Here is a 232,396-nt window from a genome sequence, read left to right as displayed (position 1 = left end):
ATAATACTACTACTACTGATAATTATGATAATAATACATATACATATACATAATCTGTTAGATCTTCTTATGGCGGTCATTTTTGCACGATAATAGAATCAGTTACAACCCAGCTCTCAGAATCTGAATCAAGCGTACTTTAATTTGGAAAGTGAAAACATAATCCATGAAAACATCTACCTTTTCCACTTATAAAAAAAATAAATGTCAATGTTTTTACTGAGCTATATTTTGCGACTAAAATCAGCTTTACGAGACAAGTAAGGAATATTTACGAGCAGTACCCAAAGTAGCACTAGCCCAACCCGACCCGAGAGTAGCGAGCGGCGCGAGGGGAGGGAGGGATCACACGCGAAGGGCAGAGGACACACACATCCTCGCATTCACACCGGGAGCAGCCGCGGGAGACGGTGCTCACGGACCGAGGGTGTCACGGTCGCCCTCCGTTATTGGGGGAATATTTTACAACGGAACGGGCTGTACTTGGACATCACGCTGGGCTGGACCGGACTAGGATTCTTTTCACATGAATAAATTCACCGGATGCGACCTCCAGATCGCGTTGACTCGTATGGACACTTTAAACAGCTGTGTTGCGTTCGTTAGGAGTGTAAAGCTCAAGCCGTAAATTAGTTGTGCTCCTTTCAAAACAAAAGCACGGCACATATTAAGGACTACGGCATTTTATTTGGACGTAATCTTTATTTCTTGCGTCTAATTGTGGCATATCGCTAGAGAATCTCGTGAAACTGTGTAATGCGCAGTAACTGAAGCACTATTTTATTTTGAAATGTCACCGGATGTCCATTGAGATGTTGTCACTCTTGATTGCTTTTACGGTTTTCTTATTCGTCTCATAAAATCGAAATATCTTATTAAAAACTTGACATGATGCAGATTTTAGTCGTTGATTAATTGGTGAATTTATCGATGATTTGCGGTTTACAGTGTAACCTATTCTGATTCGCTGTGGGGCGAACACTTTTGCGTTATGAAATCCTCGTTCACATCGAGCCGCTTTGTCAAAACAATCACATTTTACAAGAAACATGCATTTCCATTAATTACAATCCATATTTGAATAGTCAAGCAATACATCATAGGCATAGGAACTATTAGTAACTAATGATGAGAGATGTAATGTTAAAAAGTGTAAAATGCTGAGTAAGCAGAGATCCTAGCAAAGGGTTGTAACATTTCATATACCTCAAAATGTACAATATATATAGTCTCTATTTGACTGTAAATGTTGCATAGAATTACTGCACGTTATGTTTTGTTGTTGTTTTTTATCAAAAGCAAACGAGGGAGTTGAAGTGCACCAAATTAAATTAAAACATTTTAACACCGTATAACAGGCGTATTGTATATTATTTTGCTTCCATTGTCAAGTTTATTTTAGGAATTAAAATGCTTTATTTTTGCTGCTTTTATTAAACAATGTGTCCTGACATCTTCCATAACCCCAAAACAGCATTTCTGTGCATATCTACTGTAATAATGTTTCAAAGAAGTCACACATTCCTTTGACTCATAAAGCTGGGCCTTAATAAAGTTTTAACTATCGCTATAAATTGTGTCTTTCCATTCCAACAACATCAGCTGTGCTGCACCCTAGTGTACAAATCCATACACTTTCAAAAGCAATGTCAACACAGCTAACACAAATAATCTATTATTGTTTATTAATGTCAAGTGCAAATCAGGCAGGAATTTAATCTAATCAAACATGACACAACAGAGAATGAGCCCTTCAATGATGGTGTCACATGTGATCACATACTGGGTTTCCTTGCCGTGTCTTAAAATAGAACAAATAACGCGAATTATACTCAAAACAACCATTCAGCCAGGCTGTTTGTCTTCTTCTACTACTCTCAAAGGCATGCTGGGAAATAAAAAGTAAAATTCCAAGAGGAGATTTTATTCACATGATAGTGACCAAAGCAAACACAACCTGTAATCAATTGCCTGTATTTTTGTAAACGTGTTAAGGATGAAATATCTACTGGGACAGCAACTTAAGTGTCATGGTGGGCCAAACTGTGGTTCTTTGGATCTGTCCACTAGGGTTTCAATTCATCAATGAGAGAGAGAGAGTCTAAATGTTGGTTTAAAGCTTTAATCTGCACACTAAAGAGCAACCATTGGTGCAGGGACGCTTTTGGCAGCACGTTGGCACCAGAGAAAATCCCTTTATAAATCACTGTTGGGCTCAAGATAATACAAGAATGAACATCATCAATTTACAAAGGATAGGAAATGTACGAAGGAAAGCAGCCTGGTGTTTGTGTCTGATGGAATAGAAGCTTGATAGATTTGTCCTTCAGTCCTCATCATTTTCCTTTGAAACGATATTCTTAGTACTGGCATACCTCTGATGGAGCAGATTGCTGTCCATCACGCTGCTTTAAGTGTCTGTCAGGGGTCACGTTTTATTTGTTGTGACAGGTGGGAGCGGGGACCTTAAGAGGTCCTGCAGTCCTGTTAACACTGTCAGTGCCTGCCGTTAAAAGATACAGGGAGGTTTGGTATCGATGCAAAACCAGAGGCAACCCTATCCAAGCTGTCCTGCAGATTAGCCTGGGTTTAGCTCCGTTAAGCCCTGACCAACAATACCAGGGCAAACCTTGGCACGCAACCCTGTGTGCGCATGTGTGTGTGTGTCTGCACGTTTATGTACTGTACCTGCAGTAATGACCGCAGAGCCAAATAGCACTTACTGACAGCCATCTGCCAGTCACAATAGTGTGGCTTATATTGATTAGTCTCCGTCTCAATTCAGCAGACATGCAGAGCGCCGACATGACAGGTTTGATTCTAATGGACGTTCATAATTGATGGGACAATATTGGGAAGTACCGAGCGTAGAGTCACTTAATCGCTCTCTGGCCTTTTGTTATTGAGCTCAGAGTGAAGCAACAAAGCTCAGACCAACCAGACAGAATCATTAAGGGTTTAGCAAACAGATATGATGGACGTGATCAGTGAGATGATTTCCTCAACCACAGATTGCCTCAGAACTTTAAAAAGGAGGGGGGATGGGTGTGAGCAGGATTTGAGGAGCCAGAGTGTAATCCAGGATAGCGGAGTGGTTAATGGGAAAGTCCAACTGAAGAGATCCCGTTAAGCACGCTCAGGCATCATCTGCTCACATTCATAAGCAAAGGATCACAGATGTACCATGGACACACATGCAGTAGATGCACACGCGCACACACACACACACACACACACGTATTACTATGCCCCCATGAAAAGGACAGTGACACCTAAGTGTTAAATCCATATTTGAATAGATTGAAGGTTCTTTAGGGACAAAAGATGAATCGGTCATCATGGATCAGCCTTCATCTCATTTGACTCTAGAATTCCAATTTGTTAGATTGTTTTGTACGTACAGAAGGGAAGAAAACCAGACAAAAAGAGACAAAAGAGAAAGAAAGCAAAGGGAGAAGAGGCAGAGCGACCACAGAATGTATTTTTAATCTGAAATGTTTGTAGATCTGGTGACAAACAAAACAGCCCAAACTGTTCCCCAGTGTGGCTTTGTGGATGTGAAATTACTTTATTCCGCTCAGCTCAACGCAAGAAAGCTCAATATCAGGCACACAGAAATACCTGCAATGAGATCTCCCCATAATCATCTGCAAGGCAAAGGACCAACATGACAAACTGGGCCAGAACACTGTTGGAACGCCTCAATGTAACCATTTCAAATTTCAAAATAAAATCACTCAGCCTAAAATCAAGGGGCCGGTTCAATCCGTTTGAGAGGGAAACCTGCATGTTGGGACTCCGGTGGTGGAGGATTATCTTTTGTTGACATTTGGATTATGGGTTCAGGCTTTGCAGAGGTCGTTTGACAGTCATACGAACAGTCGGATGGAGGCCGTCGCTCTCCTGTGCCCCCTTCATCCAGCGTAATGTAATGCTCAGTTCAAGACCCCTCTTGTCTGTGCTTCCATTTGTGTGTGTGTGTGTGTCAGAGAGGCGGGGGGGTGCAGAGAGAGAAACAGAGAAAGAGCCCACTGTGAACTGGGAAACCCTGGAAGCAAATGAGTCACGGTTTGTTTGTTTGTTTGGACACAGTTTGCAGCAATTATATCCAAGGCCAGGACTTCTTCTTCCAATAAACAGAGAGAGAGGGAGAGAAAGAGAGGGAGAGAGAGAGAGAGAGCATGCAAAGAATGACACAGAGAGAGTCAAGTGTGTGAGACATGAGGTCAGTGGGTTCAGTGAAAGCTCTTGAGGACTCGGTGCTGCACACACACACACACACACACACACACACACACACACACACACACACACACACACACACACACACACACACACACACACACACACACACACACACACACACACACACACACACACACACACACACACACACACACACACACACACACACACGGTGTAGACAAGTTGTTGCCCAGGTGATGGACAAGAAAGATACTCTCAGGTCCGGATATATCTCCATGTGTGTGTGTGTGTGCGTGTGTGTGTGTGTGTGTGTGTGTGTGTGTGTGTGTGTGTGTTGTAACCTGGGCAGTGTTTGTTGAATGTTTAAATGTTTAAACATGTGCAGAGGTTTGGTTCCATCCAAGTCTTATTAATTTCCTGACTCATAATGATTCATTGGAAGACTTCGTCGCCAACATGGACATTTGCAGCTTTTGTGTGTGTGTGTGTGTGTGTGTTTTCTGGACAGGTGTTTGTCTCCTGTTCATGCTTTTGAAACCAGTGACTCCTGTTGATAATATGTTGCTACATCATCTGGGCTGAGGAGTGTGACTCAGACTCAGACAGAGTTAGACTCAGTCACGCAGCCCTTTATACCACAGACATGAGGCCACCTTCATCATGTGAGGCGGACATTTTGGCTGCAGCTGTCGGCATCTCGCAAGGAAATTCAAAGAGTTGGAAACAAATAAGTAAAGAAAAGAAGCTAAAAAGTCCTTTGAAAGTCAAATGAAATGTGGCACGTGTGATCGATGTGCCTCGTCTGTTCCTACTGCACGACTACTGTATGTAACAAACACACAAACAATGTGTCTCATTCTGCGAGACAACTGCACGCACACGCCAGGCCAACACCGATCTAAACCCGATGCGAGAGAAAAAACAATTGAGTGGAAATTGAATGAGTCACTCCATTTGCTTCCCACATGCCACAGAGATGTTAATATGATCCAAATGTAGCTTCTGTCTCTCTCCGCACAGCTCGCATGGGCACAGGAGCTGCTACAATCCTCCTGTCGCCTACATGAAGGGTCAGACTACATGCTAATCACCAGTAATGCTCATAAAAAACCCTGTGTGGTCCATTTTTACTTTATTCGTAGAGAAAACGGTGAATGGACCTGATTATTGAGTGTTTTTCAGTGCATCTCCTCATATGGGGACAGTGGAATACGGTTAAATAAAGAAATCAACTGAACAGCTATAAGAGAACAAATCTTAATAATATTAGTATTTGATAAAACTCGTGATATGTATTTGTAACTCATGAAACAAACATCAAAGTGAATCTGTTGCTGAAGCGATCGTTTGGCTGTGATTTGAGTCAAAACGCTGTCTGTACTGCCCTCTAGTGGACGGAAGAGGTAAACGTATTTGTTACTTTGGAGCGGAATTGCGTGTAATTGTATGTTTGATTACAATTACAACAAAATGTACTATTTTAAGTGTATGTGTTCGAAATGATCAATCTTTAAGTTGGATTATGTTTCTTGCTGGCCAGCTTTTATGAACCCAAACATTTAGATTTCGCAATTAAGGCAGATTTGAAACATTTGCGCCTCTGCTTTTATATCAATACAATTCCCAGTGTTAGACTTTCACTTTATAATAAGATATCATTAATGCTTTCACCTTAGTAAGGGATTTTTCCAGTAGCATCCGTCTCTTACATCTGCTCTTCCCACAACCACCAGAGGAGGGCGACAAATCCCTGGTTACAGCGAGAGGCGAGGTCTTTGCCGGGTCTCTGCCCTTTAAAGTAATGAGATGGCGGGGGCTGTCCTCCAGGCGAGAGTATTAGTGGATCTAATAGCATCAGGTTCAGCTAAAGAAGAGGGAGAGGGAGAAAGACGAGTGAGGGCTCATTTACCTGCAGCGCTCCTTGTTGGTTCCTTTTGTAGCTCTGGACAAACAGCACAGCAGATGGTTTTGCACCTTTAGGTTCCCAGACAATGTTCAGCAAGGTGAAGGGCCTCCTCTCAGGCCCGCAGGCGGCTGGAGCTTCTGGGAGCTCCACAGTGGCCCCTACTCCTGCTCCAGCCCCGGCTCCTGCTCCAGCACCGGCTCCAGCCCCCGCTCCAGCTCCAGCTCCAGTCAAGGTAAGACATCCATGTATCAGTAGTATCAGTCTTGCTTTTGGTCACGTCTATTCATATTTATTGTATCTGTGTGTGGTTTCAATAAGCACGAGTAACAAGCAGAGAATTGGTGTGTGGACTAAGTTCTCCATTTGTTGAAAATTGTGTCCATGTTTGCCTCATGAAGCCAGTTAGATGTTTTTTGAGGGAAATGTGTCTTTGTCTTGTAGGAGGAGAAACCTGCTGAGAAGGAGAATGGGGCAAAGAAAACAGAAGCACCTGCAGGTCGGTCATGATTCAGTCTCACATGTAGGCCTCTGTATTCTATGCTACGCTTCTTTGGCACCAATAATAATGATTCAAACATATGCTGGACAGATAATGAGAAGGTTTGGGTTTCTAAATGATTCTATGATTGAAAACTGGGTTGCAGCCTGATCTTGAAATTCTGGTTTTCACTGTCAGTAGTATTGTAATGTCTTTCTGTGTAATGTCTTGAGTGTGTTGATGGATCCATTTAGCACAATACTTCTCACTGAGCTGTAAAACTTATATACCGAATTACAAGATGCTTCAACCAACCAAATTTCTTGAACTTTCTAAACTTCAGCTCCGGCTCCAGCTCCAGCTCCAGCTCCGGCTCCGGCTCCGGCTCCGGCCCCTGCTGCAGCCCCAGCAGCTGCAGCCCCAGCAGCTGATCCAGCTAAGCCCACAGAAGCCGGTGTTGAGGGGTAAGAGCTGCACTCATGCATGTTCTTTATGGACTGAGATCATAAAGGATAAAGCATAAATGAATGACGAGGCAGCGTTACATCAGATTACTGTTCTTCCTCCAAACTCAACTTTACCAAACCAGATACCTGCAAAGATTTATAACCCAGAGTCACATGAATCACCTAATAATGGATTAATAAGATTCCAGAAAGTGAGCGATCCTTTCTGAGATGAGCTCAGCATGGGAGTTCTTTATTATTTTCCTGTTGAAGCTGCATATTGACAGCAGCGGATCTGAAAGTGGATTAAAAGCTTTTCGGCGTCTTAGATGTAAGAAGCTCAGCGAGGCTCAGCAATAAAACAAGAGAGGGTGAGAAGTAAAGATAGATACGGCTGATCCTCGCTCACATTCTGCCCGGGGAGCCACGATGGAAATGCTTCGGTTAATAATAAAGATGAGTAACATGGGGAAAAGAGCCTGTGAGAGGTCAGAGGTCAAAGAGGGGCAGCATGATGTAGTCAGATGGAAGTTGTCTGTCAGCTGAGCCTGCTGAGCCTGAGCTCTTCACAGTGGAAATCTCTCTATTGGACGTAACAAATCACATCTCTCTGCTGAGTTCTGTGTGAAAATGAGCTGCTGTGGTGACAACAGCTGCATTTACACTTCTGTCCGTCACAAACAAACTGGAAACACAACCATCATGCGTCTGATTTCCTCCCCTGGTTTTGTTTTCCCCCTTCAGACCCGAGGAGCCTCCACCTCCGACCCCACCCATAGTGATCAACAAGTACTCTGACGGGCAGCTGAGGGCCATCGTCAAGCAGATGAGAGAGAGAACAGCCATCTACAAGGAGAAAGTGACCGATCGATACGCTTCATCCCCTGAGATCAGCCCTCCTGTCAGTGAGTGGGCACTGAAGCATTTATACACACACACACACACGCACGCACGCACGCACACACACAGACAGCGGCTGACCTCATCTCATCAAAAATCCTAACAATCTATGAATCTATCCTCTTTAAGCGCCGCTGCTTCGCAAAGCCGACTACGCCAGAGTGATAGAGGAGAGGAAACGGCAAGCAGAGGAGGAGCGCGTCAGGAAGGAGGAGGCCGAGAAGAAGAAGAAGGAGGAGCAGGAGAGGAAGAAGAAAGAGGCCGAGCAGAAGAAGAAGGAGGAGGAGGAGGCAAAGAAGCTAGCCGAGGCCCAAGCAGAGAAAAAGGAGGAGACCAAGGAGGAGAGGAGAGCCAGGGCTGTAGCGACAGCCTGGTGGGTGGTGGACACGGCGCTGAGTCCTCTGGAGCTCCTGCTGGACGCTGTGATGGGTCAGACCATCGACCCGTTCACAGGTGGGAATGAGACGCTGTGGAAACCTAAACTCACCATTCAAAAGGAGATATTAGTCACAGTTGGGTTGTAAAGGACTTAAATGTTTCCCTTCCTTCTTGCAGACCGGCGCTACATCGCCTGGCTCAGTTTGGTCACGCTGGCCTTCAACTACAACGTCTGGTTCATCACGGCCCGTCTGTGTTTCCCCTACCACACGGCCGAGGCCATCCCCATCTGGTTCGGCCTGGACATGGCGGCCGATCTCATCTACGTCATAGACAGCCTCGTCTTCCAGCCCCGCAAGCAGTTTGTGAAGGGAGGAGACATCATAGTAAGCTTGAAACGACCCCGAGCAATGTAGAGCAGCATCAGTCAGTAAAGGAGTGAGATTAGAGTATTTGTCTCTTTCTTCATTTCAGAAAGAAAGAACGATGACGAAGAAGAACTACAGAGGGACGGAAAGATTCCAGGTACCTGAACGTGGCATTCTGGATTCTGAACTGGACTTGCAGCAGTTCAGGATCTCACTCATGTTTCTCCTCTACAGGTGGACATGTTGTCCATCATGCCGTTGGACTTGCTCTACTTTCAGTTTGGATTCAAATCCATTTTCAGGGCGAATCGTCTGCTGAAGGTAAATTTACAAACTCGTGTGATTCAAATGAACCAAACCGAGCCTCCAGCATGAAACTGTCCAATGTTTATCACTTTAAGTTGATTCACCTGAATGTTATTTGTGTGTTTATCAAGGCAGATACGTTCTTTGAGTTCAGTGATCGTCTGGAGAGCATCATGGCCAAAGCTTACATCTGGAGGTGAGTTACATGGAACCAACGAATCCGTCTCTCAAGCATGAATCACTGTGTTTGCTGCAGTTACATGGAACCTAACCTTATCACTCATCCGTCAGAGTGATCCGCACCATTGGTTATCTGCTCTTCATGCTGCACCTCAACGCCTGCATCTACTATGTGGCCTCAGACTACCAGGGCATCGGGAAAACTAAATGGGTCTACTCGGGTCTGGGCAGCGCGTAAGTACCTTTATATTCCTTCCTTATCTGTAAAAGAGTTCATTCAGAACCAAAATACTACACTACTACGAATACTACTATAACAATTAGTGCTGTATATTTGTCTATTTTTGATGAGATTAGTCTTTATCCGGCACACAGAGGAGCACAAACCCTTTCCACATCTTAAAAGAGTTGGAAGAATCTCTCTAAGAAGACATTTGAGATTTATTGCCAAATGATGAAGACGGTGCTGTTAGTCGGATCGTTTCACCCCTCGCGATGTAAAACTCTACTGTGTGTTCCATCTTTGCTGCTGCCGTAGTTACCTCAGCTGCTTCTTCTATGCTGAGAAGTCCCTGCTGATGATCGCTGAGTTGCCCTGTCCAGACACGGTGTTCGGACAGATCTTTCAGATGACAAACTACCTTTTCGGGGCTTTCTCTATGTCCATCGTTCTCGGCCAGGTAGCTTTAGTCCACTTTACCTTTGCTGTAACCTTTTCTTCTTCGCCCCAGCAGCAAACTGTGGGAAAAAAAGGGAAAAAGCAGAGGAACAACGTCAAAGAAGTCTCTTGACTGTCCCTGTCCCACCTACAGTGAACACACACACACTCACACACACAGCCATTAACGTCCACGCCCTCTCCACAGGTACCTGCGTTGTTACTACTATGCCGTCCGCAGTCTGATCAACATCGGGGGTCTTAACGAACCCCACACCGTCTTTGAGATTGCCTTTCAGATGACTAACTTTTTCACGGGCGTCTTTGTGTTCTCCAGTTTGATTGGACAGGTAACAGAGAGACGAATCCCCCCTCCTCTTCCTCCTCTTCCTCCCACGTGTCTGCCCGTAGCACGAGACAGGACCCCCCAAACCCCCCCGTCACCCACAACTCACCCGGATACCCGATAGATTCAACATCTGGTCTCTTCCTGTATTGTTGATGTTGTGTAGTAGAGAGCAGATGAGAGAAACCCGTCCATCATAACATCACTAGACTATAGATTGCACCAAATGTTGTGGCATTTTACTAGTTAATGTAGTTTTACTTCTTTATTAACAAGTGAGGTCATCAGCAAGAGGATTGGTTGGCTCCATTTTGCTCTATGGAACAAAAATGCAAACTTTCACGTCTGCAATCTAACTCCTTATCAGTTCTACACTAAAGTAGTTTGTTTATTGGGTCATTCTTCAGTTTAATGCTTTATTTTGGGATGATTGCTGAATTTATTTGGAGAAATTGCATCATATGGTTGCTACCAATCATCTTGATGGTGGTCCGGTGGCTTTACATCGATGTGTTGATGCTCAGATTGCTGGAGGCGTGTTGGCTCTGTTCCATTTAGTTGCCTTTTGCCTAAATGGAACGGAGAATTGGCACCTGACTTACCTGATATTTATTGTGGCCGTGCTCTCGCCTCAGATGAGAGACATCATCGGTGCGGCCACAGCAGGCCAGACCTACTTCCGGTCCAACATGGACGGCACCGTATCCTACATGGTGACCAACCGCATCCCCTCCCTGGTGCAGAACAGGGTCCGCACCTGGTACACCTACACCTGGGACGCTCAGGGCATGCTGGGTGAGTACAGACGGCTCATTCCCTTCATCCATCAGAGAGAGGAAAACAGAGATTAGAGGATGGAGAACACTGTGGACTTTACACTGAATGAACCTCAAGAAATGAAATCTGCAAGAACAAGAAAACTGAGGCTACTTTCACCTGTAACTCCTGTTTCCTGTGGTTTTGTCTCATCTTGCTGCCTCCAGATGAATCAGAGTTGCTGGACAAGATGCCTTTGGTAATGAGAACGGCCATCGCTGTGGACATCAACTTGGCAACCTTCCAGAAGATTGATCTTTTTAAGGTGCTTAGAGATCTACACATAAGAGACGTAAACAGTAGCAGGCGTATCACAGATGGTGACGTTGTTGTTGTGTCGTATCCACAGGGTTGTGACCAGCAGATGTTGGTGGACATGTTACTGAGGCTGAAGTCTATTGTCTACCTGCCTGGAGACTTTGTTGTGAAGAAAGTGAGTGCATGTAGATCTGCTGCACCGTTCTGTCTTAACTCCAACATCAATCTGTTCTCTCTCATCTGCCTCTGTGTGGTTTCCCCTCTCTGCAGGGTGACATTGGTAAAGAGATGTACATCATTAAAAGTGGAGCGGTGCAGGTGGTGGGAGGACCCGACAACAGCATAGTGTTTGTCACGCTGAAGGCTGGCTGTGTGTTTGGAGAAATCAGGTAAAGATCAGTTCAAATCCACAGTCAACGGCGTCCTGTTGGAGGTTTTCATACGTGAACGTTTGGTCTCAGTCTGTTGCAGTCTTCTAAAGACGGAGGGAACAGACGTACGGCTAATGTCAAAGCTTACGGCTTCGCCAACCTCTTTGTCCTGGAGAAGAAGGACTTGTTTGACATCCTGATCCACTACCCAGAGTCTCAGAAGGTTCTAGCCAGGAAGGGCAAGTGAGTCCCAGAGTCACAGAAGAACAATCAAATGTGTTTTTAATGGATAAAATGAGTAAATTGGAGTTTGGACTGCATAGATAGAGGATATTGTAACTGTATTTGGTTTGTTTGTGTGTAGGAAACTCATGAAGGCAAAGGGTCCAGCAGCAGCTAAAGCAGATGAGGAGAAGAAGAAAGGTCTGGCACTGTTTGGACCCAAACCTCCCACACCCAAACTGCTGCGTGCCATAGGAGGAAATATTAACAGAAAAATCATCGACAGAATTAAGGTAATACAACTTTCTCTTAACATAAAATACCCACAATGCTTTTGGTCATACATGGACGTCATTGCAACTGTAGCACAAACTGCTGTGTAACCAAATCCACTTCCTGTCCCTTGACTCCTGCAGACTTCATCTAAAGACTGAGGACTCCGTTCTACATGTGATCTTTAATAACTCCTTTTTGGGAGTGAATGTACAGTTTCATTTCATTTCCGTCGTCTTTGTACCAAGTTTGTGTTTGTGTTATTGTGTAATGTTAGTTTGAGGGAAGTGTTTGAGTCGTTCCCCAGGCTGATGGGATGGAAGGTGCAATGCTGTATTCTAGTGGTTTCACTTACTTTCATATTTGTCTCTTCACAGTATATATTTTATCTGTTTTTGTTCACTTTGCCATTGCACTGTGGTTGTAAGCAGTGCCTAAAGCTATCATACACGACTATACTATACATAATGTACATACTCTGCTGCACATAGGCTCATATTTTCTCTCCTACAGTCTGCTTTAATAAACCAGACCTCTGTTTCATTACATGTTCACTGCTTATTTGTTGTTTGTCCCGACCAGACAGATAGAGAGAGAGGGAGAGGGAGAGAGAGAGGTGTTGACTAATCCTTTTAGCCAGACACTGGGCTAATTAACTAAGATGACCTCACTATTTGTGAACTCTTCAGCCAGGAGGGACTGAAATAGTTCTTATACACTGACTGGGAGTTAAAAATGTAAGGCTGACTCTTCAGTTTGCTGTTTGTTTTGAGCTAGATGAGGCATTTACGCTGTGCCAAGAAGCCACATTGGTCCTATATGTACTTGCCAGTTATACAAACATGGAAATGAGATCTATGGACTTTGATTTGTTAGGTATATATCACTGTAAGAAGTCTGTCCTCCTGTCCGATCCCTGCCTATGATAGCTGATCTGCTGTTCACTCATGGAGAAAGATGAATTAGAGGGAATTAATGCGTCAGATTAATACATTGATGCAGTCAGGTGGTTGGCTATGAGGAGAGGAGGAAGCTGCTTGAGGGAAGTGAACCTCCTGCTTCTACCACAGCTCCACCCACCACCTCCACCCATCAGCTGAGATAAGACCTGATCAAGACAAACTGGGCCAACAACCAAATAACCATTTACTCAGTTAATGACACAAACTAACCTAAAGTGTTCTGACTGTACACTCGCTGCAGAAAGCACAGCACTGTGACTTTTAGAGACTTAAAGCAGATTAGGAGTTTAGAGGGATTTGTGACTCAGACTGCTCAGGGAAAACCTTTACATGCCAACTGGCCTATAGGTGGCACTGCAACATGACCACTCAGTCAGCATGCGTCTGACTTCTTCACTTCATTCTGGCACACATCTGGCCCTGATATCCGCACAAACACAACTGGCTGCCAGTCAGTACCATGGTTTGAAGGATTTTCATATTTTTTACCTTTTATTTCCATTTGGAGTGAAGAGGAGGCCAGGAAGGCTGCAAAGATCCTCCCTCACATCACCTGCTTCTATTTCCATACCTTCGTCTGTCCTATTGAAAATATGATGGATAACGTCATTGGAACTGCCATAGATCCTCAGGTGTGTGTGTGTGTGTGTGTAAGTAAAGGAAGGAGCTGCTCAGAGGAAAAGGTACAGTAAGTTTCACAGAAGGGAAAAAACAAAAATCAAGGTTAAGTCTTTAAAGCAAGGCATCGATCTTTATATACTGGTTGTATGCAACTGAATAAGAAATCAGAAATAGTGCTTTTTGCCAGTGGTATCTTTAAAATCAAGCTGATATTTATTATATCTATGTTGCTTCATCTCTGTTGTGTTCACCAATTCAGGAGAAATTTTACAAAACATGGTAAAATACTAAAAATGGACATGAATGAGACGACAGGGATCCTTGACCTTTTGTGAAACAGTAACAAAGAAGAGGCCAATTGTTTTCCGCAGTGTTATTTTGTCATGTCAACACGCACAAAAGTCAATTGCAGAATAAAATACACACAGCGATGGAAACGTCATCGCAATTAAAAAAAAAAACAGTGTAACATGATAGTGGATGTAACAAATGACATGAAAAACTATAGTGGTGAAACAAACAAGGTGTGTGTGTGTGTGTGTTTATGCTCACTGCACCCTCATGCACAAAATTGAACTTGGTCATTTCTCAAAATTGATAATACGCACGTGTCTACATGGGATTTGGATTGGTTTGGTTTGTGTTGAGAGTTCCTCCAACAGCTCTGTGTAATACTGCACATTTACAGCAGTTTGGGGCTTTAATACATCTCTATTCAAAGTCTGGAGGATACTTGGTCCATTAAGTCCAGTACGTGTCACTTTCTCCCCCAGTCTCTGTATGCAGGGACATTTTAACACTGGAGCTTCCACAGGAGGATCTGTCTGTCCTCCCCGCCTGTGATCACCGTGTTACACAGCTCGTTCATCCACATGGCTGTCACAGCGCCTGCATGAAGGGACACACGTGTCACAAACATCAGTCAATCCTGTCACAGTGCACTGGAGCATTTTCATTCTCAAGCCCTTAACATGAGACACATTACATTACATTACATTACAAGAGGCAGCTACACTGAGAAGAAGGTGTGTGTGTACCTGAATGTCCTGAGATCCTCCCGGTAACAGTGTTACTGAGGAGGTCCCACAGCAGGAGGTCTCCAGACTGTCCCCCACACAGCACAGAGTTCCCGTCCCAGCAGAAACACCTGGAGCACAGGCACCGTTATACTCCCTCTCCTCTTCTCAGGTAGAGACATCAGTTTAGTGTAGCGTCTTCTTGCCGATAGTGTGTTCTTACCTTTGCTCCTCCTCAGCTGTCACAGATGAGATCAACATTCCCGTCTGGACGTCAATAACCTTCATACAGGAATCGGCGCCAACACTGAGAACGTGTCTGCTATCTGTGGAGGAACGGGATCAGTCCGTCAAAGTTTAATTTATGTTTCCAAATAATCAAGGAATTTGTTTGTCACTCAGCATGTGTCAGAAATAATGACGTTTGTTTGTTTATGGCATTCAGCAGCTTTAGACTAAATCCTTTGAGCTGTAAACTACAATAAAATCAGTTTCATTGCAATGGGCGACAGATTGCTGAAGTTGCAAATCAAAGGCCTGGCTGCTTTCCCACACACCAGGACTGAAGGCCATGTGGTGGATGTTTCCTTCATGGCACTGGACCTGCTGCAGAGTTCCAAAGCTGCTCGTATCCCAGATGGTGGCGGTTCCGTCTTTACAACCGGACACCAGCAGAGTCCCGGCTGGATTCAGACCGATGGTGTTCACCTGAATGCAAACATGAAAGGATGGAGGGGAAAAAAACACACAAACATAAACATTATGTAAACATGCACAAAGGCTACATCAAACACATCAGTCCCAAGTTCCTGATATCTACATTATTTTCGGTGTCAAACCATTCAGCATCACTCACCCCAGCCTCGTGCTCCAGCTCAGCCAGCAACTCAAACTGGGACCTCCTGTTACTTGATGAGCCGTCAGAAATGCACTGCCAGACCTGTGGCAATGACAGAATGCACCAGACACAACCTGGTGATCACGGGAAAGTACACGCTGTCTTTCCTGATGTTAATGATGCTTAAAAGCTCTGTTATTTAATGTCTTCAGCTTTGGGTTCAGCTATATATTCACACTTATTATAAAGACCTAAATCATCATCAGTACATTATCTCTGAATGGCAATTAAATAAACCTGTTGTTGTGTATCATGGTGGTGCTGTATTAACATGCGTGAGTCTTTACTTTAACAGTGGAATCCCAGGAGGCCGTGAACAGCCGGTCATCACACCAACACATCTCACTGACGGCGTCGTCGTGTCCCATTAGTGTGTCTTGTCTGCGGCCGTACGGTATGGAGTAGAAATACCTGGAAACAAAGGAACGTGTGAGTGAGAATGAAGTCAACAGGGATAATGAGATGAAATGTGTGTACGTACACGTTGTTGTCCCAGGAAGAACACGCCACTGTTTTACCATCTGCCAGCATCAAGCATGAGGACAATGCCTGAAAAACAGTTAGAGTAAGAAAGGATTAGACCAGGAATTAATTAGATAAAGAAATAATAAGAGTATAAAGTTGTATACCATGTTAGAGAAGGACATGCTTCTCTGGAACTCCTGAAGCTCTTTGGAATACATTTTAAGTGTGGAGTCTGGAATGGAGAGCGGTACAGGTGAGATGTGCACACTCATAACCACACAGCACCACAATAACTAAAGCTCATCCATGAAGCCTCTGTTGCATTAGTAGGTTCAATAGGTTCACACAACTGCAATTAATTATGTGTTGCAGTAAGATCTGACAAACGGCCAACAGCCATGAAATGAATTTGTCTCCATAGTGATCATTAGACTGTGTAGAGTGTTCCTTCAACCTTCTTCTCTCACTGCAGAGTAAATACTGTCGTCATCACCACAGTCTCTCTCTCTCTCTCTCTCTCTTTATGTATCAAAGCTCAAATCTTGTGACTACACGGTGAAAACAGAGTTTCTTTGTTTTCTGCAATGGAGGCATTTATAAGACTGATATGTTCTTCGCTCATTTATCGACATTATAGCTGCTGCAGTGTTTGAGGTCCTACACAATGTGTGAATGACACACACATGACTCTCCAGCACTTTGGCTATAATCAAGCCCAGTTTGAATTTGTTAAAAGATTGTGAGAAACTAATGAAGGTGTGAAGAGACTTTGTGCAGACCTTGGGATGTGGAGAAAACGGATGATCCATCTCGAGTCACAGCAATGCCAGTCACAGTCCTGCAGGTACGGCAGAGACACACAGGGTTAAAGGAGGAGGAAGAGGAGGAAGAAGAGGAGGAGGATAATGTAGCCGTCTCTGAATCAATGATTTATCTGTTTGATCAATTCTTTATCGCACATTTACTTTTTAATTAGCAGCTGGGGATTCAGAAGAAGAAAATTAAGGGTTTTAAATTGCCACAGTCCCCTTCTCTTAATTCTAAAACTGAATGAAGCTGTCAGGAAGCACCGGGCCTCCGCTGCTCCCCCTCTTCCTCCTTTTTCTCCTCGATGCATTTCAGACTCTATTTGCAGTAACTGCAGCTGTGTGACGCCTCTTCACTTTGCATACACTTCCTTTTATTCTTCTGTTACTTGCACAGTTCTATTTTGACTTCGAATGTGGCCGACCGAGCCTCTAATAAATAATGGAGAGGGTTTGGGTGATGTGATCATCGGTGGTGTTTATGTGGAGTCGTATACAAACACAAGAGGAACCAAGATGCAGGTTTAAATGGCCGAGCATTAACAGCTCATTAAAGTCACAAACATTCCACAGCTGTCGTCTTGAACATTTACAATCAATTAAATGCATCTCTTTATAATTAACCATGGTACATGTCATCATGATAATCATCATTATGCAGCAAAATATAACCGTGCTCTGTGTCTTCGGATGCTATTAGGTATAGATGGTGACCGCACCCTGGGGATCAGTGTCTGTCTGTCTGTCCGTCAGGCTATAATGGAGCTATAATTTAGTCTGAACTCGCCTGAACTAACCTGTATGTGGCAACACTGTGTGAAACTTGTTCAGAGGCTTAGCAGGAAGGAAAAGATGACTTCACTTTCACTGTCTCCTTACTTACTCTTTGTGTATTTTGTGGCTGGAGAGGAGTTTCAGAGCCCCCATGTGTGCCCAGGCAAACTTCCTGCTCTCTTCAGTCAGGTCTTCAAATGAAGAGAATTCACTCTGGGAAGCTACAAAACAAAAGAACAACAGCTGCAGCATGGATATGTGAAGATGAAGCAATAACAACATCTGGACTATGTGCTTGGTACAATAAAATGATGACCTCATCACTACTTTTACTGAGCTGAATGCTCGTCCCGTGTGTGTGTGTGTGTGTGTGTGTGTTTCCTGGTACCTGGTGACAGTTCACCAAACGGTGTGTTGATGCTGGTGCTGCGTGTGATGTTGTGAAAGCGTGGTGTGATCCTCTGTGGGTGTGGGGTGGTGAACAGCTGTTTGGGTGTCTGTCCAAACTCCAGGATCTGTGTCAACATGGCTATTCTCTGGTCAGGGTCCTCGATACTTCTCAGAAAGAACAAAGGAACATTTCAGTAAATGATGCGATGATAAATATTACAAATGATACATTTTAAGGGATTTCCTTTACCTGTCACAATCAATGCCACCCTCATAGGTGAGTGGGTGAAACACTGAAACACAAAGAAACAAGTCTTAGTCTTTGTTGAGTGTGGTGAGTTTGATGTTGGGAGGTGAAGTTCTGAGCAGCTTTACCATTATGTGCTGCCACAGCTTCACTGCCTCTCTGTTTGAAGCCGAACACCAGATCGATCCACTCGTGCAGGTGTTCTGATACATACTGACTCTCCAACGCTGCCTTGTGCTTCTGAAGGAAATCACTAGCATCTGGAAAAGTAAAAAACAAAAAACATTGGAACAGCATTTATATGTATTCTAGATATTCTAGTGGAATTTAGCTGAATACAAAAGTGAGCTGCTGTTAGCTGTACTGTATGTTGTGTTAATAAGAGAGACACGACACAGGGTCAGGTATCATTTGGATGCAGAGGGAATGACCTGAGGCCCATGTTGGGAGAACGACGTCACAAACTGAGCTTCCATTCTGCCGTCTCCCCAGATCCAGTCCCAGTTTGTTTTCCAGGAAGCTGGAGTCACTCCCATAGAACTCTGGGATCAACTAAAAAACAGCAGAGATACACATGGGCCAGTCAACACACACACACACTTGTTAAACTGATCTGAATATGTCAACACACACAGAACCGCCACTGTGACGAGAGCAAATATTTGACCGGCTGCACTGTGCAATGTCACACTCCTGTTCATGTTGGTGTCATGGAGCAGTGGTCACAGTCTATATCAAGTGTGCTGTGAATGAATACTTTACCTCTTTGAAGTCCGTTGCTCCCTCTAAGCAATTTTTCCATGTTTCTCCGACGCTGTGAGAACATTGAACGTCAGTAACCACAACTGTTTACTGATGTTTTTTATTTCAAACACACTGCATTGTATCCTAATGCGGTCCAACCTAACCAACCTATTGAACATGCGGTCTGCGTGGTCGTAGCGGCCGTTCTGGAGGCACAGCATGTGCTCTGGAGCTGCAACAAAGAAATCAATCAATCAGTTTATTTAGATAAACTTTATCTGGGAAACGACGTAAGCATATTTTACAGAAACAAACAACTAAATTATCAGCAGATAAGGAGATTCAATTATGAGTGAATTCAACCATACAGAAAGCTCTCTGTGCATGAACATAGTGGAAGCAGACTGTGTGTGCTGTGTGTGTGACATACCGACTCTGACCAGGTAAAACAGGACGTAGCCTGGAGAGGAGTAGTGACTGCCAAACAGGAATGCAGGATCAGGCATGCCTCTGTATCGGGCCTGTGCACAAAAGAACTGGTTTAGACTGATGGCCTGTATAGAACATTTTATTTACAAATTAATAGTCAACTTCACTTGGTTGTGTGTGTGTGTGTGTGTGTGTGTGTGTGTGTGTGTGTGTGTGTGTGTGTGTGTGTGTGTGTGTGTGTGTGTGTGTGTGTGTGTGTGTGTGTGTGTGTGTGTGTGTGTGTGTGTGTGCGCGCGCCAAACTGACATCTGCCAGTCGGGTCAGGTTGCATGTGTTATCTATTTGAACACCTGTGCATTATAGAGTTGCAACCCGATATCTCCACCTGACTCCATGGCAGACGTGCCAAATGACAGTATGCAATGTTGACTGTATGCATGCATGCTTTTGCTTTGCGTGTAATATCTGCATTTGTTAATGTTCACAAGCACTAATATACATCTGCTCTTCATGATTAGGCTTAAAAGGAGAGTCTCACCAGAAGTCTCTCTAGTCGCTCTTGGTTTAAGGCTCCCACAGGCTTGCTAAGGTCTCTGAATGTAGCAGAGTTGTTCATATCTGCGAGACAAAGGAAAGAGTCCTGATAATAAATCACTCAAATCAATATCTCAAAAGCCATTTGGTGATGGACTCTGGTGCTCTTCAGGCCCTCAGGTGTCTCAGAGTCAGAGTGAGATTAAAAGCATTCGGTCGCTGATGACCTACCCAGCTGTGGGCTGCTGTAGTCGTCGATGACCCAGGGGAAGATGGGATACTGTGAGAGGTCGTTGCAGCTGCGGTCGGCCAAGTTGTTGAGGTGGAGAAGGTATTGATAGTTGCTCAGATGACCACGTTGCCACTGCAGCATGTAACTCTCTGCAGTGTGTTCGGTCATGTGGTTCTCTGCGCAAGAAGAAGAACATGATGTAATGGTTCAAGAGAGAGAAAAGAAGGTTTGCCCATTTTGTCAGCTGTTCTGTTGTGATGATATAGGAGACTTACAGACGGCTCTCCTATCAGAATCCTCACCTAGAAAAGTGGCGATGTAGTAATAGATTTCATCTCTGTCTTCAGGGTTGTAAAACTTCAGGTAGATGTCAGAGCAGAAGTCATTCTCAGTACAGAACACCTCCAGACCCTGGAAGAGGACACACACACACACTTTTCTGTTTGAGGGAAAATCTCACAATAGGGTCTTTATACTAAACAATGTGAATACATACATGGGATTTTTGTTGCAGTTGGTCAACATGGTCTCATACACTAAGTTCACAATTCTACAGCCCCCCCCCCCCCCCCCCAATGCATCGGGGGCACAAAGAACACCAATCATTATTAATACCAATCCAATATGTCCAGTGAAGTCCTGACTCCAGCTGTGGCCCTGCACTCACCAGAGGCCTGAGTCCGTGCCGTCTTTTGTAGATCCGTCTAACTCTGTGGAGTTTGATCTGAATCACCTGCTCCTAAAATGACAGCATGTCAGGTAAAAATCAGAACATGACCTGAACACTAAAGTGCACTTTGTGTGATGAAGTTAATTTGCTCAGTAGTTGATGTATGTTAACCCCATTGTGTCCCCAGCTCACCGGGTAGCCATTCAGCGGCTGGAAGTAAAGGTTTTTATCCGTTATGCAGACGTGGCCGGGGTTGGTCACCAGAGGAAGAACCATCTCCACCGCACACTCCATGTGAGGGTTCTCTGTGACACTCTGAAAGCTTCACATCACATCAACATCGTGCTATTTCCTTACTGTCACTCTTTAGTTAGATCATTTAATGGATCATTACCAGATAAACTGACTCAACACTCACTTAATATGATAAAATAGATAATGTCAATACTATATCAATGTAATTATGATTGACACCAACATACCAGTTTTTGTCAAAGGATGACCTCGCCAGTCGTGACTGTAAATTGGCTGCAATCTAGGAACACACAAAAATACAGACAATGATGTACCTGGATTTAAGGAATGCCTGTTTTGTACCTTTGTACTAACTGACTCACCATGGCAACCTGATCGCCAAGCTTATCCAGACAGGAAGCCCTGTGGAGCTGCAAAATACACCACATTCAGAAGGAGCAGAAAGACTGGGACACGCCACAAAGCATGGGAACAGATGCAACACATGCTCAGTACTGTGTATTATGGATTCCTTTTTAAAGTTAATGCAGGTTACCTCCCAAAATCCTCACAGGCCAGAGTTTGAAGGCTGGACTGCGTGGATAAGGAACAGCTACCAACCTGATGTAACGTGTGAACAACATCTTCTGTTTTACTCCAAACTTCCAGCTGAAACGTCACTTTCTTTTCTTGCTGCAAGAGATAAGAGAGAGTCAATCACAAGGCTGGAGTCAATCAATGAACAATCTGGTAGACTGGCAAAAACAAACAAAGGGTTATCTTATCTTAATCCCTCTAACACACAGCTTACTGTTAACAAAATCAATTATTTGCTTTAGACATCAACTGATACCAATGTTTTCACAGTTTTAAGTTGAGGTGGAAAGAGAAGTGACGCTGACTTCTTGGTCAAACTAAAACTAGAACAGTGAGAGCACATTTTAAAACCCTAATAAATCAATTCTCACAGACTGTGACATTTGACCCATTAAGCCCAGGCTGACTCACCCTTTCTGTCCTGTAAGGTGCGATGACATTACTCTCTTTGATGTAAAACACCTGAAACAAAGGGATTGGACATGGGATTTGTCGATTTACTGTGATAAGAAATCTACATGAAAGGTAAAGGACTAAAGAAACCACAAAAGTGACTACTCTTTAAAGATTAATATGGTATAAAAACAGAGACAATGTCCCACCTGTCCACTTAAGATGGAGATGGTTGGTGGCTTAGGCCTGTGAGGAAAATGCACATCACACATGTTTAAAATACTGAAACATATCACTGTAATACTGCTGATAACGGAGATAAAGTCTCACTCTGCGAAGGGGTTTTGCTCTTTGTCCACAATTTCAATCTTCTTACAGTCTCGAAGAAGAATCTGCAGATAGAGCAAACCAGAGAAATGATGAGCATACAGTATAATGTGCTGTGTAACAGTTTGGGTTTGGGATTACATGCAGAGTCAGACGCAGATGAGACAGCCAGAGTCTGCAGGAGAACTGTGGCAAGGAGCAGTCTTCTCAACCTGCTCACTACAGATCACATTGTCATCTGCCAACATCATAGACCTGAGGGACTTCTGCCTAACACAATCGCACCGCTGTCACACTGCCCTCGTACATATCCTGCACCATTCTCACATTCTTCTCTGCTACTACCGACTTCCTCATACACGACCTCCCCTCCTCTCTAGGCATCCTGTCCCATATGGTTTCTCTAGAGATCCACAAAGACACAATGAAACTCCTTCTAACCTTCTCTATACTTCTTCATCAACATACTCAAAGCAAATATCCTGTCTGTTCTGCTCTTTCCTTGCATGAATGCAAACTGCTGCTCCCAACACCTCTCTACTTTCAAATGGTGTCAAATTATTTATATTTTCATGGTTCCTGTGTGAATATGCTCTTGCTTAAAAATCAGTTGAGTGCAGCTTTGTGTAGTAACAGTCAGTTTTCTGATGTCGCATTTCCTGTATGGTTATGACTTTTCACTCTGACACATGAATGATGAAACAAACCTTTAAAATCGGCTCATCAATATCTTCTGGATCAAAGATGACTGATCTGGAGCAGACCTTGAATGAGCCTCGGATTTTTCTAAAAGGAAATAAGTTGCATTGTTTAACAGCCCTTCATTTTGTAAACTGTGGTAATAGGAGATATGATATGAGACCACATAGATATGAGGGCTAGAATGGAAAGAATGGTTTAAAATAAGCCCTGGACACCTTTAAAGGGAAGATTATGATACATTATCACCAGTAGAGTAAACTGTAAGGTACCTCTGATTGGCAGAACGAGGGGTCACTTGGTGTGCAGTGTGCTGCTCAAAGTAGTACTCCTCCAAATCCAGCAAGAGGAGAGAAAACCTGGAGAAGAGGAGAGGTAAAGTAAATGAAAGCAAATCTGAATGTGGTTGTGGTCATTAGAATCCCATGAATGGAGTTGTTGGGCAGTGTTGTATGTGGGCAATAGGTGAGCGGCAGTTTACCACCCTGTTTATGGACGGTTATTCCAGTTTGACACAGATGGCTCCTTCAACCGCTCCTTAACTTAATGACCTGCATGACTAAGAGGCTTCATATAAAGCTTGAAAACAAATCTATGCGTACAATCTAGTGCACTTCCTGTTTATTATTTTTCTATATTAAACACAGTCAAGTAACCCATATTTGCTGCCATAAAGAAAGTGAAGTGGATATCAAATCAGGTTTCATCAGTGATCATTGAAGCTGTAATGAGCCTAATGGAGGCACTGAGTCAAACTGGCCTGCAGACAATTTACAGATGATATTGAAATACCATCCTCCTTTCTTTGGAGCGTACCAATTCTTTCTGTCTGAGTGAGCTGGACACTTAACACAATGGACTTGATTTCAAAGCCTTCAATAGTCAATCTAAACAGCCCTTACTTCAATATGATTAGGACTTTTTCGATACACAAACGGAAACCATACGGTCCGTTATGTACAGTATGTGTTTGGGAAAAAAGATTGTGGGAGTTTGAATTAATGTTTCCTAAAGAGTTGTTTTGTAAAATGGGATTGGACAAACGATTGAGGCGGCCTGACAGAATAACCTAACATGAATACAATCAGTGGTCATTGGGAACAGACAGTTATATATTGTTCTATTAATGCTTCACTGACTGAACGTCCATTTGCAGTCCGTGTGGCGCAAGAAGCCATAAATAATAACCTGCCTGATCATCACACAGCTGACAGTGAAGCCCTCATTAGCTGCCCGGCCCAGTGAATGACTTTACCCGGACAGTCGACAGAAACGCACCGCTGTGTTAGCAAAACTCGGACAAAAGCCAGCGAATGACCCCCGAGTGAAAGAGTGGGATTGTAATAATTGTCAACGCGGAACAAACCTTTCTTTGTAGCGTTCTTTTGTCTTCAAAAACGCCATGACTGCACACCATCCTCCTCCCAAACTCAACGCCACAAGCCACAGACGCAGGCTGTAAACACGGAAACTTACGGCCGTCACGTGACCCGCCACACACACGATCTACCAGCAAGGACAAACACGGAGGTGCCACTCTGACTTTATTTTGAAGTACCAAACACCTTAATTTATATTGTATGGGGCAATAAATATGTTAATATTTACGTGAAACATCTTTATATAATGCTGGCTCATAAAGATAAAGTAATGTAGGTTTTTACTAAATTATCCAAATCGGTAAACATTACATGAACCCATTTATTCTGAATACTCCGTCGTGTGTAGTTCAGGGGCAACTCGCAGACATAGGGGGACAGATGCAAAACGACATATCGGATTCGAACCCGGGACCTCTACGCTGTAAGGAAGCAGTTCTAACAACAAAACTATTAATTTCAAAACAATTAATTGCAACCCATTGCATCTGTTGAACCGTTTGTGGCCCCGAAATCTTACCAGGGTCCTGATTTGATTTGGCCCCACCTTCACAGACCGACGAGTATTGATTAATCGAAACAGCGAGTGAATATCGTCGTAAGCATAGATGATCTTTGTGTGAAAACGTATCGACGTGTCAGAGTGTGTCAAGTTGTTTAAGATATGAAGACATCTCCACTTTGAAACAAGCTATAATGTCATAACTTGAGTTTTAATGGGAGCCATGTCCCCGCCGCAGTGTGTTACAGGGCGAAATGCAGTGGAAAAGGCACATTAATGGCCTCGCGTTTAGCTTCGTGTTTGTTGTATCGTATTTCACAAACAAGGTGAGTGTTTTACGCGTTTTAACAATTTAAAGAACAGGCTCGACTCATTTAAAGCTCAAACTATGGCAGCTCCCTTCTTTATACATGAACTCACCCTAACCTGCAATCAAATCCTGAAGATTATACACTTTTTATCCCTCCTCATTAGCAATAAAGTAAAGGAAGTTTATGTCAACATGACGTGACTCATTGTAATTCACTTTACGGGCGTTAGGGTTAGATAGTTATACGGAAGAAACAAGAAAACTAAGTTAAAATAAAGGCAACTTGTGGTGGCATTCATCAATACAAATAAGCCAAAACACTTCAAAGTTATGTTTTACCTGAAGATTGCTGTTGAAAGAGAAACCTACAATATCTAAGAAATGAAACAGAATTATGTGACAAGGTCATTAATTAATTCATGTTAATCTGCAATCTGAATTATGTCTTCCTCTACAGTTTGTCCTGTCTGTGTTAAAATTCACCTATCCAACCTTATTTCAAGGGTGAGTAGCTGAATGGGAACATGTGCAGTTTAATGTCTGTCATGTTTTCTTCTTTTATGGTTATTACACACACATCTCTGCACTTAAGAGGGTGAAATTGTCCAAATCAAATCGGGGAATGGTTATAAATATAAGCTTTTATGGCTCAATTTATATTTAGATTGTAAAAGTACCATTTAAACCGGCACATAATAAGCTCCAAAAGTGTTCTCTGCCTGGTTTTATGTCTATTTTAAATGACCTTTTGTGTGCAATCTATCAGTGATAAGCACCCTGAGAGAACACAAAGTGCTTTCTTAGAACCTGCTGTTATTCCACACTTGGTTTTTATCTCCACGCTGTGATCAGATGGCAGACATCTATCGGGGCTCTGCTGCTTCTCCTCTCTGTGAAACTGGGATGGGTGGAAATGAGCCGCATCACCAGGTACATTCCATTCATTCCGACTACAAAGTGACTGTTTTCAGCACATTCTAGTCACTAAGCAGATTTCTCTTTGGTTATTTTGATGTTTTTCTTACAGATCTGCAGCTCTTCTGTGGCTTCCGGGCTCAGTCTTGTTTGTAGGAAACATATATGCAGGTTCCAGGGCTTTATCACGCTTGGTATGACATGCACCCCCTCTATTATGGCTTTAAATATCATCTCTATATTGTAAATATAAAGGAGTAGTTCTGTATTAGGCGTATCTGCTGCTTCCTTCATGGTTTTCTTTCTTTCCTCTTTGTTCAGGGCATTCCATTTTTCTTCACGCTCCAGAATTCCGCCCATGTTGTTAGTTTTGTCATCCTGAAGCTCGTCCACAGAGAGGTCAGTGCCTCATTTTTGCATCTTTTACAACCTTAAACCACCTTTACCATCCTTTGACACGGAGCTTTGATTTCTCTGTCCACCAGCAGAAATTACAGTGGCTGAAGTTTATAAGGTTTGTGTTCTTCTCCTTTGCCTTCCAAGCATTAAACATGTCTAATTTCTGGAAACAAAACGTCCATAATAGTAATAATGATGGAATATTGAGGAGAATTGAACAATATCTCTTAGAATCGATGTTGTTTCTCCTCTTGTAGCGTTGGCCTCATGCTGCTCTCTGCTATCAGTCTTCCCCTCCAAGATCCTCAGGTACAATTCCTTATCAAATGCTGAACTCGTATGAATAGAACTTTAAAAATGTAATAGTTAACCTTGTTGTGAAATCTTCATCCATTTTTGTTCGTACGTTTCTTGCCTCTGCAGTTCGACTTGAACGGTTACCTGTGGGCTGTTGGTCATCTCGTCTGTGTCGGTGAGTTTCATCTGTTTCTCTTTGCTTCCCCTCATGGAGCCTTTCTGCTGTTCATTTCTATTTTGAAATGAAGATAGAAGATCATTTAATATAACCATCTCGCTGAACAATACAAGAAATTCTGTATGTCTGTGGCGTTAAAAGGCAAAGGCAAGATGTTTTGATTTAAAAAAACAGTAAGAATGTGTTTTCACTTTCAGGTGCATACAGAGCGTTTCAAGTTCAGTACAAATCAAGTCTGTTAAGGTGAGTCTAATCACAAATATAGACATCAATTCACATACATGGAGAGTGATTGACAGCTCACTTGTGTTTCCCTTCTAGTGACCTTGAGCAGCAGTGCATCAACTATTTGTTCAGGTAAAGTTATATCATCCAAAATATTATAGAATTCTGGTAGAAATAGTGTATTGATGTTAGTTTGATTGACTGATTGTTTCTTTGCCTTTAAACACAACAGTGTCCTGCTGCTGGCCATCGCTGCTCACCCAACCGGTACCTGGGTTGTTTTACATATTTGCTTTATGTTTATTTGACGAGAACGTTTCATTAAAGAGATCTTTGTTGCTCTCTAGGTGATCTTGTGGGCGTTTGGGAGTTCCCTTCCCTTCATTCTTACACATTTCACGGTGGCTGCTGTGCCAGGTAAAGTCCACTCCAGTCCACTGAGAGACAAACTTCTTCTAATACCTACAGGCTATATGTTCAATCATTGTTTTGTTTTTGTTGCAGTGCCTTGCTGGGGTTCTTGCTGCTATTAGCGACGGTCAAACTGAAGAGTGGGCTGTCAGATCACTGTGGAGTCTGGATGATTCTGTCAAAGGTGACTACTTACCTGATTTGTATTTTAGATGATGTCTATATTGGTTATAAGACAGACTAATAACAAATGTGATACATACGTGTATATTAACAACAACAAACTTTACCTCTCTCTCAGGTCTTTGCCGTCTCACTCTCACCTTTTATTTTCTACATGGATATGAATGTTTTATCTCTTCTCTGGTGAGTCACACACACTGACATGAGAGAAAAGCAAACATCATTCTCATACCAAATACTGTTGTTTCATTTGTCCTTATATCTGCAACTACACAAATTGTTCATACTTATGTTTGATGATAATATTTTGGTTTTGTTTTGTTGCAGTGTGTTCACGAGCCACTGTGGAGAGGCGTTGATGTTATATTCTGACAGAGAATCTTAACAGCAGCTCACTGACAACAAGTCAACAACTTGCACTTTCTTCTCTACACTCTGGAGAATCCCTCCATTATTTTTATAACTCCAACTCACATGTATTTATACAAACTGATGACCAAATAAATGACTTTTGGGTATGTTTTGGTGAAATTTTTACTTTTATTTTTCCAACATATTCCAAACAGTGCACAAGTGTCAGCAGAACAAAGTGAGGACAAACAACTGGAGCTTTGACAGAGATTATATAGATAAACATGAAAAGTCCTCTCTACTCCACAGTGCAGTGTTGAGCCCGTTCTTTGTGTATCATTGTGTTTACCTTCAGACATTTTCCTTGTTTCCCTTTGGAGAGAACAGAGCATTATAGGGTTGTCTTCGTCGTGAGCGTGCCTGTGGATTCGTCTCCTCTTTAATATAACCTAGAAGGAACGCACACAGTTTAACTTCAGATGAGCTTTGGGGATATTATGAGCACACAATAAAATGATGGCATAATTACACATCACACACACACGTGTATAGTGGGCAGAGTTGCCTTTACCTCTTTCGATGCAGGTCTGAGTGGATGGAAATCCAACCTCCCAGAAGTTTTCCGGTGTGCAGGGTGGAACATAAAGGAATCGATGTCTGGAGCATAAAGACAGCTTCTTCTCTCGTTCCTCCTCTGGAAGATGAGCGTAATACTGTAGGAAATAAACATGCCTTAGATATGCTGAATATTAAAATGTCTAGTTTAACACCGATTGTTAGACAAAGGCTTGTACTCACTACTTCACATTCCTTACAGGTGGCTCCCTTCAGCTTTCTTCTTTCCTCTTTCTTGCGAACCACAACCACATGTGCAAATGTTGGGTTTCTAATCACAGAAGACAAAGAAGTCATGTTATACACTTTGACCATGTAAAACCCTGATGGGGTCTCAGAGGGAATTACCCAGAATTCATACTGCCTGGCTTCAGGAACATTTGCAGTGAGAAGTCTTGAGAGTTTGACAGTTGCATTCAGTAACCACTTCAATACCAACTGTGTGCTATGCAAATATGGGTCCTGTAGAGTTCACTGGGCTGGATTTGCAAACATGTTTTGCATTTCATTTCCATATTTTAAGACTTTGCACAGCAGTTGCTAAGTACACACACACACGCACACGCATGAAATATGCCAGCAGTGGAATCAAATTGAAGATTCACTTCCCTTTTTCTCCACCACAAGTCTGTCTGCACTCTTAAACTCCATTAATTCATTTCTTGGACAGAAGGCTAAACATTCACAGCTCAAACTCAAACAGAGAATACAATCACAGGTCTCAAAGAGGAGACGATGTCGCTCAGTGTCTCACCTTTCTTGCTTTTTTCTTTGAGTCGGTGTGTTCCCAGGTGGATTTTGTTCTGTTTGAGAGAGAAAATTACAAGTTAGAAAACTGACTGTCTGAAATAAAAACAAACATAAATCAAGGCTCACCATCCTCCTCCTCCTTCTCCTCTTCTTCTTCCTCCTCCTCCTCATCAGAGCAGGCCTGGCTGTGGCCTCCATGTGGACTGTTAAAAGACTTGTACTCCCCGTACGCTGTAGTGTCAAACATTTGATCCAAACTGTCATTTGCCTTCTCACCTAGACCTAAAAAAGCAAAAACACAAGAAGCACACCTTTCCTTTAATCTCAGTGAGTTTGAAGTCTGATTCACCAAAGGTCTCGTCTTTAGTCTTGGAGTAAAGCATCAGCATCTTATGTTGATCATTGCACTGTTAACTTACCAGACACGTTGGCTCCTCTGTTTTGGCTTTTTTCTCCCCGACGCTGGAGCAAACTGTGACTGATCATGGTGCAGTCAGGATCTACAGACTCCCCGCTATGTTCTTCCTCTTGCTTTAAGGGAAATACATCACATCAGATCCACAGTATAACTCAGTCTGTTCCATACAGTGGAGTACAAGATTTGAACATGTGTATTAAAACATCATGTGAGCTGCAGCAGGAGTGGCCGACGCAGTGACCCTCCTGTAACCAGAACCAGGCGCATTGAGCATTTGTACCTCCTCAGCTCTCCAGTCTTCACTCTCATACATGGACAGAGCGAGTGCAGGGTCAATGCTCCACATGGGCTCCACTTTGGGCTGCAACTCTGCTGGAAAACCACATTTTATGTAAATGCAGCTGATAACTGAATGTGTAGAGACAAATCTGCAATTCATGGAGTCTCCAAGATGTCTCTGCTCTGAAACTCACCGTCCTCCGCATCGGCCCGGCTCATCGAGTTGTTCAGGTCCGGCTGTAAGCTTCTTCTCACGCCAGCATTGTCCCCGTTTGTGTTTTCTTTAATCTTCCCGTTTGTCTTTGTGTAGGCAGGACTGAAAAAGGCAGCTAGCTTTTGGCTGGAAGTCTTGTTTCTTGCTGATTGAACCTATGAAGTGTAAAAGGATGGGTTTTAAACTCTTCCCCTAGGACCCAGACAGAATTGTAAACATGGACCCTGTGAAGCCAAATCCAACCTTAGAGTCTGATGTCTCCTTTGTGAAGCTCCGTCGGTTTGGAGGTAAGAAGATCTGTTTAATCAAATCAGGTTCTTGGGCTTCCTCCTGGACTCCTTGTTCTTTCTCCTGCGCTCCCTCTGGGTCGCTCACCTCCTTCCTCCTCTTTGCTCTGTGAAGCGAGCTATCATCTGAGAGCCGAGCGACCCGGGGGGGCAGAGATGAGGATGTCCCCGGGGTCGAGTCTGGATGGTGGCCCGGGGTGGAGGAGGAGGAGGAGAGGCAGTACGGCCTTTAAACACACAGGCAATTATAAATGTGTTGGTGATGTGTGTTCAACCATGATAAAAACACATTTAACCGATAATTATAAGGAAGCAGCAACTCGTACCTTAAGCGAATGTCATACTTCCAGGAAGACGCTGAGCTGCTTTGCTGGCCTACAGGTTGTGTCTCTTTCTGCAGAGAGAAGAGGATTCAGTGAGCAACAGGAAACATGGAATGCATGCAACAGTAACACGTTTGGCTCGTGTAAGAGACTGTGTTTGCCCAGTAAAATAATGTATATTGTCTGATAAACACTCTACTTACCGTGTGAAGCCTGTCGGGAAGTTCAAAGCGACACGTCTCAGCTACGACCTCGTCCAGATTGTGATTCACATCTTCTGAAATGAGACAGAGACGCCAACGTTCATCAATACATCAAGCAATCGTCAATTTCATTTGCACTCCTACTACATTCCAGCAGAGGGCAGTCATAACTCAAAAACCAGTCATCTCTGCCACACGGGCAAATAAATGTATGAGCTACTCTAGGAAACCTGACTTATAGTTCAAAATGATATCATTACAGGAGCGGAATCGTACCCGAGTTCTGGGATGCGTCCATCTCACATGTGTTGGGTACAAGTACGTCCGCTCTCCCATGATCCTCTGGGGCATCGACCGGCTCTGTGTTCAGCTCTACCAAAAGAACAACACAAGAGTTCAATTGGTCAGTGCCTTCAGAGAGGAGGCACAGCAAGCGTAGAGTTCAGCGTTGTTCAATATGGAGGATGAGTGAAGTAAGCTGACCGTTAAAGAGAAAGTTGTGAGGCTGAGGTAAAGGCTTCTCTGCATATCGAATGTGCTTGACTTTGTCGTTAGTTTTCCTTTTCTTCAGCCTGTTCACCACGGGCAGCAAGCTCGGCATGAGCGGAGAGTCTGGAATGACGCCCTCTTCCTGCTCTGAGGAGGGGGGAGGAGGAGACGAGCTCTGCTGTCGCCCTGCACTGAGAACCAAAACCAGCAATGCTTCATTTACCACAGAAACTTCACACTCACTCTGGTGCAGAACATTGACTAAACATCCACTTTAGATGCTAAGGTGTATTAAATGGTTGAATATAAAGTCAAGTAATCCTCATACAAGGTTAATGAAATGAAAATACAACTGTAACTGATCATCATAAGAGTATCACAAAAGGAAATGTTGAGGAGTCAAACTCACTGAGAGCTCTTTAGGTTTTGCAGCTCGGCCTTCAGCTTTCTGTTTTCATCCTCAAGGCAGTTTTTCTCGCTTTCTACACAGCAAATGACAGACATCAGAATACTACAAACACACACATATATACTCTTGACCAGCCTGTGATCCATGGAGTGCAATAAGAACAGAGGCATAACACACAGATGAAGCATTAAAGGCACAACACAATTTAAAAACCCACTCAGTTTGGCGATGAGGCAAACATTCTGATCCTGTTCATTCTTCAGGTTCTCCTCCAAGATTCCACATCGATCACACTCGCCTGCCCGAAGCCTGAAACACAGCCAACAGTTTGCCGTTGCTCCTTTACAGGCAATCTGATGCCGATACAACATGCAGTCAGACAGACATTTGTTGGGCGACGTGTAGCTTTGTGGCCCTTTCAACTCAAGTGAAGAAGGTGGTGCAGCGACCTTACCTTTCCTTCAGGTGGCCGATGATGTCTTGTAAGTTTTTATGTTGCTCCTTCAGCTGCTGGTTGCGGTTGTAAAACTCCTCCAGTCTCTGTGCATCTCTACAGAAAACAAACAAACAATAACAACAAGTTACAAATCCTGGATCAGAGAGAAACGTGAAGTGTAGGGCGACACAGTTTACTCACAGGCAGCGCTCTCTTTTCAGCTTGCTCACTTTTACCTCCAGGTCTAAAACCAACAAAAACAGATTATTGATCAAACTACTTGGATTATTCTTTTCATTTATTCACGTTTTAGGTTGAACCTTCTACTCCGTAGCTTCTCCACAGAGAGGATCAAAGTTCTGTACCTTGAAGAGCTTTTTGGTGACATTCTCCAAGCTGCTTGTAAAGATCTTCAAAGAGGTCTCCAGCAGCTTTGGGGGTCCCACTGTACCCGCTGCTGAGTGAGGGACTGCTCATCCTGCTTTACTGCCCCAACAACCATCAACAACCTGAGGCACCACGAATAAAGTACCTGAATAAATAATTATAATGCTTCATCACTGTATTTCTGATTAAAAACAAACATTCAACCACATATAATACAAAATATAACACTTGGATCTAAACCTTATCTCCCTGTTCTATATCCTAAACAGCTCATCGTGACCTTTGCGCGTCGTTTTATTTACATTGTTGTATTTGTCAGAATAGTGACGTAGTTACTCTTTGGCTCGGCTGTGTATCTAATTGGGTTTTACAATGACAGACATGCAGACTGAATTTACAGCTTATAAAAAAACACATTATGTAAAGTTATAACTAAATGTACTGTTTCTATGTGACGTAATCTACACTTTATACAACAATGACAGTTACGACACGACGACCGCAAACTACTTAAATCTTATGCTCCCTTGACTTTACCGTAACACAGCAGCACAGAAAGATATATTTTTTACACGTCTTCAACAAAATACCACGTTTAAAAAATACTTACAGTAGCGGAGTGACAAGGAGTTTGAACATTAAAAGATTAAATCCATGTTAGCAACCTCCAAACAAACACAAATCTCGCGCGCCGTGTTGCATACCGGTTAAATTGTCTTCTTCGCTTCTTCTTGGATTAATTCTAACCGGAGAGTTATCGCCACCTATCGTCGAGCTGCAGTGCTGTTCTTCCGTACTATGAGTCAGGTAAACTGTAACAAATAGGACTCATTTGAATACGTCATTTTTATTTATGTGTCGCAGTTCTTTATTTAGTGATTATTTTTGTCTTGTCGCGGTATATCGTATGGGAAAATTACATAAATAAGATTCAAAATAGGTCTCTATTTCACTCAATTTCTTACATTGTGTCACAGATTTGGAGCAGCAGTGGTGTTAAACAAAATGGGAAATGACTGCCTCCAATAAATCTCGAGGAAATTCCCGTGTGATTTATTTCAGCCATCCACTGTGTGTGAAGCCCGATACTGTAATCTGAGGACATCTTGTACCTCCTTGGTTTATCTTGCTGCATGTATCTGTGCCAGAGAACTGCACTATGGTCCAAATATACAAAACATAAAGCTTCTTCTGTTTGTTACAGTTGTTCTGTGGCTCAAAGACAATGATACAAACAAAGGCTCTTGTAATTGTTTTTATTTTTGGTCTTTCTTAAGAATACAAAACAAGAACCAAAAATCACAAAAATAACATTTACAAAACAGATTATTTAACTGAGGTGACTGAGGCAACTTAGAAAAGCAAGTCTGAGACAGTGATAAATGGTGGGTTAGCCTAGAAACTTGAGGTAAAACAGCGAGCAATGTCAAAAATGTCTGGTTCCTTTATTACGACCTCTTCTCACTACAGGTTTAGTGCTTTCCTTCAGTAGTGCTATCCACAAAAATCACGTTTCCAAACATGTCAAAGATTAGCAGTAAGTTAATGAAGTAGTGCTTCAGACCTATTTAGGGAGAATAAATTGATTACTGTGACCTAAAATTGTAGGCATATACTGCATTGTATGGCACAACACCATTTTTAATGGTTTCTATTTTAATCCTTTGTCAGGCATACGTACATACACACACACACACACACACGCGCACACAAAAATGTTACTGCTCATTCACGCATTAAATGGGTGCAAATGATTTCCAACAACGTCCTCTACTTAATCCCCACCAAGAATACTTCTATCTAAAACATGTGGACAGGCTTTTATCGTTTATATCACTTAAAAGTGTTTCAAGCAGGAACAAAAATAAAAAAAGAAACTGCTTCAGAATTTGGCAAACAGAACCCCAGAATGATTTAAGTCTCGGAATGGCCGTCAGTCTGAGGCACAAACTGAAAAAAGTCCAAATTTTCCTCCTAAAATACAAATTGGTAAGACGAAATGCAAAAACACTGCACCACTTAAGAGAAAGAAGTCAAACCTATAGCATCACTTACCAAAACACAAAGCGGTGGACATTGTACAGTTTGGTCTGCCCTGGATGGCGCAGTTACATTTTTGCATGTTAAAACACTTCTCATCTTTACTACTTTCACATTTATGATGATCACTGGTGATTCAGCACTGCAGATTATTACGTTTTTTTGTTTTATTTTTTTTTCGTTCCTTTGGATGTGTGTGCCTTTTGTTGATTTTGCATTTGTCACAGCAGGTAGATTGAGCTAGCAGTATTGGATATATCTATATATACACACATGCATTCCACATTGTATGGTCCCGCCCCCAATCTAAAATAATAAAAAAAACAAAAAAACAAACAAATCCAAACTCCCTTTTCACCACTTAACAGTTTAAGCTATAAAAACCTGCATGACAGTTCACAAAAAAGTTTGCATGGAGCGTTTTGCTATTAAATATGAGATATGCAGCAGGTTTTAGAGTGCTGGCGGTGGGATATGTGTGTGTTTGCGTATGTGTAGGGGGGGGGGGGGGTGCAGCCTTAATCCATTAAAAGGGGGTTTTGGGGATGGGGTCTATACTTCACCCCCCTATCCAAATGGGCTTCTTTCTACGTAGTGGGATTCAGATTCACATTATGCTGGAAGAAAAGCGATTGGCAGACTCCGACTTGGCAGGTCGTCACCAATTGCAAATAAACACTGGAGTAGAGTTTGAATGCATATCTACCATCTTCTTACCTGCAGGGGGAAGAGCAGGAGTCAGACACGTGATCACAGTGATTAATGAATGACTGAAGAGCTGTTTATCATTACATCATGTGACTCATACTCACGCTGGCCTCTCTTCACCACTGCGGGGGCACGTAGCTATAGCTGGGTGTGCCAGGGGGCCGATATGTGGGCATTGTGACTTGGTGGGGGGCAACAGGGGATGGTGAGGGAGTTGTCAACAAAGTTCCTGCAAAGCAAAGAGGACACAGAATTCATTAGAGGGGGCACGCATTCGCTCGCACGCCTCTGCCAAGGCCCTGACGCTCCTCTAATTAGGGATAAAAATGGAACCCAGAGCTCACCAGCTGACATGGCCATGGTGGTGCCGGCTACCATCCCCATAGCGACGCCGTTGGGGCGGGGAGCCTGGAGGGGCGGGGCATACATGGCCGCGGGCATCCCATTGGGCTGGACCACCGTCGTGTGATGGATCACGTGGGGCGGCGCGGCATACAGCGGCTGTGTGTAGTAGGCGCCCTGTTGCTGTGAAGTTAAGAGCGCCTGGAACACAGAGACACCATCGGGTTAGAGCGCCATCGAGGCACAACACAGTCCAACGCTACTGTTCCTCCTCTACCGCATACTCACCTGTGCATAAGGGTTCTGTTGGGGGTAGGTACTCCTCACAGGGTAGACAGTAGCAGGGTAGGGGTTGGGGGAGGAGGTGTAGGGAGGGACGGTCCCCGTGTTGGGAGAGCAGGACATTTTGAAAGGAGTGCCTGGAGAGTAGCCTGGGTGGGCGGAAGACACTTCACATTAGTGCTGATGGCATTTCATGTGCGGTCACTAACACACATGTGGGAGATAACAGACCATTTAACACACACATACACACTTCCACCTCTGATAGGATGGTGCACTATTTGCTAAATGCTGTAATTTTGTTGTATGAATTGATCAAAACTGCAATAATTCACCGTTCTGTGGGAGAGTACAGTAGTAGCCTAAGAAAAGGGGGAAAAAAAGACTTGGCCTTCATGTAGCTACAACCAGCATGCATATGAAGTTTATATAGAATTGTGGCTTCCTATAGCTTTATTCCTACAAATCTTTACTGGCAATTGTAGCAACTCTGTCAGGCCAGTAGGGTACAGTTTCATTTTTATATTAATTTGCTTATGAATGCTTGTCAACATGTGCATTATCACTACACTGCTACGGGGTTCCAAAGTGAAGGATTCCTCACCACTTGGGAAGGCTGGGTTTGCTCCTGGATATACACTGGGAGTGTATGCTGGGGCCGCCGCTGCATAGCCAACAGGGAAACCAGCTTCAGACCAGGACAGAAAAGAGAAGGATAACAATCGAGTTTACTTTTCGCTTGTATGTGATGAGGCTATTTGCATGAGCCACTGACAGACCGACAGACATTTAACATTACCTGGATAGCCGAGACCCTTGGTGTTAGCAAAAGGGACCCCTGTTTGTGCAGGGCTGTACACGGGATTCATTATGCTCTACGGATGCTGCAAGAAAGAAGCAGAAAGATACAGAAATTCAAAAGGAGAATCGAAAACACACACGTCCCCCCTTTAAATACCAAAATCCTGGTTTTCCCTCCCTGCAGCTCACAGCTACAGGCCTCCAGCAGGAGAGAAGTCTGTAGCGTCAGATTGTGAGTGCTGTTCTAGTTTCTGCACGTGTGGTAGATGTTCTGCGTGCTTAAACATAGCTGTCAGCACCCTGTTCCTGTTGTTACACCCTCAATTATTCTCCGCGCTCTTGGTTTATTTTCAGACCTCATGGCTGTTGGTAGCGTAAACTAAGGACATCTCACGCCACAGAAAACATGTTAAAATATAAAAAGTGAAAGAAACGACCCTTTCAGAAGGTTGGCAACTGGTTTTAGGAGATGCGTAGAAGTGCACCAGCAGTTTTGTTGGTCATCTAACATGTATGGACCTCAGTCGAGCATACAATAAGGAAGGTGAAGAACTAAGACGATGGCTGTGCAAGAGATTCACCTTAATCCATTTCAATTAAATGAAACCATTAAGTTACTATTCGTTTCCTTTAATGGAATCTAATAAAATAATGTAGTGGATTCACTGCACGTCTGGTTTTACCAATGCAGCTGGACGATGTGAATGTGAAAAGTACAACATGTACAGCACACCACTGTGCAACATGCAGTGGGCTTAATCAGAGCCTTCAGGTGAAAATGCAGAGCGCTTCATATTGTCTTGGAGGGGAGGGGGCCCCCCTGACCCCTTGCTATTTGGTGCCTCCCCGTGCCGCCCCAGACAGTAATACATATTTTTTGTAAAAGTAGAGGTGTCAAGGTTTTGAGAGGTGATTGATGAAACAGTTGTCTGTATTAAAGTACTACTAATACTTCAGCACCCGACCTGATTTAGCCCCAAGATTTTAATCTCTTTCTAAACATGAAAAAGCTTCCTGCTGAAACCCACTTGGCATCAGATGATGTCACATCAGCTGTTTTATTCTAAAAATAAGAGACAGAAACTCCTCCTGCATTGGTGGAAGTGTGTCAAGGCAGAATGAGGTTATGTTGGAAAGATCAGTAACAGGGATTTTTTTTTTTTTTAATTTTCAGAGTTGAATCCACATGTCATCCAACCATCACAAGCTTTATAAACGTAAAAAATTTTTTTATACACAAATATGTGAAAAACTCAAAATAACGTTCTTGAAACATTAACACGTTTTATTTCTGTCTTATACAACTCATGATGCTCATTCGGCGACTCTCTGCTGGCCTCTAGCGGTGAACAACACGTATAGCGTCACTTTGCGACTCTCCTCACGTCTCGTCAGCCTCACTGACTCGCACACTCGGGTCACCCTTCAGTGAAAAAACGCAGCTACGTAAATGAAACGCACATCGCCTCTCTGCATCCCATAATGTGGCCGAAAGCAAAACGGAGCTGCACACACACACAACATCCACGTCTAAACGCGCCCGACACCTCCTCGCTCCCTAACACAAATCCATTTTAGATTGGATTCACTTTAACCCGTTCACTCGTGGACCAAACTGCATCCATCCCGATAAAGAACGACATTTTTTCTTCGAAATTGTTGTACATTCCAACGTGCAAAAAGATAAATTCATTTACAAATCAGATTTTTACGACGTCTGTCTCGCGCTACCAAACACAACAGAGTGATGCAATTTTATTTAATTTTTTTCCCCTTTTTTCAAAAACCGAAAAAAACAAAATGCAGTTTGATGATTTGCCAGCGAGACTATATTAGCGGTGGTTTCTGTAAATAAAATAATGAGATGATATAGTTGTAACATGAATATGTAAACGACCTTAGACGGGATTTGGACCTCTGCGTGCAAAGGAGAACGGGAACGGAACGGGGCTTTGTTATCTGCTAGCTTACAATGACGCATGTTTAGCTGTCCAATCTGCGGCTCGTCGTGCGCATTTCCCGGCGCTGTTGGATTCTCATATGCGTACTAAGCCGCTAAAGCACCTTTCTGACCGAGTAAAAGCACCGGACGGTCCGGAGGGCAGTCAGGCGGGGGACAGCTTGTCAACAGGCCGCACAGCACGGGGAAGACAGGCAGCCAGCCAAGCAGCTGTGTCCCGCAGTAACGAACGTCCTGGGGTATAAATCACAAACAAAATGTCTCAATCTAGTCGCTAACAAACATGAACTCACTGTTAGACGCTTCAATCGTGCGTAGGTGTCCTTCTTTGGTCCTCTGAGGTAAAACGAAATTACGCTAGCTGGTGTTTTGCTCCCTGTGGATGCTGAACTCTTTTGAGCACTACGCGTCACTTCCGTAAAGTCACGTGGTGCGTCGATCAAAATAATAAAACGTAATATAAAATCATTTTCGGGTATTACATTTTATTGTTCCTCTATATTTAAATATACGTTAAAAACTGTCTCACTACCAGCCCGAGACTAAATAACCAAATTCACAAACACAATAAAAAACTACAATAAAATATTTTCATTTTATAAAACCGAGCAAAGCCAGAAATATGTGAAATAATATTAATATTCTTTCTTTATTGTAGTGGCATTACTGTATGTTAATTGTTAATATTTTAGAGTGCATTACCAACGAGTTACGAAACAATTTGAATTATATAATCATACATCTGGAACTATATTTTGAAGAAAAGAAGACAATGCCGCGGTACTATTATTATTATTGTACTGAAGCCTTGAACTGCTCCGGGTTCACTAGGATCCTTCATAAACACGACGAAAAGACGCCATGTCTGACTCCAGGTCAGTTCTATTACGCTGATCTGTCTTAAGCGTTGCAGATATATGGTCCTGGTAGGTAATAAAACGCATTACACTGAGACGTGAGGTTTTCTAATTAAGGGTTGTTAATTCTCAATGTATCCGATTTATAATAACAAAAGGTGTAATTGCCGTCATTTATTTGACAAAATCATTCGCATGCCTCTTTAACAGCAGGGTAGAATGTGTTTCGCTCTTCTAGGACCTTGACGCATTCGCTTCCATTCAGCCATTGACTTGGGCAGGGTTTGTACTGTTGTGATTCTTGCACAATGTGTGTATGTTTTTACGGGTAAAATGCAGGGTTTCGACTTGAGTTAGGCATCATTCTACAGTGTAAACTGAAGCTGTTCGGTCGGCTGGCGTCGTCGCTGAAAAGCAGGCCTGTAATGTCTGGAGCGGCCGGTGGAGGAGGGGGCTCCTCCTGTCAGGGTGCAGCAGCGGCAGCCAGTTGCAGCTCCGCCGGCTCTTCTCACGCTGCTGCCGCGGGAGTGGGCGCAGGGGTGGCCGGCAGGTTACCCGCCCGGGTCCTGGAGCATATCTTCTCCTACCTAGATTTGTACGACCTGATGCGGTGCTCGTTGGTCTGTTGGCACTGGAACAACATTCTGTCGGATGAAAACAGCGAGGTGTGGCGCAGCCTCTCCGGCCGGACTCTGAGCGATGAGGCTCTGCGGTCTGACATCCTGTGCAACCTGCCCACCTACAAGGGGAAAGTAAGTTGTGATTACACCACTGGACTTTCGACATGAATCCACAATCACACAACAATATGTCTGAGGCTGTGTTTGTTTTGCTAGCCAATGACACAATAGATAGTTGAAGGCTTCTATTTGACCATTTAAAGTTCGACATTGGTCCATTTCCATGTAGATCCATGGCTATCAGATCACTTACTGTGTGTGCCAGTAAACCATTAGCATTCATTATCATTTGGGTCTGTAAGCGTTGGACAAAATCACTGTGGAGTGGCAGGTCAGCTCAAAACAGATAGAATGGAACAGACATGTTGTTCTGTGTAATGTTTAGAGGCTGAAGGTGTTGGAGTTACTGTGGGTGTGATTGAAGTGGATAGTTGTGTTGTCAAATGTTTCCATGTCATTATCTCATATAATGCTGTACAATTTTATAACATGCACTGGAGGTGCATGGAGGTCATTTCTATTGTTTGTTCTATGGGAAAATAACAGCGCGACTGGGAGTTAGATCAGTTTGTAGAGGAGTCATTTTCCATTTATTTGAGGAGCTCTTTAAATGTGACTAAACTAAGTGCCCATCAGAATTTCCCTAATCCAAGGTGACATCTTGTGCTTATTTTGGACTAATTTGAGGTTTATTTTGTGTCACCCACAGTCCATAAAACCCAATTTACAGTGACTTGAAATCCGATGAAAAAGCTGGAACTGGAACCAGCTACTGCCTGGGGTTTAACCCGATGAATGATTTAAGATTGATTGGTTACTGTTAATTATTTTCTTAGTCTATATCGATTTATGAATCACAAATATCTCCCATTTACATATGGAGTGATTGTAATGGGTTAGTTATTACCTCATGGATCTCAAATTGTTAGTAGAAATTATTTACTCAAAATTGACTGTGTGGGACTTAAGAGCCCTGGTTGTGTACATGTTACTTTCAGACAGTTGTTCTATTGTTGATTAACCAGACCATTTCCCTTTCTCTTCCACAGCAAAAGGCCTTTCAGCACGCTCTCAGCTCACATGATTGTTCACGCAACGTTTACGTGAAGAAGAACGGTTTCACATTGCACCGCAACCCTATTGCCCAGAGTACTGATGGTGCACGGGGCAAGATTGGCTTCTCTGAGGGGAGGCACGCCTGGGAGATCTGGTGGGAAGGACCCCTCGGCACCGTAGCGGTTATTGGCATTGCCACAAAGAGGGCCCAATTGCAGTGCCAGGGCTACGTGGCCCTGCTGGGCAGTGACGACCAGAGCTGGGGCTGGAACCTGGTCGACAACAACCTGCTTCACAACGGGGAGGTCAATGGAAACTTCCCTCAGTGTAACAATGCACCAAAATACCAGGTAGGCCCTGTATCCACATCTGCACGTTATCTGTGTTTGTTTTGATCCATGTGTCACCAAACCACAGTGTAATCATGTTTCTCTGCAGATTGGGGAGCGAATACGAGTGATCCTAGACATGGATGACAAGACGTTAGCCTTTGAGAGGGGATTTGAGTTCCTGGGTGTAGCCTTTCGTGGACTACCCAAAGCCTGCCTTTTCCCTGCTGTCTCTGCAGTGTACGGCAATACTGAAGTCACCATGGTGTACCTGGGCAAGCCTCTGGACGGCTAGAAGCTGACGATCCTTTGCCTCCCTTAAAACTATGAAGGCGCTGGCCAATGCAGGACTTTTTGTTAATTTAATGGACTGTAGACCTGTTTTTTGCACCTTTCTAAGGTTTTGGAGACCAGTGGTCTTGTTTCTTCCAAACAGTTAGTTTACTCACATACACAAAATGGACTGCTGCAACGGACATGAACTCAGAGTCAGAGCTTTGTGACCATTAGACAAACCTACCTACCTGGAAAGGAATGGTTTGAGACTGTCATAAATGTATTTCTGTATCAATGTGGAAGAGTCCAATTTACAGTATAGGTGCTGGACTGTTCCATTTACAGGATAGGGGAACACTATTTAGTCTCGTGGGATTCAGACCAAAAGCGCTGAATCTTCACTAGAGATATTAGTTCTGCTTGAATGCGGCCAAAATATAAAATGTGGCAAATATTTTAAGACACTGTTTTAACAAATGAAATAGTAGTTGTTATCAGTTATTATTAAAACAGTTATTGTCCAATTTAATGCAAACAGCTCATTATGGATGGGCACAAACTGTACTTGAGGACCGGTTCATAATAGTTTCAAGCCAAAATAAGTTATATATCTGCATAAAGGCAAAAAGAACCCCGGCCCCGCTGTCATGCACATGCATGCATACTGGCCTGTTGCCCTGTTCTCAAAGGTTCTCAAAGAAATCACATAGTAGAGTATGAAACTACACCTGTATCATGCTAATATGTGTCCTTTTTAATGTGCTATTGTAGTATTATACACTATTTATTTCTTGGTTTTATCTATGGTACTTTAGGTATGGTTATGAGACCTGAAAATAAAGTTGACATGGTGCCACTCTTCAATGAAGCGTGAGTTTGTGAGTGTACAGTACAGAGGGGCGACAACAACACTGCAATAAATATGAGCCTTTGACAACAACAAGCAGCTCAACAATCAATCTACTAAAAGGAGCTCAAGTACATCTTGTCCTTTTCCATTTTTCTCTCTGCAAAATGGAAATTTCATTTTTCCGTTTTCTGCAGTTTGTTCTGTTGTCTATTATAATGATTTAAAACATCTTTAGTGTCAGATAGTTATATGAATAAAGGAGCAAGTAGGCAGTAAAAACTGAATACTTGACTTACAACCTATTCAGTCTTGATTCCAGCTGCGGAACATTTTTGCATGCTATTACTCTTTCTGAAAAACAAACGACACATGAACAAAATACTGGATTATTTGTGACAAGTACTAAAGACGCGGCCACCAACCCTGACCCTGAAAAACAACAGGGCGGCTTGTTAACTGTAATACAAGTCAGTTCAGGCTTTATATTGTGAGCATTTATAGCAAAAATAAATTAATCTAATTAAGCACCTGTGGTTATATAATACATTCATTTTATGTACTTTTCATTCATAGAACATGTACAAGGTCTTTCTTTAGAAATACCCCCCAGCACACATGAAGGCAAGAAGTAATCCATCATAATAGCCATTTATCTCCATGAAGACGTGAGAGTACAGGACACACTGTTCTCGCAGATGACTTGGGAGTGTCAGACAGAAATGACGCCAATTGCAACGACGCCAATAAGCGCTGAGCACGGACGATGGAGATAAAAGACGAGCACTTAAAGGATTATTTGAGGATTTGAGGAGGTTTCATTAAATATCTTCTGCAAATGCCAAGCGTGCGATTGCTTTTTGTTTGCCTGTGTGTTCACCTGTTTTTAATTTATCCATCTGAACTGACCTGATTGCTTATAAAGTATTTAAATGACTGTGCTCTTGTCTATCATTGTACCTTCCTGTCTATCTGTCAGTCTGTTTATTTGACTCCCTTCTGATTGTTGTCAGGTAACCTATAAGTCAAAGCCTTATTGCTTTAAAAATCGAAACGTGTTATTTTGACAGAATCTGAGGGCTGCTGGTTATTTGACACACTTTCTCTTACTGGGTTATCTATTATTTCACTTGCCACAGCTATTGTACCAGCAGCTTGTTGAGCCATTTCTTAATACAACAGCCAGTTTATGATCGGCATTAGGATATTCTGCCAAGCACTGTTTAATTTGATCCTCCTCTTCCTCCTCCTCAGATGAGGTATGTCAGAACAAACCCATAAACACATCAAATATATCTTATCTTATCATTTTAGAAAAACTCAATGTTAGGCCTAATTTACTTAGAGGAGAAATCTAACATATGCACACACTGAATCTGTGCTTCTTGTGGTCTCTGTGGTTTGTTGTTAGTAGTACCTGTGCTGTAGCTCGAGTGAGTTATTGTATGTTTCACCTGACATGGAACCATCCATCCGTTAATCCATCCTTTCTTTATCCTTAGTTATTCTATGCGGGGTCATGTGGGGGCTGGAGAGACAGAGACAGAGACACAGAGACAGACAGACTCCGTCATACTCCCATTCACACCAACAGGCAATTAGGAATTCCACAGCCCCAGAGGTCCATGTCTTTGGAGGTAGAAAGAACCTTGAAGTATCTGGAGGCACAGACATAGAACTAGTCTGCTTTAAAAAACAAGATCTGTATACATGAGTGCATGATTTTGCATGGTGCACAGTTTACTGAAAAAAAAATGACACTTTGTATCCAAACAGCGCTATGTTTAGTTCTTTTGTATCTTTGTGTCCTTGAGTTTGGTCTTTCTCATCATTTAATGTGTCGTCTGAAGTATCTTGAGCCATGTCAAGGATTATATTCACAAACACATTCATACATTCTAGGGTTCCTAATCTGCGTGTCTTTGAACTGTAGAGGAACCCCACTCACACTCATGCCAACTCCATAGAGAAAGGCCCCAGCTGTACCCCAAACCAGTACTGTGTCATTAGTAGGAGGATTCGTTTTATTATTTGGGTTGTGTCGTCATCTAGTGGACACTTTGGAGGAGCCGATTAAATTCGCTGAACCTGCATAGCACATGCTCTGATGATCTGCTGTGTGAGCGGATACAATATAAAACATTGTATCTGAAACAGTCCATCTACAATATTGGTTAAAATGTTTATTAAATTGTGCCTTTGGCGTGATTGGGTCAGAGGTGGCCTACCGTATATTTTACAATGATTTCGCTTGGCTGTTTTATTGGGCTGCTAAATATTAATTTATTATATGAATATATGGGAGATCAAACTTTATGAACCCTCAAAAGTAATATAAAGAAAATCAACACCACAGCAAATTACAACATAAATAAAGTCAATAAAGTTGAATCGAAAGCAAATCAAAATAACTCACTATACTTTATAAATTATTAACAATTTGGTGCAGAGTGATACTGATGCCACACCCAATGTACCAATGAAGTGAACAGAAATTGTAGGATGAACCAAGAAAATTGTATCATTATATTATTACAACAACGACAATAATAATAACAGTAATTCTATGACGTCTTGCATAAGAAAGTTTTTATATAATCCTTCCAGTTACGGCCTCTAGGTGGCAGAACAGTGCAAACTGTATGTGTAGCCATCAGACTTATTTCTCAAGACCTTTATATAAATGGCAAGAATTTACAACCCAGGCAAACGCAATAAAGTCTTCCTGCTGCCTCTGCAGGAGTCCTGCCGTGCTGTGCTCGGTCTTTCTGAGTGGTAATTAGGCTGATATTTGCCAGTTTGTGAACGTAAATAGAGTAAAAGTCGAATTGCATCAATTTTCTGAAAATTTCTGAAAAAACAGATTTCTGGTTGGTTGTGTAGGTCAAATTTACCAAAGTAAGGTACAATAATAAGGGAGGTGTGGTAGTTGCGTTTTCAAAATAAAATATTTAGGTGGTGTCTGTCATTTATTTTGTTAGATATACCCTATAGATCCCAAGACTTACCATATTAGGTGAGTACCTTTAAAAATAAAATGTAGTAACAGTTATATACCCGATGTTGATTCGCTGTATTTTGATCAATCTATTCCCACCAAGAAGAATTTATTTTGAAACCGGAAATTCTATGCTTCAAGTAAGCTAAAGTGGACCCTTATAGTGACGCGTTAATATGGACACCTGTTGTTAAGGGAGGATTCGAACCGATTCAACGCGCACAGACCAATCACAAATTAAGCTCGCCGTCACATGGAGGGAGGAGGCGATTTAACGCAGTCAGACTCAGTCGCTGTAACATTCAGCTGTGGGCACGAAGTTTTGGTTCAGGCCAGTGAACGCCACGGGTTGCCAGGTTGGATTTATTCGTGTTTCTTCGTCGCCTACATTTCCACAGCAAGAATTTCTCCAGCTGCAATGTTTCAGGATTCAACAGCAGGTTTGTGTAACTTTTGTTTGGTGCCAGCATACAGTTGATTAAAGCTGTTTGTGATATTGTTTTTGTTTGTTTGGGCAGGTAAGTAAGGTTGTAATTGTAGAGATATGTGAAGACTAATGTTCGGTTTGTTATGATTTTATCTCTGGAGGAAACTTTGTTCGTGTTTCTTGAGTTAAACACACACCCGCGTTTGGAAGCCAGTTATTATAAGTCATTTCTGAAACATGAAGCAAACAAATAATGCTTGAATTTGAATGAAATGTCAGGTTTTATGCCACTAAATCCTCCTTCCACTCGCACCGCGGCGGCCCGGCCGGCATGTTGCAGCCAAATGTGGAGGTTCAATTGTAAAAATCTACATCAGAAACTCTCAATCTGTCCTGAAACTTCAGAGATAAACAAGGAACTATTCAATGTGTAATTTTATGGAGAGTTTTTGTGACCTTCTCTGATTAGAGTGCGGCGGAAGCGAGATCAACCTCTCAGCACTTTATCGGGTTTATTCCCTTTTATCTTTCTATCTCAAACACGCTGATTGAGCAAAAACTCAAGCTTTATTTTCCTCTTTCTTTTTTTACAACGTAACTTGCGGTTGCGATAAACACCGTGAAAGGTTAAATGACTCGACGGGGAACATAATAAAGTGTGAAATGTATTCATTCAAACGCCATGATTTTAATGTAACTACCGGTTGTAATTGCCGCCAGCCTCTCATGTGCAGTCGAGCAGATTTAATTAAAATCTTCTAAATAAAGCTGCTGTGTAGTAAAATACAAAGTCAGCACTCTGTAGCTGTTGCGTGTGTAATTTGTGTTAAGATCAAAGGAGTGCTGACATCTATTTAGCAGATGAGGATTTTGATTTTCCTCTGATAAACTCCTGTATACACTTAGGTACAACCCCCCCCCCCCCCCCCCCCCCCCCCCCCCCCCCACACACACACACACTTAATGTTTTCAGTTCTAAGATAAAACAAATAAACTGCCAAATGAGTCGCATCAACAAATCCCAGTCAGGAAGATGACGAATAGTCTGTGGCTATCTGTTGCTTTCATCACTATGTTGTGTCATAACCGTGCTTCATGTGAAACGTGTGTTTGTGCATGTGTAGATCTTTCCTCTGGTCTTTATTTTGCTGAGTGTAAATCTGCAGTGTAGGAGTTGATGGTAACAGTATGGTTTTTTGCTGAGTAATTTGTATTTGGTCGAGGTGTTCTGATGTAAAGCTTTATAAACAATCTAAACATCACTGTCCTCTCTTTCTCTCTCACTGGGCAGGATCATTCATCCCTGTTGTGGTGCACCGTTGGGTCTGAGATCGGAGCTGAACCGTGGGACAGCAGGTGCCAGGCCCAAGGGCCACAGGATTGAGAAGGCATGCTGGCTGCTATGCTGCGCCAGAACAGCGCTGGTGGAGGAGCCGGGGGTGGCGGCGGTAGCGGCAATGGCAGTGGAGGGAAACCCCCTCTAGCTATAACCAGACTCTCCAACTCCAGCTTGGGCTCTTCGGGCTCTACCAGCGGGAGCCCATGCATGCTGGGCAGGGGCCAGAAGAGCAGCTCGGTGAGCTCGGACAGCTCAGACGTCCCCGCCGCTGACCCAAACTACATCATGCTGCTGGTCAGCGATGTGCGGAAGTTTGCAGAAGTCCTTCTACAACTTAAAGAAGTCTTCAACTCCAAAGGTATTTTTGGAGTAGCCAAGGCGTTAATGGGTAGATTCCATTTTAGTTTGTAACAGAGGGCAGCGCAACACACACACACACACACACACACACCCACTTATCAGTAGTGAGTTCTTATGTGCAGCTGCTAAACACTTCACATCATGTCAGCCTCCTCATGATGAGTACAAGTGGCCATGGAGGGTTTTGTCTGTGGTTCTTAGAGGACAAGCAGCAAGCATGGCAGTGAATTTGTTGACAGTCTAAGTTCTTACAAAATGTATTCACAAGTCTACATCAAGTAACATGTATTAATGAGTGAGAAGAGCACTGTCCTGCCTCAAACCAAACATTTCTTCCCTTCTTGCTTTAACGTTACAAAAACAGAGGGAGAAACAAAGAGGCACTGTACAAATGCAGCCAAAGGGATTGTATAACGGAGTGTGGCTGTCAGTCAAAACATGTGTGCACACTGCAGCTCTCACCGCAATGTACACACTCCCAAAACCAAATCTACCTGTTTTGTCCTGTTGCGGCCTTGGCTGCCCGGTCAGTCAACCAGCCTTATCGCTCCTCTACTGTTTTCTCTTCCTCTCTCTTTTTCTGTGGACCAGAAAATCCAGATATCAGCTGATCTAAGTCTGCTTGGGTGGCTGGTCATGCAGATTTCTGATATTTTCGATAGACAGTGTCGGTATTTTGATCATTCTGAGAACTGGGACTTAGCTTGTTGTGTGTGTGTGTGTGTGTGTGTGTTCTAGACGGAATTCCAGCCAAACAACTGAGTGAATTTAACGCTTATTTTTACTCATGATGTAATTTCAACTTTTCCCAAATGTACACACAAGGGGGAACTTTTGACACACACACTTATTAAGAGAATCAACACATTCTGAGCCGGTAATTAATGGGCTTTCCTTGACCCATCAGTGTTCAAATGGACTTTTTTCCAAATCAAAGGGGGGCAAAGTGACACAGAGCTGAGTCCCACTACGCTCTGTCTCTGTGTGAATGTGTGTATTTGTGTGGGTGATTATTACATTCCTGGCTCGGTATATTTGGCACCGGCTTTTGGATCCGACCCAGATTTGCTAATCCCCCAGTCCTGGTAAGAATGGTCTGGAGAGAGTGGGTGAAGGGCAGGCAGGCAGGCAGGCAGGCAGGCAGGCAGGCAGGCAGGCGGTGTAGTAGTGGTGGTTTTCCTCCTCCTCCTGCCCCCCCCCCCCCCCATTAGCAGTGTGCCACGACACCCAAGGCCCAGAAAAAAGGAATTCCAGGCCTTGTTGTCTGGAGGGGTCGGAGAAGGTGCTTGACCCGGCTGGACAGGCTGCCGTGACAGAGAGCAGGACTTGCGACAGACACTTTTTAAGCTTGAGGGACTTTTCAGTGACCTGTCAACATGCTCCAGATCAAAGCAGTAAATCATCATGTGCAAGAGATCAACATCTTGAACTTTATGGAGTGGAAGAGTCGTTGATTTTAAATAGGAAGCTCATTGGAAGGCATTGGTGTGAGTCTGTTCTAGCATGTTGTTGTTGTTCCTGAATGTAAGTTGTTCGTGAATGTAAGTGGTTAAATGCCGTCTACTACAAACGCACCACAGGCTATTAAAGCAAATTCCAATTGTGCACAAGCAGAAGGTTGCATAGCTGTCATACTAGAAAGTTGAACCTGCTCGTCTCAGAGAAACCAGTTTATACACTTCGTCCTTAAATAGAGTAGAAGTAACTTTGAGACATGGATACAAACATCAACTCATGAAGTCACAAGTCACTGATTGTCGGTGCTCTTTGCTGTTGATACAACTGCAGCTAATGTACAGGTCCAGTAAGCACCAGTTAAAGTATGTAAATGCAGTCAATGAATACCATGTGACTCTTAAAGGAGAATTCCCCTAAAACGGCTTATTTTCACTAAATACAGGAAACAGCAGATTTGAAATATCGGTGTGATTGTGCTGTAGAAACCAGAGTACCAGTCTCTTGTCTCTTGTTTGTTTTATGACACATTTGTCACCTTGTTTATGGATAGGAGATTAAAGAAAGAGCACTAACATGTGGTCCGGGTTCACAGTTCAGATACAAGAATGAAGAAAATCCACCTTTATGCTGTCCGTCATATCTGTGCTCAATCAACATTTTCCGTGTCTTTGTCGCGTTTTAGCACAGCAGGCCTTAACGTGTGAACACACTGTTGAGGGTCACTGACTTGTGCTGTGATTGGATGTGATTTAAATCCCTCTCTAATTTATGACCATATTGTCCCTGCGGCCCTTCACAATAGTCCAAACCTCTCATTACCCTCGGCTGCTCACTGAAACAGAGGGAAGACCCCTTTATTTTTTGCCACGCACACCCAATATTCAAGAGCAACACGCAGCTCCAGAGGCCTGTACCCCTCGCAGCAGCAGCGTCTGCATTCACATCAAGCCATGTGAGTCTGACACCCATTGTCCCAGGAGGCATCTCCAGACTAACGTGCGGTTGCTAACTGGCAGCGTTTGCAGAAATGATGCTTTCCCATGTTAAGAATAGCTACGGCCTGTGGGATTGTGGGATTGCTCCTCGGGGCGGGGGGAATGTTTCATGTAGCTGCTTTTTTTTTTTTTCTTTTTTCCCACTGCACATCGACCTTAAATGGGAATTATTGTGGTTCCTGCTCAGTTTTGGTCGGAGTCGGTCGTGCGTGGATAAATTTTGTTTTTTACGAGCGGCTGAGAAGATTTTTTTTTTTTAAATTTCCCCCTCACTGCCGCCATTGTTGTCAGGTGAGCATTGAGGACCTGTCGCCTCTCCTCGGGACACCTCCAGACCACAATGTGATCGATACTCACATCTCTTTTGAGGTCACCAACGTGTCCAGTGGCCGCTTGTGAAGGACATGTGAGTAATTGGAGGAGATTACCGTTGTGAGTTTGGTCTTAGCTGGGGTCACAGAGGACATTTGGGGACCTGAGGAGCCGGGGAGGTGGCGTCTGTCCCCTTTGTGTTTGACGGTAAGACTGCGGTAAAGCTCTCCATCATAGGATTACACATCTATATTAAGGTTTGACCTCACATGTGGTAATGCAGACACTGGTTTTTTTTCTTAAGTAAGGAGGTGATTGAGTTGTTTTGGAGAGCTTTGTGGAAGATTATTGCAGATCTCTTCATCTATATCAGAGAATGCATTGTTGCGCTTGGCTGGCTGACTAGGACAGGTGTGTCATCAGTGTTTTCATGCGAGGACTCTTTCAGGCAGAATGATAGTTGACTGTGTGCGTCAGCTGCTTAGGAATGAAAACAACACCGGCAAGTAGTTCACACAGTCAAGCTGAGGACAGCAGGGTGTTACAGGCAGCCATTTAACATTGAATGGTACTCTGTGTAAGCCATGAACAATCAAACACCTCATGGGTGCTGGGCCGCTACGTCACAGAAGTTCCATGTGATTATTGTTGTTGTCACCACTATGAGGAAATATATGATCAGATTTACAGCCTGTTTCATTTTCCCACCTCTTACTCCTCCTCTTTATTGAGCCCTGAGTTCCTACAGGAGAAACACACACTTGTTGCTTTACAGCCGCTTAAGTTGGCTGACGTTCTGACAAATCTGTATATTTAGATGCGTTTAAAACGTAGAATCTACTGAGGTCGAGGCTATCAAATGGTTTAATAGACCTTGATTATGTGGTTGTAAATGTTCTGCATGTCCTCACCTCCCAATTTTCATGCCAAGTAAGCAACCCAACAATTTCATTTATGTATGTGGCTTACTCCACATTTTTTGCAAATAATGGAGTGGCGAGTAAATGCACCGTCAGCACTGTGATGTCATGACAGAGAGAGAGAGAAAGAGAGAGAGAGAGAGAGAGTGAGTCTTTTTCTCAGGAGTGGCTGCTCTGCCCATATTGTTTTTTCACTTTGAACTGTGGTGTAGGATTTTAATAAGTGGCAGGTGCCCAAAGGTGTTATGCAATGGAGTATTACGCACTGGGATGCAGGTAAATGCTCTGAGAGTGACAGCTTCCTGGTCGACGGCCAAAAAAGGCAAGACAGAGTGTTAATGGGCTTTGCTCTCCGTATCAGAAAAGCTATTTGTCCAGATTATAAAATTAACTTCTTGAACTTTGGCTTCTTCTTTGTGTCCTTTTAATGAGCATGTATTGTAAAGTAGGTTTGGAAGGCCCGGTGTGTGTGTCATGATATCACAGCGTTGTGGGAAAGCGACTCCATTTTGGGTCCTCAGAGAAAAACCTAAATGCTATTTTAGTGATTTGTGTTCCAATCTACCCCTTGTGAAATACCAGCCTAAAATTAGCCCTACTTGGTCCTTTCTCTTACCATTCCAGACTGTCTTAATGGCTGGAGCTATGCTGTGTTTAGACAGTCTATCCCACTGGGTCTGGGATTCACTGTAAAGAATCGCAAGCTGCTCTTTGCCTCCAAAAAGCTCCTTTTATGGTGCTTTCACTGTATCCATATTTAAAGGCGCTGTAAATTAGCCCCACCGCAGGACAACCACGCCGTTTGAAGATCAAGTTACAATTTGTGGTTTGGGACTTTGGTCCTTCAGTTACATTTTCCACAGATCGCGGTTTGATTATTTAGCGTAGTTAAGCTGCCTGACAGAATTTATTACAGACCCTAATTGGTGTGAGGGGATCCTTGTGTTACCATTAGTCAAGGCAATGTTGGGTTTAGATTTGGGGATTATTCACCCAGGGGATTGAAGTGCTTAGTATGGTGACATATGGTCGTGTCCATTTATCCCATCTGCCCGAGGAAACAAAACATGAAATAATGGTAAACGGAGAGCGGCAGGGGAGAGAGAGGTCTACCTGCTGATGCATCCCCTGCGATGGCACGCCGTACGCAGGTGGCCAGTCCACGCCGTCATGTCAAGTTTAATGGTCCAACTGCACTTGAAGATTTGTAAGTTGTTTTCCCAAGTCTGAACCCAAAGGAGCTCCCTCTCTCTGTGTGTGTGTCTCTCTCTCCCCTTCCTTCCTCCTGGTTAAGATTTATGTTTATGGGTGCTGTTTTTTGCTGGGGCAGCTTTGTTCCAGGAGGCTGTTGATGCCTGCCACACACTTTGACACAGCTCCAGACTTCCCACACTACACGTGAGAAGCAAGGAGTTGCAGGCGCTCGTTAGGGGCAATGTGATACGTAAGAGAAAACTGCATCAGAGACATCAATGTTAGGAGGAATAGTTTTTAGAGCCTCCTCATCTTTGTTATCTGTTGTAATTACACTGCGGCTGCTGTGATTATACTCACACAAATGGCTTGTAAGGGGACTTCACTCATTTTCTGTCATTTTCCAAAACAGAGGATCCTGCATGTTGTTGCCAAGAGCCATGATTACATTTGTCCCTGAACTGGCAACGCTCCCAGTGCCCATAATGTAGCTGAAGCTGTGAAGTACAGTCAGAGTTCACGTGTTCTACAGGCTTATAATGTGAGAAACACAAACCAAACCTCCAAAGGTCAACAACAACAACAACAACAGCAGCAATAACAAGTTGTATTGTCTCACAATTGCTTCAAACAAACATGGCAGCACTCACTTGGACCTGCTGTCTTAGATTAATGTTTTGAAGTGTAACTAAATCTGTAGCTTCTAGCCTTGTATTGGATTAAAGTCCTCTGGAATACTGAGTGAGATTTCACAAAGCACGTTTTATATTTTCTCCTTTTCCTTTCATGTCAGTATCATTTATTATTTTTGACCGTGGATTGAGGTAAAGACAAAAATTGGCCTGGATTTCCCTGCCAGGCCCTTAACCTTTGGGTGTGCTGGCTTGTTACTGGGTCAATCTCACGCTGGGAACGGCTCATAACTTGTTAAACCATCGGGGCTGATGGGAGAGGGATGGGTAAGACAATCAGCCACTCTCTTTTGTAGTCAGATGTAAACAAACTCACTGTGAAGCAAAGCCAGGACCAAATGAGAGGAGACTGAAAATAGCAGCAGCCATTGTGATGTTTAAAAGCTGAGGAAGGAAGAAGGAATTTCAGTCAACCCCAGTTTCTCTATTGAGTCTGCTTCTCTAAACTGAAAATGATTACTGAGGGAATTTGCTTACGCCACAATTTAGTAAAGTCTAAATCTGCACATTTAATAAGGAGTGGTGAATAGAGTAGGGGCCTCTTTAAGCTATGCTGGAGGCCCCTTGACATCAAGATGTTCTTTAATTCTTATGGCAAGACTGACAGGTGCAGATTGGGGTTCCCTCAGCAGGCAGCAGGCCCTCCAGAGCTTCAGTCGCATGCGAGGCCTACATCTGCTGTAATCGTTAGCTGACTGTAACAAGGTGGAAAACAAAACGGTCTGAGGACGACTTTGAATTCCCTGAACTCTCAAATAGTTTGAATTTAAAACATTCTTGCAATGCTGCTAAAGTTTGCACTTAATAAGGTTCTTATTATTGGGACAATTCCATTTATAAGGATCAAAGTCTCTTAGAACGCCCGGTGTTTCCTAAAAACACAAATCCGTACACATTTCACTTGATATAATGTCAAATGGTTATGAAAGTAATCTTGTTCTGAAGGCTTCTGTATAGGTCAGCTGAACAAATGCACAAGGCCCATTCACACAGGATTAGGATGCTGGTAAACCTAAACAATGTCCTCTTGTTCTGAATGCTGTGTTTGTCCCTCCAACTCCAGCCCCCTCACCATCCGAGTCTGCCTCTTGACAGGTGTACTGAAGGGGGGCCGCTTCAGTTGGGGAGGATTTCATAGCTCCCTCTCCTGCTGACGCTCCTTTTCCCATGATGAACTGCGAGGGGAAGCCACTGTAGTCTCCTCAGGGTCACGTCTGGCCATTTTGGCTGTACGCTGGAGGTTGCACCATGGGGGGATGTGCAGTTTTTCGCAAAGAAAGCATAGCTGGAATGCCAGCATTCAGAGCTTTGCATCAACAGTAGGCGGTGTTTGTGGTGATGGTGGTATGTGGGGGGGGGATATCAAGTGAAAAAGGTTGCCTGTCTTTCCTCACTGTGACAGACAGCTCCAAAGAGAAATGAAAGTTAGGGAAAAAAAGTTGACTCCACACGAGGCATCTCATTGATATGCTAAGGCCGATCCAGAGAACTATCCAAGGATAAATGTCCGATGACCAGAGAGATACTTTGGATCGTTTTGTCCCTTCACCCTTGGAGTTTAGGAGGATTTTGTACATCTCCATAGTCGTAAATCTTTCCTAGTTTGGAACAGCTCATATTACATTGCTCTTAATCAGCCAAACCTAATGTGAATGATTTCATGTCTTCAGAGGTCATAATGTCTCCAACTGTGCATAATATTTTAATTTACATTTGGTGTCTATATCTGAAAGCTAATGGGCATGATGAAGGCAGAAGCCCGCAGACGGGGGACATAAAAGCTGCCCACCTGGGTGAAAGGTGCGAGGTGTCTATGGCCCGGGGGGGTTCTCTTTTCAGATGCTGGCTCTTTGTTAGTGCAGTCATGGGAAAGAAGGCTTCAAAGGTGGATGCCCTGCTAGAAGCACAGAAGTCTGGGGAGGCAAAGTCACCATGCCGTTTACCAGCTGCATGTAATCTGCTAATCTTCAGAGTGGACCACCGGTGGTCTGTCTACAGAGGTGAAACAGGGCCACTGGCCACAGGAAGTGTGTTAGTAAGGGGGGCATCTGGAGAGATCTAAGGGCCACACATTGCACTGACCCTACCCAAGTGTTAAAGGTTAAGTGGATCCATTTTGCCAGACCCCTTATAGTTGGGTAAATTTCAGATTGAATCGTTTGGGTCATTTTTAGTTTGGGGCATGAATAGCTTGTTAAAGTTGTGACTCTGTGGAATGTGTTGAAGAATGTGGCATTTCACCCCAACCAATTAAAGAATAATCCGTTTGAACAAAACAGAGGTTATTGAGTCACACAGTGATTGATTATTAGGCCCACATTAGGTTTCTTGTCTTTTGAGGAGGAGACCCTTGAAACTTCTCCCCGCCGCAGCTTTTTGATGAATGCACATTTTCTTTGAAGCAGCTGCCACACCGGAGCGCTAGTTGGTTATTCACAGGGCGAGGAACTGGAATGTCCAGCTGGGGTCTGACTCAATGGGACACATTGAGGGGTTTTGATTGACATTAGTCATGGCTAGCCTGTTCAACATCCAATTGAGCCGCCCCCGCCATGAGCTGCTCCCATTTCATCAGAGCTCTGCAGACGCAGTTGTGACATGTTTAGTGATTTCACACTTGCTTTGTGGCAATGAGCCCCACAAATGTTCTCTCAAATGTTTTGAAGCATTAATAATACATTGCTCCCACAATTTGCGATGCATGACTGAACATAGCTAGGGTCGCCGCGAAAGGAATGTTGCCATGTCATATTGCATCAGGGAAGGTTTTACTGCTTTAGAGTCATGGAGTTTATACTAAACAACCAAAGTGAGACATCGTACGCCTCATGTTGGTCAATAGTCAAACAGAAAGTGTGGTTTACGTCATTTAATGATCTTGACCTTGGATGGTTTGTAAATACATTTACAACTGCTCACATACCCGGGGACAGGTGAGGTCATAAACATGTCGTGTTACTGAATCACGGTATCTTAGGAATGACTTTAAATTCCTTTGATGGAGTAAAAATGTGTGCTTTGGGTGAGTCAGTCCTCAGGTGTGTGACTCATGCACTGATCTCACCTCTGCATGGAAAACTCCACTGTGTTTTGCCTTAAGAGTGACTGCGATTTCATGCTGAATATTAGAATGAACTGATTATATTTAAAGACACTAATTCTGTTAATGCCAAGAAGCAAACTGTGAAAAGGAAAAACAAAGTAAATCAATCACCATTTCTTCCTGATGGATCTAATGCATTTCATTAACTTACAATTTGGAATTTATATATATATATTTTGAAACTAACACCGCCCTCACACTGCTGTACTGAAGTGTTAACCCTACATGTGCACAGTCTCACCTGGTGAATGAGACGGGCAGGTTCCAGATTCGTCCCTGATAAGTATTCTGCCATTGTCTTGCACAACCATTGGCTATGGCACAGTTTACCGCTCAGAATCTTGTTAAACCTGTTAGAACTTGTGTAGAACACCAGCTGTTGGTATAATAACACTCTTACTTCTTATCAAAGAGTTACATTTGATCAGTGACTGAGTTTGACCATGTTGAATGTGTTGTGTTCTGCTAATGGACAACTTCTTCTTCTTCTCTTCATCTGTGGACCATTGATAAAAAAGGTTGAGTACCGCTGGTTTAGACAATTCAACAATCAAATATGAAATCAACAACAGGCATATTCTTTGTAAATGAGGTTTAAGGACAAACGGGGTCCAGGGCCTTATGTTTGTCTATGTGGGGGTCCATGACATGAAAATGTCTGAGGCCGCTGCACTAGAGGGGCGTCAAGAATGTTTTGGTATTGAGGTGTCATCACGATGGTGAATGATCCGACAATGTTTTCATTATGAATCCCCCTCCACCCCTCACTCCTGCCACTCCCGTCCCCGCTCCCTAACAAGAGGCTGGAATGTTGGGTTTCCATGACGCTAATGAAGTAAAAACCTGGCAGTGTGTTGCTGGCAGCCTCTGAGCAGCTCCTGATCCGCGGCCTCCTTCTCATCAGGATCAGAGTCTGATCCCCCTGTAGCCTTCATTCACCAGGGCTTATTATGCCCAGGAATGTCTCTCACTCTCTCCTTCTCTCATAACCCCCGGTGAAGCTGGGATGTGGGGTGCAGGGGTAAATTTGGGACAAATCCCAAGGGAGAGAACAACCCCAAATAACACACAACCCCCTTCCTCTTTTTTCCCTCTCCCCCATACCCACTAAAACTCCCCCCATTGCTCTTTACAACCCCTCCACCACCCCTAGCCATCGCTCTCACACACACACACACGCACACACACACACACACACTCCAAGTCTTCTTTCCCGTGAAAAGTGAAAAGCCGCTGTTGTGATTTATTGTTCCATAAATGCCGTATGTGGCAGCTCCATGAGGTGACCAGTCCCAATGTTTGCTAGTGGCCCCAGGGACAATGCTGCGTTTTCTGCACTTAAACAACTCCTCACTCAAAACTCTGTGGGCTTCCCTGGGGAAAATAAAACCTTCCCTAACCCATTTCCAAACAGCCAAAAACTAATATTTGCAGATTGAAACATCTCCTCGCTAACTCAAAGGTTTGCCGTTCCAACTTTTTTTCTTCCCACATCCTAAAGCGCGCCTGCTGAAACAACACGGGTTCTGTGAGATGTATGTGGTGGGAACAAGTCTTCTTCTCTTTGTGTGCTCTTCAGAATGGCAATTGTGGGGTTAAATCATCAGTCTCTGTACATTATCCTGTGTCCTGCTGGGTTGGTGGACACAACCATAATGTCTTGCTAATTAGCCCCCATTTAGGATGTCCCAGTAGGCCACACAACAGCCATTGACGATTGCAATCCATGGAGCATTGCAAAGGCAGAGCCTCTGTCTCGCGGGCATTCATGGTTCAGGCTCGTCCTTAATAAACCTCTAGCAGGCCCAAGCTTGATGCCCCCAGGACTCAGGATTCAGTTACTCTGTCAGTGAATGGGCTGTATAGCCTGCGTGGGGATGATTTAGGCTATTGTGTGTATTTTGTCATTCAAAGGATAATGTCCATAAATGGGATCTAAACTGACCAGGGCCAATTAAGGGCTTAAGGGTTGAAGCGGCCCGTTGTAAACTTTGACCCTTATCAAATCATTATGAGCAGGGGTCCCCACATGAGTTCGTGAGAGACAAAGTCTTTGGCAAGCCTGGATACTCTGAAGTCTGACAGAAGTAGGTTGAGAAATGATTATGGTAGCTGGTTTATCAAATACTGAGAACTGACTTTATATAACAAGCAGGTCCAATTTTTCTATCTTAATAATATTTCTAAATGCATGATATCCGTCATGCTTTGTCACATTCTGGCTGCACTATTCTAATTCCTTGTTGGATGGTAAAATGCAAATGATTTCAAAATGAAACCGGTCACTTACCTGCAGCTGAACAATAACGTAGATGCTTCTCACGGCAGATATGTGCAGGAGTAATTATTGCCATTAAACACTGCACTGTAGTTAGATGTGTCTGTTCCAGAGTAGTTGTATTGTGCAAGCTGGCTCTGTATCAAAGCTTCTTGACACGCCCAAATGCAAAACAGCCATCATTAATGTTCATTACATCTCTACTGTTCCTGCAAGGACAAGCCCAAATGTCTTGCCATTAAAAAGATCTCTAAAACATCTGATTATAATTATGAAATTGTAGCCATTTACTGTTCTGGAAGGACACCGTGTTCTTTTGATCAGAGCCCATTGATTGTCCCTTAGTCAAACCTACCATTGAACCACCTTTAAAAAAAAAAAAATGAATAGAAGTTTAAATAGACATTACAACATTGCTGCAATTTTGTTTTCAAGATAACATCAAACTTTATTAACTCCTGAGAGAATGGATGATCTCAAAGAAGCGCATTGTGACACCCGCCCAGGAAAGGTGCAGTTTAGGTAAACTAAACACGACTTAATCCAGGCTTCAGCATTGAGAAAGGCCTCCTCTCTGTGTGCCAATATGATTGTCTGGATGAAGTGAATGCCAGTATGAAGTGTGGTGGAGCCAGAAGCACACCGCTGGCCCTTTTCCTGCCTCGTGGGGAGTTGGGCAGCAGAAACAAAAGAGCCAGAGTCTTTTCGTCATCAAAAACCACCAGGTTCTCGCCACTGGAAGGAGCTGCGCATGACATCTGATGAAGATGGATGAAGATGGTTTCTATGGAGGGGGATAGGACTCTCCAGGTCATGTGGAGAAGGTTTTGGCAAGCTGAAGGCAGCAGGGCATGTTGGCATGGAGTAGTTCTTGTAGTTTTTTTATAATTTGAAACACCCTCGGGTTTGTGGTGATCTTGCATAACAATGTCTTTAATCCAATAAATGTGCAAATGGATGCATTTTCAGTTCCATTTTAGTGTTTGCTGAGTTGGTTTATAATTAATTCATGTATTTTTTACCTGAAGTGATCTCTTGACCTCCCTGCATCTTTGTTGGGAGGTCAGTTATTGAGCCTCTTCCAATCCCTCCCCAATTCTCGGGGTTCATGCTAAATGGTCCATTGTTGGTTTTCTGGGTGCTGATTGGCTGCTTTGAAACTGCCAGTATTGCAACAACATGTATGGACATTTTGGCACATTATTGCTGTCGAGTCTAATTTATTATGATTTTTACGAGAATGGATAGACTCTTTTTTTCCCACGCAGCTCCTGGATCGACTGGATTTTGGCTCATTTTTCCAGACTGGACCACAACTTGTTTGGTGGTCGGTGTGGAGTTGTGAACCTGTTGTTTTGAACTGGTCAGTTGTTTGGATTCCCCACTCGGACAGCAGCTAGCATTGTCATGTTGTCCACACAGACCCTCTCTTTTTGTCCCACTCCAAAATAGAGGACTAATGAATAAAAGAAGAAGTGGTGAGCAGCTAAAGTCTTTCTGATCCCACTCTCCATGTGAGGGGTAATCCGGACGGTCAGCACAAAATGTGGCTTTGGCTGCCTGTGTCTGTCTAGTGTGTGTGGAGGACAGCCATTTACCACACACATGACTAAAATGTTCACATGTGAGCGCTCAGCACTTCAATCACTAAGTAATATACAAATCATCAATCATGATTTATAAGGGATAATTATTGGAACTTACTTTTTGAAGACTTGGCAGTCAAATTTGGGAGTGATCAGGAATTCCATTCTAGCTTTTGTATCTTGGTGGTGGGCTCACCCTTTTGTTTATATTTGGAACACTGAGTGCACCTTGCAATGATCCAACCTGCTGAGTGACCTATATTAGTGTGGTTACACCCTGAGACAGGCCCGACTTTTGGTGACGGTGCTTATCAGGCAGACGGAGACAAAAAGAAAGATCAGCAGAGAGATGTTTTATAAAGCTATCAAGCCCCCCTGCCCACACACACACAAATACACCCTCCCCTCCCCCGTGACCTCTAGTATCATTCTATGCCGGGAAAACCACCCCCCCTGAGCTGTGTCAGAGCTGTGACACACCCTGTGATATTCAGGATTCACAATTCCTTGTAATCTGGATTCCTCGGAAAAATCTAAAGATTGCTGACTCGTTTTAGTTTTGGGCCGTCTTATTATGACCTCACTCTTCAGCCATGCAGAGTGCACGTTATCAAGGTGAGCTGATAGCAGTGTGCATGTTGTTCACGTCGTAAATCGCGGTGACTCACTGTTGGTTAAGTCACAGCGAGCATATATGTCCACATACCGAACCTACTCATTCAGTTGATAAACTCGCTTCACACTTTATTGTGGAAATGTCACCTTGGGTCATGTTTAGATATGCATTCTGCTCCCAGGTGAGGTCTGTGTGTGTGTGTGTGTGTGTGTGTGTTGGTTTGCATAAGTCTGCGAGATCCCACCAACATCTCTGCTTTATGGGCTAGTTGCCTAGACAGATCATTGACTGCTACAATGTTGACTAGGACACTTGTGAATGGATGGCAGCACTCTGGACATGGCTACCATGGTCACCCTCAAAACTAACAGAACTGGAATGTCAAGTAGTAATCCTGCTGCCCAACAGTTTGCTTAAATGTTCTTACTATTCATTTGCGGGGTGGAGATGTTGAAGCAGGTTTTCTCCTCCAGTCTGCTGAGCATTCACAGATCATGATAGATTGCCAACGAGCCGAAGGTAGAAAGGGAGTTCATGTTCCATATTTCAAACATTTGGTCAGCAAACACTTCAACCTATATACAAGTGCTATATGAAGTTTGCTCGTTATCTAACCTCTAAATTGCATAACATAACATTGGAAAGGCACATACTGCGTCTTTGTTTATCTGATAGCTGGCCAGGAGATAAGAGGGCATTTAGATAATGGAGTGGTGGTCATGGTGACTGATGGAACATGATGGGCATCGGCTGCTTTGATTGTGATCGTCTTCAGTGGTTCATATGTCTACTAGATGGTGAGATAGTGTATTAGTGCAACAATATTCTCCACATGTATTTGATATACATTTAAACTACTGTTACTCAGGTGAAGTCCAGTTGGAAATGTGTGTGCTCCATGACCTGGAGGGTTGTCAGTTCAATTCCTGACTCTGAAATGTGTTTTGTAGTGTTGTTGAGCAAGATACTGGTGCGGCTGAGGAGATATGCATGCAGCTCCACCCCCGTGTGTGTAGGAGTGTGTGTGTGTGAATGGGAGGCTTTTGAAAGAACGCTGTCCTGCTCAGGTTGTAAAACAGCATATTGATGCAAGCAAATCAGCTGCAGCACAACAAACAAATGAGAATAAGTCAGTAGAGGAAGAATCTTTCGAACACGAGTGAATGTAATGTAACAGTCTATGCATTATGTGTGGAGATCAGCGTACATTAATGCCTCTCTGTGACTTTGCAGAGCACCAGGACTCTCTCCATCAGGCGGTCCACGAGCGTCTTGGGGAGCTGCTGCGAGTTCTGAAGACCATTATCAGCAAACACCAGAGCCTCAACTCTGTGGACATACTCAGTACAGCTGGAACCGTCATCTCCAGGGTCAAAGGTGAGCAATGATGCCAAGCCCTCCCTCACACGCTCTCATACTCACAGCCTTTCTGCAAATCAAACCACCTACTCCTCCTCTTCCTCTGGTCTGTTTTCTGTCTCTGCTTAACAAATCCCCCCCTTTTCTCTTGACAGTCTCCTCTCCTGGATTTCCACTTTTACCGTGTCCCTTTCTCACAAACTCCCCCTCCCTCCCTTCTCTTTAAAAGACTAACATTGAAAGAACTTCCAAAGGAATGCCTCAGAGAGTTTTCTTTTTCGTTTAAAAGCCTTGGAGCTCTTCAGAAGTCACTCAAGTGTGTAGAATGTAACAGCGTGTGTTTGAAGCCCCATACGGAGAATACCAAAATAATATTTGGGAGTCAGATACCTGATTCAAGAAGCTGCAAAAGGCTCTTCTTTGTGCTTTGTCTCCCGCTCCTTAGGGAACTACATTGAGGAATCCTATTTGATCTCTCATTCGCTGAGATTATGATCTGGCAGGCAGGTCAATTCTTAACTTGGCTGCCACACAAGAATCCCCCGAGTATACCTCGTCTCAATTTGCATTGCAAAGAAGGGCATACAGGGGCGGCACAGTTTTTTGAAACGCTTTCTTGAACAGCAATGATGACAATGAAGTGAACAAAGGCCTGTGGCTCTGCACATGAACGTAGCTCGCTGTCACCTATTTATTGGAATGTGTCCACATGCACTTGGGTGTGTGCGCGTGTGTGTGTGCTGTAAACAATACAAGGTCTGTCTTTCGTGCAGTAACTTAACTACCTGTGTGGCATTTGAACATGTTGATGCACAATAGATACGTCTAGAGTTGGGACTTTTCTGTCAGGTTGCCTTGGAATTGACAGCTTTTGTACAGAAGCTCTTTGTTTTAGGGACTTAATGCTGCTGAATTCATGAGTGAAAGGGGAAGACTGTAAAATGTCATAATTTGAAAGGTTTGGTTTGTAACTACAATGAACCGGCCCATTTCATAACTCTGGACTGTTGTTGTTACATGCTGTAGCTACCACTAGGTGGCCAGAATTAGTCACTTCCTGACCGCCGTGTAGTGACAATGTGATGCTGTATCGGCTGTAAACTTCCACGGATATCCTTCACTATCAAAGCTCAGGACTGTGAAGGTTCCCATATGTACACTTCTGTTTTTCTGCTTTATAGGGTGGGGCATGTGATCAGGACATTGCTTATCTTGGTTCATTGTTGTTACTATAAAGACAATTGTAGCTTAAGTGTTTAGTGATTGTTTGAAAAATGAGAGAATACTACATTCCTAAGAGTAGCACTGTATCTCTCTGCTCCAACACACTCATGAACATATGAAGTCTTGTCACCTCCTCCCTCGGGTGACGCTTCATATCCACTCACATGCCTCTCTATACCTTCTCATTCGCCTTTACTGCGAGCTCACTTCCTCTCCCGTCCCAAAATCCTGTGCAGGAGTTAGCAGCTGACGAGTGTTTCGAGAGCGTTGTGGTTTTCCAGTCAAACAATGCCATTTTTCCCCGATGATGTAACTTCCATGTTGGGACCACTGGTTGGGGCCTGAGCGAGTACTGGCATTGTATTCCAGCAAGCCTCAGGATGTCCTGTTGGGGGTAGGGGTTGGACAGAAGAGGAGGAGATGTAACGGCACTACAGAGTTGAATGCTTTGAACGGTGGTGGTGGCAAGCAGGTCCCAGGGCCCAATGGACACTAGACCTCATCCAAACCCTTCTGACAGACCCCAACACTTGCCTAGCTGAGTTTTTGAAGAATCATTGGTTTGGATCATTTCCCTTTGAGCTACTCTTTTTTTTCCCTTTTTGATTAGAGGGACGTTGTATTGGACTACTGAAAGCAAAGTACCGCATCCTGTGGCATGTTGAAGGTGCTCTGCATTTATGGATTAGGATTGGACTGGAAAACTGTAGTTAAGTTACTCCTCAAGTTAGTGGCCAGTAGTGATCATTAAGAGGGATTTTCTTTCTGTTGAAGAGGATGAATTGTAATTCTAAGGTGGGTAATTGATGGTTCTACCTCTTGTATTGAAGTATACTTGCCCGTCTTTTATATCTAAACAAACTAAACCGGACTACTGAAGACCAGTTCAGTTTTTGTTAGCAATTATAGCTGTGTTCTTTGGCGTTCATTATGTGGTACACATATGGGGAAGGATTGCTTCGACAAATCAAAGTTAGGTTTAGGGATTGAAGATTGAAAATAACACAACAAAGTCATTGGTTAATCCTCAGAAAGTAGTTTGTATTCCGCTCAACGCGGGTCTCTGTACTCTAGAAATCTCCATTGTTCTGATTGAAAGGAAGGAGCGAGGAAATAATGGAAGAAGCAGAAGGGTCAGTGACATCACTGAACTGCTGCTTGGTCCTGTTTTCTAAGTATGGTTTCTCTTTGCTCAGTCAGAAGTGATTGCAGACGTATTTACTCCGGTGTTTCTCTGCCGCTCTCTCACCGCTCATCACCATGTTTAGTCTCAAAGTAGGAAACTGTCCAGATTACAGGCAGTTATCTTTGCTTGCCTTTGCTGATTTAAAGTCTTCTGGATTTGTGGAATGTCAACAGCTTTAAAGGTCTTTCTTCTTCATTCTTGGAGTACAGCATGAGTCAAACATGATGTTTGAGTGACATCCTATTACACAGGATGAGGAATCATATATGCATCATGATTACATGCTGTCCGATTCACATCAGCACATCTGGATCAGTGGTACAGGATGTATCAGATGTGTCACAGTTTCAGGGCATACAGTTTTTCACCAACGTCTTACTTAGGTTCCCTCTATCTTACTTCAACAGGAGTGAATTTTAAGGAGGTGAACGAGGAGAACAAACAAAACCTTTTTGGTGAGATCTACTCGGCTATCGACACCTTGGCATTCACCTTTGGCAATGTGTAAGTATGACGTCACTTCACTCACATACTGAACTACAACACCAGTAGAACCAAAGGGTTTTCAATAAATTGCCATGTATGTTCGCTAATCTTTGTCAATATCATTGTCTTTCAACCGTATCTGTAACCACCGATGTCTCTTCTTTCCCATTCAGAGTGTCTGACTTCCTTATGGGAGATGTAGAGAATGGATCGGTGTTGGGGCTCCCCCTAACTAAGAGAAGTAAGGTAAGACAAGTACAGCAGTTGGCCGGTGATGAAGTGATGGCGTGTGTTGTTGTGTTCCTGTTTTCTGTTTCATAACAGCATTAAAAAGGAAGTGAAGGCCCTGATTATCCTTGTTTTAAGCGTGTTGGCAGAGGGGGTCATGCCACCAGTGGGACATTTATCCTGACCATTGTCCAACCTTTTTTTTTTTCATCCCTCTATTTTTCAGTCTTTTGAGAACCTCTCCGTGGAATCTGGAGGATCCGGTCCAGAGAAAGATGATCCACCAGGTAGGACAGAGCTCTATAACACAGAACCACTGTGCTCCAGTGCTGCTCTGAAATGTGTGTGTGTGTGTGTGTGTGTGTGGCTGGAGGGAGGGGGGTAATGCTCATTCATAAAGACATTTTTTCTGCCTTATCATAATGGGTAATGGTGTTGGGTGTCTTGTCTCATGGCCATTCTATGCTGGCCTGCAGCAGTGCCTGTGGGGTTATCTGGGGCAAGAGCTCTGTCTCCATGATCAGTCACCTAGACCGCATATTAACACATGCAGCAACAATCTCCTGTCAGCCATGCTTACCCTCACAGGGTATTAGCTTATATCACCCTCCTCCTCCGTCAGAATGGGCTTTCCTCTGTGGCACGGGCAAATGATGTCAAACACATTCAGGGCATGAGTGGGTTCTAGCAGTCATGACTGAACCCTTCTTTTCTAACCTCCCCTGTGGGATTTCTGTTGCGCTCACAGGACCTTCTCCACCGGTTCGACCTGAAGAGGTGGACAGGACGCTGCAGCGACAGGACAACGGGGTGGAGTCGGCGCTGCTTTACGCAAAGGCCTGGTCCAAATATACCAAAGAGCTTCTGGCATGGGTGGAGAAGCGTCTCAATATGGGTGAGTTGTGATGTTGCATGTTGAAGTGGAGTGCAGATAAATCGACGGTAAATAAATCAGTATGTTGACAATACAGCTTAAAATGCCAACGTCAAGCATGTCAACTTTATTTTGATTGAAAGGCAGTGAGCAAATGTCAGGGTTAGAAAAATGAGTCCATTTCCTGTGATCACCCTAAACACCTGAGCTGTGCTTTAACAGTCCTGTCCTGTCCCAAGGTTGTACAATCTGTGCTGTGGAAAATGCTTTTGTTCAGTACTCTGGTTAATGAATGCTTTCAGTCTAATACTTCATCACTTGTTGAGTCAACACGGTGACACAAAGCCGTCAGTGAAGTTGTGCTGAACATTTGTTATCAGGCAAACAACCATTGTGTTTGTTCAACGCCTTCACTGTGGTTAACCTGCTGTTTACTTATGCATTACTTGGATTTGTTTCATGACTCTAGGATATACTTTGATTTGATTTACACATTTTAATTTTTTCCTTTCTGTGTAAATTGGTTTCCCCTTACAGATATCGAGTGTGCGAAGAGTTACGCCAAAATGGCCGAATCCGCAAAGACTCTTGCAAATCAACAGGTGACTGTTTCAAACGGGTTGACTTCTACATTTGCTGCTACAGCTGAGATGATTTATATTTACATGAAGGCTTTTTTTTCTCCTCCTCATTCCAGGAGTTCATGCCTTTCCGCGAGATCTACATGTCTGCTTTCAGAAACGACATTGAGTACAGCCAGCTTGTGCTTCACACCGCAGCTGTGCTCCAAGCCAACAAATTCATGCAGGTACACTTATCCAACAATGAGAGAATAGAAGTTGGTTTGGTTGTGTGAGAGACACAATGGGGCTTATAGGCTCACTGACTTAATGTGTGTGTCTTTGTGTTTGTGTTTGTGTGTGTGTGCATGATGGGTGGCGATGTGTTTTTTTTAGCCTCTCATGGCCCGAAAGAATGAGCTAGACAAACTACGAAAGGAGGTCAAGGAGCAGTGGCAGAGAGAGCTCAAGAAAATGGTAAGTTGGGTATAGTTACATACATTTTTGCACGGGGACAATGTCCATGGTTACACTGATATTTTCTGAGAACTTGACCAGAATTAAAGAATCCTGGTGTCATGTAGATGCTGTGTTTGAAATTCTAGCACTCAAGCTCTTTCCTTTGCCAAGATATGGGCTTTTCTCTAAAATTACCAATTTGGTCCATGGTTACACCGACATTTTCATCCGTGTGTGTCTCCAGAACGAGGCGGACAGCGCTCACAGGAAGGCGCGGCTGCTGCAGGCCCAGCGGCAGGAGGAGTACGAGAAAGCCAAGGTGTCCACCAGTCGGCTGGAGGAGGAGCAGATGGGCGGAGGAGGGGGAGCGGCGGTGGCCAAACAGCTAGAGAGGCGGCGCAGGCTGGAGGAGGAGGCCCTGCAGAAGGTAGAGCGTCCAGTCTGTTGTTATACGTATGGCTCCTTTAGGTCTGTCCTCCAGGATCCTGTGGGATTCGCTGGTTAACCTCAGAGTCATTACCCGATCCCATTACTCCACCCAGAGCTCATCCATAACCGCTGACAGCAGGGCCTCACAACATAGCTCCTTCAACTCTATGTCCTAACCCGCTGTAATAATGCGATCAATCAGCTGTACTGGGAATCGTTACGATTGTTCTCCCTTGTGTTTGCAGGCGGAGGAGGCAAAGGAACACTGCAAAGCCTGTCAGATTGATGTCGGGGAGAAGAGAGTGGATCTGGTTAACACCAAGAGCGTGTTCATCACTCAGATCAGGGAGATGGTCTCCCAGTGCGACCTCACTCTCAAGGCTGTGAGTCCTGTGTGTTTGGGTGCAAATATTTATTCACAGTCACGCCAAGTTCAGTGACTTTTCCACACACGTCGCTGCACTGAACCACACAGCTGTAACAGGAACTTAGTGAACCAATTTGTTCTTACCTGGAAAATTCTCTTGTTGGTTTACTTGTGTGTGTTTTGTCATCAAACTATTATTAAGCTTCAGGTGATCGACTACTTCCCTGACATTCTTGTGAATGTTGCTTCCTCAATGAAGGATCCTTAATTTGGATTGGACTTTTACATTTTTTCAGTTGCAAAATAGAACAAATCTAAACACAATCCTCTTTTACCCTCTTATTTCGTAAAAGTTCTATTGAAAAGTGCTGTAAATTCCACAAAGACGGTCTGCGGTGTTTCTTAAAGCAGTCAAACAAGATGAGGATTTGCCAAATGCGCTCAGACAATGTTGTCATTGTTATTGCTGACAAAACTGTCTCTGTCTCACTGCAGGTGACAGTCAATTGGTTCCAGCTGCAGCAGGCCCAGGTTGTGTCTCTGCCTGTCAACCACCAGAGTCTGTGTGAGAACGCCAAGCTGTACGAGCCGGGCCAGCGCTATATCGACTTCGTCAGGAGTTTGCCCTCCAACGGGCCTCGTGTGGAGTCCCACTCCTTTGATTCAGGCGTCACTCAGAACACAGGGTGAGACATACACACACACACAGCTGCTGTAGGAGGCCATCCAGCTTCCAAAATAGTTCCCACAATCCATTCTGAACTTTAAACGGGTAGAATGATTTCCCCTACAGAGAAAACAAGCTACAACCCTGGCAGAATGAGAGTTTGACAGTCCAGAGCAGGGCCTTTATCACACCATGTCGCAGGTCTCTGTAGTTCTGCTGTAGCTGCTGAAAGCTGATCCTTAACTGGAGGGGAATGTGCCTAAATTTAACAACAACACTTATCTGTGTTTGTGTTTACTTTGTGAGATTTTTATCAAGGAAATGACTGAGTTATTTTGGTGAGGAGGCTGCACTGGTGGCTCTCAGTTTCATGATCCTCCAGGGAGCAAGTTAGAATATAATACAAGGAAATAAAGTATTCAAATGTGAAAGGAGATAAGATTGAGTATTCCCCGCATCTCCCCGTGTTATGTGCAGGCAAATTCAGATCTAAATCAACAAGTTCAGTCAAACACATTTAAAAATAAACACTATTGAGCTGTATTGTGAATATATATAACATTTCTCCTAGAGTTAAAGTTGGTTTGAATGCCCATATAGTTCAGTAAGTGGTTGTGAATGTAACTACAGTGGTGTCTGGTACTGTAGAACTCCCCAGTGGGAATGGAGTGACGGAGTGAGAGAGCTTGTTTTGGAAAGTGTGAAACAATTGAGCCGGCCAGGCCTTCCTGCGGAAACGACCACGGTCACGGGAGAGATGAGCCGGGGCAGTGGGCTTTACCGCTGATTCACTCAAACGCTCTTAAACAGACCCGCTCCCCAACTCCCATTCATCATTTGGTTTGATCTCCACTATAACCCGGTGGTCATTCTGTATTTCTCCTTTTTTTAAATGGCCAATTACTCTGAAAGCTGTGGTTTCAAAAAAGTCTGTTTCCTTTCCAGATATTTTTGTTGACACAGAGTTCTGTTTTTCTCTCTCCCTCCCTCTCTCATCCACACACGTACACCAAACACAGGGACATGAGAGAGACCTTTGTTCTTGCTGTTTTCTCCCCCTTCCTCCCCAGTAACCCTGATTTCTCTGATCAAAAGCCTGAAGTTTGGGAGAAAGGAAATGAAACGTACACAAACACTCACGTGCCTGCAGGAGCTTAAATATAGCCCGCTGACCTACATATCCAGGGACGTTTGGGAGGTCCAAAGAGTTGATCACCATTGAGTTCCAATCAGCCTTTGTCTTTGTCATTTAGGTCGGGCCGCTCTTATTCTTAAAGGAGTGTTTGGGGTTCCTGTCGTTAATGATTAAATTAACAAACGCACCCCTGTGACTTCACTGCTCTCACCTGGGCATTAGGCTACAACACAGAACTTAGAAACACAGTTTAGGGTTGTTATTTGTTTCCATGCTGACTCACTTTAGTCCCATTCTGCCATCATTTCCTCACGTCACAGCCTCCACATCATTAAACTGTGTAATATTTTTCTCCGCAGGATGATTTTCACAAAGCGCTTGCTCAGTGGCAGCCACTCGTCCCACAGTAACCTATCACAGACGTCCGTGACCTCTGACATCATCGGTGTGGACGAAGCGGAAAGTCCCCTCAGTGCTCGGCCTCCTAAGATCTCAGAGACGCGCTCCAACAGTACCACTGACAACCAAAGTACGCAAGGTTTACCATCATATCCTGATTCTAGAATCATCCGTGAACAAGTAGCCAAGTTTTAAAGCAATGTTGTAAAATGTGTGTGTATCATCATTTTACCATAGTTTAACATAAGAATACCTGGCACACTAAATGCTGGAGGCACAGTGAAGTATGCAAATGAACACAGACAATAGACTCCGGCATAGGAATGTAGATTTAGACTGCGACACTTTTGCTGGCTTTGTTTGACTTGCACATTCAAGTTGCATCCACTCAGATCTTTTCAGGCAAACGCATCGGTCGTTATTTCTGCCTTTACCTGAACAGATCGGCATTAGCAAGGGTGATGAGTGGCCTTTACACTGGGCCTGTGTGGGGGTTTGAGAGAGGGAGAGAGAGAGAGAGTGAGAGGCCAATTGCTCTGATGGAATTATAGGAAATCACAAAATGTCTTAAACTATTTGATGAGATCATTAAAAGACTTTTGAATTGAATTAAGCAGCGCTGTCCTTCACTGGTCACTGTGAAAGTTAACAAACATGTTTTCATTCATCCAGCTCTTCGGTCTCCGGCCCCATTCCGTCCCTGGGCTTCCAATAACCAAGGTGGAGGGATGTGCAGTGATTCAGAAAGTGCCGGAGGAAGCAGTGAGTCACGATCTATGGACTCACCCACTGCAAGCCCAGGTACGGCCTTCACACTCCCATCATTATTTCAGCAGTCCAGTACTCCCTCTGACTTTGTTTATGTCAAGCCAATCATTCAGTTTGACCTCCAAAGCGCTCTATTCTTGCGTAATGATCTATTTTGTTGTTTTCCTGTCTTTCTTGCCAAAGTGAAAGCATTGATATGTTTTATGAATGATTTGGTGTTGTTGCTGTTTCTACATTTGAACAATAAATCCCATTTAATTGCTGCAAAACGTATCAACCAGCCAACTCATGCCAGCCGCCCCTCACATGGACTCATTTCCCTCCTTGCATCTGGTAGAAGCTGCAAATGACAATGAACTCTTGAACTTGAGCTTGAACAGAGGTCAAAACAAACTTGCTTAGTTTCACCCACTCCTTTCTCCAAAAGTGGCATCAGAATTCCCGTCTGTCAGTCATATGTCATTGGTAAAGCATCAACTGTTGAGGCGGCACCAGAGCTGATCCCTGATGAGTCCACACTCGGCTTATCGTCAGCAGATCACTGTAAAGGGGCTGCCGGGGATCACTGATTAGTAAATGGAGGTGTGAATCGTTTGCGATCCCCTGCTGGGAGTCGACCGCCACCCCCTTTTCTCCCGGCTGTATTTAACCCCCAGAAAGTCTCCGCTTGCCAGTGTGACGTGAGCAGACCTCTGTGGCTTTGGAGATGTGGGCTTATTTTTGTGTTGTGCCATACTGCACAGGAGACTTCAAGAGGAGATTACCCAGAACGCCCTCCACCGGCACCATGTCGTCTGCTGATGACCTGGACGAGCGAGAGCCTCCTTCTCCCTCTGATAACGGTGAGTCCTTTGAAATAGCTGGATTTGAAACACTTAAACAATGCTATAATCTGTTTTTAAGTGCTAAATCAGTCTTTCGTTCTCTCTTGCCTTCTTGTTTTCACTCCTCAGGTATAAGTGACATAGTGATAGAGACAGCCAGCTCCCCAGGCCCCTTCAGGAACACCCAGATGTCCAAAGCAGCTCAGACCCACAGGCTGAGGAAGCTCCGGGCGCCCTCCAAGTGCCGGGAGTGTGACGGTCTGGTGGTGTTTCATGGAGCGGAGTGTGAGGAGGTAAGCCTGTTTTTAAAACGTCTAATGGAACAAAACCAAACCAAACACCATCTCCACTTTGTTGAGGATTTTAAAGTTTTAGATCTTCATACCCAATATTTCACAACGGCTTCTTTATCAATAACTGTCAAGACAATCAGGCACAAACAGAAGATAAAGACCACCTCTGGTGTCTTTTAAATGTTGAAACTGGCCATAAGCCCTCCGGGACTAAATCCACAAATGGCTCTCACTCAGGAACAGCCAGTGGAAACTAGAGACCTTTTGTATTCAGAGGAGTCAATCCACCCCTCTGCTTATTTTAGATTCAGTTTCATTCCATATTTATTGGACACACTGAGCAGCAAAGCTTGGTTATGTAACACTGGTAGACTCTCTGTCAAGCGTGCAGTAACAAGTGACTTCATGACGTCACCGTGTCAGGGTTAAGTGTATTTGTGTGTATTGCCATAACGATACAGCTACACCTGAACACCACAGATAAAATGATGATTCCCAGGTAACATGAATGTTTTACTGTGCTTATGTTTCCTCCCCTGGCTGCATCTTAGTGCGTCCATAAATTAATTCTTCATCGTAGCTGCTGTTAGCCTCTGAGGTCTGTGTGAAGTTGAACCTGTGCCTAACATAAGATATCTACATGTGTGCAGTGTTCGCTGGCCTGCCATAAGAAATGTCTGGAGACGCTGGCCATCCAGTGCGGCCATAAGAAGCTGCTGGGGAGGCTCCACCTGTTTGGCATCGAGTTCACACAGGTGGCGAGGAACAGCCCGGACGGCATCCCCTTCATCATACGCAGGTGCACATCGGAGATAGAGAACCGAGCGCTCAACCTTAAGGTATTTACACAGAATACAAGAAGAATACAACTGGTAGCCTGTGTCTCCTTTGATCCAAATCTTAGTCTGTGCTTCTCTGTTAACTCCTTTTGTTCTCGATGCTGTACAGGGGATCTACCGCGTAAACAGTGCCAAGTCCAGAGTAGAGAAGCTGTGCCAAGCGTTTGAGAACGGAAAGGACCTGGTGGAACTCTCTGAGCTCTATCCCCACGACATCAGCAACGTCCTCAAGCTCTACCTGAGACAGGTGGGCTTTGTTTAGAGACAATGGCTCATGACCTAGGCTGCAGCTTTGGGTTATTTTTGCTCTGCAGGGCTTCAGCTAGTGTTTGTTTTGCTTATTCTCAGTCCATATCTTCCACCTCTTGTTCCATTGCGGGATATTTTGGTCGTCTCTGTTTATTATTATCGTCCTTGTTTCATTTGTTTTTTCTCCTCCGTTCTTTTTCTTGGCAGCTCCCCGAGCCGCTCATCCTGTTCCGCTACTATAACGACATCATCAGTTTGGCCAAGGAAAGCCAGAGTATCATCGTGGCGGAAGTGGAGGCGTCCCGGCTCAGTCCCAACCCGATAACCCCCGCCCAGGTCGGCGTGCCGCTCAACCGCGTCCTCTTCAAGATCAAAGATCTGCTGAGGCAACTGCCAGCCGCTCATTACAAGACCCTGCAGTTCCTCATAGAGCATCTGCACAGGTGGGTTCAAGTCCTGAGACAGATGGACCACAAAACGGTTTAGATTCATGTCTATACTCTATGATTGAGCTTCCATAGTCATCCCTTCCTCTTCCTCGCCTCTCTCCAGGGTGTCGCAGCGATCCGAGGAGAACAAGATGACGGCCAGTAACTTGGGGATCATCTTCGGCCCGACTCTGATCAAGCCCAAGCAGGCGGACGCCGAAGTTTCCCTTTCGTCTCTGGTGGATTATCCCTATCAAGCCCTCATTGTGGAACTCCTGGTCAGACATTATGAGATGGTGTTCGACACCGCCCTCAGTCCCCTAGGTAGCAGCTCACCCACTGGGATGGGTGCCCAGACCCATCATCACTCTCGCCTCACACACCAGGAGAAGGAGGAGCAGCTGAGCAGGCATTCCCACTCACTAGGAGACATCAAAGAGGTGAGGAGAGAGAGAGAGAATGGAAAAGGTCTATTCTCTAAAAGCCCTTTGCTTTGGTAATGAATTCTGTTCTGTCTGTCCTCATCATACTAACATCCTGTCTTTGTATCACAGCAGAGCTCTAAGGTGTTTACCAGGTATTCCTCCATCATTCCTTCTTCCCACTTAATGGCTGAGGTTCAGGGGAGCACGCCAAGCTTCGATGGAAGTGACTTTGAAGCTGGTCAGTATTCTTGCAAAGTTTTAAACATTTGGTGCCAGATCTAAACAATGTCACAGTCCATATAAGCTTTGTATTTATATCTAACACATTGTAAATGTCTCTGTTTCTAGTTGACGATGTGGATTCAGAGACCTTCAGTAGCCTTTTGTCAACCAGTGTCCCTGAGGTCCAGAGACCTATGGAGAGAGACGCCGGTCATCCCCATCATGTGTCCAGGGTCCATCTCCGACAGCCTCGCAGCAAACTCTCCTCCCGGCCGGTCAGCCTGCCGACCCAACGGCTCACCAACAGAAACAAAGTAGACGAGAACAACGCCAGAAACAGCAACGATCAGGGCGACGGGAAAGGAGGGGGTTGCGACCAGCCCATCGAAGAAGTGGACGAATCTGTAAAAATAAAGTCGCGAGCCGGCGGGCATCACGGGAGTACGTTCATCGACACCCAAACTCTACGCAGGACGTGGGACAAACAGTACAAACATCACAGTGTTTCCCCCAGGACTGTCCGGCTCGTGGCCAGCTCATCAATAGACAGTCCGGATGAATCCAGTGACTTATCCGCTTCTTTGCCAGCGTCCCCGTCTACCGTCTCTTTCGGCTCAGCGGGGAGCCCGACTACCGCCATCTATCCCAACAAACCTTTCACCATTGCTGTGCGGCCCAGCAGGACTTTGAGAAGGGAGGACAATATCACAAAGTTCAGCCCGGTCGCAACCGTTTTCAGGGCTCCCAGGACTCTGCAGCCTCCACCCGGAACCTTCTACAAGCCCCCATCAGGGAGCAAAGCCAAGGCGCTGGAGAACTCTGTATTAGCCAACAGCGCCGAGGAAGAAGATGAAGAGGAGGAGGAGGAGGACGACGAGGAGGACGAGGAGCTGGGAATAGAGTTGGAGGTGTCTGTGGACGAGCCCCTGGAGGAGGACATGGAGGCAGAGCGGGCGGCCATGTCCCAGTCCCCCAGCTCCAGCCCCGAAGAGCTCGGCCCCAACCAGGCCAAACCGGTTTTCCCCAGACTAAGACCCAGACGCCTCCAAGAGGTGGAACACAGAGAGGCTCATTTTGTGTGAGAGTCACCATCTAAACACGGCGATCAAATGTGAATATGTGCCATACTGTATTAGCGAAAGAGTAACGAACATCTGCACGGACAAAGACAGATACCAGATGTTCTATGATGGTGGAACTTGTGTGTACAGAGGTGATGAACCATTGGTCCCGCTGAGACCAACAGGATGCACTTAAGACGCTGTAGAACTATAACACGCTTCTTCTTCTTCTCTTTCAAACCAATATTTCATTTCCCATCTTTTTCCTCACTCGGCTCCAATATTCCTCGGCCTCCTGTCAGAATATTTATAAGCTGTGCAATCGCATTCTATTTGAGTAACGTGTATAAAGTTTTTACAGGCTCTCTCTATCTATGTATGTTTATATACCAAAAACTATGATTGGATTGTTACATTAGTGCATGTAGCCACTACACTGAAGCAGACATTAATCCTCTCTCATAGCTACGTTTCTGCCTGCTGTTACATTTATGATTCATATGTTTTATAAAGCTATATAATGACTTTTGTTACATGCCACACACCGGCCTCTCTGTGTCGACACTCGGTGATGTAATGAGGCACCAGTTGCAAAGGGTAAACAGTACACACACACCTACAGTACAGCCACTTGTTTTTTATACGATTGAACTGTTCATTGTTTCAACTTTAAACTGATCTGAAAAAAGCTTTTAGAAATGCAATCATGGCAATCCCCTTCTTCTGTTTTTCATGCGATCACCCTTTAAATGTCTCCATAGCCAAAGCAGTTGTCTTGTTCTTCAAAGTGAAAGTACTTTTGTTTTTAACCTAAACCTTACATGTTCAGTGTAAGTAATAGTAAGTGCATCATTTATTTAAATGGTATCGCTTTTTCATGGGAATCTGCAAGGTTGACAGAATGTTTAAAGGTTCAGTGTAAAACAACGACAGGTACATGAAAACCAACACCCTTTTGTAACTTATTAAAATGTATTTGACAGCTTCGGATCATGATGGCTTCTCTTTATTCTTCTTTTTAAAGCTTAAATGCCTTTTTTCAGCAGCAGACTCTTCAAAATCCAGCAGCCCAAACTGTATTCAATCACACATTTATGCTTAAACAGTGTTTGGATTATGTAATGTAAGCCTGTCGGTTGGGTCATGTAGGTTTATAGAAATAGACGTGAGGTGTTAGCAGTCTCCCAACACAGAGAGAAAGAAGATTAAATCAATCTGCTTAACGATTCACAAGGTCTGGGAAGTAGCTGTGTTAGCAACCCTGTGGATCACTCGGTACAATAGTCGGTGTTATGCTGTGTTCAGGTGGCAAGCCACAGCACAAGTATTCTTTAGAGGTAAGTGACATGTTGTGTTGTTATTTAAAGCCATAACCGATAGCTGCTGTGGTTTCTAGCTAACATTTTAATTCAGAAAGAGCTAGAATTTGGTCTTGTGAATGTTGTTGCTATATGAACAGTACTGTGCTGTAGGGAATGAAATCAAACCATAAAACTTTGGATACACATTTCTGAGCTGTTATGTTAAGTGCTATGACTAGAATAGAGCACTCAGTGGACAACCTTTAATAATGTACACCTGAGGAAAGCTATGATGAGAAATAATTGTCACTTGCGACTGCACGAATGTTTGAATTTTTACAATATTCTGCATATTCTCTTATATTTCCTCAAACGGTATTTATTATATAATATTCTGATTAAATTGTTATATTGGCACTGTGGAATATTGTCACGTTGCCATATCAGTTTTGTAAGTATTCATTCAGGACTCATTGCCCTGTTTGTAATGCTTCAGTGGATAAATGAGAACAACAAAGCTTGTTTTTTCTTTACAACCTTAAGAGGATATGTTAAACTCCTTTCCATCATCTCATTTTAATCTAGTGGTCTACTTTAAAACCATTGCAACAAAGATGGCAAAACTGTATTCTACATGCAGTGGAAACATGACATTTTATGTACTGTCTCTTTAAGACACCCTCCTCTAAATCCTGCTCTGTTTTGATTTGTCAGCTGTGAGATTGAGGCTGTTAAATTTAGGTTGTTAAATCTGAGGTTCACACACCCCAGCTCCCTATTCCAATACACTATGAAATAAGGATCATAAACAAAAGCTGCGTTGTCCCTTAAATTCAAAAACATAGACCCACTAAAGCTGGTACAGTAAGACACTGCTCTGGTGTCCTGATTGTGGCCTGATTGGATTCAGGTCTGTGCTGGTGGCAGCCCCTACGGGGGTGAGAGGGAGGAGCCATGGGAGCAGGGACTCAGCTGCAACTCCTGCTGTGGAAGAACTGGACTGTCCGCAAGAGGCAAAGGGTAAAATCTATCTGTCTGTTGAAAACACGTATCCTGATGAGAGGCCAGGTTATCTGAAATACATCCAGGTATCATTCTTTGCCAATGACACTGTCTCATTTGCTTATAATGCTGTCAACAAAGTTTGATATCAATAAACCTAGTCTTTGTAATCTATACATATCTACCACATTGTCAAAACATTACTTCAGAACATCCTCTTTACTGAAAGCATCTTGCAGCCTCACACACTCTCTATCTCTGTAATGCTGATTGAAGCAGATGCTATTGATTGTAACATTACTATTATTGCACAATCTCCCTACATGACAGTTTGTCGTCTGTGAAGCTTTGACAGACATGTTTAAAGACACAGATATCCAAGACAGAGCAATACTAGCATAATAATAACCTGTTGCAGTTTTCAGTACGTTAGCTGTATTTGCTGGATGTCACTTTTTGGATTATGAGTCTAGATTTGTTATTTGTAAGCTTGGTTTTGTGTTTCTCCTCCAGGTGCGTTTCTTCATGGAGATCATGTGGCCTGTTATGCTCTTCATGGGACTGGTGTGGCTCAGACGAGTCAATCCACTGTACCGGCAACATGAATGTAAGCCACAGACTCTTACGCAAGCAACATTCCATCCAACTGTACAAGTACATATCGTGATATGTGATGCAAGTCAATAATGTCTTGTGCTAAAGAAACATTCCTGGTATTTCTTCTGACTCAGGCCACTTCCCCAACAAGGCCATGCCATCCGCAGGAGTCCTGCCATGGATCCAAGGAATCTTTTGCAATGCCAATAATCCCTGTTTTCAGTACCCCACCCGAGGAGAATCCCCTGGCCTGGTGTCCAACTACAACAACTCCATGTGAGCATCAGGGGGAAAGTGTGTGTTTGCTGGGCCAGAGGTGTTCAATCCATGTGGGACAATGGATCACAGATGAAAGGCCAGGGTTGTGAAATGAGCGAATGTGATGCAGGACTTTTAACTGATGTAGTTTCCAAATCTCTGTGTGTGATTGCATCTTGGTCCCAAAACTGTTGATTTGTCCTGTCCAAGATCTGTGTGTCCAGAGACGCAAATTCAAAAGAATGCGGCCTGTTTGCTCCTCAGATTGGCTCGGTTTTACTCCGATGCCCAGGAGCTTCTCCTCAGTGACCCAGAGCTTCTCCAGTTTGGTCGCCTCTGGAGGGAACTGACCGCCATGAATAACTTGATGGACACCCTGCGCTCCAAACCTGAACAGATTTCAGGTCAGTGCTGTTGGTTTCAGTTTACATAACACATCATTCCTGTGAGTATAATGGAGACTGCATATTGGTACAAATGTTGTAATGAAGTCTTTGAAGTGACAGGATTACATCACATGAGGTTGCGAAAGGCCCGTAACATAAGCTGCTTACTTTAGCCACAAGTGTGCTCTCTATCACGTCCACACATTTGAGAGACTTTATATATCACCAGCAGATAGATAAATAGAAAGATAGATAGATAGAAAGATAAATAGAGAGAAAGAAAGATAGATAGATTGATAGATAGGTAGAGAGATCTTTGTTGTTTCTAACAAAGTCCTGACAGCTTCGCCACAAGTCAGGGAGCAGAAGCTCACCTAAGTCGACCTAAGTGCCAGCCACACCTGCTCTTAGGAGCTTAGCAAAGTCGAGTTTCATTCATGCACAGACAAGCCATTGGAAATAACGACACAATCCAGAGGGGGGAGTGTTTGGCGATGTGGTAGCTATGTTACAACTTGGAGCGAATACAATATGCTTTGATTGATCCAACTCCTGTGCCTGAATGTGTCCAGCACAGTGGCTGTGGCTGTCACACACACTCAAACTCACTGACAGTTATAGTGGCAGAGCTTTAATTCATGTGAAGTTCCCCCTCTGTTTGTCTGTCAGGCCGGGGGGTAAAGGTGGAGACCATCTTAAAGGATGATGAGACTCTCACATCCTTCCTATTGAGAGACGTTCCTCTGAGTGAGTTTGTGGTGAATCAGCTGGTCAATGCCCTCATTAGGCCTGAGCAGGTACACACACACACACACACACACACACACACACACACACACACACACACACACACACACACACACACACACACACACACACACACACACACACACACACACACACACACTACCATTCTTATAACTACTATTATTTTTGTAACCTATATCACAATTATCTTTTTTTATGATATTCCTCTTTATGAAAGCTTTTTAAGTCTCTAATCTATATCAATCTCAATCATGCTCAAACTCTATCAAACTCTTCCCTGCTTCCTTTGTCTAAAACAAAGGAAAGTCCCTGTCTTCCTGAAAATATCCCGGCGGTCCTGAAAGGGCCATTGTTACGCTCTATGTTTACTCTTGTTTACCAGAATCAAATGACTCTGAATTACATCTGACGTACTGCCGTTGTTCCTCAAAGGTGTTGATCAAGGATTATTACCACACTGCTTGTATCGCTGTCAGAATGTAGAGATTACCGACACCTGTAAGCAGAGAACAGGAAGTATTCAACCAGTCATGACTTGTTGACCTGCTTCTCTGTTTTGGTGTCTGAGCCGTTGACAGCTTGTACTTCTGATTCAGCCGTATTAGTAATTCTGGCTGACAGACAATCACACGAACTCAGAGAGAGACAATATTTCCCTCTGGCAATCCTCACACACCCACACACACAACGATGCACTGTAAAAAAAGTGTTATTGGACAGAAAAACACATTTTAAGCTTGTATGTAGGTATTTCCTGGAACAGTAAACAGCAAATGATAGAAAATTTGACCACTAACTCCCTTTTGTATCCTTCCCTGGAATGTCTCAGGGATGTCCCATCACCCCAGCCTCAACCTGTCACTTCTGTCATTGTTCCAGTTTGCCTTTGGGGTCCCAGAGTTGCATCTAAAGGACATTGCCTGCAGCTCAACCCTGCTGGAGCGTTTCCTCATTTTCCCAAGTCGCCAAGGTTCCTATGCCGTCCGTACTGCCATGTGTGCCCTGACTCCTCAGCGGCTGCAGATCATCGAGAACAAATTCTACGCCAACATCGACTTTTTCAAGCTCCTTCGACTGGTCAGTGTTGGTTTATCCCAGGATTTAGACGCCTTGATGATCTCAAAAGACAACCAAACATAATCATAAGTATATACAGAGCAGAACCTTTAACTTCTTGAACGTGTGCCACTAAGAATCAGCTGACATGTGGCAATATGGGACTTTATTGGCTTTTGCAAACTAATTACTAAGCAGTTTAATGAAAGCAAACCTCTTTCAGCTACAGTACGTGACTAATAAGCTCAATATTTTGCTTGTTTAAAAATACATTTGTTCCATATGAAGCAACCAACTAAAGAAGAAATCATTATGAGTCTTTTATGACAACGTTTATGTTCACGTCTGAGATCACATCAGCCGCTTTATTACACAATAAATGTTCAAGGTATCATAAAAACTAAATCATTCTCTGGCTCTCTGACTCAAGCTATCTAAATGATTTTGTTTATATTCCAATGACAATAGTGACATGGCAAATACAGAAACAGAGACATTTGAAGGAAATTGAAATTAAGCTTTTTGTAATGGAGTTGAGAAATCTGTCCCTTGTTCTGTGAGGTTTAGATATTTGACTTCAGATCAGACATTTGTTCCTGGTATTAGATGTGACTCAATCCTTAGCAAGTGCACACAGGCCCGGACTATGTCATACAGTATTTAGGAGGAGACAGCCGCCAGTAGCTGAGTCATACGGCCAGGAGGGGTCAATCAAATGTCTGTTTAATAGAGAAGAAGCAATTTACACTCACTTCTAAATAGACAAGACTAAATACAACAGCAGCTACACACCCTGGCCACATCCTGGTGATTGGCAGTGAGAGAGAGACGTTGTGAAACACTCATAAGTAGCTGAGCAGGTGGACGTGACCTCTTTCAATAATAAGCTTAGTGAACATCCATTACTAATCACAGCACCGTGAAACATGAGCCACAACGTCTTCACACTCTCTGCTTTGTTGACGATGACGGGCACGTAGTCGTAGATCAGATCACAGATTGTCACCTGCATGATTTAATACATCCCGGAATACATCCTCCTTCCAGACATATCAGATCGTATGGAAGATCAATCATTCATGTCATCTAAGCCAACAGCTGTCTACTCTACTCCAGGCTCACTTTATGTTAATGTAGGTCGGCATTATAGTTTCATTCTCAAAAGCAATTAAAGATCTGGATCATAAGCTGCCTCCATTCAAGAATACACACACACACACACACACACACACACACACACACACACACACACACGCACACGCACGCGCTCGCGCACAGATAGGAAGGAATGTCCAACAGGAAGGATGTCTCTGCCTCTGACTGTTCTGTGTCTTGGCCTCGTGCTGCTTCCTGGACCCTCAGCTTATTGTGGAGGATCTGCGGTCAAACCTGCAGGTCCTCAGGAGAAACTGACTGCTTGTATGTTCAGGATGTGGGCTGTGCCTCCATCCAGCAGTACTCAGCACATTTAAAGTCCAGGTGTGGGGGAAACAAATCACCAAGTTTTACTTTTAGACAGTGTACTTAATCAAAATGCATGCTGGGTATTATTTGGGACCATTACCAGCGCTTACTGAAGAGAACAAACAACCTGTCGCCATGCAGGGGAGACATGTGCGACATCCTCTGTGACCGGAAGAATCTGGCTTTCATTTTGATACAGAACGATTCAATGTTTACGCTGAGTGACACTGAAATAAGCACGATAATATCCACCATAAAATAGTAACATGCAGTATTTGTGCTTTCTTTCTAGCTTCCTCTTGTTCTGGACAATCACTCTGAAGGCATTGACATACACCTCTGGGTACGGGTCGTCTCTGCTGCCTCGGAGAAGCTTGCAGAGGTACAGCACAGCACAGCACAGCTCAGTCCGTCCAACCCCAACTCAGCTCTATCCAAAAGTTCACCACCTGCTATTTTTAGTTCTCAGGAAACAGTCGCTTCCTCTTGTTTGAGTTTTTACGCAAACGCGGACAGAGGGGGGATATCATTGAGTGCGTATGAGGAAGGCTAAATTCAGCTCAGGCCTCTTTTGCCTCAACAACAGATACATCACCACGGAGACAACAGTGAGGCTGCAAGAACAAGTGAAACCTGCCACACTGAAGGTTAAGGAAAGGGGTTCAAACGTATGAGGGAGTGATCTGTTTTTGTCTTTCCCTGCGATCTCTGTGGGGAACATCAAGTAATGCATATGTTGCATCTGTCATGTTTCTGTATTTTAGGACCGTGGCTACATTTGGCACAATGAAGAGCCGTCTCCTTACTCAAACCCCCTCTGTCCATATCCAATGTCTTCTGTGTGTGTGAATTATTATGATATGTGATATATTAAATACACATATGCACACCTGTATCATTTATTCTCCTCAGTTGTTCCAGAGGAATAGTTCCAGGGAGCTTCTCCAGGTGGTGACTCCCCTGTTCCAGAACACTCTGTCCTTCAGGGAGCTGATGACTGCTGCCTCCAGCCTGGTATGTGGCTACTCTGAGGGGGCTTTCTCCAGAGTCGCCTCTTTCAACTGGTACGAGGATAACAACTACAAAGCTTTCCTGGGCATCAACAGCAACAGAGCGCAGGGCCGCTACACGTATGACAATAGCTCGAGTGAGTGGACCAAACACACACACGCACACTGTTCAGAGCCTTTACTGATATTTATTTATAGGAGTGTAGGAGTGTGGAGAAAAATAAGACATTATTTATTGCCATCATTAAGAACCAGAGATGTCTCAACTCAGCCAGTCTAGACTTTATGAATCATCTTAACTCCACAGAAATGGACATTAAAGTGTTGCTGTTTTGTGACATTTATACTTGTATACATTTGTGCACACCAGATGGTTTCTGCAATGATGTCATGAGAGAACTGGAGTCCAACCCGGTCAGCCGGATTGTGTGGAACTCCGTCAAGCCCATGCTGATGGGAAAGATCCTCTATGCTCCGGACTCACCTGCTGTCAGACTCATCATACAGAACGTAAGCAGCACCGGTCACCTCGTGTGTGCATTTAGAATAGTTTGAACTCTGACCCCTGGTAGTGCTGCACTGTGCAGGTTAAGACAAACAGGTTGAGAGGTTTTGAGGATTTGCCACGGTGCAGTATTGCAGATGCATTCAATGTCAGATAATCAGGTTTCCTCTTGTTATGTCCAGCTCTTTGTATCTGGATGTAGATGTGTGTGGGTCTAAACCTTTCGGGGAAGGGGGGGCAGCAGTCATGGATGGCTTGTTTGCAATGGAAGTACACAAGTGGGTCGGCTGTAGTGACTAGCACACAGTCCACTGGCGCCACGGCTTTCTATGTGTTATGTAAGCACCAGAGCTTGTCCTTAAAGACACGCGTGATCACACACATATACACAAAAACACACACACACACACTCATGTTTCCTCTTTCCCAGCCTTTTAAGCCTGCTTTGTTTGGCTCTTTCCTTTAGATTGGTATCTTAATGGCACAATGTAAAGAAATGAGCAAAGGGTTAATCTGTGACTTTACAGGAGCAAAAACACAGCGAGCGGATCTCATCCCTTAAACTCTGTCATACATGACTTCATTTCATAGGCAAACCCAGTGAAGCGTCGTGAATTCAAACATACATCCCTTTGCTTTACGTGAGTGTGGCTGCTCTCTCATCCTGCTACACAAACAATGGACAGACAAAGACGTCCAGCTCAAATATGTCACTCAGGTCCATTTGATGACTCCATACAGAGAACTAAGTACAGCAGTATAGATGTATAGATGTTTAATGTGGGTGTAAGATCTGAGTTGACGAGTAGATTGTATTTCTCCAATATAAGTGTAGGAATGAGGTTCACTTACTTAGAAAACAACTTAAATTATTGCATTTACAGATATATACTTATTAGTAAGTTAGTTGCAAGCTGGCTGGCCTCTTCCTGCTCAGATGCGGGATCCTTTGGCTTCCACATTGAGGCAAACTACCTGAGGAGACCCCCACCCACTTTGAATCGGCCCTTGGGGGAAATGAGGAAGCACTCACTTGTGGGAACCTGGCGGGGATTCACTGGGCCGGCTGAATGCGTTTGCCCAGTTGTCACCAACAGCCACCATTGTCACCCCTGCTCCATTGTCCCCATTGTCACCCAAAATCAGACACACAGAAGGGGAAGGCGTTTAATTGGGTGTACTCTTCAGGGCTTTCATCCCCCACTGCACATGACTGAATGCCAGAATGGCCAGCTTTGGGTATTTGCCACACAAAGCACTGTACCCACACACATCCAGGACTTTAAAGATAAGCGTGCAGTAAATATTTGACAATTTGGCATCGGGTGCATTTGTTTCACTGTTGCGGGTTATCTGAACAGTCCTGCGGGAATTCTTTGTGTGAGAATGTGTGTGTTGTCTTTGCAAAGCCTGTTTTCACAGGGATTTTAATGTGGGAATGGTATGTAGCAGGAGATTAGGAACACAGTGACACAGTGTGTACTTTAGTTTGTGAGTATTTTGTCCTGATGTCCTTACGTGTTGTAGGTCTGCACACAGTGTTTTCCCCACCAAGGCTATTTCCTCTATGTGTGTGTGAGTTTGTGTGTGTACTGGATGTTTTCATTTGTTTCTGAATGTGTGTGTGCACCTTGATATAGGCATGTATGGGCATGAGTGATAGTGTGTGTGTGTGTGCTTCTGATAATAATACCTTGTCCTGCTGATCTTGCCTCCCTCAATACGTGCGTGCACACACATACACACACTGTAGGCCAACACTACGTTTGAGGAACTGGAGAGGCTGAGGAGCATGGGGAAGGCCTGGGAGGAAGTGGCTCCTCAGATCTGGGCTTTCTTCCAAGAGGGAGTCCAAGTCAACATGATCCGGGTAGGACAACAACACTGTGCAACCAAGTCAATCAATACGTTTAAACATAAAACTGATGATCATCAGGTAGCTCTAAGTAATAACAATCAGAAATTAACATTATAGACATTTTAGCAAACAAACCGTCTTCATGCATCCAAGTTTGGAATTCTAATGAACAAAATTGACCCAAATATTTTCTGAAAATCTCTTAATGTGCAAGCAAACAAAAGGAATAATGTTGGGACGTTGTTTTCCTTAATTCTCCTTAATATTTCCCTTATTAATCCCCATAGTGAGATTATTGGGTTTGATCAATACTGCCACACTCAATCTGCCCATTATCCTGCATTCACATCTCCAGTCTGAATCCTAACTGTGCCACTCTTACATGTATGACGATGATCCGTCTTCTACTGGACCTCCAAAATAACATCCAGTACCCAACCTGCAGTTTTCCTTCCAGATGAAGTGATTGATGATGTTGTTTATTTGATCCCATGCCATTTCCACACTGATACATTTCCCTGGCGTCTGCAGAGTTCACATGCTGCCCAACGCTTCCTGCTTGAATATAAATCCTCATTGTATCAGAAGACACCGTATCTCTCTGTTCTCTATTCATTCCGCTCCTCTATGGCACTATAATTCCCTGTTATTTCCTTTTTCTGTCTCTCTCTATAAACACTATGTCCCTTGTTTACCTCCTGTGTGCTTAACTTTCTTTTTCGCCTCCATTTACTCTATTTATTCCCTTTGTCTAATTCCTATGGGGGGCAAATGGGATAAAGCTGTGAGGCGTTTGGTGCTTTGGAGCCTAAATTGTCTATCAGCCTTCTTTATATGTAATGTTTGCTTGTTTGTTCCAATACTGCCTGGCAACGTTTTCCATGGAAATATCTGTTGGTCTATCTGGATCAGATCCAAGATAAATAAAGGTTATTCCCCGTGCGATTGTATTTTAGGACACTATCCGCAACCCGTCGGTGATGGATTTCATTGACAGGAGTCTAGACGAGGCGCCGTTCTCCTCCAAACACATCCTCAACTTCCTGCACAACGGCGCAGTGGAGGACAGGCCGGCCGACACGCCTGACTTTGACTGGCGAGACATCTTCAACCTCACTGACCGGGTCGTCCAGATGCTCAACCAATACGGAGACGTGAGTCACACAGCCCAGTGCCCATCATTTCAACTTGTCTACCGTATGTTTACGTCTTAGGTTCTCCTGAATTGTGGGCCTAGGATTGTTTTTGCTGCTCGTTTTCTTCTTCTTCTCCCCCCTGGACACTGAGAACGGGTTTGTTTTTCCACATTCCGTTCTACCTGAAATGTCCAGTTCTAAGACAGGCCCATTCAGGATCTAATCCAATTGAATGCGGCCCCCTGTCATTTGTCGATTTCAATTCCCTGGATGCCTAAACACTTTTTTTTTGACTGAATACAACTCTTGATGCGATGTGAGCGTTTGCATAAGCTCAGCTGTCTCCGGGATCTGTAATTTGTCCCTCCATCCTGAGACATGGAATTCTACCCAGGTGGGCGAGAGCCAGGGCAAAACAAACTAGCTGTCGAGTTCCTTTTGTGCCGCTGCTGATGGAGGGTAAAGAAAAATAACTCACTGGACCTTCTCTTCTCTTCTATCTCCTCGCTCCCCACCAGAGCCCTCCACATTAGAGTGGGCCAAAGCATTTGGAACGCAGTTAAAATCACTCCGTTCCCCGCGGAGGCTAATCGGGATGAGAGGCCTATCGCACTGGGGGGTGACACTGGGGGGCACCTGGGGGCACGGCAGGGTGGATGGTTGCTGCTCTTTGTTTTTGTCCCAGTTGAAGCTTACAGCACTTGAGTGTGACAGAGAGAGTGGGAACGATTGAGGCCGATTAGCTACAGCTGTCACTCCAACCACTTTCCTTTATAAAGCGGCAACAATGAGTGTGGGCTTGATGGCTGGTTGGCTGCACGTTGGTGGCATGCATGCATATCACTCCACACAGTGGGGCTGTAGTGTTGGTAGGTGAATGCCTGGGCAAATAAAGGGTACTTGCTATGAATGCCAACTGTATATTGTCTATGAATGTGTGAGTGAATATGTGCTTGAAGAGTTGGGCGCATGTCTGAGTTTCTATGGCAAATTGTGTTGCTGTGTGTGTGTGTGTGTGCGCGAGGGGAGGTGGGCTGGGTTGGTATCTGCACATCGGAGTGGTAAATAGATGTTTTTAAGTGTTTCTGCCCTCTTGGATCAAGGGCCTCCCAGCTCGCATTGGGGTGTGTGTGTGTGTGTGTGCGTGTGTGTGTGTGTGTGTGTGTGTGTGTGTGTGTGTGTGTGTGTGTGTGTCTATCAAATTCACCTGAGATTCCTTTCAGACGATTAGAATGCAACTTAGAATCAAAGTTGGATTTCTTGGTGATGCTCAAACACAGAGCGTTGTCCAACTCATCAGCCAATCACAAATGAGTATACTTGGAGGTTTAAACTTAATAATATAACTTAAATGCCCTGTACTGATTTATTTTATTTCTGTTTTCAAGTTCACTTCATTCTGGCAGCACATATCACAGTTTTTGTTTCTAATTATCTGGCATTGTTTGCCTTCATTTGGCACGACGGTGCTGCCGTGTAATGAAATTCAAGAACCCGTCAAAAACAAGCACTTGCAAAATGCAGCTTGGGCTCAGGTTTGTTTGGTATCCAAGCAGCTTTCCTCCCCTCAGATCGCTCCATTTATTCAAACGTCTGCTTCTCTGTCGCTCATTCTCTCTCCCCCAGTGTGTGATCCTGGATAAATTCGTGGCTATGCCTAATGAGGATGCCGTGACTCATCGGGCCTTGGACCTGCTGGAGGACAGCAAGTTCTGGGCGGGCCTGGTCTTTGTTGACATGTATCCCTGGACTGCCAAGGTCCCACATCATGTTAAGTTCAAAATCCGTATGGATATCGATGCGGTGGAACGCACCAATAAGGTCAAAGACAGGTCAGGCTCAGCGTCTTTAAGGGGAAGTCATGGGGTTTAAGTCCTGCGTGAGACTAACCATGTGTGTGTTTGTCAGGTATTGGGACCCAGGGCCCAGAGCTGACCCCATGGATGACCTCCGCTATGTGTGGGGCGGCTTTGCTTACCTCCAGGACATAATAGAGCACGGGGTCATCAAGACTCAGACAGGCAAGGAGTGGCCTCTGGGGGTCTATCTGCAGCAGATGCCTTATCCGTGTTATGTGGACGATCTGTAAGGGACACACACACACACACACACACACACATGCACATACACACACACACGCACATGCACGATGAATGAACTTCATGAGGATTTCAGATGTCAACAATCAAGGCGGATTTGGTTTCACCTTGTCCTTGTCCTCTCCTCTTCCTCCTCTTCCTCCCCTTCCTCTCCCTTTCTCCAGCTTCATGCTGACACTAAACCGCTGCTTCCCGATCTTCATGGTGCTGGCCTGGGTCTACTCTGTGTCCATGACAGTCAAGAGCATTGTCCTGGAGAAGGAGCTGCGTCTGAAGGAGACCCTGAAGGCCATGGGCGTCACTAACGGGGTCATCTGGTCCACATGGTTCATCGACAGCTTCCTCATGATGGCCACCAGCACCGCCCTCCTCTCTGCCATCATCATGGTGAAGACGAATGACTCATTCTTTCATTCCTCCTCTGTGCACTGTGACTCAGACGTGTTGAGGCAGATGACAACTTTCTTAGGAATCGTTGGCGCCTCTGCATTCCAGCACACTACACACACACACAGACACACACACACACACACACACACACACACACACACACACACACACACACACACACACACACACACACACACACACACACACACACACACACACACACATATCACCAATTACATTGAATTTGACTTTGGCTTTAACTGAGCTACAAAATTGTCCTTTTATTTGAATTTTGAACCATAGTTCAGCTTTAACATGAGCTGCCAGATCCAGCTGTGATGCTAATGAGTCGTTTTAATGACTTTTTGAATGAGTAATTCATCATCATGACTCTGTGCAGATATAGTTTTACTATTAATCATTACAAGACCTTTTCTCTTCAATAATAAACTTTTTCACAGTGGCTTTATTGACTGGACGCTCATTAATCATTAATGGAACCGGAGCCTTGAATGCCATGACATCATGGGAATTATGTCAACCCGTTTGCATGACTGTACTAGTCAATAATTAACTCCTGGGCTTCTCTGTATTCTTCCCTGACTGGTTCAACCAGCAGATTAAGATGGTCTGTTTCGCCCCCTAGTGGAAGCTTTATGTAAAACAATACAAGTTTTTTTCTTTTTTACTGTAATAACTCAAAAGTCTGTCGGGCTGATTTTGTCTAAAAGGTGTAAGCTTGTATACAGAAATCTTGTCTTATAGAGTGATTTTTTTTGATTCCAAGCTACAAATTAGTATAGTAGGAATCTCTTGTTCTGATACAGTTTGTATTGTGTGGATCCTTTTCCTTAAGTATAATCCAGTGTTGTCTCTCTGTCTCTGGCCTGCAGGGAGGAAGGGTGCTGAACTACAGCAACCCCGTCATCCTCTTCCTCTTTCTGCTCAGCTTCACCACGGCAACCATCATGCAATGCTTCCTCCTCAGCGTCTTCTTCAACCAGGCCAACCTGGCGGCGGCCTGCTGCGGCATCATCTACTTCTCCCTCTACCTGCCCCACATCCTGTGCTTTGCCTGGCAGGAGCACATCACCAAAGACATGAAGATCCTGCTGGTGAGTGTCAGGGTTTAGCTTTGAGTAAGGGACTGTAGATTCAGACAAACATCTCAGTTTAACCTGCATGTCTTCCCCGGCTCAGAGTCTGCTGTCCCAGGTAGCTTTTGGCTTTGGGACGGAGTACCTGTCCCGCTATGAGGAGCAGGGCCTGGGCCTGCAGTGGGACAACATCCAGACCAGCCCTCTGGAGGGAGACGAGTTCTCCTTCCTCACCTCCATCTGCATGATGGCTCTGGACTCTGTGCTCTACGCCGTGCTGGCCTGGTACCTGGACAATGTCTTCCCAGGTCAGTGTGAGGACAGAATCACTTCACCCTGAACTACTCATGGAACTAATCGTATCTTTTTGCTCTCCATCATAGGACAGTATGGAATTGGGCGGCCATTTTACTTCCCCTTGATGCCCTGTTATTGGCTCAATACCGTGACTCCAATTTCAGGTAAACTGACATGTAGCTAAGTGTTGGAATGTTGTTGCTAGGGGAATAAGGTACAAGTCTCAGTCCTTAAACTGTTCTACTCTCTTCTCTTTCCCCTAAAGGAAACAGCACACCAGGGTTGGAGAAAAGAAGCTTTGATAACCTGGCAAATAAGGAGCAAGGAAAGGAGGAGACAAAACAAATTCAGGGGGAAAATGAGGGGAAACCCAAGACTGTTGAAGAAGCGGCCTCATGTGAACACCTGGGCCAGCGTGACAGACTGCAGAAGGACAGAGGGGCTGAGAGGGAGGAGGAGCAGGAGGAGGAGGAGGAGGAGGACGGTAGGAGAAGTTTGAATGATCATGGAGAGAATGAGATAAAAGAAAAGGAGCAACACACGGCTCTTTGTTGTTAGATTTTTATTCTTTCATTATGCTGTACTGGGCTTATGTAACACACACGCACGCACACACACACACACACGTTATATAGCCGCTTATTTCCAGAAGTTGATCTTTATTTTAAATGAGAAGAAATAACAATGAACAAGGTCAAATTCTCTCTCTCTCTGTCTCTCACACACACACACACACACACACACACACACACACACTGCCAGGTACATTCAGTGTGTGAGAACTCAGTGTCCTTGTGTGTGTTTGCACTCTCTGAAATATGTGAGAATGTCTCACTTTCATGCTGGGTTAATCAGTGATGAAGGTGTTGTCCTGACACCCTGTGACATTCCGAACCCCTGAGCTCACATGGAGCTTTTCTGTTTCATCAATTCCATAAGATTAAGATTAAGATTAAGAAACGTTATTCTTGTCATTTATGAGTGAGGCTAATTTGTTCGTATTAGTGAGAGATATTAAAGGCAGGTTGATCTGGAGTTATGTGTGCTTCTGCCTTGACTGTGTGCAGGTCAGCTTCTCTTTGAGGCAGAACCAGCTGACCTGGTGAAAGGTGTGTGTATCCAGGATCTGGTCAAGGTGTTTGGGGGCAGCTGCAGACCGGCGGTGGATGGCCTGAGCATCAGCTTCTACGAGGGCCAGATCACGGCCTTCCTGGGCCAGAATGGGGCTGGAAAGACCACCACCATGTACGTCACACACACTGTACTGTTCACACACACACACACACACACACACACACACACACACACACACACACACACACACACACACACACACACACACACACACACACACACACACACACAATCTATTCATGTATCCAGCTTCACTCCTGCCTCCATGTCTCCCTCAGGTCCATCCTCACCGGCATGTTCCCTCCCACATCTGGCACTGCCACCATTTACGGCAAGGACATCCGGACAGACATGGACACCATCCGTCTGTCCCTGGGCTTATGTCCTCAACACAACATCCTCTTCCAACAGTATGGAACTATAACACACACTCACATGTACATTATTATCATTGCGATGTGTTTTCTTAGCTGTGTCTTGTGTTCTTCGTCAGTATGACCGTAGCAGAGCACATCCTCTTCTACTCGCTGATGAAGGGCCGTCCCATAGCCGAGGCGGAGGAGGAGGTGGAGAACATGCTGCAGGATCTGGGTCTGCCCCATAAGAGAGATGAACTGACCCAGAACCTCTCAGGTCTGCTGCGTTATGTGTTCATTCAGGTCCTCATACAGCAGCCTACATGGAAACTTACAGTATAAGCTGTGTGTGTGTGTGTGTGTTGTGTGCTTGGTCATCCAGGGGGAATGCAGAGGAAGCTGTCGGTGGCCTCGGCGTTTGTGGGAGGGGCAAAGGTGGTGATCCTGGATGAGCCCACATCTGGAGTGGACCCCTATTCTAGACGCTCCATTTGGGATCTTCTGCTCAAATATCGTGCAGGTAAAAGTGACACCTGCTGGCCAAAAGGGGGTACAGCATGACAAGAACATGATAGTAGCAAACATGATCTAAATTAAAAGTGTGATGTCACCTTTCTCTTGCTCCCTCTCGGCAGGCCGCACAGTGATCATGTCCACCCACCATATGGACGAGGCTGACCTCCTCAGTGACCGGGTGGCCATCATCTCCCAGGGCCGCCTCTACTGCTGCGGCTCGCCCATCTTCCTTAAGAACTGCCTCGGCGCCGGCTTCTACCTCACCCTCGTCCGACGCATGAGAAGCGATACGCCTAAGGTACCACGCTCATGAATATGGAGCTCTCTGAGTGCTGTGTTAAGGTTTGAATGAGGAAAAGCACAGATTCATACAGACTATTGTGGATCTGTGATGTTTGTATTCTGCAGACCAGCTGTGACTGCACAGAGGATTGTTCCTGCAAATGCTCCAAGTGTTCACAGGGCAAAGAGGGCCAAGAGGAGAGCCAGGTCCCAGACAGACAGATGGATGGTAAGGTTGCTCCTCTCGCTCACTTTCAGAGATCAGTCACCTCCAATACCAACGAGACGATGGAAAGTAGTTATTCTCTCATGAAACTTAAGCAGTGGGACTTTCCAAAGTAGAACTCTGTGCACCGAGCGGCCAGATTGCAGCGTTTTAATGAGAAAATAGTGCCAAAACAAGATCTTGCTCTTGCATTAAATCATGTATAATAGCACCAAGCACTGCTGCTGGGGTTGAACCTGGATCTCTGAAAGTGCTCAGCTCCCTGGAGCCTGAAGTCATTGTGCTGCCTTCACTGACCAAGGCTGAATCAGTGCTGGTTTCTCCTGAAATGACCAAAAACGTTTACAATCAGGCGGCCAAACTACCACTGAAAAATAATGTCCCTGTGCTTCCTGTCAAGTCTGAGTCATCCTCCCAGTGGAGCTGCAAATCACACATCACACACACACACACACACACACACACACACACACACACACACACACACACACACACACACACACACAAACCTTATGGTGCAATTTAGTTTTGACTGTTTCCTGCTGTATTCTTCCATTACAGTTAAATTATAGTTGCTAAATTCTTCTGCTGCTCTAATATCACAGTCATTTTGCACAAACTCACACTACAACTAATTTGCTGCTGTGTTATATTCCTTTTATCTTTTAATTGACGTTCTTTCGTGTTGTAGTTTTGAGTTTTGAGAGTGAAAATCAGGGAAAGATGTGAGACGTGTCAGTAAGAAAGTTAATCATGACTAAATCCGCCTGGTTCCTCATTCCCAGGTAACGTGGAGCGGATCACAGCTCTGATCCGTCATCACGTGCCACAGGCCCAACTGATCGAGGTCATCGGCCAGGAGATGACTTTCCTGCTGCCGAACCGCGACTTCCAGCCCAGATCCTACGCCAGCCTCTTTAGGGAGCTGGAGGAAACCTTGACGGACATGGGCCTCAGCAGCTTCGGCGTGTCGGACACTTCGCTGGAGGAGGTGGGTGGCAAAGTGACGGAAGAGCCGGACTGAGCTGAGCGTTCAGTCATTTCCTGTCACTCACTTCCTGTTTCATGATGTTGTGTTTGTCTCTCTAGATTTTCCTCAAAGTCACTGCTGACGGGGAAGCAACCAAAAGAAAGTGTATGCAAGGTAAGAAAAGCAGCATAAAGGTTTTCTCAGACGTCCTTCCTCTCTTTGTTGAGATAAATAAATCTTCAGTCCCATCTGTTCCACCCTCTCCTCTCCCTCCACTCTTCTTCATGTGAACTGTGTACTTTGTCTTTGTCACTCTCTGCCTTTCTTAGAGAAGAAATCGTTCTGGCAGATTTCTCGAGCCAGTCTCTGTGGATTCAACAGAGTGGCAGTTGATATTGAGACGTCAAAAGGTGATAGAGGCTCTCAGGTTACAGCTCTGGAGAATTGCGGCCGATGTGATGAAAAAAACACCTCTGCAATATCAGAAATATAGGTTTTTATGTGGAAAATTGCGTTTATGTTTGGTGGAGTTTATCAGAAAACACAACAGAGAAGTTTCCATTAATTTAGTCATCAAAACCCAAAGAAAAACATCTGGCAGAAGTGTTTTTGATGCACAGAAAGCTTCATCCTGGCCGTTAAAACTAGTGCCAAATGTAGCTCCCTGATGTAGCGAGTTAGGCCAGCTTGGTTTATGTCTGATGCCTTCTGATCCGTGCAGAGACGACCACACACACACACACACACACACACACGCTTGGCTTGCCGGCTCGCCTCTTTCATCTGCAGCATTTGGATGCGCGACTTGACTCCGCGCTTTGTGTTCCAGAGGCAGACGGAGCTTTACACACCAATGGCCAGGACCCGTGCGTTTCCGCAGGAGGCAACCCAGGCCGAGGATCCTACCAGGTCAGGGGTCTGCGTCTGATCATCAAACAGCTCTTTGCTCTGCTGATCAAGAGGCTCCATCACACCACTCGCTCCTACAAAGACTTCTTTGCTCAGGTAACCTGCTCATGGCCACTGTGATGCAGGTGGCATCACCAGGCCGGGTCAGTCAGTCAGTCAGTCAGTCAGTCACATTTCTGTCTAATCTCTTAATCTCTCTAATCTCTCTATTAAAATAAAGAGACAATAGATCAAACTGACAATGGGCTGACAAACATTTGCATATTTTAGTTATTGAATGACATCATCTCATCATTTTCAGCAGCAATGTAATAACAAACACCAGGAGCACTAAACTCTTTGCTCCCATGTGTTATGTGATGTGTGATGATGTCGTTGCCTCTGGTAGATCGTGCTGCCTGCCAGTTTTGTCCTGCTGGCTTTGACGTTCACTCTGGTCGTTCCACCTTTCGGAGAGTATCCCAGTCTGACCCTCACTCCCTGGATGTACGGGCATCAGTACACCTTCTTCAGGTGAGCACAAGAGTCACCAAGGTCTTCTTCACTCAGCAGGAGTCGGTTATGTTTGTTTCATTTCATTTTATTGTCCATTTCAGTAACGAGCGTCCCATGGATGCTCAGATGAGATACTTTGGTGAGGTTCTGCTGAACAAGCCGGGCTTTGGCACTCGCTGCATGTTGGACGAGCCTCTGGAGTGAGTAACACACAAGCAAGCCTCATGTGTGTGTCGTGTGCTCTTGTGTTTAACTGTGTGGATCCGTGTGTGTGTGTCCCTCTTGTAGAGACTTCCCGTGTAACAACATCACGACAGAGTGGGAGATGCCGCTGGTCAACCCGGCGCTGATCGACATGCTGGCCGGCCCGGAGTGGAACACACTCACACACTCTCCAGACTGCCAGTGCAGCACAGCCAAGAAGCTCACCATGCTGCCTGTGTGTCCGGAGGGGGCCGGGGGGTTGCCACCTCCACAGGTGAGGAGGCGGGGCTCTGATATAGGATAGGGATTATAATAATACCTCCTCCAAGCAGCCTGTTTCTATACTTTTGTATGATCCTTGTGTTCCAGAGGATCCAAACGACAGGAGACGTTCTGATGGACCTTACAGGCAGGAACATATCAGACTATCTGGTGAAGACCTACCCCAGCCTCATCAGAACCAGGTCGGAGCCACGCCCTCTTTTACTACTTTACATTATTTGCGGTCTATTCTGCTAGCTTGTTTCAAGCTAATTTCTCCGATCTCTGCTTTTTCCAGCTTGAAGAGCAAATATTGGGTGAATGAACAAAGGTAATATCCTCTGTTTGGATTGTATTGATTAAAATACCTGCCTGTAACGGTTTTCTGTGATTGTGCGCCCTCCAGTGGCTGTAACAGGGAAGTACAGTTATAATGTTTTGAACCGTTCTTCCTCTGTGGTGTGCAGGTATGGAGGTATATCAGTGGGCGGGCTGCTTCCTGTGTTGGAACTGGAGCCAATGACCATCCGCGATGTAGCAGCTCAGTTAGGACGGCTGTTAAACGTTACCGGGGTAACCGTTCACCTTTATTCAGCAGAGTTTCTGTGTATGTCGTTGCCTGTGCATGTGTGTCAGCTCATCCTCTTGTGAGTTGTCTTGTAATCCTTCTCACAAATGTTCTGTTCTAGGGCAAATATTGTAAACAAACGCTGAAGGACATCGGGACGTTCCTCAGGTACATGGAGACGGAGAACAACGTCAAGGTGAGATGTTAGATCTGGACCAAATGACATTATTCATTTAAACAGTAATAGTAATAAGTTATTACTATTACTGTTTAAATGAATAATGTCAAAACACTGTTATTACTAATAACAGTGTTTTGACTCAATGTCCTCAAAGGTTTGGTACAACAACAAAGGCTGGCACGCCATGGTGTCGTTCATGAACGTGGCCAACAACGCCATCCTGCGAGCCAACCTGCCCAGAGGAGCTCACCTGGATGAATATGGAGTCACAGCCATCAACCATCCTCTCAACCTCACCAAGGAGCAGCTCTCTGAGGTCACCGTGTGAGTGCTTCCTCCTTCCTTCCTCCTCTCCTCTCCTGTGTACACCTCCGCCTTCTCACTTTCCTCTCTCCCTCAGTCTGACCACTTCGGTGGACGCGGTGGTGGCCATCTGCGTCATCTTCGCCATGTCCTTCGTCCCGGCCAGCTTCGTCCTCTACCTGATCCAGGAGAGAGTCACGCAGGCCAAGCACCTGCAGTTTGTCAGCGGTGTCAGTCCTGTGGTCTACTGGTGCTCCAACCTTCTGTGGGACATGGTAAACAAACCCGGCTGACCTCTGAGCCGCCTCACGCAGCTCCGGCACGTCAGGGCTGGGCTCAGAATGATACTTTCTTATTTTGTCCGCAGGTAAATTACTCCATCAGCGCAGCCATGGTGGTGGAGATCTTCATCTTTTTTGATAAGAAGTGCTACACCTCACCAGACAACATCCAGCCGCTCATCGCTCTGCTCATGCTCTATGGGTACGCTTGATTTGAGGACGATATAAATGAAGATGGACTCAAAACTGCATTCAGCTCTTGTTGTGTTTGTTTCTCAGATTAGGATTTGACCCAAACGTCCAATATTCCGTTGAAATTGATGAAGTTTTGATGGATTTTCTCTGTCAGGGTGAAATTTGATATCGTCTAACTTTACCCTTCCTGCTCACAATGACAAACTGATGTTTTGGTCCTGATCAGTGCTGACATTTGTCTCACACACGCGGACACACGGGTAGATTTTCAGGTTCCTCCTCCCTCTGCCTGCTATTTTTCATCGTCCGGGCTAAGTCGAGCTTCTGTCATCAGCAGATTGTTGTTACGCTCTCGTGGATCGGGTTTACGGCTCAGCTACTTGACACTCACCGCTACGTAGACGCATGGAAGCAGGCATGTGTGTAACCATGTGAAGGGCCGTGTTCAGCGTTACACCCGATAGATTGACGTCCCTGTGACAGCCGGGGCTTTGGACTGTAATCTGCTTTGATTTGGCGTCCGTCTTTGCTTTGTGTCATCATCTTTACTGTCTCTCTCTCTCTCTCACTCTGTCTCTCTGTCTCTCTGTCTCCCAGGTGGTCTGTGACACCCATGATGTACCCCATGTCCTACATATTCAATGTCCCCAGCACGGCGTACGTCTCCCTGTCGTGCATCAACCTCTTCATCGGCATCAACAGCAGCGCCATGACCTTCATCCTGGACCTGTTTGACAGCGCCTCAGTAAGACCCGGGTTAGGGTTAGAGTCACACACACATGGATCAATCTCTATCATCAGGCCCATTACCTTCAGGCCTTCTGATTCGTGTCTTGCATGTTTCTCTAGACTCTGTACAGGTGTAACCAGTATTTAAAGTCTTTGCTGCTCATCTTCCCTCATTACTGCCTGGGCCGAGGCCTCATCGACATGGCAATGAACCAGGCTGTGACTGATGTCTACGCTCGCTTTGGTAATTAGAAAAGCCCCTCAAGAAGACTAGAGTCCAATGCTGCAGTGTTGTTCTCTGATGCCTCTCATAGAATCTAATACACATGAATCATAAACAAGATCAAATCTAATTCCCTAAAGGAAACAGAGGCGCCCAGTCAGCAGCTTGTTCCTCATGACCCAGAGAGCTAAATTCCTCCAGCAGCAAAAACCTCCAACTGTCAGCAATCATCTCAGCACTCCAGCCTGAGCGCGGGGTCGTTGCCGGGAACCTGACACTTTACATTTGCTATCAAGCTCAGGCAACTGCAAAGCTGTAACATGCTGAACATAGCAAACGCTCAGCTGGAGATCCACCGCAAGACACAAGACACATATAGGAGAGGAGAGATGAAATATTAATAACCCTATAGTCACTCAGACGCACTGGCAATTGAGCTTTATATCTTTGTTTATCTGTTTATACAAAGTCTCTATTGGACCTCATTGGTTATGTGCATGGCTACTTCAGGTTTTGTCTGCAGAATTTATGTTTATTATTCAAAATTGGAACTCATTCAATACCACATACAGTAAAAAAGAAATAGTGAGTTTGAATGTAGCCGAGTGTCAGAGAAACAGCCGAGGCTCCTCCACAGCCGGCTGCTTTGAAAGAGTCAGAGACATGTGTGTTGTTTCTCTTCCCTCAGGTGAGGAGTACAGTCCAGACCCCTACAGCTGGAACTTCATTGGGAGAAACCTGTGTTGCATGGCCGTCGAGGGATTTGTCTATTTCTTCCTCAACATCCTCTTCCAGTACCGCTTCTTCCTAGGTCACTGGTAAGCCAAGCAGAGTTTGAATCAGGATGCAAACAGCAGCTGAGCCATCTGGCGGCGTGGAGGCGAGGGGCCGATGTGATGACACGAGGCCAAGTGGCACGTGTCAACATGTCCTAGGGGGAATCGGCTTTGAGAGCTCAGACCGAACGCAAAGTTTGGTTGATGATTTCTATCGCCAAACTGTAATTTAAGCCTAAAGTAAGTGTGAGAAATGGTGATCCATCATCCTCTGGCTGAACGGTCATTGGTGTGACTTTGAGCCGTTGATGCCCAGGTCTTGTTTGTTCAATATTCTTTAAAAGTTGAGTGAACTATCTCACAAAGATGATGTGACTGGGTTATCAACTCTCCCTGTTGTGGGAGGGATACAGGTTTATCTTAAGGTTGATCTTATAGATTGATTACCAGTGGATATGCAGATGTGTGCACTAATGATTGTAACTTTGTCAGGATGTCCGATTGCCAAAAGCCTCCAGTCACAGAGGAAGACGTGGACGTGGCTCTGGAGAGAGAGAGAATCTACAAAGGTGGACAAAGTGCTGATATTCTGCGCATCCGAGATCTGACCAAGGTGAGAGGGTTTGATACCACAACTCTTTATTTGTGGCCATATGGTGGCGCTGTCATGAACTTGCTCTTACTTTTTCTTCTGCCTGACTTTCCACCACAGACAGAACTGAAAGCTGAACTAACAAAACTGCCTGTGCCCCTTTTCTTCTTGTCTTTTCTTCCCAGACGTACACAGGGACACTGTTTCCTGCAGTGGACCAGATCTGTGTTGGCGTATCCCCTGGAGAGGTGTGTGTGTGTGTGTGTGTGTGTGTTTTGTTAGACTAACACTGCTTGAGTAAACACACTGGTCACTTTATCCTCCCTGTGTCTCATTTTGTCTCCTTCCTCTGCAGTGCTTTGGCCTCCTCGGGGTTAATGGAGCAGGGAAGACCACCACCTTTAAGATGCTGACTGGAGACATTGAAGTCACGTCTGGGGAGGCCTCAGTCGCAGGTCACAGGTTGGTAAAGTCATAATATTACAAATGGGAAAGGACTATAATGGCTGAAAGGGATGGAAGCTGATATTCTGTTCAGATATTCGGCCTGTTATGTTGCTGTTCAGTCAAATTTTGAGCGGTGAACCATTTCCGTTCCGTTTCCTCCCTCCAGCATTCTGACCAACATCCTGGATGTCCATCAGAACATGGGCTACTGTCCACAGTTTGCCGCCATAGACGAGCTCCTGACGGGCAGAGAGCATCTCCACCTGTACGCCCGCCTCAGAGGGGTGCCAGAGTCTGAGATCAGCAGGGTGAGGGGGAACAGAAGAGGATCAAAATGTCTGAGACTCTATAAACCCTCAGCAGATTAAGGAGGAAGACTGAACACTAAGAATGAAATTGAGCCACAGTTGAATGCATTAAAACTGAGTATAGGCAAACGGAGAATTGTCTGTAGATAAACTTTTCAAGTGTCCTGCTCTAATGAATAATTCTACAATATGAGGCACTTTGTCCTCTTTGTCCTCAGGTAGCAGAGTGGGCCATCAGGAACCTGGGGCTCTCTGAGGATGCAGGTGGAAGTGCAGGGACCTACAGCGGCGGCAACAAGAGGAAGCTCTCCACCGCCATCGCTATGATTGGCTGTCCTGCTCTGGTGCTGCTGGTGAGGTCACGGTTACATCACCTTGTTTGAGAAGTGGAAAAGATGACAAGTGCTTTAATGTCTCTTCTGGTTTCCTGTCAGGACGAGCCCACCACTGGCATGGACCCCCTCTCCAAACGTTTCCTCTGGAACTCCATCTTGAGCATCATCCAGGCCAGACGAGCCGTAGTCCTCACCTCACACAGGTCAGCTTCTGGGATATGAGCATGTACAAGCAAGTGTACATCTCTTACATGTCTCATTGCAATGCCTCACGATTCTCTAATCTCTCTCCACAGCATGGAGGAGTGTGAGGCCCTGTGCACACGCTTAGCCATCATGGTTAACGGCTCCTTCAAGTGTTTGGGCAGCATTCAACATCTCAAATACAAGTCAGTCATCTTGCTTTCATCTCTCTCTGACTATCATGAACCTTCTTTCACCCCTTAGTGTTTAATTTCCTGATGTCTTTTGCAGATTTGGCGACGGCTACTTGGTGACCATGAAGATCAGGGCAGCTAAGTCCGGCTGTGCCCCGGACCTGAACCCTGCAGAAGCCTTCATGGAGAACACCTTCCCCGGCTGCATCCAGAGGGAGAAGCACCACAACACTCTGCAGTACAAGATCTGCTCCTCCTCTCTGGCCAGGATCTTCCAGATGGTCCTGGCTAACAAGGACAAGCTCAACATAGAAGACTACTCAGTGTCACAGAGCACTCTGGACCAGGTAAAGGAAGGAGGGAAGCTATGGTGTTGGAATGAAACATTTTCTGTATGTTGCAGTCTTGCTTTTGGTATATTTTGGTTCATTCTAATGTTTCTGTGTCTCTTAGGTGTTTGTGAATTTTGCCAGACAGCAGTCCAGAGAGGACGACCCTCTGGTGCTGCACCCCAAAGCCGCCGGAGCAGAGGGGGACGTTAAGGTCCCGCCCGCAGAGCAAGCAAGGAGATGAACGCCTCGCCCTGATCCCACATCACGGATCAATGAATTCACAGGATGCAGCCCACGTGTGGCCATGGCAACGGCTCCATCTCTGGAGGGTTGAAAGCCGGTGCGCTCAGTCTGAACCTGCAAATGCTTGATTCTACTTCTTTACACAGGGTTAGAAGACTGTGACTTTGGAAGCTGTGGAGCATTTATGTGCCTGCTGTGTGTTCCACTGCTCCAGATTTTGTTCTGATCACCTTGTTTGCCTTCCAAGATCTATTTGATTTGGATCAGTGGTAAAGTATAAGCTTGTTATAGGAGCTTAATCTGCATAGAGGTTTGAATCTGCTTCAAATGCCAAGTAAGAGCGTTGTTTTCTGGCCTTCTTTAGGTAAATAAGCACACTGAGTTGTGTAGTTTAGCACTTTATTGATGCTGCATTGACTGAAACATCACTTTTTTTACTAAGACTTTTGGCACAGGTTAATGTCTTTTAGTGCAATATAACACACTGTTACAAAACACTGCTGTTATGAAGTTCATCACTATGGTGTTGATATGCCACTCATGTCTGGTTGGGCTTTAACGTGTGTATGCATATGGCTCAGATGGCCAAGGAAGCTGTGTCAGTAGAGGAGTTAGACATGAAAGTAAAGATTCTGAGAGAAGCATCATTTTAAATAAAACGATATTTGTCTCTCAGGCATTTTTGTCCTGAAATGTCTACTTTATCTGTGTTACATTCACTTTAATAGACAGTTTAGATGAATCACACCTGAGATTTGACATGAAATCACAGCAGCTATAACTGACAGATGCAGCAGTTACACTTAGTTACATTGTCACTGAAGTAAAGGATCTAAGACTTACAGGCTTTATATGCAGCTATACTTCAATATCAACACTTCCTCCTGAGACTGTTCCACAGATATAAAAACATTAGCATTCTAGTCTGTTAGTAGGATTGATCAGGCACTTTATTATGGGGACACATGTGGGATTATGTCCTATCTTACCCTGAACACCTGACAAGAGAGCAGCATCTGAGTCAGGGACGTCTAAATCTGACATAACATAACCTTAGAAAAGCTTAAATAGTCTGCAGCAATGAGGCCACGTCAGAATATGAAACCCAGAGTTGGAACTAATTTGGAACAATGCTTAGGCTTGAATGTTTATGTCTCCTTAGAAAGTAAAACAAAACCTTCATAGCCTCAACATCTGCAGCTCCCAGTCTCTCTCCTCTGAGTCCCTGCTGTGATAATGAGGAACCTTTGCATAGTGCTGGAGTCAAAGTAAGAGTGAAGATGGAGTTGACCCTTGTGTTTGCTGTAATGCTTTCAGAGGATCAGGGGGATGATGGCCATCCGCAGGCCGGGATAGTCTCTGAACTCCCTGCTGTAGGTTCTGTGCTTCCCTCTGGCCCAGATGCTCATCTGGATGAACCCTAACAATGTATACAATGCCACTGGAAGACAGAACACAAGAGGACATTGATCTATGAGACCATAACACACAGAAAGAGATGTCAATTGAAACTATTGTTCTACTTGGGGGTAAACACAGATAATCTACTTGCCTGGCAGACATTGTGTCATGATTGAGAAGCTCACCCAGGCTCCAACCTGTGTGTAAGGAAGGTAAACAGAGAGCTAAACACACAATCATGGACGTTACTTCATCCCTGTTTTATTATCCATGTTTGTCATTACCTCATATGTGTAATTTGGGCAGGAGACGAAGAAGAACAGCCATGTGAAAGGGTTCTTTGATGGATTAGGGAACTTTCTGATCTTAGTTCCTGGCAAAAAAAAGGAGGAACAATCTTGTCAAAACCTAGAATGTTCCTTTAAGATCCATGAAAGCACATGAAAGCACGCAACACCGCTGCTCCTGAAGTAAACACGACATAACCCATCTACTCACCGTCGCCTTTCAGGGTGTTTAGGCTCAGGTGAATGGAAAAGTTTCCCAGTTCACACATCTGTAGGCACATCACAGGCGTTACACGTCTCACTGACACACCTCATCATGCACACACTGATGCTGGGTGAGAGTGTGTGTCAGGAATACGTACCATAAATATGAGTAATGCATAGTTGACTTGTAAATCCCCGTACGCTGTGAAGAGAAATACTCTGGTAATGACTCGCTAAAGGGAACTGAGAATGTGTGTGTGTGTGTGTGTGTGTGTGTGTGTGTGTGTGTGTGAGAGAGAGAGGCTTACTTGGCGGTGTATAAAGAGGATGGTTGATGTAATACGCTAACCAAGCTGAGAAGCCCCAGTAATAGACACAATTCTGTGACAAGACATCAGAAAAGTACATGCAAATGAAAATGTTGGTATCTCTTTAAGTTATTAGATGGGCAGGACATTCATTCATTCACTCATAAAGACCCAGATCTGAGAGTGGTGCAGGTAATTGTCTGTATTAGAAGCCAAGTCCCAGTGCAAAGGCTCAGATCTGTATCACAACAGCTAGCAGAAGAAAAAGAGGAAGAGCGGAGCCTAAATAGCAGAACAGAGTCAGAATAGTGTTCCTCACCCTGACTATTGTCCTGAGCGGCATGGTCCCATAGGAGAAACGATGCACAAAGATGGTTTCTATCAGCCTCTTCACATAGTGGAAGGTATGACAGGCACAGGCTACTCTGAGAGAGAGAGCGGCAGAGGAGGGAGAGGGGCGGATTTCAGTCAACAGCATGAATATGGCAGATTCTAAAATATATAACTCTGGCCTGCTTCAACTCTGAATGCAGTGAAAGCTGTGAAGTTAAGTTTCTAGTTCCACTTACGTCACAGCGGGGTGCGGGCTGGGGGTGAAGGTGTGTTTGTGTGAGTAGATGCAAGGAACACGGAAGTAGAAAAGGAGGTAGGTGAGCAGAGGCCCCATGTATTCGGCCAGAAACACCTGAAAACCAAAACCATAACAAATCATCCAGTTGCTTTGGTTTGTATTTGTATCTCACATGTGTACACAGAGGCCATCTTACCATGGTCCAGCCCAGCTGAGGACCCAGATCTTTGAAGTACATGGTGGCTGTGGTCCCAACAGGAAGACTCTGCAGGACTTCATCGTCTCTGAGTGACTTCCCCTCTGCAAGAAGGAAACACTGTGCAGGAGTTCAGTTTCATCTAAAATGGTGGCGTACATCCATCATACTGCAGTCTAGAGACACACACACACCCCACTGGGTCTGTGTGTGTGTGTGTGTGTGGGCATAGACTGGTGTGTATTGAACCTGGATGGATAGATACACAAGAGCTGTGATTGAGTTTTCCTTCTGAAAGTAAAGTGATTATCTGGCATTGGATGGCAGAATTAAATCCCTAAAGCTACAACAAATTAGCTGAACTCTTCATTAAATCCTGAAAGGAAATTAAGAAAAGTGTTTCCAGTGCACATAAATTACACAACAGTCCAGTCTGCTGCACAGCTAAAGGTGACACAGCCGCTTGGATAATGCACTAATTAGATGATATTTTTAGAGTAACCACAGAGGGAATTGACCCAGATCGCTTTTTAGACAAACGTTATGCTCTGTCATTGCTTTCCAGTAACTAGACAGAGCCCAAGTCCATGCAGAACAGAAGCACAGCAACATGTCTCTGTGGCTTTGGTCCACTGAGTGAAGATCGGTGTAAATGCACATAATCATCCCTTAATACCATCGCAACAGTGTCAGCTGCTCGCCGGAAGAGACAAATCAAAACTCAAGGACAAAACATGAACTGTCCAAGTGTCCAATTAAACTCTGAGAGGAAATAGTTGTCTTAGATCAAAACGATGTAACTTTAAAACGATGACGACTGGGCTACTTACTGGGGTCCAGCTTTAGGGCCTGTCTTGCTGGATACCAGTGAGGATCTATGATCACACACACACAGACACACACAGACACGCACACACGCACACACGCACAATAACATTTACTAAAACTTAATTTTCTTAATGTTTATTTGGCCAATAATGATCTACCACTGCATGATTGTCATAAACATTAAATTGTGATGAATTGTACTCACATGATTTGTGAAAAAGGTTCTTGATCTCTCCTATAGTGGAGTGAGGCTCCACCTGGAACACAAACATAAGATCAACTTGGATTTGTTATTATTATTATCATTATTACTATTATTGATGAGCCAGCTGTCTGTGGGCTGATACCTTATCCATAAAGCAAAGCTGCTCCCTGGTCTTGGCATCCAGGACCTCCACCTGTGTGGAAGGAACACACATGTATAAGATCACACACACAATCACTCAGTACAATCTGCATAGAATCAATCCTATCCAGATGAATGGGAGCTCATTGATTTGCTCCTTTGACTCATGGCTGTTGCCACACACAGCCCTGTTTGAAGCTTGTTGCTGTGTGAGTGTGTGGAGCAGTGCCTGGTTGTGCTTTCAGGACAGATTTTGAAGGAATTGCTGCATTGTCACACAATGGAACCTCTTCTGTTTACTGTTTGGCTCTCATGTGAGTCATCCTTCCCTTCCCTGTGCCCTCCTGTCCTGTTTCCTGCTCCGGCTGTTATTGGCTCGTATCCCTCTTGTGATTCATTAAGTCACACAACAAATCAACATTCTCTTTACAACAGGAAGCAACGGGGCTTATGGGAAATTTGCCTGAAAACACAAAACCCCGACACAGCTGCTTTAAACAGAGAAGATGGGTAACAGAGGGGAAATCTGTGACGCCAGCAGATACACACACTGTTCAACCAAAACACTGAAAGCAATCTGATTATGGCGTTTTCTTGATCCTGCCATATAAATACAACAAAGCAGATATGAAAACATAAAAGCTAAGCACATCACATCTTCACCGCTGGGCCTGCTGCCAAATGCGAGGCGTTTTCCTGATCAACAGTAATCTCAATCAGGATGAAGGCGGAGGTTGTAAAAAAGGCAACTCCGTGTCCTGTGGTCTGTAATGCACATCTTTTTCATCTTAATTAGACCGTGTCAGGGGTGATGTACGGCATATGCATGGAGAATGGTGGGTGGCGCTCTACAATCTGCCCTGAAAGCACTCCATACTGTGCTGCTCAGCAGAGCTGTCCCGGCTAAATTGGTTCCCTTTACTGGACGGTGTAATAACCCGCTAATGGATACCTAAAGATTTGCTGAGTGGAGAGAGAGAGAGAGAGAGAGAGAGAGAGAGAGAGAGAGAGAGAGAGAGAGAGAGAGAGAGAGAGAGAGAGGGAGAGGGAGAGAGAGAGAGAGAGAGAGAGAGAGAGAGTGAGGGAGAGGGAGAGAGAGAGAGAGAGAGATTTGTGCATGTATCAATAATTTCAGGGATTAATTCTTGTTTTGTTTCCTTCCACATATTACCATCAAACTGATTTTTCAAAATGGTATAATACTTTGCTTTTTACAGCAAATTTAACAAATAACATTCTCCTGAAGACAGAAATTTCTTGACAATATTCCAATGTGTTTAATTCAGACTAGACTGGAATAATCTTATTTTTCTTTCGCTGTGTGTTTGTATGTGTATGTGTGCGTGCATGTGTGTGTTTGTGTGTGTGTGTGTGTGTGTGTGTGTGTGTGTGTGTGTGTGTGTCTACATGCTTTATAGGATTTGAACACTTGGCATTCTGTCGCCTCACTAAAGGGGCATCAAGGGAGACGGGCTTGGTTTGGTTTCCCATCTGCTAACCTTCCTAGCTGCATTACACGGGCACATGTCAATGCATCCCAAGTGCATGGGTTTCATTAGACCTGTGTGTGTGTGTATGTGTGTGTGGGGTGAAACAGTGTGCACTCAGCTGTGCGGTGCCCTTGTAAATCTGATTATCAGAGGCGTGTGTGTCCTCCCGTGGGGATGTAGGACACTGCTGACAGCACAGCCAGGTCACACTCTACATGTACACGCTTGTACCAGTCGCTGTGTTTACTTCTGCTCACTCTTTGATTCAGAGTGCATTTAAACAGACAAACAAACAAACAGACGCATCGTTACCTCTTAGTTTGACATCAGATCAAACTGCCATCTGTAGTTCTCATTGTATTCATCGATCATCCAGAGAATGGAACACAATTAAAGGAGTCTCCTGGCTGCAATAGCTGCTCCTAATGTGAAAGCTGACGAATGTAACGGCTGATCCTGAACCACAGGGTCATCCCATTAAACCTCGGCTGAGTCTCAACCGGGACAGCAACAACCTACAGTATATATCTGTATTATATTTAATTGCACTATATGATAAATATATGCATGAGGTAACGATGAAGAATGAAACCTTGTGCCCTTCCTGCTGCAGAAGTCAGAATCCAGCAGGAGAAACTCAGCAGGACCAAACTTTTGCTGCTTGTTTGACTGAAAGTTGGCAAAGTTTCCTGCGTGCAGTTTGCAAATGTGATCATGTGTTTATGTTCACAAATCAATACTAAATATGTTCAATAATGTGTACATCCCAGCTGTTCAGCCTGCTTGTAAGTGATCTACACTTCTTTTCTTTTCTGTGCATTGATTTTGTGCAGTTGTCTGTAACGCAGCAGACACCAGGCTGTCACTCTCTCTCGCCCCTCTTAAATATTTGCTAATTTGGCATGTGGCCTTCGTGTATCAGCAGCTGTGAGCATGGCACGCAGACCAGAACACGCTGTAAATTACCTCCAGCACACAGGCTGCTGCTGGCTGCTCTTACACTTTATCTGTGTGCTTCTGCAGTGGAGCCTGACAGACGGGGGAGCAGGAATAAAAACACACATGAGGATTCAACCCAACATGCTTGTGAGCCTTGTAAACTTTCTTTGCGCCTTTGGAGAAAACTAAACAACATGTCAACAAAGAACGTCTCTAAGATAAAATAGCATTCAACGAAGAAGACAACCGGTCAGTTTGATTGTATATCAGTGACATCATCTTGTTGTGCTCACTTGCGGCCTTAATGCTCCTATAAGACCCTTAACTAAGACCCTTAACTCTTACCTCAAAGTAGGTGGTCCGGCTCATGGTGGCGGAGTGTGTGTCCTCTTTGTGCAGGGTGAAACAAAAATGACCTCAAACACCAGCACGTGCAAACACCACACACACAAACACACTCATTCCTCACACACACATGCAGTAGCTCCTCTCCTTTCGAGGACAAACGCTGGACTGACCTCTTATTCCTCCCAGCCTCTCTCTCTCTCTCTCTCTCTCTCTCTCTCTCTCTCTCTCTCTCTCTCTTTCTCCCTCTCCCCCTCTCCCTCTCTCTCTCTCTCTCTCTCTCTCTCTCTCTCTGGGATAGTGTTGAGACTCTGTATCACTAAAGGTGCTCCAGAAACCTCGCCTCTCTCCTTCTTTCTCCTCAATTCTTGCCATTCCTCTTCTGTCCTGTGCTCCAGGTAGCAGAGGAAGAGCTTGGCAGAGTCAAACTTGGCTAAAGTTGAAGCCCACCTGAGACAAAAGAGGTGCAGCTAAAAAAGTAAAGTAGAATAATAAGAACACAAGAAGAGACACAGCATTTGTTCTGCAAAGACAGTCTGACTAACGTGGATAAAAGGAAGTGGACAAACACACAAACACACATTTCTTGTAGACATTTCCGTCTTCACAGTTCTAACTCATTCCCCACATGCCAGCGTGAGAGTTATGGTATGAACCGCCTTGGCCTTCTGCTGCAGAGTTTCGCTGAGTCAGCAGAAGATGAACCTCACAAGGCGTGGATGGGGCACCAAAATACCCCCCCGCCTCCCCCCCACAGTACAAGTCCAAGTGTTGGGGTCTTGAGTACAAGTTAAATGTATTTTTTTGTAACAGGCTTTTTAATTTGAAGTTATAGCTTTAGATCTTTGATACTTGTTGGGTACGAGTTGAAAATGTGGCCCGATGGTGGCGCTAGAGGAGAAGACTAAGTATCCTCGGTTGAACTGGGCTCAGGGTTTTGGGATGTTGCAGTGTTTAACAGATAAATTTTTGGTCCAGATGTAGAAACTGTGGATCTTTGTCATCGATGTGTGGAACTGTTTCCCTCACTTATTCCTCATTTTCTGTTTGTACTTTGGAAGGTAAGTTATAATGTCTGTTGTATTTTTTTTCAAGCAGAATTCCTAATGCCTGATGTAGCAGTAAGTGGTTTGTATCTGTGAGCGGTTTGGTTTGGTGTGTCTGCTGCTTGATGTAATATTTATAGGTTTCAGTTTTTCCACTGTGAGGTTCAGACTGAGCTCAAACCGTCAGAAAAGACAAAGTCACAGTGACAGTCAGCCATTTATTTATACAAGTTATCCCTAAACTATGATGCTATGATAACTATTGAGGACATCTGCAGGGATCTCTGAGTACAGATAACATGGAAATGCAGCACAAATAGGATAATAATACATACAATTTGCCTATTTTCCTTTTGTTGCACATTTTGAAAGCCTTTCCTATCGCATATGTGTGAAACTCTAACATTCTAAACAGGCAGCCACACTTTGAACTGCCGTCTAAAATCAGAGACAATCTGCTTCAATGTCAGCTGTCAAGTGTGCTGCTGCTGAAACACTGAGATACACGTTTCTTTGTCCTTCTCTCTCCGTGGTGATCAAATATTGAATCACCCACTTGCCGAATCCAAACAGCAGCTGCGTGGCCCGTCTGAAGAGACTGAACTGACCTGCTGCACACACACACACACACACACACACACACACACACACCATCAACATTTTAAAAACACAAAATAATAAATCTCTATTCTCAGGAGCTTGTTAGTATTCAGATGAAGGCCTTAGTCATCTCGCGAGGACACAGATGTCAAACTTTCCCTCCATGGACTTTGTGTCAAATTAATAAATAGCATTAATTAGAAAGTGGTTTTAAACGAGGCTGCTTTCCTCTAAATAGCAGGAGGTACAGTAAGTGGTGTTCAGAGGACAGGACTTTAATGTTTTGGGGTTTTGTTTGACTTCAGGGCCTCTTACTGCAGTTTTGAGGAGCTGAAACCAAAGCTAAATGCCTTTGGAACATGAAAGGTGGTATCTATTTATATCTGTATCTTAGGCTAATGTTATGCGCATAGAGGGGCTCATTATCTTGTTATTGTGCTTGGTTAAAATTACAGCATGGGTGAATCATTTGTTTCAGTCTTGTGTTCTCCGTTAAGGCGCTGACACAGATGGAGCTCACTAATTGGATAACAAAAAGTCATAACAAAAATAAAATCTATTCACTAAAGATTTCAGCGGTTGCCAGTTTGCAGCCTTTGTTTGCGGCCAAATTCTGTGGGATTCAGCTTTTCTATCTACAATCACGCCAAAGTTTCTACCTCCAAACATCCAAATTAAATGTTCTCATTGTATTCATGATCCCCAGAGGACGATCCCCAATCCATGACCTTTGTAATGCCATATTAGATCAGTAGCGGCTTGTTTGCGTTGTCGTGGGAATAGTGTGTGACATCCCAGCATTTTGACTTCACTTCAAAGAGAGGAAATTGCTGGTTTAAGAGCGGAGGGATGCGTTATAGAGCTGAAAGTGAGTCTGCAGAGAGCATTTAAACAGCCTGATGGTTTTCCTTTCCTCTGGTGAGCCAGTAGAGGAGATTACTGAGCCCCTAAACTGTTGGCACGTAATGGAAACTGTGCCTTTTCCAGTGCAAATGCTTAAAAGATCAGATATATAAAGCAACATTTAGTCACTGGGTCTTTAGAGAGGCTCGGGTCGTTTAGTCTTTCAGTCAGGCACACAGCTGCTCTGTTCCTGCGTTGTGGAAGACGGCAGGCGTACGATCACGACTCACCTTGGCTTTACACACACACACAGGTTAGTGAGCGTTCCTTGCTGGCACTGACAGCCCGGGCAGCGAGGTCACCTGTCATGAGAGTCAGCTGCTCGTCCCCGCAGGCTGACAGCTGGACAGAGAAGAATGATCCAGGCAGCAGCCAGGGTCAAAGAAATACATTCAGTATTTAGTTTGTTGTGTGTTACCAAGACGTGTTCTTTAAAAGTAAAGACAAGGACGTAACTACGACACCTGGTATGAAAACATTGAGGATAGATAAGTCTGCAGACGCCACTGTTGAGAGTCCTTCATTACTGTGACAGGAACTTCAAAAGTACTGAAACTTCAGCATTTGTAAGAGTGGCAAACTATCCCATTATAGATTTTCTTCTCTTCATGAGTTCCTTGTTATTTGATACAACATCTTCCACTCCCAGATGTCCCCAGGCTTCCCCTGTGTGGGATGAGACTGCTCTCTGCTGGTCAGTGTGGTCAGTGCCTCCGGGAGAGGTCAGCACTCACTGCTACATTTCAACACAGCAGAATTGAAAGCATAAATCCAAGCTCATAGAAATCATCTGCTTCATTTCTTTAATAATACACAGAGTTAACAAACAGGCATGCATTCTGCTCAACCTCATATTAATCTCCCCATTCTTTTAAACCAACATTGATGTGGCTCTTACTGACCTTGAACAGATGAATGGGATGTTGATGATGAGGAGGGAGTTCATGCAGCTATATGATGAAAAGTCTGAGCGTAGCATAGGCAGGGCATGTAGCCAGGGCATGTCACCCAGAGCTCCACAGGGTCATTATTGACTTTTCCTTCAGCCTGCAGCCTTCTACAACTTCTAAGGACGCCGACTCATTCTAGTTCGGGGCTTTATTGGAGCCACAGTGAGGAAATGTCGACAGAAGAAGAAGAAGAAAAAGGACCAAAGGCCTCAGTTGAATGTAAGCGGCACGGTGGAAGGTTAGGAGGTGTGACGGGGGCTGGCAGCTTCCACCTTCCTCCCAGAGTTCAGAGCCTGCAGACCGACTGTGTGAATACACACACACACACACACACACACACACACACACACACACACACACACACACACACACACACACACACACACATCTGAGCCTCTGAAGCATAATCCTGAGGTGGGGGGAAGTGTTTGTGTAGACACCTTAGTCATCAATCTTTCTTTATTTACTTTATGTCAGGGACACATTGAAGCACTGGACCATGGACGCATCCATTTTGTGCAGGATTATCCAAAATTCTAAGATGCCTTCAATGTCCGGGAAAGGCTCAATCATAAAAAGAAATCAATGTAAAGTGAATTGCACTCCATCCATGAGCCTTTATGGCCGGGGGCTCCTGCTGGGTAAAAGGCCCCTGCAGCTCGGCCTCCTGGAGGCTCTGGATGTGAACCTGAGAGTTACTGAGCTATGGAGCAGAATGTGAATGAGCCTCCCAGCTGGCATACCTGATGAATATGACTTTGCATTAAAACAGGTTGCCGGCTTGAAGTGATTTATTTATTAATTTTATACTCCATCAAATCCACAGTTTGGTTTTGCGTGCCTGCTTTAAATTAAAACCCACAAACTAATTTATAGTATAGGGACTATATATTAGTCAATCATGCTCCGCTACACATCACTCCATCCTGCTGTGCGGTCAAACAGTTTGTGTCCAGTAGGGGGAGATAGAGACACAGCACTCAGGTGAAGATGCACCAGGAGTCGCTTTAATTCTTAATTCATTCTTTCTTTCAAGTGTCTCCCTTTGATCATCTTTAACATGCTCTGGCTTGTGTATTGAAGCTCGTGAGAGACTTTACTCTGCCTGTTGTTGTCGGCCTGAGTCGGTGTGTAGACGGAGCGGTGCGGACTCCTGCTGCAGGCCAAAACAAATGTGATGAGATGTGAAGCCTCATTAAAGACTTGTTTTACCTCCCTGTCCATTTCTGTTACGCCGCTATGTACTCAGCTGGTAGTAGCAACAAATCACAGACACAATTAATGGGGAATTTATTATACATAAGTACAGAGTCAGGATAATAATGTTTGTTTATGTTGTTAATTGTTTGACAGATGTTGCTTCTCAAAGTACAATCTGACTCCATCATCCATACAGGTAAGTCCCTGAACGCAACACAATGTCTGTCAGATTGCTTTCGCATCTCTACTCCGTCTCCTCCTGGTGGAGAAAACACTGAAACCTTTCAAGCATCTATTCAAAAGCAATGTTTGTACCGTTTTGTTTACAATATACACGCAAATATCTATTATCACCAAATGAAAACCCGACTCTCTCCAACAGACACAATCAGGGCCTAATGTATGCCTTTGCCGGGTAAACAACAGAGGCTGTGAGGAGAATCCTTGATGCTAACTACGCTGAAAGTCTGCATCCAAACAAAGATGAAGTAAACGTTTCAGCACATTAAGCGCAGATACCAGGCTCTGGTTAGCAGCGACGCCGGCTCCTCTTTCCCTTTTGTCTTGTCATCGCGGTGACAGGGAAAACATATTACCGGCGCTGCGGAAGAGATCCTAAGTAATCAATCAACATATTAGGTTGTTGTCACCGCAGCCTCACGCATCATTTTTGGCGCATTTACTCATAATGGCGTCTTCACTGTGTTCACAGATGGTGAAACATCAGCTGCACTGTGAGGCGCTGGGAACGTTTGATAGTACAATCTTTGTCCTGAGGACCTTTAATACTCAAAGACCGTTGATCTGGATTCACATTCACGATTGAAACACTTCTTGTATGTCAGACAGGAGCAACAGCGGCTTATTCTGCTCCTCTTCACACATTTATCCTTCAAAACTCCTTTAGAGTGCATTTTTGTTAAAGATCCAGTGAATGTGCTTTTACTGTTTCATAATAGATCTGTGCGAGGTTCGCTTCGGTTGTCAATCGATACGGATGATTCAACAAGTACTTGGCCCAGTGCTGAAGGTCTTGAGGTTTAAACAGTCTGACCTTTTTGAGGATTTGTGTATTATCCTGTATTGAAAAGGGAACTGGACAAAATTATGAAGGAAACTCATTCAGGACCAGAACACAAAACTCTATATGTGAAACATGAAAGCCTAAATTCACAATATTCTTACAAAAAGCTACAATCTGTGATCTAATGAAGCAGAAGAAGCATCCAAAAGTTTCCAAGACATTTCTTTAACCAAATCTAACATAATCCAGAGCACTCAGGGTGGATTTGAGCTAAAAATCAAATCTACGACCTTGAACTTGAAGAGGCTTTAAGCGAGTGCAAGGCAGGAAATGAGATGTTGCTTTGCTCTGAGTGCCTTGCTAACTAACCGCCACCTGGGGAAAATTTCTCAGCGTTAAACTGTAACAAAATCCCCTCTCAGACAAAATAAGACAATAGTGATAACCTTCAAGGAAACCGCCAGCGGTGTGCAGGAAAAGGTCAGATAGAGAAACTGGAACACGTAAAAGCCAGCAGACAGGACGCCCCGAGAGACGAGGGAGAGGTAAAACTTCAGGAAAATGACAACGCCGGGCCCTGGAATGAGATAGCAACATTTTGGAAACACTCCAGGCCTCTTTCCCTCCTCACACAGGCAACCGCTCACATCAGATAAGAACCTGACAAACAAGAGCACCTTAATGGACAACTTCAGAATTCTATTAGAGGAGAAACACAATGAAGCCGGGGGGAAGCGGCAGGATGACAAAGAATTTGGTGAAAAAGACAAATTGCTGATAAAAATCAATAATTGAGCACCGGAGAGATAAAACTGGGTGGTAAAAACCTGCTAAAATGGAATCCTATCCAGAAAATGGGGAGATTTGACATTTCTCAGATGAAAACGTTGTTGATTTGGCACCATTACATCACATAATTGTCTCTGCACAAACAAAGCGTCCCTGAACGCCACACGTTAGAAAATTAGTGTAATTATTGAAGTGTTTAATGTTCTCACACCCTAAAATGAACACAAATAAGGCAAAACGCGGAAATTTGTCTGTTCCCTGTCCCTTATATAAGAGCACTGGACCTGTTTGGTGGATATAATTTTTAACACAAAGAAGTATAATAGTGTCTGGTGTGTGTTGATTGTTGTTTGTGTATTGGCTCTTGCAGGTTTAAAATATGGATCCATGTTTGGAGTTTGTTGGATTGTTTGTTTATGCCTCAAAAAAGTCCTAAAGGGCAGAAAAATGCAACTTTTCCCTCACGTCCTCACTTCCATCCTTGACAGCTGTATAGTAGTTGAGGAACATATTGCTTTGCTATATTAAAATAAGGAGAGATGCACATATGGTAGCCAGATTAACACATTCAAGACAACATTCCCCTCTGCTGCGTGTTATCTCTCTCCTCTCCTCTCTCAGATACAGAACAATGAAACCCCAACCACATCCTATAAGATCCTCTATGATGATGTTCAAGCTCCGTCCTGGTGCTGCTGCTGCATGCTTCACCCTGTTTGATTCCAGCAGCCTGCCGCAGTGCTTGACTGACTTTGTTCTGTGCTGTGGGAAATTCCAGCTTCCTTGGCTGATTAACAGAAGGTCTTCCACAGGCAAAGGTTCCCAAATTTGCATGTTCCCTTTGATGATGTTTGCTTTTCCTTTCGTTTCCTTGGGTTAGAAAGTACGAGAGCGAGCGAAAGTAGCATTGTTCAGGTAGGAACTTCAAACTTTTAGCTGTGTGCACTGCAAGAAGAATCTGAGTATGATATGCTTGACTCAGGTTGACTATCAACCAACCAGGCAGCCTTGTTACTTCCTAACTAACAATCTGTCCCAGGTGCTTCCTGACAGTGTCTTTGTAGCGCTCCCAGGGTTTCCTTGCAGTTCATCAAAGTGGCAGCCATTGTCTAGCAGCAGCGACCCAACACTGAGGTTACTATGGATCACTATCACAAGAGTGAACTCAGGCACTCTGACAGCTACATTCTGTTTGACTTCTATCTGCAGCTTGGTTGTTTTGCTTTATGGCCTCTTAAACGCCACAACGCTGTAGCTCACCAACCTGCAGTCATCGTAGAAAGCACAAGATGGATGAATTAAATATTTTCCTCATTAATGAAAGAATAGATCCATGAATGCATCTCCCATATCAGGCTGCTTTAGATGCCTTTATTATCATTTAGCCATCCTGTAATGTTTGTTTCAATTAGATTATCATGGTCAGAATGTGCAATAAGTTCCAAAATATAGATATAAAGTTCAGCTCCTGTCTGATTAACACAATAAACATACTTAAAGAGGTCATGACAGTAGGTTTGGAGTGTTTTTTAGGTAGTTAACAGTGTGGCACATTGAGCTGAGGTCTAATTGGTAATTGTAGACACCTGTGCCTCACTGCCACAGCTGCAGCTGCAGATTGATCAATCAGTCACTCACCTATTTCTTCTCCCCTCACAGAGCCTGCGGTTCTGCCCGCTGGCTGCTGGCGACAGACAGACAGACAGACAGACAGACAGACAGACAGACAGACAGACAGCGCGAGCGAGCAGCACTGAGACGACGCTTGAGTTTTTCGGGGAGGGTTGCTTCTTTATTTTTATTTGAAGAACTGGAAAGTTGTTTTCTCATCTATGAAGTGACATTGAGCTCTTGTGTCATGCGTGGGGAGAACAAACAGTCTGGCATTCATCCTTGCCCTGCTGGCACGGCTGTCTGTCTGTTGCTCTGGTGACCTCACATCTTTGTTTTGTCACTTTATTGGGTAATATAGTCGGAGGAATATGTTGAATGTTGCCAAACTTGAGTTCCCTGCCTAAAGAAATGCACCCAGTAACACAAACCCATAAGTCCCAAACTGCCTGGAAGCTTAAATCATGGCTTCAGCTGGAATAAACACACACACACAAAAACAAAGTATGCACAGAAATAAGTGCATACAAAGTCATTTCTGCCGGGTGATAGATATGCACCAATTTGTCCTTGAGTTGGAGCACAGCAGATGTAAACCTGCGTGATGAGGTCACCGTGGGGGGGGGGGGTGAGATTGAAGGATCATCCAATTCTTCTCTATCGTGTCTTTTCATCCCGTGAGGCATTTTTACATGAATGTCAATCTAACATCAAACGAAGCTGGTGTGTGCTGAGAGATTGTGTATCGTTTGCTCGAATGTTGAATTTGGAACGCAGGTGCCAGTCACACACTCTATCTCCTGCCGTCTTTGGAATTGTCCTTAAAGGATGCTTCTTATCAGACGGATGGAGTCGGCAGTGAAGGCATTTTAGAATACTTTAGGGAAAATGCAATGGATTGTATTTCTCACACACACTTCCCATGAATAGCTTGGTTTAATGTGATGATGGTGAAAGAACATCAACATCTTTAGTTTCTGTGCTTTTCTTGTTTTGGCTGATAGCGGGTGAGCCTGCTGGATCTAAAGGTCTGCACCGGTGGGTTTGCCTGCTCTGGCCCATTAGCTGCAAATTGCAAAGCCTTAACAATGCTGCTGACCGTTTTCCAAAGCATACAGCGAGGTTCTAGATTGATTTCCTACCTCCCAGGCAGCCATTAGTTTCACGTGACTTCTGCATGCTATTAAAATCAACTTGCAGAAACCTTGAAAGCAGCCCAACCTGTACAATCCATCTCAGGGGAAGCACTGTTTGTCATATGCATGTGAGATGTGTGTGTGACATCCTCCGATTCCTGTAGGATTTACAAAGAATGCAAAAAAGTTAACTTGTCCCATGAGCACCTAATGGGAGTAATTGTGATTTACAGGGAAAAGCCTGGATTCCAGTTGAAGGAGAGCCGGCTCATTACTCTGTGATGCTGAGTTGTAGCTGTCTCCTCTACATTAGCAGACCCGGGCCTTCCTACACCGCTGAGATTGTGTTTCTGTAATTGATCTTTATTTTTGTATTGGCATCTTTTCCCACTTGCACCCAATTTAAACTTTTAATATACTTTTTTATTGAGGGATGAAACAGCAGCAGATGAACAATTCATGCTTTCTGAGTTCAATCTCTCACAATTGCTTTGAGTTTCATCACATTTCCCTCCAAGATGTCAACATGCAATTCAAGCATTTTTGTTTCATCTTTGGGAAAATCCATAAATCTGGGAAGTAAAGTTTTCTCTCTGCACCGTGGCTCAGATAATAATTCAGTAGAAGGCTGCTTTTGGTCCGCTGAGCAAATGGAGCATTTCAGAACTGCGATCTCTGGTCAGATGGCGCTGATTAGAATGCTAATGTGCTCATTTCAGATGAAACAAGCCACACACACTGTTTGAAGCCTAACTCAGCCGAGGAGTGAAGTCACCTGGGTGCCGTTGTCAGCAGCATTGGTCCACTGGGTCCGACAGTAAAAGTTCCCCGTATAATAGCCCGGGGCTGTTTCATACCTTGGGGGGGATCGATTCCACGCCGGCGCTCCTGGCCATAACGGGGAAAAATCATCCACGCACCTCGAATCTCCCACAGTTTACTCTGCGAGCTGCAGCCTCACAGCACAACACAGGCTCGCTCTTTCTCTCTCGGCAGATGAAAGGGCAGTCATATCTCTGTGGGACGTGGAAATTCATCATGCCAGATCCGTGTACTTGACATGCCGCCAAAGTGGTTGACACCGGTTTTTCCAGTCGGGATGTGGTTGTGAATATTAAACCGCCGCCGATCGACAAAGGGCCGGCTCTCAGTGAAGACAGTGGACTGTTTCACAAAAAGTATAATTGCTTGAATAATTGACGCCGACTTAAAAGCATTGGGAGATCTCTGCTGTATGTAATCATGAAGGCGTCGAGTCTTAAGCGTCTGCAAAACCACGTTCCCTCTGTCACCATGAAGCAATTTTGAAGCACTTCGCTCAGTGTTGTTGCCTTTCTTTTATACCTATTGTTCACTTCCAGTCCCATCTGGCATTGAACCTCCACAGGAAGACAGATTCACACTTTACAACACAGCCCCGGTATCACAATAGAACTGTGAGTCTGTGCGTCACCGCTAACACAGATCTGCAAGTTATTTTACTGCATATTATCTGACGTCTCAACTACTTTTAACAATACTGCAGCAAGAAGGATTCTGACAGTAAAGGTGGCTCGAAGGCTGGTTTTATTCCCAGTAAAGTCAGAGTAAAGCTTTATGAATACAGGCTGCGGTGACCTCGCCTAAGGCTGAACCATCTCTGTGCATCCCAAAGGGGAGGGTCATCACACAGGAAGGGGGAAGCTGAAGATGAGCTATAATTTCACAGGAATATTCTGTCGGCGTCGCCGTGTAAGGTACAGCACCGATCTGACAACAGGTCGACAAACAAACACATCCCCCTATTGTTGTTAGCACACGTTGCTGCACAGCTAATGAGAAAGGTGAAGCGAGATAAGTACCGAGCATATAGTGTCGCTACCAATCTACCATTCAGCTTGGTGACACAGATAGGGAAACCGACTAAATACATAACGACGCCTTGCTCTGTGGCGGCGGCGGCGGCGGCGGTGCCATTATGACTTTATCTCGTTTCAAATAAAGTTTCTTTGCAAATAGAACCTAATCCGGCGTTGTGGCACAGCTACCACGTGCGCACGCTCGCCTGTCAGAGACGCAGTGTTAGCATGGCACTGTGCTGAGAGTTCAATCGGCTCCCTACTTCTTCATGCTCACCGGCCCCTGAGGATTGTCAGATGTGGTGAAGCAGGAGGCAAAGACAAAGCGTAGCCTGGAGGTAAAGCCAACCCCGCCTCAGAAAAGACCAACAGAAAAGCTCCGTCTTATTTTCCCCGCGCTCCCATCTTGCCTGTGTAGAGTGAGGACGAGCTCGGCATGGCCAGGCTGATTTATTAGCTTGGGAGACAGGAGGCCGGCTCTTTGAAGTCTAACTAAATCGTGACTCTGTGATCTAGCGCCCCCTGAGGCCTTTGATGAAGCGGACACTCCTGGCCCGTGATGCAGGGCTATACTTAAACGTCTTTTGATCAAAAATGTTCCTAAGACATATTTTCTAAGCTAAGATATACGTCCAGTAATTGGTTTGTGTTCATTTCAGCAGATGGAACCTGGAGTTCCAGCCTGAACATCATAAACCTGTGAATGTTCTCTCTCTCTTTCCTGCTGCTGCATCGCCCCGTGTTGCCCCTTCCTCTCGCCAATTCTAAGCTGTCGGAGCTCGATAAGCAGGAATAAACGAGGGAGAGTAATGATTTTCTTCCATCTTAGATGTTCCCAGTGTTTTATGGTCGACCCTCCAAATGTCACGGCAGACAAGGAATCCCTCAGTCTTCTAAAATCCGCAACGTCCAGATTAGTTTATAGAGCAAAGTCTTACTCCCTCATCACGCTACCATGTGTGCCACTTCCAGATAACGCAAATCCTGTAACGGACACTCAGTGGACTGATTGATTTAACGCTTTCCCCTTCCTCCCGCCACAGCCCCTGGTTTTTCCTCCTGCTAAATCGCCATTATTGCGAAACGATCTCTCCTGCAAATCGGTCGATCTGTATGTGCCGATTGTTTTGTTTTGCTCTGCTGTGCCCCTGCGCTGCTAAATGCACGCTTAGGAAAACAAAGACAGGGTGATGGAGAGGAGCAGACGGGGCGAAAAGAGAGTTGAGTCTCTTGATGAATGGCAGGGAGCGACGCGTTCAGGCTGGGGTTGTGTGTTGTCCCTGCCTCTAACATGTGTTAATTAAGATCTCTGCTCCCTCAGTCTGCAGGAACTCCTTAGTCACTGTGTGCTTGCATGCCAATATCAGATTGTGTTCTGATGAGTTCAAGAACAGAACGCAAAACCGACCATTAGTGTTGGGCTGAATGTAAATGGGATCAGATCTATCCTATACCTCTCTATCTAAACATTTGACTGCATCGTCTTTACTTCCAGCTACTTATCCTAATTGTGCCTTCTCATTTATAAATCAACATAACTCGCACAAGTAGACCGCCTCCCACCCCGCTGTGAGTTCCACAGACGGTTGCTTCCTCAGGACACACGTCTGTCGGTACACAAAACATTGACTGTTGCCCGATGAATCCTGTGACCTGCAGCTAAAGTGCAGTCTGAGCAAGAGCAGTGAATAAACGGTGTGAGGGAAAAAGCAGCCTGGTGTTTAGAGCAACAGCAGAGAGACACAGAAATGAGAAATCCAGACGATACCTGATGAGTGTTATACACTCACCACCAGCTCTTAATGCAGTGACTTTGAGAGCACCCGGGCTCCATCAGCTTGATCTTCAGCCAAGGTTTAACTTAAGAAGAAGGTAATGGTGCGTGCCAAACACAGCTCGCCCTGCCTGCTGAGCACAAGCAATCTCAACTCACCAGAGACTGCAAAGTAACACAAGGTAGCTACTCTCTCCATCCATCCCCATGGTCATCCGTCCCTCTGTCCCTCTGTCCCTCTGTCCAAGTCTCCATAAATAACACAATACACTCATTTTGCCCTTTTTTGAAATTAGTCAGCTCATCTTTTATTTCTAGTCCTTGGTAAACTGTAGATAAAGTTTATTTATAATAATTTGACTATGAGGGTTTGGTTTGGCCTCCCACTTTACCTCATAAGTCCCCCCTTTGTCATTCTGGAGGTCAGGATGGTTTAGTGGTGCTGAGTAACTTGATTTCTATTCTTTTTACCTCTTTTAGGTCCCAGTAGTTTGACTAATTTTGGATTCATTGCGTGACTTTTATTGACTCAAACACAAACCCCACACTGTGTATTGATCTGCTTGTGTCCTTGCATCTACCTGCTTAGTCCCTCACATCGCCAGAGATGATGTAGTGTCTGCCACGGAGGTACAGTCACTGATGAGACAAGATAAAGAAATACTAGAATTTGTCACTACAGGCGAGGTCAAGGGTACATCGATTTCAGATTTTACTCTTGCATAATGCAGAAGTTCCTGCAAGTGTTTTGTCCAGCATCAATCCTTACAAGTGGAGAGATTCTACGCTTCAAACTTCCACTTCCACACCAGCCTCAGTCCCCCGACTTTTCAGTCTATTTCCCAGCTTTTTGGATTTGATCAGAATCAGCAGATGATTGAACATGGTTCTGTCTCTATAGAGCTTTATCAGGGACGTGAATGAACAACGTCTCCAAATCTTAAACCTGAAATGAACATCACACGTTCTGCTTGCCCCAGTTAGACATCGAGAGCAAAATTCAAAAGCGCTGCGTGGGAGCAGGTTTCTAACGGAATAGGCGATAACTGGTGTATCTTAGCTGTGAGCCGTATCTGCTACAATGTAGCGAGTGCAGGAAAGAGTCAAATAACGGCTTGAAAGAAAAGAGTATTTCACCAAAACTTCTCTTACAGTTCAGTTGTCCATGTGTCCAGATGTGTGGGGTCTATCAGAGTCCTGAGTCCTCTGCAGATCCTTAAGAACTATGACTTTAACAAAGGATTAAAGCTGAATAGTGGCTTCATTCTGAGACGTCCACTCATGTAGAAGCCACCAGGCATCGTGAGTGTGTGTGGAAAGTTTATGGTGCAGCAAACTCTTTGACAGCTTTTTGTAATTGAAAAGAAATGGGCACCGCATTGCACCGTCTTCCTCTTCAATCTCACTTTTTCTCGATACGGGAAGAAAGAAGAAAAAAGAAAAATCCGCGCTTACGCTCTCGATCAGAGCGAAACCAAAAAGTAATTTTGGAAAATATAGCAAATCAGTAACTGAAATAGAAGCGGACAAGGCACGCTGAGGAGGGAAAGTGGGAACACAGAAAGTAAATTACAACACTTCATCAGAGAATAAGTACTGAAATGAAAGGAGCGTCTCAGATGGATGACATGGAGCGGTGTGGGAGCGCCGCAGAGGATTCTCCATTTCAGCCAAAAGTCTGACAAGTTGTTTCAACTTTTGTCTATTTGTCCATTCTGACGCCGCAGCCTCATCATCGCCCTGACACTGATTGATAGATGAAGCTTGAGTGGATGTTTGAAATGCAGATGTGAGTTCTGCATGTTCACAGGGGGGAGGGGAGGGGGGAGGGCAGGGCGGTCATAAGTTTGCACAGAGTAAGACAGCTGGGTAAAGCACAGCGAAGAGAGAGAGAGAGAGAGGGAGAAATGTGCACAAGCTGCTTTCTCCATTCTTCTGTACTTAAATGACTTACTTAAGTACATTTTAGAGCAAATTATGACTTTCTATTCTTTTGACATGCATCTATGATGATGAGGTCGTTCTCATTATTCAGACTGATGCACATGTGGGAGAGCAAATGGGTGCCAAGTGACCGAACCCATTCACATGAATAAGCAGAGGCATAGATCACACATTAAAACACTGTAATTGAGGAATTCTACAACCCAAAGAGACAAGAAACATGACCGTGTGTGTTAGGATGGATGTGTTGTACCGAGGCCCCAGGCAGGCAGGATCCTCCCAGACACACAGGCAGCACAATCTGATCTTAATGCAGCTTGTTGGGGATCAAAGACAAGCTTTTGGTGATCCCAGACAGGGGTGAGACTTGTGGTTTGTTGCTAGGGTAACAGCAACACATGGAAGGAAGGTTCTCCAAGTCCTAACTCATTTTAGAAGAAGATAGAAGAAGAACACACCTTTATTGATCTCAAGATAGAGAAATTCCCTATTTCAGACCCATGCATTTATTATCTTACATGCACACACACATCTGAAATTGCGCCCCCCTCCTACACACACATGCACCACATGCAAGCAGGCAGCCAGTGCCCGTGGAGCAGGTTGTAGTTCTGTGCCTTGCTCAAGGGCACCTCGGCAGTGTCACTTTTGGCTGCCAGTCCACAGGGGGGACTCGAACCGGCTACCCTTCGGTGGTCCTGCAGGTATAGAGCCTGTGGCCTCTGATTAGCTTGTGCACTGAAACCACACACCAGGTGGACAAACGCCTGTCCAGCACATCCATGATTTCCTCTGATTTGTTGTTTTCCTTGTTGAGCTTGTTCTCCGCTCTTCTGTATTCCTCTTCATTTTCTGCTCTGTGAGCTTCAGTGTGTGTGTGTGTGTCTCCCTTGCCTGAGCTCTTTGGTGAGGCACAGCTTGTTGCTGCACACACACATGAATGCAGATGAGCTCTCTGGAACCACAGGAGTGTTGCGTTGCTAACCTTATCCATCCATCCATCCATCCATCCATCCAGTTATCAATACTGAAAAGTTGAAACGCTAACAATCGTCTCTGGACTGTCAATGTGATGAGGGTTTGATATGTTGGTGGAAATACAAAGGATTCATTCCAATAAGATCCTGCCCTCATTAGTTTTATTCTTCATGTTATCAATGTTCCTAAGAGAAGAGGTCACACACTGTAAAACAAACAACAAACTCATAGCTTTGACCTGGAGCACAGCAAGTGAAGTTAACAAGCTCCTTCCCCCTCGTCTCTGCGTGTGGGAGGAGCAGACGGAGCACCTCAGGCTGCAGCACACAGGCAGCTCATTATTTACAGGGTCTGTGCCTTGATGGACAGAATGGAGATGAGACAAACATCCACCTACAATGTGTGTGTGTGTGACTGTAATTAGTGCCTGTACAGTGTCTGGTGACGACCCAAGCCATAACCTCCATTATACTTTAAAATCCTTCTGCAGATGAGAGACAGTGAACAGCTTTCACACATCACTTGTTACCTTAAGTGGAAAGTTTGGATTCACTTAATTAATGGACCAACCAGTAAACTGCACAGTGTGTGAAATGGTTGGACTAAAGGTCAGATAAATATACCGCTTGATTGTAAACCTGATTGTTAAAGGTACAGCTGTGGATCAATGAAGAGTGTATCGCTTGCTCTTATCCCTTAAATAATGGTGTTAGAGCTAATGGATCACATTGATACATCAAAGCAAATAAACACTGATCTCCTTATAGAGCATATAAATACTGTGAAACCCCAAAACTGTATTTTGTTAGGATTAAATGGTGAAGCAAGGCTGTGGGAAATATAAAAATAAAGGATAATTACTTGTTTTGGCCGACTTATCCAGGATTTAGTATTTTGAAGCAGAACCGAAATGTGGCTGGAATTTACAACCGTTGTGGAGACAGGAAGTAGGAGACTGAATAAATGATCAAAGCTCCGTCGGTACGGCAGCGATCAAACTGAGGATTTGGATGAACTTGCCTTTGCTTTTCATGTCCTGATCTGTTTGGGTTTTCAAAGCCGCTGACCCGGGGCCTGGAGGTCAAACACAGGGGAAGAACTTATTAAATCAGATCTAACCTTGCTCAGCCTTGGCAGAGGTATGTAATGTCTGCCCTTGTTGTTGTTTTGCATCGTTGAAAGACTTACTGGATGAATGTTAAGGACCTGGGCTGTCCACTGTAATCATTCTGTCTGTTGCTCATTATTTGGCAGAGTGAAGTGATGGAGTGTAGAGTGCAGAGGCTCTTATTCGTGGATCCAATGCTCAATTCTGTTAGTCATGGTGGAAGTGAACAAGATGTGCAAAGAACAAATTAAAAAAGTTTTTTAAAGTAACTTTCCTCAGCTTGTTTGCATGAATTAAAGCAGTGGACCAGTGGAGGCAGACAGAGAGGGAGAGAACACGGAGACAGAATGTTCTCCTGCACACCCTTGAGAACTCTCCACCCTGTTCAGATACGAGGCAGGTTTGAAGTGAGATGTCGCCGCTGGAGGTCATTGAAGAATGAACACAGCATGACGCAGCATAAAGGATGTCACAGCTGTCAATTGGACTCAGAAAAATGCTTCTTTCATCCGATAGTTCCCTGAATCCCATTTCCCAATTCACCAAAGGAAAAGTGTTTGTACTTAATGTTGACCAGAGAACAAAGAGACAGAGAGGGAGGAGGTCACACACAGATAACACCAACAGAACACGGAGCTGTTTAAGAGCCTCCACTGTGTTATTTCTCACTCTAAGTCTATTTTGAATATATTTAAACAGCTGAAAATATTGATCGCAGTAAATGCCAATAATTGAGTCGAGCCTTGTTCCAATATTCATCCAATTAGTATTGGAATTAGTTTTATTTTGCCCTCCTCCCTCCCTCCAGAGTTTATTTCAGAGCTTCAGATGCCTTTCAGAGTATAAATATGGAGGTAATATGGATAAGTACAGCAAATGTCATGTTTGTTATACTTTCATAGTCAGTAAGGACAGAATCAAGTGAAGGTTGGTCTAAGCCGCCGCCGCCGCCGCCTGCACTTTACTTCACCTCCCATATGAAAACGTAAACGCAGAATGACAGAATACTATACATTCCATCCACGTATACGTCTCACTTACACCTACGGACTAAAACCTGGATCTGAACATGCCGCCTGAAAACACCTGTGTGGGCGAGGAAGGACTTTAAATATAAAGCCGACGGCGCTCGCTTGATTTTAGACGCGTTCTTTAGACAGCGTAGATTATAATTAATCCTATCAGAAGCTGAAATAAGTTTCCTCAGGTGGAGTTTGTGCCCTTTGGTAAATGTTTTGGAAGCTGGTGACTTCATTAATGAGAGTCTCTATGCGGCGTCACTGCCTTGTTATTTCTCCTCTGACCTCTCTGATCTTAGACAAATCCCCACCTTTCTGAGCTCCTTCTTCACTCGCCCTGCTGCTCGTCGCATAACCAGCCTCAGCTTCCCTCAATCAGATGCTGATTACATGCACGCTGTCAGCCTCGACTCCATGTTTGTACACAAATCTGCCACAGAGGAATTATAAAGCCAAGTAAAGCTACGCAGAGGAGAAAATCCAAATCAGCGGCTGCAGTTTACACAACATGTATAATGTCAGATCAGAGGGTTTTGGGTGTTTTTGATTATAAATTCTTCTTCACCTCACCAGACGTTTATTTCATCAAATTTAAATGAGACAAGACAAGAACATGTTTTTCCTTTACTGTTAAAATTGGAGTCACGATTTGACTTTTTGATGCTGCTGGATAGTTTCTGCATTGCTATTTCTCTAATTTGCATTTATTTCTTCAGAGCGCTTGTTTGGATGTGTGTCTAATCATCAGGAGGGTGTTTCAGGGGAAAGAAGGGCCTCATTAAAATCTTGTTTCGGTACACAGTTGACTTTTATCAACGGGAACAAGAAGACGAGCAGAGAATCTCACCGGGCTCAAAGTTTTGATGAGTTTAAGTTCAAATGGCTCTTTAAAAAAAAAGAAAAGAAGAAGCTCAAACTGGGAGCAGAGAACGGAAAAGAGAAAACAATATTAGCAAGATTTATCACAATAATTTGGCAGGAACAACACACGGCAGCCTGGATGTAAATAATAAGCTGGGATGATTAATTTACTCCAAAAAGTCACACAGTGAGCAAAGAACGCCCAGAATGACAAGTAGGCCTGTGGTTGTGCACAGTCAGATTTCATTATCAACTGTATTACTCTTTCCTCTGTTATTACCAGTGTGATAAAGAGCAAGCAGAAGGTTGCTGAACTCATCCTGTCTTCTCTACACTGCCAAACCTTGTCACCAGATGGCTAAATTACATTAGCCGTGGGTTGTTGCACTGTGAATAAATAAATCCACGGGCAATAAAGAAACATCTGAAACTTTGAACGCATGCAGAGCGGTTTCAGGCCGAGCCGCCGCCGCCCGCCGCCGCTGCTGCGCTGACATTGTTTATGATTGTTTTGACACGACTGTGCAATTTCCAGTGATGACAGAGCTGTTTCAGGCGTGCCGGTAGGGTAAACAAACAACGGAGGCAGGCAGAGCTTACAAAATGTGCTGAAGCTGCTAAGAGACTGTCACTTTTCCATTAGGTCTTTGTCAACAGTGCACATGTGATGAAATGCCTGAGGTGGTGACTTCCATGCGTCGGTTGTGCTCTTGTGTAGAGGCAGGAGGAGGAAGAGGTGTAGAGGAAGGAGGAAGGAAGGAATAGGAGTGGAGAGTAGTTTGAAATCTGATGGATACAGTTTGCACATGTCGGTCATCTGTTATGTCTGACAGAGCTCGTCTTCCATGTTAACAGCTGTAATCCAGCAAATAGGCGAAACAGTTTATATAAATATTGTAATTTGAACTAATAACATCAGCTGGAGTGGTGTTTAATGATGTTTTCATTTGAATATTCATTGCATCCAAACAGATGGCTGCTTGGCTCCTGGGTGGCGACCACAGAATATTCAGTCTGAGCGAATATCAGCATTCTCTGCCCGTCCACACACTCGCTGTCCCACTTTCCACACTTCTGTCTCACTGCTGGAGGATTCCACCTCTCCGAGCTGTTTCAAATACAGTTTAAGGACTTTTCTGATGAATTAAAACTCCTTAAGGTTTTTCCCTCAGCACTTCAGCAAAGCTCGGTGTACTTTCTTCCTCTGAACACACAAGTTTCTTTTCTTTAGGGGACGATCCTTACGCGTTTCCTTCCTCTTGTCAGGTCATCCAGAAGTTTCCAACACATTTGTTTCATTACACATTCCATAATTCCTCCCCTGGTACACTTTGTTATCCAGGTTATTTGAGTCGTTCTGCTTCTCTGAACACCAAAGTCAATCAAAAAACCTTCCTCATACATTTACAGCTAATGTAATACAATGATCTCAGCCATTCCTCAGTAGAATTCCTCGCTTTAGCTGCTCGTGCCGGCCCGGGTCAAAGCCAGGCCCCATTATGCAAACACACACATTATCTTCAGACGGGATTAATTCTCCAGGGTATGAGGGGAGATTTTAATTTATTCTAATCTCCCAGATGAGCATGTTGGTTTATTTTCCATCTTATCCTCTGCATTCATTCCAACTCCCAATTCCCTCTGCCGCATGCTTTGCAGAAGGGTCCAATAAGCTGCCCCCGCATCCGGAGAGACGTCGTCTCAGTTTCATTTCGTTTGGGTGTGATTCTGCTGTCAGTCACCCTGCAGCATTTCCTGCCTGCCAAAGAGAGCGCGGTCATGTCTGTGAAAGTGAAGACAGGCTCATATTAAAGCATTTGCAAAGAGTGATTTAACTGTGAGGATGTTCTCCATATACACTGTGGGTACCAAAGAGTCCTCCAGCTGTAGGGCCACACACCCCATAATGCCATGCTTCAATAATTGATCTGCTATAAAAAAGTCTCTCATATTCTCCCCTGCTGAGGAGGAACACTGTGAAAAGTCTAGATATGTCAAAGTTGGGTCCCTACAGTGTGGAAAAGCCGAGACTACACAAAAGACACACACAGGAAGTCCCCAGCCCTGAATAAGAGAACAGACTGGAGTTAACTTTATGGCCACCAATGCTAATCCTGCCTGGATTAGGCCGCACAGACGGAGTTTGAACTCTGAGTGACAGAATCCAGGAATCCTGTAGATACTGTATGAATGTTGCAGGAGTCGAGTCTCAGCCGAGGGAGCGAGGAAGAGGAAGAGGAACGCAACGGGAGCGTCTCTATGTGAAGCATATTGATGTGCTGTAGTTAATCTCTGGCAGTCTGCCATGAAAAAGCACTGGCTCTGAAACGAACGCACACCTGTGGGAAATAAATCAATATTGGCACTGACAGGCGCTAATTTTTTATAAGATTGAGTTGTAGGAGAATAATAGCATGACCGCTGAATCTCCAGGTAGATCTCATTAAGTCCTCTTCTTTCAAATTCCTTTAAGGGGGCGACGCTAAGTGATTCAGCAAACCTTCCAGGTATTCTTTCCCACAGAGGCACTGAGGTTGCTTTGTGCTCCGAGCGTCTCCTCTTAAGTCGAGACCCATCACTTGGATTCACGCGGCTCAACTCAACAAATATGACACTCAAAGAGAAAAGAGTGCAGATGAAGGAGGCAATCAGCCAAAGCGTGAGGCTGCGAGCGCTGCGGTTCTTCGGCTCGTACGTTTCACCTAAATGAAGCATATTGTTCCATAAGCAAGTGAACAAAGCTTTGATGAATGCGGCTGAGTGGCTGTGGATTCTGTGTAATTTGTGTCCATGGATTTCTTGTTAATTAATTCCCCTCCTTTGGCTCTGGCCTGATGTAAATCCTATCACCCATATCTCACATCGCTGCTACGCTGATATGAAAGCCAATCATCGCCTGATCAGGGCAACAATGGCCGAGGCCTCAGCAGCTAATAAAGCAGCACACTCCACTGGAGAAGGTGCTGGGGCCGGGCGGGGGGGTCGCTCGCTCGCTGTGAAAGTACAAGTGTAAAAGTGAATAGGATTAAACTTCCAAGATGACTTGAATGTTTAATCAAAAGTATTCATGCTGTGGTGGTGGAAGGTCAGATTGATGTTTGTGCATCAGTATGCCAAAGACAAAAGCCAACAGAAAGTGATGCAATCAGGGTGAAACTCTGGGCTGAGAAATGAGAGAGAGAGAGAGAGAGAGAGAGAGAGAGAGAGAGAGAGAGAGAGAGAGAGAGAGAGAGAGAGAGAGAGAGAGAGAGAGAGAGAGAGAGAGAGAGAGAGAGAGAGAGAGAGAGAGAGAGAGAGAGAGAGAGAGAGAGTCAAGTGCAAAATCTCTTTAATAGCACTGCTGCTCATTGCTGTTTACATTTTCTTTTAAAACCTTTTATTTATCCAAAGCGTACAGGTTAGGACAAATGTTGCTCTGAAGGAACACACAAGTGTCAAGCTACAGGCTGAGCTGTAGAATAATGATGTAGCTCCTCACTCAGAGGTTATATAAGCTTGTTACAAAAACATCATTTAAAGATATTGCAGATATTTCACTTTAGTTTTGTCTTTGTGAGCACAGAGCCTCTGACCCCTCTGCTGCCCTGAGCTGGGGGCTGCTAATGAGACTGATCACTTCTTTCTATGCAAACGACAAGTTCAACAAGCTGCACTGGCGTCTGTGAAGATTATCCACTTACAAATGCTGCATATGTCAAAATACGGACACAAGAATATGGAAATATTGAATGTAGCCTGTAAAAAAGTGTTAATGTAAAAGATGTAAAAATGTATATTTACATTTATGTCAGGTCATATCTTGTACTTTTGCCTTTTGAGTCTTCTGTCTGTACTGTTTCATACATAATATCTGTGACTTCTTCAGAGCTCGATTCCATGACAGTGGTCAGCTCTCAAAGTACAGCACACACACACACACACACCTGTGAAAGTACAAATAAAACATCCAATACAAAAACAAAACAAACTCACAAGGTTGTGTATGATTTATATGGAAATCAGAACAAGCCTCTGACTTTGCAACATTACGTGAAAATGCCACCTCAGAGCTGACGTGCCGTTTCAATTACTTTCTGCGGTTGGATGGGATTGAATCACACATGGATCCTTCTGCTCACAGCCACGGGAGCAAAAGGATGAAAGGGAAAAAAACACTCATTCATTCATTCTGGGGTTGTTTTTTTTCTCCCTCACATGCTCTTTGAAAGACGGCACTTTGTTTTGAAATAAATATAAAAGAAACTACTTTCATGCTGGAGCAATATCTGATGAAATTAGTGTCCGACTGCCTCATGCATGCAACCTTCAGCCTGGAGGTACAAGGTACAAACTTTGATGTGTCCTTTTGAGTCAAATCCCAAAGGACATTTATAACTGACAGATGCTTTTAGTGAGGTGACTTATATGAGCACAGGATGACAGATAATAGTTCAGAATTCATAGTTCTCATGAGTTATTAGGACTACAAGTCAAGAGTGTTTTCTACAGGTGAGAGACGGCAAAGTATCCATGTAAAGAGTTTCAAGACATTGTGACAGTTTGTGTTATTAAATAAGTCAATTTGCTGCTTTGAGGCGTTTCCAGTGTAATAAAGGGGGGAAATCAATCTGCTGGTTGCCGGCGGGTAGAAGCGATGCAATATGATGGTTTCCCTGAGTGATCTTTCAGATGACACGCTCACTCCATCGTGACAAGATGGGAGGCACAACTTTCACTCGGGTGACATGATAATTACCTCGTACAGCAGGAGACAATGCTGTGAGGTCATATCTGTCTCTCTCTCTCTTGTGGCGGGTAATTCCCCTACCTTCTTTTACGACAGCGAACGTCACACAATACAGAGAGAGAGGGAGACAGGGAGAAGAAGATACAGAAGAAGAATAAGAAGCAATTTGACAGCAGAAATTTGCATTTGGTTTCCACCGCAGCAACTAAACTCTCACTTTGTTAGAACGGTTGGGGGATGTCTCTTATATTACATTAGGGCTTTGGGGAGACGAGGGGTGGGATGTCGTAACGCAATTAGACTTTATCAAAGAAGCCCAAGTCTCTTTCGGCGGGCGGTGCACTTTCAGCATCAGTCGACATAGACGTTCCATTTGATGAGGTGAATATAAAGGAGCTCTGGCAGGTGTTGGGCTCTGTGCCAAAACATTATTTGACTTTCAGAAAATTACAAGTCTCAGAAAAATACTTCAAAGCAAACTGGCACACATCACCGAGCCCCGAGCCATCAAAGTCAGAGAAAACAAAGCTTTGCAACGAGAAACAGACAAACCTTTGAGGAAAACCCTTCAGACCTTCAGACTAGAAAATCATCTGAGAGCTGTTACGGAGCTCTGGTTCGTGGGTTTAATTGAGGATGTGGTGTATTTAAAAGCAATTATGAGCTCTTCAGGATTATTGAAAAATGTCTTGTCTCTCCAATTTCTTCTAACCGTCTGAGAGAGAGATTAATCACACTTCAGTGGATCAATGAGAACGAGGCACAGACACTCGGTTCCTCTGTGATAAAACACACGGCCGGTCACTGCTGCCACGATGCAACACGTGTTTGTTTCCACAAGAACAGAGAAGGGAAACAAGTGTGATGAAGATGAATTCTGTCAACAGCTGGTGAGGGTCAGGGGAAGTGGAACGGAAAAACAAACCCTTGTTGCACTTGAAGAAGAAGATGTCTAGCAAAAAGTATATTTGAAGAAATGTGCTGCGACACTGTTCTCATTCAGTGTGTATAGCAGTGCTGTACGGGAGAATAGAAGTGGATCTTGTGTATCCTAGACTAGCCTAGACTAAATCTCTATGAATAAGCACCCAGCATGTAATCTGGCAGCCAGCCCACCACGTGCTGTGTATGAGCAGGAAGAGTGGACGATCGATCCTAATGGAGTTCTCTGCAGGAGCCATCTTTGATTTAATAAAGAGCCGCTGATTGGGAAGTCGTTTTTTTTTTTTTCTTTCATCCCTTTTTACTGTTGTTGTTAGTTGTGGTGGGGAGTCAAGGGGGGGACCGATACGGCTGACATGTACTGTATGTGAGAGTGACAGTTGGAGTCTGGGGCCCTTGATAAATGAGCGAGGACGGGAGGGAGGAAGGGCGTGGCTGAGTGATGTTGTTAGACTGAGGGTCAGATGCGAGTACATGAGTATCATTGTGCTTTAAAATTTACCTAAAATGAACGTCTAATCAACTGAGGCTGCATTTAATTAATCAGCAATCAGCGAATGGCCCTGCATTTTTCGTGTGAATGAGAGTTTAAAAGGCGCGGTCGAATGGTGGAACCTTTCCAACATGGCGCCTTCAACAAACTTTTGGTGTAAACAAAGATGGCATGACGTAATGCCTCCCAAAGCAGCACAAAAAGGCTCGCTGCATCTGGCCCTGAGTTATTTAAAGAAGCAGTAAGTCAGCCATGTTCCTGCCTTCACTCCCCCCTGCTGGCTTCATGACACTCCAGAGTCCCATGGTTCAGCTCGGACGGCTTAAAAGCCTCATCCTCAAGCCAAAAAAGTGAATTGCAAGGCTGCATTATTATTCCAGTCCACCTTTAGTCTCCAGACGTTTGTTCTTTCTGCTCTAATTAATTTCTTTCACCTTATTGGGAAATTACGACTTAATTGTTGAATTAAAGTCATCGTCACCAAATCACTGATGCTGCAATCCGACTCTGATGGTGTGTGGGAATACTGGAGGAGCGCGTGAGTGTGTGTGTGTGTGTGAATGTCTCCTCTCCCTCCTTTAGGCATGTTTGATGTCTCCCCATAAAAAAAGCGCTAGAATACACCGGGACAGCTTCAAACTCACCATCAGGCGTCATAAACCTCCTTGATGGCAGAGGCAAGATGGGGAGAATGAAATTACAGTAAAAGCTTCGAATCAACCCAGCGGCTTGTCGCCACTTCAATCTGATTGAAATGCCAGAAGACGACTCTCCAGCTATCACAGGGTCTCGTGTTGAGTGCATGAAAATTCCTACCTCTCTGCAAGCTGCAGTCATCACCATCATCATCATCATCTTTCACTATCGTCACTCACGCTCCCTCGCTCGCTCAGGCTCCTCTTATTTTCAAACGTGGGTTTTATATTATGCACATGTTTTATCTTGTACTTGCCCTCGCATGCACACTTTCAATGTAACAACTAAACAAAACAGAATAATGTTTCAGTGTAGGAATGTGTGGAATAAATGGAGATCTTAGAATGCATTAAAACACACATGATCATCCATCCATCCATCCATCAGGCAGACAAACAAACTCATTATTACACCTACAGTCATATCTTAATCTGCATGTATTTGGACTGTGTGAGGAAACCAGAACACCCAGAGATATCCCACTCAGACACAGGCAGGAAATGAATTCTCCACACAGAAACACCACCAACGTCCGAACCACCGGATCGTCTGGCTGTGACTCAGTAGTTTGAACGCAGGTGCATGTGCGGCTCCAGGAAAAGGCGTTCAAGCAAACCGGAGATCTGGGTTCCCTCCCAGAGGTTCAACCACAGCCAATTGTGTCTGAGGGCAAAGCTTGAAACCTCCCGGGGAATCCTGACTCGGACAGGTTGAAGGGAGCCCGGTTGTGACAGGCGTGTCGTGCGGTCGGCAGGGGAGGCCAAGCAAGGACGAGGGCGGTGAAAGAACGAGGACTCAGACCTGTCAGACCTGTCAGACCAGTCAGACCAGTCTAATCAATGAAAATGTCCAGAGGTGTTATGGTCGGCTATGGTTTTGTTTTATAAAAAATACAAATTGACTTTTTCCACGGAGACATACAGAACAGCAATAAAGTACAGAGCCAGAGTCTTGAAAAGAGTGGCCATCATTTTAGATTTGCAATCAACTAGCTTCACTTGGTCGCAAATATGCAAGGAAAGTCTCCTTTTCTGCTTAAATACTTTTTTAAATAGACTTTTAAATAGGCAAAAATACAAACACACTAAGCAAAACAGATAGGCAACAGAAAAACAGCGAGAATTATTGTAAATCACTGCAGACGAAAGGGAGGCGTTCATGCAAGAGTCCTCGGCTGGCAGAACCAACACACAGCAAATAAGGCATCTCAGTCTGAGCGGCAGCAATGGAAAGTACAGCAACACGTTTTCCATATTGAGTCAATATGGAATGGTGTCAATGCTCAACTCAGCCAAGAATCCAGAGCCACGAATAACAAAAGTTCAAGTAACGGCAAAGAAAGTCCATAGTCCATTTATGAGGAAAGAAAACAAGTACTGTAGGTGGGAGGTCCTTGTGTTAGGAATGGCGGTGCTTTCAATGTCGATGGAAAAAGGATACGTGTGCGTGTTTAAGAGTCATCGTCTGTTTTTATGACGTGAAAGAGGGTGACATTGAATATTACCTGGTGTCCATTATTCCAGGCATACAGCGCTCTCTCTCTGGGGTTGTAATCGAGCATGGACATGTGAAAGTATTGGTTGTGGAAAGGAATGTCAATGTACTCGTAGGTGGAAGTCTTTGTGGAGTACGCGTAGTAAACCTTGGCTCCTGACAGGTGAGAGTTGGTGATGTAAAGCGTCCCACAGATCATGAACGACTCGCCTGCGTTCCTTTTGGAGTATTCGGTATTCCACGTCTTCAGGACCTGCAGGGTGTCGTGGTCGATCTGCGAAATGACAATATTCCCAGCATTTTGATTGGTGGCGTACACCGCCCACATGCCCAACTCGTCAGCCATGACGTCGATGTCGGAGAATCCTCCCCACGTGTACGGGTACATGTTGTGGAAACCGGCAAACTCCAGAGCTCGCTGGGCCAGAACGCTGCCCGTCTCAAAGCTGTACTTGACGATGATGTTGCTCTCGTACTTGTTGTAGTAAAGGGATCCGTTGTAGACGATGTGGTTGGTTCCCTCCCATTTGAACGGGAGGCTGTAGGTTCTGGACACTACCCCTGCTACAAAGTCGTCCATCGTCTTGAACTCGCGCACGATCTTGCTGTTGGCGTAGCTGTCCATGTACCAAACCTACATCAGAGAGAGATTACATCATTACGGCCATGATTACACAGCACAGATACTGTACATGCTGACATATCCCTCATATTCCTAACTCACCCTGTTGTTTCTGGTGGATGCGACCGGATCCGTCATCCACGCCCCAAACCTGGTCCCAGATGTCTTCAGTGTAGCAGGTCCAGTGATTTTCATTAATTTTCCACATGCTGTTTCAGAAAGAAATGCAGCAAAAAAGATAATAAGCTGTGGTGGATATTTTTTTCTTCTTCCTCTAAGTAGATTTCTCAAGCCAATTTCATGCCTGTGCCAGCCGAGACTGTGGCCTCTGTGCATACTAAGCTCGCACAGGCAGAGAGAGAGAGCGGTTTGATTTAACCTGAAGCAGCCGCACCACTGCTGTTTGTCGCCACTGGCAACTCTGCTTTCTTCTGTTATGTGCAACACACTTTCTCTACTGCATGCCACTGGTGTTAAATATGTGTACTCCATATAAACACAAAGGCTAGAACACATTACTTGCTTTTCTAGCGACCCAAAGTGTTACTTATGCCACTACAGGGCAGCCACAAATGTCCACATATGAGGACAACAGGTTTAAGTTAGGCACAATGATGTTTAAGGGGAAGGGAAGAAAAAATGTAATGTCCACATATGAGGACGCAGGGTCTTAGGAGGATATGGTTAGATTATCTTTAATGTCATCGGAATGACAAAAGTGTCATTGTTATGCATCAGAGTTACACCGCCTAGGCAGCACTGCAGATAGTAAGACCTGCATGATTGAGTCAGATATGAAGGACGAAGATGAGGGAAAGCTGACACGTTCCCTGTGGAATTCATGGATCTTGAGATGATTTTGAGACAATGTTGTATTTGAAAAGCCAAACAACCTACAAAACACTACACACAAGGAAGAAGAGTTCTTTTCTGGTGCCAGAAGGAGGTAAACACAAAGTTTCAGGGGAACAAATTATCTTCTTAAGCTGCAGAATACAGATCGAACCTCATAACGAGGTCTATACCATATTCTACCTTTTATTTAATTAAGAAGATTTTCCCTGTGATCATTTCCTTGTGCTGTGGCAAAATGACAACACAGCTGTCACTATGACAACAACACATCTGTGACTGCTCATACTGCATCATGTAAATAAGAGTGGCAGTCGTCTGTAGTAACACCCACCCACAGTACTCGCTCATTATTCATGTTACTGCAGGTGTTAGTGACTTATGGATGCATTCAGCGTTCTCCACTCACTGAGTTTGCCCATGCAGCTGCGGAGCCTGTTGTCCAGCCGCAGGACTCGCTGGTAGAGCTCGTCGTAGTCGTAGGCCCCGAGCTCCTCCTGGATGGCCGTCAGCACCGCGGACAGGTTCTTGATCTCCTCCTTGAACTGAGAGATGAGGGCAGCGTCCATTTTGTACTGCTCCAGCACAGGGATCAATGGCTTCAGCTCATCCATCTTGTCCTTAAGCTCCTGCGGACGTGACAGTGACAGCAGCCGAAATAGAAAACGGAGAGGAAAGTCAGACGGCAGACAGGTTGTTAGACAGAGTTTAAGAGGAGCGATTCACAACAGGTGCAGAACAGGGCACCAAAGTGATGCAGGTGTGGTTGGTCCAGTGCTCCATGGGAACTCTGGGACATTTTTAGTGACTGTAGTTTCAGGACTGAACCCTAGATAGTCACCCATCATATTACACACCATCCGGGAATGAAATCAGAGCTAGACACAGGAGGAGGAAGACTGTGTATCTATGTAATGTAATGTAATGTAATGTAATGTAATGTAATGTGGACTTCACTTGCATCCAAACATCATTAAACGTCAAACAAAAGAGCCTGGAAGTATTTCTAGCTTGACCCTTGACCTGGACCCAGCTTGAACAACTGAACAAAAGACCGCATGCTTTTCTGCTTTCAGCCATATAGCTGGTCACCATGGGGACGGCTCAACTCTCCAACACGTCTGCCACATTTCCTCAGGTCATGAAAGTCTAATGAGTAAATCCATTACTATCACAGCAAGATTGCTTTATTGCAAGCGCCAAAGCAGTTTCTCTAACACGTCCTCCATATGTGCTGCAGCGCTGAAGAAAAGCAGAGATTCACGTGTAAAAATGGGATCAAATCCAACGTTGCGGCAGTGGGTAGAGTACCTGAAAGTTTCGGGCCATGATGGATTTCCTGTCATCCTCCACCTGTCTGAACTTGGTCCTCAGGCCCTTCATCTGGTTCTCCATCTTTATGACGTACTGGAAATCCCTCTGGGTCCGCAGGTTCAGTACCTCGATGGACTGGGACATGTTCTGCACCTAGAATACAGACAGCCATGATTAATAAGGGAACAGGACAGAGCTGGGTGTTATTATTATTCAAATGTTGGCCCAGATTAAAATTGGAAATGATATAAAATCAGTGTGGTGCATTTTGATCAGGAGGAAGTGCATAGATGGCCCTTTACGGTCTGAGTGTGTGTGCATCGCATTAATGGCGGATTGGTAAACACTCTTATGTGTCTGCTTACCTTCTCTAGTAGCTGGCGGAGCTGTCTGCTCTTGGCATCTCGAGAGCACAGGCTCTGCTCAGGCGCCACCACCGTGCAGATGCAGCGCCCGTCGGCATCCTGGGCCGAGCTGTACACCTGCCAGCCCTCCTTTGGCCCGATGGTCTGCAGATACACACACACACACACACACCAACCAATAAATACCTCAGACGACATGACAGCAGACTAGTTTAACATTTTCATCCAGACATTTGTCATTTCAGCAGGATTCCTCCCAACTTTGCTTGTAAAAGTGTTTTTAGTAAGAAGGTAGAGGAGTTAAGCGTTCTATCAGGTGTGGATCAGAGATATAATTCATAGTCTAGACCCCCTGGAGTCTGTCTGCCTCTCGGTGCTATCAGAGTTATAACAGCTGATCACTCTTGGACTCAGCATTGTATCTTTCGGCCGTCTCTCTGTTCTCTTTCTTCTCTCTGTTGTTGATACAGTTCATCTTCATCCTGCTGATCTATGATGAATGAGCGGTGATGAGGGTGATGCATCAAAGCCATATGATTAGCTGGAAAATGAGAATCGTTCATCTGTGTCTTAATCACAGTGCGTATGAATTTCCTCAAATCAAACTCAATCACATTTAATAGCTTCAAATGGCCTCATGTAGTTTCAGTTTACTGCAGTCACACATCGGCAAACAATGAGGAGATTCATCTGGCAGGAGTCGAAACAAAACACTTGTGAAGATTTGTCTGGCTACTTGGGTATTTGCTTAATGTTTGATCCCACTTTGCAACCGAGTGCGGTCGGAGTAAATCTCAGTCTGGTCTGCTGTAAGTCGACTGGCATGTCGGTGGAAAAGGAGACAAAGTCGGGAAACGTAGTCAAACACTGGAGATAGAAAGGTGTTTAATCAGAGACACAGTGGAGGAAATAAAACAGGGCGATGAGAATACTGAACACTGACTGATGACTTTTTCAGCAAGGTAGAGCCAGATAAGGGCAGAGGAGGAGGAAGAGGAGGAGGAGGAGGGGGAGGAGGGGGAGGCGGAGGCGGAGGCGGAGGCGTCCTGGTGGCCGAAGAGGCACCCAGACGTGGAGAAGACGAGGAAGATGGGGTGAGGGATAAACACGGAGGCCAGAGACGTGCACTGGGCAGAGAATGAAGAAGATGTGGGCGAAGAGGACAGAGGTTTAGACTGATAAATCGGGCTGCACGCTCAGATGCCAGATGGTGGCCTTTAGACGAAAAACCACTTATCTCTGATCCACCATAAATGTGACTGACATGAAAGTATTCAATGCCTCAGAAACGCCACAGCGGCCTTGTGAGGATGAATCGATCCCACAGGTTTGACTCAAATAAACACAACAGGCAAAAGAACCAGCTAGAACAATGAATATCTCTAATGTGGCTTCATAATAAAGAGCTTTTCACAAATAAATGGCATCTAAATCTGACTTATTCTTCAATATTTTCTCTCTCTCTCTCTCTCTCTCTCTCTCTCTCTCTCTCTCTCTCTCTCTCTCTCACTGTGGCACACAGGAGACGATCAGGCTCCAAGGCTACAATGATTTCACAAAGCTGCACACCAAACCTGCCATTAATCATCCTCCCAAAACAAAATCCAGCAGCCTGAAAGCTCTCAACAGCCAACCAGGAGAGTTCTGCTCTTTACACACACCCACACACAAACACACGAGACAACACACACATGAACATGTAACCACAAGCCCGTATTCCCTCTGTATTTCTCATTCTTGATCTCTACCCATGTCCTTTGTCAGGGTAATGTATGTTATTTTGTGTGTGTTTGATCAGATATTGGACAAAGATGATATGTTTGGGTTTAATAAATGGCAGCTGTTAGGCCACCCAGTCTGCATTTCAGCCTCTACAATCACTAAAACACCTCTTCCCTTCTGTTTCCATGCCATCAGAGATACACAAACAGGTGTTTCACTGCAAAACAAGACACACCATTAAACCAAATAAGCTTTTATCTCCCATATTCCATGACGTGGCTGGTTTATCTCTTTCTGCTGATATCTTACGGCTCTGTGATTGCATTGAGGGAAATCAGTGTGGATCTTTTCAACGCCAACAAACTCCCCTTTGCTCGACTTCAACTTAAAGCTGCTTAAAGTCTATTTTTACATCTTAATCCCTGTTTAATGAAGCTATTGATTCCACCCAGGAGAGGTGCCAGTTTATGATGACAGCTTCCCCCTGACAAAGGCATTCCTTCATTGTATTAATGACGTAAAACAGAAACAGCGTTGGATTGTGTTAAATTGAGGATTAAACCAAACTCCTCTCTTAGTGAAGGACGTCGTTTAACTTCCAACCTTCTGCGATCACAGCTTTATAATCAGATCCCCTACTAACAGGAAATAATGAACCATGATCACTTCATTACTTTTATGACTGAACACACAAGGTCAGTGGCAGTTATAGACCCTATAAAAGTGCAACTTTTATGCGACGACCTCACTGAAATGAAAATGAGCCCTCTGACTTTTCACGGCTGGGTGAGGCTCAGAGTGACATTTACATTCACCGCAGATTCTTTACGGCTCTTATCTGTCATCTGGCCGGACGCTGAACACTGTAGATGATATCAGATCAATCACTGAGCGCTAACAGACGTGCTGCTGTGACCCAGACAGACACATGTTGAAGAGACATTTACATAATTCAACATTAAATGCTTCAAATGCCTGCATGACAGAGGCAATTAGTCAATCAGCTGTTAATGTGAGTGTGCAGACTTATTATTATCGCCTGTTCTGTCCTTGGAATATGTTCAACTGCTGGCACGACGACATCACTGGACATCAGGCATCGGTCATCCACATTTAACATAATCACCAGATGTGCTGTCGTGCTGCGGTCCAGCTTTGTCGCGTCTTGGATGGATTCATCTATCACCATTCATCACATCTGTCGTGTTTTCATCTGGACACATTTGTTTTGTCTCTACTTCAATCAAAGAATCAAGCAGAACAACATGAAAAAATCAGCCGTGTAAAGTCAACAGTAAGGGAGATTGATTCATCAGCGTGTAGAGAGAGAGAGAGAGAGAGACGCAATTAAAGCGCCAAACCCAACCCTCGTCTGTTTACACTCTCTGCAGGCACGACTGCCATTAACTTTGTCCTCATCAACCTTTATGTGCGATTGAGGGAAACGCGTTGGGGGGTTGATGAGGGCGGGGAGAGCGGATTGGCTAGGTTACAGGGATGTAGGTGTGTGTGTGTGTGTGTGTGTGTGTGTGTGTGTGTGTGTGTGAGGGAAATGATGGAAGTCTGGCCCAGCGTCTTTTAGGATTACAGATCTGAGAGCCCTGTGTGGGATTGATGTGTACAGATTTGTTATCTGTGGTTTGTGTTTTGGCCGTAGAGTGAATCAGCTCAGTGTCTGCACCTGGATAACTCGCTGTGTTCTGCCTCGGAATCTTGATGAAATTCCTTTTGCCCGTCTCGTATTTCTCTGATCCAGTTCCCAACGCTGCTCCCTGCATGAGTGAGGGAATGTTAGGAATTCCCCAGTAGAGAACCACAGGTGAGAAGCTCCTGATCCACTGTGGCGGGAATGAATCTATTATCAATAACGCCCAGATAAATTACACGACAGGTACGCAAACACTTCTGAGGCAGCAGTAGAAGCAGCAGAAACATCGCAACTGGAATGAAATCTCATCGTCTCATCAACATGTTTGATGAGCAGCTCAGATTTTAGCCGTTTGGCCTTTTATGCCGTAACCAGACGGTGTAAACACATGTGACGTATGTATTTACTTGTCCCACTTACATTAGCGGCACAAATGAGCATTACTGGTCATGAAAGCAGTGAGATTAAGTGGAATTCCAGGTGCTGATGCCAAAAGAGCTATAGGGCCTCATTGGCAGAAAGACCCAATCATAAAGCGTCAGCAAATGTAATTGTTACATTATCTGTTATTTATCTAAAAGCAGAATAATCTCTGTTGACATCTAATGATAGATTGACAGCAACCAGACAAGGTAACCAATCATCCAATTATCACTTTCAGTCATTACTCAGGCGGCTCATCACTAATCACAATGGAGGCTGAACTGAATAATTCACAAGAGGAGTCTGACCCACAGATCCAACAATGGAGACGTCCTGATCCACAGATTCATGATCCAAACTTTGTGTTAACTTGGGTTATAACGGGCATGGAACAAGGATCAACAGGTTTAAATATTAAACGTGCCGGTGATGCCAGCACGTGTGATTCCATATCTCAGTCGTGGCAAAGAGGCACGGAGCTAAACAGATGCTATCTATCCACTCATCTATCAGCATGTCCAAACAAAGAGCCACGGGAGAATTGGAGCCAAGTGAAGTGGAATGCGCATGTCAGGGCTGTGACGGATGATCATACTCCTTAAATGAGTTAAGGTCTTAGCAGTGACGGCAGGGGAAGATGGAGTTGCGCGGGCGACCACCCCTGTAACCAAACCCATGCAGACGTCGAGGACAGCAGTGACAAATGGCGAACACCCCAAACCCGGCAACAACAGCGGTCTTGGCAACAATAATGCAATCCACACACCGCAGAGGTTCCGCTATGAAACTGACAAACAGACGCCGCATGCGACGGATGGAGGGGAAAGAGAGAGGGAGGGAGGGGAGAGAGACGGCGAGAGACAGCCATCTTTTCTCCGGGATGTGACTATGATGAAAGGCGCGTGGGAAGATTAATTTCCTAGAGGCGTGTCACCTTCTTGCCTTCTTTGACCCCGGCGGAGGGAAGATTGAATAGATAATTCTGCAGGAGCTCGGCACATTCTGCTCTGAGCCGTTCTCTGAGTGAGCTGCAGCATTATCTCGTTGCCACCGTTGTCTTTCTCCTCCTGGGCGTGCTTGAACGTGTCTCCTGACTGACCGCAGTGACGTATCGGTCAGTCAGAAGCCCCCCCCCCCCCCCCCGTCTGAATATAATGAAGGAAACAGTCATCGAACATTATCTGTGAGAAGGAAGCGGAGGGCTGAACGAAGGGACGCTGGCTGAATACTAATCAACTGTGACGGGGCTCTGATGGAGACTTATTCCTCCGTATGCTGAAAGGAAGTCAGGGGGAGCGTGTCCACTACAAAGTCCCCTCATGCACACACAGTTCCTGTCGGTGTTGAAGTGTCTGTATTCCATTTGTACAAGGGGCCTGATAAGAGTGGCGGTGTGTTAAAGCCTTTAAAAGGGAAGAAATCCACCCTGAAACACGACTTGGGTCGACAGTTTCGTCTGAGGAGGTGGAGTAATTGGGATTTTCATGCGTGTAGGAAACTCCAGTGGATCAATCTCTTTCCTCCTTAATTCACACTCCAGCCATCAAGACTCATCAACACGTCTAGGTCAGTCCCTCCAGCTTTTGCAGTGTCTAGTAGTTCCCCACTCTAGGTTTCTGGTTCCATTCCAGGCTCCTCCTAGAGAGCCTGTTGACGTGCTGTTGAGCAAGACACTGAGCCACAAACTGCTCCTGATGTGCAGGTCGGCTCCTGGCCTGGCCCGGTGTGAGCTTGAGAGAAAAGCAACAGTCAAGTCCATTAGGAAACAAGAAATGGTTCATGGAAAAAGAAAATCTCCAAATTTGCCGCAGAATCCAGACACTTACTGCAACAAATATCAGTGCTTGTGATCGCAAAAATCACCAGAGGAGTGAATTTTTCTGCAGTAAGAGCATTTCCTCTGTTTCTTGGATGTCCTAGAGTCCGTTCCTGCCACATGCAGTGACGGCTCAGGTAAAGCTAAAGACCTGCAAATGTCACAGAAGCTGCTGACTTGGACACGGACGTGTTCTACTCCACCCGGGGACAAAGGTCCACCTGATTAGTTCCTGCTCTTTGGCAAACCTGGAATTTTTTACTTCTAATTGCGGTCTGACTGTCCTCTGCACTGTGTGTGTGTGTGTTGGACACTTCAGCTTTGATTCGTATGTAGGAAAGAGACGCACAAATGATGGCATTAACATCGCAAGTACCTGCATTTCTTGGACTTTCCTTCAGTGAAGTCGACCCAATTTGAAAACTGCTGCTCATCATGATTCAATATTTCTCCTAATTTGGTCCCTACAGAATGTTTTTATCTCACTTAGGAAGAAATAACCAAGCATATAGGCGCTTAGAATATTACTAACAAAGGAGGAAGGAAGATTGAAAACAAAGGAAAGCTATTTTAGAGTTGTAATTCTCACAGACTGTATAAAATGGCAGCAGTTTGAAGTCGGTCATCATTATACATAATTAATAAAAGAAAGATTGTCTCTTTGCAGATTGGCTTGTATGGAGCAGAAGCCCTGCAGGGTCATCTCTACTTGATAGGACATCTTAGCACTAATTATTACTTAATCACAAACTGTACAGAGACAGATTTACACAGTCTAACATCTCTCTAAGTTCAAGCAGAATGAACAATAGATTTAATGTGCTGCTGTAAACGACTCACATCCATCATCAGTGGACTTCTATATTTCCAGTCCATCAGTGCTGATCCCCCTCTCCACACACACACACACACACACACACACACACACACACACACACACACACACACACACACACACACACACACACACACACACACACACACACACACACACACACACACACACACACACACATTTCAAACACAGCACGTGCAGCTTCTCCACTAATGGCTCTGCTGGCAGGCTCGTGGCTCGGCTGTTTGCTTTGTTTTTTTTGCTCCAGCAGTTAGAGGGTGTCCTCTCTAATTTGGCCCCTGGTGGAAAATGGTGATGTGAGGTTAGCAACCTGCAGCATTCTGCGTAAGCTCAACGTGTTGCGCAGATGTGTAGGTGTGTGTGTGTGTGTGTGCTCACGGCTTGTCTCATCTCTTGGCTATTTAATATGGCATCTGTGCCAGACACATTTCCCTATGAAGCCTGAGTATATCATCCACATAAATGCTAATGCAAGGTGAAACATATTTTCAGCTCTTGGCAGCCCCCCCCCTCCCCCTCCCCCTCAGCTCTACAATATGGAATATCATCAACAAATCCATCTTTATGCTGTGTGTGTGTGTGTGTGTGTGCAATATATGTCCATCCCTACAGACTGGAGAGAGATGCAGTGCTGCAAGTGCAATCTACACATCGGCCATATTATATATGATTTATATGTCCTATCATTCTCTTGACTAAAGATCATGTTGATTTAAGATTACATCCATTAGCGGTCACGACTGTGGGAAAATACGTCCATTGGATATTAAGTGAGCGATTGAACTCTGGCACCAGTGTGACGTCAGACCCCAACCTCCGATCAATATCACCAACATGTGCAGAATATAATGTCTGATCATAAAATTCAGATTCCAGTCATCAGTGATCCTAATGAGACTGACGCCTGAAGCAATAACCTGGCTGGCATGAGACCAGGAGGGAAAAGTCCACTATGCAAATATTTCATTTTCTTACACCGGCGTCTTGGGGACCACATGGTTAAGCTGCAGGTGTGACAGCTGTCAGTCGATCATACAACAATACAACATCGAAGGATGCATGGCCAGTAGTCCAAGCTCATCCAGGCTGGATGATGTAACAGGTACCTGTGGGTACAATGTGTGAAGGCTGTCACCATATGAATATTCTGTTATTATGCAGAAAGTCTTGTGTTCAAGGGCTGACAGGCTGTGAGTGACAGTTTGATAATTGTTTTTAAAGCTTAATGTAACAACATTTGTCTTGCCTTTTTAATTGATAATCCTTAAACACCGAAGCAGAAATGCCATCAGGGCAGAGCTAACACACTGTCATCAGCTTATAGTCCTGAAACACAATGGTGTAATCAGAGACAGCTTCTACGATCACAGGTAACCCTCTTCTCTCTGAATGGGATGGGCTGATCTTATTCATCTATCAATCATCCATCAATATTTCATCATTCATTAAGAATAATGAAAATCCCCCAAACCCCTACATTGATCTCTTGGACTGATTTGTTTGTGATTTCAGCATTGGCGGGGGAAAAAAGGCAGATTTTAATTAACTGACTGATGATTAATCAATAATCACAACCAGTGTTATGGATTCTGCTCAGCGTCCTCCTCCTCCTCTGTAAACTTCATAGGTTACGACGCTCTCTCCCTGCCTATGAGCTGCTGCACACACACACACACACTCACGCTCACACACACACACACACACACACACACACACACACACACACACACACACACACACACACACACACACACACACACACACACACACAGCTAATAGTGAAGATTCAGCACCAGATCGTGGACAGCTCCTCGGAGGCAAAACACACATTTATCCATAAATCACACAGAGAGACTTTCAATTTCTCTGTGATTTTTGATTTATGGATTCGAGTCAATCTCAGTCATTCTTACTGTAACATAAAATCTATACCCATGCGATTCTCTTTCCCTATATTAACTTTAAATCCAGCAGCGAATACAAGAATACAGACAACAGAGAGCAACAGGATTAAAGCCAGAGATATCAGAGCTCCTGTTAGAGGAGCGAGCACAGAATGGACAAGACATTCCTGCTGAACTATTGCCATCATGTGGCACAGACGGCAGCATCTGCATGTCTTAGGCACCAAACAGGAAAACCATCAATATCCTCTGCTGAAATCAAATGTTGAGCCTAACAACGATGAAATTATAACTCAATCTAGTCTGGACGCAAAGTGGATCAACAAGCAGCCCGGTTCAGGTTCTGGAATGATAACACACCGAACATCAGCCTGGTGTTGCAGAAGATACGAGCCAAGAAAGAGGAAATACGCAGAACTGCATGGAAATGTGGCAGTTGGAGCTTCAGGACGACGCAAATTCCGGACAAAACGATTCTTAATAACACCATAAAGGGTCTTAATAGATACAGTATAGGGATAAACACTGTTGCTGTGATTGGAAAGAATGAAAGTTTGAGAGAAGAGACATTAACACGGAATGTGAAGTGGAGAAACCGAGCTGCGCACATGAAGTTGGTCTGATGATGGCAGAAATTGGGTGGAAATGAAGAAGAAGAAGCAACATGAAGCAAAGTTACCATAGAGGGGTATAATCCGAAGATGAGGAGGAGGAGGACCGGGGACAGGGCGCTCAACAGGACCCGCATGCTGGACGCGCTCCGGCTCCGGGCTGCTGCCGCTTCTCTCTCCGACGCGCAGAGCTCCAGTCAGCGCAAAGCTTGCGTGGGTTTGTCCGCTGCTTTGGCTTCGGGTACTCGCGCTGTCTAACCGCAGGGAGGGCGATCCGGCGGCGGCGGCGGCACAGCGCGCTCACGTCCAATCGGTGGCATCACACACCACTGATCCCCCCCTCCAACCGGAGCCTCCTTAACACAAGGCAGCAGCGGAAAAGGGGGAGAAAAAGTTTTGGTGTGGGGGGAAAAGGGGGGCTCGTGTGTGTAGGTGTGTGTGTGGGTGTGTGTGTGCAGTTCCAGAGGACTGCAGGGGAGACGCACCGAGTGTGTGACATCACCTGATGGGGTTCAGAGGGTTGTCTGTCTGTCAGTCAGTCATACTTGTGGATTGTACTTGTGGATGATAACAGTAGTAAAAACGTCAATCAATGCAACTGGAAACTTTGCCACTATGAAAAAAATAGAATGAAATCAAAATGAATGGTTTCCAAAATAGTAGGATACACAGGATTAGAAAGGCTATTGATCCAAACTGATTCCATCCAACACACACTCATAGACTCTCTCTCTCTCACACACATACACACCCCATCCCACCTCTATGTCCATGTCACATCAGAGGTTGGGTCAGTCACGTCCGTCTCACTGATGTATGAGCATAGACGTAGGTGTGTGTGTGTGTGTGTTTGCTGCAGTGGTTATTACACTCCAGCTGCTTCCTGCATCCTAACTCAGAGGAGTGTTTGTGTTCCTCTGCTTTATGTTGTTTTCCATTGTTGACTGAAACAGGCCTCGGAATGACCAATAAAAGAATACTGCGTGTTGCTTTGTATTTTATAGAAGAATGAAGCAATTGAGGGAGCCCGCCTGTCTCTCTGCTTTATTTACAAGGTCCACGGGTGGATTCAGCACACATCTGCTCCTCCTGCTCCTCCCGCTCCTCCTGCTCCTGTACCCCCACAACCCCTCCCCTCCTTGCCTGGGATATTCATGAAACTATTCATCAGTGGAGCAGCGGTGGGGAGATGAAATGTCGACGCAGGCTTGTGTGACGATGCCGCCTCTGGAGAAGCGGCAGCGGCAGCAGAGGAAGAATGCCGGCGCTGGCTCACGTTAGGTGTTGATAACCTCGTCATGTGCTGTGAGAGGCGGGGGTCTCGCCTCGTGGCATGAAGAAGAAGCTGACGTGCACAGATTCATCCTGTAGCCTCTCCTGTACTCTCTGCTGCCATGTTTACGCCTCAGATCATTTCTGCTTCTTGTCATTCGACTGTCTCCTCTCGTTTTGTCACGGTTACAGAATAAAGTTAGTTTCTCTCGCTTGGGCTCGATCTCCACATGACTCTTGGCAAACAATAGCTCCTTCTCTCAACGCAGCACTTTCACTTCTCATTACTCTCACAAACGTCTTCAACCGACCCAATGATGCATCGATGCAAAATGGAATTAGATTGCAACATGCTGCATCTGATCCTGGTAACTATTCAATCAGTCATGCTGCACTAATGTCCTAAATCTAAAGAGGTCATACTGCTGATAACACTGATTCTAATTCATCTTGCAACAAGTTCACACTCACATTTGATGTAATAAACAGTACCTGATCAGATTGTTGTCTTATTTATCTTAAGGCACATCATCGCCTTTATGATGGTTGATGAAGATGCGGCCTTTAGCATGTGTAAAGAGTGAGATCATTGCTTTTATCTTTGAACTATATGTAAGTCATTCAAATTCTCTAAGACATTTAAAAGCTTGTGAGATTCACTCGTGGCTCTGGATCCTTTCTGCCTTTTTATGCAATTAAATCTTCTTTTCGGTTTTGGTATTGAAGGACGTTCACAGGCATAAATGCTCAGAGAGTCGGTGGAGTCATTTTCCCTGACAGGTACTCAGAACTTACCTAAGCTCTGCTGCAGGATTTGTTTACACGAATAAATAGAAGAACAGATTAAAGGAACACAGCTTTTTAAATTCAAACATCACGCTATCTCGGCATTTGTTGCACAATCGCATGCTGACATCCTGCACGTCCACGCCGGAGCCACAGGTAGTTTGTAGGATCTTGTCTTCTCACAGATCGCAGGCTGACGGCTGCTTTGCTTTGCTTCTTATAGGCTGAGAATGGAATCACAAAGCAAATGTGCTCAGGAGAGAAGCAACAGGGCTTAGCTGAAAGATTAGCTCAATGGCTTTTCCCACCAGGGGAGATTCCCACTCTAATTTGAATAAATAGTTTTGCAAATGTTCCGATTAAACACTGCACAGTACAGCGTGTTGCTTTAGCTGAATACAATTACATCCAAACCTCTGTGACTCTGCTTCCAGTTTGGTCGGGCAGGGCAGCTGAGTGAAAACAATGAATATGAAGCAATACTTGTTTGGCCTCTCGAAGCAATACACATTATTATCTATTCTAATGTCCTATTATACCTGTTATTATTATTATTATGTCCACAAAGAGATTCTCAGTGAGATGATGCTGACTCAGCGAACTGCAAGCGGCTTTGTCATTATCTGAAATAGGTAAAGATAAAGATCCTGAAAAATGTGCTCTCGGATGAACGAGATACGTTTTCGGCTCAGTTGTTCAATTGCACAGAGCAATTCATGATGTCGTTAACAACCGTGACATCATTTGTGATTCCTTGCATGTCTCCCATGACTCTAATTAGGTAATGCAATTAAAAAACATAACTGCTAATTTTATGTAAATTAAATGAAAAGCAAATGGATGAATGGTGCGTGTTGTATTGACAAACATACACACACACACACACTCCAATTATAAGGGTCTATATATATGATAAGACAAGATAGGCTTTTGAATGCTCTAATCTTCATCTGCCGTCCTGTTTGCTGTTCTTATTGTTTCCCTGCTTTAATGCCGGAGCTCAGGTGCATGTTTGGCATTTCCTAAGCTGCCTGCTGTTATTACTGTTTTTCCTCCGCTTCCACTAAAACACGATGTTAACTCCTCAGCACGTACAAGAATGTTATGATTAAAGGCAACCAGGAATGAACATGCTTCCCTCACACTGTTACCTGATGAGCACAGCGCTCTAACCCTGAGCTGTGTTTGTTCACAGAGCAGTCTTTCACACCAGAGGGGAAAGAGGCTCTGTATGTGTTTGAGCTTTAATCAGATGATCCCCAGCTCCAAGGTTTTCGGGCCAAATCTAATCCAATCTAAAAAGGTGGATTAGAAGGAAGAAAACAAAAATCAAACTTGACGCTTTGCCTATTCACACCACTGTAATGGAGTCTTAATGGAGCAGGATTTAATAGAGCTACTTCAGACAATTATGTGGGAGTAATTAAAATTAAACAGACCTTGTGCTGGAGGACCCATGGGCTTCTTTCTATATTCTTTTAGAAGATTGGGTTTGGGAACGGCAAGCTGTGTTGTTTGCCATTCTTAAAGTTGTTAAAATCCTGTATATATACTCTACAAAGCTTATGCATTAATCAACACTTCATTACTGTCCAATTAATAGAGAGCTAATCAAAGATGTCTGTCTAAGATCCTGCTGTACGTCTTGATAAACGTTCCTTCCTTCCTCTCCTGTTTCTGTTATTCTTCAGAGCGTTCAGTTTGGAATCAGACATATGCTGGAGCAATATGTCAGAACTGTGTGTGTGTGTGCCGTGAATGACTGATTTACACAACCAGGAGCTAATCCAATATTAGATTCTGTGCACACATGTTTTGTTTGACTCTGAACGTGATTGTGGACTCTCTGGATGATCAGACCTGAGCTGTCATACGGTTAAAGGTTAATGCAACAGAGAGGGATCAGCGCGTGTACGTGTGTATGAAACGCAATAAATGGTTCCAGGTTGTGTGTTCGTGTTCATCTGCATCAATTTGCCTAAAGTGCATCTAATGAGCAGTCTGGGGAGCAGGAGTGTGTGTCAGGTAGACGCTCTGAGTCTTGGTAAACAGTAAGCAGGAAGACGGCTGGAGCCACATTCTCTTTACATTATGTAGACATTCTTACCCAAAATGCAAGCTCAGCATTTGGATACTTTATTGGGGTAATGACGTTTGATGACAGAATTTGCATTTGCACCCTTTACTGTCTGGATGCTGGATAGTTCTTTGCATCGTTTCACAATTCAAGCCCTAAACTTTCTTCTTCTTCTTCTTCTTCTTTTATTATCAAAAATCTGAAATAGCCACATACTTACTTATTGCATAGAAATGGTAGATACCCAAAGTGTGCATCCTTATATTCCTTCATTCCCAGTGAGTCTATTTGATTGTGGCATAATAGATCACAAACAAAAGCAGACTTGGAAGGTAAAATGCGTTTCTGTTTAACGGCTCAAAGGTGTAAAAGCATCAGACCCTTTTGTGGCTCTGTCAAACTCTCCACTGAAAGCCATTTTAATGAAATCTTTTAGGTGGATCAGCAGCTCATTACCAAAGGTTTTACAGAGCGCAGTAAAGAAATCCTCCCGTGTAATATTTCTCCGCTCTGCAACCTGGAATAACAACAATAAATACGGCTGATGTATCATTCCACAGTGCTGATGTACGACAGGTTCCCGCAGGTCTGAAACGCTCTCATGGAACATAACGCATGATTTCATTGGATATATGGACTATTTGTAGCACTTTATAGCATAGAGATGTTTGTTTATCTCTATGGAGCCAATCAGCAGCTTTCATAAACATTGCTTAGAAAAACTCTGGCTTTAATTCACGTCTGTTCATTTTGAGTTTTACCATTTTATAGTGTAACATCAACTTCACTGTAACACCGCAAGCCTCAAGCCACATGCTCCTGGAAATGGATCACAGGAGATTCAGTGAAGATTTAACTACTGTATGCTTATATGTAAAATTAGAGTCTGGGTTTAATATACAATCAAAGAAAATCAGACTCTCTGTTTGGTTCTCTTTACTGATTTCAGCTCCTTCACCACTCAATACCTCCTTAGGGATCACTTACCTGTTAGCAGATCAAATACCTGTTGGACACGGATCAATAAGCAATATTACTGTACTGCTAAACAACAACAACAACAACCAACAACCTCTAAATGTCACTGAAGAACCTTCCAGCAAACCAGACTCCAAACTGCACCGCTGCTATCAAAGCACCAGCAAATTCCCTTTCACTAAAAATGGAAAAACCCCCAAAACATTCAACTCACATAGTGGCAAAGGTGAATGACTTGATAATATATTCCCCTCACGCCTCAGCATTAAAAATGGAATTAACGGGCCCTCTGTTAATCACAGGGCCTCCTCAGGTAAAGTGTCGCCCCGTCACTACAAGGCTTTCTGATGGCCTAACAAAATAAAAGCAGAAAATCCGCCTGACTCACAAAACATCACAGACGTGGGATGAAAGCTAAGCTCCAAAATAAGTCCATTTCCAGTCTTCAGCGCTGCGCCCGGGACATCATTCACGCCGGAAAGATGGAGTCCGTGTCACGCATCCGGAAGCTGTTCAATTATTCTGCCACCGCACGGGTCACCGTGGTTGATAAACAGTTTGAATACGCACAAATACTACAGAGCGGAGCAATAAGCCGACTCATTTTACATCAGCAGTCATGACAGATACATCACCGCGGGCACTCGGGCTGTAAAACAACATCAAGTATGAGCGATGAGATGCATCAGGGAAACAACCGGCGAGGCGACGCACCCCTGCAGAAAACCATAAAGGAAGCCCCAGAGATGACGGACACCCTGCTATCCTTCATTACACACACACACACACACGCACACACGCACACACACAGGCACGCACACACACACACATCTATAGGCTCACAAAATTACCCCAACACCCCTCGGTAACCGTGTCAACAAAAACACAACATTACACTTAAGTGCTGACTGCTTGTTGTTGTTGTTGTTGTGCAGCCCAATATCTGTGTGATAAAAGAGGCTCACACACCCACAAATCAATGGTTCCTGACCCCAACGCAAACTCTTGCTCGGGGGAAAACTTGAGGAGAAGCAATTTAGAGAGGGACAGCATCTCCTTAAGGTGAGCAAGAGGAGCAGCATGGGTGCAGGAGCAGAGGAAGAAGTGAGAGGAAGAGCGGCAACACGGAACGGAAACAATGGAGGGAGATAAAGAATGCAGCAAGTGAAGCCTGATACAGTAAAACCTGGATTTAGATCATAAAAGTCATTAGGACGGTGGAGGGAGGGGAGTATTTAGTACTGTGTGTGTGTGTGTGAGAGAGAGAGAGAGAGAGAGAGAGAGAGAGAGAGAGAGAGAGAGAGAGAGAGAGAGAGAGAGAGAGAGAGAGAGAGAGAGAGAGAGAGAGAGAGAGAGAGAGAGAGAGAGAGAGAGAGGCTGTGTGCCGAGGTGTATTGATTTTCTACAAAGATTTTCTTTTATTTGCTTCTTTGTTTTTAAATGGGGTTATGCATGCACAGTATGTATGATACATGTGTGTGAGTGTGTGTGTGTGTATGTGTATGTGTGTGATTCAGCAATAAAAGCAAAGATCACACAACGCTGCAGACTGGAGTGTGACATCATCATACACACTCTGCCCTCTAGAAAGCATATGCACCTTTTTCATATATTACTCATCTCAATGCTTGGCACCGACTGGCAAACGCTGCTCTCTCTCTCTCTCTCTCTCTCTCTCTCTCTCTCTCTCTCTCTCTCTCTCTCTCTTGCTCTCTCTCTTGCACTTTGCTCCTGAATTGCCTTCCTGCCCTTTTGCTGGAGTCATCTGAAAAAGCGCCAAGCACGATTGCTTCCCCTGCTTTTCTCGCCGCTTTGTTATCTCTTTTTCGTTCTCGCCCCCCCCCCCTCCCTTCGCTCCATTTCTGGCATTAGTTGCTCGGCAACATCAGAAGTAGAATATGGAGGAAGAAACCGAACATTTAGTCGGAGGCTCCTTTGTTGTTTTGTAAAGCTGGTTGGCTTTTACAGCTTTTGGCAGAACTAAGAGCCTCACTAATTAAACTGCTCTATCACTGCTGTTTAACAAAATGCACAGTTTTTGTCATTTAATTAATAAGTTTTAAATAACCATTATGAATGAGTTAGAGTTTTTGTAATAGCTTTTAAATGTCAGTTAATGGGGTATTACATTTTGATGTGTTTTACTTCCCTATATCATAGATTGATCTTTAAGGGATAGGCAGAAATAAGGGAATCTATTATGTCCCCTTTAATATTCACATTAACTGATTTTAATGCCACAAAATGAGTTATTACTTCACCTGGAGGTTTAGAATATGTATGGCATATGTGGCAGGATGATGATGTCACTGCTGTTCCACTCTGGAATCTTTCAATGGATGAAAAACGAGGACAGATTCCAGAGTGGCGATGAAGGAGCGACCTTTGTCCTTGCAGCATGTTTGGTTTTGTTTTGCTCACAGTTTTGCTTTGCTGCATTCTCACTGAAAATTTTTTGCAAGATCCGGATCTTTCTTCTCTGTGACCTTCTGGCTGATTTCAAAGTAAAAGTACGGGTGAAGCATGAAACTATCAGGCGTGCTGGAGCCGCCTGCTCCACAACAAATGCTTCCCTGTGCTTTTCAGTCTGATCACTGTACGACTCCACTCCTACTTCTGTTCTTTGCTCCTCCGACTGCGGCTTCATTGGAGCAACATCACACAGCTTGCACGGCTAATTAAGAAGTGCAGCAGCAGCTTTTTCTTATAAACCTCCTCATGCCTGATGGAAGTTGTGTTGTTTCTAAAGTGAGTTTCAACCACAAACAAATCTGGTCTCATTCTCCACAGTGACATCCTGGCGCTGGTCTGGGTGGAAGTCTTGAGTTATTTCCTTAGCGGGGTCCTTTGATGTTTCCCGCCTTACAAAGGGCTGCACCAATTTAGCCAAAGGGAGACACCAAGCACACAATCCTGCTTGTTAGCGGATCTATTTGTCATCACAGATCAGGCTCAGCTTGGTTTGCACGGAGCTGTTTTGTCATTCACTAATTGGAATTCCTGTTAGATGTGACTCTACCATGCAATACTGTACGAGAACCATGTGGTCTGAAAACACGGTTAATGCTTTCTTACCAAGCCCGGTTCATGGAAAACGGTTTATAACTTTCTGAGTAATCCTGCGGGTAAACAAACAAACATGGAGGGAGGTATAATCTCCTTAGTGGATGTATGTATAATTAGAAGTTATGGAGGCATACGGCTGAGGCATCTCATCATTCCTCAGTGTGGACGCTCTGCTGCTGCACACGCTCTCAGACTGCTGATCAACAAGAGCGCAGTCGAGCTTTTAGAGCTATCGGCAAGAAACGGAATCTGGCTCCTTGCTTCTGCTCGGCCGCCTTTACTTTGCTTAATGTGTCAAAGCTGAACATGGGGTTGATTTGAAGTCGTTACATTTCCTATATTTAATTCCTTGGGTTTTCCTTTTTGAGGGAAAAGGTATGTTATGTGTTATAGGTTTCAAATTCCCTACCCTAAATGTGCTTTGGGTGGATTTCTGATGTTTTCAGGCCAGCATGGATACACACTGATTCACACTGATACACACTGATACACAGTGACACGCTCAGAATACCACCAAGAGCACCGATCAATCATCTGTTCATTTCTGGCTCTATCCTACCCTCACAAACACCATGCAGAGACTCTTAAACTCCTTTTCTCTGGATAGCATCTCACTCCAAATCCTCAACTGACACAGCCTCAAACTTTGGGGCTGAGGATGCTGATCCCCACTGTTTCACTTTCAGCCATTATCAGTGGATTGGCTCAGTTGGGATGCTGTGTTTTCGTGGATTGAAGGCTTAACCGGCTTGTCTAGCAGCTACTTTTTTTTTTTTATACCTCTCCTGGTTTGTCCTCTGTTGAGGTCACTTGATGCTTTATAGTTCTGTTATTTTCTTCAGTTTGACTGCAAAGGGGGTGTGAACAAGGGATCCAACTTTCATGACTGGATGATTCTTGCATGACTGAAGAGACCTGAGGAAATGTCAGGTTGTCCACCCTGAACCAATACTGGACCATGCTGCTCCTTCCTGTTCAGTTTTAGTATTCTGGCTTCTTCCTGGCCTTTGAAGAGCGGTGACATCACATCAGCTTCGGTGTTTTGCAGTCCGTGTGTGTCTCCATCTCTGCCTGACGCGGCCTCACAGCCACACTCCTCCAGAGGAATCTCCAACCTTCTGCACCTTCACACCACCGGCTCCTCTCACCAGGGTCTAATTGGCCCGAGCACCTGTGTGAAGACGACTGGAGGGGATTGAGCTTTCACTGTTTCTCATTTTACTCTGACTCCTCTTCTGTACTTCTGTATCCCACAGTACCTAAAATGACCTGTGTTCTCTCAGTGTGCACGGTGCTGATGCAGGAGGACATGAAAGCATTGTGAAGATTTGAAACAAGGACAAATAATAAAACAAACACAACAAAGACAAACAAAGACAATAACAACATGATAATCTGTGTATTATCTCAATGTGACACTTTAATCAAACAGCAGATAAGAAAAGAATACAGATGAATTTCATTGCTTTGCTTTTCATCACAAATAGAAACACTTATTGCAGTCTGATATCGGCGATGCCATCCAATTTATGGCTCATACGCAAACTCAGACATTCTCATAAGAGGCAACAAGAATGGCAAAGAATGAATAATAATGAGTCAGAGATGAAATCTAAGAGCTGGAAATTATTCAAGGCTGAATAAGAATCAAATATTTCCCTTTTCCAAATCCAACTGCATCTTTGAGGACGATTAAGAGAATAAGAACGGCTTATTCATAATGAAATACTTTACTTTAGTCAAAATGAGGGCTTATAGACCAGATATTCACGATGAAATGTGCTTTAGTAGAATTCTTTGTCTCATTACGTCATTAGTTTCCATCATACAGTAGTTGAAAGTTGTAAATGTGGACCAGACTGAGTTTTGGGGTAAATCTTATCTAATCCCAGCTCTTCTGTAACCCATGCACGTCTCTAAACACAGCAAATGCGACGCAAATCGAAATCTTTGAAAGTTTGCACTCTGTGTTTGCAGTGGGGGTCCGGTGTCCCTCTGTTCCCCTCCCCCCTCTGCTGCACTGCCCTTCACCACAGCCTATTACAGGACACTGAGTCATCCTCCCTCCGTGTTGCCACCACATCCTTCCCCCTCTGTTCCTCCACCGCTCGCCTTGGCTCGCCGACAATGCGAGCGTATGTCTGGCGGTTTTGGCTGTGAAGCACTTGTCATCTCTTCATTGACTCTCAGGCTTTAAAACACGTAGATCCTGAGTGTGTGTGTGTGTGCGTGCGCGTGTGTGTGCAGAGACGCATTGTGACCGAGCCACACAGACCTAGAATTACCTGTGAAACGTGTCATTACAGCGTGAGCTCTGCTGGCTCCTGGTCAAACGCTCAATAATAGACAATTTATCTCTGCAGCTGAAGCGTTCAGTTCATCACCATAGCTGAGTGTTTTAATTTTCACTCTCAGTAAATTGCCTCCTCGCCTATTCTAATTTAAATGCGCACATATTCTCCTCTTGCTGTCTGCGCTGTTCTTCATCTATTGGAATTTGCATTTAGTGGATCCCGTTACAGTGCAGAGGTAAAAAGACTCGTTTATCTGCGGCCAACTTTAATCATAAAGGAGTGCCGGAGTGACGAGGCTGTTAAGTGAAGTTTACATTGTGTGAAGGGGCTTAGATGTCTTTATGGTTGAACTTTAGATGCAGGTAAATGTGATGAGATTTGCTTGCATTTCATATACAATGACATCATCCAAACACAGTAGCCCCTCATAGACTGACACATATGGAGCAGTGTGAGCAGGTTCCCCTCAGGACTGGACTCCACATATCAGTCCACATGCTGAACACATTAGAGGATTAGAGCGCTGAGGTGTGACATTATCTTCCTCATCCTCCAGTACGGAGGCACAGTGGCTGCCTCTAATTATTTCTCAAGCTGCTGTGACTACTTGGGTGTATTTTGGATTTAATGTGGGCTGCTTGTGTCAAGAAAGTATAAGTAGGTTTAAAAGTTTAATACTATTTGAGTTATCATCATCTGGTCGCCATTTACCCTCAGAAGCGGTGATATAGTGTGGGAATAGGTGAAGCAAAACGGCTATAAGGTCAGATTTGGACCTTTTAAAGTTCTTAGATCTGAAGAAAAATCAGTTCACCACACATTTGCATAAGAATTTAACTGACAGAAACACATCCGTCTTAACATTGTAGCTGTTATTTACCCCTGAAAGCCATTTGCTTCAAAATGGTAGGAAAAAAAGATGATTGCAGCCTGTTTCCAATACAAATCCACTTGTTTTGGGAATAAAAATGATAAGAAATAGACTTAAATTATAGAAAATGACTTCCAAACACTGCAGTAATCTTTAATTGTCCCTCAAACTCTGTCACAGTCTGACACAGAGCTCCTCTTCAGGTCTTATTTGTCATTTCCAGCTCTTTGAAGAGGACGCTATACAGATTTTGCAATGTTTTAATTTAGCCCTGTGATTCTTCTAACGTTGTGGCGTCACACACACAAACACAGCTGCAGAATAGAATTCAGAGAAGCGATTCATTTTTCAGATGCGGTGAAACATAACAGACGTCCAACATCATCCGGGAGGTCTGAAATGACGATGTCGTGCTCATGGGCTGTGGTTTCCCCTCTAAAATGAAAACGCCAATCTCCCGGGGCGAGTGTGACAGGAGTTCAGATGGCTCCGGTTTGGGTAAAGCTGCAGAGGAGATGGCGGCTAAATATCACATCCATCAAAAGCAAGTGGGAAGCTGTGACCTCGCATCCAACATTCCACCTTAAAGAACATCTGAGGAAGGATGAAGGAACAGAGGAGCTTCTTCACTCCATCCTTCAGCAGCCGGTTGAACTGATGTCTCTTGAGACTCTGGTTGTACATGAAATGAATTATTAATAAGGCGCATCAGGATCAGATTATGAGATTGTGAGAAACGACGACCAGATTTGTTTAATGAGGCGTTCAGTGACCGTTTGACCTTTCTGCAGCCTCTGATTGATTTGTGATGAGCAGACATGTTGCTCTCTTTGGTACGGAGGCTTTGGCCGACACCTAAAAGCAATGGCTGTGTTCAAATCCTCATGAAATCCTGAACTCAAACTCCTTCTCTTGACTATTGCAGGCCACACACGCTCGCACAACCAGCAAACTAAATCAGCATATTTAGGGAAGCCATAATACACAAGGTCAATGTTGGTAATCACACCTGAGTTCTGCAGCAAACACCAGCAGCTCACCTTGATGCTCCTCCGCTCACGGCTCACTCACATTCTGCAGCTCCCACTTTAACAGACAATATTAATATCACACAGTTCTTCAGATTTCTCATTAATGAAATATGACTGTTGAAGCTTATTTGCTCTTGTGGCGCCTCTTCTTCGTCTTCTTCTTCTTCCTCTAAAATGATTTCCCTGTGAACTACTTTCACCCCTTTCAAGTAAAGCAATGACAGGAGAAAAGTCCACATGTTCAATGTTTTAACGGCCGCTGTCAGGATCTATTTGGCGCCGTCTCTCCCGCTCTGTGAGTTTTACCTCTCTTGTCCTTGGCTGGTAAACACAATCTCCACGCTTGTCCCTTAGCCGCTGTTTAAGGCGGCAGAAGCACTAGAATTTAATAGCAAGGAGGTCAGAGAGCGTGTTGTCCTGTCTGTGATTCATTGCGATGCAGAGCTACAATATCTTCTGCTTTTCGGATGAGAGGAGGCGCACCGGGGGCTCGACTGAACTTATTTAAATAAGGGGTGTCTTTGAAGCGGCACACGGGGGCGAGCTTTGTTATGGGCCCCGGTGGAGCGGCGGTTGACAGTCTCTCAGGGTTTCGGGCGGGGGAAGCCTTGGCATGTGCCCTAGGGCTCGCTCACAATCACTTCATCTCCCTCTCTGATCACTTGCTTCACTTCTCTTTCCTCCCCTCTTTAAACATGCCCTTGAAGCCTCGTTCAGGCTTCTGAAAGACAAACTCAGGGTAAGATCTCACACACTAGGTACGTTCCAGAGCTACCAGGGCTTTTCTTTCTCCGCCATCTTCAACTTGATGCCTGGAGTTCAATGTGACTACACAATGAGAATATTCAATTCAGAATATTGCAGCGAGCGGCTGTCATTACCATGATCAATATGATTACCCTTCTAATCAATAACACACGAGCATCCGTCCATACATAGAGCCTTTCCTTTTCCACTGCTTATTCAGTTTCAGATCAAAGAGGCAGCACAGTGAGCAAACTCGCCCAGATGTCACTCTCTAATTAGAGGCCTGTACCACCTTGGATGGCCCCTCGCTCCCTCCTGATGTCTGAGCTCCTCACCTCCTCCCTAAGGGGGCGTCGCCTCGTCTGACATCATCCAACTCATTTCCCCCGCAATCTCATCCTTTCAGCCCCTCGCCGCTCATAACCGTAGGTAAGAGCTGGAACGTAGATCGACCGGTAAATGGAAAGCTTTGCTTCAGACTCGAATACAGCTTTAACCCTTTGGAGCCCTTCTTCTTCTTTTCTGAAAGAGGAGACGGAGCTTCATCAGTCCAGGACGATCCATTATTAGCTGGGCTTGCCTGGTGGTCAACGTCAGCTGATGAGCTAACTAATAGCACATATTATCTACAAGGGGTTACAGGTCAGCATCAATATCTTAGTAATTCTCCTGGAGGGCTTTTAGTGCCTTGCTCAAGAACACTTCAGCAGGACAGGTGCTTAGGACTGCAGTGAGCGGGAATTATGGCCAGAAAATGAGAATTATTACCAGAGAAAGAGTAATAGAGGAAGAGGAGAAGGCGAAAATGATCCTTTAAACATGTAAAATGATATCAGTCCCCTTTATTCACCGTTTTACTGCGCACAGACCCAGGATGTGGGAACAGTATTGTGACATAACAGCATGTAGTGCCACAGAGCCTCTTTTCAGTTGCCTCATTAGAGTCAAACTCGCGGCTCCATGGTGGAAATGTGGCCCTGACACATGCACGTGTATTTTCCGCATGATACGACTACAATTTCAGCTTGCGGCTATCGAGTTAATCAGCCTTTATTCTACAGATAATGTGCTGGCATCAGGCTACAGAGCTGAGAGCAGCAGAGAGAAGATGACACACACACACACACAGTGTTACTATGAGGGTAAACTTTATTATCAGTTAACTGCTTCTCTTGTCATAATTCCATCCATACGTTATCTATACCAGGCGACGCAGTGGCTCAGAGCTTATCACTGTTCAATCACCTGTACTCTGGGTTCCCTAACGGTGTTTCTGTGAGTTTCTGATTGATTCTGTCCATCTTTGCATCCATAGAGATAAAGCAGGTAGCATAGATGGAGGTGTATCAGCACACTGTCAATGGAAACACACACACGTCTCCCACTGTGGCCTTTGTGTGCGTATTTTATGAACACATCGCTCACATAAAGCCAGGTTTCTGCATATTGAAGCCGTTTCTGGCCCTTGGTTAGGTAAAGATGAGGAATAAACTCCTTCCTGTCGGCTCTCCGCCTCTCGCTGCATTGGAACACATTTTTCATGCACCTTCCTGCTGCTGAGAGCCAAAACTTTTCCTTTCAAATCATTGCCACTGACAATCTGTTTATGCTGACCAAGCATGCTGGATGTAACTCTCTGGGTTGGGGAGTCATGGGGGAATAATAAAAATAAAGCGTGCATCTGGCAGTAACCCATCTGTCATAGAGACGCTCCCTTGATGTTCTGCTGTGAATGTGAGAAGGAGTCAATCTTTCAAACCTTTTTGAGTGATGTGGAGTTTGCTACAATCATACAAACGCAGAACCAGTGGGTTTAAAAACATCTTATATCAATGCAAATGAGTATTATTTGGGATTTTATTTTGACAGATCTCATTTTCAAAACCTCATTTGATTGAAGGGTTACATTTGAAATCAGTGTGGAGTTAAAATCCTTTTTCTCAGGCAAGACTGACAGCAATAAAGAATCATTTACATCTCGCCAACAGCTTCCTGGAAAAGTCTCCCCATGCACACACACACACACACACACACACACAAATCTCTCACAATCTATATTCTTGAGTGTGTAAAGTTTTCCTTCTCATGATTCTTCACTGACACGATTCGTTAACAAAACTGTTGTTCTGTCTAGTTAAGACTTATTTTACAGCACAGCGTTCAAGGCGCTGGGCCAAATTCAATTAGAAGTACAGCTATAAAAATTGGCTTTGGACTCTGTGGAGAGTGAACCTCTGTTCAGTTTACCTCACATGAACCAGAGTAGCTGCTGCTGCTGTCAGCCAATCACATTCCTTTAGGACTTTGTGTTCAAAATTAATTCATTTAAAGCCCTTTTATCTAAATTGCTTTTATTTGGGAAATGCCATGAAGAGCATTGTCCATGTTCTATTCAATACTTCAAAACAAAACATCTAATTAAAATTTCAAAACACCCTATTGTGACTCAGTAAGTCATCAACCTCCAACATTCTTCAGTGTTTGCTGCTGCTGCTGCACTCAGGCTTTATGATTCTCTCTATCAATTATTGCAAATAGCTGAAATGACTTCTTGGAACATTCACATTCACATTAGAATTTAGAATGGACTTATGTAACCATGAAAATGTCTGACGCACGTCTTTTGTATTAAAGTGATTCATCAAACACCGATTGGTAAGAAAGTGTGGGCGCAATGCAGCAAATCCAATATAACATACAGGTGCAGCTAAATGAATTAGAATATCATGGAAAAGTTCATTTATTTCAGTAATTCAATTCAAAAAGTGAGACTCTCATATATTCTAGATTCTTTACGCACAAAGTCAAATGTTTCAAGCCTTTATTTGTTTAAATTTAGATGATTACATGGCTTACAGCTCATGAAAAAGATCAATATTGTAGCCTCACTGTGTCTCACTCTAATCAGCTCATTAACTCAAATCACCTGCTGAGGTTTCCTGAGCCTTTAAATCGTCTCTCAGTCTGGTTCAGTCGGCTACACAACATGGGAAAGACGACCAGATTCTCATTTATTGAGCTACAGAGACGCTGGTTTCAGACCTTTGCAATGCTTTAATGTGTTCCACTTTACTCTTCTGAACTGCTCTCCCTTTGTTGACATTTTCAAAGTAGCATTGCCTGTGTTCCACCTTTGCAGTGTGTGAGCTCCACCGAGCAATTCCGAAAATTTCTTGAACTACAACAGCAGGAGATTTCCATAAATTGAGCAGCACTTAGATTGAGAGTTTGATTGTTTCATGGCAGGTGTATGATGAATAATAGTGCTGCGATACGTCTGATGAGTATCTCAGCTCTACTCTCATCCCTCTGCAGCTGTCAGGTGAGCGGGGGATCCCTGGGGTGCTGTGTCTGGTCCGGTGCAATGTGGAGAACCGCAAATGGGTTTTCTGTAACTGTGGATGCAGGGAAATGGGTACATTCTTAGAGACAAAATGGTCGCTGGGGATGGTGTCCTCATAATGTTCATACTGCACCATACACTCCACCAAAACAAAGCAAAAGTCATTGTTTGCAGTCAAATGGAACAGAACTAGGGTCAGTACAGGAGAACTTCCTATCAGTGTAGGAGATTTAGGTTTCTGCCTGTGTTGCAGAGAATCCATTCACCAAACAAATCAGAAATGTAAACCACATCATTTCCTATGATCTTAATTTGCTGTAGTGTTTTCCAATCAGCAGCTGAGAATGGCAAAGCTGATACTTTTACATTTATATGATAATGTCGCATGTTATTAGTTCGATCTTCCACAGCAACTCCAGGGACTTTGATTGCTTCATTTCAATCAATTGTGTGACTTGAATAAGTTGAGGGATTTATTAATGATGCACATAAACACAATAGCTTTTAAAGCACTGTTGACAACAACATGAGTGGGGATGTGAGGAACAACAAGTTACTGGAACACTGATCAGTCACTGTTTGTTAGATGTTTGTCACTGCTCCTCATTTGACCTCTACTACAGTAAAGATTTAGTGTTGAATATTCACAAGTTGTGCGTCACCTATTGGCCAGCCACGATTGAGCCCAACAAACTCACAAAGCGTGTGGCTTCTGGCTGGCGTTCCGGTCAGAGGTGTTGGCGGCCGAGTCACTCAATCAAAAGAGAGCAGGCTTAGGGAACGGTCTGTTTTCACTCAGTCTGCACAGTGGTGCTGGCGTGAGGGGAGAGGAAAAGCGGGTGGATGTGTTGTTTAAGACAACACAGAGGTATTAGATATAGAAACAGACTTCAGTGACTTTAGAGGAAGTCATTCACATTTGTTTTTGACACATAGCTGTGGAAATATTTTCAAGATTACCTGCTGCCGAAATCCCACCCGGTCCAATCCTGAGCCTATTTGTAGACTTTACCTGCTCTGTGTGTAATAAAGATGGATGTTTGCCTCTGTATGACAGAGGAGAGGAGGGGGGGCAGAGATCCAGGGGGGATAAGTGGCTTTGTGTGTGTGTATAGATGCATAAACACATCCTGTCTGTCCTGTGTTAATCCTTCTCTAAAGCACATGGGGGGGGGATAAACACCAACTTTTAAAAATACTCAGAATTAAAGAAAACTATGGTATGATGATGATACTTTATTGCTTTAAGCCCAGCCCAGAATATAAACACATCTTCTCTTCATAACTCTCAAACACTACAAACCATCCAGACATTCAGTTCACTGTTGTTTAGAATCCAGTTTTAATATTTAAATGAACCATAAAAAGCACATGAAAACATTTTCTCATTTTAGTTACAAAAATGGGTCACCTAAAGGGCTTCTCATTGCATTCACAGAAGGATTTGAACAGTGGATGTCTAACAGTTATGCATTTCTCTCTTTAAAAAAATTCCCCACCCAAAATATATAAACTTAATTGTGTAACCAAGGTATATACAGGGCATAACATCCTTGCATCTTAAAGGTTATCAAGAAAGTTTGAGGTATACAACCAAAATAAAGCCTGTCAGAAAAACAAAACATAGGAAAACAACAAATAGATTTAAATAAGAAGGAGAAGGATGAATGGCACGGTTGCTTTCCGAATAGCACAGGATCACAACATTAGTGGGAGATGTTGCTGTAGTCGTGCTGGGGTGACACGTTCACTTATATACAAAGGGCATACAGTCTAATTTTTGCGATAGAGAATTGTTTGAATGCTCACTTTATTGGCTTGGTGACAGGTACACAGTATTTTGCTGAACAGAAACAGATCAGAATGATAACTTTATTAGATTTCATGACGTCTTTAACTTACACTGTATATCTTTGAAATGAGAAAGAGCCTGAAGCAGAGTCGGATACACATGCAAGTTTTGAGAGTGGATTCAGAAATAACAGTATTGTACAAAATAATAATTACAGTTTTTATTATTATCAAAATACACCTTCTTTCTTAGCACCTCTTTATACGTTTTTTGTGTGTTTTGAACAAGCACCATTGTAGTCATTTTCATACAGCACCTGGAGAGTCCAGAGAGGAGGTCTCACGTCCCTCACCTCCCGTCCTCCTCTCTTGGTTGCATCCCATCACCCTCTGCCACGATTTCAAATGTCCTTCACCTTTTGCTCCGTAACGTGGTTAAGTCATGTGGTTCTCGCCCTACAAGGGCAACAAGTATTTTCCTGGGTTACACATACATGACAAGACATGTCTGCTACACCATCTCTTATTCAAAACTTGCATGTGGCATAGAAAAGGGTGGGGGGCTAGAAATGGGGTTTGGTGGTACCCAAAATGTCTCGACTTGACTTTCTTTGCTGACCCCATCGAGTCCTTTTTTTTTTTTTTTTCTTTCTTTTCTTTTTCGTTTTATTTAGCCAAGGAAGCAGGTGGGCCCAACTTCGAACCCAAACTTCTGGTTGGGGTCCCCAAAGTCAGTCAACATGACATCCACGATTGGAAGCTGATCGATTTTGGGAGTATTAATCTCCATCACAGTCTTTCCGTAGCCCTTCCTCGTCTGTAAACACACAAACACAAGAGCGGATCAGACAAACAATGACAGAAAAAGCATGCAGAACTGCTCTACAAGGTTCAAACCCTCTTACCGCGCAGCCATCTGAGACAGGGGTGATGTAGGGGCTATTGTCGTAGAACATCTCCTCGTCGTTGGAGCCCAGGAAGCGTATCGCCTTCTCGTAGCTGTCGCTGGTGGCGTCGTACCACGCCACAGACTGGTGGCAGCTGTAAGTGAAAGTTTGCCTGGCCGAGGCCGTCAGTAGTCTGAGGAAGGTCATCTGAACCATGTTGATTGAGTTGCCATCTGCGTCGACATATGAAAGCTGGTGGGGGGTGAAGGGAGAGAGAGAGTTAGGGCAAAGATCACAAAATGAATCTGCATTTTAAATCACCCGTAGGATTATATGATGACTGTTGTTTTGACGGGTGAACTTTTGATTTGCACAAAGATGAAGGTCTGGTACACACACACACACACACATGACCCTGACTAGGACTGTGACTTGATGTGAATCTTGTCTGGACACGTTCATTTCAAACACACTGATGCTCTCAGTTCTGAAGGTCCATTGAGCATTCAGTCAGATTCTGTCTCTCTGAGCCTCCATCAGTGTTCTATCAGCAGGACAAACACGTTTCTTTTATTCCTCAGACAAAGAGACAGAATACTAAGAAGTATCGGAACACTTCTGCTTCAAACATCGATGTTTTATTAATGCAGCGTTCTGTGAAACGGAACAATAGGTGGAAATGAAGTCTGGTTATCATTTCTAAAATCTGATTTTGTTCCATTCCTTTTTACCTGGAACCTGAAACCTGAATCCACTGAAACTATAAACTAGTTTGGGAGTTCAACACTGGCTCACAGAGTCTATTAGTGGCAGTTTTTGCCGATGCAGGAGGAAGAGGAGGGAGGGAGAAATCCTTTTAGTGAAGTACTGAGTGATGAAGGATTCTGGTGTGTGCAGCAAGGAGGAGGAGGAGGAGGAGGAGGAGGAGGATGAAAGCAAGACGAAGGCGTCACTTACTATTTTGCCACGTTTGAATTCACTGAACCACGACCCGGGCACTTCTTTGGGCCATGACGATATTCTGACCTACGGAGAACAAAACCCAGACAGAGCATGTTTACAAAAGACATCATCTCAGGCTCTCTGCATACAGCTGAGAAACAGAAGAAGTGTCTGGTCTGAATCCAAAGCCTCAGGGGCAAACGTCTGGGAGCAGATAAAGCAGCTTGAAGTACATTTTCCACACATTTTCCAAGTCCAGTCATCGTATAGCACATGCCTTCTGGTGTTATGTCTGTTTTAAAGTGCAAACGTGAGCATGAAATCCATAAATAGTCCAAAGCGTTGTTGCCTCTGTTGTAATGTGTTGGTTTAGCATAATGGTTGAATATCTGATCAGAAAGGACGATCACAGAGGCCCGTTTGAATCTCAGGGGGAAGAAATCCAAAATGACTTACCCCGTTGGACTTCTTATCTGGGAAAATGCAGCTTTCGCCACCAGCTGTGAAGTTGCAGTAGACTTTGAAGGAGTCTCCAGAGCAGCCTTGGTTGGGATCAATCCAGTATTCGCCTGAGGAGAAGCGAGCACACACAAACAGCAGCGTCTTGTGAGGCCGTCCACACAAAAAAGGCTCCAAAACTCATTGTAAAGCTCTTTTGTCGTCTCTAAAATATTTAATGTCCATTCTGGCTTGGAAACGACCGGATGAAACGTTCAGGCCTGAAGCATGGAATCATTTCCGTGCAACAATTCTAAACTAAAATGTTTCAATGTTCCGCCCCACAGAGTTTAAATGATTAATGGTGAAACGAAACCAATTCATGCTGCTGGTCTGCTCTGCATACTGATGACTGCACATGCTGCTATGTGGGCAGTTTGAGCTTTCGGAACTTCAGTGTAACTAAACTGCGGCAAACTGCGGTCCAAATCACAGCAAGGGGACAAGGAGACAACAAAGTCTGAACGCCGACGAGTGCAATCTTCCCTGTATGGAGCTATCAATCCTTATTTCTAACAAGACGGCTTGTTTTTGTAGTTCAGGTTTCAGAACTAACACTAAAATTACACAGAGGAACAAATAGGGAGAATCGATGGCGGCGCAATTAAGGGGATTTGAAATTCCCTCCGCCTGTGTGATGAGCTTTACTTATGTGTCAAACAAAGGCAATGATCCCACTCACCGTCGGGGAACTCTGGGTGGCAGAGCTGCAGATCCTTGCACGTTCTGGCCGGGTTGTTCTGTGTGCCCATGGGGTATTTCATCCGCTCGATGTCCTGTTTGAGGTTGTTGAGCGAGCCGAAGATGTCCTCCATGCCCTCGCCGTAGTCCATGATGGTGCCTGCGGCGTCTGATTGCATATCAACAGAGCGCTTGGACTTCTTAGGCGACTGGATGGGCAGGGGCTGGATGACCTCGCCAGGTGGGCCCTGTAGAGCGCCGAGCAATCAGAACAACCAGAACTACCAAAACGTATCGTCCTAAGCAACATGGATGGTCTCAGATACTCACAGGAGGACCAGGAGGACCGATTGTACCAGTGTCTCCTTTAGCACCAGCAGGACCCTTAGAGAAAAATAAAAAAGGTAGACTTGTTATCCCAGCTGGATCGGACACACACATTATTATCATATATTTCTATCCAAGTCACGGGTTGAACTTACAGATGTTCCCTTGGAACCCTTAGGACCTTGAGGACCCTGGATGAGACGGAACAGAATCACAGGGTTTAACCAAAAGGCATTGTGTTTGTAGAGGGGAATTTAAATGCGTGAATAAATCAATGAAAGTCTTACAGGCAGACCGGGAGGACCTGGGGGACCGAGAGGACCGGCAGAACCACCGATACCCTGTAACAAGAAGGGAGGAGAGCAGGAGTCAGATGGATATTAGAGCAACATTGGTGAGGCTGCTACTCGTGGGGGATTTGAATGAAATTAGTGGATTTATTGTCAGAAAAAGCAAGAAGAATACAACTTTAGAGCGTTCATTCTGACCGGCACACGTGGAGCCCAGAAGGCAAAACAGTGACTTGACTTGTGTCGGGTCGATTCTATCTATGAACCCAGTAATTCCCACATCACAGTGCAATTTCAAAAGGAATAGAACCTAAAATAGTATTGTAAGAGTGAAAAGACTTCTAAAGCTCTTGTGCGCTGACAAAAGGGGCATTTTGACACTCTGAGTTTGAGTCAACAGCAAGAAACTGAGATGAGAAAATGAAATTAGGGCACTGCTGAAGGGCGAACGGGCCGGAAAAAAGGCAGGAGGTGGAGGGCAAAGGACCTGAGGACCAGCAAGGGAATGGAATCATCAATCACTTACGCCGTCACCCTTGCCTCCGGGAGTACCCTGGGGCCCGGGCAAACCTCGGTCTCCCTTTTCTCCTTGCTCGCCAGGGGGTCCGATCAGACCAATCAAACCGGGGTGACCCTGTAGGACACACACAGATACACACACACACACACACACATTAGGAACTCTGCTGCTTTCTCATTATTATACAAACTTAAGCGAATATGATTGAAATGTCCAAACACAATCCGAGCACGATGACTTTGAAACGGAGCCCTCAAGCCGAGCCGGGGAGGCGCGAGCATTAAAACACACAACACGCAACACGTCGCCCCCATTGTGTGCTTTTAAACGGCTCTCTCATGCCATGGTGTCATTGTGTGGGTGGCAATTTAGATAGAGTAATGTGTGCTGTCTGAATCTCCTTGGCGGTTATATATCACCGCCGAATTTGACAGCGGCGCCAATGAAAAGAGTGAGATTAGACAGGTTAGAGTGATACATCATATTCAGCTGCATTCCAGTCCTCTTTTGGCCTTTTCTCTTAAAGCCACCATGACAAAAAACAAACCGCTTTAACAAAGAGCTGCACTGGTATTAACACCGCTTTGTTATTCTACAATGATGCCATGATTTGATCGAGTCCAAGGAGCCGCGTTCAAATTGCGGCTCTTAAAAAAAGAGGCTTAGGTTACAATCTGTGATTCGAGGTTAATTCTCCTTCCTGTTTTGGAGCTGAGGAATCAAATCAGCGAGCGGTGGAGCAGTGGGAATGGGGTCACGCTCACCTTTTCACCCTTAGACCCAGGATCGCCCTTCAGGCCAGGAAGACCGGGAGGACCCTGAACAAGAACGGGAGAAGTTAGAAATCAATTTGGCAGAGAAACGACGAAGAATAGGAGACGGGGGAAAGAGAGAGAAAGAGAGAGAGAGAGAGAGACCTTACCATGGGGCCAGGTGGACCGTCTTGTCCTGAGGAGCCAGGTAGTCCTTGTTCGCCCTGTGGAAAGCCATTCAATTGTAGTGAGTGTTATAGCCTGCTGTATTTTCTCTGAGCAGACATTGATTTTCTGTGCTTGGCTCCATGATTAATCGCCCAAACGGGAGAAAAAAAAATTGTGTTGGAGTAAACAGGCCAAGCTAAAGTATAAGCCAAATGGTGATATTGATTATTCAATGAGTTCCATGGTGGAGTTCCACCGTCATGCCTCAGTGTTGCTGCTCCTCTGTGTGTGTGGATTGTGCGAGTGTGTGACTGAATGTGCGGCGCAGCATAATCACAGAGATCATCGGTGTAACTCAGACTTACAACAGGGCCGGGGATTCCACGCAGACCCTCTGGACCAGGCTTTCCTGAGGGTCCCTGGGGTCCGACTGGTCCTGTTTTGCCTGCTGGTCCCTCTGCACCGTACTCACCCTACAAAATCAGGGCTTCATGTTAGAAAACACAACTCTTCCATATGTATGATGCAGCATTCACCTTGGAATAACACTTTCCCTTTGTACTGGTAATATTTAAGATTTATCTCAGAACAATGTGTTTAAAAATAACAAGACAATAATTATGCTCAGAGAATTGCTGCAAAGCTATGATCTCGTCATCTGAGCCACACTGCAGTTTAATTATCTTCATACTTTGGCTGTAATCTTGAATTTAAATGCTTCAGGAGGAACAACCTGTCAGGCTTTCTTGGTGTTTCTCAGTGATTTATCAATCAGAATTAAAATCTTAAATGAGCCACAATGAGCAAAAATCCTCCAATTCCTGACCGGAGGAGTTTTCTACATCTTGCACTGTTCTCCCTTGAATTTCATCAGAAAATTAAAAGAAATAAAGCTCCACAAAGCCAAAGTGAAATAAAGTCTGAGTCTGAACTACTTTCATTCATATTTAATGTACCTGCCTAAACATTATGGCATCTAAAACCCAGATAAAGCCTTGAAGGGACAGATGTATAGTCGTATGATCTGATACTGCAGCTTGTTCTTCAGGTTCTTTACTCTGACTGCAGGACTAAGCTCATTTAACACACCATGAGGCCAGAACAAGTCCATATCAATTCTGTTTGATTAAAAAGGCTCACACATAAATGTAGTTAAGCCTGGTGCTCAGACTTTGTACACACTCCTTCAAGGACACATTATATGTTCTTTATGGTGTAAGGATGTCATGTAAATGATATTACTGCGGGCTGAACTCTTTAAATAGTATTAGAACATTTGCTTTTATAACCGTACATGAAATGAAATTGGAGTCAGCTCAATAATAAAGACTCTGGTGTGTGTGTGTGTGTGTGTAATGAGGACTTGGATTCATATTGTGTGTGCAGCAGCTGAAAGGAACAGTGTGTGTGAGTGTAGGTTTAGTTACTGCTGATGAAAGCGGCAGCCTGACGCAAAACAAGTGCAAAACTCCCAGCGATCTCAAAGGGTTCAGACATTACGGAGGAGGGAACTACAGGATAACATTCATGTGAACACCTGAGGGTTGGACATAAATACCCTCCACTCCTCTCCAGGCTCTTTATGCCACAGAACAAGTGAGAAAGGAAACAAGCGCTATCTTCATTTACCCAAATAGGCTGCCTCCATAAATTTACATCTAATCTACGTCAGAAATTAAATTACTTCTGTGGTTTTGTCCCTTAAATTCTAAGGGGGGAAGAGCTTGGGGGGGGGGATGGGGGGGATTGAGCTGAGGGACCGGCGGAGGATGAATTGATTCTGTTACCTTTGCTCCCTTCTCTCCTTGCCTGCCCTCTGTACCAGCGGTGCCCGGAGGTCCCTATGGGGAAGATGACAGGATACAGCTTTAGCATATCAACACCACATCAATGCACGTTTTACCTGTGTGTGTTGTGTGTTTGCTGTGTGTGTGTGTGTTGTTTCTCTCAGTCTGTCAGAGAGGTTGTTCTTGTAATAACTCAGGGGAGGTGTTCCAGCTGGAGCAATGACAGGGATCACATTGACACCAACCTGACCGTGCTAACACCTCAAAGTGGCCCTGCACCAGATTTCACACACTAAGCAGGATCACTGAGAAAAAAATACAATAACTCGGGTCTGTCTTGTACCCAACAGCAAGTCTGATATATTTATGTGCATCAGATGTCAATCAAAACTGAGCACGATGAAGGTCAGAGTTCATTTTGTCTCCAAGCTGCTTAGCATTTCACTCGAAAACCTTCTGCTACTAAAGCATTAAGACATGTATACACACAGAAAACACACACACACACAAACACACACACACGTGCACATCCTTCTTCAGTCGGGTCATTTCTTCTCTGTGGTCTCAGGCTCTCTCACAGCTGCCACGGCTTCTTTCAGCTCCACCTCCACTCGTCCCTCTTCAAAGACGTCGCCCATCCCAAATTCAATTTCTCTCTGATCTGACCGACTGCAGCCTGAGTGCTATTGACTCAGAGCGTAAGATGTGAGCCGGCCTCCCGTCCAGGAGCTTTCATCTCTCTCCTGATCCGTCCCCCTCACTGGTAGTGAAGAGGCGGGCTCTTCATCAGCACAAAGGGCCGTTTCAATCGCAGCGTGATGGAACCGCAAGAGTACAGACACCGCTCTTGTCAAGGTTGAGATTCTTCTTCTTTTCCATCTATGCCTATACATGCTGTTTGCTGTGAGAACACCTTTTTGTTATTGCATTTTAATTAGCAGCGCATCTTCAAAATGACCTCAGATTCTGAACTCCAGCACAAAGTAACACCAGGGGCTTTATACCTCCAGGATTTGCTCTTTACCTTCTCTTGTATTTTGTATTTGCATGGTGATTAGTTTATATTTTGCACATTCATCTTTTTACAAACCCTTAATACCATTGAGGCCTTCTCCAAAATGTATAAGATTCAGAAGTAGATGAAATACGTCTAAGTATGTTCGATTTATTTTAATTAAAATGACAAATCTGGAGCAGTTTGGTCTCTGAATGCCTTTGTTAGTTAACATTATGTTCTAAATTGAATATAATTTGTTACGTGCTGCTGAGAAAGCCTAAATAGATTTATCTGAACCAGAGGAACAACAGAATTAACGGCAGGTGAGGTTAATCAATGATCCTTTTTTTTCCAGAGGGAAAGTTGAACACGTTTAAAAAGACATAAGCAGATAAGACGTAAACAAAGACATTTCTGCAATGATAAATCGATTGGTTCTGATTTAGATTCTGGGCTTCAGAGAGATTTAAGGATCTGTTTTAATTGCTATTGGCAAAATGCTGAGGAGGCGCAAAAAATGAGGTTAGATGCAGAACAACTCCGGCATGGAAATGATGTATTGTGAAGAGAAACAGGGAATTGCAGGTCTCTACTCTTTTTCAGCGTTTACAGACCTGTGAGTGATGACATAACCGTTTCCCTGCCATAATCCCAAAGCTATTTATCAACATATGCTGATCCCACGCTGAATACTGCCACATTAGAAAAGCAATCAACCCGGGTGTGAAGATGCACACGTGTGACTGAGTCTGTGTTTGAAATGCAGCTCGTCACTCCACACTGTGACGTCTCTTTGAATCCCAGGGAGAATGGAGGGTGCAGCATCATATTGGATTAATGTAAATGTTGGACCTCAAGATGTGCAGATCCAAAAAACAGTCCAGTCTGTGATGCATACAGAGAATCACTGTAGCTTGAAACAGCTAATCCAGCATAAAGTGGGTTAATAAAGCTCACCATGGCTGCAATTGTGATGATTTAAACTTTGAACTTTAAATTGTACATTTGAAATTCCTACCTATGGACTCTTTAAAGTGATTTTAGTTGAAATGTCCTTTAGTTCCCCTCCCGCCTGTGTCCAGTCTGACTTTCTGTTATCATTGTGACGTCCGTGTTAAGCCACGTTTTCCTGCGGCTGTCAATCAAGCCGCCCGCCGATCAATAACATGTCAGATTCGTTATATCTCTCTCGCTCTCCACTGTGCCGCAGGAAGGGAAGTGCGTTTGGAACCAACAGCTCCTCTTTCTAGCGCTAAGCCTTCTCAATTTTTTCGTCAAGAACAGAAGCGATTGGTGATTTTCACAGCCTGATGTTCATTTTTCAACGGGCTTTGTGGCTTCGGGGCTTTTTCTTGCAGACGGCGCGACGCCTTGACCCCTTAAATCTCCTTTGTTTTCCTCATTCTGGCGTAAACTGAAAGTGAATCTCTCGTGCTTCAGTGCCAAGATGGAATCATTGAGGCAGAGTTGTTGTAGCGAGACGAGAAGCTGTGTGATGACTTCAGGGCTTCATAAGCAGCCAGTTTACATGCACATTCAATTTGTCAACACATGTATGTAACGTCCATCCAAGCTTTGCCTTATATGCAACAAAGACAGAGAATGGTGTGTAAATGTAAACTTACTGAGAGAGTTTGTATTCAAACGCCGCATCTCTCTCACTCTCTAACTCATCACAATTCAACAATATGGACGTATGAACTCATGAAACTTCCCCGGGCTGAGACTTACCCTCTTGCCAGGTGGTCCAGGTGGTCCTGCTTCTCCCGATGGACCTGGTGGTCCCTGAAAATAAGCAAGCAAGCAAAAACGCCAATTAAAAATCCAGTAGGAGAGTTTGGATTGACAGATTGGCAGCATGTCTGGTAAAATTACTCAATATGTCTCCCAAGAAGACTATAGAGAAGACAATAACACAGAGTATATGGCTTTGGCACGTACAGAATGTTCAAACTGGAGACACGACAGCAAAGTCAGGCCAAGACCCAGATTGGCTGAAGCCCTGCAGTGTAACGATACACACTCTGCTCCCTTATCCAATTATCTCCCATGTTAATTGCGAGCAATCAAAGCTGTTCTTCAACATTTGCATTGGCAAATATTTGAGAGAAGTGAAACGTGCTACACTGTTTGTTTCAATGTCAATGAGACTTTAGTTTGAATCTAATCTCATATCAAAGATGCTTCTCTACAGAGAGCTTCCCATCATGCACCCCTGTTTCTCTCAGTTTCTCTTTGGCACTGATAAAAACCTCATTTACATTCATAAATGTTGATCAGCGCTGTAATTCACGGCACAATAAACAGAGCCGGTGTAGATTTCTTTGGCTTCCTCTAATCATACTTAATGAATCTGCAAAGCACAATGCAACCGAGTGTGAGAGGTAAAACTCAGGCATTACATCAAATGTTGCAATGTGAATGGTTTATTTACTCACTAACCCTCCAATCGACTGCAGGCCAGATACAGTATCTGCTGGACTGTTATATTATGAAGTATTAAAGTTAATTATATCATATCTTTTGCTTGTAAAGTGGCCCTGATGTACTGCAGCTCATTTGTTCAATCCAAATACTGTAAAATGGCTACAACTCACCGCCTGACCGGATTCACCATCCTCTCCCTTCTCTCCCGCTTCTCCGTCAGTGCCCTGTAAAAGAGAGATACGAGGTTACATTATGTCTGCCGTGCAAGATATCTACAGTCCCCATATAGGTCAGTGGATTATTAACACGGGCCGTTAACTTGGGGCTAACATTTCCAAAACATTCACTACTTACAGCAACACCTGGCTCTCCAGGAGGACCAGGGTCTCCGGGGAATCCAACAGGTCCCTTTAAGAGAGGGGTAAAGAAAAAGAGTGCATCAGATAAAGGACAAACCTGCAGAAGAAGCCTGTTGAGATCTAATCTCCTCGGAAACAAGATGAAGGCCCATGAGAACAACGGCACTTCCTGCTTTTCATTACCATATGGTCGATGATCATCACATCATATCCCTCCATTAAAAGGCTTTTGGCTCTTGGAGGAGGACATTACCTTTAACACAGTACATTTGAGCCCGAGTGAATGGCAGACTTACAGGGTTGCCCTTGGGACCGTCGTCTCCAGGGGGTCCTTTGGCACCGGCGGGTCCGGCACTTCCAGGGGGGCCGGCCTCTCCCTTCTCTCCTCTCTCACCTTTAGGCCCCTGTACGGGTGGAAGAGGGCCAGTGAATAAATCAAATACACACTTTTATCATCAATAAATCATTGTCAAACTAAAAACACTTCCCTCTGAATAATGACTGTAAACAAACACGAGCATGGGGGCGACACGTTACATGGCCCCTACCTCGTTTAAGTAGCACTATTACAACTAATCTAGATTTAAGGTCAAATCTCATCGCCCCGTAATGAGAATAAATGTGTTGGAAAGATTTTTCTATTAGGATTTAATCCAACTTTCACCGTCTGTCTTTGCCAGAAACCGTGGAACTTTAGCTCGCAGCATTTAGAGTCAAAGACGAGTCAATTCCTCTTGTTTTGTGTGATACAGCGCTCCTCCCCTTGCTCCACAAAACACTACAGCACATTTCCTAATTAACTGTCATTTGATGGGAAAACTGCTGGTGATTTCAATCAAACACTGGGAGCTGGAGTTGTGTATTGTACTGCAGGAATCTATTGTTTTCAAGTCTCTAAAGAGTCTCTACAAAGATACCATAGTGACTCAGCACAACCATCCACTGACTCTGCATTGTACACGAGGATCACTCACACACACACACACACACACACACACACACCGTTTTGATATATTCTCTGCATCCACATCTTAATGTATTTATTTTTATCGTACAAGTGCTGCACTGTTGTCTAAGTAACAGTGTGATGTCTTTTTTAATGTAGGCCATTAGTGTCTGCGTGTAAAATGTGACCGAGCAAAAGAAAATGGGCTGTGACCTTTACAGACAAACAATAACACACACACACACACACACACAAAACCTATGGCTGTGTTATCTTGAGTCTTAAGTCGCACGTTGACACTGAGGACACACACACTGATACTAAGAACAAGCGGGCACATTATGCACGCTTGTAATCACACTCCACTGCCACTCCCACTGGAGACGGGCCAGATATCCAATCTCCTGTTGTGTCTCAATATTGACAAATGGGCCAGCAGGGCTAACAGAGCCATCAATGCAGGCTGATTGGTGAAAGCTTTCAAAAATAAAAGCTCATCAAAATGTCATGAATCCTTGTTTGGGAACAACGATGGCGGGAATATGGATATGATAAATTAACACGAGGGTTTTACACAACCACTATGGCTGCAGACATTAACTTTGACAGACAGAGCAACAACACTGATAATAAACTAAATAGGATACACTGAAGATGGATGACAGAGCCTCAGTGTAGCGACCAGACAGAGGGAAACAGAGCTAAGAGCCAGGCTGAGTAAAGTTGGTGCGTCGTGTTCGGAGGCCTGCCGGCTACACGGCGACACTTTTGTTCACCGGGACAGAAGCATCCTCTGTATCTGCCTGGCAATTATGTTTTAAGAGTCAGAGAAGAGCCCTGGCTTGGCAGGTCATGTTGACATGGGACAGTAGGCACAAAAGCCATGTAGAGAGAGAGAGAGAGCTTCAGTGTGCCCAGCAATTACTCTCACTCTGATGAACACACAACGCCACGCTAGAGACAAACACTCTTGTTGGAAGACGTTTAATTTTATAATTGCCTTAGGAGGGGAAATTATCTTCCTGTGCTTCGCCTGCAAATATTCAATTTTTAATCCAAATTTCAGGGGAAATTAAACTAGTTATTAGGTCAAGCTTTAGGTTCAAGGCTGAGGCTCTAATATATTGTTTGAATGCAGATCACAGGCACACACACACATACACAAAATGTGTGTATGTGACAATATGACAGGAATGACTTACTCCAGTTCCAGACTCTCCGGATGGTCCTGGGTTTCCAGCTTCACCTTGTTCTCCCTGTGAGGACACAGATGTCAGCATCACTCGTATCCACATGATGCATTTACAAATTCAGACCCAAACACACTTTCTGTAACACACCACCTCCTCTATGTAACTCTAAACAAACAGCAGGTAACTTATGACCTTAGCTGGCAAGATAATAATAAAGGGATATTTCTATTCCAGCGAAGAAATGGAGATTTGCAAGCAGTGACATTTGAACAAAGACAAAACAACATTCCAAATCATCTTTTCTGTGTGTTTGAAGGCGTTAGAACTCCAGCAGTCTGAACACACTCTCAACGTGTTTGTTTCCCTTTATGTTTCATGTTCCAGAATTCAGTTACTAACAGCCAGGGTACAGAATTAAGTATTTATAGAAATATAGTGCAGCAGTCTGCCAATCTGAAACCAAATGGCCAAATTTAGTTGGAAGCATTGTGGAGTAGACATTAATAGTGTCAAAGCACTAAGTCAGACAGAAAGGCCATGCATATGAAATGAAGAGGCGTCTGCTGGTGCCAGTGGCAGTTGGGTTCAGTGTGGTGGGCTGGATGTTGTGAGGCTGAACAGTTCCCTCCCCCCCTCTTACCTTCTCACCCACTGATCCCATGGGTCCCACACCACCTGGAGGACCTTGTGGACCCTGCAACAGAAAATGTAATCATCATAACGAAGGCCTAAGAAGCGGCAAAGTAAAAGCCACTCCAGATCAATTGAGCAAGATGGTGCAATTCCACTACAGACAAATTGCTATCAGTGGCGAGTACGTACATCAGCTCCGCTCGGACCCTGAGGACCTCTGGGACCGGGGGGACCAGGAGGGCCCTGTATGAAGGGAACACAGACAAAATCAATGTTGTTAGGGTGTGTTAAGCGTCTACATGGGAGTGTAAAGGCAGCAGGTAGTTCTCTCACCATGGGGCCGACATCACCGTTCTCTCCCTTCTCACCAGGGGGTCCAGGAAGACCCTGAGGACAGAAACAAAAGAAATTCTCAGCGTAAATAAATTAATAAAAGAAAACAATTATGCTGCAAACACAACATATTGTACCATGAATACACAATCATTCTAATTTGTTTGTGAACTGTAAAGTGAATTCCTAGCAGCTGCTCCTGCTTCAGATTTAATTTGAGACTTGATTTGCTTGTTGGAATAAATTACAGAGATGCATTAAATTGTCAAATATATCTGAATATATATCCGAAACATAAACAGCTGGCTTTGAACCGCTGTTTACATCCATGAAATATTCAATAAAACATATTAAAAGCAAGTTCTTGTCACTCAATGTGCCGCACGTTTAAATGCAATTCAAAGTCTGTATAAAGTGAGCAATCAGCCCCCGAGAGGACGAATGGAGAGCGGAGACATTTACATATACACAGAAACCTCCACCAGTACAAATGTCTCCAGGCTGAACAACACGGTGGGTTTACTCTCCCACTTAAAAGTCACGGATCATTTTAATCTGTAATATAAGGAGAGAGAAGGTCGGCGATGCTAATGCAGGTTAAAAACAGAAACGAGGTCGCTGATGAGCAATCGCTCCAAACAGAGAGACTTGTGTAGATACTGATCTGTCATAAAGGATACTTCAGGGACCGGCTTTTATTGTGTAGGTGTTTCATTTATATTCACATGATCAGATCCTCAAAAGGAGCAAACACAGATCCACCTCGTGTGTGTGTGTTCAAGAAGCAGTGTGTGTGTGAGCGTTTGATCCTGACAAATTGCCACAATGACACTGCTGTTTCTGCTTAGCTGCTCAGTGTGTGTGTGTGTGTGTGTGTGTGTCATTTAAGAGGTGTAAAGAAGATTAAATTCCTCTGACACACACACCAACCCTTCTTCTTCTTCTTCTTCTTCTTCTTCCAGTATCCATGTGCATGAATGAACTGTTCTCAATCTGTTTGCATGTACTGCCGTGGGTGTTTCAAAAGTGTGTGTGTGTGTGTCTGCATGCTGATTCCTCCTGTGCTGAGAAATCTACGCAGAGGTCTCCTCCTGCCTTAGATCGTTAGCGACGCCACTAATTATGCAGCAGGCTGGATGTGCTCAGTGTGTGTCTGTGCGAGCGGGTCAGTCTGCGCAATTAACGGAACGGTGATGGGAAGTGAATTACTCCCAATTAAAAGTCCATTTAAAACAATTCTGGAGCGATAGGATTGTACTTTGGAGCTATGAGCAGCTCTGTGATTTCATTAAGACAATGACCCCGATACACACAATAGACTCTTAGCGTGTTTACCTTCAGAACTTGATTGCTATTAAACAAGTTAATTACTCACAAACACAATACGACCCTGACCCCTGACCTCTGAGGTTCTATCAAAACATCCCCGAGCTGAATTGTTGTGCAGGACTGGTGTGTGAGACATATCTGTGTGTGTGAAGCTGACCTGCCATTCGGGCTGAATATGTTAAAGCTGTGATCAACCGTGTCCTTGAATGGAGACATTGTGAGAAATAACAAACTTTCCATGTGAAATATTAAACGGCAGCACGGGAGATCCTTTTGAAAAGCATTAAATATACTGTTTGGTGTCTGCTTGTGTACTTTACAGACATTTAACAGAGGCATTTTGAGGAGAAAGCGTGGTTACTGGCCTTCCTGCCAGCGACGGAGGACGAAGGCTGCTGCCAGTGAATAGAAGTGAGGGGAGTAATCATAGCAGGTCAAAGCCGGGTTACGATACAATACACACCACAGATCCAATTAAAGTCAAAGCAGACGGCACGGGGACGAGTGCGGGCGCCAGCGTGTGTGTGTGGGTGTGTGTGTGTGTGTGTCTGCCTTTGTTTGTGCCGCAGCTCAGCGGTCTGGTGAAAGTCTGTGCCGAGCATCGCTGATACGATTCACAACAAGGTCGTGCAGAGCTACGGTTCAGAGATAAAAGGGAGACGAGTGAGCGCTCCTGGTTCACTGTCACATCTGCACACACACACTCTGACACTCTGACACGGCTGGGAGGGCTGAGCAAATTAGACAACACGACTACTAATGCAGCCTTTTTATAGAGGATGACCTCATACTGTGGGTCAATCTGTGACAATTCTGTTATTGTAGCATATTCTTCTCAAATGAAATTGTTTTTTAATAATAACTACTTGTTCAGATCAGTTTTATTATTCATATTATTCTCATCTAATTAGCAATTCCATTTAATAACTCTGTGTATTCATGTCGCCTGTGGCAATTAGTGCCTTTTTTAACTAAACTATTATTATTATGATAACAGAAATTCATGTTATGCATCTTTATTTTGCCAAAAAAAGGCATAGAAACTTTGTGAGATCCTTTTTCCGCCTCCATACAAAAAGAACTCTTCTTTCTTTTTGTATTTTCTTTTCCGAGAAAACGTTCACTCCACAAAATTCCCTGAACAAAAGAAAGCCCACCTGATGAGCCTACACAGGCTTTGGTGAGAGGTTATGTTTGAGACTTTGATTCATTATTCATCTTCTGCACTTGTGTGGGGAGCTGACTTACACACACCATACAACCCTGGAAATCAATATCTTACTGTGTTGAGCTGTAAATGCACCAAAGCAGGTCTGTGTTAGGATTCCTCTGTAGATTTGTCCCAGAGAGAGAGATACAGAACGATACATGACAGGAACAGCAGATATGGTGTATGTTTACAGCTCCACATAGCTCAAATATAATCTGATTAGATGTAGTGTGTGTGTGGGTGGGTTGTGTGTGTGTGTGTATGTGAGTTTGGTACTAACCTGCAGACCAATGGGACCAGGTGGGCCAGGGAAACCTCTGGAACCTTCATCTCCCTTCTGTCCAAACATACCCTGCTGACCCCTCGGACCAGGCTCTCCATCAGCTCCCTGAGAACCCACACACACCCAGCATTAGATGGTATAGACAGTATAACAGGCCAGGTCTCAGGTGGTGTAGATTCTTGTTTTGCTGCTCAGAATTGATGTTTGCAAAATTCAACCTCTGCACAGATCAGAAAGGTTTTCAGTTTCTTACTGTAAACACTTTGTGCCTAGACAGTAAATCTTTCAGAAAACATCTTCAGAGCCATTTACATGAATACCAACAGCCCTATTTCTCATCTTTTATTGGTCTACTCTCTTTCTCAGAAGTGCTGTAGTGTTTCATGCATCTCTCCTGCATGTCAGCCTCATATTTCCTGCTCTCTCTCTGTTGAGCTGCTGTAAACTAAATGTTGTCCTTGTGTGGTATATCAGGGCCGCTCCAGGCTTGTGTGTCATGACAGCAGTACTTACAGCGGGACCCGGGGCTCCGATGGGGCCTTGGAGACCGGCTGGACCAGGAGGACCCTTCACACAGAGCAGACATGGTTACGACCACAACACAGCTCAATCTTATTGTGATGAAAGTGTTTGTGCGGTGCTTCTTCTCCCTAAGCAACAGTTTGATCTCTTAAGGTGATTTAGATGTAATTCTAATAACGCACCTGTTCTCCCTTGTCGGCTTTGCTTCCCTTCTGACCGGGCTCTCCAACCTCTCCCTGGGAAACACACACACACACGAACAGGCAACCAATTTAGATCAGCTTATCCCTGTCCAAATGTCAACAGCTTATAGAAAATCATTGAAACAATCAGATTAATACCTAAACCATCTGCTCCATTATCAGTACTTAGAATCTCAACACACTGTAGTTTGTTATGGACACACATGGGTGCACAAATGAGACATATCAGCTGTTTTCTCTCATTCATTATCCAGCAAATCTCCACAGGGACATGTATTTGGCTGTAACAGTAACCTTAAGGGTCATAATGATGTCAGGAGATGAAACAGGCAGCAGTATTTCCCTTGTACGTCTCCTCAAACTGAGTGTACTGGTGCTCTTGTTTATGAAGATGGATGTGCAACAGCAACGAAAGGAGAGACACGTTTTTGATGCAGATGGCACGAATGAACATGGGGATGAAGATTGATGAGCAATCTGTTTCTGTCCCACAACATATCTCAGTTAGGAGTTTGGAGACTGAGGCTCAGAGGAGGGGAGGCAGACAGAGGAGCTGGCTGACCTTGTCACCATCTTCTCCGGGGGGACCCTGGGGTCCAGCAGGCCCGGGTAGACCAACAGGACCCTGGACACCGTCGCGCCCAGCTGGACCTTGAGGGCCTTTCTCACCCTAGAGACACAGACGTTTGTTATCAGTGTACTTTGAGAGTGAAGGACAGCAGGACTGAATGTATCTGGAGGACATACAGTACATTTCTAATAAGCATTGTGCCTGTCAGTCTCACAGAGAAAATCAATAAGAAAAACTTACAGGTGCTCCCTTCTCTCCAGAAGGCCCTGGGGGACCCTGAGGACCAGGTCTACCAGACAGGCCAATGGGACCTGCTGAACCGGCAGAACCTCTCTCTCCAGGGGAACCCTGAGAAAGAAAGATGGGGAATAGAGATAAATCTTTGGTAACGTACCAGTGAAACGTCCACTAAGCAGCTGAGAGTCGTTGTTCAGGGATCAACATACATGCATACATACAGAGAACATGCATTGACTGACTGAAGGAGAAGAGGACGATGTGTTGTTTATATTTTGGGCCTAAATTGGACTCTTATTCAGGATTACATCAACCAATCATGTCGTCCCCTCTGATGAGGTCATTATAAAAACACTATAAGCACTTCAGTGACATTTTATTTTCATTTCCCTCTCAGGTAATTAGTTTTTTACTGAATGATTTCTTCATTCACAGGCAGTAATATATTCAAATCCCTTTATAAGCCTGAAGAATTCCATCCCCCTGGGCTCAGACTGAACAGTGATGCTTCACACATCCACACTGCTGCATTCTTGTGTGAATTCATTTTTGTGTCATTTGGTTCTTGGTATCATCAGTTACGCAGTTAAAGCCAATCAAAATAGATCAAAGGACATGTTGTAAGAATTAATTATTTTCATATTGTGACGGCCCCTAGGTGTGTGTCTTTCTCTCTCAGCTCCTCTCATCCAGGTGGCTGCAGAGAGGCGATCAGCAGGATTGACTCCACCTGGGCAGGAGGCCTTAAAGCTCGCCTCTCCTCTCTGTTCTCCCCGGCCAGTATGACTGCTGGTGTCTGGGCGCCATGTGTTATCATGAGACGATGATGGTTTTGCTGGTTTTGGTTAATCAAAAGTACAAACCTTTGTTTAAATCAAACCCTGTTCTATGTGGTCTCCCCTTTTTGTTATGATCGAGATGAGCGGTCACAACAAACTAAATTTCATGATGTTTAGGAATGGGAAGCGACTCTGCTGTGGATGGGAAGCTTGGGTTTGATGTGGGATGTCTGCACACTGTGACTCCCCGTATAGATGCTTTCAAACAGCAGCATGGCTCTGCTGTGTGTGTGTGTGTGTGCCAGAAGGCGGCGGAGCAAACAGTTGTGATATTCAGCGACTCTACTGCATGATTACTCTGACGACAATCCACTGTGCTCAGTGGGAAGAGAGGAAATCTAGCAGGGCTTCTTTTTTAAAAGAGTAGAAAATGATATGAAGTCAAAACAGATGGATTCCCACTGCGGCTTAATCTGTTTATACCTGTTACACACACACACTCTGTTCTCTCAGAGAACATGCATCTTCTGCTATCATTCCATATTTTGACATATAAATCCAGCAGATAGACGTTGATTGTCAGTTATACATTATGATAGATGGGCTGCCGGTTGAATTCCCTGCTGTTGGAGAGGAAACACGCTCTCTCGCTCTAACGCTGCATCCTTAAGCGACACATTAAACCCATTTACTGCTGTAGAGTCACACACGGGTGAAGCAAAAGGTGTGTGTGTGTGTGTTAATATATTAATGTGCAGCTCTGAGAGTTGTTCATCAAATGTTACCTAGAGGGAGGGAAAGTTTTGAAATTAATCTAATTTTCCTCCTTAACGTTTAGGGTTTAGCCTAAAACGCCGATTAGGATGACGGAAGAAAAGTAAGGATGAAGATCGCCAGGGAGTTTAGTGATTCTACTATGTTTCATGTCCACATTCTGCAAACTGTCCTCTGTGGGCCTCAGCTAACTATGAAATATATATGAGCTAACCTGTCAACCGCACCAAAGCTCACACAAGAAGAAGAAGAGTGTACTCACGACAGGGCCGGGTGGTCCTTGGGGTCCCTCTCCTCCTTTCAAACCAGCTGGACCCTGAGAGGAACAAGAAGAAAGACATTCACTAAGGGATTTCAGTCAGTTTAAGCCTCCCACACTACAAGTACGTTCAGGTTAAGCACCAAATACCTGGTAAAGTAACTGAATCTATACATCAGCCTGTACATTAGACCTCCACTGGAGTGTGTGGCAGCCAGAGAGGAAGCAGGGGGCTTGTTGGTTTTTCGTGCAGCTGTGCTTGGGGACATTTGTTGGCTCATATATTCCATTTTAATGTCCGGCTCATCAAATGCATAATAAAATAAAAGTTGTGAAATAAATAACCTGTAATGTAGTTTTGCATTTGTGTGTAACTGCTTGGGGACGTGTTTGTTTATGCGAGTGTGTAGGTGTTAGGTACTCTGTGTGTGTGTGTGTGGGCGCTCACTATCATTCCCCATATCACCTTTGTGAATTCTGTTTTTGTTTATCCACGTGTGCTTGCTCCTGCGCAGAAGCAAGTGTGTGTGCATATGTGTGGCCGTGTGTGTTCAGCTCCCTGGGGGGCCGTAAAGGAGCACATGGCACTGTGGGTAATGAGTCTCTGCTGACTCTGGCTGTGCACCGGAGTAAATTACAGCGACAGAAAACAATCAGCGGTGCTCCTAGCATGCAGAGCCCCGACTGACCTTGGAGATACGAGGAGGTAAAACACTCCCTCTCCCTACAGAGCATCCGTTCTCGCTCCCCGCAGACTCATTGTCAACATTCCCCGCTTAATATTTGATTAAGTAAATAATGCATTCAACAACAGACGAATAACTTGAGTGAAATCTGAAAAGCAATCGGAGGCCTTGAGCCAGACCGGGCCTGACAAATGTCTCCCTGACCAACACTTCTCTACTGGTGTAAAAGCGGACCATGATGCATTGCAGCAGTTAAAAGAGTGGTGTCAGTGGCGTCGGAGCAATTCAGAGACACGCCTGCTCATTTGTTAGATGTCGCTAGGAATTTCCTCTGCGCCGGATTGATTGGAAGGAGTGAATTCTGAGGCCGGTTGTCTCTAATGAAGCCGATCGCTCTGCACAGGCGGAGGTTCATTTGTTAGGTGATGAATGAGTGTAGGTGGAAGGGGGTTCCTACCGTGGCACCAGGTAGACCTCGCTCTCCTGGGAAGCCTCGAAGGCCAGGGGGACCGTCTTTACCGGAGGATCCCTGAGGTCCGGGGTCTCCCTATACAGATCACAGAAATACAGTGAGATACATGAGCAGCATTTAGATGACATCACTGCAAAACAGCTGGCGTGCACTTCCAGTTGAATGACAGAGGCGATGATCAATGAGAAGGAGGGAAGGAAGGAAGTGTCTCCTCCTGTCTAACCTTCCTACGTCACACTGAAGTCACCACAGCATGATTGTGTAAGAGCGTTTTATATCCATTCAATGTTGAACAAAGAGCCATGCTTTTATGATGACAGAAGAGAAAGCTACGTGGCCTCGGTGAGGAATATCTAAAGACGCGAGCGACGCAGAAAGATTCTTCCTTAGAAATATCTCTCCACTCTGAAATGATCAGCTAAAGGAAGTGATTGAACAAGTTAGAGAACTAGATGTTTGTCAGGGACCAAAACAGTTACATCATTGGTCCAGAACATGACTCAGCAGTATTGTTGTGAGTCCTCTGGATGGGTAACTAGGGAACATTGAGCATAACAACTTGAAGTACTGATGGTGCTCCAGGTCCGTCTATCAGTTTATCTCTTCCTCTGGTGGCCAACAATCTATTACTGCAGCTTTAATAAAATGCAAAGTACACGGCAGCCGAGTGTGTGAGGCTTCACATGACAGCGCTGCACTCCACACACACCCAACCTTGTAAATCAAAGCTGAGGAAATCCTACTTGGAGATGCAAAATGCTAATTAATGCAATATTAAAGCTCGCATCTGGGGAAAGGGGAGAATTATAAATTCCTAAAATAGCAGCCACAATATAGACTAATCGCTTTCTGTACCAAACCAGGAACAAAACATGTGCTTGTTGTGCAGCTGACCATCATCTTAATGGGCCATTAGCTGCAATTATGTTGAAGCATTTGTGTTCTTTCTGCAGATTCATTCACACTGTCAGCAAATGCATCAGCCTCGACTATAATCGATACCAAGGTGCCGTTGCTTTCAGTTCATCAGCCATTACATTAAAACTCAGAAGGTTCCAGCTTATCCAGGTTGAGCACAAACGGCTTCCACGTCCCGTAATAAACACAAGATTTGTTTGAACCCGAATAAACGGACAAAGTTGTTTTTATAAGCAAAGCCACTAAAAGCTTCTACAGCCTCCCATCCCATATACTGTAGCAACTATAAAGTTTGTTTGTAGGCTATCTACAAGAGGAATGGTGCCAATTATTTGTGGACAGCCTTATTTACCGCCTGCTTCATTTTGTAAACAGCATCTCTAAAACAAAGATATTTAACTTCCAGGAAAGAAAAGAAAGCAGTTACTACTTTTTTTAGTTTTTTTTTATATTGGCAGACGGACTTTATCTGCAAACAAGGAGGCAGAGCGGAGCAGAGAGGGCCTGAGAGGTAAGAATGAGGATTTTGGTCCCTGGCATGCAGATTTACAGGAGCAGAGCAGAGCCGGGCTGCGACTCAGCTGACCGACTTGATTAAACTGTCTGCTTTGGAGAAGACGGGGAGAAAATGAAAGCATGGAGGGGCTGGACGGGGGAGGAGTGGGGGATGCTGAGCGATCCCTGGAGTCTGGGCTACATTTGGAGGAGCCTATACTTCTACAAAATGGCTGATGTCTGTTCCTAATAGGCACTCAATTGCCAGGCAGGGAAGGTCGGGGAGGGATTCCTGCCAAATGCTCCCCAAATCTCAGCTACTGTATCTTCAGTAGTCACTTGACAGAGAGCAGAAAATGATGGAGAGTCTCTGGGGGTTTGGAGTTTATGAATTTGTAGCTGTAGATTAGTTTTCAAAGTTTTATTGAAGAACTCCAGCAGGAACACAAACTCCCCGTGAGTGCAGTTGATGTACGGTTACGTGTGAATGCATACGTTCTCCTCTCTAACTAAAGGAGATAAGATCAGTTTTCTTCACTGAAGGAAGATCATTTTCTGAATAAAGTGCCACTGCAGCAAAGTAAGAGTCCATTTCCTTTTAAAGACTAAATGTCCTGAATACACTCAGCCTGTAGAATACAGCAGCACTCACCTTTGCTCCCTCCTTTCCTCCAGCACCTGGAAGACCCTGCTCTCCGGGTGGGCCAGGGGGTCCGGGGTGGCCTCTCTCTCCGACGGGGCCGGTCTCACCAGTGGGTCCCTAAGATGCCGGCACACAGGCGGATGTTAGTCAATGCAGCATGTTAAAGGACAGTTGACTACAATAACCTCCAGGCTCCATGTCTGCCTGTCAAAAGTTTCATTCTGCTCACAATTCTCAAACTTTAAATGCATTTGTTTAATGTTAGTTGCAAAATAGCAAATCTGAGCTTGAATAAATGAAAAAAAGCCCTGTGAAAGGCTCATTTGGGACGTGGAGTGTGTATCTGATGGGTTTAGTTTCTCTTACCTGGGGCCCGACAACACCTCCTGGACCTGGAGGGCCGGTCTTTCCTTGGAATCCCTGAAAAACAACAAGAAGATCATTATAATAATAACATAATAATGTTTGAAGCAAGTTTAATCTATTAGTATTGAGGGAAAGAAACCTCGATGGATCATTTGACTCACAGATTTAACCAGAGACAATATTCTGCCCTCATCAATCACTTAGATTCTGGAAATGATCCCACTGAGTGTATACGGATGTTTATGATTGTCTTTTCTGGGAGGGAAATTGAATTTTCAGCAAAGTAATAACAAATACGATGGTATCTCCTCCTTATTGGAAGCTATTTTAATGTCTAATAATATAAACCCTGGTTTCATCATGAGGCCTTCGTCTCCTTGCACTTACTGGACTGTAGTGCAAAGGAGAAAGATGATTTATGACATGTCGATGGGGTCAGACAGTGACTAATTCGTCTGCATTGGTGAAGCACACAAGCCACGGCAGAGCACAAAGTAGTTTGGTTGGACAATAGGAAGCAGAAACTCTCCTCTAACGTTGCACCATTCTGCTGTTTTTGCTGCATCATCCTGGAGCATTAAAGTGTTGAAGTTGAAGAATTATCCTTTTAAAAGTTTACATTTCTCTTAGGCAGATACTGACATAAAACCAATTAGTTTGTTATGTCTGTTCACGTTTCTAAAGTGAGCATTGCTTTGTGCTATCTGCTGGAGAGAAGAGTAACCTGAAGCCAAAGGAAAATGAAGTTTAACATCTCAAACATCGACTGCCGGTGCTGCAGCAGGAAATCCAATGAACTCCTGTCTTCTGGCGGAGGAACAATCCAATCTGCAGACGCTTTAGAGTCCTCTTTCGAGACAAACGGAGCAATTCCTCCTGAAATTTCTAATCAACTAATATCTGCCTTAGACTGACTTTTGTACTGATTTCCGTTTGAGGTTTTGAGCTCCTTAAGCATCAAAATGACCTCTGACTGATTTCAACATGATCTTGCATTTATGACTGATTACATTTTAAGTGATTTCCCTTCAACCAAACTAGATTTTTTCATTCTGCGCTCTCAGAAGGAGGATCCTGCCTAACTCACGACTCGGGGCTTATTGATCACTGTGTTTTGTGATTTATAGGGATGTATTATTCCCTGGGAACCCTGCGGCCCTGCGGTTACACCACCGGGCCTCATTCAGAGACACTGACTGAAATCTTTATTTGTACTTCCTCAAGTGCAACCTGTGCTGCCGCTGCTCGGTCCCCAGCAAGCATGTTTATTGCCGTGATCAATTCTCATATTGGATGCTCGGGGATCGTGTTCATCAGGGCGTAAATCCGCAGCCGTACACACCTTAATGAAGACTCTATTGTTGCTTGAATAGCGGCAAAGGCAGGGAAGCATTCATGTGTGGTGTATTCAGTTATATGCAGGAAAGTGGCAGGTGGAAAGAGAAGTTTTAATGACAGAGGCGATGATCTGTCAAGCTTTTAGTAGAATTTATTGCCCTCTGAGCCTCGGCACCGATGCATACAAAGCACGGGGAGATCGATGTGGAGAGCGGGGCGATTGGGACGAGGTGTGCTCAAGTCAAAGTTTACTTTTGTTTTTTTATTGTCAGATAAATCCTGCGTGCGTCCCAGGGGTGCTGCTTCCACACATCACTGCTTCTCAGGTACAGATTTACTACAGCCATTCTTCATTAAGCTCATTACTGTAGCTTGGAAAAACCACTGTTCCGTGCTGCTACAACCAATTTTATGTTTGTTATTATTGCTCAATTATTTCAGCAGAAGCGGAGCGACAAGGACACCTTGGTGTAAACACCTCGCTGGAAAATCTGAGCTCTGCGTCCCGACTGTGGATCTTTGCGGCGCGCTTGCCAAAGAAACGAGACACGAGCTCAATCAGCGAGGGATGGCTCCCGTGGCTCCCTGGTCTCCATCTGTGTGATGGCAGTCTGAGCCATCTGGATTTACTCTGACAGAATGCAATGTGATGTCTGAATGCAAGTGTATGTCTGAATGTGACCAGAGAGGCAGATAGAGTCACAACGTGTCCACCAGGGCTTTGTCTACTCCACGCCTCTCTACCAGACATGTGCGTCCACTTGGCATCACGCTAACATGTTGTACAGCTGAATTTAATCCCCTGCATTGAAGGACAACAGAGATAAGAACTGGGAGGATGTGTGTGTGTGTGAGAGGGGTATTCAGTGAGCAACAGCTGTGTAACTAGGAGATGTGATCTGTCTTCCTCATCTGATGAGAAGGCAGGCAATCCAGGATTTCCAGTTTGTAGAGAAATACAAAAGTGAAGAAATCCTTTTAATACTCAAAGTTCATAGATTTGTTTAGAGTTTATGCGAACTTCCAACTAAGTCCCCATATTTGTAGAACTCCTGACCAATCACACCCTTCTTGCCGCAAAGAAACCCGCAATTTTTTGTGCCATAACTTTTGACCAGTAGATGGCAGTGAGTGTCTATTTAACATAGGATTTACACACAAGAGTCATGTGGATTAGTTACATGGAATCTCTAGTTTGTCGCGAGGACTCGACGTGCGACTGAATAAGGGCAGAGCATCTTGAGGACTCACCGTCTCTCCGCGCTGGCCGGGGTGTCCAGGCAGTCCATCCTTTCCAGGTGGTCCCTGTTTAGCAAAACACCGGCGTAAACACACTCAATCAACAAGACAGTACAATCATCATCAAATGAAAATAGCTCTGTATGAGACTATCAAAGTTTCCTTTTCTCCCACAGACGCAATTTCATTTTTTTGTTGCCGTGTTGCGTTTATGCTTGGTAGGCACAGTATGGCGACATCACTTCTTTCCCACTGGCAAACTTATAGGTGGAGTGCTGGAACTCTAACAGTAAAATAACAGGTTCAGTTATCTTTCCAAAGGAGCGACATCAGTGGCTGTGCTGGGAGCCGAGTATGAATCAAAGCCCGATCGATAGGTGGAAATTACCACTTGTCTCCTGCCTCGACTGAGGCGAGAGAAAATGGGTTCTGCTTCAATAACAGTTAGACTAATGACACCCGCTCAGTATTAAGGATATTGCTATGCATTACTGCGCCCCGTGAACTCTCCAGATTCAATCATGTGTGACTTCTAATGTTTCAAAACTAGGGTAATTTGCTTTTCAATACTTACAGGGGGGCCCTTGGGTCCGGGGAAGCCAACTGGTCCCTGAGGTCCTTGAGGTCCCTGGGATAAACAAAGAGATGAGACAGTCAGACAGACAGACAGACAGACAGACAGGAGATGTACTGTATACAGAATAAAGCCACCAGGGGCCGACAGCATTATGCAAGACTGCCCTGTCAGAAAGCACCTACTGCTGAATAATGGAGAGAAGACACATAACAATAACAAATTTAAAAACTGGAACGACACCGTGAGGGAATTATAACTACTTAAAGCCAAGAGCGGCTTGGGAAAGGGAAATGAAATGCAAGCTACTCAATATACAGTAAATAAATAAATAATAGCTGTCAGGCGAGACAGCCTTCGATATTCAGGTGGCAAACTGGAGTTGTGCAGAGGGAGGAATGATGAAGAGTACTCCGCAGGGAAACAGAGTGAGGATCTCATAAAGGAGGAGAGGGAGAGGAAGATGAAGAGACTCTGGCTTTTGTGTCCGGGACAGACAGACCGGCCCTCACATGGAGTCATTATAGACTAAAATAGAAGGTTGTAATCATCCTCCATTCATTATCTGCACAGAAAGTAATGAATATGGAATTATAAGCTCCTACCTGACATTTTGTCAGTCAGACCAGCATGTTGAAAGAAGCCTTTTCCCCAGGTTACATATATAATTATTACCCATCCCAGACTTCATTGTTCGGAAATTGTAACCTACGACTTTAGTGGAAGTTGTGGATAGTTTCAGCAAATGATAAAAGTAATAGCTCCGAAATGCACGGCTGGTATTGTGAAATGATTTTGTTTAATCCCTGACTGCAAACAACAGAAACATAAAGGCAAGAGAAGAAGACAGCAGAGGAAGAGACGCAGCCCACCATGAGTTTCTGTGAAATCTGTTTATAATGTGAAATGTGTTTGGGTTTAGGATTTAAGGATGGAAACTCCAAAATACTCCCAAACTGATTACAATGTTCTATTTGGAAACTCTTGGAATTAAAAAATAAAAGCAAATCTTTACTTGATCACACAGGCGTTGTCGAGCTATAACTACAGCCTGAAGCTCACAGACTGTCTATCATTATCTGCTGAAACACTACAGGGGGTCCTGAGGGCTGATGAAGTCAAAGCAGAGGGCAGACAGCATTAAGCACCTGCACACACCGAACAAGCAGAACTCACAGCTTCATCTCTGTGTAGAAACATTAATCACACGCACTTTGATGAAGCGTGAAGAGGAAATCACAAGACTGTGAAGCCCATGTGGACAATAAGACCTCCTGTACCTTAGGGAGTTTGGATCTATGCCTACATTTGTGCCTTTACTCTTATCTAATAGATTGAAGAACATACTTTAAGCTGCGACTGTCACCTCAAACCAAACACTTCCTGTAGCTACTTCACCGTTCAAGCCTTTTGTTGATTTATATCATGTTCTTGGTTTGGATTAGATTCCTGGTGATGTTTCAATTGCTGCCAAATCACCATCATGACTAGAAGAAATGAACTCCTCTTTTACTGCAGCAGCCGTATGGAAGATTCTGACTTTGCCGTTAAGTTCAATACAACAAAATGGCAAATGGAAATTGGTAAATCAATCGGTTCAACTGGGATAAACAGAACCAGGAATCAAACAAAATGGAACTGACGCTTGGAGAATGTGGAGCTGCAGGAGGTGTTGAGTTTGCTTTGATAACAGCACAACACGGCATGGAAGGGATAGATCTCATTATTATGGGACAGAACAGCTGATCAGAAACAGAGCAGAGACGACTCCACTGTGTTTGAGATGAAGGAAACAACATGAACACAGAGTTCAATTAAAAGAAGAAGAAAGGAAACATTGTTTGTTTGCTGAACACAATGAAAGACTAAATTACAAACCTTATCAAAAATATTTCGAATAACTTAAAAAGCCAGTTAGACTTTGATCAACTTCAGTTTATCATTATTGATTTTTCTGTCACTGTCAGGAAAAAATCATTATGTTCTCTAAAAATCAGAGTGTGAATAATGACCAAGATGGAATTTTAAGGCGAGATCGCTTCTAACAAACTGTCACATATGATGACATCACCCTAGATTGTAGGTTTGAGTGTTAAAGATGATGAAGATGATGAACTTACTCTCTCACCAGGTGGGCCTGGGGGGCCATCGTTTCCTGAGGTTCCCTGCAACACACAACAAATCGTTATCATTTCAGTCTTTACATCATGAATAGAGTTGTCTATCTTTCTCTCACAGTGCTGGCAGAAGTACATGTTTTACACTTTCATTCATGCATTTGTAATCAAAGCTTTTCAAAGAAATCCATCATGGGTTTATCATTTAAAATTTGAAAATGTGCAGTATTCTGTGTTACTTTAAATGAAAATTGTCTATCAAACCCAACTCTAAACAGCTTAACATTGTGAAATGAACCCACAAAGTCTATGTAAAGAGTGTGTGAGTCCTACCTTGGGACCGGGTTTGCCTGTGGGACCTCTGGCTCCTCGACCCCCACGGGGACCCTAGAGAGAGAATACAGTTTAGTAGATTAGATCACAGCTTTATGAGATTAGGCCTGAAATAATGTCTAAATCAGAATAAGAGATTGATTCTGAAGGAGTTGTTGAAGTACGTACGGTTGGACCTCTCTGCCCCCTTGGACCAGCTTTGCCTGCGATGCCCTATAAGAGAACACAAGCAAGAAAACTTAGCACAGATTTAAAAGAGTAACATGGTGCTGCTGATGTGCAACAGGCATATTTTGATCCGTTTAAATCAGCAGAAACAGGCTGCCAGTAACTGATGGGGATTTTGTTTTATGCAAAAGCTGCAAAACGGCTCGCTGGCTTCAACTCAGCAGTGACTAAAGTGACAGTTTAGTCCATGTACAGACGAGTTCACATTATTGATGCTTTCATTTTGGCAGGTGGCTTTGGCTGACGTGGCATAATACGTTTTAAAGTGTCCATTCAAGGATTTTGATGTACTCAACAGAAAAAATATGTATATTGTAGTGCCGAAGGACGGGAGTCGGAGGCGGCGTATTGAGTTTTAACGTACACTTTATCGACATGCGGATTCAATCGTCTCGTACCATCAATACAGCAAAACAACAACCCGCGGACCGGAAGTCCGTGCCCTTTTAACCACCGTGGGGAACACACCTACCCACACCATAGTCCGAGGGGGAATTATGTATAATCACCACAATATTAAACATTTTAAATGGATCTTGTACACACATTCCTCACTGACACCAAAAGAAGGTTTATTCATATATTTTGACATATTGGCCACTTTAATACTAAAAAGTAACCTTTGGGGTATTTGTCAGCGCTTCCCGTGTGTGTGTGTGTGTGTGTGTGTGTGTGTGTGAGTGGATCTTTCTCTGTTCAGGCCGGTGACATTGATTTTGCTGCTAAAGTCGCCACACCGACGCTTTTAGGAGAGGAATCAATTTTCCTTTGCGCCGGAAATATGATGGCTTGGTGATTTTCAAACACAAATGGGCAGAGTGTGTGCGTGGAGTTTGTGTGTGTGTTTGTGTGTGTGTGTGTGTCGTCTCACCCTAGCTCCTTTCTCTCCATTGGCTCCAGGGAAACCAGGGAAACCGCTTGAGCCCTGTCAATAGGAGAGGCGGAGGGGAGGGAGGAGTTTAGGCTTTGCATGATAACTGAAGCTCATTTAGAAGATTCTGCATGTATCTGCACCACCGCTTCAAGTCAAGGTGAGTTAGTTTAACAGGATTCACACCAGGGCAAGTCCATGAATTTGGACTTTTTATAAATAAAGATAGTCTCTCTCTCTTCTACACTCTTCACAGTTTCTTCCTCAACCTGAATCTCCATCCTGTTGTGTGTAGAAAAGCTATAAAAAGCTTCTTAAACCGGCAGATGAGATGAGACTTCTCAAGCAAACTAGCTGGAAACAAACAACTGCTGAGAAGCAATGATGGAAACATACAAACACAGCAACTTTAAATACAAAGAAGAACACACATTTCAAGAGAACACAGCCGGTGCTTCACTCATCTCTAAACTACAGAATTTAGGTGATGTCACATGTCATCATCATCATCATCACTTGGGCTTTCTTTGCCAGAATCGAAGTTGGCACGGTTTCGTCCTCATAACTCAGCTCTGGTTCACTTTGGACAGTTAGAACACAGGTGTGAGCGCTGCAGTGTAACAGAATGACACCAACACACCTTTGGTCCTTGTCTTCCTGGATATCCTGGCAACCCTGGGACACCAAGTTTACCCTGAGGAGACATTAATAACACACACGTCAGCCCGGTAACAAAGCTTTACCGTAGGCTGGGTAATAAAAAGCTCAGCCAGATACGATCAAAGCAGTGCTGATAGAAAACAATACATTTTCATTGAGGTAACACTTTGTAATTGGATGTGTGTTTACTGTGTTATAATAAAGAATAGTAACGTCTTAATCTATGACACTAAATGCAAAATCAAGTGTTAGCTGCTCATAAAGGCATACATACCTTTTCTCCAGCAGGGCCAAGGGGACCTGACTCTCCATTAGGGCCAGAGCGACCTTTAGGACCCTCAGGACCATCCTCACCACGGGGCCCAAGCAGACCAAGTTCACCCTGAAATACAAACACACACACACAAATATTGAATATTGCGTTTCTGATTCCATGCCCAGAGTAGAAATAGGCAGGGGAGTGGAGGAAGTTATTCATAGGTGACAGATGGTGTTGTTCAGTTCCTCACCCGGTCTCCTTTGATTCCCATGTCTCCCTTGAAACCTGGGAAACCATCCTCACCCTGAAATGAGACAAAAATAAGGACATTTGCACTTGTTTTTTGTGTTTTTCTTAAATCCCACCACTCTTAGATGGAACCTCACACTGGACCTTCTTGTCCTGTGATCATTAGTATTTATTGACGGGCCCATATGTGAATCACATGACTCATGCTGCTCTCTGCTGGTCAGACAGTGGAACAGCATATGCAAGCTATTAACAGGGGAGCTGCGCCGTGTTTATGTTACGCCGTCGGCGACCACGCGTCCAATTCCTCGACTCTCTGATCCTATTCAGGGCCGCAGAGTCTATCCCAGAATGCACTTGGAAGAGTATATCAAGTCTAAAACCCCTTGTATAAAGTATGATGAAATTGTTAGCTTATTAACTCAGGATCAGAAGGAATGAGCTCACAGAGATGCTGAAGGACGCAATTGACTTCATCCTCCCCACAGACTGTTCTGTCTCTGACTCGTCCTCTTTGTCTCCTGACACCTGTCCATGTTTTCAGCCCTATCTGATGCATAATGCAGCGCTGAGCATGTGTGTTGGCAGGCCACACGCGCACATCCTTTATTCATAACAGCCCTATTCCTCAAGGTTTTGGCTTTTGGATCTTTTGCTATAAATAATTCAATAAAAAACAGATATGATTACCTGTCACTCTAGTGAAAACAACAGCCCTCAGTCAGATAATGGATTTTATACAGGTGCGTAAGCGAATAGCTTTTTGAAAAATAGGCGTCCATATTGAAAGGCAGCTTAGTTGAAATTCTATGTGCTGACCAACACACTTCAAAAGTGCTTGGGATGGATTGTGCAACTCTGAGAAGCCAGAAGCCTCAAGCACCACAGCTTTACATTCAACAGACTGATTGAGGGTCACTCCAAGTAAGTCTGCGTCTCCACTGAAGATGGATATCGACTGACCAGTGAAGTGTCCACCCACTCAAACTCCAAAGAGTCAAAACAAAGTCTGGCTGCTCAGACGGCCACAGTCACAGACAAAACATCTGTGACAGGAATAAAACCCCAATCTGCTCCCAGAGGGTCAGTTGATGTCCTCACAATCTTCATACACACATCAACTCCAAAGCACATATATGGGCTGTTTGCATGGTCGAAGCATTTTTCTCAAATTAGCAGAAATCTTTGCTCCATCACTAACTGGACTTATTATGAAAGACTTTGTACCTTCTCTCCCTTTCCACCCTTCAGACCACGGACACCATCAGCTCCCTGTTGACAGGAAACAAACAATAATCAGACAAAAATGGAATATAATCGAATAGAATCAAACGGAACATAATGGACAGAGTAGAATCCTACCTTTACACCACGAGGTCCAGGATAACCAATAGGACCCTGAGGACCATGTGGACCCTGGAGAGAAGGAAATATTGAAAGTGATGATCAGTATTCTGCTCTATTTGTAGATATGTACGCACCTTTACCGGTCCAGCAGACTGCAATAAGCTTACCTGGCCTCCCTTCTCTCCAGGAGGTCCCTCTTTACCAGGATGACCCTGTAGAACAAGAAACAAGCAGAACTCTCAGACACCTTAAACATAAGAGGAGACCAAGATAATGAACAGTTTTGGCCATTTGGCTTGGTTCAAAGCCCTAAACATGGTTATTGTTGTTGTTTTTGGATTAAGACATAAACTTCTGGATGTGTGTGTGTGGTATTCAAGCACTTTAAGAAGTCCAAGCTTTGTTGCAATTGTGGAGAATAGATTTTTACGTCTGAGTGCGCATCAATGCCATTATATGAAGAAAATCAAACTGACAAATGTTGGTTCACAAATTAATTAAATGACCTCGCTTAGAAAAGATAGATGTGTGAATATTGATAACAACACAGGGAAAGATGGAAGGATAAGTGATGTTGTGGAGTTCAAAACAAGAGTCTCTGTGTTGTGTTTGGAGTGATGGTCAGGAAGATTTAAACAGGGCCAGCGTCGCTCCAGGCCTCAACACATGCAGGCGCCCAGCCACACGTTTGAGACCTTAAGCTGCCGACACCTGGGACTCCCAGAATCTAAGGTGCGAGGTTGAGGCAGAAGGCTGTAAATCTGCAAACTGTGAGGCCTAAGGCAGACTAAGGGCTGTCTGTCTGACTGCCTGACTGCCTGACAGCCTGACAGCCTGTGTGGGCAGAGAGCATGACTGTGGGATGGGAATCAAAATCAAAATATCGAATCTGATTTACTTCTCTTCAGTAAATCAAAACAAGACGGAGATTGAAAAACACAATTTGAATATTTGAGATTTTCTTTTCATGTGGCCTGCGCGCGTGTGTGTATGTAATACCAATACTCTATGTTCATATATAAGTGATGAGAGAACTCACAGGAGGCCCATCAGCTCCAGGCAAGCCCGCCAACCCTGACCTGCCCAGAGGTCCCTGTACAAAGAAGAGACAAACAAGGTCAGAGGTCAGAGGTCACAAACAAGTTCCAGAGCACTATTTCATCTGGAGTACAGAGGAGAGTTCATACAGGACAGCTGCAGGACCCTAAAAGCCAAAGTCGGGACATTTTATGACCATGCTGTGCTTTGTAGAGTTTGATTTAAGACCAATAATGTTGATCACAGTGAGAAACGAAGGCTTCAAACGCAGCATATTGATTATAGATTGAATAGTTCTAATTAGAATGATCATCTTTAGAGAGACAAGAGTAGCAAATGCAATGATGAAAGAAAGAATTCAACCTACTTTTTCACCGGGTGGTCCGATGGGGCCTTGAGGACCAGGAAGACCCTATAAGGTGGGGACACATAGAAATGAAGGTCTGCTGCTATGGCAACCGCAAGTATGCTCAAACACACACATACACACTTGCTGAATGAACTGAGAAGGTTGTTGGGATTTGTAAATAGTAGAGCTAATGGAATGTTATGCTTGTCTGTGTGTGTGTGTGTGTTTGTGTGTGTATGTTTGCACGTGTGTGTGTGTGTGGTGGTGGTGGGGGGCATCAGTAGGTTTATTAGAGGTTGTAGAGGTGAATTATTTTTGGGTATGTGTTCAAACTTTGTAGATGGCTAATGTGTGTGTGCACGTGTGTGTGTGTGTGTGTGTGTGTGTGTGTGTGTGTGTGTAGCAGGGTAATTTGAGGCACTGAAGCTTGCCCCTACAGGTGTGGCAGCCTTGCAGGAATTCCACTGACATGAATAAGATGCTTTCAGGTGGATCGTTCAACCCCTGAAACATTCCCCCTCCCAAGATAAACCCCTGAGAAATATGTGAGAAAAATGTGTGTGTGTGTGTGTGTGTATATGTGTGTGCATGTGTGTGTGCCTGTATTCTTTATGTCTCTGGGGAGAGATGGAAGCAACAGACGTAAAGCAGGAAGGAGAGGAGGAGTAGCTTAGAATTTCTAAATGTAATCAATCATCTATCTCAATATTTCATCTTCTGATTTGATTCAAAATGAAAAAAGATGTAATTCAAACAAACACACAAACACACTGTGCTGCGACGGTGTGTTACAATGTGTGTGTGTGTACAAAGTGTGTGTTCAATCCATCTAAGGCATCTTTTGAGCTCACGAGCAGCAAAACAAGGAATCTCTCTTTACCTGTGTTCCGCCGATCCCCTGCTGTCCGGGTGGGCCTGGTTCTCCTTGTGGGCCCTGAAAAACAATGGAGTCTGTCAAAAACTACAAGCAGTTCAAGAATAAAACCTCAACACTGCTGCTTAAACTATATATACAGATCAATGGGGCACAATTCACTGTACTATCCATCAACAGGAAGCTTTACAGTGGCACTTGAAGTAAAACGTTTTAACCATGAGTAGTGGAGTCAAAATGTCAACTTTGGAATATCGAATTAGTATTTTAATAACCCAAACTAAATAAGATGAAGCGTTTGACTCTCAACACGCTGCTTAGTTATTTTGTAAGGAAAAGCTCTGATGTGTTTTTGTTGAACCTCCTTCTGATCCACTTATGTTAGAGTCTATTAGCTCCTAATTTCCCAGCATGCCCTTCAACATCCCCGGGGGTGCTGTGAACTTGTATTCAGTTGTGAGCTACAAGAACTGAAACAATTTCTCATGTAATACCAGGAAAAAGGCAGCAGCAGCTTTTAACATTTCATCTCTACCCTTTCAAACAGCTACTACCCCTCTCTGGCCCTCCGAGGCACATTGATGACCTTTGACCCCGCAGCTGTGCATCCTAAAAGACTTTTAACAGCCCAATCTAAACAGTGAAAAGCTATAGAAACGGTCTGCGACGTTACAGAGAGTGTAGTGAGAGGAAGCTGTGGTCGTACCATGTTTCCTTTGGGACCTGGAGGCCCGTCAACGCCGGCGACACCCTGTAAACAACACATCATGTGAGCTCAAAAGATGGATGAGACAGAGATACACTGCAGGAAGTGACATCAGAGCAGGAGAGGTCATGGGGGTGATACGTACAGGCGATCCGGGGGAGCCTGGAGAACCACGAGGGCCCAGCAAACCTCTAGGACCCTGTGAAGAAAGAGGACGAAATTAACTTTGATAATGAGCAACAATGTCCAGAATAGAAATCCTGTCCCCTGCTGGATGATTTATTGAATGAGCGGTGAGACAGGATGCAGAACTGGTAAACGTGAAAGGCTGAAAGAGGATAGGAGACAGGACTTACACTCTCGCCAGCCAATCCCCTGGGCCCAATCTCTCCATCCTCGCCCTATGAAGGGAAACAAGACAAAGATAAACGTTTGACCCATATATTGAACATATATAAAATGTACGAAACAGTAACAGCTTGTGTGTGTGTGCCTGTGTGTGTATGTGGGGGGATTATTTAGTTTCAGAGGAAGGCAGGTCACACACACACACACCCCTTAGTTACCGCCGCCTGAGGGCTGAGCTGATGTAACTACAGTTGGTGCTTCAGTGCGGCAGAATGAAGGTTTACTAGACGCTGTGAAGGACAGATGTTAGAAAGAAGAAGGTGCTTACTCTTTGTCCATCCTCTCCAGGGGAACCCGCCGGTCCCATTGGTCCAAACTCTCCCTGATATGGACGAAAGGAGAAAGCGAGAGAGAGGAGAGGGGATAAAGACAGATTCGGGTCATCGTTTTATGAGTGATGCCGACTTCCCCCAAATCATTGTTATAAAAGATGCTGTTCTGATTTCATTTCACAGTTTTAATATACAATTCCATTTGCTGCTTCTCCTGCCTGATCTAAAATATCATCATACTGTATAAGCCGGCTCACGGAAATGATTTAGATTCCAAACAATAACGCAGAATTGGAATTACCTGTATAATAAATCAGCTTAATGCAGTGCAGAGACGACACACAAGTTTGCTTTATCTTGTGTTACACAAAAACTCACTTCTACTACAGTCTGCCCTATAAAACCTGCTTCACTCTATAAAGCAGACATACATTTATGAAACATTACTGTGGTTACCTGGAGTCACTGCAGCACTAAATCTCTACATGGAGTCTGGTTGGGACTGATAGTGGAATGAACTAAATGTGTTGTATTGTAATTATTATGATGAATTATAATATTGCACAGACTCATTTGTGACTTGCAACAGTACCTGTCCAAACTCAACCATATATGATTGAAAACATCACTAAGTGTGTATATTTTGACACATTTTTGTATGACATCACACACAGGTGACATCAACCACTCTGTACTCACCCTGTGTCCCTTTTCACCGGGCAGACCTGGGAGTCCATCAAAGCCTCGGTCCCCCTATGTGGAAGGACAAACTCATCATGAGCGTGTTTAGGAAAGGCAAGACAAACAGCGACGTTCATTCACTATTTCTACATTATTATTGATCACTAGAGCATGAGAGGTTCAGTGACATCATGTGGTACCTTGCTGCCTGGCTCTCCGGGCATTCCACGGGACCCATCAGCTCCGGAACGACCCTGGGAAAGAAAAGATGCGTCATCTTTTGATACACAATGCAATCTTAAATGATGACTTTCCTGTGCCTGGTTTATGTTGATTTATATGTGAACCAAACACACTGCAGATCATGGAGTTCACTCACCCTCTTGCCAGCTTTCCCACTGAGTCCTGCAGGCCCTTGAACACCACGAGGACCCTGTACATAGACACAAGGACCACATAAGCACCAACAGTGTTTCCAGCCTTGAATGTGGCGTACAGTAACTGGACATTTTTCTCAGTGGCGTCCGTTCTGTCTCACCTGAGGACCGTGATCGCCACCGTCACCTTTCAGTCCAGTAGAGCCAGGTAGACCCTAGAGGAACGAAACAGCAATCAAAACATTTATCCATTTCATTCAGTCTGTGAGTTTGCAACATAAGGGGTTAAAAAAAAGCTATGTCTTAAAAGAAACAGTAGGTGGCAATATTTAGCTATGCACATTCTCTCCATGCATAGTTGTGTAACGTTCTATCCTTGCACATTCCTTTTGTTACATGTTACAAACCACCTGGGTGCTCACACCAAGACATCCAACCACAACAAAAACATTTAAATTATCTTATCTAAATGATCTAATTATGCACATATGGGTAAAGGTGTGTTTGTTTACGCTTGTGGAATCATCTTGATAATGCAGGATTAACATCTGACGCCTATAATTAAAAGAAATGTGCAGAAAAATTAAGACAGCGGCATGCTTATGGTATATACTTAAGTCTAAAATGCCAAATTGTGGGTCTGGGCAGAGGTTTGGGGAATATGAGCTGTGAGTAAACGTGTATGGATTCACAACTGGTGATTTCGCCATTACAGACATTTCAGAAGAAGCAGTGAAAAGCTGAGTTTTGGAATATGTGTATTAGGTGTATACTTGATGAATATTAAAGTACTAAATCCCTCATTTCTCTCCCTGTCTCTGTTATTATGCCGTCCTTCAGCCTGTGAGGAGCAGATCTAACAGGGGGTAATTCTTCAGCGTCTTTTGTGGGGCTTTTTTCCTGCTGATAAATAGTGGATCGTGTATCAACAAGCCCAAGAGAAAGGGGGGTGGGGTGTGTATATATGTGTGTGTGTGTGCGTGTAGTGTGGGGAGGGGGGTGCTCTTGGCAGCTGGTTGCACCTAGATAGTAACAGACACACTGAGCCACCAAAGCCTCAGCAAGTAATCAGTGTAAACAGTTTCATTATTCAGTCATCACTGTACAAGCCTTATGAAGAAGACATGAAGTGTGTTATTTTTTCATTTCTTTATTTTTGGTAGGGGGTCGTGGGTGGGGACATGTTGAGTAAGAAGCATCAACTCACCACTGGCCCAGATCGTCCTGTCAGACCCATCGGCCCCGGGGATCCCCTCATGGCCAGCTACAAGACAAACACAAGACAGCTTAGGTTGACATTCAAAACACAGATCTCATCTAGAACTGTGTATTGTAGATAAGTCTACAGTCTAGTCTAGTCCCTCTATACATTCACACACACTCTTCCCTGCACAGCGTCCCTTCATACATGCACATGCGTACACACAAAGCCATTTTCTCCACCTGTTGGTCGAGCCCACCCGCAGGTTGCGAGCCCCTAAAGTATTTTTAACTGTCTCTCCTGTCTGTCCATCTGTTCAAAGTGGCTTTTTTATGTTGCACTTCAGCGTGCTCGGCATGTCTCCTTTTAGCCTTGCAAGACCAACGAAAAAGCTCAGTCCAATGGCAAACGCCTCCCTCTCAGAAAACACACCGCCTTCCCCATCCTCCCCCCCATCGTTCCCCAGCTGTGTATGTAGGCTGCGGGGCGGGGGGACAAGGGGGGACAGGGGGGGCATGGGGGGTTGTGTCAGAGCACTTTCGGCCTATCACCGGCTTGTTTAATGTCCTTGTCTACTTACTCTGGCCTGGGAGAGGATGGCCTGTGCTTGGGCTTCCTGGGCCGACACCACTGGACCCTTCTCACCATCCCCACCGAAACGGAACTATTGAACACACACACACACACATAACATTTCTGTTATCATCCTGTCCAGATATGCCAAGTCAATACAAATATTTTATCAGGCAATCCCTGTGAAAAGAGAGAAACATGAGAGAAATATTTGTCTCAGCCACTAAAATAGTCTCATATTTGGAAGCTGAAATGAAAAAGCAGGGGAGTTGATCTGAACTTGAGCTGGTGTTGTTCTGAGCACTTACTGGCAGCATCAGCATGGTACCAGGAGGCCCGGGCAAACCATCAGCACCGGGCAGACCAGCACGGCCAGGAGGACCCTGGGATACAGAGACAATGGCAGATTAATAGAGTGATCAGGAGGAGGAGCTCAACTGGGATTTGAAATTGAAAAGTGCTTTAAAATAGTCTTCCAGTGTGTTTTGTCTCATTGCGCCCCTATATGTACTGTAAAGGTGGCAGTAATGGGGGATGAAACACAAACACACTGCTGCACTTTCACACAAACATACACACCACACATGCACACTCACTTCTCACTTCTCACACACACACAGACACACACACACACACAGAGGGAGCAGTAAGTACTGGAGGTGGGCTGTTTGTTAGTTTGTTTAACATGCGCTCTGTGCCCCCCACCCCCCCTGCCCCAGCAGAAATAGACTTGATCTGTCTCTCTGTAAGCCGTGCCACTGTCTACAGTCCAAAACCAACATCCTCTCCCTGAATATTGGTGTGTGTGCGTGTGTGTGTGTGTTTCAGTGGCATGCTGCATATGAAACACTTTTAAATAAATCCATAAAATTGAGGGTTGTTTCATGTATTCTACATAGGATCAGCATGAATCCTGACCGAGCCGCCGTGACATAAGTGACCCATGCAGCAGCGACAGTATGCTTCTATAAGTACACACATTGTTTTCTATGCCAGATACCTCAGGGTCCATAATCAAGCATACATCCCTGCTGCTAACCAAAATAATAATGGCAGTCTGGGTTTAAACTGTCATCTAGGTTTGTCTTCAGTCAGTTAACATATGGGCAGATTCTTATATACATATGTTTTGTGTTATATCAGGTCTGCAGCTGGAGTCACTGAGTTTCTCATGACTTTATGTGTAGAATGTGGTAGAGATATAATCGCATCAAGCTTCAAGGGTGTTTTGTACAACACTGGTTCTGAGTGCCAAGCATAACACGGCTATCAAAAACAACCCAACCACAAAAATGAACAATTCTATACAGTACAGTGACTCACTCTGTCACCGGGATCTCCAGAAGGGCCTGGGGGTCCTAGGAGGCCTGAGGGACCTGGAAGACCCTAAAAAGAGAGAAGGAGAGAGGAAGAACTCCATCAGCAGCCTGCTGGCATGTCCATTCACACACTGCTACAATGAAATAGGCTCCATTTCTTTTTCTTTTATCAATACACTTACAGCTGGGCCATGGGGTCCTGGGGGTCCTTCGATCAGCATGCCCTTCAAAAACACAAGCACAAGATTTCACAACAGCTGACCATGAGAACTAGATCAGCTCATGTAATAGTGAGCGGTTTGGGGCCTTACAGGTTCGATCACAGCTGGCTCGCCCTTCTCTCCCTTCTGTCCAAAGGCTCCTTCAGCACCGGCAACCTGGAGTTAGACAGTGACCACAGAGGTGACATTCTTCACACCGCAGCTTGAGTCCACAGGTGGATTGAAATGCAGTGTTGAATGAGGAGGATCGGCCAGCGAAAAGAATGTGTTTGAACAAATCGTCGTCAACACAACAGGCAAAATGTTAGTAATGATGAACAGGAACGGAACTCTAGACTAGACTAGACTACAGTGTGTGCTTGAAATGAAGCAATGCTGTCATTGCATTGGCACTGCAGTGTGGCTAACAGTGACCAAACAAAACAAAAGGCTACTTCACAGGTTCTTTGTGTCATGCATATAGTCAACAACGGCAAGTAGCAAATAATTCCTAACTCTGAATTTGTGTGAAGTTTTGTGTCTTCTTTCTCATTGTCTGCACCAATTTGACAAAAATATCGGAGCACTGCTGCTGTTTCATTAGAGGGGGATCCACTGTGTGTGCTTAAGTGATTATGGGGCTGGAGTTGAAGAAGGTGGGGGTCGGATGTGAGTCTGCTTGAGTCTGTGTGAGTGTTGAGTGTGTGTAAGGTGGTACTAAAAAGGAATCAATGACCAATAAAGACAGAAGCCTCACATGGTATGAATACTGAAATGTAAACAGAGATAAAGTAGTGTTTGCTGATGCTACTGTGAGCAAATTTTAGTTACCAACCAGGACCAGAAGCCTAAAGATGAAGACAAAGTGTGAAGCAAATTACTAATAAAAGGATAAGGATGAGCAGAAAGGAATCCGTGCCTTTATTGTATCTGTATTTGTGCAATCTGTAGGCGTGTATGCAGTCTGCAGACAGCTGGCTGTGTGTTATGAGCTAATTGTTGTATCCTGGGGCACACTAGGAGGCAAATGTCACCGGCAGGCTGCTTGTTAAAATGGCAGAAGAGGAGAGGGAGGATTTGGATATGACTGCTGAGAGATGAGAGAGGCGGGAGGAGTGGTGTGGAGGTGGGGCTGATTAGGGGCGATGGGAGGGTGGGGTGCAGGTTGGGCTGACATAGACTGTGTGTGTGTGTGTGGAGAGGTGAAGAAAGAAGGAAGAGGAAGACGGCACGTGAGTGTGTGCGCCTGGATGATTTCTGTTTCACATGCACTGTCTCACAGCTGTCAGTCATTACCTAACTAATCACAAACCAATAAGATAGGAGGAAGACAGAGAGGCGATACTGACTCCACACTGACAATGACACATTTCCCATGCCAAGCCACCGAGTAAGTGGGTGGGCACTGAAAGAAAGAGTGAGTCCCTAATACAGACAGACTGAGACGATGACACACACAGGCTCCCGCACACATGCTGATCTTGCATGCACACACCCCTCGCCCTCGGTTGGCCACCAGGTTGGGGTGCGATACTTACGGCGCTCTCAGAAACGTCGGTTTCAGCAGCGACCCCGGGCCCCACCTGATCATCGTAGGCTGCGGTGGCTCTGGGAGGGGCCATGCCATACTCATCATACGCCCCGTAATCATACAATTTGTTGTCAACCTCGCCCAAGTCATACTCCTTTAGGTCATACTCCTTAAAGTCATACGCTTCTGTCGCAGTGTCCACGTTGTCCACCGTTTCCGGTACAATGGGAGTGGCATCGGTGACATATTCACCCACCACGTCTTCCTCCACAGCCTTTTAGGGGTTACCCAAGGGAAGGGGGCAGCAGTAATGGTGAGCAATCAGGGAAATAGGGAGGTTAGTTAAGCAATTAAGGCAAAGAGACTTTTTAGATGTTATCAAAGCAGATTGCAAATGAATTTAGCACATGTAGAAACATTTATCTAGAGAATAGTAAAGGTAACACCTTATTTATTCTAAAACAGCTAAAGAACAATCTTAACTTAAATGAATGAATGGATTGGTAGTGCTGAGTGATTTGAATATGAAACAAGACTTTAAAAGTCGCTAAAAACAACGACAAAATCTATTTACTGTCTAACTATTAACTAATTTAACCACAAAAGCATGGTATTATGATTGCTTTTAGAAATTAACAGATGTCATGAACAATTCCATCATCATGTAATATGAGAGAGTCATGAGAGACAATAAAGTCCTTAGTCTGGTTCACTGCGTTTTAAACAAAATGACAAATAACACAAAGGAATAAATAAAGTGTTACCATAATGATTGAATGAAATCATTATCAAATTTTGACAATTAACAGCTCATGAGTTCTACATGGATAAGACAGAGTTGATGTGATCTCAGCCTTCTTTCCTTCCCCATCATACCACATAACATGTTGATACAGACAGTAAAGAAAGGCTGAAACAGATCAAGTGTGTCTGAAATGACATTAGATGCTTTTTTAGATTCATCAGGCTGTAGTTGTGCACGCATACAAAGTAGATCAAGATACACAGAGAGCCTTTCTTGCCCATAAACACATTTTGCAGGCATATTTGATCCATTATTAGTGTATCATGGTTCACTTTGTATTTGGCACAAGTATTACAGCAACAATCACATGGCATAACTATTTATTTCATTCCAAACAGTGATCGCAGTGGATTTGGCATTGCAGGGCAACAAAATCGATGCATTTACAGTTATTATTGTAAAAATATAACATCCACTTTGGCAAACACTGTGGTAGATGATGCAGGTTGGTTGGTAACTGGCTGTGAGGAGATTCTGGCTTTGCTGATTGATCATGGTTCTCACACAGATACATAAATGTGTCAGAACTAATGATCAGAGTCAAAACCCCAGCTTGGACCACAGAGCAAGTAACGCTAAACAGACCAAGAGAGGCTCAACCTTCATCATCTTCTTTTAATCTGGGGTCAGGCTGCAGCTCTTGTCGGCTATCCAGTGTGTCTGGGTAATAAAAGCAGGCAAGGCAATGTGGCTGGGGGGGCAACACAGCGTTGTCTGCATGTTCTCTGTGACAGGCAGTCTGGGAAAACCAGCAAGTGCTAGCTTCACTCAAACATGTCTGCTTCCTATTAGCATGTTAGATGTGAACGTCGGAAGACAAATCATGTCCAAATATAAACTTTCCAAATCTTTAAAACATATTTTGAACATAAGTGTGGCAGATGTTGGCTTGTTATTTTACATTTCTGTCCTGATCCATCCAGAGACGCGATCGCTTCAGATGAAAGATCAAGCATTAGTCACTGATATGACATGAGTGGAGAGTTCACCGTCCAACACTGAACGCTGATAAAAAGCTGCAGCCTGAGCCAAAACTGAATCGAATGACAAAAAGATACAACCCCCCTCCACTACATTAGTTTCCCAGTATGCAGTGCATCCCTAGAAACATTGCCTATGCAGTGGAGGAACTAGGCTGTAGCTTTCTGACATTGGACATTGTGAAAGATTTCCCCCTGTCCATCAGCTCTGCCACCCACCAAAAGACACATCGGTTGCTTTCAAAGGTTGTGTCTTTGCCATTTCATACCAGGTACTTCCTCGGGTAAAGTCTTCCAGGCCCTCATTCCCCCCAAACCCCTAACACCCCGAACTTTAAACGTAGATGAGATGAAAAAAGAGAAATTACCTCATGGGGTCCGCTTGTGGCAATGGGAGACTGAGTTTGAGTATCATCTATAGTTCCGTAGTCAAAGTCTGTATTGTACTCTCCTTCTACATTGTTTAGCTTGAGTCATGTTGAAAAAAGGAAAGAAGAATAAAGCGAGGGTTAACACAAGAGGCACAACACAGGAGGTTGTTTGCTAGGGGGTCCTGGCTCCTGCTACTTCTACAGAAAAGAGGTTAGGGGGAGTCATTCTACCATCACAGATCTTCCCTCCAAAACTCCAAGGCGGGGAAGATCTTGATGGGATTCGGTCTTTTCTTTACTTGATCGTTTACCCTAAAATTGCCTCTGTGTCGTGCCGGCGCTGTGGCCTGGTAGCCATGCATCTGTCGCTTCTTCTTAGCGGCAAACTTTTTAGCTGGGGATTTTTTGGCAGCCAAGAACTTTAAGGGCTTGGCCTTAGTTTTACTGAGGGACTTTCTGCTCCTCTTCTTTTTCATGGAGACACTACGTTTCTTTCTCTGGAAGAAGTTGCGGTGACAAGAAACACTAAGACAAACATTCAAAAGAGGAAATGATTTAAAGGCACCATCCACAATTGGTGTACAGCGCATCGGCGCCCCATGTGGTCCACGTTCCAGTAACTGCCGGCCGTGGACAACAATTATATGGGACGCCAAAAGGTGCTGTATAACAACTGAGGATCGGACCTTTCATGTAACACAAAGAAGTATTATGGGACACATATGTCTGCGACAATCTGGGATGGATGCAAAACAACAAAACACAAATGATTTGCGTTTCAGCATCTCTTTCAACTATTGCAGTCAAGCGATGTGAACTTTTACTGAAGTTGTAATGTATATAATAGTTTGAAAGAAATGCTGAAACGCAACAAAACACTCAAAGCAGATGGCAGAAGAAAGCAGAGTCATAAAACCCAGACATGGAGGACTGATACACTGAGTATGTTTACATGCACACCACTAAGTCAATCTTCATCTGTCTAACTTTTAACTGTGGGCAAAACCCAGCCAAGAATTAAATGTATTGTGGCATGTCGACACACTTGAAACACACTGATGACACACAGGACGAACTGAGAAAGAGACGACTGACAAAACGAGAAGGAAACACATCTTTCTTCTTTAAGCTTCCCTTTTTCATTTACCTGTGGCTCAGAATACTCATCATCAGTTGGAACGATGTCTGTGGTTCCCTCAGAGTAATCATAGAAGTCAGAGTAATGTAAATCATCAGTAGTGTACTGGAGAGGTTGAGAGAGAGAAGGAGGGAGTGTTAGCGTTAGCAGAGTGCGTTTGCAGCAAGTTGATGATACAAATGTCACATATCATCCAAAGTGAGACACATGTGCAGCTAGATAAGTCCAATCTTTTAAAGTCATTATTTACTGCACACAACATGAATGGATGATGTTTATCTGCATTCTGTTGCTCGAATGCTGTTATGTTTTAGTCAAATATGCAAGACTGCAGATTAATATTAGTGCATTATTATAGTTACACACATAGCATAGCATATACAATGCTACAATGCTACAATGTAATGCATGTCAGAATGCATTACAATTCTGTTCTATTACAGCTGATCATCCAAATCTACTCAAATCAAAACCAAATGGTTCCACAGGACATATTTGTCTTAATATGATGAACAAACAAACGCTGAAACTCGCCATGTGGGTAAATCACCACTAGGCTATACAAAACAAGTAAACAGATGTGATGTTTAAAAGCTCGTAAACTGAAGGTGAACACAAAAATACCAGCTGGATTTACAAGGATATCGTAATGGAACTTTCTCACTGTGAGCACGTAAATTATATCCTTCACGACTTCTATTGCGCCAGATTAAAGGGGTCTGATTCACCGAGAAGACACCGTAGTTTACATATGATTACTCTGGCTATAAAAGTTAATCACTCTTCACTGCAACTCGGATGTTCAGTCTGAACATGACACGAAACCTAACCGCTGAAAAATGATGACATGCAGTGTTTGCCAGGATGAATCTCTCCACTAATCAGAGGAATCTTACATGGTTTGATCTCAGAGCAGTTGGCCCAGATTCAGGCTCTGCACTCTAATCTTAGCCTCATATTTACCTCATGCTACTAAAAACCACAGCTAAATAATAATTAATTTCAATTTCCTCTGCTCTACGTAAACTTGCTTTTTAGCTATCAAAGTATGTAAAGTACCTATAAATGCTGTAGAAACCCTGCAGCTTGGACGGACACACACGCACGCACATGTAAATATATGAAATGCAGTCACAGAAGAAGACCAAAGTAAAGTGGATGCAGAATCTAAGGCTCGTTAAGACGTTCAACAGATCCTCCAAGGGAATTTCCCAGGATCTAATAAATACAAGCTGAACCCGGAAGCCTCTTTTGCTACGTTCAAACCCTTTGTTGAAACAATTCATGTGTGTGTCAATTCTTACGCCGAAATTAAAAACTACACAGGTTTAACTGAACCCTGACAGCCGTGGTGCGTTTGGCAATGCACAGGTTAAAGCACCACATGCTATAAACTCCTCAAACTTCTCCACCTAGGAAATCAAAAATCAGTCAAGACCCTCAAATCGTGCCATGCGGAATCTCCCCCACCCTCCCTGGTTGGCTGACCTCGGGCTCGGGCTCCTGGGCCTGCACTGAATCACCGTGGGGAGTATCACAGTCTGGGCTGTAGTGTTCACAGTAGTCGTATGCAGCGGTGGGATCGGCCACAATCAGAAGTTGCTGGATGTCACCCTGCAGAAAAAGAAACAGAAGTCAGTTTAATATTCCCATACAGTTCTAGAGTTTGGCCAGAATGCCAGACTTTTTAAGAACTACAAGAGGGACATGCATGCCAAAGGCTCTGACAAACCCAGGCAAGTCTGATCCAACAGGGGAGGCACTCAAGCAGAAGCACAAAAAAGTAAGACTGAAAAAGGGACCTGTGCAGCAGCAGTGCCACAAAATATTGTGTAGTATAGTTACTGTGCACAGCTCTGCCATTAACACTTCCAGTATTGTTTACATGGTCTTAGTAGAACATGATGTCACTGTAAACCATGCCAATGATGACTGCTTCTTCTACTGCTGGAAAAGGCAATTCACATTTGTTTGCTTTCTAGAAAGTTGCCTATGCTTTGTGCAAAACTGGAGAGGAAACACTGGCAGAAGGAGGAAAAGCAAAGCATTGATGTCACAGACAGCAGAATCATGTCTCATCTTGCTCACACACACACAGTGCAGTGGCATAAATGTAAATCTAAAATTATAGATCATATCTCTGCGCTCCCATACACTTATGGAGTCTGGCAGAGTAAAGCCCCCCCCCATATGATTAAACAGCTTGGGACACACTTCACACATGGTGCAGGGAGGAAACTTGGTTCAGACACGAGGACAATTGTTATTATCAACACCAGGGTTTATCTAGGAAATCAAACACATATGTATCATCAAGACAAAAGCATGCAGCAGTAAAAAAAAACCTAGCAGAGGCTGTGATGGTCATTTATTGATCTGAAATACGGTCCAGTAAGAGGTTGTGGAGAACCCTAGATCTTCCTGGGGGATCACAAGACTTATACAATCTCTCCTGGTCTGCACCCTGCTCTCCACCCAGCTGGACATACCCAGAACACCTCCCATGGTAGACATCCCTCACAATGTCCAAACTCCTTCCCTTTGCCTCAGTGTGAGTCCCAACAACCTCAGCTGGAATGTCGGTGGACCACTTTACCACAACTGTCTGGTACAGCAGCTGTATCACTGCCATAATCTTCCTAAATGTATCTCACACACCATCCTACTCTCATTCACGACCCAGAGATGCTAACAATATAATAACAATCAAAATGGCTAAAGGGATTCATTTATATAAATCAAATCTGTTTGTCAGCTCTTTAGGAAAGCCACAAGACCACATGTCTGGCCCAATGAATGTCAAGGGTCAATATATGAAGCCAAACTTAGCCATCTCTAAATTTGGTCAATGGGAGCGCAGACCACAATAAAACAACACACAACAGCACTGCATGAAAACATCACAATGGGGAGAAGGAGTCAAAACTTAAACCTTGAACATGGTTTGTAAAAGTCACCCAAAACCACTGTGTTCCCTATGGTTGGGATGGGACACCACAATGCCTGACACTGTTCCAGGACTGTCTGGTCTCGTCTTACTGTCAGTCACAGGGCCAAAGCACACAGCTCCACAGCAGGAGGGCGACCATTCTGGCTAAAGTGTCTGGATTTAGCAAGAAGTGACTTCCTGAAGGGCGTTTTGGAACCAAAGTATAGACAAGACAGTAGAGGAAGATCTTGGAAAGTGGATAAAGAAGAATGTTTTTGGATCCTTGGCAGGCAGGAGCACAGCGGGGTGCCTGGGCCTTGGGGTAAAATCCTCATGCACTTGTGTATGGAGGGAGACTATAAGTTGCAGATAAGCATAGACAAGTGGCGGTGAAACAGGAGAGGAAAGAATCAGGCTGCAACTTGTCATGAGAATGTGAATGTGTGTAAGTGTGTTCTCCCTGAGCTATGGATCCTTGACATCTAGCATAGTGTAAACACCCATGTGCTAAGGCTTGTCCCATAGGAAAACAAAAGTGCACCTTCAGACTTTCTCTGCAACCATCTATCATGCACACATCCAGGTTGACAGTTGAAGATGCAAGAGATTCCTCCCTGTAGGCTGGAATGTTATTTTTTAACTGCACTCTTTCTCTGGTTGAATACATTCTCAGTCCTTAACCACCAAGATGCAGACTTATCCAAATAAACCAAGCTAAAACTGTCACGTCAAGTCAAGACAAACTATGATTTAACCATCTGCCCCTACAGGTTCTTTGGCCCATTTCTCATTTTTCAAAGACGGTGACCGCATCAAACCTTCTGGTTTGGCAAACCAATCACAGTCCTCCTTTAAATGCTCATTGGGTCCAAAACTGTACGTCACCTACACTGTATTACATTTGCTCACTACAATAGCATTAGTTTGAACAATGGATAAATCTGTCTGAGATTCTTTTAGTGCAAAACCTCTTGCCACATGTTGGCTAAAGGGAGCAGTACACCAAAAGTTTGTCTTCAGGACGCTAAGCAATAATTCTTCATAAGGAGTTCTTACATTTAACAAAAACCCGCCCATTCTTTCTATGTTCACTTATCCTGTTCAAGGTCACATGGGGGTGGAGCCTATCCAAGCAGCCGTTGGGCAAGAGGCAGGGTACAACCCCAACAAGTCACTGGTCAATCACAGGGCCGACACATAGAAACAGACAAGTTCATTCACACTCCCACACACACACACACACCTATTGGCAATTTAGAGCTTCAAACTGACCTATGGGAGAAAAGAGTAATGCATGTTTGGCCCAAGGCTCTCAATAGCCTTAATTTGAAAAATGTTGTAGGAAAAGTGAGGCAACAGTGAGCTCAAAGTAAGAGTGATGTAGTTCCCAAAACATATTGCTTTAAAGTAACTACAAACAAATCAGCAGCCAAGTTAAAAAGGGGCAGTCATACCTATTTGTTGCAAAAGAACAAAGCTTGAGTTGAGTGTTTTAATCCTTGGCTAGGTATAAGGTAATTATGCACATGGGCACATTAGGCAGCAGACTGGACAAACCAAACAGAGATCAAGCCTTGGCCTGAGTTAAGTTGACACGTATTACCTCATGTGTCGTCCTAAGACCAACAGTGGATGCTTGAACCCAGTCTACGGTCAGCTCTAATTAGTCCATGTCTGAAGCCACCCGTCTGCACACAAATAGGCAGAGGAGACATCATGTCCAATACCCTGGACTTGGATATAAACACCTATTTTGGGAACTTCTGATTATGACCTTATTCATGGGAGAGCTTGAGCGACGTGTCATGGCAGGCCCATTTTACTGTGCATGCACACGGAAACAAAGAAAGGAAGAAAGAAAGAAAGGAAGAAAGGGAACATTGTAATCCATAACAAATGATAACCAAAAGTTAATTTAAGACATCAATGTATTACTTCTTGATGAGAGACCTTAAAGTATACTTCACTTGCATGTGTGTGTATGTTTGGCTATAGTTGAAGCACTCACATGGACAAGTTTCTTTTACCATTACAAACTTCCGAAAATAATCACCTAACAAACAAAGAGCCAACTCACAATGCCAAGCAAGGACAACTAAGAAACTGATGTCAACCCAGGAAGGCAGGAAGACAGACAGGCAGGGATTTAGCGAGAGCAGCTGGGACGGTAAAAGATGTTTTGCGGCAGGGGAACACCTGGGGAGAGTTATGCTGGGGCTCTGGGTCTGTCTTCCATTGTGGACTGCTGAGATAAAAGCCTTTGGCAACCTGGAGCAAAGCCAGGGCTGGGAAATATGCCCCTCCTCTCTAGAGCAGAGCACAGTAATGGGCCGACACAAGCCTTACGGGACTACATGTGATAACGGCTGCAGTGTTACAGGTCGGTGAGAGAAGTGAGAGGCTGAAGGGGAAAAACAAGGTCAAGATCAACAGCTGAGATCTGTGGACCGTTACAGACATCAGCTTCATCTGCAAAAGCTAATATTGTCTATTCTCGGCAAATTCTTGGCAGTGCTCACTTCAAATGGAGCCATGAAAATTAGATATGGATCATTGACATGTGTAGAACATGTGTGTATGATGACATAATGAAGAATGGATACATTTATCACTGTCTACCACTCAACAGGTCTCATTAGGCTTCTCCTTTGCTTTAATATTTAGTATTATGCTTGCCACATTATTAGAAAAGCCCCATCTTCTACCTTGACCTCATCCTGACCACAGATCACAAATGGGATATAAATACACACAACAGAATTCAAAGGGTATAGTTGTGCATGATTTGATTTCTAGAGGAGCTGCAAGGGGGGTAACTTCAATCCTCTCGTTAGTCTTTTAAATACCATTACATGTTGTAAGTACAGGGCATCAGTGGCCAAATCAAAACACAAATCGTCGTCACTATTGGGGGCCATTGACATACCTCTGCCCAGGGCAACATACCTTTAGTCCAGCTACACTCCGCTGTAATTAGACCCCCGCATGCAACTACTAGCCATCCCTTCCTGAAAGTCTTTACAGTAAAGCTCCCCAACAGGAAAAGGCAAAAGCTGCTCAAGCATCAAAAATATGACCAAAAAGAAGACTGAAGCAGATGGAGTTGAGTTTTTGCACACAATGCTTTCAACATAGCTTTGTCATTGTTTCAAGTTTAGACTGAGCTGACTAACTTCATGCCCAGGGATCATTTCAGCGTTTTATTGATGTAGCAACCACAGAAACCCCACAGAAGCATCAGGTCTTCCAGCGCAGACAAACCCAGCACTCATGGATGTTTGTCTTCCAGGAATAGAGGGCATAGCGAGGTATGCATATGGGAGCGCTACGTTAGGACAGGTAGTGTCAGCCAGGCATGAATAGACAGTCTCATGGCTTTGGCAAGGTTTGGGGGGGGGGGGCAGGAGGCAGAGGGAGAGGGAGGAGGCAGTGGTGGAGGGTTCGAGAATATTTAGGGAAGGGAGGAGACGAGGAAACGAGGAAGGTCTGATGGGGCAATGAAAGACTCCTATTCATCTAAACCAGATCCCTTTGCAGCGGTGGTCGCCTCCACTAACCTGAGGCCGGTATGGCATGAATAGGCGCTTATGAAAAATGGACAAAAATAAGGGTATGAAAATGGGAGCACATTCTTATTGGATTTAGGTATTTGGTCATAAGATGTGGAAAATGCTCATTGCTAAGACAGTGCAATGTATTCCTACTAAATTATGTCATATTTCACATCACATCCATCCAATAAGCACCACTTTGACCCATAAAGTAAAGAAGAGACCGCACCCACACCTCCCTACAAAAGTGACACTGACTAATTTATTTTCTCATTTTTACCCTCGCCTTGAATACACAAGCCTGAGGTATTTCCTTACCATATATATCCCAGCATGCAATGGGCTGTGGATCTCCTAAGAGAGCAGGAGCAGGAACAGAGAACAGACAGGAGAGCTGTTCCAAAAACCACACAGTGAAGACCCTGTTAGCTGACTTATGGCTCCTATTTTCAGCCATTCCACTGGACGGCCTCTGACTGGGCACACTATGTTTTATACAAATGTTGGCTTTAGTTCACTTTCATAAACCCCAATCAAAACTGACAGGCGATAGGAAAGCAAATCAAACAGTCACTGCATCATCTGTGTGGAGAAATATGACACAGTGATATCATTCGGTCTAAAATGTTCGTCTAAACTTGGGCTCATATTACTATAATGAGTAGAATCAACTTCATGTCACATGCAACATAAGCAACCTTGTAGTACGTACGCCACATTGGGTCACCGTGGCGACCCAACAACAAGGCACGCTGGTTGAAACGACTTTAAAACAACGGCAGAAAAGGCAGTAAATCAAATCGTGGCATGGCAGAATAATGAGTCGTCATTCCCACCGGCCATAAACAAACCAGCACTCTCTCAGGAGTAAACACAGCCCCCATGCAGCCTTTCTTTGACCTTTACTTCCCACCGCAGCAGGTTGTGAGTTTCGGTCCCTCATGACAATTCAGCCATTGTCCGTCAGTATTTACAAATGCCTGACCCCCATGGCAGTGCCCACCTCTGGAAGAACTGTGTCTCAAAGCAGAATCAGCACAGCAACTCAGTCACGAGGCACTAAGACACTCAAAGTAGCAAAGCTGGTCCTTACAAATGCTCTACTGTCAACTTTCTATTTATATGGATTTTACTAAAACAAGTGACGGTTCCTAAACTAAACTAAATCAGCCCAGCAATAGATGTAGCTTTTGCATTTCCCTTAGTGCTCATCACAAGTAAGAGGCTGCAGCTTTCTCCTGGTTCAACACAGGCAAACAGCAACCACTCATCTATTATAAAAGAGAGAAGGCAGAAACTGAGGCCACCTTGATATCATTTCAAATTTCAAAGGAAATATTAATAAATACATTTGCGACTCATTCTTCACTTGGTCAACATTTCGGGTCAATGCATCTGCAAGGAGGCATTCCAAGAAGTCCAGCCTTCAGTGAACCCCTAACTTGTGAAGCTGCATTCTGACAGCAAGTACTTGACCAAGAAAAATGGGGGTCCTATGTCACTAAGTGTCTGTAATTACTGGGTAAAATGAAGCTTTAACAAAGGTGCTGTGAAGTCCAGGAGGTGCACCGTAAAACCTGCACGTGTACAAGCCAGCAATAATGACGTACAAAAAGCTGACTCGGCTCCAACTCCTCAAACAGGGAAGTACAAAGGGTCAGAATTTTACTGAATCAGAAGAAGAACTACCTATTACATCAGTTTGATCCATGCTGATTTCTTGGTAAATACATCTACAAGAAACGCAAAGCAGGAGGTAAACGACCGCCTTCAGAACTGAGCAACTGCAGAAACTCAGCCCGAGTGTGGACAAGCTTATCAGGTCACACCGATAGCCCTCCACTTCATACAACCTCACCATCCCATTTCCCTGTGCCGGTGCCATTTCATTTCATAAAGCTTCCTGTTTCTCTAGAGCCTCCATTCAAAGGACAAAAGGAATAAATGTCTCAAAACGCTTCCATCTGTCCTTTCAGTCACTGATAGGATCTGCACTAATCTGCCATATAAATGAAAGCCCTCAAGTATGTGCTGTGTGTGAAGTTGTACATAAAAATCATATAGAGCTACATAACGGCCCTGTTTTCTATTATCTCCACATTCCTTTTTTGGGAGCATCAAAGGCTGACAGCACTGTAGGCTTGGATATGGGACTTATAGATCTGGGACTCAGAGCAGAGCAAGAAAGAGAAGAAATGTGCCTTTTGAATGCAAACATAACCCCAGTATCACCAGTATCTCAAAGTTCAGATACATCCCAATGGTTCTCTCAGACCCCCTTTGTCAAATACAAGGCAGGTCAGAGACAAATGCCAGCTTTACCTGGAAAACCTCTCCATCCTGGGTCCTGGTGCCAAATACAGTATTTCCATTGGTGTTGATGGAGGCCTGGTCACTCCTGAGGAGGGGCTTGGTGATCTTCTTCTTACAATCTACAATGATGGTGACCGTCTTCTTCTCCACGCTGATGGCTATGCGGTGCCACCTGGTCAAAGACACAAGAGGGAGAGTTGAGGGATTCTGGAATTTCAGGAATTTAAACAAAATTCACCTTTTTGAAAATGCAGCAAGTGGTTACATTTCTTCACCATGTTGTCTCTTTAGGAACCTCGGACATTCTAGTGCATATAAAGCTAAAATACTTCTTATAATCTGCCCATAATACATCACAACAAACCTGATAACACACCTCATGAAAATACAGACCCTCACACAATTCTGCCATATGTTGCCATTCATTATAGGAGCGGATGCACCAAGAATCTTGATTTTCGTATCGTACTGTAAGTTTCGATCAATAATCAACACCACCCAGGGATGCAAAGGGTTAACCGGGGTCACACGTGAGTCTGACACCTCCCTCACCTCCGGAACATTTGCCACTGCACTTAAAGGCTATTACATACCAGGCAGCAGTGGACCACATTCTTGCCCCCACACTTTGGCCCTGTTTAACACGGGATTACACTCATTAAACTCCAAACTTAATCCTCCTTCTGGGTTACTCGACATGACAGACATGGTGAACATTGTGGAAAGTGTGTGTCGGGATCTGGGAAGGCCTGCCTTGCCAAAGCGGGAGTCGCACAGTCAAAACAGTGTTATGAAATGAAAGATGACCTGGCACAACCGAGGTTCAAGATGGCAATATGAGAAAATGTGCACACAAATTGCTTCTAACAGCAATCCAACTATATCTGATCCCACATTAAGAATTGCTTTGGCACTTCTTATTAGCAGAGGAACAAAGGGCACTGATGACATCAACCCAAAAAGGTTTAATTCATTTGAACAGCTAGATCACATGGAGCTATTCCAAGCCAAGTAATTGAGTTTACGGGGATAATAAAGGTGCAAACTCTTTGGGTTTTGCAACACAGCAGGAAGGATTAAAGTCACTGCAGATGGTAATGAACCAAATGCAGACTCTGATGTGGTGTGGATGATTTCTGAAACTTTTCAAACCGATAGAAAGAGTTACAATGTGTTTGTAAAGCAAACACAAATATGATCTCTTAACGTATGTGTGTGTGTGTGTGTGTGTGTGTGTGTGTGTGTGAAAGCTACTGTATACACTGTGGCTCACTAGAAATTCTACTATTTTCTTTAAAGAATATGATAACGCTGTCTTTCACCTTAGCAGTATAATCGTTACGGCTCTCTATTCAAGCCTGCTTTACACTACTTAGTAACAACAATACATCCACAGGGTCAGAACCCAGCCTGAGCTGTCGTTTGTGAAGAGTTGGACAATGCCTGGAGCTGGAATGCATCCAAACCATGAAGCATTGCTCTTTAGACAAGAGGGTCACAAACGCACTGGGGTCACAAAACAGCCTGACAGGACAAACACAACTCTGGCTGTGAGTACGGACTTCATGATACCCGGTTAGGATTACATGTTTGACTAATAAATAGATTGGTTCTGTTTGTAAAGTTGAACTATTCCCCTGTGACCCTGCCCATGGGCTCGTGTCAGATAAGCTGAAGCTCTGAGGAAGAATTCTGGGATTTATGAACCTGGGAGCAGATAGTCAGGCCTGTGCTAACAAGCTAAAAGAATCTGAGAGCACTTTACTGAGTGGGTGAGGTAATCTGAGGGGGTTTAGGACAGCCCTTCCCTTACCCACTCTCTAAAATAACAGAGGCAGTGAGTTCATGGATAAGGTCAGGTTGCCCATAGCAGTCCCTGCTGTGCCCCAATAATCCAGTGTCTCTCTGTCTCTATGCCCGCGAACCCCTGATGAGACGGATAATCCTGTGACCAGCACCTGTGGCGCAACAAAGGATGGATCTGGGCTGTTTATCATGAGGGGGACAGTAAAAAGAGAGAGTTTGAGGCTTTTAATCTTTCATCTGGTAGAGAAATGTAACTTGGTTTAGGAAGAGCAGGATATCACTGAAATGACTCCATCTGCTAATATCACAGGGGAAGGATAGGCACTGAATATTAACTAGTTTTTTCATTTTCACCTCAAGTCTCAATGAGTTTAGTGCTGCATATGTGGAATTCATAATGCAAAATTTCCAACTCAGGTTACAAAACATTACGTCAGATCCACTCCATTAATCAGCCTGAGGGCAGGCAATGATTGGCCAATAAAAAGATAATATGAGCATCAGCTGCCCCATAATACACTGAAGGATTTGTATCAAGCTGTGTTGCAAACTGATTTGTCTTTGATATTAGAAGGTATGAACACAAGTTTAAGTATTAGCAAAAGGTCTTCATCATACTCTATCAAATCCAGTACTTCCCCATATTCAACACTTAGTTTGGTTAAGCAGATGAACATAACACAAGCTTGCCAAAACGTTCTGTCTCTACTCTGATCCATTCCTCCTGCATTAGCTTGGACTGTGAGCCAAACAGGTTGTAAATGTGTGATTATGCCTGTTTTAGACTCCACTTACTTTCCATCAGCTAGGTTGAGAGTATTGAACAGGGGATAGTCCTCTGGGGCAGGTTTGCCATTCTGGTCCTCATACAGGAACACAGGGGAGCGTCCCAGCTCCACACTCAGCTGCTTGACTTCCTGTCCGCTGTATACGGACAGGAGGAAGGACTGGGTGCCAGATTTGGGGCGCACAGTGGTCAGGATGGAGAAGTCCTCAGGGAAGACGCCATCTGTACCAAATGAAGCAGGGTGGAAGAGAGAGAGAAGAGCTTAGAGTCAGTATGGCAGAACTATAAGAAGGCAATGGGTTTGAAGAAAAAGCAGTATTGTGCAACTGAGTGATATGAGTTGTGTGTCTGTGTACTCGGCACAACATTACCTGGGAAAAGCTGCGTGGTGGGGGCACTGATCTGGACCTGGTTGGCAACTCGGTAGGCTGTGTCTGGCTGCGACGCTCTTCGGTTTGTGCACAATCCAGGCGTTTTTGTCACTCCTTCTGGGTAATTTTGAAATTCTAATACTTTTAGCACATCCACTGGTTCTGCTGTTCAGGGGAGCAAATAAAGCAGGAATTAGGCCGGGGCACCAGATTTTCTTTTATGTGTGTGTGTGTGTGACTCAGCAATTATGACATTTGCAGAACACAACAATCAGACATCAAACCAGGAAACGTGGAAACGCGACTGTGAACAATAAATGCTTACACATGCGAGCTGTTAGAGATCAAGTTTTTCATTAAAAAGTTGAATTCCATGAAAATCTGATCTGGGCTTGTTCAGTCAAACTAACACAAAGCAGAAGCAAAATAAAAGCAAGGTGCCTTTATCGTGTTAATGAAAGATTGAAGCTCACACACATCAAACACTGTGGGTGACAAATGACCTGTCTTAAATGACCACCTGGTGCTGTGTTATCATTATTCAGTCAACATGGCCTTCAGATTCATTATGGAGTCACTGACATGTACAGTTTACCCCATCTATCATCCAGTTATGCCTCAAAGGAAGTCAGTGTATCAACAACAAACATACACAGACTCCCCTCAACAAAATATCAAAGCTCAGCCATTAAATTACCCCCAAGAGAGGAACGCATGTCTACAATCAATACGGCTCTGAAAGCTCATCTAACTCAACGCCAAACCGAGAGAATAATGAACAATGTGCAGAGCCAACTTGTCCTATAACACTTGGATACGTTTACATTTATAAGAGCCTCTCTGAGATTCACATTCTCTCCAATCTGATACGCTTGACATGAAGAAGCCAGTTTGGCCGCGCTGCTGACCATGGAGACTCATGGGAAAGCATCGCAATCATGCTTCTTCATCAAAACAACCGGTCGGTATCAAACATTCGCTTGATGACAGAGGGAGAGGGAAAGTGCTGCGGTGAAACTCTACGATTCTATTTAATAACTTGATATGGCTCAATTGTAGCACTTTGAGACCATGACCCATAGTAATGTTGTTTCATTCATTCTACGTGTAAGTGCAAGTTCAAGTGACACAACTGGGCGTTAGAATAAAGGCCTGTATGAAAAATCCTTATGTTAACATTTGAACAGAGGCTCACTTCACTGGTCAGCATCGCAGTACCTCCCTGAAACATGCGATACAATGGCAGACCGTTAATCGGGCTGATTGAATTGGCCTGTATCGATCAAATCACTGTTTGAAGTATCTTAAGTTCTGTCGAAGAGAGTTTTTGATGCCAATCTGTCACTGTTTTGCTTCCAGTATGAGGGTTGTTTCTTTTTCAGCATAATTCTCATCCCCATGCTGAAGTCATTATCACATGCAGGACCTGGCCTACATCTGGCCTCCTCCTCTTCCATCTATACGGCACCTCGGATGGGGCACAAGTGTTTCAAGATGAAGGCGAAGAGAAACGGGCTGCGTCGATGTGCAGAACAAACAACACTGGAGAAATGTGTACAAAACTCAAAATAACTGAAGATGTGGATGGTTTCTGTAGCTGTTGCACCGATCAAACACAAACAAAACACGTGTTCACTTATCAAACTGAGGGAACATGAATAAGCATCCTCACAGTCCAACTGAGTCTGAATTCCATGGAGGAAAAACAAGAAATGAACATTGATGAAAATAATAGAAAAACATCTGACAGAATAGGATGAAAGCAAAATCAGCAAACTGTTATTTGGTACAGATGCTATCACTCGGGACCGTCTGGGCTTTTTTGTAGCTTGCGAAGAGGAACCAGCTACTTACTTTGGAGAGTGAACTGAGGAGCTCATTGTGAGTTCCTGCAGAGTTTTCTTTCACTTCAGACTCCTGGCCTCATACGTTCCAGATGTGGCAATTTGGCCAAGCTACGACCCTCACACAGAGGTGCTGAGAAAATGTCAATACGGGCCAATCCATTAAGGCGGCCAAATGAGTGTGTACAGGTTTTAAAAGGGTGCATCTGATGAGCTGGTGTGAGTTTGCCCTCAGGGCTGTGCAAACAGGACACATTGCTCCCATCAGACCTCAGGTGGCATGGAAGGACGGACCATCTTGTCCAGAGGAGAGAGAAAACCTAAAGCCTTCCCCAGAAAGCCGGGCAAGACCGCCCATCTCGCTCATTACTGGATCATCCGAACATTATATGCAAATAGCTGAGGCGGGGCTGCGGGGCCATAAAACACAGATCGACTAATTTGATATTATCTCTCTCGTGTTCACAGGTGTTCACATCAAAGCGTATTTGAAGACAATCATGTGTTCCGACAGATAACAAAACACAAAACTCAGAACAGAGGCCAAAAAATGTTGCCTCATCTCATTGGTTATCACACCGCAGCACAGGCGTGAGGCTGCAGGGCCGCCGCTCCTGCCGAGTCGTTTTCAGCCTTCACGTCTTTGGCCGGTAAATCGCCGGTAAATCGAGCAGGACCTTTTCACCTGCAGCTCCCTGAGACTCTAATAATATCTTCAGTCAGAATGTCTCTCTCTCTCTCTCTCTCTCTCTCAACAACCCCCCCCTCCCCTCCCACTCTCTCTTTCCTTTAACTTCCACCATGCTGCCGGCTAAAACAAGACGGCTTTATGCTGGTGTCATACCAAGGAAACTTCACATCGACCTACTCAGTTTTTGAAAGCATTTTTTTCTCCTCCACTCTTCTCCCCCCCTTGCTTTCCTCCCCATTAACTCTTTTTCGCCTCGGGACCAAAATCAGGCTATGAGGGTTTTTCTAAAAATTGAAAAAAAAAATGGTAACACTTCAAAATTGTGTAATTTCATTGCAAGGGAGGTGACTTGAAAGCAAAATCTGTGATCATACCCACTTCAGAATACAACAAGAAAAAGCAATATTGGCAGTATGACAAAAAAAATTGTGACAAAAGTCCAGCAAGTAGTTGATGTCCTCACTTGAGTACATTAGGAACAGGGCTATGAAAATGCTAGCTGCGAGTGCTGGAATGCACATCTGAGCCTGCGCCCTGGGGGCTGAGAAAACGTGTCTGTACATTGCTAGATGGAGAGGGCACCCTGCAGAAAAGGCTTCAGCTGCCTGAAACTGCAGTGATGAAACGGAGTGAGAATACAGAACACTCAGAGCCTGCAGCAGGACGCCCAGGATATATATATATATATATATATATTGGAGTTGATGAGTTAGGAAAGGTGACATATTCAGCCTGAAGTATAACTCTATGGGCTTCTGAACGTGTTGGTTGTAATTCCTACATGCATCAAGAGACTTAATTGGTTAAGTAACTTCAAGTAATTCATGACTTGAGCACATTCCAAAAATCACAGTTACTCCTCCTTCTGTATAAGTGACTGCAGTCTTATAATAATGGATCATATCCTCACCTATATTGGATAAACTAACCAATACCTGGAGGCTAAGTGAAAATAACAGTGGTTTGAAGCTCCTGTGACATTTTGAAGCTACAAGATCTTATCTGCAATACTAAGCAATAGAATATACTGTACAATACATATAAAGTTGTGTAAGGTGTGCGGCCTGTGTGATCCTGAACCCTGTGACTCGGGGCCATAATGGCTGCAGGCTAGGCTTACGTATACGCAGGCCCCTGCTCTTTGAAGGCTTCTGAAATCATAGGGAAGTGCGACAAGGACCATCATCAAATAACTGCTCAGTACTTAGAGGGGAAGCATTCCCACCACTCACACAACAAGGCCTTGTCCTGCAGCCCAGCAAACATCTAAGTGCAAAGTTGAGGGGAAGAAGCACAAGCGGGAGCCAAGTTTTGGACTTCAGTGTGGACCAGGGCAGTGTGGAGAAAGGGTGATCCTGCCTGAGTGAGTGCCCACCCCCACTGCATACCCACAGGGGGGCTTCTCTCCACTTTGTGTCTACTTCCAGGGTGCACTGAGCGCTTTGAGAGCCACTGAAGCTGCTGCAAAGACTAATTGTACTGAAATGATGATTAATAAAGTCAGCTGACACCTTACTGCACATTCAGACTGACACTCACTCAGCATTCATTTCTGCACAACCGCTGCTTTTAACCTGTAATCCCTGGAAAACACATCCTGCCCCTCACATAACTCTGTTCCATCCATTTAAGAGGGGGAATGCTCTTAACAAACGTTCCGAAAGTCACCTGCAATATTCTACATACCACACAATTTAACACTTAATTGCAATCTAATACAATTAGGCACAGCTCATCGGACTGTTAGGAATGATCCATGTCCGGTCCATGTCCAGCGTCCCACCCTGCTAACCGTGTCCACATCCACCCAGCGGACCACAGATCAAACAAAGAGCTTCTTTTTCAACCGAACTATTCTTAAAAGTGATGATCTTAACTCGGCGATGTGTTTGTTCGGCGGGGGAAAACGCTATTTTACGCGCCATTCATGCGTAAAACTGCTACTAGATTGTGCGTAAACGAATTTAGTGTTTTGGCAAGCAAACTTTGCGCAACCAAAGGAATTACGCCCCGGGAGGATGAGTTTGGATCCGTCTGGGAGATAAACTGTTATGGGGAAAGTTTCAATTCCTCGCCGCTGCGTTTGGTGGCTTCCAGAAACCGATCACGTATACGGTCATATCCGCTAATCTCGCTTTAAAATGCTCTGGGTGTGATGTACGAAAGCGCACAATGTGTATATGACCGTGAAGTAAACATGCCCCCCTCCTCTCCCCGTGTCCAGGTAAATCTGTCAATCCCTCAATCTCCATCATCTGTTACCGATTCCAAAGTGTCTTCCTGCCGCTCGGGTCGGATAAAGTTCATTAAAAACATGTTTGGAGCCCCATATTCTTACCTGCTCTGACATGGGTAGTCTGAAGCATCAGGATTAAAGTGATGAATGCGGTTACAGTGGAATCCATAAGCCACCTTTTCGTTTTCCACCTTGTGGACCACCTTTGCATCTCCATGATCGGGCGCCCACAAGTGAATGAAACTTTTGGACGACTTCAAGTGATCTTTAATGACGTCCCTTCCACAGTCCCAAATGTGATGGATACTGTCCTAGAAAAAAGCCATAAGTGAGGAGTTTTCGCCTCTTCTCTCAGCCACAACGAGGCCCCCGATCCTCCTTCCCAGTGCCCAGCCTTCGGAGTGAAGGTAGTCGGGCTTTAACCAAAACGCACAGAGTGCAGTCTGTACACTTGGTGCGTCCACGGACAGGAGGGGCTGGGCGAGCTCCACAAACCAGACCCACGATTACAGGAAAATGACAAGGGAACCAGCCCCCGATTAGCAAATCACGGGGCTGGAAATTCTCCACGGGTCCACCCATCACCTCTGCAGAGCGCCCCCGAGTCTCCCTCCCCTGAGTGCGTGGAGGGAGGAAGAGGGAAACGCATGACATGGAAGTTGAATGATGGAATGACACATTTGTGCATGCGAGGTATTTAAAAAATGTTGATTACACCTTTGATGACAGGTGAAAGAAGAAGAAAGCACAACAAGTATTACTTTCTAATTATTCTGGTTCATGTGTTTAACAGCTTTTCTGAGTGTAAAGCTCTTTGATGGCATCCACACAACCTAAATCAGACTCAAGGAGCAATGTGGGCAGATAGTTTCATATACTTAAGTATAATATCAGTTGTGGGATTTGCGAGGGAGAGTAACAGTGTGTGGTACCAGGGAGAAATGGCTCCTCTCACCTACACACCCCACTGGGAGAAGGGGGTCACTGCCTGTGAAACCTGAGGCTGCCTGCTCTTATGACATCATCTGGCAAGAGCATGTTGTCGTCTATACAGCAAGTGGTCTAAATATTGCGAATAATAACCGGAAGCACAATTTATAGCTAAACAGACAACAAAAGGTCTGTTAACATGCTGCTATATTTAATGAAGAGAATGGAAATTATTATTTTACAATCTGCCAGTCAAATACCTTTAATCGTTTCCCCTGTTCAGGCAAAAATGCCCTTCAGGATTCATTTTCAATAAGGCAATATCCCGCTGGTTTTAAGAGCATTTCCCCATGTTTCATTGAATTTCAATATAGTGGAACAAGACAGAATAGTTTTCCGGAACATATTTTTGTCAGACAAACCTGGAGAGAGACTGCAGGGGTTTAAAGGTGCATGGATCCTGACCAGACTTTATCTGTCATCCAGTGTGTCCCTTTCAGCCAGACAGCCTCTGTCTTTTACCAGCCAAATGCTATCAGAAGCTCCTGGATGCTCGGTGGCAAAAGAGCAGAGCCATTTTGATCTCCTAGGCACAGAGGGTTACAAACTACAGCTCACCCTATTATGGTTCACAAAACAGGCTGCCAGCAATTCCCAATGTGGGTCCTGATGTCCTCCTGGGGTCTTTGTGGGGGTCCAAGTAATCCAGATCCAAATTGGCACACGTTAAGTTAAGTTTTCCGCTTGTAGGATGTATTATATTGTATTTCATAGATGATATTCCATGCCAGGGTGGCAGCCTCAGTGATTCAGTCATTCAGACAGTTCATTCACTAAACTACAGTTTCTTTGTTGAGGCTGTTTAGTGGTCAGCAGCAGATCACTATCATTACATCAGGATGTTTCCAGGTGTGTAATGTAGTGTGTGAGTGTGCATAAAGAGGTTGTATAGGGCTGCAGCAATGATTCTGGACAATTACAAGTGTGATGAATGATGTAAGGGTTTGTTTTATCTCCTGAATAAACAACAAGGTACAAAGAAGTGTAAAGCTATTCCACTAGATTAACTAAACTGGATCAGTGGGGTTAATTTGAACAATCTTGTGTGTTTTAAGTGTTTGCCTATGATTGTTGCCAGTAATAGCATGTGTGCCTGTAATGGTTATCAGATGTGACGATAATGAGTATCGGCCTTTGTCCAAGCTTGTTACTGTCTCCACTAATCTGGCCCTTAACTAACAACCAAACTGAGCTGCTTCTGCCAAACAAATGATGGAATAATCTGTCTGGCATTACAGGTTCGTCTACCAAATCAGTTACAGGAAGCTCCTCATTAAAAGCTTACAGTAGGAGGTATCAAGAGTTTATTTGGTGTCATTTGAACACAGTTGATTTGAGTTTTGGTAATATCTGATGATGAAGCGTGGGGTAACATGGTGGAAGCTTCATCTTGGTTAATCTTCCACAGCTATGGACACAAACTATGAAGTGAGAGGAGACACTTGAAGTCACATGTCAGATATGCAATGAGAACAGGTGGGGGGGAAAAGAATCGCATGAATGGGATATTGTCAGATCTGTTTTTGGCCTCATTCATATGTAGAAATCTGATAAACAGTAGATATTTGGGAATGGAACATTCCTTAAAGTAAGCAATATCCTTGAGCCATCATTTCTCCCTCAGGTCTGTCAGGACAACTAAAACCCTTATTTGTATGCAGATTGTTTAAGGCCTAAAGGATGGAAACAGTTCTGATACAGGCAAATAATTGGAATATAACATAAATACCTGTAGTCTGAACATCTAATGGCTGTCTCCTTTTGGAAGTGTTACAGGCCAGGCGCACCCAACTGGAAGAACTTAGAACCAACTCAGGGCAAGATTGATGAAGAGGTTTGTTAAAATAACAAACGGTAATCGGTCTCAAATATTGTAAACTTTTCGGTGTAGCTTTCTTTATGAATGAAATGGGAAGGAAAGCAGCTTTTACTGAGGAATGTGAAGTCAGATGCAAACAGATTAGTGCAGCTTTAATGCCTGGATGTTTTGACAATTACCCAGTACCCCTGTCAAGCACCAAGCGGTGGAATGGCTTCCATATGTTCTGTGTTGTCTTCACCATAACATACATCAGCTGTTCTGTCCTCAAGGCTGGAAATAACACATCAGCATCTGTAGGGTGAGCAAAACCTGTGTAAGTAGAACCAAACTTGATCAAGTCACGTTTCTATATTTGTATTATATTGATGGTAGACATGTTTATATCTTGTATGATGTGGCGAGCTTTACATTAGAAAATAACTATTCAGACATACTGTAAGTGGCATAAGTGTCCATTTGCAAGGAAACCAATAGTAGCTCCAATATGTTTCTGCTCATTTTACTTATGTTTTGATAGAAAGTGACGTACACATTAGTTACATTACAACAATAACAAGAATGGGCGTCACACAGCTGAATG

General features: G+C 44.2%; 11 protein-coding genes across 15 annotated transcripts; 5 read left to right on the top strand and 6 right to left on the bottom strand.

Moving 5' to 3' along the window:
* The first annotated feature begins 5,269 nt into the window (after positions 1-5,269).
* On the top strand, positions 5,270-12,602 carry cngb3.2 (cyclic nucleotide gated channel subunit beta 3, tandem duplicate 2). The gene is made up of 18 exons (XM_076138029.1): positions 5,270-5,276; positions 6,147-6,344; positions 6,934-7,054; positions 7,781-7,941; positions 8,066-8,389; positions 8,492-8,700; positions 8,789-8,839; positions 8,917-9,003; positions 9,120-9,184; positions 9,280-9,402; positions 10,035-10,176; positions 10,808-10,967; positions 11,156-11,253; positions 11,338-11,421; positions 11,517-11,635; positions 11,708-11,860; positions 11,982-12,132; positions 12,256-12,602. Exons 1-18 carry the CDS (start codon positions 5,270-5,272, stop codon positions 12,271-12,273), a joined length of 2,271 nt encoding a protein of 756 aa, XP_075994144.1. The 3' UTR covers positions 12,274-12,602.
* Positions 12,603-13,885: 1,283 nt separating this feature from the next.
* On the bottom strand, positions 13,886-24,616 carry nsmaf (neutral sphingomyelinase (N-SMase) activation associated factor). The gene is made up of 31 exons (XM_076138122.1): positions 24,517-24,616; positions 23,423-23,509; positions 23,159-23,237; positions 22,455-22,516; positions 22,334-22,370; positions 22,143-22,193; positions 21,756-21,827; positions 21,518-21,565; positions 21,383-21,435; positions 21,093-21,222; positions 20,898-20,969; positions 20,533-20,641; positions 20,230-20,406; positions 20,003-20,082; positions 19,466-19,556; positions 19,204-19,267; positions 19,054-19,105; positions 18,723-18,843; positions 18,420-18,551; positions 18,295-18,337; positions 18,043-18,209; positions 17,764-17,875; positions 16,854-16,912; positions 16,239-16,306; positions 16,091-16,158; positions 15,897-16,020; positions 15,568-15,651; positions 15,269-15,419; positions 14,935-15,037; positions 14,733-14,842; positions 13,886-14,583 (listed from the first exon to the last, which is right to left on the bottom strand). The coding sequence occupies exons 1-31, from the start codon at positions 24,552-24,554 to the stop codon at positions 14,489-14,491; spliced, it is 2,739 nt and encodes a 912-aa protein (XP_075994237.1). The 5' UTR covers positions 24,555-24,616; the 3' UTR covers positions 13,886-14,488.
* A 530-nt stretch (positions 24,617-25,146) lies between these two features.
* On the top strand, positions 25,147-28,479 carry slc35d4 (solute carrier family 35 member D4). Of its 2 annotated transcripts, none has more exons than XM_076138182.1 (15): positions 25,147-25,357; positions 25,799-25,845; positions 26,194-26,271; positions 26,369-26,450; positions 26,578-26,655; positions 26,745-26,770; positions 26,913-26,964; positions 27,079-27,127; positions 27,328-27,373; positions 27,452-27,487; positions 27,588-27,622; positions 27,703-27,772; positions 27,860-27,950; positions 28,068-28,132; positions 28,277-28,479. In XM_076138182.1, the coding sequence occupies exons 1-15, from the start codon at positions 25,286-25,288 to the stop codon at positions 28,332-28,334; spliced, it is 885 nt and encodes a 294-aa protein (XP_075994297.1). In that variant the 5' UTR covers positions 25,147-25,285; the 3' UTR covers positions 28,335-28,479. The 2 variants fall into 2 exon arrangements, with proteins under 2 accessions (XP_075994297.1, XP_075994296.1); XM_076138181.1 differs by having other exon boundaries at positions 26,742-26,770.
* A 135-nt stretch (positions 28,480-28,614) lies between these two features.
* On the bottom strand, positions 28,615-33,823 carry rbbp8 (retinoblastoma binding protein 8). Its single transcript, XM_076138179.1, has 19 exons — positions 33,721-33,823; positions 33,089-33,255; positions 32,925-32,967; positions 32,742-32,837; positions 32,505-32,596; positions 32,288-32,360; positions 31,873-32,069; positions 31,666-31,761; positions 31,390-31,460; positions 31,190-31,257; positions 30,820-31,090; positions 30,557-30,731; positions 30,364-30,455; positions 30,085-30,196; positions 29,792-29,947; positions 29,670-29,718; positions 29,099-29,186; positions 28,872-29,013; positions 28,615-28,749 (listed from the first exon to the last, which is right to left on the bottom strand). Exons 2-19 carry the CDS (start codon positions 33,198-33,200, stop codon positions 28,652-28,654), a joined length of 2,031 nt encoding a protein of 676 aa, XP_075994294.1. The 5' UTR covers positions 33,201-33,255; positions 33,721-33,823; the 3' UTR covers positions 28,615-28,651.
* Positions 33,824-35,275: 1,452 nt separating this feature from the next.
* On the bottom strand, positions 35,276-39,654 carry fam168b (family with sequence similarity 168 member B). Of its 2 annotated transcripts, XM_076138126.1 has the most exons (8): positions 39,537-39,654; positions 37,282-37,366; positions 37,087-37,170; positions 36,818-36,844; positions 36,489-36,631; positions 36,203-36,401; positions 35,963-36,087; positions 35,276-35,867 (listed from the first exon to the last, which is right to left on the bottom strand). In XM_076138126.1, the coding sequence occupies exons 2-7, from the start codon at positions 37,349-37,351 to the stop codon at positions 35,975-35,977; spliced, it is 636 nt and encodes a 211-aa protein (XP_075994241.1). In that variant the 5' UTR covers positions 37,352-37,366; positions 39,537-39,654; the 3' UTR covers positions 35,276-35,867; positions 35,963-35,974. The 2 variants fall into 2 exon arrangements, with proteins under 2 accessions (XP_075994241.1, XP_075994242.1); XM_076138127.1 differs by lacking the exon at positions 36,818-36,844.
* Positions 39,655-40,130: 476 nt separating this feature from the next.
* Positions 40,131-43,305, top strand: fbxo45 (F-box protein 45). 2 transcript variants are annotated; one of them, XM_076137984.1, is made up of 3 exons: positions 40,131-40,852; positions 41,830-42,186; positions 42,254-43,305. In XM_076137984.1, the coding sequence occupies exons 1-3, from the start codon at positions 40,526-40,528 to the stop codon at positions 42,458-42,460; spliced, it is 891 nt and encodes a 296-aa protein (XP_075994099.1). In that variant the 5' UTR covers positions 40,131-40,525; the 3' UTR covers positions 42,461-43,305. The 2 variants fall into 2 exon arrangements, with proteins under 2 accessions (XP_075994099.1, XP_075994100.1); XM_076137985.1 differs by having other exon boundaries at positions 40,135-40,852; positions 42,275-43,305.
* Positions 43,306-46,549: 3,244 nt separating this feature from the next.
* Positions 46,550-77,033, top strand: arhgap29a (Rho GTPase activating protein 29a). 2 transcript variants are annotated; one of them, XM_076138020.1, is made up of 23 exons: positions 46,550-46,726; positions 48,005-48,410; positions 62,800-62,943; positions 65,743-65,839; positions 65,995-66,067; positions 66,276-66,336; positions 66,798-66,944; positions 67,461-67,525; positions 67,621-67,731; positions 67,880-67,960; positions 68,187-68,369; positions 68,617-68,754; positions 69,234-69,424; positions 70,900-71,069; positions 71,612-71,740; positions 72,451-72,549; positions 72,661-72,824; positions 73,475-73,663; positions 73,773-73,910; positions 74,120-74,355; positions 74,465-74,780; positions 74,895-75,003; positions 75,114-77,033. In XM_076138020.1, the coding sequence occupies exons 2-23, from the start codon at positions 48,104-48,106 to the stop codon at positions 76,067-76,069; spliced, it is 4,104 nt and encodes a 1,367-aa protein (XP_075994135.1). In that variant the 5' UTR covers positions 46,550-46,726; positions 48,005-48,103; the 3' UTR covers positions 76,070-77,033. The 2 variants fall into 2 exon arrangements, with proteins under 2 accessions (XP_075994135.1, XP_075994136.1); XM_076138021.1 differs by lacking the exons at positions 46,550-46,726; positions 48,005-48,410; positions 62,800-62,943 and adding an exon at positions 64,592-64,944.
* Positions 77,034-78,274: 1,241 nt separating this feature from the next.
* Positions 78,275-102,944, top strand: abca4a (ATP-binding cassette, sub-family A (ABC1), member 4a). The gene is made up of 49 exons (XM_076138089.1): positions 78,275-78,369; positions 78,865-78,958; positions 79,083-79,224; positions 79,471-79,610; positions 80,262-80,389; positions 81,240-81,437; positions 83,173-83,262; positions 83,793-84,027; positions 84,261-84,400; positions 86,149-86,265; positions 87,210-87,407; positions 89,016-89,221; positions 89,298-89,474; positions 89,653-89,875; positions 90,772-90,993; positions 91,079-91,283; positions 91,359-91,436; positions 91,538-91,756; positions 92,340-92,517; positions 92,685-92,816; positions 92,900-93,039; positions 93,145-93,282; positions 93,398-93,576; positions 93,687-93,789; positions 94,572-94,777; positions 94,876-94,930; positions 95,586-95,761; positions 96,054-96,178; positions 96,262-96,360; positions 96,449-96,638; positions 96,734-96,828; positions 96,924-96,956; positions 97,093-97,198; positions 97,315-97,389; positions 97,529-97,698; positions 97,775-97,952; positions 98,045-98,160; positions 98,751-98,898; positions 99,003-99,126; positions 99,794-99,923; positions 100,374-100,494; positions 100,659-100,721; positions 100,829-100,935; positions 101,087-101,228; positions 101,447-101,581; positions 101,663-101,766; positions 101,860-101,952; positions 102,038-102,287; positions 102,394-102,944. The coding sequence occupies exons 1-49, from the start codon at positions 78,304-78,306 to the stop codon at positions 102,511-102,513; spliced, it is 6,909 nt and encodes a 2,302-aa protein (XP_075994204.1). The 5' UTR covers positions 78,275-78,303; the 3' UTR covers positions 102,514-102,944.
* Positions 102,945-103,319: 375 nt separating this feature from the next.
* Positions 103,320-109,515, bottom strand: tecrl2a (trans-2,3-enoyl-CoA reductase-like 2a). The gene is made up of 13 exons (XM_076138090.1): positions 109,431-109,515; positions 106,658-106,708; positions 106,516-106,567; positions 106,313-106,357; positions 105,483-105,586; positions 105,285-105,400; positions 105,035-105,140; positions 104,716-104,788; positions 104,566-104,609; positions 104,415-104,472; positions 104,201-104,289; positions 104,068-104,113; positions 103,320-103,956 (listed from the first exon to the last, which is right to left on the bottom strand). The coding sequence occupies exons 1-13, from the start codon at positions 109,452-109,454 to the stop codon at positions 103,829-103,831; spliced, it is 936 nt and encodes a 311-aa protein (XP_075994205.1). The 5' UTR covers positions 109,455-109,515; the 3' UTR covers positions 103,320-103,828.
* A 26,428-nt stretch (positions 109,516-135,943) lies between these two features.
* On the bottom strand, positions 135,944-139,503 carry olfm3a (olfactomedin 3a). The gene is made up of 4 exons (XM_076138108.1): positions 139,348-139,503; positions 138,446-138,665; positions 137,287-137,393; positions 135,944-137,196 (listed from the first exon to the last, which is right to left on the bottom strand). Exons 1-4 carry the CDS (start codon positions 139,492-139,494, stop codon positions 136,519-136,521), a joined length of 1,152 nt encoding a protein of 383 aa, XP_075994223.1. The 5' UTR covers positions 139,495-139,503; the 3' UTR covers positions 135,944-136,518.
* A 26,980-nt stretch (positions 139,504-166,483) lies between these two features.
* On the bottom strand, positions 166,484-229,444 carry col11a1a (collagen, type XI, alpha 1a). The gene is made up of 67 exons (XM_076138141.1): positions 229,107-229,444; positions 224,234-224,398; positions 223,871-224,084; positions 221,279-221,441; positions 213,965-214,090; positions 212,486-212,581; positions 211,336-211,434; positions 209,190-209,456; positions 207,763-207,828; positions 207,634-207,675; positions 207,456-207,518; positions 206,441-206,515; positions 206,140-206,223; positions 205,566-205,622; positions 204,520-204,573; positions 204,361-204,414; positions 204,182-204,235; positions 204,000-204,053; positions 203,297-203,350; positions 202,977-203,021; positions 202,766-202,819; positions 202,621-202,665; positions 201,921-201,974; positions 201,059-201,103; positions 200,693-200,746; positions 199,821-199,865; positions 199,669-199,722; positions 199,534-199,578; positions 198,308-198,361; positions 198,073-198,180; positions 197,779-197,832; positions 197,139-197,192; positions 196,208-196,252; positions 196,040-196,093; positions 195,710-195,754; positions 193,590-193,643; positions 193,028-193,081; positions 190,439-190,492; positions 190,082-190,189; positions 188,002-188,091; positions 186,862-186,915; positions 185,050-185,157; positions 184,801-184,908; positions 184,218-184,271; positions 184,027-184,080; positions 183,511-183,618; positions 180,692-180,745; positions 180,548-180,601; positions 180,366-180,419; positions 179,735-179,788; positions 177,883-177,990; positions 177,582-177,635; positions 177,398-177,451; positions 176,532-176,585; positions 173,804-173,857; positions 172,382-172,489; positions 172,019-172,072; positions 171,861-171,914; positions 171,103-171,210; positions 170,574-170,627; positions 170,442-170,477; positions 170,290-170,343; positions 169,961-170,207; positions 169,237-169,349; positions 168,796-168,864; positions 167,857-168,090; positions 166,484-167,768 (listed from the first exon to the last, which is right to left on the bottom strand). The coding sequence occupies exons 1-67, from the start codon at positions 229,219-229,221 to the stop codon at positions 167,622-167,624; spliced, it is 5,421 nt and encodes a 1,806-aa protein (XP_075994256.1). The 5' UTR covers positions 229,222-229,444; the 3' UTR covers positions 166,484-167,621.
* Between the last annotated feature and the right edge of the window lie 2,952 nt (positions 229,445-232,396).

The sequence above is a fragment of the Genypterus blacodes genome, unplaced genomic scaffold, assembly GCF_046128005.1.
Source record: "Genypterus blacodes isolate CSIRO-AG114 ecotype Tasmania unplaced genomic scaffold, CSIRO-AGI_Gbla_v1 ptg000348l_1, whole genome shotgun sequence".
NCBI classification, from domain to species: Eukaryota; Metazoa; Chordata; class Actinopteri; order Ophidiiformes; family Ophidiidae; genus Genypterus; species Genypterus blacodes.
The sequence above is the reverse complement of the archived record's forward strand: the minus strand, read 5'-3'. Positions and strand labels throughout refer to the sequence as shown.

Coding starts and splice junctions, on each gene's coding strand:
- fam168b (XM_076138126.1), bottom strand. CDS start 37,351: ATGAATCCCGTGTACAGCCCTGCACAAACAGGGGTCCCTTTTGCTAAC. Junction 36,632..36,817: donor CTGTACTCTCCCACAGAACG/GTGAATTATTGC, acceptor CCGCCCACCCAG/GCTACTCTCCAGGCACTCCT. Junction 36,402..36,488: donor AACAGAACCCTTATGCACAG/GTGAGTATGCGG, acceptor TCTGTGTTCCAG/GCGCTCTTAACTTCACAGCA.
- abca4a (XM_076138089.1), top strand. CDS start 78,304: ATGGGAGCAGGGACTCAGCTGCAACTCCTGCTGTGGAAGAACTGGACT. Junction 81,438..83,172: donor TTTTCAAGCTCCTTCGACTG/GTCAGTGTTGGT, acceptor CTTTCTTTCTAG/CTTCCTCTTGTTCTGGACAA. Junction 96,957..97,092: donor TATTGGGTGAATGAACAAAG/GTAATATCCTCT, acceptor TGTGGTGTGCAG/GTATGGAGGTATATCAGTGG.
- nsmaf (XM_076138122.1), bottom strand. CDS start 24,554: ATGGCGTTTTTGAAGACAAAAGAACGCTACAAAGAAAG. Junction 21,828..22,142: donor CACCTTACAGGACAGAAAGG/GTGAGTCAGCCT, acceptor TATCTCTTGCAG/CAAGAAAAGAAAGTGACGTT. Junction 19,106..19,203: donor GCAGACCGCATGTTCAATAG/GTTGGTTAGGTT, acceptor ATGTTCTCACAG/CGTCGGAGAAACATGGAAAA.
- arhgap29a (XM_076138020.1), top strand. CDS start 48,104: ATGCTGGCTGCTATGCTGCGCCAGAACAGCGCTGGTGGAGGAGCCGGG. Junction 68,370..68,616: donor AGGAGGAGGCCCTGCAGAAG/GTAGAGCGTCCA, acceptor TTGTGTTTGCAG/GCGGAGGAGGCAAAGGAACA. Junction 74,356..74,464: donor CTCATAGAGCATCTGCACAG/GTGGGTTCAAGT, acceptor GCCTCTCTCCAG/GGTGTCGCAGCGATCCGAGG.
- rbbp8 (XM_076138179.1), bottom strand. CDS start 33,200: ATGAGCAGTCCCTCACTCAGCAGCGGGTACAGTGGGACCCCCAAAGCT. Junction 32,968..33,088: donor TCACCAAAAAGCTCTTCAAG/GTACAGAACTTT, acceptor TGTTGGTTTTAG/ACCTGGAGGTAAAAGTGAGC. Junction 30,456..30,556: donor CCGGGCCGATGCGGAGGACG/GTGAGTTTCAGA, acceptor GTGGTTTTCCAG/CAGAGTTGCAGCCCAAAGTG.
- fbxo45 (XM_076137984.1), top strand. CDS start 40,526: ATGTCTGGAGCGGCCGGTGGAGGAGGGGGCTCCTCCTGTCAGGGTGCA. Junction 40,853..41,829: donor TGCCCACCTACAAGGGGAAA/GTAAGTTGTGAT, acceptor TCTCTTCCACAG/CAAAAGGCCTTTCAGCACGC. Junction 42,187..42,253: donor ACAATGCACCAAAATACCAG/GTAGGCCCTGTA, acceptor ACCAAACCACAG/TGTAATCATGTTTCTCTGCA.
- col11a1a (XM_076138141.1), bottom strand. CDS start 229,221: ATGGAGATGCAAAGGTGGTCCACAAGGTGGAAAACGAAAAGGTGGCTT. Junction 207,829..209,189: donor CCGACGTTTCTGAGAGCGCC/GTAAGTATCGCA, acceptor GTCTAACTCCAG/GTTGCCGGTGCTGAAGGAGC. Junction 169,350..169,960: donor CCACCCAGAGTTCCCCGACG/GTGAGTGGGATC, acceptor GCTTCTCCTCAG/GCGAATACTGGATTGATCCC.
- cngb3.2 (XM_076138029.1), top strand. Junction 8,390..8,491: donor GACCATCGACCCGTTCACAG/GTGGGAATGAGA, acceptor TCCTTCTTGCAG/ACCGGCGCTACATCGCCTGG. Junction 11,422..11,516: donor GAGACTTTGTTGTGAAGAAA/GTGAGTGCATGT, acceptor CCCTCTCTGCAG/GGTGACATTGGTAAAGAGAT.
- olfm3a (XM_076138108.1), bottom strand. CDS start 139,494: ATGTCCCAGTCCATCGAGGTACTGAACCTGCGGACCCAGAGGGATTTC. Junction 138,666..139,347: donor TCATGGCCCGAAACTTTCAG/GTACTCTACCCA, acceptor TCACGTCCGCAG/GAGCTTAAGGACAAGATGGA. Junction 137,394..138,445: donor CAGCTGCATGGGCAAACTCA/GTGAGTGGAGAA, acceptor TTTCTGAAACAG/CATGTGGAAAATTAATGAAA.
- tecrl2a (XM_076138090.1), bottom strand. CDS start 109,454: ATGAGCCGGACCACCTACTTTGAG. Junction 106,568..106,657: donor AGCTTTGCTTTATGGATAAG/GTATCAGCCCAC, acceptor TTTGTGTTCCAG/GTGGAGCCTCACTCCACTAT. Junction 105,401..105,482: donor CTCAGCTGGGCTGGACCATG/GTAAGATGGCCT, acceptor TTTGGTTTTCAG/GTGTTTCTGGCCGAATACAT.
- slc35d4 (XM_076138181.1), top strand. CDS start 25,286: ATGCAGTGGAAAAGGCACATTAATGGCCTCGCGTTTAGCTTCGTGTTT. Junction 25,358..25,798: donor TATCGTATTTCACAAACAAG/GTGAGTGTTTTA, acceptor CTTCCTCTACAG/TTTGTCCTGTCTGTGTTAAA. Junction 26,771..26,912: donor CAGTGGCTGAAGTTTATAAG/GTTTGTGTTCTT, acceptor CTCCTCTTGTAG/CGTTGGCCTCATGCTGCTCT.